General features: G+C 41.3%; 6 protein-coding genes and 2 long non-coding RNA genes across 12 annotated transcripts in view; 5 read left to right on the top strand and 3 right to left on the bottom strand.

Moving 5' to 3' along the window:
- The first annotated feature begins 13,264 nt into the window (after positions 1 to 13,264).
- Positions 13,265 to 21,668, top strand: LOC117558831. The gene is made up of 4 exons (XR_004570879.1): positions 13,265 to 13,313; positions 17,979 to 18,057; positions 19,821 to 19,887; positions 20,294 to 21,668. It is a non-coding gene; the product is annotated as an uncharacterized LOC117558831 (long non-coding RNA).
- An 814-nt stretch (positions 21,669 to 22,482) lies between these two features.
- zfp36l1a (zinc finger protein 36, C3H type-like 1a) lies at positions 22,483 to 26,983 on the bottom strand. Its single transcript, XM_034235264.1, has 2 exons — positions 26,775 to 26,983; positions 22,483 to 25,645 (listed from the first exon to the last, which is right to left on the bottom strand). Exons 1-2 carry the CDS (start codon positions 26,823 to 26,825, stop codon positions 24,578 to 24,580), a joined length of 1,119 nt encoding a protein of 372 aa, XP_034091155.1. The 5' UTR covers positions 26,826 to 26,983; the 3' UTR covers positions 22,483 to 24,577.
- Positions 26,984 to 27,679: 696 nt separating this feature from the next.
- On the top strand, positions 27,680 to 150,871 carry plekhh1 (pleckstrin homology domain containing, family H (with MyTH4 domain) member 1). Of its 5 annotated transcripts, none has more exons than XM_034235261.1 (30): positions 27,680 to 27,697; positions 112,772 to 112,952; positions 122,790 to 122,852; positions 124,321 to 124,470; positions 124,566 to 124,649; positions 125,381 to 125,462; positions 125,905 to 126,084; positions 126,641 to 127,338; positions 127,844 to 127,922; positions 129,349 to 129,440; positions 130,030 to 130,177; positions 131,009 to 131,145; positions 131,982 to 132,092; positions 132,307 to 132,393; positions 132,805 to 132,966; positions 134,590 to 134,670; positions 136,034 to 136,213; positions 136,309 to 136,420; positions 137,146 to 137,258; positions 138,348 to 138,524; positions 138,683 to 138,780; positions 138,896 to 139,073; positions 141,255 to 141,410; positions 142,100 to 142,197; positions 142,454 to 142,595; positions 144,382 to 144,524; positions 145,619 to 145,748; positions 146,021 to 146,104; positions 146,644 to 146,790; positions 149,263 to 150,871. In XM_034235261.1, exons 2-30 carry the CDS (start codon positions 112,806 to 112,808, stop codon positions 149,413 to 149,415), a joined length of 4,212 nt encoding a protein of 1,403 aa, XP_034091152.1. In that variant the 5' UTR covers positions 27,680 to 27,697; positions 112,772 to 112,805; the 3' UTR covers positions 149,416 to 150,871. The 5 variants fall into 5 exon arrangements, with proteins under 5 accessions (XP_034091152.1, XP_034091151.1, XP_034091153.1 ...); XM_034235260.1 differs by lacking the exon at positions 27,680 to 27,697 and adding an exon at positions 100,404 to 100,599; XM_034235262.1 differs by lacking the exon at positions 27,680 to 27,697 and adding an exon at positions 107,144 to 107,411 and having other exon boundaries at positions 112,777 to 112,952.
- On the bottom strand, positions 131,946 to 133,395 carry LOC117558832. The gene is made up of 3 exons (XR_004570880.1): positions 133,243 to 133,395; positions 132,650 to 132,980; positions 131,946 to 132,135 (listed from the first exon to the last, which is right to left on the bottom strand). It is a non-coding gene; the product is annotated as an uncharacterized LOC117558832 (long non-coding RNA).
- A 7,371-nt stretch (positions 150,872 to 158,242) lies between the features above and the next one.
- Positions 158,243 to 253,494, top strand: slc25a21 (solute carrier family 25 member 21). Its single transcript, XM_034235479.1, has 11 exons — positions 158,243 to 158,397; positions 158,507 to 158,588; positions 217,439 to 217,487; positions 235,876 to 235,959; positions 242,272 to 242,338; positions 245,948 to 246,007; positions 248,039 to 248,146; positions 248,243 to 248,407; positions 249,987 to 250,168; positions 251,206 to 251,258; positions 251,816 to 253,494. The coding sequence occupies exons 2-11, from the start codon at positions 158,519 to 158,521 to the stop codon at positions 251,875 to 251,877; spliced, it is 900 nt and encodes a 299-aa protein (XP_034091370.1). The 5' UTR covers positions 158,243 to 158,397; positions 158,507 to 158,518; the 3' UTR covers positions 251,878 to 253,494.
- A 2,958-nt stretch (positions 253,495 to 256,452) lies between these two features.
- On the bottom strand, positions 256,453 to 264,376 carry pax9 (paired box 9). The gene is made up of 4 exons (XM_034235243.1): positions 264,227 to 264,376; positions 263,033 to 263,644; positions 260,957 to 261,096; positions 256,453 to 257,445 (listed from the first exon to the last, which is right to left on the bottom strand). The coding sequence occupies exons 1-4, from the start codon at positions 264,228 to 264,230 to the stop codon at positions 257,002 to 257,004; spliced, it is 1,200 nt and encodes a 399-aa protein (XP_034091134.1). The 5' UTR covers positions 264,231 to 264,376; the 3' UTR covers positions 256,453 to 257,001.
- Positions 264,377 to 279,234: 14,858 nt separating this feature from the next.
- Positions 279,235 to 281,082, top strand: nkx2.9 (NK2 transcription factor related, locus 9 (Drosophila)). Its single transcript, XM_034235468.1, is given in 3 exon segments — positions 279,235 to 279,632; positions 280,082 to 280,103; positions 280,105 to 281,082. Coding segments are annotated over 3 exon segments (729 nt in total). The 5' UTR covers positions 279,235 to 279,475; the 3' UTR covers positions 280,655 to 281,082.
- A 7,029-nt stretch (positions 281,083 to 288,111) lies between these two features.
- The window catches only part of nkx2.1 (NK2 homeobox 1), a 2,448-nt gene continuing 2,201 nt past the window's right edge, over positions 288,112 to 288,358 (top strand). The window contains 1 exon segment of the mRNA XM_034235423.1: positions 288,112 to 288,358. This exon segment is cut by the window's right edge and continues 337 nt beyond it. Coding sequence (XP_034091314.1) covers positions 288,338 to 288,358 — 21 coding nt within the window. The 5' untranslated portion in view covers positions 288,112 to 288,337.

Genomic DNA, 288,358 nt, shown 5'->3' on the forward strand with positions numbered 1-288,358 from the left:
CTTTTCACAGTGATTTTTCCAGATTCCCTTGTTTGTAATCACCTCCTCTTATCTACTGTCATTTACTATATTCCTGTCAGAGCAAAGAAGAGCTCTTTGGCCTCAAGCAAGTACAAACAATGAGGAAACCTTTCTATTTTATAAGAGTTTACCAAGACCTTGCTCATTACTTACAAAGTATCCTGGGTCTGTTTCTTGGATATGTTTCTGACCTTTTAGCACTTTTATGAGCTGAGCTAAGTCCTTGGACCTTTAAGGCAGGGTATTACCGGCAAATAAAACTGCAACATTTTGCAATTAGTGGACTTGTGTTGACAAAGTAAATCTATGTCAATTGTATTTGTGCAAAGTTCAACTTTAGTAACTTTGGACCTGCAAATGTGTGCAGTTGACCAATAGCAAGCTGTTTCAAAAGGTAGCAAGGTATTAGCTTTTATTTACTTTCTGTTGGAGTCAAATCTGCAACTCAAAAGAGAAATGGTTTGCAGATAGTAATGTGAAGGGAAATATACAGAAATACTAAATACATCTTTTGATAAATATATTGCCTTTTCAGTGACCTATAGCTAGCTAGTTAGCTTGAGAGCTGTAGTTCCCCCTTATGTAAGTCTTTTTTTATATAAATGGCGTGGAATACAGGGAACAGATGTTGATGTGGGAGTAAAAGGTCCCGTACAGAGAAAAAAAGAAAAGTCATTATTTAACAGAAAAGACCAGCCGGGCTGTTTCACGTGTTAGCTGTTAGCTTACTAGCTTCAGTATTTTACCAACTAGTCCTAAAAGTAGCTACAACACGTTTTAATAGATGGTTTGTAGGTGTGTATTAACTTTCCCATTGTTTGTTATGTATATGATTTTGGTTTTATTTCATTTTTTGTGTATCATTATCCAATCATTTTTGTATTTAATTTCTATGATTCCATTTTTTTGTTGTATGTTAAACACAATTCTCTTTGGAAGGTGTTATATAGAGATTATATTACAGTTTTACACACTGAACTGAACACAGCAGATCCAACCTGCATGCAGCAACCCGTCTGGCCTTTCTAGCAAATACAATATATGCAGTCACACACACACACACACACACACACACACACACACACACACACACACACACACACACACACACACACACACACACACACACACACACACACACACACACACACACACACACACACACACACACACACACACACACACACACACACACACACACACACACACACACACACAGGCAGGCAGGCAGGAGTCTCTCCTGATCGCAGAGGCAGGCCTGTAGCAGCCTGTCTGAAACTAAACCACCTTTACAGGGCACGAGAAATAGCTCAGGGTGTATGAACGCACTGCAGGCAGGGCTGGGCCGATCTGCAGCCCCCAACCAAACAGCTCTGTGTCTTTGATGGCAGATAGACAGATCAGAAGAGTGAAAGGAGACACTGATCTGAGGTGTTTTCAAGAGAACACCCCACAGGCAGATTCAACCTCACAGCTACTTCCTGTTATACTATTTCCCAGCGCAGAACAAAAAAAATGTGTGTTAAAAAAAAAACCCGGTGTCACAGCACATCACCGGTGTCAAGGCTTTAAAAGCACATACAGATTGCAGCCTTGACTCCTAGCCTGGATGCTAGCCCTGGACACAATGTTCTTCTGAGAAAACCCACATACAGACATATACACACTTCTACATCTACAATGTGTGTTAACACCTGGATCTCTTTTCAAGTCAATCCGTCTTGTCTAAGAGTTGTTTACAAGTCTTAGTACATAAGAACGGACGTCAAGTTGAATTGTATTTGTGTATCTCTTCTGGCGATTTGCTTACATTTTACTCAGAGGGTTTGTTTTGAGACGGGATCTAGTGGGGAAGAAAGAGAGCAAAACATCTCCCGCCTGGAGAAGAACATGATTAATTCACAAGTGTGTCCCTAAGGTCAATCGTAGTTCAGATACAATGTAATATGCATTGGTTGCAACATGAATATTAGTTCAACATAGAGTTCAGATATATCTTTTACATGTATGCTCTGTATTGTGTAAGGTCGATGGAGGTAAAAATATCCAATACTATGCAAAAATGTGTTTTATTTTTTTTCTCATATGCTGGTATACTCATTTCAGTATGACTGCATTTCTGATTCAACAACTTCATGAACTTTTTCAGATACTATGATAAAGGTCACTTAAGATGAACTGCAAAGCAAGTTTAGACACTGGCCATGACCCCTTCCTCTATTTTGTCGTCTTTACTTCCAGTAAAACAATGACACATGTCTCCTTTTATATAATCATCTTTGAAAATCTAATTAGTGGTGTGATCCACTTAAAGTGGCGGTTAACTTTGTTCTGCTTATCCTCTGACAGTTAATTGTGTCCCGTTCTGTCCTTCTCCACCTGCTCCATGCCCTGCCTTCCTGTGAGATCTGTCCACATATTGCTTCTTGATTAATCCATGTAATAATAATCCTCTTCGCCTGGATGAATCCCCCTTTTTAGCCACATTGCAGTGCTGCAGGGATAGGGGATGCAATGTAACGAAAGGTGACATCTCTTCCCCACTCGTTCCATTTATTGGGCAATCACTGCATGACCTCTAAACCCCAGGTTCACACTTACCTCATTCACACCAACGGTGTTTCAGGGCCAGTTCGGAGCTGGAGCTTGAAAAGCACCGGGTTTTCCTGTTCACACCGCAGCGGAGCAGCCTCTTAGCTCCGGAATCCGGTTCGTTTCAAGCACCAACAAATTGTCCGGCCAGAGCGAAAGCACCGCATACGTCACGCATACGTCGAGGCGGGGGCAGGGGCGGGATCAACTCCTGAACAACAACAAAAAGCCCACGTTTTATCCAGTTTTTACACAACGATGGAGAAACTTAACAAGCAGCAGTGGTCCACTGAAGAGACCAGCTACCTACTGGGAATCTGGTCTTCCGAAGAGGTACAGAGGAAGCTGGAGCACAATCGGCCATTGTTGTTGTTGTTGGTGTGAGCTGTGAGGGGTTTCCGCGCGGTTTGGCTTTATGAAGCAGGCACGCAAACGGTTACGTCATGACGCAAACGATGACGCAATGACGCAGCACCAGTCGGACTCTGGGCGGTGTGAAAAGAGCCGGAGCTAAACCGAAGAACTGGTTCTGAACCTGAAAAGCTCTAGCACGGAGCTAGAACCGGAGTTGCGTTGGTGTGAATGAGGTACCAGTGAGCCTCTTGGTTGTTTGGTGGCTCTGCTGTGGCCTTATGTGGATGAGAGGCTCCATTTGTGCATCTTTGGAGCTACATAGTCATTGCTACAAGTTGCAATGACTAATACGCACTTATCTGCGCTCTGTTGAACTATTGATTGTACCTCCCTTCCTTAACGGTATTATTGAGCAAGGCAATTACAGATAACTGTTAATACTTTTGTAAATCTTCATTTTGACAGAAGCTATATAAGGGAATGGACTCTCCAGAAGATATAACTTCATCTTAATTACGTTTAAGAACAGTACTGGCAGCCACTGTTTTAATAATTAAAACATGGCCACAGGTGTAAAGTGGTTAAACGTACCTAAGCTTTGCAGTTTGTTTTGATAGATTATTCTTCCTTTGAGAGATGATCTTAACGTTTATGGGTTGTACATTTGACAAACTTGTGTGGTAGCTAAATGTTGTTTCCAATGTTTGGCCCTCTAGGTCTCCTCACCAGTCATGTGACACAAACTTTATTGATACATTTACTGACTGTATTCGAGAAGTTTTAACCAGACTTTCTTAAACTGTTCACTGTACAGTTACACCGTGTGTGCATACCTACTGCATGCCTGTAAGCGTGTCTCAAAAACCACTCTCCTGTAACAGTTTACGTGTTGAAATGGTTACACATGCAGAAACCCAAGATGTGTACCAGGAAGTGGAAGTGGTGAAGAAGAGGGGACATGAGCAAAGACCTTATAAAAGCTAATACTCCTCTGGACATCATTGACTCCCAGCATGTCTCCTGAACCCTCAGGGTAGGAGGTCAGGGGTCATGGGTCGGGGAGGTCATGACTGATCCTCCCAGTCTTCCCCCCGGAGGGACAGGCACAACATAACACGTCTCTATTTATAACTCTTTATAACTCTCTTTGCAAGGGTGTATTACTGCACTGCTCTGGAATTGTTGGCTAGTAAGGGAGAAAGTGGGGCTGCGAAATGTGTTTCTGTGTGTCCCTAATGACGGATAATAGCCGTTTTGAGTTTGGCGCTGTGTTTGTGAGTGATTACACCTTTGTTTGGGTGTGTGTGTGTGTGTATATGAAAGAGAGAGAGAAATGGAAAGAGAGAAGTTTGCAGTGTGATAAAGTGTCTAATTGCAGAGAGCCTCGCTGTGTGGCATGTCAGATTGTTCTCCCCCTGTGGCCTGAGCTCTCCTGCAGGGTGAATCTGTGTGTGTGTGTGTGTGTGTGTGTGTGTGTGTGTGTGTGTGTGTGTGTGTGTGTGTGTGTGTGTGTGTGTGTGTGTGTGTGTGTGTGTGTGTGTGTGTGTGTGTGTGTGTGTGTGTGTGTGTGTGTGTGTGTGTGTGTGTGTGTGTGTGTGTGTGTGTGTGTGTGTGTGTGTGTGTGTGTGTGTGTGTGTGTGTGTGTGTGACTGCATATATTGTGTGTGTGTGTGATGGATTTCAACTGCCTGCTTCAAGTCTTGGCTTGCTGCCTGTCAGAGCACCAGAGACCCAGTCAACCATATTTCATGCTCACTCCAAAAAAACCACAATATACGTTTTTACCTTTATGTGGTTCGTTCAATTGTGAAGTCCATTGCACCACTTTAGTGTGTGAGTGTGTGCTGAATGGGAGAGATGATGGAGAAAACTGCAGAGACTGCGCCACAATGGCTTGCATTGTTCTCGTTGCTATACAGAGCGGACGTGGAACTTGGCCTGCAGACCAAGAGGTCTCTGCAGCCCTGGACACAGGTGCTGGAGCTCAGATTCAACCCAAACCCTGGGTGGAGAGGGAACCCAGGGGGTGGAGGTGGTGTAGGGTTTAATGATTATTTGTTCAGTGTGAGCTGGAGTTGGGTCTCAAGCCAAACCTGGTATTAGCTCACCCAAATTACGTTAAAAAAAAAACACATTTTCTCACTCCCCCAAGTTTTGAGATATGTCTTTGAGAGTCCTGGCTGCCCCCCCTCTCAGTCTATTAGTCATGGTTCATTTAGTTTTCAGTCGACTAAGATTTCTTCAAAATGACTTATTTTCTCAAATATTAGGAACTAATTTCTGGTAAACCCAATATAACATTTTTATTTAGTGATGCTTTTGCATGATCATTTATGGAGAAACTAAGTTTACTAGATTTGTCGACAATCATTTCTCTATTAGACGACAGCTTTAGAGAAGACTGCCTTCCCACAATTGAGGTAAATGAAATACTTTCTTAGTTCTGTTTTATTTGGATCCAGGCATTAGGAATGATATTACAAATAAATTCTACAGCAACTTACAAAGAGATTATAATGGTATTAGGTTTTATCCGACAACATGACAATGGCCCCGTCTCAGGTCGACTATTTTAATTTCCTCGCTCCTCGGTCCTCGGTCTCACCGGAAGTTGATTTGTCTGCGCCATCTTGAGTACCGTCCCATGGCTCTTATTTCTGCCGGAGGATCGAGGATCGATAATGGAGGAGCGATAACCGAGGAACCACCAGACCATCCTCCGATGAAATCCTCAGACATTCGTCCCGCCCCCTTACTGTGTATCGCTCACTGATTGGACGATGCAGCGCATGCACTGATCTGATGCTTCTTGACATGAGAGCAGTTTCCCAGCGGAGTGAAGAAAACACATGAACCTCACGGGAGTCACTCCTCAGTCTATACCGTGTTTTGTTTCAATTCATGTTTCATTTAGTTACACATATGTGATATATCTGAACAACAAAGTGGTCAAAAATCATTTTATTCATTTATTGGAAACATTTTCATGATCGCTTTTTTCGTTTTACATTTTCATTTATTGTCATTTCCATTCAGTCAGTCATTAAGTGCTATTTAAAATGTTAATGTGCTCCATATCCACACAAACAAATAAAGTGTGCAGTCCAATGAATGTTAATCTAACCTGGGTTTTGATAGATAACATATCTCTTTTTCTTCTCTCAATTATTGTATTTCTATTGTGCACTCTAATCAATATTAATCCAACTATTGTTCGTTTATACATTTTAAGAATGGCGTTTATCTTTTTAGAGAATGAGTTCTTATTTTATTTTATTTATTGGGGTCTACAACAGATGATACAAATGTTAGTGTCAGTAAATGTGTGGCGGGGGTGTTTGTGAAAACAACGGGGACAGAGCTGCTGTCAGACGAACAGCTGTGCGGCGTCATCACAAACGGATCGCTTCACGTGACGCTCCGGAGGAAAGGACGTCCCATTGCTCTTAAAACTCATTTCCCTGCTTCTCGTGGTTTCCTTGCGTCCCTCCATGCTTCCCTGGAGGGAGGGACTAGACGCAGGGAAACGACGCAAGTGAGGGAAGCAAGGAATCCATTGAACCGACCTGAGACGGGGCCAGGATCAACTGTTGCAGTTTCAGTGAACTGGCCCTTTAAGGATGATATTCTCTTAATCAAATCTTTATTAAGTGTACTTTCTTTGTGTTGAGACTAAATTGGCTACATAATGCATTTGAATGTAAAAACTTGGTTAAATCACCTCCATACTTGAAGCACAAACTTTACTGCGATCAATCTTCTCATCTAACTCTTAGAAAGACAAACAATAATTGTGTTTTGCAAAATGTGCATCTTTCTGAGCTGTGTGGTGAAATCCTCCCCATTTCAGCGGGTTGTTGCTCTCTGACACAAGGTTAGAAAGTCAATGTAATCATTGTTAAATATATATGGTGCTGGTTAACGTTTATGGCAAGTATAGGCCAAAGTCAAACTTTTAAAAAAGTGCCAATTTGCTGAGGAAAACAAAGCTGAAGCGCCTTCATGGGACAACACTTCAGTCTTTCTGCAGATGGTGTAAAATATCATATGATTAGAGGGCAATAATCATATTGCCTTCTTTGCTTATGTTTACACCTGGATGCTAACATCACTACTTTTATATAGTTAGTTTACTATGGAGTGTCTTTGATATACATGTTTTGCTCTGCTCTGACCTTTTTGAGCAACCAGGTAGTTACACTCTCATATTTTCTGAGCTGCATCCTTCACCACAACTATTGCTGTAGTCGTCATAATCTGACTTCCTTTGTCAATTCTGTTTCCTGTATTGCTAGTATGAGCAAAACATGTTTCAATAAGCACAATGATGCTTCAGTGATCAAATGTTCTTCTCTGGCTAAAGGTGAAATAACCTGGTTAAAACAAAAAATCTGCAGACTGATTGGCCCACCCGAACACTAAGACGGAGACCTCTGACCTGAAAAGTAAACACACAAACAACACGAAACCACAGAATTAACACACACATTTGCAATTCTATGTCTCATTTGGGTACTTCACTTTAAGTGGTGTTGCATACTGTATAGGCTCCATACATGCAAATGACTTAAGGTTTGAGCAAGGCTGTGCTGATGAAAGATTTGGCTTTCAGCAACAGCACAGAGCGGTGTGAAAAACCTGTGTCACTCTAACGACACCTCAACACCTCTTTGCCCCGTGCTTTTCCACCATCATTCAGAGGGGGCTCCTTAAAAGCTGCATTAAAAATAAAAAAAAAGCGAGCCTGAAGTATAACAAGTCCATTTACTACACTGGAGCACCAGAAACAGGACTGTGACTAATAAGCCGGTGGTGGAGCACACAGGGAGCGGGTGTTCAGCGTTTTATAAGATTAGACCACAAGTTCTCAGAGGAGCGTCGTCTAATAAGAGGCTTGTGATGGTCCAACGGTCTCCCAGGGGTCCAACCATGTTAATGATACAGCTTTCTGTCTCCCTCTCTGTTTTGTTATACTGTGGATTAAGCTGTGCTGCAGTGCTGCTGGAGTTTTAATGTGACTTTCTGAGGCCTGTTTGTGCAAGGTGTGAGGTTTATTTCTTTGGACTGCTTTGCTAGTGTATTTGTTTGAGCCCTAGTTTGTGTTGTAACAAAAAAGGTGTTGTAGAAATAAAATGCATTTGTCCCCCCTTCAGCCAGCTGTGAGGAGTTAGAGTTGAGTTCAGGCCCCTGGCTGGTGAGTCAGTGTTTCCACAGAGCGGCTGCTGGACAGGAGCCTCGCTTTCACATTAACCAGACTGAGTCAGCAGGAGAGCCAGTGCATTGTGTGTTTATGTGTTTACAGATTGGATAAATAGTTTGACATTTTGCTAATCCACTTTCATGTTTAAGATTTGATGACTTGATTAATACCACTCTTGTGTCTGTATGCCATATATTCAGCTACAGGCTGGTTAGCTTAGCTAAAACACTGGGAACAGGGGGAGACAGCTGGTATGGCTCTGTCCAAATTCCCATTTCTCCAGCACTAATATACACTATATAGTGTTTCTCACATGATTGGGGGTAGACCTCAGACCCTCTGTATGTTCAAGGAAGACATTTGAACTTAAATTCATACATTTGATGCCCTTTTAGAGCAAAGCTAAGAGGCTGGATCTTTAAAGAACGTTTCGGTCTTGTAGACAATATAATAATTAACACATGCATAGATATAATTGCTGATGAAACGAAAAATAAGTCACAACTACTTAACATGGTACACAAGACTCCTGACGTCTTTTAGGATTGGTCAGTTGGGTTGCTGACATCGCTGTCAGAAGCACCTGAGGTACGAGCAAGAGTTGCTGTAAAGCTTACAACTGAAGATGCAAGCCACCTTCACCTTTCCAAGCCTAATTAAGTGCTGATGGGATCCTCCCACAGCAAGCCACCGTCCTAGACCTGGACAGACTGCATGGCCAACATCCGTTGAGTGTAAAATATGTTTGGTTCATTATGAAGCTTTGGTGGGATGCATGTTAGTTTGACCCGAGAAGAAGCCAAATTGTAAAAACAACATTGTGGTTTTAGGTGTGGTAATATCCCAGATATGTCATCGCTGTAAGATTTTTGGGAAACCAGCAGACTGCAGGAAGTCACTGAACCTAGACATAGTCTGGTACAAAATGAACTGGTGAGCTTTAAAGATGCTGGTAGGCACTACTAGGCAGATTGTATTAGCTTAAGCTGAGCCAGGCTAGCTGTTTCCCCTAGTTTCCAGTCTGTATGCTTAGGTAATCAGTTGCAACAGTTAATCTCAGCAAAGAAGCATATTTCTCAAAATCCCAAATTATTCTTTTAGAGTTTTTCATTTCATGTCTGTGGAAAAAAATAATACTGAACTTTAGCTCCTCCATCAAAGAGAAGTGTTTGGGAAAATCATATTTCAAGCATTGGAAGACACAAGGAAAAGCTCTGTAATGGTGCTAGAAAGTTATGACAAGGTATGCTTGATTCCACTGAACAACTTCCAAGGAATAATCCTCAGGATAACTAATGCATGTTATATGAGCGATACATGAAGAAGGACTTTGTTAGTACCAGCAGCTGTTTTGTCTCTTGTGTGTCTGATCATTTAAGTCACAGACGCAACAGACCTAATTCTTGACACACTCACAAGAAGACCGTCTAATGCGGCTTGTCAGCACCGTGTTAAGCTGTAATGGTCGTACCATAACTTCTCAAAATTGATTGAATTCTCGGTTGTGTTTGTGTTGGCAGGGTCTCCGTCTTTGTGGTTGTGGTCTCTGAGTGGAAAGCAAAGGGCAAGAGGGAAGGCGGAGGAGGGGAGGTTGGAAAGACTGGATGGAGAGAGAAGGAGGAGAGGGTGGTATTCAGAGCATTATGTAAGACATCAAACGGGTCCAGTCTGGCGAGGAGTGTTGATGTGAGAGTTGTGGGCCCCTTGGGTCAGGTGGCCTCTCACATAGCCTCCCATATGGTCGGCATTTCCCCTCATTGCCTCCGCCCTTCTCCTAATTGGCAGGTAATGTATCGTTGCCCTGGCCTATCTTCCCCTCCGTCACTGTTATTCTTCTCTGTTATTAATGGGAGGCGTAGCGGTGTGGTGGTGATGGTGGTGGAGGTGATAGTGGCTCTGGGCTTGGCACCGTGCCACAGAGGGGCCCCAGCGCTGACACTTTATACAGCGGCAGGTTTTACCAAGGTGTTCATTTCAGGAGCGTCTCCTCCGCCTCAGCTTCTTCCCTTTCTTCTCCCCTCGGCCGTGGAAGGTAAATCAAAGCTGGGAGCTGATACTCGACCTTTATTCAATCTGTGGTTACAACCCACAGTTGTTACATACAGATGGACACACACATGACTACAGGCTTGTTTGCATGCACACACGTACTGTATATGTGTGTGTTCTCCTCCATTCATCACCTCTCACCATGTTGTCCTACAGTGCAGGCTTTTCTTTCCCTCTCCCACTCATAACCAGCCAGGCAGCTTATTTTACAGCCTCTCTGCTCCAGTCACTGCTAAGCATAACAATACACCAGCAGACATGTGTTTGTCATAAACTGCGAGGCTAGAAGTTAAATTACAATCGTTTACACTTTGAACGAGGTTCAAAAAGAATCATTGTACACCGCATTTAATCATGTGTTGCACTTTATGTTCATAATTCTCTTGTACTTTTCCACTGCTGCCGGTCAGTATACGCTTAACTACAACAAAACAACATGGACCAATCGACCTAAGTAGGCCTGTTAGTAGCAGTAAATGCCAAACCCTGTTTGTTATGCCTCACAGGCCAAGTCTCTCACTGCAGCGACTCCATGTAAGGGCCTGGAGCTCCGCTTTAACCAGATTTCAGGTTAGCAAGCTGCTACAGAAATGACAGTAGCAACATGAGCCCGGCTGAGTTCATCAGGCCTTTGTGAGGAACATAAATGTCCGTAGGATTTCGCTTACATCCTGTGTTGCGGATCAAGCCAACATTACCGTCTGGTGCACATGGAAGAGCTCAATTACATAACTTAAGACTTTCATTAGCCTCTCCGCTCCATTGAGTTCTCTGGGAAAGGTCCAGATGTGACTTCATGAAGGGCCCTCTATGCAGAGCCTGTTCGCTCTGTTCCGCTATTCCCCCCCCCCTCTCCTTCTCCATCCCTGCAGCTGTAAGCACTCAGAGGAAAAGCAGCGAGAGAGGGGAGGGAGAGCTTTATTAAAAAAATCAGACACCCCATAGACCCCCCAATCTCCCCTTCAAAACAGTCCCAGCCCCACCCAGAGCAGGCCTATGGTCCCCTGGCCTCCCATAGGTCTTCTAAAGTAGGCTAATAAGTCTTTTAGCATGTGGTCCCCCTGTCGGCCCGAGGTGGCCGACTAGACAGGCTGCTGCTCCAGGCTCGGGGCAGGAAGTGGAGCCGGCCAGGAGACACTCTCTGAGAGGCTGCCCAAGTAAACAACCCTCCCCCCTTCAGCACACATGCTCATACACATCCGTATGTGTTTGTATGCCCATACACATTCGGATGTGTTTACATATGCGGCAGATTTGAACATATACACACACACACACTTGATGCGTCACCTCCAGAAACACTGACATCCTTTTACCAGGAAACTTGTGTGCCACTGTCTCACTGTTAATATCAAGATGCTTCGTGGATGACGTTAATTTATCTCAGGCTTTTGGTTTGGCTGCCACCACAATGTCCTTTTAAAACTCAACACTGGAAATCGTTGAAAGCCTAAGTCTAATCAAATTAATGGCTGTGTTGTTTGATAGCGTGTGTGCAAAGCATGAGTTTGTACAGCTGTGTGTGCGCCACTGTGGAACGTCATACCAAAGTCCTATGGCAAAACATCAATTTCTGCCTTAAAGGGGTAGTTTGTTCTACACACTGTTGGGGTTTGATATCCACGACACATGATTGTGGGTGAGCGTCGTGGTCATGATGGTTTTCAACACCAGGGCAGCTGGTTGTGTGACTGTTTCTGGGAAGACATCGGACACAGGTGGGGAATCAGTTAGGGCTGTGATTTATAGAAATCTCCGCTGCCTCGCATTGTGCTGCGGCCTTCCTCTGGGCCGCAGCCTGCTCTCACACACCATGTTCCCCTGTTATTCCTTGACTCGGATGACAATGATGCCTGAGTGGAAAACCCAGATGATTTCCCCTCGGAGAACAAATATATTATTTTCCACGCAACGAGCTATTGTGTAGGTGGTTTAGTCTTCTTCAGGGGCTGTTGATGACCCATGCAAAGCTGTGTAGAAGTCTTATGGGGCAAGTCGAAGTCTAAAACCATCAAAACCAATCTCAAATCAACTCTCCAGTCCTCAAATGATACAAGTCTTCATAAGCAAATTCCTATTGTATTTCATACTTGTGAACAGCTATACATGTCCCCAAGAGTCTCTTGCTCTTAGGTCACAGTAAAGCTGAAAACCTGTGGCTTTTACAATGTACTATAGCTAGCGTTCACACAAATCAATAGGGCTATAGCAGCAAAATACACTTTGTTCTAGTAGCATACGAGTCATAAAGTGATAAAAATAAAAACATACCCTGTCATTTTAGTTACTCAACAAATATATTAAGTCAATCTTTAACATTTGCTAACATTAGCCACCATAAACTATACCAGATCAAATAAGGCTGTTTCAGAAAAACATCTAAGAGTATTGAATTGAGAAATTGTGTTTTATTGCTTATGACTTAAATTGTACTTCTTGAGTTATGTACAAAGTGAATATAAAGAATAAATAATGATAAGATATGATTATGCTAAGGTAGCTTTATTATGGACAAGCAGGCAGTAGCCAAAATATAATGTGCAGGTATAAGACTGAATACAAACAGTGATATGGAAATTAATACACCAGGGAGGTAGGGACGGCCATTGGTCAAATGACTAAGTGTTATCAGTCATTTAAACGTTATATGTTATTGTTCAAGTCTAGGCACAACCAAAGTCATCATGTTGGTGGTTTGAATATGACTCAAATCTCAAGTTTCAATTCTCAAATCCAAACTCACAGCTGAGCTCTAATAATAATTAAAACTGCGGTCGCACTTGTGCGCGCAGTGATGAGCTGGCCCTCGCGTCCGTGCGCCTGTCGGGGAGGGCAGCCGGTAGTCCCGGCGTCAAGCAGACGCGCGCGAGTCCTGGGAAATCAGCCGTTTCTCATTTCTATAATTTTCGCGTCCCAGACTCCCAGGTACTCCGGCAGCGACCCGGAAACGGATGTCGGTGTGCCGTCTCGAAGGAAAACAAATGTCTCTAAAGGCTCGTCGAGGATCGATTATCGAGGTGGCTGTCTGGAGGAGCGTAACCGAGGATACACTGATTTAGAGGAGAGAGGAGTGTCTCTAGAGGAGCTATAACCGAGGGTACACTGAAGTATTCTCCTGAGACGATTTCAGCCAACAGTGATGTTTAAAAGAGATGTGACGCATGGCTGGACTTCTGTCAACGAAGCACAGCTCTGCAAACTGTTCCCGTTGTGATTATAAGTTATTTGAGATGATCAAATGTGCATCAGACTTTCTGCCCTTTACCGTTTGTTTACTCACTAATCACATCTCCCCTGGATGTTAGGTGATGTTACAGTGAGAACAGCTGCTGAGGTCAGTGCAGAAAGCAGAACAGTGTGTATAATATATATCGCTCACTACTAAATGTAACATGCCTACATTTCACATTTTATTTGTAGGCTTTAGGAGATATCTACAAATACATAGGGTTAGGGTTAGGGAGTGTATAGGTGTCTGTTGTAATGAATATGCCGCCAGCAAAGGGTGTTGTTGGACTAACAGTAGGTGTGTGTGTGTGTGTTGATGTGTGTTCGTTGATGTGTGTGTGTGTGTGTGTGTGTGTGTGTGTGTGTGTGTGTGTGTGTGTGTGTGTGTGTGTGTGTGTGTGTGTGTGTGTGTGTGTGTGTGTGTGTGTGTGTGTGTGTGTGTGTGTGTGTGTGTGTGTGTGTGTGTGTGTGTGTGTGTTGATGTGCCAGGCAGACAGGCAGGCCTCAGTAGCTTATCTGACATATAATTGGTAAAAAATGGTACATTCTCCGTTAGCCTACGAGCTCCCCGTTAGAGCGAAGGACTATTCCTTCTCAATGTAGCAGGACATTGGATATGCGCTGAAGTTGTCCTGGATTGGAATTTTTCCGATCATTCCCCTATGAGGAGTTTGCAGAAATGTCCTTAAAATGCATGAAAAACGCACATTTTTCAAAATGGCTGACTTTCTGGGGGGCGGGGCTAATGGAAGGCAATTCGAAATATGTGTGCAATTATAATAGCAATATGTATACAGCGTTTCGTGAATATTGGAAAAACTATACGTGAGTAGTTTGGAGTCATTTGGAGTCATTTGTGGCATGTAAATCGTAAAAAATGGTGTATTCGCTGTTAGCTTACGACCTCCACGATTGAGCTATCACAAATGTTCTTCTCAATTTAGCATCATATTGGATAGGGGCTGAACTTGTGCTGGATTTGAATTTTTCCGATCATTCCCCTAGGAGGAGTTTGCAAGAATGTGCTTAAAATGCATGAAAAACGCAAATTTTTCTAAATGGCCGACTTCCTGGGGGGCGGGGCTAATGGAAGGCAATTTGAAATATGTGTGCAATCATAATAGCAATATGTATACAGCGTTTCGTGAATATTGGAAAAAGTATACGCGAGTAGTTTGGAGTAATTTGTGACATGTAAATCGTCAAAAATGGTGTATTCGCTGTTAGCTTACAACCTCCACGAGTGGTTTTTCAAAAAATGTGCTCCTCAATTAAGTATCATATTGGATAGGGGCTAAATCTGTCCTGCATTGGAATTTTTCTGATCATTCCCCTAGGAGGAGTGCGCAAGAACGTGCGTAAAATGGCTGAAAAACGCACATTTTTCAAAATGGCCGACTTTTTGGGGGGCGGGGCTAATAGAATGTGTGTACAAATATGTCCGCAATTCCAGGAGAAATGTCTGAGTGTGTCCCAAGTTTTGCGTTCGAAGTTCATTTTATGCTATCGCAATTTAAAAAAAATGTATAGGCCACGCCCACATTCTGCATTTGTTGCGACACTTTAATTCTGAGTTCGTAGTCACCCCGAGAGTATGTGTAAAAAAAAAAAAAATAATTCGTCCATCCGCTCTTGAGTTATAAATTGGAGGTGTTTTTGGCGCCCCCTATAGTCCTAAATGAAAATTATTTGGTGTGCCTATTTCCCAAGACAGACTGAACCTTTCTACCAAAATCTGTGGTGAATGGATACATTGTTGATGAGTTATGAGCATTTATTTATAAGTCCCGCCTTTTTGCGAGTACGTTTTAATTAATGGCGGAAATATTTATCGTTTGAACATGCTCATCTCCTAGGGTAATGTGTCTGACCCTCCACCGATGCTGTATACAAAGTTTGGTGTTGAGAAACTGGAAATTTTAATTTTAATGAATATTTAACTGTTTATGTCAATTATGCTAATAAAAAAAAAAAATGTAGGCGGAGCTTAGGGTTCCAAGAGAATTATTTCTAGAGCAGGTCCTCCCGGATATGTGTGCAACATTTCAGGTCATTCGGAGTTACGATGCGACTTTGTAAATTTATTCCGAAATAGGTTTTTCATAGGTGGCGCTAGCGAGCACGTTGGACAATTTGAACTCATTGACTCCAGAATAATGTATTTTTCACCAGTCCTGGCGTCTGTGCAAAATTATACAACTTTTGAACCGTCCTAAAGGCCTCAAAAACAGGAAACGCCAGCAGAAAAATAATAATAGGAATAATTCCACCAATAACAATAGGTTCCTCGCACTTCATGCTAGGACGCCGTTGGGTCCTAGCGCTCCGTGCTCGGGCCCTAATAATAATCTTAAATTGACTAAACTGTCTGTCACCCTGTGGTAAAGTTAACAGCAAGTCTCTGACAGAAACAGCACACCACAGTGTACCCTCAGTTTTGGATGGTTGGTTTGCTAATATCCTGACACCACCATTTCTAAAGACCTTTGTGTAAAGTTACGCTCTAATCCTTTTTTTCCTGCCTCCCTGTGCGAGTGCATGTTGCAGCAGGTTAGCAGAGGAGGCTGGAGGGTGAACGTAGGACAGGTTTTTTAGGCTGGGCCATATCTTCATGGAAGACTTTGAGAAATCTGACTTTGCTGAGGTTTTTTCTATATTTCTCAATCATTAGGAGCTAACGTATGTCCCTTAGGGAACCCAATATCAACTGTTAAATGTACCTTTTCATGGAGGCTGCTGTTCTGTGTGTTCAGACAAATAAGCGAGCTGGAGCTTGCATGCACGTACGCCTCGTATGTGTGTGTGTGTGTGTGTGTGTGTGTGTGTGTGTGTGTGTGTGTGTGTACTTGCATGTTCCTGTGTGTGTGTATTTCTTAGTGAGTGGGTTTGAGAGCTGCGGTTTCTCACAGTCAGTTTTTATCTTCGTCTCTCTGAGCATCAGCCAGCAGATCATTGTGAAATACACACACACACACACACACACACACACACACACACACGCACACGCACACGCACACACACACATTGAAAGAGAGACGGGGATACAGAGTTCACTTTTAACTATTCCCTAACCTCCGAAGGCCATATATCTAGGCCTGTTTACAACTCAAACAAAAAAAACGATACAGACATAGTTATATTAGCAGGAGAGTTACTCCCAGTGTCACATTTTCTTTTGGCCTTGAAGCTGTTTCATCACGTTTTCTTTTTTTCATTTTGGAATTTTCATCGACATCATGTGACTGCGTTGAGTGGGAGATTCCTGATATGGTAACGTGTGTTTAGCAAAGAGTTGGCCTCGGTACAAGACGGAGCAAGGACTTCCTGTAAAGCTATCACTGATGTCATTTTCTCTCTGCTCGTACCTTTAAAAGGCCTCAGTGACTCAAAGCAGCTGTTAGTCAACTCCACAGGAATCGTGGGCCAGTGCCCATGTGTAGGCGGGCAGGGGTGTAGGAGTGTGTTTATTTATACATAAATATGTCATGTCGGCTGAGCCATATAAATCAGTATTGAAATGTTCAGAAACTGATAACTGCGTTTAAGAAGTGAGAAAGAGGTTGCTTTCCACCAGAGGAAACAGATGCTGTAAAATCATGTGGGAGGAAACGCTGTTTTTAGCATTAGCATTTTTCACTAGGCAAATGCTAACCTCAGTAAGTATCATGCATCACATACATGTTACTACAGGTTAGCCACTTGTATTTAGAAATTAAGACAGACAAAGACAAACTACCACTATTACCAAACTATTCATCCATCAGGGTTACAGACAATCTTTTTGGTTAAACTTTGACCTACCATACTTGCTTAGTTGTGTTTTCTTGAGTAATAAGGGAACTTTTGTTTTTACCTCTAAGTAAAGTGGTTGATATTTGTGGTTTAGTCAGCAGACTGGTTCCCAACAACGGGATTTCTGGGGTAGGAATTGGTGATTTTATATAGGCCCACCAGAGAAAGGTTTAAAGGTCTGTCCTGTAACGGCATGTCAACGTTTTGATCCGTGTGACAGACACATGTCTTGTTGAGCAAGAAACTGAGCCCATACCTGCATATGTTGATGTATTAATAATATGTGTCAAAGATATGACTTCACCATTCCCAGCAGGTGTTGCTCTGCTAATGCAGCCCACTTCTCTAACTTAGGGCCATGATGTTGAGAGTCATGAGGCAGGAAGCGTTAAGAGGTTCAGTCCTCTGGAGAGCTGAGGGAGAGACTCACTCGGCCCAGTGGACCAGAAACCCAAAAGCACAACAGTGTCAGGTTCGGGACGGGCTCTCCCATTGGCCGGTCTTCGTCTCCTGTTTCCACTTGGGCCACTATCTCGTTAGGAAAAAATCATCGCTTGTCCATTAGCGCGGGGCTCTGCGAGAGTTTAGTGGCTCTGTGTTTGTTTTTCTGTCAAACTAAGGAGTGGAAGGGTGTGTTTCCACAACCTGTCAGACGGCCATCACAGCGCTCTCCTCCGAAGCCTCCTCACCTCTCTGCTCCTCTGCTCAACACATATGTGTTTTCTCTCCTTTTCTTTTACAGGTCAAGGGTTGCCACTTAGACCAGCAGAAGAAAAGCACATGTGACACTGGATCCCGGCAGGGCTAATGGTCATTACTCGGTAAGCAGTGTGTCATGGCCTCAGTCGCGTAGATAATAGGTCTGGGTTAAACCCACAGGATCAGGGAGTGGTTGTGACTGTTGTCTTTGTTGATCTGCAATCAGTCTCACTGTGACACATATGGCTGTAGACCTGCAGAGATAAAGCCTGTCGTTCCGCTGCAGGCTGCACAGAAATCTGCATGACTGGGAAGTAAAGTGTTACATGCACTGAGATTAAAGTAAGATTACTAAAAGGCTACCCGTGAAAGCTGACAGTTGCTAAATCGTTATCAGATGTGATATTTTGAGAAACAAGTGATTCACCAGAGACATGCATGTGGGGGGAAATGGTGAGGTTAGAAATAGGACAACACTCATAACCCGAAGGCTGCTCTACCCCACTTCAATACAATATTTAGCATATTGAATTTAATTCTAAACTAACTTATTTTTAAAGATATTCCACTTCCTCTGTCCCTCCAGAAGGCAAACTTTCCAAACAATGATACAAAAGCTACAGGCTGATAATAGTCAGGAAGGGATTAGAGACGGGATGAGAAGGCCTCTTGTTAACACAAATTATAAAACACATCCCCATAATTAATTTAGGAATTTCATTGTTTTGGAAAACAGAACACAATCCCACCTGGAAGCAACAGACGAATCGAGCACAGGGAGTTAAAGGCAAGACAGTGAGCTGTGTTTCAATATGAATAGCCTCTACCCATCAGAGGAAGGTTTAGAGGTCTGTAGCAGCAGGTCGAAGGTCAGATCCCTGTGACACACACATGTCCTGTTGAGTATTTAAGCAAGCAACTGACCCCATACCGGCGTAGGACTCATATGTTGATGTAAATATTCAAGATGTATGTCAAAGATATGATTATTCATTGTCACAGCTGCTACACATTTATCTGCTCTAGAAAAGACATCACATACTTATTTTTTCTTTTTTTGTAGTATTTTCTGTAGTATTATTATGTTACTCGGGGGGGTAACAGACAAAATATAAAGGTTTCAGTTCATTACAATATTATTTAAGCCTGGGCGAATTTTATTCTAGCACAGTTAAATTGTATAAAGTAAACATTTTGGGAGATACTTATTACTTTCTTACAAAAAGTTGATGAGAGTCGATAAAATCAATCCAACTTTCATGTCCGTACGGTTTAAGACGTTGCTGTAGCCAGCAGCTGGTGAGCTTTGCTTAGCTTAAAGACAGGAAACAAGGGGAATCAGCTAAGTTGTTTAATGTTAACAGAGCAAACAGTACAAATTAGTATTTTCTGTTTCACTGAGGGTTATGTGTTGGACTATTTCTAATCGGGTAGCAGTGACTTCCTCATTGGTTTCCTGAATTGGTTCTGATGAAGAAGTGTACCGTCCGGTAGTCAGAAATATAACCCCAGTAAAACACAAAATAGTCATTAAACATTCTTTGATGTGTCTGTAAGTACGGTTTGGAGATGCTAGTTACTGGATTTTGTAACATTTGGGATAGATTCAGGCTAGTTGTTTCCAGTGTTTGTGCTAAGCTAATCATGTGTTGATCTTCTCATCTAAATGCATATTTCCCAAAATGTTGCTTTAAATTCGACCACCATGCACTTCTGTTCCTCCTGGGCTTATGCTCTCACCATGGGTCACTAGAGAGACAATGAATCCCTCCACTGACATTACAAGTGCAGGTTTCAACAAGGAGCATGTTTCTAATGTAGGCTTGTGAGCTCTGGTATTTTGGTGTGTGAAGGATGTTAAACATTCCTGTATGTTTTTCTACAGACAGAGCAGCCTGTGAATGGCCCCGGACCTAACCTCATCACTCAGTGTTGACCTCAACTCTTGTCTGGTGATTAATTATCCCTCCCACATCACCTTGTCACACTGCAGCGATGCAGTCATGCATGTGTCTGCGTCGCTGCAAACCGCTCTCAGCTGTGAGTGCAGATACGGGAAAAAGCACAGTTGGCACATCCAGTACTATTTGCTTACCTCTTTCTCAAACAAAGAGGTAAACCAGCCACTGATAACACATTTTACGAAGTGTACATGCCGCCACATTCTCTTGCTCAACGGCAAGGGTTAAAGGTGAATAAAGATATTGAGAGTAAATCTACACACCTGTTGAGCAGGAAGCAATGAATGAACCGGACACTCTGTCACAGGACTGTTTCCATATTAAAAAAACAACCTGCTGTAAAATGTGATGAAGTAATGGAAGTTTCTTTTTCTCTTTGCCACATATCAAAGAGCAGACGACCCCGCCGCCCTTAGACCTGCTGCTGGAGGTTCAGAAACCCACTTCCTGCTACTTCATCTCAAGGTGCTTCGACACACACCACCACACAAACAGGAAACAGCCCTCTTTTGTGTCCCTCAAACTGCATGCAGTGTACATTCTTCTGTATCAGTGCAGCAAAGTGTGCTTTAGTCATACTTACCTGGTTTAGGTTGATATTTGGAAACCTTTCTATTATATTTGTAGGACAAAATGTTGAGAATTGATTCACTTTGACACAAACTAGGCTTGCACGTTTAATAAAAGGTGATCAAATATGAGCAAAAGTTTATTTACCGAACAATGTCTATAGATTAAAAACATATTCATTCAGTCAGCCAAAAAACGTTTACACAGGTAGAGAAATGTGCAGATTTTCTCCATTCATAGTAATGTTACTTAAGGGTGCGTTCACACCTGCCTTGTATAGTCCGGTTGAATCGAACCCTGGTGCGTTTAGCCGCTTGGTGCGGTTCATTTGGGTCGGTGTGAACACAGTCCGAGACCTCTTAATGTCTGACCAATGGTTGAACAGCATTTCCGTGCACATGACTTGTGTTTAAAGTTTATAGTCCGTTTGAACGAACCGAACCTTCTGAAAAATGAAACAATGTAACAAACGGTGTGCACCAGAGAAGCAGACTATTAGGTGTGAATGCACCCTTAGTCAGCTATATCTTAATTCCTGACCCCTGTGTGAACACTTTCTTCATAACAAATGCACTGTTGCAATAAGGTATTCTTTTGTTATTTCTTCACTACTATTAAAAGGTTACACATGTGTAGTAATTGATTCTGAAAGCTGCTTTTCTACAACTCACTTTTATTGTATTGAATTGTTCCTTCGTCTTCCAAGTGTGTTGTTGATACAATGCAGTGAGGATTTAATGAGCAGTATGTCATGAATTCAGTTTGTTGTCCACATGTAGTTGTATTTTTAGACAACTTATCTGTTTTAATTGACCGGTAGGGGATGTAACAGGGAGGCAGCTTGTTGATAGATGGGGTGATGGATCGGGGCGGGGGTGTTGTTTGTGGAGGGAGTAAAGGAACAAGACAACCATCTAAGCTCCAGGTTCTCTGAAGCAACACAGAGGCCTCCACGGGTCAGCTGTGAGGGGTCAGCACCCACCATTGTGTGGAGGGAAGGGAGTTCCTGTTCCGGCTCATTTTTGCAATCTGAGAGAATATAAACATGGACGCACAGAAGTGTCCGGAGAGCGAAAGCAGAAGCAGTGCGGATGCTGACTGCAGTGTATGAAGGGGAAGCTGCAGTGTGTTGTTACTGAAATCAAATACCACTGCTTATATCAAAGGCAAAATAGATTTATTTATCTATGTACACATTTATAAATGACAACAGGTGTTAATATAAACCGTTTTTTTATCCTATACTTAACTGGAATAGCCTCACATGAGTATTGATGAGTTTATTTGTAACCTCAGGACAACTGATCAGATGACCTCAGCAAATTAAACGTGTTCTTATTCTTAGAAATGTAAAGATTAAAGCGCTCCTGATCAATATTTCTACTGAAACCGGGAGTTTATTGTCTTTGCGTAACCAAAAGTGCTCAGTTTGATCATCCCCAGGTCAATACCCCTGACTGCTCCTCTGTGCACCAATCACTTTCCACAATAGTGAAACTCCCTTTAGTTCTGCATTATGCGGAAAAGCAGCCACTTCTATTTCCCATATTTCACTTTAAATAGAAGATTTGTAAACCGTGTCCTATTATGTAAAGCAGGGATGACACTAAAGTATTATGTTGCTGTGGGCTACCTTCAAGTCATTTTTGTTTCGCTAAAATGTGCATCAATAAGTTTACCACATGAGCTGTTTGCAACTGTTGTTAGCCATGAATTTAGAGAACTATCACTGGATTACTTTGATGCTAAAGACAATTTGACTCGATCATGACTCCAAAGCACACTTTGGAGATATAAGAGTGTATTTCTTTCTATGATTTCTAAGTGGCGTTTTAACTTTAAAACCACCTTTTTAAAACAACTGAATTCCCTGAAGGCCTAATCAGTGTGCCATTGTTCAAATAACACCAAACATAGGGTCCTATGAGAAGTTTAGTTTAAAGTAACTGGATAACATGACACATCTTCATAGCACTGACTAAAGAGTATATTTCAACCACTTAACAGATTTTATAGTCATGCATGCTGTTTTTAATGTGTAGCTTTCAACCCAAAGTACAACACGCAAAACACAGTTTAACTTTTCAAAAATACGGGGTTTATTGACTTAACTGCAATCAATACTTACAAAAGACGGGGGAAAACAGGTTTTCATATAAACTCACAGAATTGCTGTAGTGAAAAAAACATGGCTGAAAAAATACATTCAACTGTTTTACTTTCTTTGTGTCAAAATCCGTGTACCTCTTCCGAACAAGTGAAGGCAACACAGAACAATTGACTTAACAAAAACTTAATTGTCCTCCATTTATCAAATATAAAAAAGGCAGAGAGGCCTTAGCTACCTGGAATGTATTCAAAGAGGCACTTCCAATGGTCAGAGGGGGCCAAACAAGTGCATCAAGCATCCAATCAAATTAAACTTTCCTCCACCCATTTGGTCACAGCTATTGCTTGTAATAACAGACTGGGTTTAAGAACATTACTGACAGAAGACATTCAGAATTACCAGTCTCTTAAATCTCCTCTGATGTGAGCAACCCTTCACTTCTACCATAAACCCAAGTACTGTGAGTAAATACTCTGATCAGAGACAAAAACGGACAAAGTGAATCAATGTGATAGCAGTTAGCTACTGTACTGTCGGATTATTGTCAGGTTTGACGGGGGAAAGATCAGGAATGAATACAAGCCAGTCCAATAAGGAGTAAGAAAAAAAGTACAATAAATAATCAAAACGCAAAACAGCTTGTTGCATTTGTTTTTGTTGCTTTAAATTAAGTTTCATTTTTGACAAAGTGTAGTTGCAGAACAAAAGTCATTGAAGTACAATATATTAAACTGTGAAAAAAAGGAAAACTGACAAAAACGTCTTCACAATCTTTAGATTAATATGGAAGATCATAATTTAACATAAAAGAAAATATATTCTATTGTTCATTATCCAGATAAATACAAAACAAAATTAACAAAAAATGCATATGATCAGCAATAAATATGTTCTGATAAGTTAAATAAGCAGTGACACGCAAACTTTCCATCTGGAACGCTTTTCAAAACAATAATAAACGTAATAACAACATTAATAAAAAATAATTATCAAGTAAAGAAAGCAAAAAAAAGGGATGTAATGAGTACAGAGTGCTCCTCAGAGCAGGTACTAACGTGGGGGAGAAGTAAAGTCAAATAGCTTGGAGATCCGATCTCATCCAGTTGCAGGATGTACAACTGCACCATGGGAAGGCTGGAATTCCCCAGATCAGCGAGGATGAAGGTGGGGGGGGCAGGGTGGAGAGGCGGGACAAAGTCTTACAGGTTTAATGATCAGTTTGATAACAAGACTTCCTTCCCAACAAAAAAAAAGAGCCAGTGACCAGCAACAGGAGGAGAAAACTCAGGAGGGGGGGAACCATAACCAACTTCCAGTTCAAAGTCCTTCCTGCAGACTCACCAAGTCCACAATTACATTAAGACTTGTGAAGAACTGTGACGGGGGGCAAATGAGAAACAACCAAAAACAAACAGTAGTCCATTCACCATAAACACATGCAGAAACCGTCCAGGCACTTTTCATTCTGTTTAAAAACTATTCATATCTTTCAGGGTCTTTATTTTTTTCCATTTTGTCTCAACTCGGTCTGTAAAAACGGCTGTGGTAGATCTTAAGTTACGTTAGTGAACACCCTCTAGCTAGCTCAGGGGAAGTGGTATCGTCGGGGGAGGAGGGGGGAGAAGGTAGAGGGGGCTAGTGCAATGCACTCCCCTTTCCAAGGCCACTTGTGCTGCTACACATTCAAGAACAAATGAAGAAGAAAGAAGAAAAAAACAAGTGGCACCTGGCAAAACAGTCAATTGTTGTTCTCATGATGATTTTCATTGTTCAATTTCCTTTTTTTTGGCACTATGACACATGGAAGGGTACTTTTTAAAACTTGCTGTGCAGATTGACAGGGATGAAATGATAGTTTGAGTTCAGAGAGAGTTCCCTTAATTGGCTGCATGATTTCAATGCTAACAAAGTGTTGTGTGAGGGAAGCTAAGAAAAGGGCAGAGGTAGAGGGGAGTGCCGTGTTCTCTTTGTGTCATCGAACTTAAAGTCACTGGGTGCAGTTTAATCATCAGAGATGGAGAGGCGGCTGAAGATGGGCAGGCGGCGGGTGGTATCCAGCGTGGGGGACTCTGAGCCGCTCAGGCTGCCTCCAGAGCTGCTCTGGTAGCCCTCTTGGTCTGACAGGGAGTCGGAGGGAGGGCCTTTTGTAGACTCGAACATCTGAGGGGACTCCAACATGGGCCTGAAATAGTAAGGTGTGCTTGTTGGAGAGGGAGGTGCAGGGGTGTTGGGCTCTGTGCCCACAGGACCCACGCTGAGGCTGGGCCCGAACAAGTTGGCCAGCTCCTGGCTGGAGTAGGTGAAGGGGTTACTGCTGGGCCAGTCAGGGACCTCATCAGGGAAGAACATGGGTGGAGGGGTGACGGAGGTGGGGCTGTCTCTCAGCCCCCCTGAGCTGGAGAAGCCTGCGAAGCTGTAGCTGTGCTGCAGTCGAGGCCTCTCCATTTTGTTGGAGGAGTTAAGAGGGGAGCACTGCTGGGGGGGTCCTCTGCGCTCCTCAGCATTATGAATAAAATGGCAGCGAGGGCCGTACGGGCAGAACCCGATGGTGTGGAAGGTGCGGCACAGCTCAGTTTTGTATTTAGGGTGGCGGCTCAGGCTGCGCAGTTCATGGATCCCATGAGCAAACTGGCATTTGTCACCATACTTGCAGGAACCGTTCTCCTCGAAGGGCCTGCAAAGCTCCGTCTTGTAGCGGCTGGAGTTCACCTGGCTGCCTCCGGTGGGACTCGCAGGGCCCAGGCACTGTTTGAGGAGCCGCTCGCCCGTCTCAGAGAAGGAGCGGTCGCGCATGCGGTTCTCCTTGTTGTTGCTGGCATTGCCTAGCCCTGAGATGAGTGAGGAGTGGTCCGCTGTCTTCAGGCTGTTCAGAAACTGGTTCTGGTTGAACTTTGTGCTGCTGACAGAGTGCCGCCGCTGGTACACGCCCCCCATCGGGGGAGATCCCACCGCCTTCCTGTCCAGCAGGGCTCCGGTGGGGCTGCAGATGGACACATTAGTGCCAGTGCAAGGGACAGACATGGGATGGTGGGATCCCAGGTTGTTGTTGAAGCTGAGCAGTTTGTTGTTCTGCAAAAGACACAAAGAACACACATCATGAGTACAAAATATTCAACATATTCTCCAGGACTGACAGTCAATGTGGTTCTGATTTTAATGAAAGCTAGTGGGCCAGAAAGAGAAATCTACAGCCTCCTCTTGCATGACTGTGTTCTTTTTGGCTCTGACAACACAAGCGGATACAGGCCTATAGACCAGCAGCTGGTTTGGCAAGTTGCCCTGGTTAGGAATGTGTGCCTGTTTGGTAAATGGAGCAGCAGCACATGAGGCCACAGGGCTGTTAGTGGCTACAAAGAGCCTGCATCATTTGAAAGATAATGAAAGTGGCAAAGCATCCTGCTGAATTACAAGAGAAAACTGATCTGCTATTCAATACACATCCAAACTACAGGAGATAACTGGGTTAGTCACAGATTTACATGAGTTTTACATGCCACCAGAGAAAAATCTACTTAAAAATCCGCGAAGAATAAAAAAAAACCCTGTAATGAAACATGAAAATATATGCAAATGAAAACAGTGCCGTGAAGTTAACTGAGCATTGACCCGTAAACCGTTTTGAAAAAAAGGGATTTCCCAACAAATATTAATCATAGAAACTGTTTTATAGGAGCAATCATAGGTAAAAGCCATAGACTGTATATATAAAAGGTAAAAGCCAGACAAATCTAGTCAATGATTAGCGAGCATGTGGCTGCTTTGTGAAGAGTATTAAAAGTGGCGCTAAACTGCTCTCATGAATCAACTCAAGCTGACGTCTGAAACTGCACCATAACTCATAGGCAAAACTTCATATTAAACTAAAACTGACGTGGCACATGCTGGAAATGAAAGTTTTACATTTCAACAAGTGTTTACACCTAATGTGAAGTTACCAGCATGCTTCGGCACACTCTTAGATACTCTTTCAAAGTAAATAACGATGTTTAGACAGGAAACAACATGCACGAAAAAGCAAACAGTCTTAGCCAAAGAGAGGCGGAAAACAAATCAAGCCCGCAAAACAAAACAAGCCTCCACAGAGCCGAGGGACGCGGGCATGCAGCTCATCATTCCTCCACAGCGGCTAACCCTCTGCTGCTAACAGGCTAACACACACTACAGAGAACCAGAGACAGGCACAAAGTTGTGAAGCTACCTTGTTCATTATTTCGAAGTCGAAAAAAGGCGACACCACGGCTGTGGTCATCTTTGCAGCGACCAGGGTTCAATCGAAAGTAATACAAAAAAACAAAAAAAGTGTGGTTGTTGGAAAAGTTGCGCAGGTCTGCTGAATTTCTGATTTGCAGCTCCTGTATATTTTTGACCCTGCAGAACTCCCCCTCTGCCCTGCACCAGCCCCGACATTTGCTTTTAATCCTTTGCAGGAGGAGCCTCGAAGCGCTGGGCGTTAACTTTCAGTCAACTTTTTTTTTCTTGTCTGAGGGGACAAACTTGCAGTGGGTTGTCAGTTGCTTTGAGATTACTACACTGTAGCACGCAGTATGAATACTAAGCAGTTGTCGGCTTTATTTCTAACCAACATGAAGTAAAACTAACACACTTTATATCCTCAACTCTTAAGTAAACCATATTAGTCAGTGTAAACTTCAGATTTTACATCAAAAGTGATTATTTAGACTTATAGTACATTACATGCTGTGTTCATTAAAAATGTTGGAGGTATAGTGTCCTAACTTTATTGACAAAGGAAATACAACTAACTTACTATCAGTAGATCTTAAAAACCAGTAGCAAAAAGTAGGTTACAACTTTATTTCCGTCTTTTCTTTAATAGAAGTCTGGTACTCAAGCAGTCTGGAGTTGTTTACTGGGAGGCGCTTCACTGTCCTCAGGGTTTCAGCTACCATCCACTCTGTAATTAATTTACTCTTAATTGCTGGACTGTAACGTCACGTGTGGGACTTTCCGGTGAATTCAGGCAGCCTTTTAACTCTTTCCCGACCACAGCTATTTTCCTGTTAAAACGTTTATTCTCCTACTGTTTCTATTACAGCTCCTCTTCCTCGCCAGCTGGTGTGAACTCTTCTGATTATGTGCAGGGATGTGTCATTCCATCAGGTAGGCGATAACCTGATACACGAATGAGCTCACCAGATTCAACCACAGCCGGTGACAATGATGTTTGCAGAAACATATGAAAGAACTGGTTTCACCTATACAAAGTCTATTGTCCTCCCTCTCTGCCTCCTTCCCTCTGAATCCATGACAGAGCAGCCATGGGCCATGTGCAGAGTCAATGTCAGGGTTGGGTTGCAATAGAAAAGAGAGGAGGCGAAAGAAAGGCAGGGTTGGGGGGGAGAAGAAAAGAAGCTGTTCACGAAAAAAAAAAAAGTAGTTGGAGGAGGGGATGATGGCGTGAGGGGGAGATTTATGGGGGACGTTTATTACTACAGAGCGCTGCCCCAGGGAGGTGAGGGAAGAGGGGTGGGGAGAGAGAAAGAGGCAAAACATTCCCTTTTCCCTTCCTCTTCTTAGCCTATACAGGAGCAGCACAGGGGGTGGAGAGCTTTGTCTCAACAGCAGACGTGAAGGAGGCAGGGGAAGTTGTTTTTGTACTGAAAAGTTGAATTTAGCTGAGTTAGAAAGAGGCCAGAAACAGCACTTTCATTTCAAACATTTCTGATCCAAGTCTGACCTTTGAGGAGCTAATGTTAGGCTCCCAAGTAGATGTATCTTTCTGAGATATTCTGGACCCTGTCACAGCAAGGAGCGAGGGTGTGTTTTAACATAAAAAGAGTTTTATGAGCCGGGGCTGTTTGGTGTAATCTCTCCCCCCCGAGTGTTTTCACAGACGACAGGGTGGGATGACGGACTCGCTGGAAATCACGTCTGCAGTTCAAAGGCCCTGTCACTGATTGATTTAGTAGATCGGATTGATCCTCTGAGGACAAACTACAGCAGGGATGTAGAAGGGGAATAACCATTTTTTATTTAAAGCACAAAACGTTCCTGGTTGTTGTAAAAGGTCTTAAAGACCCATAACATGTCATACATTAAAGAGCTATTTAAGTCAAATAGAGAGCCGTGACGTGATCCTCGTACAGATTTCAACTCTACAAGGTCAGCAGGGTGCAGGACACAAAAAGCCTGATATGAAATGTCTTCTTAACCTCAAGAAGCCCCCACACTGCAGTTGTTTACTTTAATACTCTCAGATGTATCGTGCCTGCCTGATATTGTGCGGAGGAGTCGTCCTTCCAGGTTTAGGAGGAGGCACCTGTTTCCTGCCAAATGAAATTGTCTCAGGGGATATTGTCAGATGTGTTCCTGTTTAAAACATGCAGACACTATACTACATCATTTTCACACAGTGCCTGGCAAATATCAGCACATTTTAGTTTTGTTAAGAAATGACGTATGTTGAAATGCATCCGTATATTTGGGATTTGCTGACTGCAATGCAAACCCTTCTTGTCCTAAGGTGATGTCTTTCACTATTTTTTTTTTCTCAACCAACGATCAAAAAATCCAAATATATTCAAGAACAAAAGAAAATAAGTTAATTCCCACAAATTAAAAGTTAAGATTGTTTGAAAATTACTGGAATTAATAAACCAACTATAAGTAAATACAGATTTGTTGGTTCTTGATTGACTCATCCAAAAATTGGACTGATTGTTTTGACTCTTGCAAAAGTGAAAGGAGGAATATTTATGAGGTTTTCCTGACCCATTATTCCTCTTCCCAAGTTAAAAACACAAAAAGAAACAAGCTATATCTCTGCTCTCCTCCTGCAGGATGTTCCTCTCACTGTTAAAGAGTGGAGCTCTCTCCTGAGACTTAATTTCTGAGGATTTGTGCTCCTCGAGGTCAGAGCTGTCCTCCTCTGGCTCATCAGTGTGTGTTGTTGCTGCAGTCAGTCACTCCTCAGCCCTTGCTGCATGGCTGATTCCTGCCTCCTGCGCCGATGACCCCCTCCTTACAAGGGAGGAAGAGGCTTGAGGTCACTGATAACATTTAAGTGGGATGCCTGGATGTTAAATCTTTTATCTTCCCGAACAGGAGATGAAAGAAGTCATGGGGAATCTCAGCAAATTGGAAGTTGTCCGTGGTGACAGTGTGTTGAAGCAACAGTTTACTGTAGTTCCACATTAACGCCAACAGAGGGCGGGTTTTCCCCTTTCCTCTTGTTGCAGCATTTCCTTTTTACTCCCCTCTCTTTTTACTGTAATATCTCAATATTTCTCCAAAGCATACATTTAGCTAATCAGAATTTTGAGTGAGGATTTCTAAGATTAGACACTTAAGTCAGCACAGTCAAACTCAGCTCTTTCCTCGTGTGGCTTTGAGGTGAATTAGGACTCAGCACAGCATTGTGTAATCAGCCTTTCCACTGACACACTAACTTTATGGCCTTGTGTGAAGCAAAGAGACTTATCAGCTACACAAAAACACAAATGCTCAGACTAGTTGTGGGGTAATGTCACGCTGTGCTGCACCACATCCCACTTAGAGTGACCACAGGCTCATTAAAGGACATTTTAAAGAAGAAATAAGTAGTATTTCTTAATGCCTCAGGGTACATCATGTGTATTCTGGGGACTTTTTTGATGAATTCTACTGACACACACACACACACACACACACACACACACACACACACACACACACACACACACACACACACACACACACACACACACACACACACACACACACACACACACACACACACACACACACACACACACACACACACACACACACACACACACACACACACACACACACACAGTAAGTGGAACGTCACTTCTTCACTATAATGTGTTTTTCATCTTTTACATTGGAGTGAAAATATAACTAAGTTATTCGTGTCAATCACAAGCGAGCACCCAGTGATTGAACATTAGATATATATTTTACTTTTCTTTACTGTTTATATTTTGTTTATTTTTTAACTCTTTCCTAGTTCTGCAATCGACAATCTGTTTCCTGCCATGTTACTTCTGCACTATCATTTCCCTTGTGATAAAAACTGTTTTATGTCTTAAGCACAAGTAGTATTACCAGAATGTAAAAATACTTTGTTACAGGCTAACATCCTGAATACAGAATAAGGGTAAGAGTGTTATCAGCAATGTTTTGAATGTTTGCTTATGAATGCTTAAGATGTGTAAAGTTAAAGTACTTTAATTACAGAAACATTGTTCTGTTGAGTGTTATATAATCAAATAATTTCATTATTGGTACAAAGTCTTTACATATTTCGTTTTTGTAGTTTTTTTAGGTTAAGCTGATTTTAACTACTTTAAATACAGGTAGTTTAACCTATAAAAATGAAGTTGATATGTCATTCAAAGTGACCTAAGACACACTGTTTTTTATTGTACATGTGATTTGCTGCCTTCTTGGCCAGATCACAAAATAAAGGTTCAAAAGGTGAAATTAAAGTAGTCCAACATTAAGTACAAAAAGACTTAATATGGAAATACTCGAGTTAGGTCCAAGAGCCTACATTTTTTTCTTACGAACATTACTTCACCACATGAACATTTGACCACTGGAAGCATGATATGTTACAGAAACTGTCCTATTATAAGCCGTAGATTACATAACCCTGCGATAACTTCCCATTTTTTCCCAGCACGTCTTTCTTAATACTGTCAGGGCAGATAGTTGAGCAATGAGAGGTCAAGGAGAGTCAAGTTAAACAAGCTTTCATAAATATGTTGTACTGTGTCGGCCCACGTTCGCATTAACACCACGTGGGGTTTCCTCTCTGTTTACATTCTCTTCCCAACATCCCAATTTGCGTGATCCGGTTCTTGTAAGCTTTGACAGCCAGGACATCCATGATCGCCTCCTTTCATGTCTCATGGTATGTTTGCCAGTTTCATATGGGAGGACTGTGGTCATCTTGTAGGGTGAAACTAGCCTCAGAGAACGGGGTGAGGGAACGAGGGAGCAGAATGAGAACTAGAAGCGATTAATTGTCCATAAGAGTAGCCACAGCATTGTTAGTGGTGAACCGCCAGCTGCTCTTGCTGATGTCGTTCCCATGACTTGCTCCAGCGTGCCCATCCTCTCCACTTCCACTGCCCCTCCGCTCACACTGGGTGGGATCATCAATGCTCGGCTCGGCTCATTTGGATTGCTTCGACACGTCACTGCATTACAATCACGATCAAAACAAACTCCATCTTGGAAATGAAAGCCCCTGTCATGGCCAATTTCGCAGCAAAATAGGGTATTAAATCTGATATTTGGTTGCGAATGTAGCAACAAAACAAGAGAGAGTGGGGGTTTAAAGGAGATTAACTGTCCGATTCTCTAGAGGAGGGTTGTATTTAGAACGAAAGGCCAGCTTCCTCCTCTGACTTCCTGACCTGCGTTTCCTGAGGAACAATCTCTGTCTGTCCAGAGGGCTCATGGGAAGGGAGAGTTTGGTTTTCCACTGGCACACCAGGGGTCGCGGCAAAGGTCAAAGCCATCGAGCTATAGAAAAGAGACGATGAACACATATATATGACACACAATGCAGCGCACTGATGATACGCAAGTGCACACTCACTTCTGGTAGGAAGGGTTTAAAGGACACAGGGAGGAATCTACTGCTTGTTGTGTCCACTCCCCCCTGGGCTCAGCGTGCCTCCGCTGGGGACCGGACAGCCCTGACCCTGGTCCAGGTGTCATGACCATGCGGCGGACACTGAAACGAGATATTCCTCAGCTCCTCACTCAACGCAGGGGAAGAAAATCAATGGGCTTTGTATGGCGTAGGAACAGTGGAAAGCATTCTCTCACCGAAAAATCCTGCCCCATCTGTCTCCATTCTGCAGCTCTCTCAGACCTCACAACTGGCCCTGTGTGGTCACTCCTGGACTTGAATTACACCGTCCATGTGTCCGGCTCTGGACAATACACAAAGCCAACCGCCCGTGCGACCCTGCCCACTTTTCTCACACTTTATCCTTCGCTGATTTATTGGATTGGACGTTTCTTCTCTCCAGTTATTGATATTCCTCCAGATGCTGTTGGAGAAGAAGACACATTCTGACATGGTTGCATTTTCTGTTTGACAACAGCTCCCCTATCGTAAATGAGACAATTGGAAATGAGCTCTTGGTGATGTGTGGATTAACGGTAGCGTGGTTTTAATTAAAGTGATGTTGAGCAGTGAGAATAGGATCTGTTGTTTGTGAGTCCTCAGTCGACCCAGAACATGTGCTGATTTCAAATTCCTAGGCGTGTGATGATTTATTGTGCTTTTATCATTACCACGGCTAGTTTAAACCTTGTTTGGTGCCTGTCTTTATTGCCAGAATGCTTCAAATGATCTGCAGATCACAGGATGAACACACTGCAGGACATCTATTGTTTTCCATTACCACTCTCTATGAAGGTATTGCTGGTTAGTGTTAGCTTCAGGGAGGCCTTGCGAAGTCAACGCACTGCTGCAATTGAATACAACATAAGTTGAAAAAACACAAACAACACATGCTCAGCATTTAGAAAGAGATGCTGCAAATAAATAAAACACAGGCAAGTTAAGAAAGTCATTCATCAATTTGACAACACACATAAATTGAGAATGCATTGCTATGTTTTCAGATTTGAAGCCTTTTCTGTTTTTCGGTTGAGCTTCTGTGTTATTTGTTATTTGCTGCCTGTCTCTGTTTTTCGTTATGTTTGTTCCATTGTCAGCACATTTCTATATTTGTTGGCTCTCTTGGTATTTGGTTTTGTATCTTGTTATGTTTTCTGTTTCTATGTGTGTTTTCCTATGTGGTTTGACACCTTCAACGCTGCCACTGGTATTGAGTGTGTGCCATATTGTTTTTACTGTCTCTGTGTATGTTTCAACCTTTTTGGCCACACTGCAAACTAATCCCCCTTGATCAGTAAATATGTCTTCAAATTGTGGAATATTTTCAGGGTTCACTCTTTACTTGTCTCTCCGCATGTGTTTTCTTTTGTTGCAGTGACCTTAGCTTATGGAGGTAGTGTAGCTGCAGAACAGCAGTATGTGGGTGTTGTGGTGAACTCAGAGAGCAACAGGTGTTTCTGCTGCAGCAGCAGATTATTCATCTGTTAAACGGCACCTTTGCCTGTCTTCCTGAGATGAAACGTTCGTATAACTTCAGCTCTTTTCTTCTTTGTGACCTGCCGCAACTCCCAGAGAGTCACATGAGCTCGTGAAGTGTGTCCGTGTTCACTTTAATGGAAAAACGATGAGGAAATGAGTAAAACTCAAGCTATGTGGATAAAGATCAAGGAGCCTTTGGCAGAAATATTTCCTCTGAGGAATAGAGACAAGACTCACAGCATTGAATGTTCCTACAGGGGCCTGAACACATCACCATCTTCCCGCTTTGATTGTAATTTGGCAAAAGCGCTCCCAATTACGCAAAGAAAATAACAGGGATTTTGTGTGATTGCCCACAACCCCAAAATAGAATCTGATGTCCAAGATGAGGCCGCTTCTTTTCTTCTGTTTTTGTAAAGAAAACAACCCTCTTGGTCTTTGAGACTGGTCCAGTCCAAAAGCCCCCAACTGTTCCCCACTCTGCCTCTCTTTCTCCTCTCCCTCTTTCAGACTGTCTTCTTCCCTGGCAGTGAATGAAAGTGCAGCTGTGTGGAGTTCTTTGGGTTGAATGAGAAGAATCAGCCCATTTGGTTGACTTTCCTGGCCAAAGCTGTAATTTTCTGCTGCCAGGGTTTAACATCCAGTCCAGAGCAGTTCCTGGGCTCCAGCCGTTACTATCCAACAGGACAATGGGGATTGTCCTTCAGGTATATACCACACAGGGGTCCAATATCCTGTCTGCCAACATGTTGAAGCATCTACAGGTCCAGACCAAACCACTGCCTTCTTAACAAGTCAATTAGGCCATTGTTGAGCCTTTAACAGTGCTGGGTCTCATTGTTTCCGACACAAATAATCTACTCCCCCTTTCCCACCAACATGGACGGTTATGCTTCGGTTCAAACACCTCATTTTGAACCATTTCAACCTAGCATTAGCAATATAATAGCAGATTTTGACTTATTCGATGAAGACATCAGTCAGCATTTCATATTCTACAGACTTGAAAAGATGGAGTCCTGCATGCAATACAGATTGTTACACATGGTTGTACTGTTTCAAATGTCCTTTTCTTCTTGCAACTGAATGATCATGTCTTATTTCAATGTAGTGTCACTCAATTCTAGAAGAACCCCTAAAACAAAGGTCCAATTGATGTTGAGCTCATGAAAAAGAGATCAAATGACATGTAAAAGAAGATGTTTATTGTGATTTGACCAGCAACAAGAGTGCCTGGAGATTTAACAAGCAAGCAGTATTATAAATTATGCAGTGCATTTTTTTTTTTTACGTTTTGTCTGTGGTTTAATGTCATTAACATCAAAACGTACACAGCACTTGTGGGTGTTTCCAGTCAGCACTTTGAGTGTCACATCGGTCGTACGTGACTCTGTCAACCCAGGGGAGCAGCTGAATATGGAAACGCTTTTTGCACTTGTTAAATACTTTCTGGTTTGTCTTTTTTTTCTTGCCTTGCCTTGCCTTACTCTTATAGGTTCTAGAAAGTCTAGTAAAATTCAATGGCTTTCCCAGAACCCAAAGTTTATTGTCCTGCTCAGCCCACCCGACTCATAAATAATGGTGCATTTACCAAAAATCCCAAACCGACAGCCCCCACTTTCATACCATTACCAGTACAAGTGTACGCCAAAACCGCTGCCAAAATACACCCAAACAATCCCCCTTTCTCCTCATTGAAACCTTCCAAGTGTCTGTTAACAATGTTTACTCCGTTGAAGCGCTCCAAGTCCACACTCGGAGCGAAGAACGGTCCAAATGCTGTCGAAAGGAACTGTATGTACACCATTAAACTCAAATCTTCATTTTTTACTTTTGTTATCATAATACAGAGCTTTAAGTGCTTTACCAGGCGTGCACATGCATCAAAGGCCTGTGTTTTTTCTCCACTCTGTGCTGCAACAGCTACAGTGCAAGTGTGATCCAAGTTAATAAAACTCACTGCAGGCTTCCCAGCTAGAAATTGATTTGTAATAAGAGTCACAAAATGAGCTTTTGATGCTAATAATGCGGCTTTCATACCAGAACAAAAATTCTTTTTTACCCTGCTTTCATGCTGGCTTAGGAGCAGGATGCGGTCAATTTCTATGTGAGACACTCATTCAGATCTTTTGACAACGCCAACACGCGAGTCGACTCAATCCAATAAAATCAAGGATATTATGAAGAGGAGGATGAAAATGAGTTCCACATGAGCACCATCCCAAAGGGGGTAAAACTATGAGTACGTTTAATATGGTGACCTCAATCATTTACCATCATTTTTATATAAACTCCACAGCTGTTTCCAGGGCCCTTGGAAGTTCACCTCTACCTGCTTTGATCATCCACGTCGGCTAAAAGTCCGAACAATCAAGCTTTAATGTTTCTACTGGGTCTACTTTGTGAATGGAACAGAGTTAGCAGGTAAGGAAACAGACAATGTGCAGCTGTGGAGACAAAGGGCAGATCTGTAGGTGGGACCGGTACAGTACTGGAGCTTCCACTGTGGGCAACTTTCTCTTCTCGCTTTATGACTCACCATGGGTTAAACATTGAAATACCACCGAAAAACGGTCACAATGTCGTCTCTCCTATTGAACGATGACATCAATATTGACGTACAACACTGAGCGTATTCCGTCAACAGATTTCACATAATGAAAAAATAATAATGTTACTCTGGCACAACAATTTCCTTCGGGATAAATAAAGTCTTATCTTATCTTAATTGTATTAGGTTAGTTGAAAGCAGTCATTTTAAGTGGAACCTAATATTATTATTGCTTTCAACTAACCTTATACAGTTATGAGAAATCTGTAATACACTTAAAGGTCACCTACTATGCAAAATCCACTCGTTCACGTCTTTTATTCATAACCATATGTCCCCTCTGTGGAAAGAGACTCTGAAAGTTTCAGGAAAAAAGATTCTCTCTCTTTTTGATCCATTTCTATAAAAACCTGTCTGAAAATGAGCTGATCAGATTTTGGCCACTTTATGATGTCATAACGATGTTTTGTCTTGTGTAACCATTAGCCAATCACCAACCAAGGTAACCCCCCCCCCCCCCCCCCCCCCCCCCCCCCCCCCCCACCTTATCACCTGAATCTCCTCCTAGAGCACCATTGTGTTCTTTGTAACCAAATCTCTCTCAGAGGGGCGTGGGGAGGGGCTCCTTATTTTCATCTAAAGTAACAGACAGAGAATCAGCACTCAGACATGTTTTGTATATATCTGAGACCTGTGATATATTGATGAAAAACAGTATAATAGGGGACCTTTAAATAAAGTCAACGATTCAGTTTTTTCAGTGAATTTGCACCTTACGGTCAACATTGAAAATTGTGAAATTAGACCAGTATCATACCCTGGGGTGAAACTCAGGAGCTTAACTTTTTTCGATCTTTGACTCAATGTCTTAATGGAGTTGAACCACAGGCTGTTGATCCTGTGAATCAACAGCTTCCATCACGTTGCTGTCATGTGAGATTAAAACTGCCTTCTGCTAAAGCTTTCAATACTTTGACGTGATTAGAGGCTGAAGAGTTTTGCAATAATAATGTTGAAACCTTTCTCCAAAGGTCAAGGAGAAGTAGAGAAAGGCATAGAGTGTATTTGTAGAGCTCAGTATACAGTCATGATTTATCTCCAATGAGGTAATATCAAGGTTGGCGCCCTGAAAATGTCTTTGCTTCAACAAGGTGCCTTGAGCCGGATAAGAGGGCCTAAAGCTCCGGGTTCAGCAGCATGATGGATGAAAGTGTTTTATCTTGTTTATGCAACCTGACACAAGGCATCTGCTGGCCTCTGGAGCGCTCACTTCATGCTGTAACAACGCTCACCACTCCCTGTTGGACAGTGGAGATTATCAAGGTATTTCAGATGTAGGAGATACAGCAGAGGGTGTAGGAAAATGACTGCTAGCTCAAAGATATATATAATATAATATATAATTAAAAAGACAAATACATCTGATTGACAGAGAGCTGGGACACTGTTTACACAAAAAATAAGTTGGTCACTTTTCAAGTAAAGGCGTGGACTGGCCGTCCAAACAAGGTGTCAATGTCGGTCTTTGCATATATACTGTACATTTTTAAACATCTGCACTAATTGGATTTATTACTTGGCAAGAAACAATGTATTTCAGAATCAGAATTCCTTTATTCGTCCGAAATCTTCATTAGTACAGCAAAGCATAGATGGGTAGAACACTGTAAAAGGCATGCAAATAGTATTCAAAACAAAAAAATACTACCATTTACAGAAGATTTCTTAAATCTTATACATACAAAACTTACAAATCTGATCTTTTAGTTAAAGCATATTATAACTTTCTTGACATTTTGGATTCTGGGTCATATTTATTGACCAACCATCAAAAGGATTGTCTTGATATTACGTATACTCACATTCACCTCAGGTAGAGTTCCCAATGACTTTGATGATACCATGTCTTCATCTTGCACCGACACCAGGATGCATTTGATTTTATTCAAGGCTGTTCTATGATCAGTCAACCTCAGCTTAACATGCTAAACTGAGACGGTGCACATAATGTTAACATGTTAGTGATACTGCATTTATATGAGAACGTTAGCATTTAACACAGCTTTGCTCCGCTTAGAATGGGATCTACTTTCAAAGTTGTTTGAACAGATATTATGAATGTATTTAAATGCCTGAGATAAAGTTTAAGATGTTCCAAAACTATTGCTGGCTCTAACATTTAGGTTCATTGGATTCCTTTGTATATTTAGCTATTCGCTTTGACCCTTTAGCTAAATGTAACACATGGCTACAATTAAGAAAGGCAGAATTTAAGCCCATAGCTGATCGTCTACGGTAAAATAAGTATTTCATAAAGTACTGAGCTGAATTTATTACCTTTCTTCATGCCACATGTTACAATAAACACACACCTCGCTAAAAAACTTGACACTTTGGGTGTTGGAGTAGCTTGACATGGACGCACTGCATGTCGCCCCATTAATGTACAGTACTGGCAAAGCTATTGTGGATCTTCACAGTAAATCTAGGGCTTTGCAGATGTATTTAAATGTTTCATTAAATGTTATAGTATACTATGTAATTCAGCTGTAACATTTAGGTTTATTACTCAGATTATAACACATTATCTATTAATCCCCTGATCATTTTTGTTTATAAAGAAAATAATTTCACTGCCAACTATTTTGGGTTTCATGGCGTCAAGATTCTGTTACGAATTCTGGGCACGTTTCCTATTTTCCAGTATATGAAGCAACCAAGGTGGAACGTTTGGCACACTAGCACAGGTGTGGATAGATGTGCTAAAAAGGAGCTTTTTATAGTCCGAACTGATTCAACTGAGCCAACTCATGTAACGAAACCCAACCAGCATTTATGCTTCTGTGGTTTGTGGCTTTTTCATATAAGACAAATAAATAGTATGGAAAAATCTGCCAAAACAATGTGCTCTAGGACATGCTGTAACCATTATATAGTCTTGTAATGTACCATAAACGTCATAGCACGAGGCTGTGATGGAGTGTGCTTGCTCTTGTGCGGGCTCGCTGTGTTTTTGTATTGCGCTCCATTTGAGAAGAAGCTGTCCACTGCTGCTTCAATATTTCTTCCATCTGTCTTTGTCGTATGACTAACTCAAACAAAATCTCCCATTCATTTTTTTCTCCCCGAGTCCAGCTCATTTTTGAAAACATCCATTTCAGCAGGACACAAATCCCCTCAAACAAACAGCTGCTTGCATAAACGTTCCCCCTTTTCTTTGCTTGTATTTGAATGGTAAAACAACGAGAGAGAGAGAGAAAGAAAGAGAGACAGCTGAAGAAAGACAGAGCGATACAGAGGGAGGGAGGCAGAGATGGGCCGAGCACCACTACAGGGAGAAAGTGCGGAGTCATGCTGCAGGAATGCTGGAGGGGGGATTTCTGGCGTGACTGCCCCATTTTTCACAGCCATAATCAGAGCCAGCTGTCAGAGAGAAAGATGAAAAGGGGGGAAGGGGAGTGGGAAGGACGAGGGATAGGGAGGGAAAGAGTGGGAGAGCTGGGTTTTTGGAAGTAGTTAGAAGGTGAGCGGGGAGGAATAAGAAGGCGAAGTTGGTTGAGATTGCTTTTTTTTGTTGTTAATTAATTTCCTCTCTATGTGTCATCGGGTTTAGGAGTTGTGTTAATTAATAAGCCTGTAAAGAAGGGTTACAAGCAATCTGTGTTTTGGTGTAAATGTGCCCTTGTGCACGCATGATAAGAGTTTTAAGGAGGAGTGGATCAGACGGTGGCCTTCACTCGGCCAGGTTAAAAGAGGATGGGGGGGCGGGTTAGAGCTTCCTGCTGGACGTCTGTAGTGAAGAGTGACAAAGCAGATTGAAGATTCGTAGGATTCAAAGGCGTTATTGTCATATGCACGTAGCTACAGTGTAGTTCTGGCAATGACAATCTTAAATCCCAGGCTCCTCCACCAATGCAACATAATAATTAAAAGACATTAAACAACAAAGCAAATAAAAAAACTATAAAAACATGGAAAGAAAAAACAGATTCTAAATAAAATAATGCAAGAAAGTGTTGCGAGACTGATGTGCAAGTAATGCAGGAGTAGTGACAAATATATAAGTCAATTAGAATAAGATAACAATTCTGCTTATCGTAATAATAAATACATAATAGAAGCTCCAAGAGAGTGTTTGCATGGAGTGTACAGTACAATCACTTGGTATTTAAAGCTGGGATATAAAGAACAAAACCTACATAAAAAGTGATGTAATATTATGTCTGGCAATTTTCAGATTTTTCGAGCATTATCGCAGATCAGCAACACATCTTTACTGAGAATCAGCTTACAGTGCAGTAGTTGTACTTTGCACATCTGTGGCTGTGGTAACGCTGCTGCCAGCCATGCCCGGGCTTTTACAGTCCCAGTGCTGTGAATGGATGTGTTTATGTTTAGTCTACCTCTTCCTTCCACTATATGTGAGGTTCTGTTATGGTTTGTCCTGCGACGAATGTGTTGATCCTCCTAATATCAGGTCAAATACATTAACTTGTCACACATACATTTCATGAGTCATGAGGATACAGAGGAGAAATCCTGATGATAATGACCCTGCAGTTTCACAAAAAACACCCTCAAAGGGAAAATAGATCCAAAGTCAATTATCGCATGGCCGTTTCCTGACATGGGTTAAAGTATTGAGGTTCTGTGGCGCGATGTTTTTACGACCTATCTCCCTTACAATGACACACACTTTATATGACCCTTGATAGTTTGATGGGAAAAGGCTCTTGTGGGAATGACTGAGCGTGTTGATTTTCGGTGATTCATGGCTGTTAAAGAGGGTGACCTCCTCGAAGTTGAAGTACCGACTTTAAGCGTCGACCCCCAATTCCTCCGATATAAAGCACCCTGGAGATTTCCAAGAAATAGTGTCACTGCCTAATGAACTTTGCAGCCACTACACTGATGTCTTTCTTTCCTAAGTAAGTTTAAATGAAGTACCTTGTCATAAGGCTCTGCTTGAACTGTACTGCTGCAGTTTACTCGGACAACTGGTTCTCTTCGAGGCCTCCTGTTTTTAAAAATATCTCCCCTTTATATTATTACAATGAGCTGTCACTGAAGTACAATAAAAGGACGCGCCCAAGCAGAAAAAGTCTAGAGACATAATCTCTACGTCTGAGCAGCTATTTTAGGCCTCTAACAGAACTCCCCTTTGTGCCCACTTCCTGTGCTCAGGTCTTGATGTGATGTGACGTGGTTAAAAACAACAGGCTCAGAAATCCTCCGTGGCTGGAGGGAAAAAAAGCACGTGACAGTTTTCTAAAATGCCCATAAACGTAAAAATGCCTTTGATATGATAAGCAGTAAAAAAGTCCATGGTTATTAGTTGGTCACTCTTATTTTAAGTATTCAAATAAAAGAGGACTTGTAAATTATTCTATCAACATAAAAATAAGTAAATGAAAGGCTGAGTCCTAATTACATTCCAAATTGTGTTCAGTGTCTAATTGAAAAATATACTGTTTATGCACTTACAGCAGGGATCACCAACTACATGTGTCCAAGGGCCAAATTGTATCCAATAGACACTTTCGCAGGCCAGCGATTTTTATATATAGCCCAGAATTTTGAAGTTGTAGACCGGGGGGGGGTTAGGGTTAGGGGGGTGCTAGTGGAGCACGCTCAGGTACTGCGGAGACTCTTCACGCTAACGAAGGATCACTTCTAGGCTACTGTCCCGCAGCTCCTGCCTCTCTGTTGGACTCTATCGCAGCAGGGCGGCTCTTCACAACGAAGGATCACTTCTTCTTCAAGGCAGGGAAGGCTACGCAGTACGCAGTCTACTGTTCCGCAGCTGCTGCCTCTCTGTTGGACTCCGGTACTGCACATTACTCACGAGACGTTGTAAAAACAAAATGAGTGGGGGGCGAACGCACTAACCACTCCGCCAACGCCACAGTCACCCCCGTCGTGCGGATGAGAATGCCTGTCGGGCCGGATGTGGCCCGTGGGCCGCCAGTTGATGGTCACTGACTTACAGCATATCAATGCATGGGTAAAACGGCTGTGTCAGAAGAGTGCGGCTGGCCCCTTTAAACCCCCAGCTCCTCTTGGTGCAGTGTGTAAACTTATACTTTACCGGAATATTACTTGGTCCCGGCTTTGTGTATTTCAATTCAAGACTAATTAATGAAGGAACATGCAACATGTAAGCTCATGACTGTAGGCAATGACATGGTTAAATAAAGAATGCAAATTTGCAGTAGCGGCCATGATTAAATCCCCAAGTGTCTACAACAGACGGTTCATGAGTTCGGCCATGGTACCTGACTCCATTTAGGAGTTGGTGCCCTTTTGGTTATTGGCCCTTGTCACTGCCACACTCCCTGTTTGCCAACTGGCATGAACACAAACACACCCACACACGTCATGGCACATGTCAGACTCCTGGGGCATAAACTGTGGCGAAGGGTACATTTTCATAGACTGACAAACTAACCTAATAGAATAAAAGATGCAGTGATGGCTGAATTCAATTAAGCGTCTCTGTTCCAGGGTTTTTGTTGCTATTTTATGGCTTACAGGACATGTTAAAGAGCAGAGACAACATGCATGTTACTAGTAGAGCTTTTCTTACTATACAAAGTCAAATATGGCTGCTTGTGGAAAAGGCCAATGCAAGTTCTGATACCGCATTTCTGGGACACGGACCCTCGATAAGGCTATCGTCAGGTCACCTGATATCTTTTTTGAATGCTACTTGTTTTCTTAAAAACATTGAGAATATAAATAACCGGGAAGCACATCAAACATAGGGTCAAACCAAAAGTTTGTCCTGTATGTTTTGGCTCCATCTCCATTTCACCTCTGTTGAAGGGCGAGTGAATTCATGAGTGTTTCCTGTTTCGGTGTGATTCACCGCTCAACTTTGACCGATGGGATGTGCATGGTCGGCCAATGAAAACACTCGTGTGTTTGGTCTGCTGTCGGCCGTACACCAACTGCAGTATCTGCTGTTTCACCACTTTTCATAATAGTGTTTAGTTGCTGTGGGCTGCTTCTCCATTTCAATTTTAAATGTATTTTCAATAGTTTACTGAGTGTATATATATATATATAATCAGTTTCATTTGACATCATATCAGTTGTATTACTTTTGTTATGTGAATGCACCCTATTCATGTTTTAAGTTCTAGTCAACACATACTTCAGATGAACATATTTGAACACATTTCACACCAAGTTTTTCTGTACAGGCTGTGCGTACATCCAGCTCTGCTCCGTCTCATCTCTTCCCGGGAGTTGTTTATCAGACTGAGAGCGAGTGGCCTGTAGCCTCTCTTGAGTTTCAGCCAAATCCAAAGTGGAGCGGGTTCAAACTCTAGACTTTCGACTCTTGACAGTGTGTCGACTCATGTGGCCCCGGCTGCTCCATTATCAGTTCTGCATGGGGCACGGTGACCCACGCCAACCTTGATTTTGGGAAAGTGCAGTGTCCACTTTCAGTCATTACTCCATCTCCCTCAGAACAAAGGTTAGGCCATTTCTGAGTTTCTAAAAAAAAGCTCTCAGATGGTGAAGGGTCGTGTAGAACTAAAGGTTGTTTTGTTGACTAGTAAGAAATACGTTTTTGGGAGCTCATGTGTTTCGCTCATGTGTTTCCTTTAACTGAGTCTTTTTTATTTCTCTTTCAGTCTTACCTACGACATAGCCTACACACAACCTTTTGTCTTGTCTTTTGATCTCCGTTTTCTTCCTCAGAGTAAAGAGATTAAGTCTGGGTTGAGAGTGTCCTCTTATCGTGGGATTGAGGCTAAAGATGATTTTCCCTTCGCGTCTACATAGCTTCTTCTTGGGTACTTTCCAGGGCACTTTCTCCAGTTTGGCAATCTGTTGCGTTGTTTACCGAGCGGCTGAAATACAGGCGACACCACAGGCTGTGACTCACTGTGAACCTGGCGGTCGCTAGTTCAGGGTTCAGTTTACAAACAATGTTTCTCTGGCCTCGGTAACTTCTCGTTCTCATGCGCTTTCTGTGGTCTAACTAAAGATCACTTTTTCTTTCTGTGAATATCAACACTTTATCTCCTCTGGGTTTATTCATTACATTTTTTTGTTCTGGCAAGATCACATATTAAAGGTCTTGCTGAGTTGTATTCCTAAAATAAGAGATATATTCTAATAATATTGCAGCAGTGCTGTCGAAAAGGAATAATATAAAAGGAAATGATGAGTTTAATATTAGGGATATGAGTCACCCGGTGCTGTCTCTGTTGATAATGTCATGAGTGTTTGAGACAAATTGACTGATCTGAGTAGCAGTTACACTTCACTAAATGTCTAAAAGTTGAGGTAAACACAGGTAACTGCCATTTGTCTTATCTGTAGTCATAAGTTTATGACTAACAGGCTGTAGGTTAGACATTATTGCCCCCACCCAAACTGGGTTGTAGGAATTTGATTAGTTCATCAAGATATGGCTAGCATCCAAAGAAAACATTAGATAGGTGTTTTCGATTCAAAAAAATGTGAATTGGTGATTTCTTTGGAATGGATTTTAATCAGTTAAAATTTGGCAAGTGTTATATCTTTCTGAGAAAAAATAACACATTAACTTTCAGCCTCGTGCCACAGCTGCATAGCGCTCTGCAGGAACTTATGTCACTTCCTATCTTATCTTATTGATGTGGAAAGAGGAAGCCCCCTTGCTTTCCCCAGACCTACTTTATCACAGCACCACAAAAGTGCAGTGATGTTATTTCAGAGCTGAAATAACCTGAATTCTTTCACCAAGGCGCAAATGTTAGCATCAACCATATTTCCTAGTGTCAACATATAGTACATATGTGTGTTTTTAGTTGTTGCAGTTACTGTTTGCAGACATATTGAACAGGATGCTGGCGGTTGTTCGTTGTGTCTCCATACAACCCACCTACACTTTTCTAGGCCTTGTACTGTATGAGTAAAAGTGCTGCAGACTGTATGGAACATGCAGAGGAGGCGAGGAGCGCTCCACTCTTTGAAGCCTCTGACTTCATATGAAGGCATGAGGCGTCTAGCCGCTGAGCCGTTTAACCCATTCATGCCCACACAAGAATAAGTTAGTAGCATGAAAGAGCAAGAACAACAACAGCAGCCTCCTCCATTCGGAAAATCCCCTCCATTGTTGCCTTTCATTTACTTAAGCACTTTGATATGCTTCATTGTCCTTTGCATGATGGGCATGGATCAACAACTGTGTGAAAGGTAATGTTATTATGGTCAAAGAGTTTGTTGTTTTGCAAAATGTCAACACAATGGCATACCTTGAGTTGTAGACCATTTCCCAACACATAATAAACACAGTAGTAAAAAACAAACCAATCAAATGTTCCATGCTCACAGATCCAGTAAGCAGGATGTGGTGATCCTCAAGATAAAAAACATCTAGATTGAAATCCGAGCTGAAGTTTTAAAGTTGTGACAAGAGCGTTTTAGTACACATCGTAGAGAAGTTGAACTGCATATTGAACATAGTTATTCGCCAGACAAGAACGTTATTATTGGACGATAACGTGGGTACATTTTCAAGGACAACAGGGCTAAACAACTAAAACACATAATAATTTAACGTCTCTTGAAGGCAGTTCTACGGCCCTCTCCGGTTAAAGATTCAAGTCTGTTTCACTTCTCAAGTTTTCTTTATTGACCCTTTAACCACACCCAACAGTGATGTCGCCTTGAGACCTTGAGTACGCCTTCACAACATTGAACAGCGAGGGGAGAATGTAATCAGCTGGAGGTCAGCAAAGACAAGACTTTCATTAAAAGATGACCGTTTATTGCCGGTGTTTGACAAGATGTGATCCCCAGTCTCAAAGCTGGACTTATTCACCACCCACATGTCCCCAATGACCTCTTTTTCTTGCCTTCATAAAGAACAGGGGTCGGCAACTCGCGGCTCTTTAAGCCCTCTGCTCTGGCTCCCTTGAGCTTAGACAAAAATAAGAAGGAAATAAAATTAAAATATTTGTAGGACTATTTAAATGTTGTTGCACGGTTGAAAATGTTTCGTATCTTGTATTTTGAGGTGATACTGTGACACATAAATAAAAATCTAAACGGTTTTAATTAGGTCAACTCAAATATGCGTCATATCCTGCTGTGGTCCCGCATCAGCGCCTTTTCTTGCAGGTGAATAACCTGACCCCCGGCTCGATGAGCGAACTCTGGATAAATCAAAGAAAAGAAAAGTATGGGAGGAACAGAGGGTTTAATTCAGCGTGGACAGAGTTATCTGCTTTCACAGCAAACGATGCTGGCTTACCGGTATGTTTGATATGTGGAGAGAAGTTGTCAAGGGTGCTGCAGCCTTTACGTGTTGGAGGAAAAACACGGAAGAGGAAGACAGCTGATGATCTTCAGTCATCATTCAATCAGTAAACTCTTTTTAGGGTGCAGCTATATGTTTTATTTATTTCAAAGTGGTCCATTTTAATTATATACATTTTCTTCAAATGTGCAGAGGACTCCCCAAGTGCTGTGTTGATTTATTTTAAAGTAAGCCTGTGTATTTTTTTAAATTCTCCTTATAAGAGTTATTTGTTTATCATTAGAGGTTAACAGTTTTATAATGTAATAAATAATAAATGCAAAAAAACAGTAGTTTTTGTCTATGATGTAACAATATATCCAACTTTATAAGCTATCAAGCTATCAAATGTGTTTTGCGGCTCCAGACAAAAAAATGTATGGAAAATGGGGCAAAATGGCTCTTTTGGTCAAAAAGGTTGCAGACCCCTGATATAGAGCATTCATACTCCTAACTGCCTTCATACTTAATCTTTCATTCTTGTGTAAGATACCTGCATATATTTACAATATGAATGAAATTCCTTGGGACATGTGTCATTTTAAATGTAGTCATTGACATTACCTTCATCCAGAAATATATTTTATATACTTAATTTAAACCTAAGTGTCTGTGACCTAAAAATCATCAAATAAGTTTATTCAAGTATTCTGTATGTGTATAACAATAGGGTATGACCGTAGCCTAATTCCCACCATTTTACCTTTTTCTACTCCAACCCAAAGCTTCATTCAGTGTCTGTCACTAAGCCCATGAGTTTGTGTAGGGAGGGCCGGGCTAAGTGGGTTTAAATGGTGCTGCATTACTTCCTCTGGGAACCTGTTAATGACATAAACAGTCCCTTAAAAACAACTGCTGGATAGCAACGCAGCTCACTCTCACTTGACCTCAGTTTATGTGTTGGAAACTATTTGAAGAATTGGAAAAAGTGAGGGAGCTTCTTATCTAATCCATCAAAATGTCATCAAAGTTACAGAGGATCCTTTATTCTGATTGGTGACCTGTTTATTTCTACAACTAGGAATGTACATCGTAGACGAGGTCAAGTAACACGGTCTCAAAAAGGTTTGCGTCTTACTAAAATGCAAATGCTATGAAAATAATGTCCTCAAATTATAGCAACATGCCCAAATCATTTCCGGAGGTGGTGCTTAAACTCTGCTATTTCTGCTTGGCCCTGTTTATTTTGGGGGGAGGGCCATGGAGGACGGGGACTGTGGACACATAATCCTCCCAGAAAAGTGATTTATTTATGAATCCCAAGTGCAGAAACTTCCCTCCTGAGAGCCAGCCTGCCAGAAGTCATTGGCTGATGTTTACACGACTCGATTGGATAATTCCCATGGTGCAGTGTGCCTGCAGTGCTATCTTATTTATACAAGGCCTGATATGGGAGAACAGAGGGGTTTATTTTGGGACATTCCCCATAGATGGATCCGATTTCTCCAACTAGAGCGGTTTCCTCCATACGTGCTTCTCTTCAGGTCCTGGCGGCTGCACGCCTGTGGACGCAGCTCGCCACTCGCTCACATTTAAAAGGGCTGAATTGGCTCGACAAAGGAAACCATGTCACAACATCTCAAGTTAGCCTCGTGACAATAGACTGAGTTTGGAGACTACACAGGAAGTGGAGTATTAGTCTCATAAAAAGTGCATTGTCTCTCTTGTCAAAGCAGGTTTTCCCCCCTTCATAGAGTTCATTTATAACTACGTTTAACAAAGAATCTAGTCTATCGACCAATAACTTTATAGAAAGTTGAATAAACACTTCAAACGCTGGTTGTTTACGCTGCCCAAAGAGTCATTCCTGAACCAGCATCAAACTGAAACAGCATTTGATCTGGTGTGAGTGGATTTAATGATGTGATCGTGGTGGTAAAACATTTTTGTCTTGCCTCAACGAATAAATGAGTTCCTGGTTTCAATCAATCAATCAATCAATCAATGTTTATTTATATAGCCCAATATCACAAATGTTACATTTGTCTCAGTGGACTTTACAGTTTGTACAAAATATCAGTATGACAATACGACACCCTCTGTCCTTAGACCCTCACATCGTACAAGGAAAAACTTCCGGAGAAAACCCACAGTTTAAAGGGGACATGGGAGAAACCTCAGGGAGAGCAACAGAGGAGGGATCCCTCTCCCAGGACGGACAGACGTGCAATAGATGCCGTGTGTAAATTGAAAAGATAATACATTTGCAACATAGGTAGTCCAAATGTTTGGAAATGCATGTGTGTATAATAGGAAGATGAATCCACGAGGATATCCATCCAGGACCTATGATCCAGGACCACAGCCACGACTCAAGATCCAGGGCTCGCGATCCAGGACAGAGGAGCGCAGGATCATCCATGACTCCGGATCCCGGCGTATATAGACACCAAAAAGAAAGACATTTGGGGAAGCTGGGTTAATCGGAACATGAGAGTACACAGGTATAGACAGAGAGAAGGAAGAAGTAAGATGTCCCCCGACAAACTAAGCCTATATCAGCAAAACTAGGGGCTGGATCTAATCAGCCCTAACTATAAGCTTTATCAAAAAGGAAGGTCTTAAGCGCACTCTTAAAAACGGATAGGGTGTCTGCCGCCCGAACACAAACTGGAAGCTGATTCCACAAATGTGGAGCTTGATAAGAAAAGGCTCTGGCTCCCATTGTACTTTTAGAGACTCTAGGAACAACCAACAACCCTGCATTCTTGGAACGCAATGCCCTAGTAGGACAGTAGGGTATAATGAGTTCTTTAAGGTAAGATGGCGCCTGCCCATTAAGGGCTTTGTAGGCGAGAAGAAGAATTTTAAATTCTATCCTGTGTTCTATAGGGAGCCAGTGTAAGGCAGCCAGAACAGGAGTAATGTGGTCCCTTTTCCTAACTCTGGTTAGTACACGAGCCGCAGCATTTTGAATCAGCTGAAGCGACTTGACTGACTTCTTGGTACACCCTGATAATAAAGAGTTACAATAATCCAGCCTTGAAGTAACAAATGCATGGACTAGTTTCTCTGCATCGTTTTGAGGCAAGATATGCCTGATTTTTGCAATGTTACGTAGATGGAAGTAGGCGGTCCTTGAAATTGATTTTATGTGGGCGTTAAAGGATAAATCCTGATCAAATATAACACCAAGATTCCTTACAGTCTCACTGGAGGCCAAATTAATGCCATCCATAGTTAGTATATCCTTAGATAATTTGTTTCGTAAATTCTTCGGGCCAAGTACAATAACTTCAGTTTTGGTCGTGTTTAACATCAAAAAGTTTAAGGTCATCCACGTTTTTAAGTCCTTAAGGCAGTCTTGAATTTTATTTAGATGATTAATTTCATCAGTCTTGATTGATAAATATAGTTGAGTATCATCCGCATAACAATGAAAATGTACAGAATGATTCCTTATAATATTGCCTAACGGAAGCATATATAATGTGAACAAAATAGGTCCGAGCACTGAGCCCTGTGGCACTCCATGGCTAACTTTGGTTTGCGTGGAAGATTCATCATTGACACGTACAAACTGAGAGCGTTCAGATAGATAGGACCTAAACCAGTTTAAAGCAGTTCCCTGTATGCCAACTAAGTGCTCTAGTCTTTGCAATAAGATATCATGGTCGATAGTATCAAATGCAGCACTGAGATCGAGCAAAACAAGAATAGAGACACGTCCCTTGTCAGAGGCTATTAGAATGTCATTTGTGACTTTAACCAGAGCTGTCTCTGTGCTATGATGTGTTCTAAAGCCAGACTGAAAAGCTTCAAATAAATCATTGTTTTTTAAGTAATCACACAACTGTTTTGCGACCACTTTCTCAAGAATTTTTGAGAGGAACGGAAGATTAGAAATAGGTCTATAGTTGGCTAAAACCTCTGGATCGAGGTTGTGCTTTTTAAGAAGCGGTTTTATCACTGCTACTTTGAATGATTGTGGAACATAGCCTGATAATAAAGACATATTCATAATATTTAATAAAGTGAATGTAACTCAAGCTCGCCTTTTCAAGAACAATCACCCACAGACTCTTATAAGGCAAACCTTTGAGAGGTAAAATATTTCTCCCGTGCATTCCAACAAGTGCTAGATGAGTAATTTTTGGAAGCGATGACGCTGATTTAGAAGAACGACTCTTAGGATCTGTTAATGTTTTAATCATGAAGCACAAACACATGGAGACACACAACCATAACAAAGCATATTTGCTATGTTAGAGCAACATCTGCCTTTACGTCATTATCAGCAGGTCGGACTCTTGCTTACTGACCAACTACGCCTGCAATGCCAGAAAAACACCTTCCTGTTTATTTCATTTTGTGTCTTCATCTTCGCTTGTTCTCTTTCCTAGCCCCCTGCTGCTCCTCTCTCACATCCGTCAGTGATTTAATGATTATATAAAGGGATGAGGGCATTATGGGAAGGAGTGCTGGACGCTGACACCATGGCCAGATGTTTTTTTTCCTCGCTGCTGAGGTGTGTTAGTTGTTTTCCTTCTGAAGCCTGAAAAAAGCTGCACAATTCTTCAGGTCTTTATGAAAAAGTTAGGCAAAAAAAGTCCAAAAGGTCCCTTCCCGAGGTCATCATCTGATCCAAGGATATCTCTGTTACTAATGATGGGACAGCCGTACTGGAAAGTGACGAAGTGCGATAAAGGTCTCCTATTATACTGTTTTTCATCAATATATTATAGCTCTCAGATATATACAAAACATGCCTCTGAAGTGTTTGAATCCAAACACCAAACAGATCATTGCAGCATTACCCATAATCCCCTCTGTTTCAGCCCTGTTTCCAAAGTGCTGATTCTCTGTCTGTTACTTTAGATGAAAATAAGGAGCCCCTCCCCACGCCCCTCACGATATTTGGTTACAAAGAACACAATGGTGCTCTAGGAGGAGATTCAGGTGATAAGGTGGGGGGGGGGGGGGGGTTACCTTGGTTACTGATTGGCTAATGGTTACACAAGACAAAAAATCGTTATGACATCATAAAGTGGCCAAAATCTGATCAGCTCATTTTCAGACAGGTTTTTATAGAAATGGATCAGGACAAAAAGAGAGAGAATCTTTGTTCCTGAAACTTTCAGAGTCTCTTTCCACAGAGGGGACACGTGTTGATGTGGAAGAGACATGAAGAAGAGGGGACACATGTTGATGTAGAAGAGACATGAAGAAGAGGGGACACATGTTGATGTAGAAGAGACATGAAGAAGAGGGGACACATGTTGATGTAGAAGAGACATGAAGAAGAAGGGATACATGTTGATGTAGAAGAGACATGAAGAAGAGGGGACACGTGTTGATGTAGAAGAGACATGAAGAAGAGGGGACACATGTTGATGTAGAAGAGACATGAAGAAGAGGGGACACATGTTGATGTAGAAGAGACATGAAGAAGAGGGGACACATGTTAATGTAGAAGAGACATGAAGAAGAGGGGACACATGTTGATGTAGAAGAGACATGAAGAAGAGGGGACACATGTTGATGTAGAAGAGACATGAAGAAGAGGGGACACGTGTTGATGTAGAAGAGACATGAAGAAGAGGATTTTGCACAATAGGTGACCTTTATTCAAGTGCATTACTTACAGTGTTTAAGGGCACTTGTACTTTACTTGAGTATTTTACATTTCTCCAACTTTATATCTGCGCAAATATTATATTTGTTTTACTCACACTAACTTTATGTATTTGAAATCTTTAGTTGCAGATTCTGAATTACTATATGTTTTATTACATTTAATTAACAAATAAATCAATTATTTTAAGATGAGATACAATATTATTGATCCCCTTTGAATTGTTTGGGAATATTAATAACCCCACCATTACGAACGGCCTTACAGTAATTTAACATTAATGTATAACCGGTATTTATTATAACATACATTATTCTAAGTTGGCCATACGGCATGATGAGCAGTTCTACTATCTACTTCCCCTCTACTGTGGTGGCCTTTATATTTAGTTTAACGCTACTGATACTCGATTAGAATTTTGAATGCATGACTTTTAAATGAAAAAGAGTATTCATAGTAAGTTTAAATACTTAGAAAAAGCACATCTTCTACCTCTGTGTAACTCAGTTTGTCTCTAAATTCCTCTGAACTCCTTCACCTTTTGTGATAATTGATCATAAAGGGGAACTTGTATTATGTTACTTAACATACACGCAGCTCTGTATATACGCCAGTGATGAAGCACTTTGACAGTCTGGTGCAATAACTGTGAACAAATACCACAGCAAGCTTCCTCGTGCACTTCCTTTTGTTACCATTGCTAGCTCTTATCTTTCCACTCGCAGTGAATGTCATATCTAGTTTCAGATGCACATGCAAACCGCACACGTTCACCTACAGTGTGGCATGACTTTGAGTTATGTTTTTCTGCCGTTGTGGGCAAACTAAAATCGTCAGTTAGATGATTACTGTGTTTTCCCTCACATCTGTAATGGACAACAGACTTTCTAATCAGCTCGAAGAGAGGAAGCCAATTGGAACACAAATATGACTAGACTCCCACCAAGCTGTGACCACTGTCCCAGGGGCAGGACTGCAGGAAACCCACACACTGTGATCACAGTCTTGTAATCATTTGTCAGTTGTGTGCACTGCTTTGTGATTAGTGTGTCTTGGGAACTCAGGAATTGAATAACTTCTTGAACCAGGAAACATCTTGAATTTCACTGTCAATTCCAGTAACGGTTGCAGTCACAATTTTGTTTCTTTTAAATATGTTATAAAAGTGCAATCGTTCAGTCCACAGCTTAAGGAGAAAGACATTGGAGCAAACATGCAAGTCATTCATTGACATGTAGTGCTTAAGCAATGATGGTTAATGTATCACATGCTGGATACTTTTGTACTACTGTACTACAAACTAAATATGTAAACACCCAGTTAATGACTGCAACATGGCTCATACACGTATGAGTTCAAAGTGGCCCTTTTTCTTCTTGCTGACAGTTTGATGAGACGATTACACACACAATCAAAATGTCTATGAGCATATTTTACAAGATGTTAAACCATTGCCTAGTGGACTGAACTGCCATATTTCCTCGTGACATTGATAGTTGTTAAACATAAACTGACACCGTACAGATCGTACACATTAAAAAACTAGAACAGTACTCGGACATCGCAGACCTGAAGGCATTTGCTGTATTCACATGCTGGTGCCATTGCCTGAGTTTGAAAGTCGTATTGTTTATTTGTATGTGTTTGTTGTGCTTTATTGCTCAACACTTTAAAACAACACTGTTACCATGCATTTTCCCACTTGGTAACTAATTTTTCCAATTATTCCAACACCTCGTTGCAATTCTACCAAAATAGAAAATGGAAATAAAGTGTGTGTATCCAACCTTTAATTTGGATCCTAAATGTAATGGATTTTTCCTTGGCACATGCTATTGTTCCAAGAAATCGAGCCAGTAGTACTAATTCCTTTTGCCGTGAAGACTAGGGCTATAGGGGGATTTAGAAAGTCTGTGTAAAAGTAGAAATTACAGAGAGTCTATTCCTTTTATTGTTGAGGGCTACAGACTTGTATCTGGGAGCAGGGGAGCCATGTTCTGCTTCTCCCTTTGACCAATGGAAATGGAAACCAGCTGTCCACATGGTTCAGTCGCAGGTAAACCAGTAAAAATAGACTCCACATGTGCACACGGTCCAGAGGAGGTGGGGGGGATCAAGAGAAAAATGCTTCATGCTCGAATTTTGGATTTTGTATATCAAAGGTTTAATTGACGTTGGCTTTTCATGTCTGCACCCATAACTCTCAGAGCTTTTAAGGATTGTTTTTTTCTTTCCTGAAAACATCTTTATTGCATGAAAGTGGTGATTCACTAATAGGGTGGTTTGTGTTAGTGTTGAGGATTGTTGTTCGAGTTACATGCCTGATGTCATGGGATTCGATGTTGCAGTTTTGTTCTTGTTTATGCAGTAATCACAGAGTTGACTAGATAAAGCTGTTATGTCCTCCTGTTGTGTTTGAAGTGATGCAGATGGAGGATGTTTGTGTCATGTTTTGTGTGAAGCCCCTGCATTACGTCTTAATAGTTGTTATGTTAAATAGTCTGTCTCTTTCTCTCTCCTCATTGTCTTGATTTTTTCACACCACTTCTACCAAGTTTGAGAATGTCAAAGACGCCCACCTTCTTTTTGCAGACATCAAGAATTGAGTATTGAGTGGTTTCAAAAACCCCCATTTTCTTCAGTCTTTTTGATATGGTAAATATGCCAATAATTCAACACAGGCTGTTGCTTATACATTGCATCAAAGTGTGAAGTGCGGTATGACTCACATCGGCATAACGTCCCCGTCCTACACGTCTGCATGGCTGTTTTTGTTTTAAAGTAGTTCTTTAAAACATGTTATAAACACTTGAACACATGTTTTATTTTCTTATAACTTGGACTCATAAAGTCATGTAAACGTTGGATTTTCATGAATGACCAATACATCCAGAACATTTTTTTCCCTTTTCGTTTTTTTTTCAGGCCTCTTTCGGGAAAAGCTGGTGATTCATGATTTTTTCAGACTCCACTCTCTCTCTCTCTTTCACTCCTGTCTCCAAAACATGTGACACTTACTAGTTCTTCTCCTCCTCGGTTTCTGGTATTACTTTGTGGAAAGCAGATTCATTAAGACAGGCAGGCTCCATGATGTTCTGCGTGAAGACCCTCTCCTCTCTCGCTCACTAACCCCAAACTCCTGTCAATGGTTTCCAGCTGGCCTTGGCGTGGCGGTTCTGCTGGGAGAGGAGGAGCTGGCTCCAGGCTCTGACTTGCACATCGTCCAAGAACCCCCCCTCCCTTTACTCCCTTCTTACTCCCCTGACCCAACCCCACCCCCTCTTTATTTGTTTAATTAGTGGAAAAACTCATAAACATTAGGGGTATGATTTGTGGAAAGCGACTGATGGGAGTGTGCAAGTAGGAGGGCTCTTCTTGTATTTGTAGTCCAAACCTCTCATGGTGTTTACGTCCGGCGTCTAGCCCATTTCAGAATAATATATCATATGTTTATTATTATTATTATTGTGTCGCAAAAGCTGCTAAAGGTGCAGCTTTTTAATTACTTTATATACTGCAGGGTAGCTTGTGAATTTACTCCAGGTTTAATGTGTCATTTAAGTTGTTTCTGTATTTCACATCAATAATCCAATTGTGCAAAGTACCTAAAGGTATTCAATAAATCAAATAAAGTAAAAAGTACAATATTTACCTCTGAATTGTAGGTCAAAAGCACAAAGAAGCAAAAATATTCAAGTAAAGTACAAGTACCTCAAAATTGTACTTAACTACAGTACTTTATTACATCTACTTAATTACTTTACACCACTGGTGATGTTCAAGTAAAAAGCCGCACACATTAGCTGTTAGCATAGCTAGCATGGAGAGGTTTGGTGACGTGTCTGGGAATCTGCTGAGAGGGTTAATTTAAAGTGTGGGGGGGGGGGGTGTTGTACTTAAAAAGACTCATTTTATGTCTTTCAAGTTATCTTGATGAGTGTAGCACTTTGGTCTGGTGGTGAGGAACTTCTAAATATAGCCGAGAGCGGTTCAATAGCAGGGCACTGCTTGCGTCACCTTGGGTAAATATTTATCTTTTTGGCAACAGCTGTGTGCTCCAAACCTCGTATTTTCCTAAACCTTCAGCAGAAAAATCGAATGGTTGCGTTGCCTCAGCTTTGGTCACGGCTGCACGTCGGCTGGGTTTAGTTATTGAAAGGGCAGAGAAGACAAAACCAGACCACGATTTCATAAAAAAAAGCAGGGTTGTTTAAGCCAAATGTTTAAAGAGGAGACACGGACATAAACGTGAGCATACATTAACACAAAGATACACAGGCTGGGTCACACACGGCTTCAGCACACCGTTTGTCTGTCTGCGAGGTTTGAGAGACGCTGTGTTTACCTAGCAGGAGTGACGGTGATGACAGTGTGTTGTCATCAGGGTCAGAGGTCAAATGGGGAGGGGGGGTGAGTTTGCAGGCTGCTGATGGAGGGACCTGGTGCTTTGTCACTCCTCATGTCTGGTCAGAAGACTGTGTTTGGCTAGGCTGGAGGAGTTTGTGTTTGTGTGTGTGTCTGCGTGTGTGAGAAGGAGTGTGCATGCTCGTGTTTCTTTGCAGCAAGCCAACACATGCTGGGAAGTGTGTGTGTCTTTGTGTGCGTACGTGCGTGCGTGGCTGTACAGTGTGACATTGTGCACACTCAGAGATCTGCAACATCAGCATTCATGTCTGCATGTTTGGTCTAATAACTCAACAAGCGGCCCCAGGTAGGTTGACGGCTGGCCTGCTGACAATTTTTCTAATTATCTATACAAATAAATGGATTCACAATAGGTGAGAGTGAGAGCTTGTAGACATTTAAATTAGAGAGAACGCCCTGAACGTTCTGTTCATTGTTTCAAGTAAATGTTATTTATCATAAGTCAGTTGATTTAAATACATAATATATTATTAATAAAGACAAGATAAAAGTAATAATAAAATAACAATACAAATATAAAATTACACTGGCAGATCACTTTTGGACCTTCAAATATTTATTCAAATTATATTATTAATGTTTGTTTATGAACTAGCCCTTGGCCTACTGTCGTTTTGCAAAAGTGGCCCCCGGGAAACGGAAAATAAACATCCCTTTTGTGAAAACAATCAGAGTGAACGCACACATCGGTTTCCATCTTTAAACCTTATACTTATAACTAACCTCATACTAATTATATGCGAAACATAATGTGTGTCACAAAGAGTCTCTCTGCTTTTGACCTCACAAAAGAGATCATAACGTTTTGTCAATATCGTCTTTTAAAAATGCTTTAAAATATTTTTGTGCCACCAACTGAACCTAATAACATCTATTTGTTCTGAGGACACATGCTCCAGATTCACAAAAGCAGAATTGTCAGAGCTTTGCGTTTACATTGCGGTGTGACGCTGTTAAACTACTGCTTACTCAGTTGCTTGGAGACTTGTTTTAACCCAACAGATGTAAAACCGCAGGGTAAACATTTTAAGATCCACCAGGGTGGCTTAGTCAGAGCACTCGTGCTTTACAGCAGCAGCGGTGGTGAGGAGGAACACTGAGGGATCTGTGTTCAAGGGTCTTGTGTTAGGACCCAACTTTGATGGCATTGCAAGAATTTAAGTCAGTCAGGAGATAATGATTAAGATGTATTTGTGGACGTCACTCCAACCTAAATAGCATAGCCTTATGCCAGCATTATATTTCAATGTGTAGCTATGAGTAGGAAAAACGTGCAAATCTTAAGTATGTCTCCATAATATTACACTTTTATGCCACAAATTGCAACAATAGAAGTTCAATTTCATGAAACAGAGGACAATTCAGAACACGTGGACAACGAGCTGTACAAAATATGTTATATTAACGAAAACACCTGAGGAGGTCAAAGTATTGGTCGTCAGAAATATGGAGGATCTGGAAAAATACCAAAAGAAAATGTCAATGAATAGAAACATTCCTCAAACGCACTAATCTGCATCATCAGGACTGTGTGTGTGTGTGTGTGTGTGTGTGTGGTGTGTGTGTGTGTGTGTGTGTGTGGTGTGTGTGTGTGTGTGTGTGTGTGTGTGTGTGTGTGTGTGTGTGTGTGTGTGTGTCTGTGAGTCTGTGAGTCTGAGTCTGTGTGTGAGTCTGTGTGTGTGTGTGTGTGTGTGTGTGTGTGTGTGTGTGTGTGTGTGTGTGTGTGTGTGTGTGTGTGTGTGTGTGTGTGGTGTGTGTGTGTGTGTGTGTGTGTGTGTGTGTGTCTGTGAGTCTGTGAGTCTGTGTGTGAGAGTCTGTGTGTGAGTCTGTGTGTGTCTGTGTGTGTGTGTGTGTGTGTGTGAGTCTGTGTGTTTGTTTGGATTCATTTTTAGATCTGATTGAAGGTTGATTTGTGTAGAATTATCTAAACAACAATATATTTCTAATGTTAACAAAAACTAACTTACATAACTTCATTAAATAGCTGTATCAAGTTACACTGTAGCACCAACACACAAGTGTACTGCATGTTTATTTGTAATGTCTCGAGCACTTGTAGAAGTTACATGTGACCCATCTTCAGCAAGACATTTTTGCTCAACTTTTGTTGAACAGAAGACTGATTTTAGAAGAGACTGAATGTGGCAGAGCAGATACTTCAAAGCAGGAGAAGTAATAGTCCTCGCATGCAGCGGTCAGCCTGGAAAATGGATCAGAAGACATGAATAGAGATAATCAAAAGAAGGAGCAGCACTGCTTTCTCGCTCTCAGTTCTTATTTCTTCTTATGGATTTCTAGTTAGGCTCAGTATGAACCTTAATGTGATCTTCACCTGTAGACTGATCAAAGGTGGATTGTCCTACTGTAGTTCTTTGAGCCAACATTAAAGGGACGAGGATAATACTTTTGACTTTTTAAATTAAACCATATGTAAATAGATTTGAGATAATTCAATTTTCTTGCACCCTTTTTGGTCACTCAGTGGATGACATTCTTCCTGCTGCAGTCTGGAAATGTCCTCAGCTTATTCTCCTCCTCTATACGTGGCCATTGGCTGCCTTTCAGCTACAACATCCTAAAGACTTGAGGTCATTTATTGAGCTTAACCATCAGTTACAATTAAAGGAATACTTTAACACAGGGGTCTCAAACTCAAGGCCCGGGGGCCAAATCCGGCCCGCAACTTCATTTTATGTGGCCCCGCAAGAGCTTGCAAAGAATATAATACGTGTATTATACGGTTGCATGCCACTTTACAGAAGCAGGTTGCCCATAAACTACATGTCCCACAATGCATCTCGTTTTGTGTCATGCGCACTGAAGAGACTTGCAATTATTTGCCCTGGACTTCTGCTTTCAGACGTAGTTAATTACTAAGTTGTTATCATATCCGATACTAATCCAATTCAGAGGCAATAATGTAATATAATACATTATTTATTTTATATATATATTATATATTTATATAGTTACAACCGGCCCTTTGAGTGCAACCTTTATGCGAATGTGGCCCGCGATTAAATTGAGTTTGACACCACTGGTTTAACATCTTAAGAGACATGCTTATTTAATTTGTTATGAAGTGTTTGATGAGAACAGTAATACCACCATCATGTTGTATTTTAAATATCTTGCAGTTGGTTAGCTTAGCTTAGCTTAGCATAAAGACTGGAAACAGGAGGAAACAGCTATTGGCTCTGTACAAATGTTACAACATCTCCTGCCAGCTCCTCTAAAGTTCACTGATTAACTTTTTTCATATTGGTAGTTTAAACAGTAATAAAAGTGTTGTTTTTATTTCATGGCGAGGATCATGAGAAGGCAACCAGCTGAGACTCCAGGAAGTTATTGATCACAGTCAAAATCGTAAATATTCCTCCCCTGCTTTTGACCAGAACATGTTAAAGGTCACCTATTCTGCAAAATCCACTTGTCCATGTCTCTTCTACATCAACATGTGTCCCCTCTGTGGAAAGAGACTCTGAAAGTTTCAGGAAAAAAGATTCTCTCTCTTTTTGTCCTGATCCATTTCTATAAAAACCTGTCTGAAAATGAGCTGATCAGATTTTGGCCACTTTATGATGTCATAACAATTTGTTGGCTTGTGTAACCATTAGCCAATCAGCAGCCAAGGTAACCCCCCCCCCCACCTTATCACCTGAATCTCCTCCTAGAGCACCATTGTGTTCTTTTTAACCTAATATCTCTCAGAGGGGTGTGGGGAGGGGCTCCTTATTTTCATCTAAAGTAACAGACACTTTTGAAACAGGGCTGAAACAGAGGGGATTATGGGATGCTGCAATGATCTGTTTGGTATTTGGTTTTGTATATATCTGAGACCTATAATATATTGATGAAAAACAGTATAATAGGAGACCCTTAAAGTACTACTACTGTAATAACGGTCCTTACAAACTTTCTTGGCACATCTATGTCTTATTATATTGAACACTTCATGTAAAAAGTGAACGAGCTGTAACTTCATATGACACCTCCTCTGAAGACCAGCTGAGATGGATCTCTGTACGCATATTGTCTCTGTCTGACAGGAGCTCTGTCTCGGACATCAGACAGGTGTCCCACCGGTTGCTCGGCTCACCCCGACCCCCGGGCCTGGCTCTGGTGCCGTAACGCTGGAGGTCAGAGGTTAATGGAGCAGAGTGGCGCCGGCCAGTCATCCCCCAGGATCCTGGGTGGATTTGGTAAACAGTGAAGCTGTCACTGCAGATTAATACTGAGAGGAGGTAGAGCAGGGCCGAGCACACGGGGGGGCTAATGGCTCCCAACTCAGCCATGAAAGTGCCTGTCTTCCCCATTCTCCTCTCTCCCTCATCCCCACAGATAAGCCCCGCAGGCTTAGAGAGGGAGGGAGGGAGGGAGGGAGGGAGGGGGGGGGGGGGAGGAGGAGGAGAGGGAAGCAAAAGGTAGAAAAAGGATTTCACTCAAACTTACAAGAGGGTAATAATCATAAGGGCACTTGAAACTCTGAAGAGAAAAGAGGGGAACATCTAAAAGTAATAGCACCATTTAAGGCACTTTGTTTAATTCCCATTATGTGGTTGCAGATCTCCGCCTCGAGGTCATTCACTGGTTCCAGATTTAAGAGCACAACCCGAACCCCAGCGCTCCTCTGTGGGGGACCTTTGGGGACTTTCTCTTCTATATATGAAGTGTATGCAAGCCTTGACGCTGTGGTTTATCTATCATTGCATCTAGATAGGAGGGGGCAGCTCCCAGCAGTTCGTATGCATCTTGTGTTGAAGCAGGATATTATATGTCAGGCCACTGTAGTTTTTCAGAGCGTGGTTACAACTCTGGCCACAACTCATGCGACAGAGAGAGATATGGAAAGATATGAATCCGTGTTAGTGTCTTATCTAAGCAGATAGTCTTTAATTGCATCATGTACTCATAATATCTGTGGGTATTTCCATGTATTTGATATGTGATTTTAGTGAACTCGATGCCTTTTTTTCTTCTGATTCATAATTGATGTTGTTTGTTATTCATTCATCATTTATTTCCTGCCCGAGGTTCGCAAAAAAGCTTTGGGAATTGTCCCTTCCATGACTGATTCCTAAAAGATGTGCTTATATTACAAATGTGCTTTGGGGAATATATTTTGGATCAGGTTAATGTGATTTCCCCATACCTACAATACATAATATTGGTGTATAATAAAAGTACATCTTTCAAAACTTGGTATACTGGGGATCCTGCTGCCGCCCAGGTTTTACACTGCTTGGTTAGTATTAGGGAAAGGTCATGGTTAATAAGATATTGACCAACTCACAGACAATTGTGTCATTCTCAAAATCAGCCTTGACTTTTTTCACATTTACTCAAACCAAAACCTCTCCCTTACCTGGAACTACAAATTAAAGTTAAATGTGTCACTGTATTATTGAATTCTGAGAATTATCAATCGAGTCAAAAAACAGAACATTAAATATTGGACTTCGTCAGGTAGCCAGAAACAACGAGTCCAAATAAATAATGTTTCTTCATGTGTGCTGCTTGTGTAAATACGCAACTGTTTGCTAACGGGTTCGCGATAACAACTCTAGGTCAATGTTGTGTTTCTTCCAATATTGTCAATTGGCGAACACATACAAAAAAAAATCTAATAATGCACATCCAAACAAGTGCTTTGTAATGTTTACGTTGCTAAGGAGATGCTATTTCAGAGAAAATAACTTTTTAACTACTAAAAAAATGCAATCAATGTTTTGCCGATAGATTTCAAAAGAACATTTAGTTTTGGCCTTGAACAATTAGCTGATTTTTTCAATAAACACTTCTGTCCTGCACAAATAAATGTTTCTAGTGTTGCTTATGAGCACGATTTTTAGGCAGGGTAGGGCTCCTGCATGGAAATGATCTTGAGAGACCTACAGTACTGGCAACAGTAGTCATGCACAATATTATATCATTTCAACCAAACAGTACAAACACAGTAACCTGGTTTGCCTTTTTTTGTTTGTGTGTGTGTGGCCTAGCATTACCATCCTTGTGGGGACCTACATCTGTTTACACAGTCACGTGTGGGGACTCACTTCCCTTATGGGGACAAAATGGAGGTCCCCATAAGGGGAATCATTAATTTTAGGGTGAAGACTTGGTTAGGGTAAGGGTAAGGGTTAGGGTTAGGCATGTGTTGGTTATGGTTAAGGTTAAGGTTAGGATAAGTCTCCAGGAAATGCATGTAAGTCAATGTAATGTCCCCTGAAGTGATGTATACATAGTATGTGTGTGTGTGTGTGTGTGTGTGTGTGTGTGTGTGTGTGTGTGCGTGTGTGTGGCCTGAAATAACTCTACTTTACTTTTCACAGTCCCACTTATTCCTACAATTACCCACGATGCTCCCTCCCAGTGTCCGTTGGCCTGCATGGGGGGGGGGGGGGTCCAGAGCAAAAGAGTGTTTTTTGTCTCAGCATATTCCACGCAGTCCTCCATTGTACAGTCCTCACAATGGGACCAAGCCTTTGATCTTAGAGGGGTGCTCCTCTCTCCCTCTTCCTCCTCCTCCTCCTCTCTTTTCTTTCCCGTATTAGCCTTCACCCTCCACATACCGCTGAGAGGAGAAGAAGGAAATGAAACACTGATTGAAATGAATGAAAATGTAATGAAATGAAGAGAGGGGAAACAAAGCAACAGAAAATCAGAAGCTGTATTCGTCTTGTGTTATTAAAAGGCCCGGGGGACGGACTGAGATGGCCCTTTGACAGATTGTTTGTGGTATATTGTTGGGGCCCCTCATCTCTCCGCTGACACTGAGCAGGTGCTGCCAGGCTGAGGCTTGATCCGGGGGAAATGGAGGCTCAGCGATGGGATTTATTTTTGCTTTATGGAGTGAGGGATGGGAGTTTTTGGGGGTAAGCCGGACAGTAAGAGCCCCATACGTTCCCCGATGGAGTCTGTCGGATCAATACTTTCTATACGTTGTGACTGCACTGTTCATTCTGCTGCATCAATTCACCTGGGCTCCCCTACTGGCCTCAACAACCGCAGTGTCCCATCATGTCCTCTGTGCTTGGCTTTGGAAAACTGAGCGCTTAGCCCCCCCCCCCCCCCCCCCCCCCCCAACCACCACCTCTTTTTAACCCTCCATCCAAATAGCCCAATGCTCCAGTGGGCGTCTATAGATTCCTGGATCCGCACAGCGCTGCATTGTCTCCCCTCGCTGGCCCGGTGCCAAGAACAGAGCCAGCTTTGGAAAAGTTGTACTTCACCAGAGCCTAATCTTTTCTTTGCCCGGCTTCTTTTCTTGCTCCCCTCCCTCCTCCATTCTCTCTTTTCTTCTCCCTGCTCGGCTATTTTCTTTATGCCAGAGAGTCTGCGAGTATGTACCGATGCACCGGCATTGAGGGTTTATTGTGTTGTAGACTGGATGGAGTGCAAAAGGCGGAGTGGAGGGGTGGTGCTGAGGCTGCTGAATAAACAAGGACATGCCTGTTGTACAGTAGAGATCTGAGATACACTCGGTACTTTGTAGTAAAGTAAGTTAAAGGTTGACTTGCCCAATTTACTAGAATACTTATTACCGTGTAACTTAATACTGATGGTATCTGGTCCTGCAGATAGGTTTGCTTTCTCCAAGCTCTGAGATAAGCATCTCCTAAAATCCTACACAAGCCCAACTTCCATAGCAAAATATCTTTCCAGGAATCATTCCCAAAGACGTCACTTTGAACTGTTTTCGTTGCAACTACTCTACTGAGGAAATGTTACCTATAAAAAATGTATGAGCACAAAGGATTTATTTATATTGTGCATGGTATACTTGAAAATAACTCACAAACATGTTGTCCAGCCACAGCTGAGTTCAAAATGAAGCATACTTGAGCTCCTCCATCACATTACATGTTACTTTTATCCAAAGCGACTACTCAATACTGTGCAGGAGCAATTTGGGGTGAAGTGTCTTGCCCAGGGACACAACGACATGCTGACTGCAGTGGGGTTTGAACCTGTGCTCCCCTGAACACCAACGCTCTATCCACTGCGCCACACGCTGCATCCCTGAATCTCTCTTGTGTATCTTTCTACTCTCAACCCAATGAAACTCAACTCCTGAAGACAGCCTGTTCTTCCTTAAATTGCATTTGCTTTTGATGTATCACAAGTAGATTTGTAATCACAGTCTGAGGAACAAGAAACCCTTGTTCGTGTTCCACATAATACCAAAAGCCAGCGTAGACTTCTTTTCATTCACAGCTGTTTGCACAAAAAAATGTTGTATCAAACCATATACTTTTGTATATATACCATGTAGAATTGTTGAGTTTTTATTTAGTTTTGTTTCATTTTACAACTTGAGCCATGTGTTCAAACCGTAATCTGTCAGAAAATATGTTTAATTGAGAATGAATTATAGCTGTATTGAAACACAACCTTTGACTTTGTTTACATGATTCATTTCAACAGCTGTCACATGACTTTTTAGGGTCAAGTAATAAAGCACTTAGGAGTTATGGCTCTTATCTGTATGGAGCAACAGAGGAAATAGTGTGATGTTGTAACAGATGATCAGACGCTCTCTGGCAATCCACCAGCACTGTTTCTGGGAAGAGTCATTGATCTTGAATTCTTGAAATATCTCGTGATTTGACCACCACAAATACAATCTGATATCAGATATCACACATCTCTGCAGGGCTTATTACAACAACTAATATTGGTAAACTGCCCCTTTAAAAAAGAATCCCCCCCCTCGTATTGTGACTCCCTCACTATTTCAGCAACTCATTAACTTGCTCTACTTCTTTTTCTTCTCTCGGAGACATGATAAGACCCGTGTTTCCTGAGGGCGGCTCAGAGGAGTGGGCTAACTTCTCTCTCTCTTCGCTCCTCCACCCTGAAGTTGACCCCCCAGCTCACTCAGTGTCGCCTGTCCCATCAGCACACACACCCTGAAGGGCTTGAAGGGTGGGGCGGCCTCCCATCCCGACAGCACTCCACATCCCAGACGTAAACACAGGTGACAAATGGGCCACGATATCAGATATCAGGTGTCGGCGTGGAAGATTTATAAGGTAACAAGACAATGGGAGGCAGACACAAAAAGCCTCTATCTGCCATCAACGCTCAGAAGGCGGGCTCCCAAAACCCACTCTGGTTTCCGTGAAGAAAATGATTTCCCCCTATAATCCTCTCAGTATTCCCATCCATGCAGCACAGATGCACAGATTAGCTTCTCTCACAGCTGAATCAGATGTTTGAGTCTCAGCAAAAGGACAGTGGAGTCAGACTCAAGAGGGCTTGTTGTGAAATAAAGGAAGTCGTCACTAAAGAGAAGTTCGGGGTCAGGTAGAGCTCGGGACGGAGGAGGCCGTTGTCCGTGTCATCCCTTTTCACAATCCCCAGCTGGTCCACTGATAATAGCAGGAAACTCATCGTTCTCTTTGTGATCCGCGAGATTTCAAAACACATCTTGTTTTGGTTGATGGATTTAAGCTTTGATAATTAAGCAGTGCATATGACCGGTTGGTGTTTGGGTAGGAGGATAAGCTGGAGGCATGTGCAGCAAAAGACTCAAAGCAGCAGACCACACAGATGTAATCAATCAAGGAGTGAACTAAATAAACCGTCATCCAACACTCCCAGTCTGGAAGCTATAAAGCGCTCTGATATACAGGCAGTGTACACAGAGCTGAAAGGATAACATATAGCTGTTATCTACATGCATCTGGTTCACCGTCACTCCCTTTTGGTATAGATTTCAACATCAGGCCTTTCATATTGTGGTGCTGCTATTGAGACACTGAGATCATGTGGGTTGAATTTGTGTTCCATGAAGAAATGCATGACATATATGAATATTAATACAGCCTGTACTCTTAGAAAACATCTTTAAACCCGCAGTAAAAGACCAAACATTGACAAATCAAGTCAATACGATGAACCTTTTTAGAAGATCATTTACACAGCAGATCCAGCAGTTAAAAGCAACATCATCAGTCATTTGCAGTCTTATTTCTGCCCACCATTGAAGTCCAATAATCACTCTGTTTTTGGTCTCTACCAACTCTTAGAAAAACATCCCACTCATATTACCAGCTGTTAATGGTGTGGTTTGGTTTTCTCTTGCTGAGAATGTAGTGAACAATAGGTTTTCAGTGAAGTTACAGCAGGTCAGCAAAGAGCTATAACTCTCTGTAAAGCTCAGTAAAGCTTTGCTATTAGCGACCCCTTACACATTGTCATTTGATTTTAATTTTACAGTAATTGCAATAAAGTCAAATGACTTATCGTTCTTGTGATATAAATCTTCAGAAACAGATGCTGTAATACTAGTAATACACTCAGCAGCACAGACAAATCCTCTCATCCATCTCCGAGGCATCAAGGTGATGACAGGGGAAGGAGAAGATGAGTGTGTTGGGGAGGAAGGGGATTCTGGCGCCGCGTACCATTGGATCCAAGCTTACTCTCTAAAAGCGTGTTCGTGACACGTGAACATCCTGCCCTGTTCCCCCTCCCTGCTCACGAGACACAATCATCCAGCATCTCCTCCTGCGCCGCGCGTCCACGCCGCCCTCTGAGGATGTGAAACTGGAGACGCAGTCCGAGGAGTGAACCCCCACCCTGTCCTTTGTCTGCTCAATGTGGAGCGGTACAGTCAACAGATTCCTCACACAGCTCCTAATGGAGAGGCTGGAGCTTTGAGAGGTGTGTGTCATTCAACCTCTTTTTGTTTGACATTCCATGACTCACATTGAAGACAAATAGGATTTAAATAAACAAACAAATAAAAAAGCTCCTGTGATAAGAAGTGTCGTGTGTTATCCCCTTAAAGGTGGGGTAGGTAAGTTTGAGAAACCAGCTGGAGATACACTTTTTGTTATATCCACAGGATTGTAGCTGACATCCTCGTGGATTCATCTTCTTATTACAGACACATGCATTTCCTAACATTCGGTCTATATGCTGTAAAATGTATTATCTCTTGGATTTACACACGGCATCTATTGCACGTCTGTCCGTCCTGGGAGAGGGATCCCTCCTCTGTTGCTCTCCCTGAGGTTTCTCCCATGTTCCCTTTAAACTGTGGGTTTTCTCTGGAAGTTTTTCCTTGTACAATGTGAGGGTCTAAGGACAGAGGGTGTCGTTTTTCTCATACTGATATTCTGAACAATCTGTGCTGTTGTATTTGCTGTAAAGTGTCTCTACTGTAGGCTATTTTTATTATATGTACAGCACTTTGGCTCGACCAAAAATCGTTTATAAATGTGCTATATAAATAAAACTTGATTTGATTTGATATTCCATGGAATGCTCTTAACATCCCGATAGCAATGAATATCTTAAATGGTTTGACAAAAAATCCATAAAAAAATGTGGAAGCCGTGGTACTGTAAAAAGCACGACCAATCATCTGAGCCGGCCCGGCTAAAATAACTGGATGGCCTACCTGCCTGTCAGCCTTCCATCTGTGCACAAACTTACCTCGTGTCCTCATTGGTCATGTGCGCGTTCGTGTGTGTTGGAGGAGGGGCTCTGTGAGGAAGTGGCAGATTTTTTCCGGCTGTGTATTTTCAAATTCTAGCGCACTCGAGCTGGTTTCTCCAAAATTACCTACCCCACCTTTAAGCTCCATGCAGAGTTTTTGACATATTTTAGTTTATTTGTTTTGGTTTAGCAGCCTGCAGCTTAACTGTTTTGGTTCAAACTAAGCTCTCATTGTTGCTTCCAGGCAGTTTTCTTTCAGCAAAGAAACTCAGATAAACGGAAAACCAAACAGAAGACAGACACAGTTAGCGACTAACCAGGGAACATGGTGGAGCGTTTAGCAAATAAGATCCAGATCATTCCCTTTAGAGTTGTTAGCCAGAGCAACACTTAAAGTTGGGGTAGGTAATTTTGGAGAAACCAGCTAGAATTTGAAAATACACAGCCGGAAGAAATCTGCTCCTCCAACACACACGAACGCGCACATGACCAATGAGGGCACGAGATAAGTTTGTGCACAGATGGAAGGCTGACAGGCAGGTAGGCCATCCAGTTATTTTCGGTTGTGTACTTTCAAATTCTAGCACACTCGAGCTGGTTTCTCCATTCTTACCTACCCTACCTTTAAAATAATGCAAACACTGCTGGAAGTCTGCTGGATTTGTGAGTTGGAAACTGTTTGTAACCCCGGTCCCTTTATCATTATTATAAGCTGATGTTTTAATAATGTGTTTAAAGCTCCTGCGCTACCCCTGAGTGGCCACAAACTCGCTTACTGCAGGTTTAAAATGTATGAAAAAAAGTAGATTTGACTCGTTTGCCAATGCAAATCAACTTGTTTTAATGTATTCACTACAAAACTCTTGCAGCATACTGAACCAACATAAAGACAGGAAGATTTCCGCATTAGAATAAAAATGTAGCTTATCTCACTTCTCTGACAGATCATTAGGTCTTAATACTATAGTTATTATTCAGTAGTGACAAAAATCCCATAAATGGTCCATTACAAACTGTGTTCATTGGCTCGATACTTCAGTTTTTGCTATAAGCATGAAGTGACCCTTTAACTGATGCAAATTATTTTAAGTTCCAGAATTTAAATTATACTATAATCCTATAATTACTTTGTTTATCTTACATTATTTATTACACTGTCACCGTCTTGATGATTGCATTGCAGTAAAGCCCACAGAGTCATTTTTCCACTGCTGTCTAAACATGGCTTCACACCAAATTCTCTCAGTGGGCGGAGTTTTCCCAGAGGGCTGCTGGCTCTGGGCTCTGATTGGTTGATTTAGACAGTTGAATTGAGTGACGCACTGTCAGAGAGGATCCATCGGGGGACAATGTGCGCACTCAGGGGCTCAGAGGTCAGCCTGCTAACAACTACTGAAGTTTGTTTTCTGCTGAGGAGCCACCCTTTGATGTGTGCCCCTCATTATCAGAGCTTGTGCCCCCCCGCTGCCCCAAACAAGGCTGTCTGTGTGTGTACGATTTGTGTGTGTGTTATTTTACAGCTTCCAGTGACCCTGTTTTGCCAGAACTGGAATGCATGCAGTTGGGAATCCGACTCAGGTTGACCTGAGCTGATCGCGGCTCCGATATGTTTGTTTGGCATCAAAGAAAGAAAAATAAATCGCACATGAATGTTTAATCTGGAAAACCTCTTCCACTTGATGAAATGTTACTCTGGTCTTCCCGAGCCTAGAATAACCTCAGCATCGTTTCCAGCTGTCTGTGCTCCAAGCTTTTACATAATCAGTGTTGCAAATGGCCGTACATGTTGGAAAAAAAGCTGTGCAGATATGGAATAGTTCCTGGAATGTGACTCCCATTGGGGTGATGTCAACAGGGTCAGATTTTTCGGAGTGCAGTAATGTGAGCAGAAACAGTGGATGTCCTGTCGAGGAACAGACGAGTTAAGATCAATAGCTTGGAGATAGAGGAGTGTTATTTTGAGCAGAAGCCAGATAGACACAGGCCTTTTGTGTTAAAGATGAGAGCCACTAAGGATGTGTGTGAATTCATGGAGTCAGTATGAGATAGTGTGTCTGTGTGTGCAAGTGCAAGAATTCAGGCGGCAAACACTGCATGTGTGAATGAGGAATGTTGGTGCATGTGCGTGGGTTCAAATGCATGTGTATGCGTCGAAATTGGTATGTGTGTTGATCAGACGGGCCTTTTTTCTGGAGAAGAAAGCAGCTCACTGTCCTCGTGCTGTCCTGGGTATAAAGTCTATGGCGGCCGGGCCTGAGAGCGGGTCTGCGTGGCTGGATCTCTCTGTCTCTGCACGCTGAAGCCTGGCCTTGTTCCCAGCTGTTTGTTCAGCTGGCCCACCAGCGGGGACACCAGGGACTCAAAACCCCCTCTCAGGCCCAGTCGGACACCTCCACCGCCGCACCCACCCAGGTCACCAACCCCCCGACCCCAGGGTTATTTGCTCCGAGGCCATCGTTTAAGAAGAGTGTTTTGTTCGGGTCTGCAGTCCCCGCTTAGGCTCTTGTCATCAGTGGCATTGATCTGCTCCAAATGAGCTGATTAGGGGGCCTGCAGTTTGTCCTGTGGAGTGGGCCGGACTAAGCTGGGCTAAGCTCGGCTGGATGAGGAAGGGGTTACAGGATGAGGGGCAGGGGGTCAGAGAGCACACAGAGCAAACACAGTTGGGCATTCACTCTCAAAGATGCAACATGAAATTAGTGGTTGTTTGAAGAGGATCCGATGGAGCCTGTTTGGTTGTGTTTGTTGTGTCAGTCCAGCTCCTGTGGCTTCATGATGCTGCAGCTCTCAGATCAGCGTCGACTCCGACAGCGCTCACTTTGATTTACACTAATGAACATCCAACAACCCTTTCACTTTATCTTTTTGCTTTGCTAAGCTTCTTCTTAAGTAAGTCATTTTTTTCGTTTGCAGACATAAAGCTTAGGGTCGTGACATTTTTTGGTGGCCATCAGCTATCGGTTTGACAACAATTTAGCCTCTGGGACAACTACCAATACTTCTAGAACAATACTTCCTCTTCTGTTTTCGGCAGTTGTTCACAGCCCGATTAACAACTTATTAAGCAGGAATGGAGTTAGAATAGCCAGTTTAGAAGCTAATAAAAGCAAAATGATTATCAGTCAGTAGTGAATGACTTCAGAGATGCGTTGTGCCTCTTTTGCTCTCCATAATGACGGTTTATCGTTACAAATACTACTACTACTGAGACTACAAATGAAAACCAGAACACTCCCAATACCAAACGTTCGCCTGTTGCATTAAGATTCTGCAAATGAATGCTATTCTTGCTAAATATTAGATTTAGCAAGATGTACCTACCAATATCAAGGTGCTGCTCACTTGTCCCTATCAATATTATAACTGATGTCAGAAGATCTGGTTATTTTAACCCCTCGTAGTGTTAGCATAAGGTAGGGCTGCTCAATTAATCGTATTTTAATCGCAATTACGATTATGGCTTGCAACGGTTACGAAAACAACGTAATCGAAATAAAACGATTATTTTTTATTGGTTTTTCAGTTGAATGATACTTAAAGTTCAGGGTAATCAACTGTTAAAAACATACTGTTCAAATTCTCCAATAAATTGATGTTTTCAAAGTAAATGGATAATCGTTTAATAATCCTGAATCGAGATTATTATTTTTGCCATAATCGAGCAGCTCTAGCATAAGGTCTATGCAGAGTTCCCAGGTCCTTGTGTTTCTGGCAAAAACGATGTTGTTATTTAAAGAAAGAATAATATACGGGGGACGATCTGAAAACCCTCACCCTGTTTTATGTAATGTCATTGTTTGTAAATAGGATATTGGATGAGTTTTGAGAAGATGGGACCTTGATGCCTACAGCGCTGCCTGTTATCCTCGATACATGCATTTGTGTATGATCATGTATTTTCATGCATTAATATGTATTAGTCCTATTTATTAGTTTTGAGGCCTTATTATTACAGTCTCTGTAATCCAACACTCCCTTGTTCAAACTCAGTCCTCCCTCCTCTGGGTCAGGGATTAAGATGGAGTCCGCGCTGAATGAGCTGCACATTACTCTGAGACACCCTTAACTCCTGTCAGGGAGACATCAATAATATTGCATAGGATTGGAGTTTGTCTAAGACCAGATGATAAGGTGACGGGCGGTTAATGACAGACAGAGAGGGTTTACCTGCAATTACTCACACAATTTGTCGTGGAAGCATAAACACAGAAGCAGTGATTTGAAATAATGAGCAGTATTGTATATCAGCGTAATGTGGACACACTGAGCACATGCATGGTTATAGCCTGTCTTCATATATCAGGCCTGGGAGCTACAATGAGGCCTTTGTTTTCTTTACTTGTTTAGTTGCAAGCTGATATTTTCCACAGTTTGAGCTGGTTTTTGGTGTGAAAGCGTTTCTTCCAGTGGGGTAGTGAAACTGCATATGTGTTGGATGGATGTCATGTAATTATCCAGTGCAAATGAAGCTGGTCCTTCTGCCAAATCTCTATTTGCTTTGTTAGCTATAGACCTCTGTGCTATGTTGTGTCATAGGTCAAAGTTTACAGGGTTAGGGTGGACACTGTGTCCTCACATTCGTCTTCATTAGAGGTCTGGAAATACTCAGTGACCAGACCTCCTCCTCCGCCTCTTTCTTTTCAAAACTATCTGTCCATTTCTGATAAACTGCTACATCAGAAGACGGGGCTTAGCAGTGTCAGCACACAGCTGCCTGACATGATCCACCAGTGAGATGCTCTGCAGTAAACAACACTTACTCCAAGATCTTGTCGCTGTGGTGATTGAAAGATTAAATTCAGATTTTCATTTGTAATTACTTTATTCTTGCCATGAAACACATTCAGATTGCTTTTCATTACCGATGGATTGAGATGACAGCATATTCAGCATTGTTTAAGCCATGAATGTAAACTGCAGGGTCACTCACTATACCTAGTATTCATTTAAATAGTCTGTTAAAACCAGCAGTGTGACTTTTAAAGGTAAAAACGTATTTCCTTAAGAGACACACATGGCAAATCATGTTTTACACACCCCAACTGGTGATGGAAAATGAGTCATAGCCCAACAAATACCTGCTTTGGTCTCTGTCTGTGTTGCAACTCAACATATTTTACTAAAACAACAACTTTTAAAAGCTGGCCTACATTAACTAACCCTCATGTGTAAATGGTAAACATTTTGGCAGATGGGCAAAATATTGTTCACGATGCTTGCAGTGTTCACATAAATGCATGCCTATCAAATGCACAATTTGCAGAAGGAACCACAGAAAATCATTGCAAACAAAAAAATGATTTAGACAGTTATTCATTTCCAACTGCAACTATGGGTCAAGATCTGCTATCTGAACTTCTAACAGCTGCTATATTACCGCAAAGCTTGGCAAGGACAGGTGAATTTCTGTTTGTAACAAGGTAAATATCATGCAAATGATAAGAGTAAGAGCTTTTCCCAAATCCCAAATATTTTTGAAAAAAGGTTATCTCAGAAATGGGGTCAGACAGGTAAGGATTAATAGAAAAAAACATATTTTCTGTACAGCATTAAGTGGATGTTTCCAAATTAGAAAATATTTCTGAATTATGCTTCACAAAACTGATAACTCTTCAGCTTTCTCTTATAGAGGCTTTGGTGAGAAATGCTGCATCGTTTGACTGCTTCGGAGCTCTCAAACATTACTCAAAACCCTTTTTATAACAGTTTTAGATTAAAAAAAATACAAGATGTAACATGATTTTAGTGGGTGCATGTACTGTATGGGAATGTTGTTTCATTCAGACAGAGCCAGGCTAGCTGTTTCCCTTTGTTTCCAGTCTTTATGCTAAGCTAAGCTAACTGACCTCTGACTTCATATTTACTTTGCATTGTAAAAACATTTCATCAAAGTATTCCATTCACTGGTTATAATACTATGCAAAGCCGTCACCAAGAGATTTAGGCTGTTGCTACTTTAGATTTCCGATCTTGACTGTTACGTGCATTAGTTCAAAACAGCTGCTGTGGAAAAAAGATCACATACACGTGTTATTTTATAAAATGTCAAAGCAGTCCTCCAAACCCACTAAATGCAAACGTTATTCTCCTGTGGGAAACTTACTGAAACATGATTAATCTTGTCATGTGGCTTCGACTACAGAGAACCTCCTGGCTTTCATTCCCAACGTTTCGGGAAACCGAGGCCTATGGTGGTGCATCAAACTAGATCCCAACTACACAAAGCTAGATTGACTCAGACACTCGATCCAAAACCAGACCAGGCGCACTACATGCGAGGGGACTGTCCCTCTTCCCCCCTGAGGATGTTATCAGAACAATGACATCACTGTAGTGTTGTCTGTGTGTGACATTACCAAATCTGTGGTGAGGGAAAAGAGCAAAGGAGCTGTACAGAGATGGAAAGAAGGATGCATAGACAGAGACAGCAGCAGCTTCAGAGAAACACAGGGAATAAGAGAGTGAAAGCCTCAAGCTGTGTTTTGGCTGAACTCACCGTGAACCGCGGCAGATTTATTTTCTCCGGAGCCTGTTGCTCGCTCAAAGGGGGCATATTTACATGCCTCTCCCCTGGGCTGCTGTGGAGCTGGGCTAGGGGAGCGGAGGATGGGATAAGTGGGCTGAAGGCAGAGGTGGGAAGTAGTGCAGTACAAATATTTCGTTACTGTACTTAAGTACATTTTTCTGGTATCAGCACTTTACTCCACTACTTATTTTTCTGACAACTTTGACATTTTTTTACTTCTTACATGTTGAACACAAATACCTGTACTTTCTACTTCTTACATTTACAAACAGGCTGGTTCCTTTAGTTTGAATGTGTGTTTGGTGGCGTGATCATTATTATTTAGAGTCATTGCGTGCCTATTGATTTGAACACGATCCGTGTATCCATCATTTCCTGGTCTTCTCTAAAGAAGAGGGACCAATGGAAACGTTGTCATGTTGCCGTTGTTCAGCATGGAAACATTCATTAGCTAACAATGACATTATTGTTCTATTAATATAAAGGGAGGTCAGGTACTCTTTAAAACAGCTGGGAGTTATGGGTACTTTTTACTTAGGTACATTTCAAAGCCTCTTTACTTTTACTTGAGTAAAGAAGTTTAGTCAGTACTTCTACTTTTACCAGAGTATCTTTAGACACGAGTATCTGTACTTCTACTTGAGTAAAGGATGTGTGTACTTTTGCCATCTCTGGCTGAAGGGACGGGGATTCACATGGAGTGCAGTTTCTACTCCATCATGCGGCTGCTTAATAATGCGGCCTTCAGCTTCCTGCGCCCTGGTGGAGCGTTCCTCGCCTGCCAGCTTGCATCCTAATGAGAAACACCCGCTCCAATAACCGGGGTGTTTCATTTTAAACCCGGCCGCTCTTATTGACAGGCTTGGTGTGAGTCGACGGATCCCTGCCTTCACAGCTCGCTCCCTGTTTCCCTTTTTTACACTATTTCGTTTATTTAAGCCGTAGCATAATGTGCTGTAACCACACATGTAGGAACGCAACAACATTGCCATGAATAGAAATAAAACACAGGTGCTTCTCGTTCTTAGGGTTGAGATTACAGTCAAGATATCCACAGTTTGGAGATATCTGTGATAAACTTTAGCATTTTACTTCTGGCTTTCTATTTATTCTCTTGGTTGTTTGGCCAAGCAGCAGCCATGCGATATCAGAAGAGATAGTCTACTTAAAACACAAGTAATAAGAAAGGATTTTCTATGTATTTCAAACATCTGCAGTATGTATCACAGTTTTTTGAGTGTACACTCTAAGCCTTTGCGTTGTATATTTACAGTACATTACTGGCAGCTCAGTGGCCAGTAATGAACTGTATTTCCTAATTACAATAAACTACTGTAATCCATTTTACAGCATATAGGACACTACTGTATTACTACAAAACAGTATTTTACTGTAATTAAAATTGTTGTTGTAATGTTGCCCATTACTGTATTTTATTATATTGTACTGCAATATTACTATACTACTGTATTGATTATGTTTAACTACTGCACTTCAGAATAACATTGAATTCAAATCAAAAGGTTATTTATAAAGAATTTATTTTATTCCAAACTCACATTAAAATAGTTAACACTGTTTTCAACACAGTCACAGTTAATATATGTTCTTGAACATTTAGCATTTAGAACAGGAGGATTGCATCAAAAATATAAAAAATAAAATGAATTAACATTTTTCTTAATGCAGGGAGTACACAGAACAGAATCTTCAGTGCAACTTTTTATATAAAATATATTTCAGTAAACATCTTCAAAACACTGCAGCATTAAAATTATTTCTCAAAACTTCTATTCAACAATAACAACAGTTATAGCTAGAGGTTGCTTATCACTGACTTGCGCAACACTCTTTTTCAGGTTGTTTTTTAAACATGTCCCTGTCTATCAAGCAGTAACGGCAGAAGTAGTTGCTTCTGCTAAAATTCTCAGTGAATCCTCCGATACAATGTGAACCAAGATTGTCCAGTTTTTTGAGTGTAAGTCAAAGTCCAGACACTGATTATTAATCACACTGAAATCCATCGCAGTGTAAAGTAATATCAGTTCCTCTGCTTACAGTGGGCTCGTAGGCCTTAGGGCAGTACAGTCACAAGGTATGATTTATTTAAGATGTTTTAGAAGTCCTGATTCACTTTGCTATAAAAACAAATAGCACTAATTTTTCCAACTGAAAATGGAAGTACGGATTGGAAAACCGGATTTCTTCTTTGAGTCTGGTATCTCGTTCTTATGATAAATGTGGGGGGTTTACAAGCCACAGCATTTTGTTTGTTGCTTAGAGCCAAATAATCTAATTTCAAGCAATGGACTTGATTCTGGTTAAAGCTGAAGTGGGATGAGGAAACAACAACCCAAGGTGTGATGTGGCAGCCAATAAAGGCGACCACACCGCCAAACAATTTCAAAATAGCCACAAAGACAAGGAAATGAAATCAACCATTGAAATATTTTAATTTCTTGTGAAAGAGAATCACGTTGTTTTTTAACGACAATTGTGGAACGTTTTCTTAGATAAATCAATACAGCCTGTCTTTTTGAAGACAGTGTTTAGTGGCCATTAGAGGAATTGCTTCTATTACTTCCACATTGGCCGCAGCATTTAACCCGATGGTTGCGTTCTGAAGTATGAGCATGCATCAGAATGACGTTTTAATATCAGATCACTTTTTCCATTACCTCCGCAAAAGATGTATGTTTTCAGATCTGCTTGTCTGTCTGTAAACAGGATTGTGGAGTAACATCTGGTCCAATGTTCATGAAACTTGGTGGAAGGGTGTATCAGAAGAAACAATACCATTTTGAGCTGCTCTGAAACAAAGGGCACAAACACACGTTTACTTTGACCTTTGTTAACCTGGTAAAAAAGGGAATCTGTCCCGCATTTGTGTGATTTTCGGGATATCGGGAAAATGTGTTCCTGACTCGAAGAAAATCATGCTTCCAGTCAGTATCAAACTCAGAGACAGTTATCAACTTGTTGTTCTAACGCCCTGAGGAATATAATGCCACACATCTTCTTTAGCTTCCATGTTGTTTACATAAACAACTTACAGCTGATGAACCATTTCAGTCCAAAAAACGACTCCCAACTTGAAAAGGGACCAATCCAAGGAGCATGTGCATGCACCATTGGCTTTGGCAGAGGTCTGATCTCTTTAAAGCGCCATTCCAGTTAATAATGAAAATAATGAAACACCTCATTACAGTATAAGTTGTGTAATGCACTACATGCTGCATCAAAGACTGCTCTATGTATTTTCTCCCTTCGAGGCATACTAAAGAGCCAACATATAACGGTTTGGAACATCTATCCGTTTTGTATCCAAAGGTCGACTTTGCTCTCATTTAAACAGGATTTCCTCTTTTCCTGCAGTTCTACCTCATGCACTGTAATGATAAAACTGCATGCAAGCTCACACTGGAGCCCACTGAGGAAGAGGGGAATTAACTCGCTGTCCTGCACCTCTGACTCAACTCTCTGTGAACTGCGTGTGGAACCAGGGGTCAGCGACTCTGGGTTTGGTATCGTTTTCCCCCTCCCACTCCTCTGCTGTTTTTGCTGGGGGTGAGTTAAGGAGGGCTGGGGAGGCAGGAAGGCTCTCCGCTCCTGATCCCAGCACAGCTCAGGAGAATTTCTGGCTGAGTCTGACAGGTAACGCTCAACACGCCTGTCGGGGCGGCCCAGCTGTGACCCGGTGAGGGAGGAGGTGTGAGGGCAGAGGGCAGACAAGAGATAGGTGTAAAGCATTCGACCTCAGCCCTGCTCACTTGATTTGTACTCATTTTGCACATGTTTTAGATTTCACAATTAAGTGAAGGGGAAGTGGGAAAATAAAAGCATAAATGATCTCCTTTCGGTGCAGCAGATGTTCCCTGATCATGCTAGCAGTTATTACATTATTTGTTTTTGCAGACAATTTCCTTTTTTCTCTCTGTTTGTGTTCCTTCCTCTATCTAAAGAATTGAGTATTTGACTTAAAGGGGAAGTTTTTTTTGTTGCATTTTGGTACAGATTTGCTTATTGTGTAGTTTTAGTTCCCCAAGGTACAAAGTACTTTTCTTATAGCAACATTGTCATTTGATGAATCAGATGATTTAGTGATGATTTTTTTACATTGTCAGTTTGTGGTGCGAAATCTAAAACAGAGAAGTTGAAGAAAAACATGTTGTCAAGTCAAACAGTATTTGATTCTTGTGAAAATGCACACGTTTCCAAAGAGTGTCTATGGTTTGGAGAAAGGTGTATTAAATTATACATACAGGTATAATATTGTTATTTTACTGAAACCGTAAAGCCATTGGGTTTAGGATTTTGTACAACCCTGAACCTGCACACATGTATTTGTGTGGCCACTTGAGGGCAGCATAACAAGCTATAACTTTAAAACTGCAATACAATCCTAATACTTAATTTGGCAAATATGTTAGAAATCCAGCTAGTTCCTATCTTACTCTGTCTACGGTTTGGTGCTCAGTAAGCAGGAAGCAGAAAGTTAAACAGTGCCATCTGGAGCAGAGAGCGCTGCTGATGAGAGCCCCGGGACTCAACCCAAAGAGTTGCATGCTTGGAAACCAAAACTATGAGCTGAAAGATGTTAAAATACTTCTTCTATAGTTCCAAAAAGGTGTCATTTATACTGTGGTTAATATAAAAATATTTAGTCATGCAGCTTCACGTTTGAGTCTTTTAAAGCCTATATAAATATATAAAACAGCAGGGAAAAACCACAAATATTTGGTTAAAGCTAAACACTAAAAGGGGACAAAGGATGCTGAGGGGTTCAAACATAAAGTCGACATGTAATAATAACCATATGCAAACATGGCTTTTTGCCCAATATGTATAAGATGCAGTGCTTTCCCAGGTTTTGGAGGTACAGACTGGTGTGTGTAAAGCGGAGTAGGAGCAGATGGAAGCCCATCCAAGTGATATTTCAATTATAAAGTCATCCAGCACCACATTATTACAGTCCTGCAGACTCCAAAAGCCACCGAAACCGCTCACATGCTGCACTTACATTAGAGGACACCAAACGTGAGCACACACACAGTAAAACCACATGTTTATGCACACATGAAGACGGTGTAGTATTTCATTTTTAAGGGTTATCAGAACTACGTGCTACACACTCACACTCCTGCACACTCGGGGCAAGAGTAGGAGGAGCAGATCAAAGAGACTGTGGTTAAAAAAAACACCCAGGGACACCCACCTCCACATAAACAGGGGATCTCCTTACCAAAAACAAAGAGGCCTGAGCAGCCAACCCACATCCAGCGGAACAGGGAGGGGTGAAAGGGGCTTCAGAAAAAGAGCGAGGGGGGGATCAGAAAACATGTTACATGGGCGGAAAGGTAGAGCGAAATCATTCATTACTGTAATTACAACCTGAGCCCACTTACTCTTTCATTCAGTGGGAGGAGAGATTCAACTTCCCCACAGAGGTGTTTACCTCAAACTGGTCCTATTTCTTTCTTCACATGAACACACACGAACACTTTAATGCAGAGACACACACATAACACACACTGCAGGGGTTCCCTAATCAGTCAGAGTGATGAGGTTTATGTCAGTAAATGAAATGAGCTATGAAAAGCCTGTGTCTTCTTCACTGTATTTATCTAACCTCCCCGCTCTGAGTCAAGCTGTCCCTCCCCGCCGCACTCTACTTATTATACCTCCGAAGCAGAACAGTGTTTGACTGGCAGATAAACATTTCATACTTTGTTTTTTTTCTCTTTACGTTTTAATCAGGACGTCTTAAAGGAATAGTGCCACATATTTGAGTGTTTTTGGCTTTCTTTCTGTGATGATTCTTAAGGCCGCTGTAATCAAAATCTTTCAGAACAAACTGGATCATTTATTAGCGTGTATCCATTAAGGATTTGTGTTCACTGTCATTCATCGTAGCAACACCGGCAATCAAAAATGAAAAGAAAAAAAGTTAGCTCCTTGCTGTTGAACATAGTGGATCGGTTAACAGCTAAAGGGGCCAACATTTCTTTCAGGAGATGGTGGAGACCAAAAACAGAGCTACAAAGAGAGAGACATTCACCCCTATGTGCTAATGTTGTGACTCTCCTTTAAGTTTCAATAAGCATTTGTTAGCTGACAAGGTAGCTGTATAAAAAAGATGATACTATGTCAGTGTGGCGGTAGAAGCTACAGTTGCAAATGCTTAGCTTAATTTAGCTGAAAGACTGCAAAACTGGGATACAGCTAGCCTGGCTTTGAACAAAATCTGCATTTAAAAACATCATACGGCAAAATCATACGAGTAGCCTTTGTTAAAAATAAAGGCTACTCGTATGATTTTGCCTACATTTAGAAAGATTGATACAACTCTCTTATCTCTGTTCAAATGAAGCTACAGCGAGCAGCCGGCTAACTTGGCGTAGCTTTAAAATTAGGGGTTAAACTGGATCTACAGTATAGATTAAACAAATAAAATGTAATTTCACAGTTAATTGAGTTTTTAAATGCAGATTTTGTTCAAAGCCAGGCTAGCTGTATCCCAGTTTTGCAGTCTTTCAGTTAAATTAAGCTATAAGCATTTGCAACTGTAGCTTCTACCGCCACACTGAAATAATATCATCTTTTTAGTTGATACAGCTACCTTACAATTAGTTACTTCTGTACTAAAGTAATTACTCAGATTGTTTATTTGTAATCCTTGCCTTTTGTGTACCCTTGAATTTCAAATATGACAAAGCCCACTCAACCTTTTAAATTCTCATAAGAGAAACATATCTAACTAGGAAGGAGTTTGGCGCTCAAACAAACTCCCTTTATCACTTTTACGTGACTGATTTTGGGCACGATGCTCGTGGAACTTTTTCTGCAGCAAGTTGACTCACTTTGCGACCGCAGCTTCCAGGCTCTTGTCTTTTTACAGCCTCCTTTAAATGTGTTTACCTTGCTCTCATCTCCGTGTCCCTCAGGACTTCTTAAGCACCGCCCTGGTGTCTCTCTGGGGAATAAACGTCCTGCAGAGAGGGAGGGAAACAGTAGCCTAATGTGATGTCAGGACAACAACAACAACAATGCCTGGAAGGTTCACCAGTAGATTTCCAGTCATTCATAAGACCTACAGGTGTTTCATCCGGGCCAGGAAGTACGCCTCAGGCAAGCTGTGGCATGTATTCAGAAACACAATACTGTAAATGCATAGGAAAGTACATAAGACGTGAGTGTATACATGTATATGCATGCATGGAAATACAGTGTGTGGGGTTTGTGCTTACTGTAAGTCAATGGGTGGAAAAGATTGAGATTTCTCTGCATTTATACTACTTCAGGAAAAAAAGACTGTGCTTGTTTTTGTTTTGGTCTTTGCTTTCATCATATCTGTGTTAGTGGAGGTCATGAGTCTGAGGCAGAAACCTGATTAGTTCACAGAGCGTAGGGTTTTAAACTCCTCTGGAGAGCGTTAGGAAATCTCTGCTGTGAACCGGAGCAGAGACAGAGCACAAGTGGCACCTAGTGGACAGAAGCAGCACTGCACTCTGTCTGGGATGAAGGCTGGTTAAGGCCCCGCTTGCTTTCTCACTTCCTCACTTTATAGGACATGACCTGAGCTAAAGGTCCTACCTCTTAACACAAACGTTCCTTTGTTTTATTACGTAACATGTTTAGGTTGGCCTGCGTAACATATACGTGAGTTATTGACAGTTGTACCCAACCCTTTGAAATAATGTTTAAAAAGTTCTACAAAAGGAATATTTATTTTAATACTAATAAGTGTAACAAATCAAAACTATATGAATCCTTGTCTGATATGCAGCAGCAGTCGTTGCTATACTGTAAAATGATCCAATTAATAAAAGAGAAACGTTTAAAACAAATCGTAAATCACAGGCAAACTGTACTATTTAACAGGTTAAGTAATACTCTACCATTATGGGATACACACTATGTTTTACGCCGAGAAATCGATCCTGTAATTAGCGCTAAATATTGTTAGCTTAGTTTAGCTCCAAGACTAGAAACAGCTAGCCTGGCTCTCCTAAAGATACAATCTGACTTTCTGTATGACTAACCTTTTGAATGACCTAGATTAGCCCCTTGTTTTCAGTGTGTATGCTAGACTAAGATAACCCGCTGCTGGTTGTAACTTAATATTAAAAGGACAAAGATAAGAATCCTATTATTCATATTTCTTAATCTATCCAAGAAAGTGAATAACTGTAAAATGTCAAACCAGCTGCAACAGAATGTAACTAATCAAATTCAAAACAACAAGGAAAACCCCTGTGACGCAGACCCCATTAAAACTGTATCCTGTGTGTGTAAAAAAAGCATATGTGATAAAGCTGCCTTTGAGGAATAATGATACTTAAACTAATGTACGGAGCACAACAGGAAAGCAATGTGGTCTCAGATTGACTGGTCTCTTATGTAAAGATGAGTTTACATTTGTAACCTGACAAACAAGAAGACATTATGTTGTCTGACTGTCCCTCACCGACCTTTTCTCAAAAAGTCTTTAATGTCAATCTTACTCAGTTTGTGTTTACAGACAGAGATCAAAATTACGTTTGATTTGTAAAGGCTAAAGTAATCCTTGAATCAACTCTTGTCTCCTCTCAACCACGATGTTGATGCTATTGAAGCCACCTGCAGTCATGAGATGAGTCATGAGTTATTAGATCCCGTTGCTCTCCACGCTCATATAACAGTCACTCCAGATGAAGCTAATGCTGCTAACTATTACCCTGACTCGTGAAACATTGCAAAACAAATCTGAGCTTGTTCCATGAACTCCATGATTCCCTCAGTTGCCTCCATGCGCACAAACTTTCCTCAAATTGAAGTTAGGGCTGCAACAAACGACTAATTTGATAATCGATTAATGAAACGATTAATCGACTATTCGGACTATTATGCCTTACACAATTTCTCAAGCGCTCTTATTTAGCCATCAGCTTTTAGATTTAGCTTGAGGTTGTTTTAGGCATGTGGAAACTAACAATGAAGACAATAAAGATTAATACTTGATTCGAAAATACATATATTATTAAATTAACTTAACAAATTGTGAACAAAATGAACGTTGCTTTTTATTTAAATTAAATAAATAATATTTCACATCAAAAGAAACAACAATGTTTTAACAAATCGTATTAAATAATGTGATAACATAATTGTGAACAGAATAGCTAAAACTTTAACAAACTAAATAACTCAGTTACCTCTAATCATTAACCCATGTTTGTATCATGTAGTTAACTCTGTGTGTTGCTGCTAGCATACATAATACCTGACGTGGAAACGTTCCTCGTGGATGGGGCTACAGAGCTGCTAGAAAGACAGTCGAACCCGGTGCATTCCTCCGTCTGGATGTGGTGCGCTTTTGCTAAATGTTTAGACAAATTGCTCTTGTTACCGCCCTTACATGCTAAACTCTTATTGCACTATTGGCAACGAGCATTGTCCACCTCAAGACGGGTAACATTTAACCACACTTTGGAGCGCGTTCTCTCCGCCGTGTGTGTGTGTGTGTGTGTGTGTGTGTGTGTGTGTGTGTGTGTGTGTGTGTGTGTGTGTGTGTGTGTGTGTGTGTGTGTGTGTGTGTGTGTGTGTGTGTGTGTGTGTGTGTGTTGCTCCACGTAGCAGCCGTGTGTGTGTAAACTGCCGCGCCCCCTCGCACACAGACGGGAGAGAGAGATCTCGTCTGAATTGGAAAGATCGCAAATACACCATAGACGCATTTGTTTGTCTTTTTGCATATTAGAAACGAGTTGGCGACACTAAGACCGCAATAATACATATGACCAGGGACGTGCACAGACATTTGGAGGGGCTATTGCTCTTAACTGGAAAAAGGGCCTCCCCCCGGAAAAAAACACAAGACCTTTTGAAAATTGTAACTTGTTTTTGATGTAAAATAAACCAAACGATTTTTACATTAACTCATTTGAAGAGTAATTCACATTATCATCTCATAACAAAATAAGCTAAGGTGACATGGGAAATTTTTTGTTTTGCGGTCCATATCTCATTAAAATATCTAATGTTAGTAACTATTAAAGACAAAATGGGGACAATTCTGTTCTAATGTAGTTTGCCAGACCATTGTAACTGCTGTGCAGTCCAGACATAGGCCTACTGATAAAATAGGGCCTCTAACTAATTAATAAAACCAGTTCAATACGCATTATTCTTATTCTTAACATTCTTTATGAGCGTTGTAACGGTAAGGTATCTAATTACTTATTTATTTAGGTGTTTTTTTGTAAATAACCGACGGTATCAAGAGGAAGTAAAGTCCCCTGGTTTGTCCCTTATACCCTAACTGCCATGAGACAACTCAAAATCAAGTTTCCAAAATCCGACACTGAGGTGGTCTTAACCAGAGATGGGGTCGTTACTAAAAAAAAGTAATATATTACATATTACTTTTTTTTAAAGTAATATATTACACTACTTCGTTACTCTCTACATAAAGTAACTCGTTACTTTACTCGTTACTTTACTCGCAGGGCCGGCCCGCCCCTCCCTGCAGGCAGATCACGCAGACTGCTAAAGTTTCAAATGTTCTCTTTAGTTCAGTTTCCATTATCGCATAAGACTGATCCAGATCCTGAATGTTCTCCTATCTGACCATGGCTGTCCTCTGTCTCCTGCTATCTATCTCTGCTCACGCTGTTGCGTCGGCGTGTTCTCCTGCGTGTTGGCCATGTGTTGCACTGGAACCAGACAGGAGCACACCGCAAAGACTTCAGTCGAGCATGTACGAACTGCGCATGCGTGAGTGGCAATAACTCTCCTTACCAGCAGGCGGCGGTAGTGTGTATTCGTCATTCAAAACAGGCAACAACCGGAAAACAGAGAAGAAGAAGAACAGACTACGTGATATAAACAAACAACAAATAGCTGTGCGTTAGCTTCACCTTAGCATGTGTTCTTTGCAGGTGTTTGTTGAGGTTTGATTATTACTGATTTTAGTAAGTAACGAAGTAACGCGTGTCGGGGCAATGTTAGTAACTGTCAGAGGTGGGACCAAGTCATTGTTTTGCAAGTCCGAGTCAAGTCTCAAGTCTTTGCGCTCAAGTCCGAGTCAAGTCTCAAGTCTTTGCGCTGAAGTCCGAGTCAAGTCTCAAGTCTTTGCGCTCAAGTCCGAGTCAAGTCTCAAGTCTTTGCGCTCAAGTCCGAGTCAAGTCTCAAGTCTTTGCGCTCAAGTCCAAGTCAAGTCTCAAGTCAGGATGGGCAAGTTCAAGTCAAGTCCAAGTCCTAAACTTTGACACAACGAGTTATAAACAAGTCATTATGTGTTTTTCACCAAATGTAATGACATCGCTCAACAGAATAATACTTAATAATCAAACTGCTCTTTATTAGTCACATAATAATCAATGTTCTCTCTGCTGGTAAAGTAACGTGTTTTTTCTATCTTAAGAGGGAACAATAAGGTAAGGCTACCGTGACGGTTTGATTCAGAAGGAGTTTAATGTATAAGATCCCTGATGTTGAGGTGACCAGAATGTTTATTTCCACTGTGTACAACATGTTATAAGGGACCCACAATCTATCTTTATGCAAGGGATAATGTGCAGCGAGGCGGTCTCTATGGGGAAGAGAACACCTGCATCTAGATCCCTCTGCAGGTGGTACTTTAACTATATTTTGATGCTAATACTTTTGTACTTTTACTTGTAACATTTTGAATGCAGGACTTTTTATTGTAACCGAGTATTCCTACACTCTGGTACTTTTGTACTCAAGTACAAGATCTGAACTTCTCCCACCTCTCACAGTAAATCCTGAGTGGTTACCAAAATAAAAGTAACCAAAAAAGGTTATTTTCATTTTACAAATCCAGCACTCAGCTTTGCTTTCTCCAATATCATTGAAAAGCAGCCAGATGCTGCTTCTTTTTCGGTTTTCGCTAATTTCTTGACTTTTTCCGACGCACTTGCATTTAAATCCGTCTCCCCGTCGCTCTGTGCAGCTGGCCTGTACCACTACACCTGCTGAGCCCCCCACCCTTCTTTCACATAATGGTATGATCCTACTAAATAAAGTCCCGCCCCTGCCTGCAAGGATTCTCAGCAAGAGTAGGAGCGGCTGAAGATTCTGCTCTCCCCAACGGGAGTCTGCTCTTCTAGCGGCAGCTCGCGATCGGCGTGTTGGAGACCTCTGAATTAAATGATCAAGTCACCTCAAGTCAGAAGGCTCAAGTCCAAGTCAAGTCCCGAGTCATTGGTGTTCAAGTCCAAGTCGAGTCATAAGTGTTTTGTGATTTTGTCAAGTCGAGTCTCAAGTCATCAAATTGGTGACTCGAGTCTGACTCGAGTCCAAGTCATGTGACTCGAGTCCACACCTCTGGTAACTGTAGTGTGATTACTGAATTATAAAAGTAGCGCGTTACACTACTCCGTTACCGACAAAGTAATATTATTACAGTAACGCGTTACACCCAACTCTGGTCTTAACGCACCGGCAGATGACAGCGCTGACAAAGTGTGTTTCCCGCAGCGGGACGCTACAATACTAATTGTGGGCTTATCATGTTGATTCGGCCACAACAGAAAAAAGAAAAACAAACTCTCGCTCTCTCCAGCGGGGCAGGTCAGCCAAAAAGGCCAAACGGGCCGTTGCCCGGGCAACATTAGCCCGTACCTGTGCACGGCCCTGCATATGACATATATGTTTAAATGTCTCCAGTACCGATAAAAAGACCGATAACGTTGGAGCTTAACGCCGCGTTAAACACACGTGATGACGTCACCAACGAATCGACGACTAAATTAGTTGGCAACTAATTTGGTCATTATTTTAATCGATTAAGTCGATTAGTTGTTGCACCCCTAAATTGAACGCTTTCCTTCTTGAGGATCAACCCGGTATTACATCATACAAAGACTCGCTGTTATGATGTAAAGCCACAGGACGGGGCTTCTTTTTATTTGACATATACATGTAGGTTTTCCTGGTCATTTCTCCTTCATATTTTCTTCTCTTTTTGTGTTTTTACAGAGAGTGTATGTAGTGGTCAGAACATCTGCGTCCATGTGTTTTTCTTTCACCGACCTGAATCGACTCCTCTTCCTTCATATGTGTCGAGCCTCCACGCCTTTCTAAAAACATCCAGCTCTCAATGGCTGATTGTATTTTCTGCTGTGAAGTTACGCCTCTGACCTCTTCTTCCACTGGACTGCTGCTTCTGCTACGGCTCATTTCCTTACAAACATAGACACACGTGCAGTGGTAGAAGAAGTCTTCCCATCATGCACTTTACAGTAGCAATGCCACAGGTTAGAAATACTCTCATGCAAGTACTGTAAAAGAACAAATGTACTGGCATACAAATATACTTACAGGTAAAAGTAATCATTATGCAGAATGGCCCATTACAGAATCATATGTAATACATATTTTTGGATTGATTTGGATTGGATAACTTAATATAGTGCTGTGTACCGCAACCTACGACGATATAAAATATTTCATTTGATGATAATATTTTTGTAAGAAGCTAAACTCTAATAAATATGCTGGAGTAAAAAGTATAATATTTCCCTCTTAAAAGAAGTGAAGTAGAAGGATAAAGTATATACAAAAAATAGAACTACTCACTCAAATGTACTTAGTTACTTTCCAGCACCGTACACGTGTGCACGGCCTCTGTATACAAAATGTGTTCTGTTTAAATACAGTCAGTCATTCACACCAGCACAGAGGCGAGCATGCAGAACGTACAGCAGCCTCTCTCCTGCTGACGCCACATCTGTAGCCCAGATGTTTGCGGCGCTCCGAGGTGCTGCAAGATGTTTTGCATTCCCTCTGAGGAACATGTGAGGCGTTCCTGTGGGCCGTCTGGCTGCATTAGTCTGTGTGTCACGGGGATCTGTTTACCTCGGCCCCTTGTTGGCCGGCTCCAGGGGTTTGGGTACGACTGTTAGCATGCTAACTCAGGACAGATGTTGGGTGCTGGATCAGGTGCTAAGAGGAAACTCCCAGCAGGAGGGAGACACTGGCTGCCCTGTGTGGCGTCCAGCCCTGTAAAAACAAAAATATTTCCAGCTGAACCGCCTCCTCTTCCGATTTTGACCTAACGGATGTGGATATTCTACGATGTACTGTATCTGCCCATACAGTATTGAAGTTGCTACCAAATTACACATTTGTTTTTTAGGCTACAGGATTTTTATGTAAAATACAAGTTAATTCAGCTTTATTTCATTGCATTACATTACATGTCACTTGTTAGACGAAGGGTGTCCAAACTTTTTTCCCCGAGGGCCACATACAGAAAAATATACGAAGGGCTGGGCCACTCCCTGGAGAGGTATATTGCCTCTTAAGTTCAGATATAAGTTGGAAAAATCAATCCAATGTAGGTCAATGATGCTTGATACTTGAATATGCTTTAAGAAAACAAAAAGCCTCTATCACAGCTCTCCATGTTAGCAGCTCATTCCTTAAAACAGAAGCTTCAGATTGCTTATAATAAGAGGAAATAGGAAGTGTATATTTCAAGGTTGTTATGTAAATGTGTTATTGGGCTTTTTTATTATCAACTTAGATTTGTTGGAACATGTTTTCAACTTTAATTGACTGAATTTATTTGAAAATTGGGCTTAACACATGAATACTGTGTAATATATTTGAACATATATATTTAAGAAGTACAATATAAGACAAGCACAAGTTTATTATACTTAAGTCATTATACTTTTTTAATTTGCTGAGGGTCGATTAAAAATGGACCGCATTTGGCCCCCGGGCCGTAGTTTGGACACCCCTGTGTTAGACGCTTTTATCCAAAGTTACTTAAGGCCGCTACACACCAGCCTGATTTTGGGAGTCAGAGGCCGTCAGAGGCAGTCGGGCATTCGCGGCGCCCTACTCTTTACGGCACATTTTCACGGCCGATTACACATGTTGAATCGGCCGCGGGAGTTCAGAGAAAGTCGGGACAAAGAAATCACTGTGATTGGCTGTTCAGCTTAGCGAGAAGCGAAGCGGAAGTGAGGGACCAAAACAAACGATTAATCTTTTTCATTTTCATCGCACGCAAGAGTTTCTTTTTTATGTTTACATGTTTTCGATCGACGAGAGAGAGTGAAAATGTTTGTTTATATCACGCAGCCTGTTCTTCTTCTCTCGGTGTATAGTCTGTCTTCCGGTTGTTGCCTCTTTTGAATGACGAATAGATACACACTACCGCTGCCTGCTGGTAAGGACATTTATTGCCACTCGTCAACTGAAGTCTTTGCGGAGTGTTCGTAGGCGGGCGGCGTAGCGGACGTAAAAGTCGGGACGCCTTCGGTACGCGTTCTTTGGTACGCGTTCTTTGGTCTCAGGTTGGTGTGTAGCGGCCTTTACACTCACTCCATACTCACGCGTTCAATGAACGATCGTTCATGAACGCGTTCATATTTTGGGCGAACGTGAACTGAACGTACTGTATTTCCGCTAGATGAACGTAATTGAGAACGCGTTCATTCTCAGCGCTGTATAACGGCGTTCAAAAGTGCGTTCATTCTCAGCACTGTATTATAACGGCGTTCAAAAGTGTGCCAGATTTCATATGCCTTTCAGCCGAAAACCCAGTTAAAACACACCGTAAACAGGCTTCAAAATAATGCGGAAAACCACCCAATCTGGCAACAGCAAGCTGCCTGTGATGCGTACGCGCCTGTCACCCCTGGCTGTCGCACTAAAATATACATCATCAGACTCCTCACAACAAACAATGTGGAACCGCGCAACCGGCGAGCATTGAATGAATGAATGAATTAGTATGGACGAAGCCGAGAGCAGCTGCAGCAGCACTCGCTCAGAGTCAGACTCTACGGCGTCGGCGTATCAGCATTTAAAAGAGTTTTACGTTAAAGTCAGTACTGACTCAGACGGAAAAAATCTAACGTTTGCCTGTAACCTTAGTTTCATACCTCAGCCTGGTTCCTACCTCGTGTTGTGTTAGTACAGAGTTATGTCGGCACATGTTTATATGTTATATGTTTGCACAATGACTACTTTCACTTTTGGTTCTTTAAGTATATTTAGATTATTATACTTAATAAAGACCATTCAAGCAGCACGTTTTTCCTCATGTTTTTGAAAATATACTGTAGAGATGAAAGCTGCAGCTGCTACTAGTGTGGACTGAATGGGCGGCAGCAAAGCGTTATGGAAATGCCAGTATTCTGATTGCTGTCTGTGGTTCTATATGGGTTGTGGCAATCATTTTGACAAATAATAGCTCGCAGCAACGTATTGAAAAAATAACTATAAACTATAAATTAGTTCATTTTTGAAACCATGAACTTTAGTTCAACATTTTGAATTATGAACTATGAACTGAACTAGTTCATTTTAAAATGTGTGAACTGTGAACTGAACTAGTTCATGTAGAAAGTGAACTTTCCCAACACTGTCCATACTGTGGACAATCCCCACAAGAGCCATTTGGGGAGACGTGTCTTGCCCAAGGACACAACGACATGAGCCACAGCCTCCCTTTCAAAGTATGTTTCCGGTTCGTTACAATTTGGGTATTTTTAAAAATATTTCTGCCTACAAATTTCTACAAATGGAAGGCTACTTTAAGAGTCCAATGCATACTGTATGAATTGTTCTAAATTAAAATGCCTTTACCTTACCCATAAGATCCATGTAAGATAAAGGCTTTTAGTCCCTCTCGCAGTTCAAGAGATATTTTGGATTGTTTGAAAGTGTTAGGAGGCTCTTATCCATCATTGTTCATTACTACAGTAGATGGTGGTTGACCAGTTTAGAGTAACCAAGTCTGACATCAAGGTCATGCATTGAAATATTCTAAACCATATATGCTTAAACCAATTTTGATTTATTTAGATGTTTGAACTACTGCACCGTCCATAGCAGTGCGTAGCTTCTCCAAACTGAGATGCCCACCACAATCGCCTGTAGATAATTGACTGACGATGGGAATATGTCCTCATGCAGCCCCACTTCAAACTATCTGAACTACTAACCCTTTAAACTTGTCTTCCCCTTAGTCAGTAGCATTTCACCAGGCAGTCCTTGCCGTTGGTCAGCGTCTCCACAGCTGGCCCAGAACAGATTCCAGCCCAAGCCCCAAATAGTGGCCCTCACACCACCTGCTATAGGGTCATGCTCATAGAGCGATGTGAACTGTGTCTGCATATAGTGGAGTAAAGGATGCTTTAACACACACACACATAACTGACACAGCATGAGGCCCCATTGTGTCCTAATCAGTATACTAGGAACTGAATAACCAGTATGGCCTCCATCCTTCGCTCCAGTTGACTGAGTACGACAGCGATAGAGACAGAGAGCTGGATCTCGCCTTTGATCAGAGTGTCCGTTATTCAATGTGATGTGGCGTTGCTGCGGGTGAGGAGCGGCGGGAGGAGGCTGAGCGCAGGGAGAGAGAGTGCTCGATTGTCTTGTCCCTTTCTTTTTCGGGATGCAAACCCCCAGCAAGAAGCCGATATCGGGGTCGGGACCTTTTGGCAACCCCTTTTGCTCACACTTGAAGGACGCTTTCTGTCCCGTGTAACTGCTCAACAACCCCCTTTTCAGAAACTCTAACTGTCTTAGACAACTACTTGCCACCCTGCTTCTTTCATGAGGTGAAGGTTGAGGCATTGGACTGGGTTTTTTGGAGGGGGGAGTAGATTAAAGACAAAAAACTGACATGAGACAAATTGACTGTGTCAGTGTGTTTTAGCTATGGCAGCATCTGTTGCTGCAAGTGTTGTGAGTCTTTTTTTAAAAGGACGTTTTCTGGGAAATGGAGGAGGGGTGCAGCAGAAGGGGTTTGTTTCAAGAGTCTGGTGTTATTTACTCTATTGTTATGTTCGTTCGTGTGTGTGTGTGTGTGTGTGTGTGTGTGTGTGTGTGTGTGTGTGTGTGTGTGTGTGTGTGTGTGTGTGTGTGTGTGTGTGTGTGTGCGTGTGTACCAAAGCCATCAAAGAGCAGAACATTTGGCCATCAACAGAACTGTTGTGTTTGTCAGCTGTACAACATATTTTTCCAGTGCTACATTGAGCAATATGTCTGCACCATAAAAAAGCATCTGCAGTCGGTATAAAATGCACTTAAGGCCTTAACCTTGAATCGTTTCTAATTTAAAATGACGAAATAACTCAAGATATATTTCAACATAAGATATTATGTGGAAAACATGATGCCGTGGGTTACCAATTGACATTTTTCCAAAACAAAGAAGGAAAAAGAACATACAATTATAGAAATTGTTCAAATAGTGACATTGATCAGTCAAACAGATTAAGCCGGTCTGTGGTCTGCTGGAAGGAGAACAAAAATAACATCAAACTCAGAAACATGACGACACATCTAAGTGCGTTACAGTCCGGGACAGAAACAGCGCTGCTTTTGTTTCCATAATTGAAGATGAGAGACAGTAATGGAGACATCTAATACATCTCACATTATTCTGATAAAGAATTCAAAAACGTTGAAGGCTTTTGTTATTCAAATTTTTTTTTTTTGAGAAGAAGCATACAAGTGTAAGCAATAGTACAGACTTACTTGGGGTGGAAATCATGCTTCCCTTTTTCAACATAGAAGACAAACATAGCATGACAGGAATAGCATGCTTAATGACATACCTAATCATAGTGGGAAAGAACATACAAAATAGTATATAATAAATAAATAAACTTAAGTGGTGCAGATGAGCCCAGATTACCTCCCCGAGCAGTGCCACCCAGCCATTAAAAAAACGATTGTTTGTGCAATGCATTTCAGCCGACCGTCCCTCTTATAAATGAAACCACTGGACCCCACATCCTTTCGAATTCCCCCAGTCTATCTTTTAGGATATATCAAATTCTTTCTAAATGCAGAGTATCAGTCAGAGCCGTAATCCAAGCTTTAAAACTGGGCACATCCTTTGATTTCCATATCAGGAGAATACGTTTCTTTGCACACAGGAGACCATAGGACAGGAGATGAAGTTGTGCATTTTTAAGTGTGTTACATTGTTCAGATGTGCCCAGTATCACCAACACTGGATCTGGTTGTAGTTGGACTTTAAATGCCTTTGAAAAGAATGAGAATATTGCGACCCAAAAGTTCTGTAGTTTAGGGCATAGCACATAGCTATGAAGTAAGTCTGCCTCTGATTGTTCACATTTCTCACAGATTGGTGACACTTCTATGGAGTTTTACTTTGAAGCCTTTTGACAAACAAACAAATGACTAAGTGCATGTCGGGCATCTATCCTATTAGCTTGTTAGTACTGTAGGCAACATTCATAATCTAAAGGCAACACCTACAAAAAGCCTCTGGAAGTGTGCTTACAGTATTTAAGGGACACTCCGCAGATTTTATACATCAAAATCAGTTTTCCAGTCATGGCTAGTACTTATCTGGATAATCACTGGTTATAAATATGAGAGACATGTATGTTTTTAAGGACAGCTAAATCAAAATATAAACTACATTTGCCACCTAACTTATTATCTCATCTTGAAGCCTTAAAGTAACTAGAGAGAGGTTGAGAAACAAAGGGATGAGGCATGTGTATTCAAAATAAATGTAGTAGAGTAAAAAGTATAACATTTGCACCTCAGAAATGGTAGTGAAGTATGAAGTAGCAGGAAATGGAAAAAGTACCTCAATATTCAGCTTTAAGTAAATACCTCCTTGGACTTTCTTCACTTCACATTGCCAAAAGCACTTGGTTAATATTATGCACATTTCTGCACAAAATGTCTACTTGTAAAACCGAATAGTGCTTATTTAATACAAGTATACAATACGTATTTACTAAATCATGTTAACATTTTTTATTCTTGTTATTTTATGTATTTTATCTGCTTTTTTCTTACGTTTGTATTTCTTGCTATAATTTTCATGTTTACTGTTTTGTACCACCAAAGGAAATTCCTTGTATGTGAAAATGTTCTTGGCAACAAACCACATTCTGATTCCTAGCTGCTTTTCACCTCAAATGAACATTACAAATGTTGGACTCAATCGATTCTTTAACCCGTTGATTTTCTTCTGTTACTTGGATTTATTCAGAAGCTTCGAGTCTTTCGTGATAGAGAGGCTGCAGATCTGGCGGTCTCGTGTGGTAAAATGAAAAAGGACTGGACATAATGTGCAGCTCCTTCACTGTCCAGCAGAGGACAGCATGTCACTGAAACAGTCAAATCTGTGCTCCCTACGCTTCTCCCGTTGCATCTGTCTCTTTAACTCTTCATCTTCCCTTTTGAGCACTTTCTATGTCAGCTTCGCTAAAGTCTCACACATTAAGCCAAACACCATATGGTCTGTATCTTGAGCTGTGTAGCAGAGAGCAGTTTTTTATTCCTCCCTTATACTGCTGTCTTTACTCTGTTAAAACCATCACTCCCCCCCGCCTCTAACATCCACACTCTGTTTTTTCTTCCTCCATTAACTCTGCCTCCCTCAGTCCTTTCTCCTCACTCATCTGTCTTCCTTAACCACCTCCTTCCACTCCACCTCTCCTCTCTCTTCATTCTTCACCTCTGAAACTATCTTTTTCTTCTTCTCTGCACCCAAATGCTGTCAGAGTCATTGCCTCCGTGAAGGTGACGTCAGCTCTCCGCTCACTGAGATGAAACGAGCCGACGTATTAAAAGACGGTCCAGGTGGGATGAGGCCAACAACAGTGTGTGTTTGTTGGATCATTCTCACCAGACATAATTCATATTTCTCACATTTTCCCCTGTTAAAGAAGATCTAACACTATTAGGATACAGAGCTGATGGTTTTTACATTGGCTATTAAACTCGAGGTTCAGCACTCAACTCACTAAACTCACAACTTTGTTATTTTATTTCTAGGTGCAGTCATTGTTTGCATTTATTAGGCACTATTTCATCTCTGGCACCTTTATCAAGCTGTTTTATTCGTTGTGTGTGGGTGGTCGGAATTATTGTAATTTTATATTTCTATCATGAGCATAGATTTCTCACACATTCGAAACAGTCAACTGGTGAATTTTGATCTAATTTTAAGGGTATTTTCCTCGTTCCTATCAATAAATAAACACACAACAACTATTTAAAGCCATAGTAGCAGCCTTTAGGGAGAGTAACTCATACATTTGGACCTGACTGATTATTTTAACAAGTATTGACATGAGATTCGGTCGATGATGGATCAGAATAATTTTGATGATCCTCCGACTTTTCATCTGGTACGAGGTATGAGTTTGACAGTTTTGCTTTTTAGGAAAGATGTCTTTGATGGATTGACATATAATTTAGTACAGACATCTACAGTATACATGTATTAAGCTATTAAAATAACTGTAATGATCCCCTGCCTTTTCTTTGAAGGCCATCATCAGTACTTTGGTTTATAATTAATTAGCTCCAAAACAAAAAGCATTCTCACTACTTCAAAGCTGTACTGTTTGTCGAATGTTAGCATGGTACTGTAACATCCAAACTAAGATTGTTACATTATACCTGCTCACATTACATCAGCATGTTACTATTGTCATTGTAAGCATAATGAGGTTAGCATACAGCTCCAGGTACAGATGTGCCTTATTACAGCTTCACAGAGCGGCTAGCTGTCTGTAAACTCTCTTCTAAATTAACTTATTTTAAAATCATAAACCGAGTAATTGTGTTTAAAAGTTTTTGTTGGAGTCGGCTACAGTGGCCCACATTAAGGTATTTACATTACCACGAGTACATGGTGAGGGGTGCAGGGTATGAGTGTGTTTGGGTCTCTTGAAGTCCTGCGTGGTTCTCCTGTAGATCCTTGAACAACAAAGTCAGTTTGGTATGTGTTTACTCAAAGCCGCCCTCAGTGTCTCCTCTCCTCCTCTGCAGAGGTTTGCTGGCTGATAACAAACACCTCTCAGCGCTGACTGACCGAGGCGATTTACAGCTTTATAAACGTCTGGTTTGGGGATGTGCTTCCCTTCACGAGGTCATTTTCAGCTGTTTCTGCTCTGTCAACACGTCAAACCACCAGCGACGAGGAGCAGTCTGCAGCAACAGCATCTGGGAATGTGTGGCAGAGATGCTAAAAGAGTGTTTATGTGAAGCTTACATGCCAAATCAAGACGCTGTTATTATTAGCATGTGTGTGGTATGTGTGATGCCCCTTTAGAAAACAAGGATGTCTCAATGCTAATTCTTTTGTAGGGCAATCACACTCTTTTATGTCTTCTTCTAAAAAGACATCCCACTTTCAACAGGTGTCACATACAGTGGAAAGCAGTGTGTTCATGCGTTGGTTGTAAGAGGGTGTGTGTGGGCCTCACACCTTCTGTTAGTGCTCACCTTTGCACCAACGACAGATGTATTCACACAGGCATCCCCAGAGGACCTGCAGAGGAAATGGAGTTGAGTAATATATTTTATGAACAGACATCATGGTAGTGATTATGTCAACTTACTCCCCCGCGCGTCAGATAGCAAATAGCTCCATTGCCCAGAATGTCAATGTATTTTAGGCTCAAAGAGGCACATTATCAACTATTCATTGATAAGAGATAAGTTACAAATTGCTTCCTATTTGATTCATCCAGGTGTATCTTGTAACTCTTTAAAGGTGTCCTGGCCATAATGTTTGGAACCACTGGACTGAAATGACTGTTTTAAGTTCTTGAAATGAGTTCTACCTTGTGCAGCTACAAAAGGAAAATGTTGCTTATGCATTGATACATGTAAAGTACTTTTATTTCTACACTATTAAAACGCAGGACTTTTTGTGTGTTAAAAGCGTTTTTGCTTAGGTAGAGCATATGTTTTTCTCATATAAAGTTAGAAGTTGGAAAGAAACAGCACCCATAAAAGTGATTTAAATGACACCAACATTGAATTCATGCTGATGCTTTTCTTTAAAAAACGATGGCACCCTCACATCCTGTCTGCCTGGGTCAAAATGAGACGCTGGATCTTATCATCTCTTCATGCACACCACTCTCACTCTGCGGCTGACAGCCAGTCGCCGGACAGGGCAGCCCCCACCCCCCCCCCCCAGAGGAGCGGAGACTTCAGGCTGCAGAGTCATCGTTTACAATGCTGGGTTTTCTCCATTTCATGCTCTCATACTCTCCATTGTCCCCGAGTTTTCACAGCTCCCCATCCGTAGGGCTTCAAAAGATCATGTGACATTGCCTCATCCTCTGTTTGCAAAACGCCCTGCTTTTCTACCTCCACCCTTTTTTTTCCAGTGCTTTTTTTCCAAATTTCACAACACAGATTATGCACGCTATCTGGAATTTCACTCTGAAATATCTCACTCCATCATTCTTCGCCTCCTTGTGCTGTTTCCCACTTGATTCACGGTTTCCCGCTGTAAACAGAGAGTGTATTGTGCCTGGACAGATCTTGTCTGTGCTCGGTGTTGACTGTTTTGTCTCTGGGAATCAGCATGATGGATAGAGATCCACTCGTTGCCTGCAGTGTGTGAGCGGACGCTTCCACTCACTCTCACTCATTCTGTTTTGACAGTCCTGCAAACAACAACAGTGTTTGGTTCAGTGCACTGCGCCTGCTCTTCTTCCCCTTTAAGTAAGGACACTGAATGTAGTGTCTTACTTATAGACGTGTTTCATTTATTTGTTTCAAGTATTTACCATTTCTGTGCAAATGCTCCTAGGAGTCAAAAGGCCTTCTTGTAAAGATACTTCAAAAACACGTATTTACTTCCTGCAGTGGAAAGTTAGTTGTGAAGTGTGTACCATTATTAGACTAGAACTATAGTAGCCAGTTAGTTTAGCCATCTTTCTTGTCTCCTCATTCAAGCAGAAGTGTTTATATAAGATCACTTGTAAATGTTTGACACATATTTGCTTTCATGTTAGAAGTCGTACGGAAAAAAAGTGTCAGAATTACAATTTAGCATTTTAAAGGAGAACAACCAGCAGAGATTTCAGGAAGTTACTGGTCCTGAGAAAGAAATAATTCAGCACATAAAACCACTTACATACAACATATTAAGAGCTTTAGAGTTGCTTTTAGTTCTTTTTGTTTAGCTTTAGACAGAGGCTAGCTGTTTCCCCTTGTTGTCAGACTTCTTGGTAAGCTAAGCTAACTAGCTGCTAGCTAAAGCTTCACACTATATGAGGACAATGTTCCTTTAAGCGTTCTGCCCTGAAACAGCTGCATACAGTATTATCTTTTTAGGGATAGCTTGATGATAAATGAGACCACCACGGCTGCAGGGTGAGAATGTTCCTCATCTAAATGCTATTCAGCATCGCCGCTGAACTCTTCCCTCTGCGGCACATGTATGTTTTCTTAAAGGAAAGTCAAACTCCCAATTGCATAATCCAATAAGAGGATAGAGCTCTTAAAGTATTGTTTATGACACTGGGCTTGTCAGAGTGAAATCTTTCCTGACTGTTGCTGTGATTTTTGTGACCGCAGCACGTGAACGTGGCTAGTTTCACAGCTTTAGTCGGGTTGGATAACTGTATTCAACAATAGCGGAGTGGTGGTTTGTGGATTGGCTGAGATTTGCTCACTGGATCACCTATCTATATGATGCAAGACCACGTGACTCTGCTTTGTTAAATAGATTTTTACAAGGCTTATCACTCACAGACCAACCCAGTCTCACGGCATTTCATGTTATAGTCACGAAATAAATGTAATCTATTGATTTGTGTTCACCAACACGATTTCCCCCTTTTTTTCGTGTCATACAGCCTGATTTTTAAAAAAAAGCAATGTATATTTCTATTGGTAGTATGTCTCGTGCCTGCACCACGTCTTTTTGTCCGGTAGGGTCTTGGAAGACCGGAAGCTGTGTGGTTCATAAAAACATTTTCTTACTCAATATCAAGTCACGATTATTGTTTTTATTTTAAATTGTATAATGTCTGACTTTTTTTGCCGCCTGTGAGGAAAATAAATGGGGCTCAGAATACTGAAATCTGTATTTAAAAAAAAAAAAATTCCTTCTAATTTGTTATTATTTGGTGCAGGCACGAAACATACTACCAATAGAAATGCATTGCTTGCTGAAATCGTTCTGTGTGTCACAAAAAAATGGGAAAATCGTATTGGTGAACACGAATCAATAGATTACATTTCGTGATTATAACACGAAATGCCGTGAGACTGGGTTGCACAGACACACATGCTTATTGTTTACACATTGCAGACCCACGTATGTCTTTTAGAGATGCACACACGTGCGTGCAGTCCAACATGCAGCTTTATGAAATGAGTGTTATTGTGAAGCGGCTAAACAGTCATCACTCTCTGGACCTGTCATTTAAGGATCACGCTCTGACCACACTCACACTGTCTGCCTCCACAGTCACTCTACAGCACTCACCAGATATGTTTTTTCCAATTGCTGCCGATGATGTTGACATCCCAAACCCTGGCTTTAATGTCTATAACACATGCCAGTATACAGTCCAACAGTATGCACGCTGAAACAAATCATTGGTTTGAAAAAAGGGCCATGTTTGAGTCAATATACTGACATAATACTGGTGCAACTTAACACAGCAGCAAAGGTTGTTTTGAGCTAGTGTTATTTTGTATAATACAGTTGGGTTATTTACCCAGACTTAAATATGGTTATTTTAACCATGTTTTATACACAATAAGCAACATTTTCACCTTTAAAGCGAATGACAATGTGAATTAAATTAATTAAGATTACATTTAATTGTATTATTAAAGCAGTTGTTCCAAACAGAAGTGCATTTACAGCATGTGTGTATGCAATCAATTTTACACATACAGTATGTGCAACTTCACTGTTTTGCTTCACTCTCACCGCTCTCGTTGATTTCAGCCACAGCAAAATCAACTGTACTCTATCTGCTCAACACCAAACAGACACACACCGTTAGACTATATTTGGGAACATTTCGGAGCATTAAGAGGGAAAAGAGACAGATATATTCAGGTATTTTTAGAGTGTGGTGTTTGAGTTGTGTTTCTGCTATTGCCTTTCCAAGCAGTGGCCAGAAGCGAGATGACCTCTCTTCTACCTGCAACACCAGCTTTTGTTCACTTGGAGCCACACTGTCGCTCATCAAGCAGACCACACACGGAGAGAGGAGGAAGCACGCCGTTGAAAAATAAATACAGAGGATAAAGAGGCAAAGGGGAGAGGAGTTAACGGTCTTGTTATCACAGAGGGTGAAAAATGAAATGGTGAGTAGTTTTTTCCGCCATAAAAACTAATTATGTATGTTCACCCCCCCCCCCCCCATCACTGTCCAACATGTTATCCTTTACATCTCTAATCCGAGCTGCTGTCCTCTGTCTCACAATGTTGCTGTTAAAGTGAGTTTGGTTTATTTTCTTTTTATATGGAGTTCCCATCATGCTCCACTCCCTCTGTGGTTCCAGCGCGGCTGGCCAAATGGCAATAAAATGCTCAAAGGACATCAGAGAGGGAGACCTATTTGTTAGCCTAACAAAGTCTCCAGTGGTTAAAGAGGGCCGTCAACATGTGAGAGGAAGGAACAATGCTCTGCTTCAGTGATGCTGTGAGGGGTAAGACAAGTGGCCGAACAACAGCCGTGGAGAAGCCTCTAACCAGAGTTCGGGTCAAAAGACAGTCAACCGACCTTTGACATCTGAATTCAGACGTCTTCATTTATGTTGTGGGACGCTTCTTTTTTTATATAAACAAGGTCAATTTAAACTCAAAGTTCTGAAAACATCCTCTGTTCAAGAAAATAGAGTCAACACTCAAATAAAAGCAGCAATTAAAAAAAAGCATGCAAACTCATCAGAAAAACTCTTTCAACTGCTGTGTTGGCTCAAATGATGGCTTTAAACTGCGAGTGGAATGAATGAGTCTATGTTGAGATTTTCCTTCAGCGTTTCCATTTGGATGTGAAGTGAATGAAAACTGAAAGCAGATTTTCCTCGTTTTATTGTGGTGAATGGGACTTTGAAAAGTAAACAGTCCTGACAAATCTACGTTAATGTCTAACCTCTGTCTCGCTGTCTCACTTATGTCCACAAAGAAGACTTGTTTTATGAAACTGACAGACTGTAAGACTGTATGTGTTTTATACATTGGTCCAGTCTGTCACCTGAGATACAACAGAAAACTTCAAGAGAGAGGGTGATATCACAGGTATGGATCAAATACTGTATGTATGTCATAGTGTAGCATCTTATTTTAATCTAAAATAGGCGTAAAAAGTAGAAGAACTAGAAGTAGAGCTCAGCTAATTAAGCAATACTGTATGTGTCAATACATACAAGAAAGTAATAGGATACAGCTGCCATTACTATGTTTCTGTTTCAGTCAACAAATCCCCCAAAAAAATCAACAATGCGATTAGATGTAAATCTCTAGAAACAGGGCAAAAATACCTACTTATAGTTTTGAATAAACTCTAAATATGTTCCTTAAACTGCTGGGAACTGCAGTTATTAGCAAATGTTGTTTAACCGTTAGTGCTTTTTGGGACTATTTTCAGTCATGGTTTTGGCGTTTCTTTAAAGTATTTAAGACCGTGTATGTGTCATTGACTCAAAATGAACAACATTGCCCATGTACCTCATACTGAAGGCACATTACAGCCAGTACAACTCTGTCCCTCACTGATCACTGTCACTGATGGGTTTTTGATAGTTTTAAACATAGGCTGTGTCAGGCTTTGGCAACACGGAAAATGCTTGTAGAATCAATTACTTGTTGGATTTGGTCCTTTTTTTACAAGACATATAGGATATTACTGTACCAGACTTTTTCAGAGTCAGTTATTAAGAAGAATACCAAGTATACATTATTTGAACTGGTCATAGATGAGCTCAGTTCATAGTATATGTGTATAAGAGCCTATATTGAATATTGCCTTTTCTTAAGAGATATTGTGAATGGGGGAAATAGAGTGATATAATGGACATTATTTTCTCGACCTGACCTGTCTGCAAGTCTTCAGAATTATGACATATTACATTACATTACATTGCATTTAGCTGACGCTTTTGTCCAAAGCGACTTACAATAAGTACATTCGACCAGGAAGACACAACCTTGAAGAAAACAGAATCATATAAGTATATCAGGTTTCATAGAGCCAAACATTTCAAGTGCTACTCAACTGGCTTTAGGTAATCCAGTCCTTTATTGGTATAAAAGTGCTTCGTTAATCGTTCTAACGCTCGAAGTGGAGTCGAAAGAGATGAGTTTTCAGTTTGCGCCGGAAGATGTGCAAGCTATCTGCCGTCCTGATGTCAATGGGGAGCTCATTCCACCATCTTGGAGCCAGGATAGCAAACCCACGTGTTTTCGCCGATGGGAACTTGGGTCCCCCTCGCAGCGAGGGCGCAACGAGTCGTTTGGCTGATGCAGAGCGTAGTGCACGCGCTGGGGTGTACGGTTTAACCATGTCCTGGATGTAGGAAGGGCCAGATCCATTCGCAGCACGGTAAGCAAGTACCAGTGTCTTGAAGTGGATTCTAGCAGTTACCGGAAGCCAGTGAAGGGAGCGGAGGAGCGGAGTGGTGTGGGAGAATTTAGGAAGGTTGAAAACCAGACGAGCCGCTGCATTCTGGATGAGCTGCAGAGGTCGGATGGCACATGCAGGTAGACCAGCCAGGAGGGAGTTGCAGTAGTCTAGGCGTGAGATGACGAGAGCCTGGACCAGAACCTGAGTCGCTTTCTGAGTCAGTTGGGGACGTATCTTCCTGATGTTGTAAAGCGTGTATCTGCAGCAGCGGGTTGTAGCAGCGATGTTTGCAGTGAAGGACAGGTTGTTATCTAGGGTCACACCCAGATTCCTTGCAGTCTGAGTCGGGGAAACAACTGAGGTGCCGATGTTGATTGTCAGGTCAAGAGTTGGACAATCTTTTCCCGGGAGGAAGAGCAGCTCAGTCTTGTCAAGGTTGAGCTTGAGGTGGTGAGCAGACATCCACTGAGAGATGTCAGCTAGACAAGCAGAGATGCGTGCGACGACCTGGGTCTCTGAGCGGGGAAAGGACAGAATTAATTGGGTGTCGTCAGCGTAGCAGTGGTAAGAAAAACCATGCGGGCTAATGACTGATCCGAGCGAGTTTGTGTACAAGGAGAAGAGGAGGGGACCAAGAACAGAGCCCTGAGGGACCCCCGTAGTTAATTGACAAGGGTCGGACTCAGACCCTCTCCAAGTCACCCTGTAGGTACGGTCTTTCAGGTATGAGGTGAGGAGGGAAAGTGCAGAGCCAGAAACTCTGTCTTTTGGAGAGTGCGAAGGAGGATCTGATGATTCACCGTGTCGAATGCAGCAGACAGGTCCAACAGGATGATGACAGAGGAGAGGGATGCAGTTTTGGCAGTGTGCAGTTCCTCCGTGACAGCAATGAGAGCAGTTTCTGTGGAGTGACCTGCCTTGAAACCAGACTGGTGCGGATCCAGAAGGTTGTTCTGATTGAGATAACAGGAGAGTTGTTTAAAGACAGCGCGTTCAAGTGATTTAGACAGGAACGGGAGGAGAGAGACAGGCCTGTAGTTTATAACATCAGACGGGTTGAGAGTATCTTCATTTCAGTTCTGCGTTTAGTTTAAGATGAGGAAAGTTTGGTCTCTGCTCAGTGACCTGGTCGTAGTCTGGGTCATCACACCTTATCTCTGGAGTTTAAACCACTGTAAGAGCCCACATTAATCTGCAGACACTTGGTGAAACTGGCCTTAAGCTCCCTCTCCTCTGTCCTGCCTCCCCCTCACTGCACTGGCAGCCTTGCCCGAGAATAGGCATATAAACCATGGAGGCCTGACACCAGTTGTTTTGACTGAGAGCACTGAGGCACTGACTGATTGTGAAACACAGGGCAGAGCCTTTAGCCTCACAAGCTGTAACGATGAAATCCCCGCTGTAAACTCAGCCCTCCCACTTCCAGAACGGACCTTTTCCAGGATGGAATTTGGAAGAATTTCTCCTATGAAAGGTGCAGTTTATCATATCAGAACATTCTCATACACACAGCAGAGAGGGTGTTCCTCAGCATTGTTACAGTGAGTCTGAGGAGTCCACACCCATTAGAGTCAACTTGGTACTTCTGATAGTTTTGAGCAGGCTTAAAGACCCGTATCAGTGATGTGAATGAACAAACAATGCTCTAATCACCACTTTAATCACACTTCGTTTCCCATTAAAAGTCAATATTAAATAAAGCCTCTAAATAGTCTCACATTGGCACTCAAGTTGTGTAAACTAAGTGGCACTTCACATATTGTCTAAGTAGTATAACAAGGGCTGTTAACTAAATACAGTTCAAATAAAGCTTGAACCAGATGTGGTTCACCTAAAGACATTTCACAAACATTTAACCCATACTACCCAATGTCTGACACTAAATGTTAATGACAGAATAGCTGTACTTTCTATGTATTACTTTAAAGCACATGTTTGACGAGGCATGCTCACACACTAAATGTATATATTGTACATGGCAAAATATATAATCGCTAAACATCAGGATGGTAGCATTGTCATTGTGTACCAGGTTTAAAGCAGCACAATGAAACACAGAGCAAGAGCAAGGAATTAAAATGAATACCAAGTACTAATGTACAAGAGTGCAAATGTGTACAAGGGAACTGCAAAGAATGCAGCCAGAGTGCTAAATGCTATTAGACATATTAATGGGGTGGGAGGATTGGATGAGGATTCTTCTAGGAAACAATGTCCAAGCTGAAACTCCTTCGGGGTGGGGTCCTGGCAGTCCAATGTGCATTAGATCTGCCTGTTATAAATGTCCAAGAAGTTCGCCTGAACCTCCGACAAATCGTACTTGCTATCTTCATAAGACTACCAAGTCTGTTGTAACAAATAACAGAAAACAGAAATACACAGATGCCCTTTGAAGCGGTTTAACAGAGTATTTGTGTTGCTGAGGCTTTTATATGTGACCTGTTTCCCATGTCATACAGTATCATGGTCCAGTTTTTGCACACACCAGCAGCTGAGAATAAGATGTGTAGTTATTTGTGTGTTCTCTGTCTGGCTTCATGCATGTATTCGTGCTACTTTTGTCAGTGAACGCAGCAGGGCGTGTCATCATAACCACTGCATGCTTGTTACATTAACACACAAACTGAAAAAAAGAAAATAAATCATGCCATACTTCCATTTCAGACTATATTATAATTAGATTCAAACGTTCCCTTCTTTGTATTACACTCTGTTTTACTGCTGTGACTTAGTGTCTGATGCTATGTGACGCTAAAAACATAGGCGAATTATTTATTTGCGTGACGCTTAGACAGACATGATAAAATGTTCCAGATGGAGATGTGCGAAGGGGAGAAACCGATCTTCCCACCAGGGCCACAAGTCTGCCTTTTTGATCAGGCCTCATTTGTTTCTAAACTACACTTCTGATTAAAACAGCTTGACTGGGAACTGTTTCTGACATTTGAGGGAATCCTTGGGAGTATTAGAGAACAAGGGTTAGGATACTGAGCTGAGCCCTAAGCACACTTGTATTTTGTTGGTGTGGTTTTAAACCTTCCCAAATTATCCCCTCACAATTCTTTTACCACCCAGATAATGATTCATTACAGTTGCAAAGCTCCACATAGGGATTTAACAACATTTGATTCCAGTAAAGCCCAGCCTGCAAGCCTTGCCAATAAACAAACTGTAATTAGGCTACTTAAAACCCAAAAGTTGGACTTCTCAATGCTTAAGCATCGTGGTGGTCTTGATTGTTAATCAGAGGTAATATAGGGCAGGGGCGGACTGGGACTAAAAATCAGCCCGGGCATCTCGACCGGCCCACTTTGGCACCGCTAGTAAATTGTCAAGGGGTGGGGGGGGTGCTAGTGACTTATCCGACCGGCCCACATCGTCGGACCGGCCCATCGGGCTTCGTCCCGAACGTCCCGATGGTCAGTCCGCCACTGATATAGGGATACTGACTGCTTGAAATTACCATAAAGATCCCCTCTTAAGAAATGTGTTTAGAGTATTGTTGCTTCATTTGCATTTCCATAGATTTGATTTTGTTTAAGTGAGGGAGATGTGCTTTTATTAAGTTGTAGCCATAATAGTATATAAACATCTATTGGCTGGATTGCCATTACATGTTGTAAAGACATGGTTATAAGACGATGTATAATACCTGTGCAGCTTCTCCAACATTTCCTTAAGAGCCATAATGAAGAGACACATTAGTCTTCTCAAACGTGATGCACAATAGCTTTTTAATTGAACTGTTTTAGTTGTTATTCAAATTATAGTTATTTTGTGTGTTTACATGTCTGAAAGGTCAAAGGGATATTTTATGTGTCAAAGCATCATAATTAGATGTGTTGCCAAGTTGGAGATACATGGCATTTGTCTTGGTGTTTTGATGTATAACAACAATATAATTGCAGAAGTCAAGAGACATAACATATTATAGAAACATTTACAATATAAAATATGAAAATAATAAAGCAAGTAGGTACAAATTGATGTTTTGAAAGCGGTAGAGTTGTACGTTTTTGTGCAGGAATGTGAAATATTCTGACCAAGGGATGTGGAAAAGTTATGTATAAGTTGTAAAAGTATACAAATATAAAATGAACTGCGGTATGGTTTCTTGTGTGAGTCTATAGGGCAACAGACGTTTCCCTTCAGCTCAAAGAAATCCTCAGTGTTTACATCCTGAGAGAAAAAAGAAAAACTCGGGCCAGCCTAAATGCAATATCCTGAGCAGCAGCTCCTGCACACAAGGGGGCCTGACTCCTGCAGAAACCTGATCCGCATTGGGCCCTTTAAAGGAATATGGGATGAGTCTGTTGAATGGAGCTCAGAGTGAAGTCTGCACAGAAAGCGAAGGACGAGCAGCAGCGGGACGGAGGTTGGACACAAGACATGAAACCCTGAGAGGAAGAAAAAAGAAATGAATGAGCAATGAGAGCGGAGAGAAAGTCGACGGAGTGAAGAGGAAGTTATGAGCTGAATTGCGACGAATTACCGGGGAAGGTGTCTGTGAAAGCCGAGTGAAGGGGGAGGAAGAGACAACAAAGTCACAAGGTAAAGTTTCTGTGAAGGACTTCGCTGCTGTGGAGCCCATTTATCTCTTCGCTTCTTCCGTATCGCGCACTCATTTAATGCAGATGCGGAGGCATACATTGAACGTAGACGCGGGAGGTTGTTTGGGACTAAAGTCGCTGTGTTTTCAGAGATGTCTGAAGCCGGGTTGAGTTTTTTTTTTTGCTGACTGACGGTTTTACGGTTGCTACTTTCCTTCTAAGCGTCTAGCTAGCACACCTGTTCCTTGTGGCCTTTTTTGGACAAAAATACTGTCCACTGTTTGCCCTTGGGGTAGATCCACAAGCATATTAAAGCTTAATCAAAGCTATAAAAACCCACAAAGAAGCACTATTCTTTGTTTTGTTTTTGAGGAAACTCTGCTTCTTTATAAGTGCCACACATGCACTTAGTATCAGTATGTGCATCTGGATAAATGCTTCTGCTCCATACATCACCCTGAGCCTTCCAGCAGCAGCAGCTATGGCTATTACTGAACACCTACCCGAGCTAAATCATGAACAGAAGATATACTCTGTCCCACAATGTATGGTTAGGGCTGTCTCTTACTATAACTCATGCAAACAAAGCCTTTCTCCAGCCCTGAAGTGCTACAGGAGAGGCTCTTAGAGTGTGTGTGTGTGTGTGTGTGTGTGTGTGTGTGTGTGTGTGTGTGTGTGTGTGTGTGTGTGTGTGTGTGTGTGTGTGTGTGTGTGTGTGTGTGTGTGTGTGTGTGTGTGTGTGTGTGAGAGACAGGACAAGACAATTGCAGAGGTAGATGTTTACACCTCAGCACTGAAGAATGTCAGAGCCTGTATTTAAGGCTGGGACTGATAATGAGTGTGGTCAGTTTGTCGAGGCCTGTCATTAACCTGAGCTGGGAGAAAGAGCTGCTCTCTGGCAAAGGTAGGAGGAGAGGATGTGGAGGAAGGTGGTGGGTGGTGGGTGGGAAAGGTGCTGCAGGAGGAGAGGGAAGGAGCGCAGAGGGATGGAAAGTGAGAGGGGAGGAGAGACACATAGAAATAAGATAGATAAGGTGATATATGGCAGGCGGATAAACAGTAGACTGTCAGTGCTCTGTAGTGTTTTATTAAGCTTTTGGGGGGTTTCCCTTTGCTGCATGTGTGTGTTATATACAGGCAGTATGAGAAAAATAAAGCACGGAAACATGTCACAGTAGAGGCACAAAATACAATTTTGAAAAGCAGCATAATAGGGCCCCTTTAATGTCTGATTTTGAGTCATTACTCCATTTGAATCTGAATTATTACAAGATATCAATCAAAGCAGGGAAAACACTTATCAAGTTTTAAACTCTAGTTTTCCAAGAATAGGGTCAAAGTTTAACAAATGTATATCTGCTTTGCCGATTCCCCCTCCTTTATTTATAGGTATACATCCCAGCTGCACCAAAATAGTGAGGCACTAATTTAAACAAAAGTGTGAGGTCTATTTCATCGGATGGGAGTCGACAGAGGTCCTCTTTGTTAAACATACAGGGCCGCGGAGGAGAAGATAAGGCAATATTTAACGCACCCATACTTGACTCCTCGTGCTCTCGGATAATCTGTCTTTGTCTGCTTTCATACACACAGCGATCTGACACGACTGACCTAGATTTTCACACATGCTCCTGTGCTGTTTGATGGGAATCTTTTTTTTTTAATATATATTTGACGGGGTGTGTGTATGTAGGGGGGGATTCCAAAACATAGTGGAGCCAAGTTGGACCTCAGAAAAGACAACAACAGCGGGGATTTGAAATGTCTGGTGGGGATGATATCACTGAACCACCTAATCACTTACATCACCGCAGCTGTATGCTCAGCACTGTGTCAGTGTGTGTGTGCACATGTGTCTGTTTCTAATCTATTTCAGTGTGTATCTCCATCTGTGTCTGTCTAAACTCTTGTAAGCAGTCTCTGAAGAGTTACGACGAGCCGGGGAGCGTGTGTTTGACTGTGTGGGGATTAAAGTGGTTGTAGTCAATGTAAGGACTGACTTGAGACTTGCACTCGTGTGCCTTGCACCCTCTGAATAAAGGTGCTTTTGCAACACACAGACAGACTGAAACGCTGCATACCGTCCCATAAAAAAAAAAGTTTAACAATCTCTGATAGCTCCCACATTTGGAATACAAACTCTCCTCTCTGGATATCAAATCTCGCTCAGTCTGAGGAATAATGCAGTATAACTGTCAGTGTAGTCAATGGAAAGCAGTTTTCGGTGATGGCAGCTGTAGAAACGAGCCCGCCGGGATGGCTGCGGTGGCGTTTCCATTCAGTCGTCCTCCCGAGTGTTTGCTCTGGCTGCGGAAATGTGTAAAGTCTCGCAGCTACTGTAGATGGAAGTAGAGAAGCTCCAAGGGCCTTCGTGTCTGTCTGTCTGTCTGTCTGTCCGCAGCCAGGAGAGGATCCACCATTCTGGGCTGCACATCTCTCTCTGGGTGGCCTGGGTGTTACCAAACATGGATCTAGCATGCAGATCCCGGGAAGCTTGTTTGTGTTGTTGGCTTTTTTTTTCTCCCCATCACGTGAATATTTCCAGTATCTGCGTGATATGTCAGAGAGAGAAGATACTGCAGGAGAAAGCAGTACTTATCAGATCGTATATAACATCAGACTCGGTGGGAAATTGTCTTCTTGCGTTTCTATAAACCATTCCACAATGGAGGGTTACACTTGTGCAAATGGAGAAAATGACTTCAGCTGAAATGTCAGCTGTAACAAAAGCTACATTACTCCCACACACACACACACACACACACACACACACACACACACACACACACACACACACACACACACACACACACACACACACACACACACACACACACACACACACACACACACACACACACACACACACACAGTGAAGATGACCTCATTCTGGTGATGATGTGGTGTTGATTTAATTCTAATGCACGCTGATGCAGAGAGGACTTGTTGCCTTTTGTAACCTCTGCTTATCCTGCTCAGTAGAGAGGAACACTTCAGTTGGGTTTTTAGCACTGGTTGGCATGAGCTAAAACAACCTCTGCTATGTCCAACAGGCAAACTGCTAAATGAGTTGTTCCTGGGAGAATTAGCATGGCAGTGCTGAGAGTTTTACCACCCAATGGCTTGTTTGCACCCAGCTGTTAGCTCCTGGAGGAAAGCCTGGACTCGTCTGTCCTTGCTTGCCCCTCTGCGGCAGAATCAAGCGTCCTGGTTTCACCTCTTCCCAACCCCGACATACGACTTTACTTGACCTCCATGCCCTGGTGTCTGCCCCGGAAAGAGAGAGGGAGAACCTTGACTGTCCGGCCTGCGTACAGCGGTCGGCTGGTGAAACCTCCACAGGCATGACTTCTGTAATTTGTTTGCTAAGCCTGTATTTATGAGCATGCTAATTGTAGGGAGTGCCATGCTGCAGTTATAGTTGCTGGACTTTGAACGTCTGCTGCTGTGCTGACGCTGTCTGGCTGCGCTTTGAGTCTGTCTGTTTGAATACTGCTTAACTTTTTCTGATATTTTTCATTCTATTTCTCTACTCCACTACATTTGGAGGTGACTGTTGTACTTTTTATTACTTTATTTGATAGCTTCAAGTGAGTAGTTAGCTAAAATAGTAGCTAAAATAATAAGTTAACTGATAAATAAACATTGACATATGGTTATAGGTAAAGATATCCAGCAGCAGTATATAAAGTTATTAAAATGAGCTCCACCTTTACCAGCTGTGTTGAGACACTTTAATGCATCAACAATCACAATACAGTAATTGTATATATATTATCACGTAGACCATAAAACATAAAGATTTTTTATGCCAATACTGCCAGTACTTTTAACTAAGTAAGATTTTGAATGTATTTTCAAAATTGGTTATTGCTACTAAGTATATTACTATAATACTAAGTAGTACTTCTGTTCCTCTGTTCATTTAGCTGAAGCTTTTATCCAAAGCGACTTGAAAAAAGTGCAATACGACCTCAAAACAGCAGTAGTGCGAGTGTTTTCAATAAGCCAAACCTTTTAGAGGGCTAAAGACAGAAATGTGAAGTTTCGTTTTTTTTTTGGGTGGATTTCAGTCTGTGATGGAAGATGTGTAGCCTCGCTGATGTCCTGTTATGTTTTAAACCTACTTTACGCTTCATTTATTTAGTGTCAGTACTTAAAGAACTGCAAGATGTCACTCAAATCTCACACATCACTGCGCTCCTGTGAGATATAAGCCCAAAGCCTCATTTTATCTGAGGATAATCGGACTTTCATTGAGTTCACACAGTTGGGCCTTAACCTTTGTGAATGAGAGAAAATAGCCACTAGTCAGTAGTCAGCCCTCCTCAGGTAAAAATAACCTCAGCGCCCCAGTTTCCCACATTCAGCACTCGGTCCATTCATCCTCACACATTCTTTCCTCCTTTCTTTGCCGAGGCGAGCGGACACCCCCCCCCCCCCCTCCCCTCCTGTGTGGCTGTGATGGGACTGTCACGCAGAAAGACACTATTGTTCTGCGCAGGATCCCGTTTCACTCCTGCCTTGTAATTAAGAAGGGATTGCTTGGCTGGAGAGTTGTGGGTGGGGAGGGGCGAGAGACCAGCGGATTGGGTTAGTAGGTAATTTGGCTAAAAAGTAGAGCGCTGACCTGCTTTGGAGCTGGCCTGGGAGCCGCCACGCATGAACCCAACTCCCCCACTGACACTGAGCCTCCCTGCTGGGGTTTTGTTCAGTGTGTGTGGGCATGCGGAGAGACAGCAGAGGAAAAAGGAAAGAAAGATTTTGGCATTAGAGTCCGCTCAAAACTGTGTGTTTGTTCCTGCGCACATGTGAATGTATGATTGTTTCTTTGTGGTTGAATGTCACATAGCAAAACAGAAAGTAAGAGGAAGCTTTCATTAAACTTTATAGACTCATCGTTGCTTGACTCACATGACCCCAGTGATTCATGGGAAGTGCGGTCAACAAAGGGCATTTAAAGAGGTTGAATCACTTTCTCTCGTCTTGAGCTGTAAATGAAAACACAAGCTGGACTACTTAAGTAAAAATAAAACGTTCACAAGATTATTTGTGTGTCTTGTGTGGGCTGAGAGGAGCTGAACAGAAAGAGATCTAGATTCAAGGTAAATGTGATAAAGTTATTAGTTTCACAATAGTGAATACCATACACCCCTGACAACAAACTCACGTCGGTCACACCATATATGACCCTTATTCAAATATGTAAGTTCAGCTACTTTGAGATTTTATTTGTACTTTACTTACATTTAAGTTCCTGTTATCCTTGTGTGAACCCTTATCCTGTCTTATTCTGTTTTTCGTTCTTATCTTATTTGCTCTTATCTTTTTATATCTTATGTATTTTTGTCTGTCTTCCAGTGCAGTCAGGAGACAGATTTTCTGAGTCCTCGCCATGGCCGACGTGCTGGAGAGCGGCGGGGGTCCGGGGGCCGTCAGAGTGGCCAGCGTGGATTGGCAGAAGCGCTGCATGGCTCTGGAGATGCAGCTGCTGAGGTTCAGACTGCAGGCGGGGAAAATACGAGAGCTGCTGGCAGAGAAGGTAAGAGAGAAAGTAGAAACTCCAAACTTCAGCTGCACAAACTCTTTAAAAGTTAGTCTAGTTATAAGGTTTTTACTGTGGGGAGATTTACAGGGTCGCACTACACAAACTAGTTCTTATATAAAACTGAGTTACTGCTTAATATTTACATCTATAAACTCCCACGTGTAACTATTGTGTAAGCTAAATGAGCTAGCTTAAAGGTAGGGTAGGTAAGAATGTAGAAACCAGCTCGAGTGCGCTAGAATTTGAAAGTACGCAGCCGAAAAGAATCTGCCCCTTCCTTCAGACTTCCTTACAGAGCCCCTCCTCCAACACACACAAACGCGCACATGACCAATGAGGGCACGAGATAAGTTTGTGCACGAGATGGAAGGCTGACAGGCAGGTAGGCCATCCAGTTATTTCAGTCGGGGGCCACGGCTTCCACAGATGAAATGTTTTCATGTATTTATTGTCAAAGCATTTAATGAATTCATTGCTATCGGGATGTTAAGAGCATTCCATGGAATGTAACAAAAAGTGTTTCTGAAGTGAATTACCTACCCCACCTTTAATTGATAAAACTAGCCTTTAAGAAAATATTACATGGAACATGGGGTATGTATCTGACCTAAAACATAATCAAAATACTATATTACATTAAACATGGCAAGATTTAAATATATATTCTAAAGAAATCAAACGATATAACTTGTTTTACAACACATGGGGTCAATTAGGTTATCATAATTGTATATTTTGTACAACTAACACTGAATCAGAAATATTTCTCCATGTACAGTATGCATATAGAGAAAGAACAGTGCTACCAACATTTATGAATGAATAATCGAATTTGCCCTAAAACTGGAGACTGTGAGGCTATGGTGACCTTTGGTTTATACTGTTGGAGTTTTTGCTTCCTATGGCCCAGTAACATCCCAAAATGTTACTAATAGTCAGGTCTGAAAAAAGACTGAAGACAATGTGCTCAAGCATACAAACCTCAGTCTGCTCTTTCTTTTTCCATATATTTCATCTGGAGCATTTAATGAGGGAAAGAGAATCAGCCAAGGTCAAACCAGGGCTCTGCCGTTCATGATCTAAACCTGAGGGCTTCCAATATTTCATCACCAGTTTGAAACTTACATATATTTAATGAAGCAAACCAGTCCCAAGGAGAGTAGATCACAACTTAACTGGACATGTTTAAATATCAAGTGTAGGAAGAGCAGTTCAGATTTAATTTGGCTCAGAAACGTCCAGCTCCTCTTGGATGAACATGACATTCCCCAAACAGAAGGGAAATGCAGTTTGTCCAAAGAGTACTGAGTCCAGTTTGCAGATTTTCCAAAAACCTGAGCTTTGTCTCTAATCAGATAAACGTAAATTGTGCTTTTGATCTCATCCCCGGGCGCCGTTCAAAATGGCAGCCCACTGCTCCTAACACTAGGATGGGTCAAATGCAGAGAAACAATTTCCCCACGGGGATTAATAAAGTATATAAAAAAAAAAATCTTTCACATCACTACCAAGAGGTTAAGACCCCGTTTACACGAGGACGATACGGGTTGTATCCGCATAGTTTCTCTTGCGTATAGCCCTTTCGTTTACACCAGGCCGTAACAAAACGATAGAAACGGACCCCGCAAACGATAACGGGTCCCAAGGTGGATAGATCTGCAAACGGAACGCTCTGGGGGGGCAAACGGCTCCGTGTGTACGCCTCTATACGATCATTTTCTGATAACGATGAAATAGCCCCGCCTCCCTCTCCCCACGTCTCCTGCTCAGAGATCAGTGGCTGGGCTGTCAGAAGAGGGGGAAGGAAAAGATACGCTCCGTTTATTATTCTTATATTATTATATAGAGTCGTTATCAATTTGTTTTAAAGTCCGGAAGATTTAAGCTTTGTCGACCGGCGATTTTTTTTTTTTTTACGGAAACTCTGCCGCATGGTTCACTCGTCCCTTGGAAGAGGCGGAGAGGTGGGTGTTTTTCATCTGCTGGTGGACTACCGGAGAGATTTACAGCAGGAGCACACGCCGTCCACCGCGGAGAATAAACAGAAGGGCAACCATGGCAACCATGCTCCGGGGTCTTCTTCGCTGCTTTTGGTGTATTTTGTGGCGGCAGCAGCGCCACTTACAGGCCCGGCATATGTACTACAGCGTTTCCAGCGGTCTCGTGTGAACGGACACGTTAATTGAGCCGAATGCGTGTGAACGGAAGACTTTTTTTGAAAACGCATACGGTGCGTAAACGCAAACATTCCCGTGTAAATGGGGTCTAAGACTGGAAGTCAGAACAAAGATTGACCAGTACATTTAATGTTTCTATAAAAGACAACTATTACATCTGTTGGGTTTATCATCAAACACTTAAATGCATAGATACTGTAGAAGGTTCAGAGAGCTAAGAGTTATCTGGATTTTGAGGAACATTTAGCTTGTTTGTTGACCTAACCTACAGCACGTACCATTGATTTGGCCTTAATAATGCTTACATGTTGAAGCGTGCCGTGCTATTGTAAAGATTAGTCATGTCGTTCCACTCTCATCTGGCCAAACACTGTGCAGGTCCCGCTGCCTCATCATCCCCTTCTCCTTCTGGCATTGTTTTGAAGTGTTTTACGCACGAGAAGACGATTAAAGCATGTGAATCAGTCAGAATTACAGGTGTGGATGACTGTGTGTTTATGTGTGTGCGTAAAGACAGATGGGATTACTCTGCGTATTTGGTAAACATTTTTGCTCCACTCATTCTGTGTCATCAGAGTTTGGCTACAGTTTGAGCCAAGAGGAATATTGAACTCATCAGTGATGGTGCTTCCCCTCAAAGTCGGGGGAAAATAAGCGCCATCCGTCGGCCAAACGCTTGTAAAGGTGCGGCTGTTGTAAAGTCGGACTACCAGACATTTTGGAAAGTAATCAGCTGTCATCAATACATCAGCTCTGCTCTGACGATTTGTCGGTAAAAGAGTGGAAGTGTTTGGATTAGAGGAAGGAGTGAGATTAGTTGCAGAAAAACAAATCAACTTTTTACAGTTTTTTCACATGTTCTTTATAAACTTGTATATCTCGGAGCTGATTTTGTTTGCAGCGTCAGAGGGTTTTAGATTTCTGCTTCATCTCTAGTGCGAGAGAGGTTCATATAGTCGGTCAGCCGGATGTTTACGGTCCAAACATAACAAATGTGTCTGATAAGAGCAGGACGACTCCCTGCTGTGTCCTCTGTCAGGTCCAGTCAAACACACACACACACACACACACACACACACACACACACACACACACACACACACACACACACACACACACACACACACACACACACACACACACACACACACTCACATACACTGGTTCTTCCACCAAAATAATCGGCGAGTAGGTCCCTCACAAGCAAAAGGGATTTTTCACAAATTGGCGACCAAGACGTTCTTCTATCTTATGATTGATCTATAAAACATTACAAAATGATTTTTTAAAGGATGCTTCTGGTGATATAGCAATATTTAAAACCAGCAAGCAAGGGCTCCTATAATGCCAGCTACCTGAAGATGTGGAAACAAATACGTCACTTAGTTTAAAATGAGACAAATAAAAGAGGTGAGGCAACAAGGCTAATTATTAGTCTGATGAACATGACACATTTAGTTTATTTTGGATCAGTCCTACACACACTTGTATGGCACTTGGTGTATTCATAAGCAGCAGAAAATAGTGGCCATAAAAATCACAATGTTATCCTGTTCGAGTGACATTTAATAAATTCTGCAGCACCAAGGTTACTTAACCCTTTAAAGAAGGTATATACTTTTTTTTTTATAGATTAAGTGTTCAGTATGAGGTAATGGGTTCAGCAGGGAATGAGAGGTGCATTGATGTAAACGAGTTTTGGTCTTTTCGTGGAAGTTTTTTCAATAAAAATGTAGAATAATATCGGGATTATCCCTTCACCACTCATAAAGCAATGCCTTGCCTTATTAAGAAGTACCCAGAGTCACACATACACACTTGTACAGAGTAGTGTTTGTTCATACATGCTATATTTTCATTTCAGCCATGACGCCAACAATAGAGGGGAGTTCAAGCTTCCTGAAAATTAACTAATTACTTTCTAGTTAATAGCCGGCATACACAGTAATGATTGTTCGATGTCCTTTTGCGAATGGTGCCAAGAAAAAGGCTGATTAATCTCTCACTTTTTCTTTCACTCCTCTCATATACACACATGCATACACACTCTGACACACAGAAAGCGCTGAGCGGGTTTAAGTGGAGGCCCGTGCTGCTGTGTGTGTGTGTGTGTGTGTGTGTGTGTGTGTGTGTGTGTGTGTGTGTGTGTGTGTGTGTGTGTGTGTGTGTGTGTGTGTGTGTGTGTGTGTGTGTGTGTGTGTGTGTGTGTGTGTGTGTGTGTGTGTGTGTGTGTGTGTGTGTGTGTGTGGGGGCTACCATGCCGTCATGTTATTACTTTTTGGAAAGTCTGCTTCACGCTCTTCATCTCGTCTTTTGCCAAGTTAGGAGTGTTTAACGCATTGACCCACTTTGGTATGGAAAAACATGAAAAAAAGAGAAGGTTGACGTGGTAGCCTGTGACACGGCGTTCATCCCCCAGAGACTGAGTGTGTGAGGGAGAGGAGAGAAGGAGATGCTCCATTTGCCTTGTGAGGAGTTTAACAGGACAAGTACTCCCTTTGAGTTTTTACTGCGGATTAAGAAAGTGCAATCGACAGCTGGCAGCTGCTGTAGTATGAACACAGAGACTTCTCAAAACAAGAAGAACTAGGGAGGTGGCTAGGAGAGGAGATAGTCATTTTCTTTTGGGATCAGTAGAAGTGATGCAACTTAATAAGTAAAGAGACCCTATTATGCTTTTCGGGGTCTTCCCTTTCTTGTAGTGTGTTATATCGGTTTTTGTGCATGTAAATGGTCTGCAAGGGCTAGAATCCCAAAGTTTCCTCCAGAGAGAGTTTCTCTCCCCCCACCCTGCCTGAAACACCTCCATTGGACTCCTTCTGTTTACTTTCACAACAGTTGTGACATCACTATGTAACACTTGTGCTTCTATTGGCTATCAAATCAGGTTTTATTTATATAGCACATTTTAAAAACGATTTTTGGTCGAGCCAAAGTGCTGTACATGCAAATAATAAATAACTCATTACTACAATCGCAAACAGAAGACAATAAATTACAACAGCAAATATAAAATCAAACACAGGGAAATGTCATGAGTCGTGCTCCTAGAAGGTCAGGGAGAAGAAGTGAGTTTTTAGCGCTCCAACACATTGTTCATGATAGGCTAAGGGGCGGGACATCTCTATGCAGTTGACCAATCACAACAGAGCCGGCCAGCTAACCAATCAGAGCAGACTGGTCTCTGGTTTCAGACAGAGGGTGAAAAGAGGAAATACTACTCATGTCACCATATGGACTTCTCAGGGAACGAGAAATGCCAAAAAGGAAAGAGTATCCAAAATGTATTTTTTTTTACTTTGGAAAGTCTTAAGGCTGTGCCACAATATATTTACTTTACGTAATGTAATGTATTCCTACTCCAAGTTTTTTCTTTCACTACTTGGATAATCTAATAGTGGACAAATTAGATGAACCTCCATAAGATGATGGACTTTTTATTAATCCCTCGTGAGGAAATTGTTTCTCTGCATTTGACCCATCCTAGTGTTAGGAGCAGTGTGCTGCCATTTTTTAACGGCGCCCGGGGAGCAGTGTGGAGAACGGTGCCTTGCTCAGGGACACCTCGGTAGCACTTGGTCTTGCAGGGACTTGAACTGGTGACCTTCCAGTTGCCAAGCCAAGTCCCTATCCGACCTCGGAGGTCACCAGGTTCATGTGTGTGTGTAAATATTTCTTTTCATGAGAGGATTTGTTTGCATCAGCTCCTACTTAATAGTTAAAAAGCCTTAGGCAGTTTTTAGTTCAGGTTGGTTGCTATGTGCATCTCCTGTGAAGAAAAGTGAGGAGCTAGATTTCTCTCTTGTCTTTGTTTGACCTCTTTATGAGCTTGCTCACTGATTAAAACCCCCTCCTATTTGTCTTATACAGTCACTTTGTTTTGATATTGAAATGCTGATGTGCTGAAATAGTATTCAAACTGTGTGATGCCTTTTTTGTTGTTGACCCTTTCTCTACTAGCCTGTTATTCATCTGTCCCTTATCTCTCCACCCTGCCCTCTTTTGGACAGGGATTTTTTAACTTTTAATGATTGAGTTCCAGTGATTGCTATCCATCAGCTCTGCTCAATGGTTAATGAGTAAAGTCAAGAGGCAGGTAGAAAACTCAGTGAACTGATTTCAGTAAAACCAACTCTACTGTTTTAAAGGAATTACAAATTCTTCCCATTTGTCCTTTTTACCATTTAGTTTTTAGATCCAGATCACATGAAAGTTGTAAGAAATGCAGGGGAAGTGAGAAAAACACTGAAGACATGTGTGTCAGTAACAGCTACTTAACTGTGACAGATCTGTTGTATCTGTTAGATGATGATCTGGTGTCTGTGGCCGCTCTCGTCTTATCTCCTCTCCTCAGATATTATCAGTCCCTCTGGAATCCATACTGACACAGAGGAGGCCGACACTCTGCTTCCCAAGCAGGAGACAATCTGTAGTTTTGTTAAACTAAAGGAGACCAAAACCAACAAAGCATTTGTCTGTCTCTCTTCTTTGGTGGATGTCTTTGATGCTCTTTGTTTATACTGAAGATTTAAATCCTTAACGGTCGGGTCACAAATATATCATTTTAATTGGCTCATTACAAACTACTGAATCTCCACACGGGGATTAATAGATGTCCATCTTATTTTATTTCATTTATCTGACCAACACTCTAGTTTAAAGGTCACCTATCTTGCTATTCTTAGGCAATAGCATAGGTCTCAGATCTATACAAATATATAAAAAACATGTCTATGAAGTGTTTTGCTCAAAATACCAAACAGATCACCCATTCTAGCCATTTATTTATTTTATTAATTTTTTTTAATTTTACCTTTATTTAACCAGGATATTGAAATGTCATTGAGATTAAAAATCTCTTTTTCAAGAGAGTCCTGGCCATGCCTCATATCCCTCTATTTCACTTCCTGTTTCAAAAGTGCGGATTTTGGGGTATAAAGCTTTAAAAAGAAAAAATAATTATAAAAGAAAAAAGAAATGGAGGGGGCTGAGCTCATGCGGGAAATTATACTGGTAGATACTGCCGTGATGAAACGCCATATCATGGATTATCAAGGATTCTTTCTGAAACAGTTTGGAGCTCAAAGGCTTTCTCTCTTGCCGGTTATACCACAAGGTGAGTTCCTTTTTATTTCCTGCTTCTTCACACACATGCTCTCCAGTACAGGTTAGCTCTGAGTGTTAGCGATGCTAATGTAAACACCGACCATATTACGTCCAAAACAGTCGGGCATTGTTTCTGATAGCAGCGTTTCTGATAGGGCCGTGGGTGTAAAGCCAGCCTACATTTCCGATATTACGTCATATCGGACGCAAATCTGGATCAGCTCCGTTGTAGCCCCGTTTTTAGAGATTTGGGTACGGAGGAAAAGAGAGAGGGTTTTATTTTCTGACGCTGCGTGAGTTCCCCGACACACCGGGGACACATATTTATGTATGCAAGACATCAAAAAGTGCATTTTGCATGATAGGTCCCCTAATAAATAGTTTATTTGATTTGGACTGTGGTGATTTGTGCAGAATATCATGACATCTGCCACTGAAACTGCTAATTGAGAGGTCTCCGTAACTTGACCCCCCCACCTCGTGAGTTTTCAGCCTCTCAGCAGCAGCACTTGTTGCTCCGTGAGCCAACAGTTGCTGGATTGCAGACATAGTTGTTTCACGCCGGCTCAGCGACTCTGTCCAACAGTTGCGCTCTGCAGTGACTAAACAGACAGAGATAAAGTGGCAGCACAAGTTTACACAGTCTGAAATAAATCGCTAAAAGTAATAGGGTTTCAAAAGTTATTTTGAGTTGTATTAAAAAAGGAGATTTATACTTGAGTAAACCATGAATCATCCTCTGTAGTGAAAGACTGATCTTAAGAGTCCCTTGTCTCAACCCAGTCCTCCCCTTTTCTCTCTTATACACTTTGATGGATATACAGTTTTAAACGTTAACTGGAATCAATGGATTAACTTAAATATTGGAAAGATAATACAATGTTTAAAAAGTCTGCCTCCAGTAGAAGGAATGCAAACTTGACCAAACACAGATATATTTATAATGTGTATTGTAACAACTATATAACAAAACATTGTGACAGGTGGTGTTGACTTCAGCTGATGTTGCTACATCCTAAAAAAATGTTGCTTACTTCGGATGTTTAATTGATTGTCTCGTCTTCCTACCCACAAAACATCCTCTCAACGAAGCCACTTGAAGCCCAATTGTGATGCTAAAGCTGTTCTCTTCATTGACTATGTCAGAAGCTTTCAGTCCTGAGATCTCCACCATTTGCTTTGGTGAACTCTGTAAGGTCAAGGTCACACCCCCTGACCTCTAACTCGTCCTCAAACTGGATGTAGCAGCTTTTTACTCTGATGGCTTCTTCTGAAGACTCCTGTCACATCTGTTCTACATTTTGACTTCTTCCCTACTTTGTATTCACCTCCAGTGCTGCTCCCCTCTCCTTCTTATTATTTTTGAACGGAGGACAAAGTGCTGTTTGCTCTTGGGCTCCGGCTGGGCGAAGCCTTTGACTCACAATGAAGGTTTTTGACCTCAAGGTGAGGAGTCATCCAACCACTAACCATCAACATGCGCTCTGGCTTTAGTGAGTGTTAATCTGGCTGTGAGGAAGTGTTCAAATGTCGAGAGTGGAGGATTCTGGGAATCATGGGGCCTTTTATGGAGGTGACGTGAAGGGAGAGAGAGAAAAGAAAGGGAAACAAAGATGACGGGAGGAATTCAAATACATCTCTGCAGCAGAGTGGATCCATTAGTATGTTTGTTCTCCTTTCACCTGGGTCACTGAACTCACAAGAAAGGGAGTCCTGTGTTGAACTTGTGTGTGTGAGCATTTTTGTGCATGCACTTCTGTGTGTGTTGCTGCGAGAGAGGGTACTTGCAGATGTGTGCATACTTGCAGGATGGACAGTGTTTGCCTTTCAAAGCACGAGTATGCATGCTTGCACAAAAGGTGACGCAAGCTTGTGCACACACATAGTAGCATTCTTCATCACACTGTGTTTGAGCAGCGCTGGAGAGAGGTCCCGCCTCCTGAGGGCCTCTCCGCTCTCTGTGCTAAAGTGCCTCTTCTTGTTAAAGAGTCACTTATTTAATTTTTACACAGGATGACCTTTCTTGCGCTGCTTCTTCTGTCTGACGCGGCTAATGCTTTACCCTCTTTTTTTCCTGCAATAATCATATTTCCATTTTTTTCTCAACCACTTTCATTCTTCGAGTTGTTCTTCATAATAATTGTGTTCTTCCTCATCTTTGTTAAAGCTTCCCACTACATTCATCTGTTAAATGTCTTCCCTTTGGCAACAGTGATTATAGGATTGTGTGTGTGTGTGTGTGTGTGTGTGTGTGTGTGTGTGTGTGTGTGTGTGTGTGTGTGTGTGTGTGTGTGTGTGTGTGTGTGTGTGTGTGTGTGTGTGTGTGTGTATGTGTATGTGTATGTGTGTGTGTGTGTGTGTGTGTGTGTGTGTGTGTGTGTGTGTGTGTGTGTGTGTGTGTGTGTGTGTGTGTGTGTGTGTGTGAGCCTGGTGGTCTATCGGTGTAATAAGTCATTCTGTAGCCGGTCATTGAACCTGTCGCTCTTGGCTGCACAGTAGATGTTTTTCTTTCCTTAAATGAAATGTTACTCTTCTGTCTCTCTCCCAGATGCAGGAGCTGGAGCAGAGGGTGATCGAGTCTGACCAGCGAGCTGAGAGTGCTGAGAAACAGGTGCTTGTAAAATATTAAAGGATACTTCCACAATATCACCAAAGAGAAGTCCAACAGGGTGAGAAACACGAGTGGTCACATGATCACACAGGTTTCTAACAGACTTCCAAATTAGCTTAACTTGCTTCTTAGTTGTTAACCTTTTTAATTAAAATGTTAATCAATAACACTCATCCTTTTGAGTTTGAGTGCTCTTTTTGCAGCCTACTTTGGACAAGAGCATTTGGAAAATAAATCTAATGTAAAATTGACCACTACTTGTCATTGTGCTAATTTACCTATAAACTGTTTGTTTACAACCTGTATAAACGGCTTGTGTTTGTTACCATGTTATACTCTGCTGTCACACTTTTTCTAAGTGCTTAGATTTTATTCAATATTTTGGTAACATTGATATCATGGCTGATGGAAACCATAAAGCCCGCGTCACACTGTCCCGAAATTGACACGCGATGGACACACGAATATGAAATTGTGAGTTTCTTAGGCTCCGGCAGCAACTTCGTGAGCGGTGACAAAATCTTTGGCATGCCAAAAAATTGCCGAAGGTTCATTTTCGTGTTGAATTCGTGTGTCAATTTTGCCCTTCGTAAGGCCATCGTGAAGGCATCTTGTTATCATCGGTGCCATCGGGCATTCGCCCCGATCAGAGTGAGGGCGAATGCCCGATGGCACCGATGATAACAAGAAGATGACACGATTTGACAAGATGTCCTCACGAGTGCCTTACGAAGTTGCCACTCACAAAGTTGCTGCCGGAGCCTAAGAAATTCCACCGGCGGTCATACGATGGCTTAAGATGCCCTCACGAATGGCCCGATGTTACGATCAGAGCCGAATTTGAACATTTCCTTTATCGTGTGTCCATCTGGTGTCAATTTCGGGCAGTGTGACGTGGGCTTAACCGAAAACTGCATAAATAACAGCCAAGTTGTAAAAAACTGGAACTGTCTTTTAAAAAAGTAAAAAACGTAATATTAAGATGGCTGAAAACTCTAGAAAAAGCTACTAAGTGGACTTCAAAAATACATTTTCATGTAAAGCTGAGTGGTATCAGAAGAAATTCTAAAATTGGGATCCAGAAGTCAGAAAGTTAGATTTTGTGTTCATCTAGAATAGAGTAGAAGTCAAACTAGGACTAAGCAAAGGATAATAAATAGCTTACAGTAGATATCACACACACTCTGTCTCTGTTGCTGTTGTGTTTATTCTCCCATTTGCTGTCATTACTGGCCGTTCCAGGTGTTTTCTGTAGGTGGTCATTTAATGGTGCCCTTTCTTTGAAAACAACACATACCTGAGGGCTTAGAAAGCCTTTTCTTGTGTTGAGTTAGCAAAAAGTGTTCTCTGTGTTTTCTTCCCAACTTTGTCTGGTGTCTATCAAAACTTAACGGAGCGTGCTAATTTGAGCTTTCTTTTGGCCGTGCAGCGTGCTCGTGAATTAACTCCTCTAATTATGCTTTTTCAGATCCATGTCATGGAAGAAAAGCTGAAGTCTGCAAACATACAAACCAGCGAATCAGAGAGCTCGTTGTACAGAAAGTATCAAGAGCTGACCAATCAGGTTCAAGAAAAAGATACTGTGATAAAGAGATTAGAGGTGCAGCTGGAAAAACAGGTAAGGATGGAGCATCAGATAAAGAAAGACATGTCCATTTATGTTCCTACAGTGTAGGTTAAATAATCCCAAAACCCTGTTTTCTCTATCTGCAGATCTTAGTCAGAGCCCAGGAGGCCAAAGTTATCGAGGAGAAGGCGGCCAAGATTAAAGACTGGGTCACCTTTAAGCTTAAAGAGGTAAGCTCACACGTGTAGAGAAACACCCCGACTCAGGGAAGCCCACCCAGCTGAGAGACGACATCTGTGGAAACAAGAAATGTTTAAATATAGCTGGTTATAAACACTCAGAAATGAAGACACATTTCTCTGTAACTAAGTAGTTCTAAGAGTCATAACCATACGTGCCAACCCTCCCGATTTCATTGCCCTCTCCCGGTTTCCTCCCGGGGTCATATTTCTCCCGATTTCTGACAAAAATCCGATTTACTCACAACTGTTTCCACTCGGACTTTAATAAAGCTACATCATTGTTTGGTTTCCATGGTAGCGCGTCTCTTTAGTAGCGCGCGCAACTGAGAGTGAGAGGGTGTTCAGAATGGAGAGGAAGATAGTCACAGAAAACAACAAGAATGGTCAACTCTACCACACATATGCTCCATCAAGGATAGTGCTACAGGCAGCAAGGCCGTGCACTTGCAACTACAATAAGCATTTGTAGATGTTCTAACCCGCTGCGAGGCTCCGGCGCTAACAGTTCTAACAGCTCCGGCGCACCCCCACCCCTTCCGCGGTCGTTTTGAAATGCTCCCGATTTCTGAGGTCTCAAGGTTGGCAAGTATGGTCATAACACTTGCATAAAAACTCAAATTACAATATTAATTTAAAAGATAGAAACAGATGTTATTGTTTCAACTATAAACGTTGTGTAAAAAGTGTTGTTTAAGATAATTACGTGTGCTTTGTTGCAGATGGAGCAAGAGAACCAGAAGCTTAAAATGGCCAACCTGAAGCAGACAGAACAGATAATGCTGCTGCAGGACAAACTACAAGGTAAATACCGACAGAAGAAACTTCCTTTGGAAAGAGTGAAAAGCTTTTAGGTTTTCATTTTATGTCTTTCAAGTGTGATTATACTATACAGGGTACTACTTTCTTTGTGTGTGTATCCAAACAAATAAATGTTTTTTCTAAGCCTTTCCCATCCACGATCTTTATGAGAGTCCAACACTAATAGTAAATAAACTATTTTTAAAATATAATGTCTGCTGTAAATGTAGCCAGTAGTTAAGTATTAGATTACAATTCATAAAGTAAATTTGGGCAATGCACTCCTATTTCCTGCTCAAATATAGCAGATATTGTCAGTATTATTTTAGCGGTTGTACAGTAAAAGGTCATGTAGACACATAGGGATTGAATGTTTCTGTTACGAAATGTTCCCAGAGCTCCAGTGGAGAGAGACTGAGTGACAGGTGTTGTGTTTCTCCTGCAGCTCTCTTAGAGAAACATGCCTCCTCTGGATCTCCTGCTACCTCTCCTGTAATGGATACCCACCTGGTGCCCAGCAGCCCGCTGTTTCCCCCCAGCTGCCCCGAGACCCCACCTGCACCGGAGGACAGCTGGAGGCAGGCCGGCCCCCGAGGAGCCTCTCACATCAAGACCTCGCCCACAGGTGTGCTGCACTTACTTTATCATCTGGGGAAAGGAAGCAGGAAGCTTTTGAGGCATGTGGCCGATCACATGACTGGAACACAACAAAGCCTTACCAAAATCCAGTTGAAGATTTCCCAAGTGTTTTGCTTATTCTACAGAGTAGTGTTTATAAAAACTTACAAGCATTTTAACACATGTTATCTCAAACCATAGAACATTTTCATGAATCCTGGTGCATTCCTTATAAATTACCTTTCAAAAATAACTTATTGTTGAAACACTAATCTTTATAATTATCATCATCTGGTGCCTCACTAATAACTTTCTTAAACGCATCTCTTATCGTCAACAAGTTGATCCTTTGTGTGGGTATTCTGCTTGGATTTATTAAAATGACTCAATATTAAAGCAAAAAAACCATATCAACTATTTTCTGATCCATATTTATATAGTGACGTATATGTGACACGATACATTTCCACACTCTGCTACTCATAAGAATTAACAAATATTTCCTTAAACATTGTTTCATCCGTGTTATCTTTTTCTCAAATCTTATGATTGTGTCTCCTCAGACGTGAAGCAGAGCAGTAAAGCGGTTTGTCTCGGGGACCTGAGGGCCCATGACACGGTGTCTAACAGTGGTCCCGAGCAGCTGGTGGTCCCCAAGGGTCCAGCAGGAGGCTCTGATAGAGACAACTCCTCCGATGAGCTCAACAGCAAGTTCCGCTCTCAGTGCCTCCACTCCTCCTCTTCCTCCTCCTCTTCCTCCTCAGCCTACGAGATGGCCCACGGCCCGAGCTCCCCGGAGTTGTCCCTCAGGATAACCCCCAAAAGCCCCCTCCTGTCGCGCTCCCCCTCCACCAACAACCCCTTCCCCAATCCTTCAGTTCACCAATCAGGCGCCAGCATGACGCTCCCTAAAGTCCGGACCCCCCTCACCCCCAGGGACAGCATCCAGCTGGTGAAGAAGCACTACAGCCAGCCGCAGCCCGGCCTGGACCGCCTGCACCAGCTCAACGTCAGCATCGACATCATGAGCCCCTCCTCCACCTGCTCCACCCTCAAGAGCTCGGGCACCTCGCCCTTCTCGCAGGTTGTGGAGGAGACGGACATTGATGATGGGCTCCCTGACAGCATGGACGGGGTGGTGGAGGGGTCTGGGTTGGAGGAGCTGTGCCGGGGGGGGGTCTCCTCCTCCGTGGGACTCCCAGACGAACAGGATCAGCTCGATCCTCCGCCAACACCTCCGTTACACCGCTTCCCTTCATGGGTATGAGTCTTGTTTGAGTCTTACATGCAAGCATGAGCAATATCTTTTTGTAGCTGTCACTGCCCGGAGCCTAGGATGTTTGAGAGATGAAGGTTGATACCGCTCTCATGTCTGTACAGTAAATATGAAGCGACCAGCAGTCAGTTAGCTTAGCTTAGCACATAGAGACATTTGCAATTTTAGAAACTACTACAAATATTCCCATCAATACCTTCTGTAACATTACAAATAGTTTTATTCACACAGATTTAACAAACAAGATATAATATGTAAATAAGTGAGTTGTATTGTAGAGGTGTGCTAACCAGCTGGTAGCAGTATAACTTCAGATTTACCATACCCCTATGAGAGCAATATCTATCGTACTGAAAACTGTGAACATTAGGGTATTTCCCGAAATGTTATTCCTTTAATGACGACATAATATTGTACCGTCTGAAAGTGTTTATATTGAATGTTTGAGTGGAGTGAGGGGGGAATATAACTGCCTTTGTTCTCTCTGCAGGAGAGTCGGATCTACGCTGTGGCAAAATCAGGAATGAGAGTATCAGAGGCGAGTCCTGGAGCCAGGGGCCCCGGGCGAGGTGAGTCCCCCACAGACTGAAACTAGCCACTCATTCACTTACATACACTTTCCTTTAACATCCATTTATTGTCCGTTTAATGCAAATAGAAAGAAAGAAAAAATAAGTTTATCATGTGTAAAGGCGAGTTTCTTTATACTGCATATTTCAACTAGACAATTACAATTCCTTAATTTAATATATTAAAAGCATTTCAAAAGAAAAACATTATTTAGGACATCTAAAGGACAATTAAAAAAGCCATTAAAGATCTAAGAATAAAGTAATTCAAACAAGCTAAAATAGATTAAGACCGTATAAAGCCGTGTATAACTCTGCATGAGCCTGGGTGGTGTAGAGAGGAGTCCCTACTCTGAAGTGACATGTCATTCAGCTGTGTGGTTGGTTTGGATCCGTCAGAGCCGCCTTTGATGTCACTTCCTCCGGCCAGAGGCTACACACACCTGCACAGGTGTGGGCCGCTCTCTCTTCAGGAGGCTCCGTTTATTTTCTTTAAAGAGGGGGGGGGATAAAGAGGGGCTGAGGGAGAAGCAGCTTTTTAATCAGCCGCGATGAAAGGAGGTGGTCTGGGTGTAATTACTGCGGTGCGTTCTGTCCCGACATCTTCTATTTTGTCAGGATGCAGACAGCGAGGTCTGACAGCTCTCTGACTGCCAAGTGGTTCATTCAGCCTCCTCTCATGTTTGTGCCTTAAGGTGCATCTGTCGGAGCGTTCAGATCTCAAATTGAATACAAAGGGCCAGATCTAAAAAAAGAATATGCTCAAGACTACTTATCTTTCAGTAACCCTCGTGTACTTTCCTCCTGCTGCAAATGTGTGGCACTCTGAGAGCCAAGACCTTCTCAAAGGCCAAATGCCCTGTCTTTCAATATCATTGAAAAAGAAATATAATTATTATATCCGCCTCCTGATTTTGATCCACCATAAAATCTAATGGGTTCTTACTTGGCCCATGTTACATAATTTCACCCACTTTCATGACAATTAGGCCGGTAGTTCTTCTGTTATCCTGCTTGGGAAACCAAAACCATTACCTCCTAGGTGGATGTCACTTCAAATAGATACATAAGATCTACTTTCTTTTTCCTCCTTAGCAGCTATTCAGACATAAAAATTACAATGGCATTTTTTTCCTTTCATTTTCATTTGTGACCACTACATTTGTGCTTTTAGTCACTTTGCAGATTTGGATTAAGGATGTGAAATATAATCAACAATTAAATAAGACTTCAGTTACACGGTACCTGGAGTAAGCTAAAACTAGCTACACCATTACTAAAATATATGTGTAAATATTTAAAATATTTAAAATATTTACACATTTTAAATATTGTAAACAAATGCTCTGCTATGTTTTGTGTAGATTTCATAAGAAAATAACAGTAAAAACATATACATTCTGAATTAAAAATGTGTATGTTGCAGGGTCCACTTTACCCCAATATCCAGCGGCAGGCCCGTTCACCCAGTTGATCTACAAGAATATCAATGTACCGGTCTACACCACACTGAAAGGGGTGAGTGAAATATTCTTGTTATTATTATATTATTGTTTTAGGTTGTGTTTTACTTAAAGGTCCCCTAGTATACTGTTTTTCATCAATATATTATAGCTCTCAGATATGTACAAAACATGTCTCTGAAGTGTTTGGCTCCAAACACCAAACAGATCATTGCAGCATCCCATAATCCCCTCTGTTTCAGCCCTGTTTCCAAAGTGCTGATTCTGTGTCTGTTACTTTAGATGAAAATAAGGAGCCCCTCCCCACGCCCCTCTGAGAGATATTTGGTTACAAAGAACTCAATGGTGCTCTAGGAGGAGATTCAGCTGATAAGGTGGGGGGGGGGGTTTACCTTGGTTGGTGATTGGCTAATGGTTACACAAGACAAAACATCGTTATGACATCATAAAGTGGCCAAAATCTGATCAGCTCATTTTCAGACAGGCTTTTATAGAAATGGATCAGGACAAAAAGAGAGAGAATCTTTTTTCCTCAAACTTTCAGAGTCTCTTTACACAGACGTGTTGATGTAGAAGAGACATGAACAAGTGGATTTTGCAGAATAGGTGACCTTTAATTCTACTCTTTCCGATGTTTGTTTCAGAAAGCCACTCAGATCAGCAGCGTTCCTCTGCCTGACGATGACTCCGGGTCTGAGGACGACAGCAGCTCTCTGGCCAGTTTACGCACCTCCATCCTGATCCCAGACAAGAAGGGCAGCGTCCCCGGGAGCCCCAGAGCCGCCAAGAGAGGTGAGGAGGAGCACAGGGCAGACCATTTCAGAGAGGGAAAACCACACAGCTTTAAAACGATTAGGGACAAAGCAGATAGTGAGATAAATCATTTTAGATCAAGTGCTAAAGGAGGGATGTTTGTGGAGAAGCTGAATAATTACAGTTCATGCTGCAAAGATGCATACTTGTAAATGAACACTTTTTCCTGCTATTAAAAAGCCCTTAACTATGGCTGTAGCTCAGGGGGTGGTTTTCCACCAATCGGAGGGTCGGTGGTTCTATCCCGACCTTTTTAGACATTTAAGTGTCTTTGGGCAAGATACTGAACACATGCTCCTGTAGGCATGGCCAAAGGTGTATGATCACTGTCTTTGGATAAAAGCTAAGTTAAATGTAAAATAATTTGTGACAGACTGAGCACCATTCTGCCCCATTATTTTGTATTCAAACAGAGAGATAACCAACACAGAATAGACAGAATTGTGTCTGCTCACCAGAATGGTATGCAGTTTGAAGAATCTGCATTGGAAGGACAGAAAGTACCAAGATACATTTGAAATCACTACCTGAATTAGAAGAAGGGAAAGCAGACTAGAGCACTCAGTATCTGCAGACATTCACAACTCAATGCAGAGTAACTGCAGGAATGCATTGAGCATCACGTACTGATGATATCTCAAAGTGACTTCACAGTCTGGATTTTCCATTTGGGAAACTTCTGTCTCAAACCTACTGCTCCCCGCTGGCTCTGAATCAAGAAATGTATATCATTTATTTTCTGTGTTTTATCCCTTGTTTGCTTTTTTAACTTTCTGTACCTTTACATATGCAATGTGCCTGTTTTCTTAGGTGTGTCCATGTCCTCCATCAGCTCAGAGAGCGATTATGCCATTCCTCCAGATGCATACTCCCTGGACAGCGACTACTCTGAACCAGAACACAAAGTCCAGCGGACCTCCTCCTACTCCTGCGAGAGCACTGGGCCTGTGAGTGGACTCCTTATTATTATTATTATTAAAATAAAGGGCCTTCAGCTGTCATTGCCGCAGTTTCACTTAACTTAATATTTGATGTCTTTTTTCTTCTGTACACAATATCGTACGTTGCATTGTTGGAGTAGCCTAAGACACAAGATTTTCGTTACAAAACTTTTGCTGTAGCTATTTTTTGCATGTGACAAATAAAGCCTTTGAATCTATATAAATAATGACCAGCAAACAATTTTAGTTCGGCAGATCTAGTGTGATCAGTCAGGTATGTTTGAATGACCTCTGAGCGGTCAGGTGTGTTTGAATGACCTCTGAGCAGTCAGGTGTGTTTGAATGACCTCTGAGCAGTCAGGTGTGTTTGAATGACCTCTGAGCAGTCAGGTGTGTTTGAATGACATCTGAGCAGTCAGGTGTGTTTGAATGACCTCTGAGCAGTCGGGTGTGTTTGAATGACCTCTGAGCAGTCAGGTGTGTTTGAATGACATCTGAGCAGTCAGGTGTGTTTGAATGACCTCTGAGCAGTCAGGTGTGTTTGAATGACATCTGAGCAGTCGGGTGTGTTTGAATGACCTCTGAGCAGTCAGGTGTGTTTGAATGACCTCTGAGCAGTCAGGTGCGTTTGAATGACCTCTGAGCAGTCAGGTGTGTTTGAATGACCTCTGAGCAGTCGGGTGTGTTTGAATGACCTCTGAGCAGTCAGGTGTGTTTGAATGACCTCTGAGCAGTCAGGTGTGTTTGAATGACCTCTGAGCAGTCAGGTGTGTTTGAATGACGTCTGAGCAGTCGGGTGTGTTTGAATGACCTCTGAGCTGTGTGTGTGTGTGTGTGTGCAGGAGATGCTGGAGAAGTCGGGGTACCTGCTGAAGATGGGCAGTCAGGTGAAGGCCTGGAAACGCCGCTGGTTCATCCTGAGGAACGGAGAGATCCTCTACTACAAATCTCCTGTGAGTGTGAGCCGGCTGCTGCTTCCTTCTAGGGATTTGCTGTCTGCACAGAAAAACATTGCACGAATATTTCAGCATGTTGTGTGTTTGCGTGTACGTTGGCTGCAGCTGAAATACCCATGTACATCACTGTTATTACAAACTTTGTGATTGGATTCATACAAATAATTTTGGACAGAAGTTAAGTTTCTTGTGTATTTGTGTGTGTTTTTAGAGTGACGTGATCAGGAAACCTCAGGGTCAGATCGAGCTGAACTCGTCCTGCAGTATAGTCCGGGGAGAAGGAGCTCAGACATTTCAAGTAAGTGGAAAACAAACCTTAAATCATGAGAAGACTATCCAAACAGTTCTTGAAGTTGTGTAAGAACACTTTAAGACGGAGGGTATGAATTACGCTGCACCCTGCTACAGGTTATGTAAAGAATTACAATAGTAGTTTTTATAGATTTACGATATATATAATGTCAGCATGAGTTGTAAGTGGACACACACAGCTTCACACACCCCAGCACTCTTATTATAGCGCTGCATCACAGTGGAGCTTTACTGCTGCATACCAGAGGAGCAGCTTAAAATGACATCAGGTATAGCGTTGGTCTGGAATGTTTCCCTGGATGCTGATTCTCATCTCCTCTGACACGATGATACTATCTCAGTCTCGGGCTCGGCTGAAGCATTTTTCCCATATTTCTCCCTTTTTTCGTCCACTCAGCTGATCACAGAGAAGAAGACCTTCTATCTGACCGCCGACTCTCCCAACATCCTGGAGGAGTGGATCCGGGTCCTGCAGAACATCCTCAGAGTCCAGGCCAGCAGCCCCGTTACCGTGGAGACCACCACCACCAGGCCCACTGTGAGGGGCTGGCTCACAAAGGTCAGTTAGAGACCCTGAAACGTTGGTATTGCATACAGTAAGTGATATCAAATGAAAATATTCCTTTGAGAAGGAAGTTGAGAAGTTTGCTTAAAAAGTGACTTTATCGATGAATAGATTATAAACAAAAACAATTCTGCTAATTGAAAAACTGATTTTTATAGCTCAAGTTTTTATAGCATTTGAAAACACTTAAATTCAGACTTGCTACAATAATGTTTCCCTACAAAGTCACTTGTTTCACAGTTTTTACTGAAATAATGTATTTAACTTTACCTGGTTTTTAGCTGGTCTGTTACTCTAGGTGAATAGTCCTTACTGATATTCACTTCCATTGCATGAGGTATAGATTAGCCAGCTGAAGAGGATGGCGGAAAGAACTCATTTTCAGCCCCAACGTCTCTTTCAGACAGATATAGAAGTGTCTGTCGTCGGAGTGGGGAGGGTTTGACGGAGCACTTGAAGCAGATTCTTGAAAACCTCCTTCACGTTGGGACACGGTTGTTAGGCCTGAGCTGCTGGAATGCTTGAGACCTCCTTCCCTTCCTCCCTCCTCTGCTCCCTGCCTTCCCTTATCCTCCCGTCTGTTGGTTAACTTAAGACACTTAAACATCTGACGGGTGTGAGTGATGGGTCTCTGACGGATGACTGACAGCCTCTCACCAAACCCCAAATCCCTTCCTGAGAGTGGTCTTTGATCTTCTGCTCATGACGTGATCTCCGTTCAGACAGGACTCTCAGCGCTGCTGACCCTCTGAGGTCACAGCTGGCTCTGGGTCCACGGCATCCACAAGTGACGACATTCACATTTCTTAAACTCTCTGAAAGAGGACTGTTGCTGAAAGTGATGTTCCATGATCACCCAAAGCTGCATTCCTGGTTAAAGGAACTCAATTATGCTCATTTTCAAAATCATATCAGTTTGTTGGCCTCTACTGGGACATGTCTCCATGCTTTGATGTTCAAAAAGCTCTTCATTTGTCTCATACTGCCTGTGCTGCAGCACCTCTTTTCACCCTCTGTCTGAAACCAGAGCACAGTCTGCTTTGATTGGTCAACCGCTTAGAGATGTCCCGCCCCTTAGCCCAACACGTACAATGTTTTGGAGTGCTAGCCAATAGGTTTACCTCCATAACATAGTGATGTCACTTTGTTATGGAGGTAAAGAAAGGTGTCCAATGGAGGTTTTTCAGGCAGGGGGGGGAGATTTTCAAGGTTCAAGGCTTTTATTAGTCATACGTACATAGCTACAGTGTAGTTATGACGATGAAAATCTTAGGTCAAAGAGAAAACTCTCTCTGGAGGGAACACAGGGATTGTAGCCTTTGCAGACCATATACATGCACAAAAAACCTATATAACACACTACAGGGAAGGTGTGCGAGTGTGGATATGAAGTTAGCTGTCTCACATACTTTACTGGACGCTCCTGGGACATCTGCTGATCAGATGTGGACTAACATCTGTCTAGCTTTTCTAAATGTCTTTTGTCTCAGTTTCAAAGGATACAAAACAATAAAAGCACGAGTCATGTTTTTGCTTCTGTTTGGAAAATCGGCCAGGTAGAGTTGGGGCTTTTTGTCTGATACTTTTCTCATACCATTGTCTGATTTCTTGTCTCAGGTCAAACACGGACACTCTAAGCTGGTGTGGTGTTCTTTGGTTGGAAAATCCTTCTACTACTATCGTAATCAGGAAGACAAGGTATATAACTCCTTTCTCATAACATGCCACGCTTGCTTTTCATTTTGTCTTTTTTTTTACTATTTGAAAACCTTCCTCAGAAAAGATTTTGTAAATAAATACTTGTTAGTGGTTTTCTTGATCTGCACAGAATAATAGGTTTTTCACAATAGAGGACCGGTGGTTACAGCTTTTGCTTATACAAGAGAAATAAGGTGTTATTATGTCAGTGTAACTATTTTTACGTAAAAATAAAATGTATGTAAAAATGTGATTACTGGCTGCTAACACAGTACTTTTACTTGTATCACTGCTACTCATTGCTAATACACAGTTGCAAGAAAAAGTATGTGAACCCTTTGGAATTACCTGGATTTCTGAGTCACAACAATAGACAAACACAGTCTGCTTAAACTAATACCACACAAACAATTATATGTTTTCATGTTTTTATTGAACACACCATGTAAACATTCACAGTGCAGGGTGGAAAAAGTATGTGAACCCCTAGGCTAAAGACTTCTTCAAGAGCTAATTGGAGTCAGGAGTCAGCCAACCTGGAGTCCAATCAATGAGACGAGATTGGAGGTGTTGGTTAAAGCTGCCCTGCCCTATAAAAAATACACACCAGTTTTGAATTTGCTATTCTTAAGAAGCATTGCCAGATGTGAACCATGCCTCGCACCAAAGAGCTCTCAGAAGATCTACGATTAAGAATTGTTGACTTGCATAAAGCTGGAAAGGGTTACAAAAGTATCTCTAAAAGCCTTGATGTTCATCAGTCCACGGTAAGACACATTGTCTATAAATGGAGAAAGTTCAGCACTGTTGCTACTCTCCCTAGGAGTGGCCGCCCTGTAAAGATGAATCCTAGAGTGTCAGCTAGAGACTTAAAGAAATCTCTGGCACATGCTAACATCTCTGTTGACGAATCTACGATACGTAAAACACTGAACAAGAATGGAGTTCATGGGAGGACACCACGGAGGAAGCCACTGCTGTCCAGAAAAAACATTGCTGCACGTTTGAAGTTTGCAAAAGAGCACCTGGATGTTCCACAGCACTACTGGCAACATATTCTGTGGACAAATGAAACCAAAGTTGAGTTGTTTGGAAGGAACACACAACGCTATGTGTGGAGAATCCAAAGGGTTCACATACTTTTTCTTGCAACTGTAATTAATGTGAACCAATTTTGATGTGAATGTTTGCTTACCTCTGTGTTTATATATCTGGCCTAAATCTTTGCTGAAACAATGTAAAGATTGTTGGATAACAGAATTTCTGATTGTGATTGAGCTTGTTCCTTTACTTCCACACGTTGTTTTATCTTAGTTCCCACTACTTTAATTCCCTGTTTACTGATTTACTTTGTTCCTCTCAGTTGCCTCTGGGTCAGCTGCAGATACGCTCCGCCTCCGTACAGGAAGTGGATCGCTCCTGTGACTCGGATGAGGACTATGAATCCGGCAATCGAGGATTCCTCTCCTCACACTGCACCTTAGTGGTCCAACCCCGAGACCAGAGTCCTACATACCTGCTCATCGGCACCAAGCAGGAGAAGGTAATGTTGCATTAATGTCATGGATATATAGGGAGATGTGAGCATCCTCAGGCATGGGGTTGATTAAAGACGTCATGCTTTGTTTCCCCACTCAGGACACATGGCTGTATCACCTGACAGTGGCTGCCGGCAGCTGTGCAAACTTTAAAGTGGGAACAGAGTACGAGCAGCTGATCGGTAAACTCCTCGATGCAGAGGGAGACCCAGGTGAGAAATCATATGTCATGTATATTAATGTATAAGCAATGAGAAGCTACTTTGATCTATTATATTACTAAGTAACTAATTAACTGGTCAAACCATATTTACACGCCCTCAAGTAAAGTGATTAATATGCACCAATATTAAAACCTAGCCGTACTTATTTAGTTTGCCTTTAAGCAATAAAGTATAAGTAAATCAGGTTTAAACATCTTAAATCATCCTGTGAAATAACCACCAGTTGTGTGTTTTAATTCTCCATCTTTAAAAGCTACAACGTCACACAAAAAATACATTATAGCACAACCTCAGCGTCCTCAGTTGTAGCTTTGATGCTGAACTAAAAGTGACATTAAAAGTAATTTATAACTGTTGGTACAGAGTACATAAAAACATTTCATCACATTTGAACACTGCATATCATAGAGTCAGCACTGGAGATATGTATAACCCTCACACACAGTAGATGTGTAGTAGACTGAAAGGCTTTACGCTCTCTCTATAAGTGGAGACAAATGCAGTCAGTAGCATGCTCCGTGTTATTTTGATCCGCTCCGTGTGACGGTCTTAATCCACGCTGCAGACTGTGTTTACGACGGCAGCGCAGTGTGTGTGAATTTGAGATTTTCAGCTGTCCCGAGTCATTACGGCTTTGAAACTCAATCTTTGTGTTTGTCTGTGCCTGTGTGTGTGTGTGTTTTCAATGTGTGTGCTTCTCCTTCTTTTCCCAGAATCCTCCTTGTGGAAGAGCGAGGCCTTGAGCTTCTGTAAGGAGGGTCTGCACTCGCCTCTCAGCACTCTGCCCTCTGAAGCTCTGCAGACTGAAGCTCTCAAGCTATTCAAGGTCCGTCTCTCCACCTCCCCCCCCCCCCTCCTTCTGTCTCTCTCTTGCTATTCCATTTCCTTTCATACCTTTCTCCGGATCCCTCTCTCCTCTTCTGTGAGAGTCTGCGCAAGGCATCATCCAGCCTCCCTCCCATTACCCCCTCTTCTCCTGGATGCGCTCTATGACCCTCTTCCTCTCCTCCCTCCCGCCTCAAAAGCAGATCAAAGGCTTGAGGACGAGGGCCCCAGCTCATTAAAAGTGTGGAAGAGAGATAATGGTCTTGATTATCTGCTCTGATTGAGGCTAACCGGTCCTCCGGTTGACAGGCAGTGTGAAAGGCAACCCTTTAAAGAGGAGACATGGGGGGTCAGGGTCCTCAGAGTGGCAGATATGGAAATGGAAGCTACAGGACGGGGGAGGAGAAATAAGATCAGAGCAGAACAGGGACCTTGTAGGAAAGATGCTAGATCCTTTTCCTCTTTTTTCAACTCTGTGGCCCTCAGTGCGCCCACCCAGGAGCCCCTCCCCCCCCACCCCCACTGCAGACGCTCCACTATGGGATGGAAAGTTGAATGGATCGGCTCTCTCTTTGACCAGCCAGCCTTAAAAACAGACCCAACACACACAAAGAGACACAGTGAATGGGAGTGACACACTTTTCAAGTCTAGGGACTTTGAAGTATTAATGAATCTGACGAGTTGGTTCTTTTGTCTTCAACTGTCCCACTGGATAAAGACAAATAATAATGACATACACATTAGGGCTCATACTGACCTCATATCATGTGTTTTTGTTGGTTTATCATCACCTGGAGTTTTAGGGTTAGGGTTATTTTAAGATGCAAACTCTTAGTCTCCGGTGTGTACTTGCCTCCCCCTGCTGGTAGATTCAAAGGAGATTCTAAGGTTTTATTGTCATGTATAAAGTGACACGATAATGCAACTTAAATGCAGAAATTAGTGATGACTATCTTAATGTAAAATCAAATGACAGAATGTTGAATTCATTACTCTACAGTATATATTTTAATAATTAGGACTAAACAGTTAGTGCTCTGGAAGTTGGTGTCAGATGTAAAATATTAAGAAGTATTTTCATCTCTGCAGTCCTGTCAGCTCTTCATCAACGTCCTGGCTGAGTCTCCTTCAGTCGACTACCACACCTCGCTGGCCCAGAATGCTTTGCAAGTGTGCCTGACCCACCCCGAGCTGCAGAATGAAGTTTACTGTCAGCTGATCAAGCAGACCAACCGCCGGACACCTCACAACTACTCCCTCACACAGGTCAGCCTGCAGGTTGATTTTGATGTATTTGAACTTTTAATCAAAAATAATATGACCATACTAGGCTTGTTAACTCAGAATATGAAGCAGAGTGCTGAAAAGGTTTCAAAAGATCCTGTATATTACAAATGGTCTCTTTTCCCCACGTCCTCCTGCAGTGCTGGCAGCTGTTGTCTCTGTGTGTGGCTCTGTTCCTGCCTCAGCAACATTTCCTGTGGTACCTGAAACAGTACCTGCAGCGCAACGCCGACCCAAAGTAAGGTCTAAAGCCTGTAGCTGACCCTTCAAAGTAAAAACAACAACAACAAATCAGCTGTGCGGCAGTTTTTATTGGATTGTTTACATCTCTATCCCCTTTTCCCCCCCCACAGGAGTGAGGTGGGGAAGTATGCCGTGTACTGTCAGAGGTCTGTGGAGCGGACACTGCAGAACGGAGAGAGGGAGGCCAAACCTTCCCGAATGGAGATCGTCTCCATCCTGCTGAGAAACCCCTACCACCACTCACTGCCTTTCAGCATCCCAGTGCACTTCATGAACAACACCTACCAGGTAAAGCACAACACATGTCTTACCAAAGTTGTAGCTACCTTGTCTTTTTTTCTTGTTTATATCTTAAAGACACCATTTACATTTTCTATTCTTCAGAAGCAAATCACCTCGTCTAATATCCCTGCAACTCATGCACTTTGGACAGCAAATATCCTTAAGGGAGAGGATTGTTGTGTATCTTATCCTACAAGTAACAGCGTCATGTTATACCTGCAGATGTGAACGCATGTTGATGGTACTACCATATTAAAAGCTGGAGTTTGGTATATTTGTCTCCCCCCTCTGGTAGTGAGAGAAATTACCGTGTAGGATTGACCATAGAGACACAGTATCAGTTATCTGAGCAGTGGTTCTCAAACTTTTTTTAATAATGTACCCCCTTTGAAACATTCAGCCAAGTACCCCCTGATCAGCGCAAAAAACAATTTGTTAGGGAAACAATGCCTATATAAAGAGGTACAGTACAGCGCTGCACCATCAGAGTCTGATTTATTAAAACAACAACATTGTAACTGAGAAACACTTAAATGCTACATTTAAAATGTTTACAATCCATCACTAAATTCATGGCAAACCAATTTTAACATCATGCAATAACACTGAGACGACATTAGTTGCATTGAACTGATCTTTTTAATAAGTTGTACTTACAATGTAGTGAAACATGGGCTCGTGCTTCACTGAGGATCTTTGTTATTCTGACATGAGGCAACTGCGGTTATTACACTTAGGGTTTTGAAATATGTGTAACTGTTGATATAAAACCCACACTGCTCAAACTTCGTTACTTTTCCTAAAATTGGTATATTTATTTATTTATTTATTTTGGGGCGTGGGGAATGAAGAGAAAAATATATGAGCATTTTATGAGCATGGGATTTTGACCCCTCATATAAACATATGCTATACTTTGCGGCCACACGCCGTTGCCAAGCAACGCTTATTGTTTAGGTCCTTTGAAAAGCAGGCAGTCATATCATTAGCTAGAACTAGCTAAATCTGATAGATTTGGACATAAACGCGAGTGAAGTCTAACCGGACGCGAGAGAGAGAGATCAGAGATCAGATCAGCTGCTGCTGACGGAGAACACGCAGCTCTGCATGATCACAGCTCCGCCGCTGTGACGGACCGTTGAGTGGAGCAAAATTAAATACTCTGAGTTAGGCCTAACACACTTAACTAGTTTATGTACTCTGGAACTAGCTAAACTAGTTATAAATATATTTATTCTTTACTGTCGGGTCACTTATTACAGGTTCAGCGAGCTGCACGAGACTGACGGGCTGTCAGGAGAGGAAAAAAGAGAGAGAGGGAGAGGAAAAGAGAGCACCCCGTTTACTTTCCACATTTTATTATCCAGAATTACTGTAAACCTTTGAATAAAGTAGTTAATCTACTATTAGTAGTTTGTTTAAATGCATTACTTATGTTGTTTTTTTCATTAACATAAAATAAATCTCACGTACCCCCTGCAGTACTCCAACGTACCCCTAGGGGTCCGCGTACCCCCATTTGAGAACCACTGATCTAGAGCGATGCTCAAGATGAAAAAGAAACTTGGGGTTCAGAGAAATTATCCGATTATAGAAAATTGCACGGTAAAGTTTGAAGAGAACAATCCAGAGGGGGTGTGGTAGATGCAACAAGCTCACCTTCAGGTAAAAATGGGCTAGTGCAGGAGAACTTGCCCCAGACGCCAAAACAAAAAATACAGAAAGTATCCCTGGCATTGATGGGCTTAATGTGAACTTGTTCGAAAAGGGCTTGAATGTAGCAGATGTTTATTTTTATGTCCAGCAACAAAAAGGTTTTGCTGGAATGCAACGTCACCTGGGAATCAGACAATAAAATCATTCCTCCTGTCATAGTAACTTTTACAGAGTTGTAAAGTCCTGACGCATATGTGCCTTGGCTCCAAACTCATGAATCGATTACTTAGCCTGGATGTCCTGGATCATATTTTATCGTCTCACCAGTACCTGAAACAACACAACTCTCATTGCATGGCTGTTTTTTTTTATCTCAACTCCTTCTTACAGCTGCCGTAAACCATACATCTGCAAGTCTAATCCACTGCTGCACTTGCTATTAGGTTGCACAGTTTGAACTATAAATGCAGGAACATTGAGTCTGGCTCTGGTTCATCTCATCAATCAGACATGTCTTTTACTCTCATGTAGGTGGTGGGTTTCGACGGCTCCACCACAGTGGAAGAGTTCCTCCACACGCTGAACCAGAGGATCTGTGTGAGGAAGCCTCAGCTGTCGGGCTTTGCTCTCTTCACTGACGATCCATCGGGGAAGGACCTGGAGCACTGCCTGCTGCCGTCTGCCAAGGTATCACTGAGGCTCACTGAGCAGGGGTTCCATCATCCGTCTCATGTTTCTTAACATTGTAGAGGAACAACAGAGGGTTTTTAAAAACTATTTTCACAAATTAAGGCTGTCCAAACCATTTTGGGACTTTGGTTTTTAAACTGCAGCATACCAAAGCCTCACACTGTAATTTAATTCCACTCAATCACAATAAAAGTGGTGCTTTCACTTCATTTTCATTCTGGTTACTAAAACTATTCCATTGTGTTTAACCAGCCCAAAGAGACCAGGCCAGCACACAATACAGACTGTAACACCATTATGCAACTTTTGCAGTAATCTACATTATTTACTCGTGTTTTTAATGGCTGCAACTTCAATACTCAGACTTTAAAGGGGCCTTATTAAGCTCCTTTTCAGGCTGATATCAGTATGTTGTGTCTCTACTGGGACATGTCTCCATGCTTTAATGTTCAAAAAGCTCTTTATTTTTCTCATACTACCTCTTTTCACCCTCTGTCTGAAACCAGAGCCCAGTCTGCTCTGATTGGTTAGCTGGCCGGCTCTGCTGTGATTGGTCAACCTCTTAAAGATGTCCCGCCCCTTAGCCTAACACGTACATTGTGTTGGAGCGCTAGCCAATAGAAGCGTTAGTGTTACATAGTGATGTCACTGTCTGACTGGAGTATGACTTGTTTGCATTTGGTCAGATCTGTGATGTCATATCAAAGTGGGAGCAGGCCCTGAAGGAGTTGCATCCTGGGAAAAATGAGGGGACACGGATTGTGCGTCTCACATATAAAAGCAGGTAGGATTTCCTTTTGCATCATCTTGTTAAAACACAATACCTCAGCATCTTTTATTATGAACTCACACTCATTTGTTTAAATAAAAGGCTTGACAACATCAAACGATGGTGATGTAAGATGTGTTCTGCCTTTTGATTCATTTGAAATGTTGGGATTAGTTTCCTTAACTTTTAAATGAAGTGAAGAGTGTATCATTTCAGCCTCTTCCAGGAAGACACGTTTCTTGACATGTTTTCTTCCTTTGCGCATGCACAGGTTGTGTTTCAGAGGTCAGGTGAAAGGAGAGACGGAGCGAGAGCGCCTCCTGCTGGCGTACCAGGTGAACGATGAAGTGCAGCAAGGCCACTTCCCTGTGAACAAAGAGCTGGCTCTGGAGGTGGCCGCCCTCATGGCACAGGTCTGTAAGCAACATGTCGAGGGACTATTATGGGCATAGATATGTCTCATAATTATTTGTGTGAACATAAAAATAATTTGTGTGTAAATATGTGATTTGTAAATGTAAAACACAATCCACAAATGCATTTAAAAGATTTTCAAACTCACAAGTAAATTTGCAAGTGTAAAACGGATCTGCAAATGCGCTAAATATTTTCACAAATTAAAAAAAAGATCTGTGAATATCTCTTTAACATTTACAACTTTCGATCCGGCATTTGTGAATCCATTTTGTATTTGTCGACCAAAAATGCGCTTGTGGATCTCAAATCTCTGCTCGTGGATCGTCTTTTTACACACACGGAATTTTTAGACATATTTTCCGCCGGTCTCGGCTAAAATCTACTCTCTGATGACGACATTTCCGCATGATTTCAAAGTAAGAGCATATGATGGTTTGTTTAATGCTCTGTTTTTTTATTATAATGAGCAGCGGAACGTTAGATGCATTCTTTATCACCATCATCATCATTATCATCATCATCATCATGTTATAGTGATACAGTTAGTTTGTGTTAGTTTGGTTCAATACAGCATATATCGAGCACTTTTGTTGATGTTGAAGTACAGGCTATAGCCTACGCCACTTTCGGATCCCAGGGGGAGCAGCTGGCAGCGAAGCAGCCCAGATAAAACTCTTTCTTCATTGTTTGTTGTGTATTCAGTCAAGCGGGTCAAAGTTACAATGTAAAATTGTAAGTACAATGTAAAGTCCTGTACTCTGCAGGTGCCGGTAAAGAGCAATACAATGAAAAAACCTTTCCAAACAAAACAACTAGTAGGTAGACAGGCAGGCAGACAGGCAGGCAGGCAGACAGGCAGACAGGCAGGCAGACAGGCAGACTATGAAGGCTAACCTAAATACGGTGCTTTTCTACAGATTACTTTATTACTGCACTGGTAAGGTAAAATTAGGCCGATTAATAAGATGTGAAGTGCTTTGTAACTTCGACCCGCTTGACTGAATACACAACAAACAATGAAGAAAGAGTTTTATATGGGCTGCTTCGCTGACAGCTGCTTCCCCCCGGACCCGAAAGTGGCGTAGGCTATAGCCTGCACTTCGACATCCACGAAAGTGCTCGATATATGCTATATTGAACCAAACTAACACAAACTAACTGTATCACTATAACATGATGGTGATGGTGATAAAGAATGCTAACGTTCCGCTGTTCATTATAATAAAAAAACAGAGCATTAAACAAACCATCATGCTCTTACTTTGAAATCATGCGGAAATGTCGTCATCAGCGGGCAATCACGTGGTTTCCGAAAATAACCGAGTGACACGAGTAGATTTTAGCCGAGACCGGCGGAAAATATGTCTCAAAATTCCGTGTGTGTAAAAAGACGATCCACGAGCAGAGATTTGAGATCCACAAGCGCATTTTTGGTCGACAAATACAAAATGGATTCACAAATGCCTGATCGAAAGGTGTAAATGTTAAAGAGATATTCACAGATCTTTTTTTTTTATTTGTGAAAATATTTAGCGCATTTGCAGATCCGTTTCACACTTGCAAATTTATTTGTGAGTTTGCAAATCTTTTAAATGCATTTGTGGATGTTGTTTTACATTTACAAATCACATATTTACACACAAATTATTTTTATGTTCACACAAATAATTACGAGACATATCTATGCCCATAGACTATAAAGTCTTCAATCTATGAAAACCTTGTAATGCATACTGAATTTTCTTTGTGTTAAAACTATCTTTCTGTTTTTTCTCCCTCCAGGTTGAGCACAGTGACCTGGAGAAACCCGCTGCCTCCTCTCCTGCTGCGTGTCCTCAGCCCAAGTCCCAGCTGATCCTCCTGCAGGCCTTGGAGCGATTCTACCCCAAACGCTACAAACAGGACTGCAGCTCAGAGCAGCTCAGGTAAAACAAACACTGCTGAAATAATAATGTTATGTATCTAGAACCAAATGTCCTCCTGATAAAGGTTTGTTTGATGTATTTTGCAATATCCTCTTCCGACAAAAGTCTGACAAACATAGTGTAGTGGTGGCATTTTGTCGTGAGGACATTAATACAAACTTTTGAAGGGGTGCTTGAGTTTAGCACTAGACCCCAACACTGCTCTTAATACCATGATGGGTTAGATACAGGGTCTACATTTCACTATGTGTTCTGTGCTCGATTTCATATTTTCACAAACTAATCAGACACAAATGAACTCAAGCTGCTGGATGCTCGCGTTTGCTACAAATAAGATTTAAACCTAATCAAATATCCCTCTACTTCAGTGTTTCTCAAACTTTTTCATACCAAGGACCACTTAACCAATAAAAAAACACTCGCGGACCACCTAACTCCACAAATATCCAAAAACACATCGTTTTTTACAAATCGCCTGAAAATTGTACAAACAAGTGGCAACATGTGTGATGAAGGTGCTTATCTGGGCTATATCATGCAATCGAAAGTGAAACTTAAGCTCGTTCCATTGCGGAGATATTCCCGCGAGAGTGCGAAAAACTTAAATAAATGTATTTATTTCAAATGTGAAATGTTACCAATATACTCACGGACCACTAGGGGGCGCTCACGGACCACCAGTGGTCCGCGGACCACACTTTGAGAAGCACTGCTACTTGGTATCATGGTAGCTGAGCTGGTTCGGAAGGAGCTTCATGTATTCAGGCTTTTCAGCAGCGCCTGGGTTTAAAACCAACTCACGGCCCTCTGCTGAATATCATCCTCTCTCTCTGCCTTATCGTCCACTGTTTTATTCAATAAAGCAAACATTCATCTTTAAAAGGCATGTGGTGCAGTGGGTTGTGCGTTGGTGTTCGGATCAGGTTCAAACCCCACTGCAGTCAGCATGTCGTTGTGTCCCTGAGACACTTCACCCCAAAGTGCTCCTGTGGGGATTGCCCACAGTATTGAGTATGTAAGTCGCTTTGGATAAAAGCGTCTAACAAGTAACATGTAATGTAAAAAAAATCAACATATTCTTTTTGTCCTTTCAGAGATCTGACTGAACGTCTGGCCACTAAGTGGTCCATGCTACGTGGGTGCAGTGCACCTGAGTGTGTGAGAATATATCTAACTGTGGCTCGGAAGTGGCCCCTGTTTGGAGCCAAACTCTTTAGCGCCAAGGTAAGAAACTAAAATATACTTATCTTCTTGTTTATTGTTTAATGTCACATTTGTCTTAATGCAGGCGTTTGTCTGTTACTTACGTTTGAAATCTGACTCTCCAAAAAAGTCAGAAATTCACCTTTCACTTCTCTTGACCCCTAACACAGCTATCCATAAGGTTTCCAGCACAGGTCGGACCAGTGTGAGACCTTGAGGCTTTAGAGATGAAGCTGTAGGGTTTACCACGATGGATTGGTCACATGTGCTCTCTTTGTTTCCCCTGTCCACAGCCGGTCCCCCCCTCTCCTGTCGAGCAGAGCCAGGTGTGGCTGGCAGTCAATGAAGACGGACTGTGTGTGCTGGACTACACAATGGTGACTATATCAACACTATCTCTGTCTTGTGTTGTTACATGAAACACTTTAGAGTTTACATTTGTTTCAGTTCAGCTAAGAAGGAAAACTTGTCTTTATAACTCAGCTGGCCGGGTCACAAGAGCTTTGTGGCCGACTGGTCTGGAGGTTTTTTATTCTGTGGTGGTTCAAACACCACAAATCCACAGGAAAATAAAATCCCCGGCTTCTGATTTAAAACATGTTACCCTAAAAAAACAGCAGTTTGAACATGTTAACAACATTAACGCTCTGTCATTTGCAGCAGGCCATGCAGATCCATTCCATGTTTGGTCGGCAGCTGGCTCATGCACCTTCGTTAAAATCAGAGAGAAAAAACCAACACTGAACGTTATGCCACGCTCCTTCACGCTGAGTTAGCCCTTAAAAAAAGGCAGAAATCCAAAACAATTTCCCAAAAGAAATCCACGCTCTATTTTGGGATCAGCCATAACATTTAGAATGTGCTCCCTGTTTAATATCCCTGCTCATTTAACACTGGCCATGTGTCCACTCTTCAGCACACGCTGATCACATACTCCTACCAGGCTGTGATCACATTCGGAGGTTTCCGTGACGATTTCATGGTGGTCACGAGCCAGCAGAGGGAGCCTGGAGTCGGGAAGAAGAGCGTGGAGAAGCTGGTCTTTGTGATGGCCAAACCAAAGGTAAGCATCAGGAGGACATCTGCACGTACGTTCAGTCTGAATGATCGATGTCTGCTTTGCCTCTGCACGAGAGCTTGTCCCTTTTTTAAAGATGATCTAAGCAGGAGTACTTGTTGCCAGAGGGTATGTGGACATTTGGATCATTTTAGAAATTAAAAGGTATTCACAGGGCTGACATAGTTAGCTTAAAGGGGACCTATCATGCAAGATGCACTTTTGTACGTCTTTTATACATGAATATGTGTCCCTGGTGTTCCAAGGAACTCACCAAGTGTCAGAAAACACAACCCTCTCTATTTTCCTCCATACCCAAATCTCTAAAAAAGGGGCTGCAACGGATCTGATACAGACTGGTCCAGATTTGAACACTGTCCTGACGTTAGGACGGTGGCGCTACGGCTATTGGTCAATTCTCCACCTATCAGGGGAATGAGAGGTTGGGCCACGGCCGGCCATTGCCGCTCGAAAGCGCCGGAGACGCTGTAGTACATATGCCAGGCCTGTAAGTGGCGCTGTAGTCTGTCACAAAAGCAGCGAAGAAGACTTCCCTTGCATGGTTGCCATGGTTGCCCTTCTGTTTATTCTCCGCTGTGGCTCTTTTTCTCCCTCCCCGAGGCAAGCGTTTGCGCCTCCTGCTTTAAAACAAATGAATAATGACTCTTTATAATCATATAATTATAGGTACGGAAGCTATAGGTACCTGTTTATGTGGATAATTATGTAAATGATGCTGTATGATGTCCTTTTGTTCTATTTATGTTGTTATGTTTCATGTGGAACTACTTGAGCAGGTCTCCCTTGAAAAAGAGATCAATGATCTCAATGGGATTTATCTGTCTAAATAAAGGTTTTAAATGAAAAAATATGTAAGGGATAATATAAATAAATAAATAACACCTTCATGCCGATCTAGATCCCTCCGCATCGCGTCGGGCTCCTGATCAGCATGTCGGTGTTCTTTTCCCCACAATGACCAAGTCGCTGCACATTATCCCGCTTATTACATGGCCACATTCTCGACAAAGTAACGACATGACTCCCAATATTAATTGAAATGCTTTTATGGATTTAGAAAATGATTTTATTGATTTAAAAAATTGTTGTATTGATTTAAATTGACATGCATCCACTAAGAAAAATAGTCCGTTGTTACTGTTTGAACTAACGTAGCAACGGCAGGAACTGCTTCGATAGTGTTTTTGAGGAGCTTTTTGATTACAGATTTGAAAACATCGTTGCTTGCTTTAAAAGTAGCACAATTCATGATGTCAAACCTTGGAAAGTATCTAGATATCCCTGCCCTAATGCAAAGGTAACTGCCAACTCCCCTCTCCTGCAGGGGGGGGTGGTCAGCTGCAGCTCACAGAATCAGCCCCCTGCAAAAACAGGGCTGGAAAGAGCAAATAGAGCGAAATGAGGCATGGCTAAAATGCAGAATCTGTTTGGCATTTTGAAAAAAAAACTATATTTATATACTTTATATTTATCTCTACAATATATGTTTCAAATATAGCATGATTGGTCCACTTTAACTGAAAGGATAAATAGTTTAATAATTAGATAAAAGATACTCATAAACAATTGAAATATTTAGCTTAAGGTAATGTATAAGAGTTTAAATGGTTGGCTAAGTGTTTAAATAGTTGGCTAAGTAATTGTTAAAAAAATTATTTGCTCAAAAATATTTTTTAAAAGGTTGACTTTATCAAAAGTAATAGATACAAGTTTAAATGATAGCTATAAGTGACGGATATACAGTATAAATGGGATAAATGAAGAAGATCTATCTAAATGTAATGGATAAAGAGTTGAAATATTTTGCATGGAGTTATTGATAGGTTGTTGAAATAGTTAGCTACAGTAATGGATACACATTTGAAATAGTTGGTTAAAGTGATAGTTAAACAGTTGAAACCATTAGCTTCTGCCCCTAGTGGTACAGATCTCACCTAGACAAACCTAAACACTAAACAATTTGAATGTAAAAATATTATAACATTATCCACTTTGCCATGGTTGATGGTGTTGAATGACATCCAGTTTAAATGACGTGTTGATGGAGGGGGGTTTGAGTTCATCTGATGAGACTGCAGAGGAACGAGGTTAAGAGCCACTGAAGTAAACCATTAGCGCTGAGGCGTGAAGGAGCGTGGGTCGATATATGAAATGTTGAAGGCGTTGAAGTCGTGTAAAGGACCTGTGAAGATAAGGGAGACTAACTCATACTCACCTGTGGAGCGCTAATGCATAAAGCAGGTAATGTCTGTCGTTTATGTGCAGCATCTCAGTGGAGCTCATGTTACAGCGGTGGGAAAAGCTAATGAGAGTGACGCCACGCTTGATCGCACAACAGTTTGATGTCTCAGGTTTTTTAGGTTTCCACGCTGGGCCCTCCGGCTCCCTGCGATCCAATGAAACATCATCTCGTAATGTTAAATCCATTAATCCGAGCTGTTTGTGCTCCGCTCTCAGATTCTGGAGCTCACTCTGCTCATGGCCAGCTACATCAACCACTGGACCCCCGGCCCCCCGTCGGCCGCCCAGCAGCCCCTCGGCCACTGGGACGTAGACAGCCGCCACTTCCCCGCCATGAACTACACCACCAAGGGCCCCACACTACTGTGAAATATGCAAACAGCAAGACTGTTAAACTACAGGGAGGCTCAGCAACATTACCTTTAGTTAAATGCATCGGGTTTCATGTCAGAGTTTTTACAGAACAAGTTCTAGGAGATTATTTTTTCCTTTTTTGATAAAGATTTAGAAATGTCAGAAAAAGTCTTGTTAGACTATTTATTTCTACAACAAAAGAGTGTTTCAACTCTGCTTTATTTAGATGTACGGTTTTCATTCCTTGTTGGAATTATTTGCATAATACAGAAGCGGCTTAGAGGACAGCTTTCCACCCGCAGTGTGATCTGTTAGTCACCCTTATTTTGACAGTGGTGCTTTCAGGCTCTTCCTGTCATGAGCTGAGAGCTGCTTGGACTGAAACACAGTGTTCTGTGTCACTGTGTCGCTGTACCAGGATTATTAACTCATACTTGACGATGAACCAGAGTTGAAATCATTCAGGAGGTACTGTGCATTCAGAAAGGGATTGATATGTCATACAGTATGACACTTTTTAGCATCTTAATTAGATACAAACCGTATCTAATATGAATTCAAGTAAGACATTAAACAAACAGATATTTGAATGATGGACTAATCTGATTTTTGTCTCAACTCATTGATTCATTATTTGGTCTGTAAAGAATCTGAAATACGTTCAAATATTGTGTTTTTCTGAAAACCAAAGATATGAATTTTAATCTTTCCGAATATTAGCATTTGAGCTGCTACAATCGCTGCATTTGTTTAACTAAAAAAAAGACTTAAACGATAAATCAATTGTTTGAATAGTTACAGATTATTTTCGGTAGGTAAACTAATCAATAAAACAACTATTTGCTTATAAAGTCGACTAAATCCTCGACTAAAAACCCCACAAAGAAAATGTAAGACACCTTTTTTTTAATCCTATTATCATTTGTTTTGAACCAAAACCTAATACATAGCCCGTAACTAAGTAACAGTAAAGTGTGTGATCTGCTGTACTATAATAATGTGACTGAGGCACACAGTGACGTACTGTGAGTTTAACGAAACCTGTGTGTGTGTTACTTCTCTGATGGTCCTCTCATTACACATACAGCATATTCATAATCAGGTCCCTCAGTGTTTTAATAATCAACACAAAAGGAGAAAACAAATACATAAAATAATAGAGCTACCAAATTATTTGAATGACTTGAACTGTTTTGGATCAAACCACTTTCTTGCTCATGTCCATATTAGTTATTTATTTTTATTTCAAACATGTTTTTGGCTTTTGCTTAGTAGGGTACACATGTTTTTGTCACATGAATATTTTGGGAAAGGTTCAGCTTCCTTTATGTCGAGTAATTTAAGAGCAGAGTATGTTTGTGACTGTCTGTACTGCGATGTGTCACAATGTTTGAAAGATGGTGTCTTTATGTCTGAGTGTGTGGGAAAAAAATAAACGGTATAATATGATTGTTTTCATTTAGGTATTTTACCCTGCTTGTACTTGTGTCTTCATTGAACATGTTTTTTACCTCACAGTGTGGAAGGAAAGGCATGCATAAACACATTACAACTGAAAGGGATCTTCAGTATACCTTCACCTACAGTATAGAGCCATTAGGCGCTTTCACACCAAGTACTTTGCCCTACTAAGGATTAGGCAAATGAAGCCGCTGACGTCACTTCTTCTTCTGCTTTGGGTTTACTGGCAGAAGACAACTGCCACCATAGATTGTATATATGAACGTGTGAACGCACATTTTCGGAACTATACTGGGAAAAGTACTCCGGTGTGAAAGCGCCTATTGACACCTCACATGTTAGACAGGCTTTATTTAAATCAATATCATGGTTATTTATCTGTTTCAAATAATACCATTCTGTGATTCAGAAGTTAACTATAATGCAAAATGTAATTTAATATTTAAATTATTGTTCAATAAAATAAACTATGTTCCACTGTTGAGCATGAAAAATTGTATTTAATTTTGACATTTTTAATTAAAGTTAGTTTAAAATCATTAATACTGCATAATCAGTATAATGTATACTCTACTGTATGTATATGTTGTATATTATATAAAGTGTATGTATAGAGTATATTTGTATTTTATAACATGTTAAATAACAATAATCTGTATTTGTATAGCACTTTTCATGCATCAGGTGCAGCTCAACGTGCTTCAAGAAGACAAGGCAAGTTTATTTATACAGTACAGCACCTTTCAGCACACGGCAACCCAAAGTGCTTTGCAAAATAAAATAAAAGACATTTAAGAATAAACACAGTGGATGCACATTATTAAAAACAGGCATTTAAAAACAGGCATTTAAAAAGCAAAGATAATCAAATAAACCCAACAGGTATGAAATACATGGATAAAAGCCATACTGCAGTTTGAATTTGAACAACTCATCCAAATGCTGCGTCAAAAATATACGTTTTTAATCTGGATTTAAAAATATTAACAGTTGCAGCGGACCTGCAGGATTCAGGGAGTTCCAGATGGTCGGGGCATGAAAACTAAATACTGCTTCTCCATGTTCAGTCTTGACTCCTGTAAGGCGTGTGGCGCAGTGGGTTGTGCGTTTGAGTTCGGATCAGGGGGTCACAGGTTCAAACCCCACTGCAGTCAGCATGTCGTTGTGTCCCTGGGCAAGACACTTCACCCCAAATTGCTCCTGTGGGGATTACCCACAGTATTGAGTATGTAAGTCGCTTTGGATAAAAGCGTCTAACAAGTAACATGTAATGTAATGTTGTAACAGAGAGCAGACCCGTCCCAGAAGACCTGATCTCCTGGATGGTTCATACTTTTGCAGGAGATCGTTAATTAATATAATTTGTTCCTTAAAAACAAGCAATAGTACTTTCAAATCTATTCTTTGGTAGACTGGAAGCCAGTATAAAGACTTCAGAACTGGACTGATGTGATCCATCAGGCACACATCACAACTTAAAAACACAACCAGTTTTACATGCAGCAAAAAACACGATACAACAGTTTAACACTTTAAGAGACACAGCAGTAAAAGGTATAATAAATACAAAATAAAACACAATGAAATGGTGATCTCTCTCGGTAAAATAAAGGAAGACAAAATCAATAAATAAAAATATATAAATACCTATTAAATAAAACAATACAAACAAAACCCAAATAAGACAATAATAATAATACAAATGAAATAGTTAAGATGAATAAAGGTCAAATGATTAAAACACCAACATAAAAGGGAATCTTGCTAATACAATTGTAAAATAAATAATATTTTTTAGAGGTCAAAACATGTTAAATAAATAAAACAATATAAAAAGTATTAAAAGAATAAAAGACCATTTAAAAGTAATGTGTTGCTAATAAAAAGCTCATTTAAAACGATGTGTCTTTAACTGTCGTTTAAAAATGTGCACAAATCCAGCGCCTTTGTTCTGAAGTGTTTTGATGTTATGAATTATTATATTTTACTCCTGTATGAACCTAGTCGTTCTTCACTTTAGCAGAAACATTAAAGAGTCCTAAACCTTTTTTCCTCAGCGATTGTAATATTGTGTTAAATGTCGGTTTCCTTTGTTTTCGTCTTAAATATTTATCCTTGTTGATGTTCCAAATGAAGCAATGAAAACTCAAACTTGACCTGACAAAGTGTTTTTATTTGGTAAAAGTAAAACTGATCATTGTGCTGTTATTATTTCGGGGGGGTGAGCATGCTTTTCAGAAACAACAAAAAGTGTTGCAACATTTGTAAGGCACGTCAAAACTTGAAATTCTTAAGAAAGCACTCTTTGTCTGTCCCTCAATAAACTCATTCTGATACTAAAGTATAATCTAATCAGGAAACGCACGACTCACTTGACAGTAACGAAACTCCTCTTGGAAAAGAACAACACTGTTTCTATGTTACTAAAAACGCTCTCATCCAACACTTCCATAAACTCTGTGTGTTGCTCAGCCTCCACTCTGCTGTTTTACTGCAGTCCAGGTTTTTTTCTTGGTGTGGAAGCTGTTCTGCTTTTTCTTATCCGAGGGGGTCAAAGTGGTAATGGCATTTTCCTGCCAAATATATGCAGTAAATCTCACTTTTTATAGCTTGTCTGAGCTCTTGTTGTTCCAAAGCAGCTCTGACACAAAATGAAATGCTTGTTATAAGCCTCACTGCTGAATGTCTGCTTGCTTTCATTGCTCATCAAAAAAGAAAATAATTTTTCCGTGGTGCATTATGGCTGAGGCTACACGCTTTGTAAGAGTCTAAATCACATTTAATTTAATGTAAAATATGCCAGTGTTGCTGGACAGATGGGCACAATGCAGGTTTTATGAATTAAGAAAGCGGCATGATTTTATTTATTAGACGAGGGATGTATGTGAGAACTTTTAAGACTTATTTTAAATCATGAAAAGCCTTGTGTTTGTCACGACCTTTACACAAACTGGAGAACCCAAATGCACGACCCAGAGACAGTCTTGAATGTAACAAAAAATGTCCTTTTAATTTCAAGCAAACAGAAAATCCCTCTTTACAGAGTAGGTATTGGATTAAACAAAAAGCGTAACAAAAAGAGAATTTCAGATTAATTTAAGTCTGCAAAAAATAACAAAATAACAAAACCTGACTAGACTGGAAATGATCCTCTCTTGGCTGAAGCCTGGCACGACCATCCATGGAAACAAACAAGACGAACTGACACAGGACAGGGGGAGACAGGACTATTTTATTTCAAGTCAGTTTATTGAACATGTCAGAAACAAAAACATACAACAATAATATATATATATTCTCTTTTTTTTCCTTTTTTTTCTCACTCAAATTAATAATTATAACAAAGTACAAAAATAAATCAATTAAAAAAACAAAACAAAAAAACAATAATAATTCTCAGATAGTCTGTCATGTTCAACAGGGGCAAGAAGAAGCTTAAAAAAAACTTTTCTGGTCCTCCCCCCTCTAGCATATATTTTTCTTATAAATAAAACATTAGGTCATCGTCATCAGCAACATGTTTGTCTTGTTCATTTGTTTGCTTTTAGTTTTTTTACAAAACAATCAGAAATAAATTACTTTTACAATTACAAGAAATAACAACAAATGGGATTTTACAGGTCCTGTTCATAACCATTAATGATTTGGCTCCTAAATAATACTTTCAGTTTAGACTTATACAATATTTCAGTGCATCGTTACAGTTATTCCACAGACTAACACCTTTTGATGAGATGCAATGAAGTTTGGCATTTGTTCGTACGGGTGGTTTCTGAAAATGCAGTTTCCTCTCAACATGTGCATGCTTTCTCTCCGTGTGAAAAGTCCCTGGATATTATGAGGTAATTGTTGATTTGCGGCTTTGAACATAATTTGAATAGTTTTATAGTCAACCAGGTCTTGTAGTTTTAGTGTTTGTAGTTTGATGAATAATTTATTTGTAGGTTCTCTGTAGGTAGTTTTATGTATAACTCGTATGGCTCTTTTTTGCAGGATGTGTATTTGTTTTATATGTGTTCCCCCAAACTTCCACACAATACATCATGCTCTTTCACACACACATACGGGTATTGGGCCGAGCGCGACACCGTACTTCCGGTCTGCGCCGTTTTACGCGAGGTGCAAGCAGCCGTACACCGTCTAGGTGTTGCTAAGCTTCCTGTACTGAATATCATAGTCTATTGCCTTAATCAATATCTAGTCAACTCTAAAATACCACATATATGCAATGGCATGATAATATTATTGTGACAAGTGGGGTATTCACCTGGTGTTTCCAGAAATTAGACGTAGATGCAGCCAAAATCGACGAAGGCCACTGTCGTTTTTCCATACATCTGCAGGCAGTCTGTAACAACCCACACAGCTCTAGTTTACGCTGGTAACGACCTAAAGCACATCCCTCAAGTCCAGAGATGTAATCCGAAGACATGCAGCGATTTCTTCTGTCGTTAATTCAGAAAACAAACCTACTGCGCTCTGCCTGGCTAGTTAGCTAGCTGTTTATATTTGCACTTCCAGGATATTTGCACCTCCCGGAAAATGGCGCCTTTATATATATATGTATATGGCGCGTGTTGCATTGTGGGTAGCTCGTGACGTCACTGTGTGTGAAAGAATGGAAGTATGAAGGAGCAGTACAGCATAAACAAAGAAGCTTGATTAATTAGGTATTTGGCTTTATTCAGAATTGCTATTGATTTGGATATGTTGGCGTTGATATAGCTTATATGTGGTTTCCAACTTCATCTATTGTCTATGATTACTCCAAGGAATTTCATTTCCGATACTCTTTCTAATTGGACGCCATTTATAGTGAGTTTCTTCTCTGTATTGGTCGATCGATTCCCAAATATGATTTAAACATGAGGTGAGTGGGAACCTGGTGGGAACAGGTGGAAACAATCAGGGGCGGGGCAGACACTGATGATGGCGGGAAAACACACAAGGGGAGGAAGAAACAGGGCCTGAAATGAAAGACGAGGTAAATACAAAATAAAACAGGAAATGACAGACAAATACATAAACAAACTAACACATGTGACGAGACACAACAGTGTTATTTCTTATGAGCATGTGATTGCGCCGTCCAATTTTGTTAACACTTTTAGGGCTGCATCCAACAATTCATTAATTATTGATTCGTCTGTTCATTATTGTATATGATTTTCTATTTCTATTTCTTCTCTTTAGCCTCGAACTATCACCATGAAGACTTATGACCAAAACTAGTGTTTTATTTTTTATTCAATTGTTTTCATTGTTTTTTCTGTTTTATCTTTCTATTTATATATTTTCACGATTTTCTGCTTTTTTATTTAACTTTTCTTTTCTTTATAATGTCTGTGTTTGTATAATTAATGTGTCATATTAATTTTCTTTGTAAAGTTCTTTGGTCGACGTGTTCTTTTGAAATGTGCTCTATAAGTATCTGGGCTGGACCTGACTTAGATATGGACAATATAGTCCCTGCAGTTTGAGTCTCTTCAGTTAAACAGAAACACTTTCTGTGAGAGACAAGGGTCAGTAGATTTGTCATTTTTATTTTACATTTTTATTTTACATTATTTCAATTACATTGCTGGAGATTGACTATAATAATTGACTAAAATGTTCATCTTAACTTACATTTTGACCTCAAATCCTGTACGAACTCACTCTCTTAGTGATGGCATGATGTCTTTATAATCGTAGGACTGATTTGCCAACATGATAATGTTAAAGCTCTTAAATAAAATCTGTCTTAAATGTCTTATTGCAGGTGAAGGACCTCTTTAATTATCCCTTTATTCAATTCCTTTCTACTGTTAACTATAAACAACTCAAAAATCTACTGAAACATCTCTGTTACATAACAAGTGAGTGATGTGATATGTGTAAGTAGTGAAGAGTGCTTTGTGTAAAGGTGTGATTTAAACTTGTATAGATAATCTGTAAATCTATAAGGTGACATTCAAGCTTCCTTCCTGTCTGATCCAACACAACATTGACCGCTACAGTATCAGCAATGTAAAACATAATATTCACATTACATAACATGGGTTGAGAAGGGAGACAGTGACATGTGGTTTATGTTAGGAGGCCTGTAGCTTATGCAGACCTGCCGACACTGGGAGCCATTTATAGACATTTTATTCAAGGGTGAATAGCAGTCAGAGGATAAGTCAGACGCTTGTCATTTTTCATTTTGTTTAACACATGCTATCAGATCTCTATTGTATATCAATATTGTATGAATTGCATGTTGACACTAGTTGTGGCTTTGCATTATTTATCCAGGTTACACTCTTTTCTCAAAGGGACAAAATCCATCTTCTGGGTCAACAACTGAATTAGCTCCTGCGCGATTGGCTCTTAAAGGATTGGGCCGAAGTCGAGCTGACCACAGCCTCATTATAAATCATTGATTAGTTTATTTACCATAGTGATTTTAACAATGATTATTTAGTTAATCTGGCAAGAAAAAGTCAATATTATATACAGATTTAAAGATTGTTCCTGGTTCAATTTCTTAAAAAATAAATAATACTGTTTGCTAGCTACTTCTCACTCGTTTGTCAATTTCACCATGTTGGGCTATGACATTTTCTAAACTAACAAATAAACAGATTCATAAAAAAATATCCTTCCATAATTAAATAACCCTTATGAGAGACACAGTTCACATGGTGCACTGCAGTGTAATTGCGTGATTCTCAAAAGAAAGATTTTGGGTGGAGTCTCATGTTTTAACGGAACAGGAACAGGAAAAGTGAACTCCCCTTTTACACCGATATACTGTAAACTGTTAGCTATAACCTGCACACTGTTTGAATATCACCTACATTATTTATATATATTTTAAACAATAATGTGTCATTTGCATTGTGTAATTTATTCTACATTTCCTTTTTGTATTTATATTGTTCTTGCAAACGTATTTTAATGCTATATTTGCTCTATATTTTACATCTTAATTTCTCTTAGTGTGTTTATGCATTCACCATTTTACACCAAAGCTAATTCATTGTACATGTAAACCTACTTGGCTAATTCAGATTCCTATATTAATCATTCAAATGTTTTTTATATAGCCCAATATCAGAAATTAAATAACACATACAGCATCTAACGGCCTCTGACCTTAGACCCTTGCAAACAAATTGGAAAAAAGTCCCCAAAAGAAACTGATGAATTACATTAAATAATGTGCAAAGTAAACATTGGAGTAAGGTTGCCACTGTAAAAGATAAACGGACACTTTAATAAAAAATACTTTTCTGCTCATTGATTTTTTGTACGATACTGATCTAGAAAGTGTCAGTAGGGGTTTTATTCATTGTTTATTTACACTTTTCAAAAATGCTTGAGGCGATGGGAGGTGAATGTGATGCAGCAGTATTTGTTTTGCTTGGTAATTGATTCCATATTAGCCTAGCCTAGCCTGAGAGCCTCGGAGAGATATCACTGCTGCGCTTTCTCCAGCGTGGGCTGCAAGAGCACAACTTCAGAGAGTCAAGACACAACACAGCCGCCTCATAAGAGCAGGAAACACGGGTAGGTCGTGTGAAGCATGCTGTAACAGCGATATAACACGATGTACTAACTCACGATACGATACAAGCAGAGATAACTGGCTCAATAACGGGTTTGTTTGTTTTGGTAGGACACTTTAACAATGACAACCAAGAAGCCGCAGAGTTTGCTCCGTGAAGCGTCTCATCAGATTATAGCGGGAGGATCCGCAGGTAAGTCTGCACGTTTTATTTCTGCTTCTTACAACGATTGATTATGTAATAGTTTAGGTAGTTTGCACGCTGCTAAATGTATGTAGCATAGCAACAGTGTTACCGAATAATCAAATGTATGCTGTGGCGACACGTTCACCTTCCCAAGAGACTAGAGGTACAGAAACGTTTCGGGTTTTAATCACACACGCGTAATCATTAACCGAATAAATGATTTGGGTCACCTGGATCAAAGAGGATATACGTGAGAGTAAGATAGTTCACACTCTGCAAAACTGCAGGGTTCCCGGAAGAGCCAAAGGGAAGGGCAATCAGTCTGCGCATGCGTACAGTTCAAGGATTAAAAGGCTTTATTGTCATGAGACGATTAAACACATTTTTTTTTTAAATGTTGCAAAAAGAGAAGATAAATTAGAATATTATAGTGCAGATTTTGTTGCAAGACCAATGTGCAAGTACACTATATACTTGTCAGGAAAATAAATACAATAAGCTAATAATGCAGAGAATGTTGTAGGTGACCAAGTAAATGCAGGAGTCTATATACACATGTGAATCAAGTAAGATAAACAAGAACAGAGAGTACAATTAAATTAAATGCTGTTCATCGTAATGATAACTCTTTTGATAAATAGATTGTAAGATGCAAAGGTATGACAATATATTGTGCAATGTGACTTATAGCATCTATTTTTATTATACTGTACTTAAGGACACATTAAGGTAACCTTTAGCCTCCTATAATTGTGTTTCCATTTCAACACATCTTTATATTTATTATTCAAAGGGGACAAATATTATAATTATTCTGTACAACATTGTTTTGAAAGGTTAAATTACAAAGTATTACAACAACTACCAGACTCAGGGACAGTTTCAACCCACAGGCCATAAGACTATTTAACACCTGAGCTTGCACTAATTTATTTGTATTTGTTGATGTCTTGTAAATTGCACTGTTGAGGAACCTGCTATCTACATTTTTCATACATTACATAATTACACCATAGTTGTGTCTATGTTATGACAATAAACCGTTGAAACTTGAATTATCACCACATGCACAACACACATTGTACTGTACAATAACATTTGACCCTGTATACCCTACTAGGCAGACCTGCATCTCCCAATAATTAGTACAATATTGTTACTAAGTATATCCATTATCTTACTATCCTACTTTATACTTCTACTCCACTATCAGAGGCACATTTTGTACTTTTTACTCAATTCACTTATCTAACAGCTATAGTTACTTGTTATATTGGTGGTATTAGAAATTAGATAAAATTATTTCTGCCTATGTTACAGGAATGCACGTCTTTTGGACTGTGTCTCTCTTACATTGCATATTCTTTGTCATATTGTGAACCTTTGCTCAATTATTGGAGAAGTTTTCATTTTCTGCCTAAACTTTTTCTAAAACTGCGCTGCTTTTCTTTTATAATTCAGATATTCAATCAATCAATCAATCAATGTTTATTTATATAGCCCAATATCACAAATGTTACATTTGTCTCAGTGGACTTCACAGTGTGTACAGAATATCAGTATGACAATACGACACCCTCTGTCCTTAGACCCTCACATCGTACAAGGAAACACTTCCTGAGAAAACCCACAGTTTAAAGGGAAAAATGGGAGAAACCTCAGGGAGAGCAACAGAGGAGGGATCCCTCTCCCAGAACGGACAGACGTGCAATAGATGCCGTATGTAAATCGAAAAGATGATACATTTACAACATAGGTAGACCAAATGTTTGGAAATGCATGTGTCTGTAATAAGAAGATGAATCCACGAGGATGTCAACAATCCTGTGGGAGCCATCAGTGAAGTAGTATGGTGAGAGTCTGGCAGGACCGCAGAGACAGGTTCAGCCACGACTCGAAGTCCAGGACTCAGATCCAGTGCTCAGGATAGAGGATCCAGGACACACGACCACAGCAACATGATTAGCCTCGACTCAGGATCCCGGCGTATATATGGACACAAAAAAAGAGATTTGGGGGAAACTGGGTTAATCGGAACATGAGAGTACACAGGTACAAACAGCCAGAAAGACGGAGTAAGGTGCCCCCCTCAACAGTCCAAGCCTATAGCAGCTAAACTAACGTGTCTACATACATGCACTCCCTTAGGATAGGTTGAGGGAAAAGGGTAGCAAGTAAGAAGTAGGAAACAGAGGTGGAGAGGCACACAGGGAGAAAGGTCCCCATTGGAACCTGAATTTGTCAGAGGAGTGGGTCAGTGACTACGTTCCACACTCCCCGGCCGGGCTAGGCGTTCTCTGCAACCTGTTACCCTCTAATAAACCTCGAGATATTGTGTACCTTTTCATAGTATTTGTATATGTTTTTATTGTCTGTCTCTTCTATTCTATATTTAAGTTTCCTGTACATATTTGTTGTATGTTGTAGTATTCCTTCATATTTTTAGTGACCAATTTTTTATTAATTCAAGCCCTCTTCCCAAGATGAAATCATTCTCATATTTTTCTTATATTCTATGTTTATAGATTTTTGCAATAGGCTACTTAACAAGTGTTTATAAGCTTTTACAAGCTTTTATTTTTTGCCCTGCAGTCAAAGCAACAGTTGCCTCTAGTTGTCGAAATATATACACAATACATGTAGGCCTATTGGGATTAATGAAGTGTTTTGTGACTCTACTCCTGTCTGACATCGTGTGTTTCCTCTTCACAAGACACCAACATGTTCTCTTCGACCTGGTGTGTTTGTATTATGAATATTCTTCCCTAACGGGTTTTAAACGCCTGTGTAACTGACATTGCTATGCTAACGCTAATTGTAATGAGATAACAGTTACACCTCTGTTGGTTTAGAGATTTCCACTAATTTGAGTCTTGTATTTGGAAGAATATGGGACTTGTGAAATGTTTTAATGATGACGCAACTGCTGTAATGTTGTAGTACTCAAAATGGTTTGGTTTATTCGAAGGTAGTGCTCCAGCACTTAAGACTTTTGGCTAATTTGAAGCTAATGCACTAGCACTTTAAACTTTTGGCTAACTTGAAGCTAATGCACTAGCACTTAAAATGGTTTGGCTGATTTGAATCTAAAATACTTGCGAAAACGACTTGCTGTTCTGAATTTTGAATCTTCATGGTTGATTTTACTCGCATTAGAGCCTTTTTGTGCTTCTTTGTTTTTAAAAATATATATCAAGCGTGAATATAGCTTAAAACCTATTTAATGTAAACTTACAGTATTGGCCATCTGAGGCTTCCTTTTTGAAACGTATACATCACCCTTTTAACTACAAAACACATCACGGTATAACATACAGAGTTGTTGTACAGATTGTCTAACCAGGAAGTGAGCAGGAGTCAATCCTCTCGCTTATTTGCTTTACTTTCCCTCTTTTATCCGTTCACAGTCAGTAGTGAGTTGATATTGCGTCACACTGCAGACACGTTGCACGCTCGGGTTTGTGGAAGCAGAGGTTCATTTTAAGGACGTAGAGACAGCTGGTGGACATCCTGATAATATACCCTTGATAAGAGATGCGGGGGAGGAGGAAACATTTCAAAACTCTCCCCTCTAAGTTTAATAATATTTAATACTGAGAAGGCTGGCTTTCAAAACGAAAATCTTGGAAGTCACGTGATTGGGTGTCGGAGATGAGCAAACACAGGGACCGTGTACAATGCATGTATTTCATAAAATATAGCACATTTGTAATTCATATATGTTGTCTTAGGGTATGCATATATTGCACATTTACAAAAACTATTTCTACATTAATACATACTATGAAAACACGACTGTTGATCTTTAACATTAATTAAACTGACTAAAGCTGAAACACTTCTATACTGGTAGGAATAGCATTCTAAAAATGAATGTTTTTCTTAAAATATAACTTCTTCAATCAAGTTATGCCTGCCGTGCCAGATTTTAGCCTCCATGAAGACCATGACCTTCATGTGTCCCATTCTATTTACCACCTGCACTTACTAAACACTTGTTCATTCCAGCCTAACTGTGATAATGACACAATCATTATGAGATTGTTGTAATAGCCTGTCGAACAGTACACACCCAAGCCATTATTCTGAATCACTACCTATCTGAATGAGTTGTAATATGCAGGTAGTTTTACGTCATTCTGTCTGCTCCACCTCGTTGGTCTCGTGTTAATTGTCGGTTGCATTGCTTCACAAAATCTGTGCATCTCTTCATGCATGTTATGTAAGGGCAACACCAAAGTCAAGGTTGGTAGTTAATCATTTTACATTTGTAAAATCTTTGAGCTCACAGCAGTACGTCATATAACATTGTGCTGATAGAGGTTTTGCAGATCAGCTGTTCGTGGCCTGCGTGTGTATTTGTGATGTGAAGGTGATGCATTCACATATATCATTTTATTTATTTACTGTGACATTTAGTGCACTGTACTGTATATCTGATTCTACTTTAATATTGAATTAAATTGTGATTTCATACACTTAATTGTTAAATATCTCAAACTTGCATACTCTGCCCCTCCTTCATCCATTCATAGTGGCTTTGTGTTTGTGGAGTGGTGTGCCAGTTTTGTAGCCAAGCATGAAGAATTGGATTACATATTCAATGAGTGGAAATCTGATATGCTCCTTTTAACTTTCTTGGTAAAGCGTAAGTAACAACATAGAGTTATAAGAACAAGTTAGACTGTCAAGGAATGATCAGGATAGACTGTCTCTTTATCGTATCAACTTCTCTTCTCCAGCCGAGCAAGCGGACAGCTGGAAACAATAAAGAGCACAGAACTATTTCCTCATGTTTTTATTCCCCAGTGTTGTTGCTGTGCTCACTCACTGAGTACATCCACACTGATGGGCGTTTTGAAATAGTTTCTCCAAAGTGTCCAAACTCTTTAGTGAACTTTAGCTTAGATTTGATATTTGATATACTTTATTAATCCCTCGTGGGGAAATTGTTTCTCTGCATTTGACCCATCCTAGTGTTAGGAGCAGTGGGCTGCCATTTTGAACAGCGCCCGGGGAGCAGTGTAGGGAACGGTGCCTTGCTCAGGGACACCTCGGTAGCACTTGGTCTTGCCGGGACTTGAACTGATGACCTTCCAGTTGCCAAGGCAAGTCACCTATGGACTTCGCCACCACCGCCACAAAGGATTCAGAAATTCATATAATACGTGTGTTGCAAGTGTTGTAAGTATAAATGTAAGTGTTTACTTTAGAGATGCCAGGAATATATATCCATTTCTGTTTGCATGTCCAAATTGGTCTTCTTCACCCGAAGAGTATTGTCAGTGTTACATTCTGCATTTCAAAGAGTACAATTGCAGATTACATGACTAAGTAAAAGTGACTCAGCAGATGCTTAAGAAGTCTCTTTCCCAACTTGGCTTGTGACCAACTCTGTTCTCTCTTCCCTCCATTTAACAACACTTTTCTGTTTGGGAAGCCCAACACATTTCTCTGTTTCTCAATCCACCTCAAACAGGGTCAACACTTTTCACACCATTTACCAGACCACATTTTCCAAGCATCACTTCCCACTGCGGATACCAATAATGTAACAATTAGAGAGTCACCTGGCATGTATAGCGTACAGCCTTTGCAGTGTCTCTGTCCCTGTGACGGTCAATGGAAGATTGCTGTAGCTTGTCTGCAAACATCTTTCCATTTCGCTGCCATGCCAGGCTTGTCTTTTTCCTCTGGACTTATTTTTAAACCTTGTAGCTAATTAATGCAATTTCACTGATTCTGCTTTAATCAATGATCTTGTAGTTCATGCTGTAAGACTTCACATCAAGAAACAGTTTTATTTGAGAAAATGTAAATGATCAACACCACATTTGTCAACATCCTGTTCTGTATGTTATAAATAACTGTTAGCTGAACAAATCTAATCACAATATGTATTGAACTGAAGGACTTTGGCTGGGGTAGTTCTTGCCTACCAGTAGTGTGCAATAGTTGAGGAATCACGGCCCTGCTGCATTTCTATTACAATCTGCTCTCTTTCTTTCTCACTCGTGTCTGTGGTGAAAATGTGACAGCTTTTTGTCTGCTGTTACCGAGTAAAGGATGTTCTAGAGGTCATGGTTGCAGTTCCTGCTGCTACTGATAGAGGTTGCTAGAGCTCCTGCATCACTTCAATGAGCGGTTTGCTCTTAAACAAAATTGTTTCAATATTTACACCTATCATTATACAATGCTGGTCACCACTCAGACTTCTCTCTTTCTGTTCAAGTTACGGCGTAATTCTTTTACTGCTTGAAACAACAGAATCACAATGTAAGAGCATCTCTAACCAGCTTTTGCAGTATGTTTCAGGTGTCTGATATTGACCTCATTCACTCTTACTTTGCTTACATACAATGGATTAGTAAAGAAGGAACTAAAATGAGCTCCCAGCAGTAACACCGGAGTCTTTCTTTTTATTCTTGGATTTATTTAGCTTTCATATTTTATGTTTGGAGCTCTGCAAAGATGGCTGGTTTATCATCATTAGTATACAGGACCAGGATCAGCTAATGAAAGCTATGTTTGGCAGTTGTATGAAAACATTTTGGCAATGAACACTTCTTTTCATGCCACCAACTAATGATGAAGTTATCTGGGTGCGACTTGTCTCAGATTATGTTTTTATGAGAAGTTAGGTGTCGTATGTACTCTGGCATTATTGCTTGGCCCTCCCTGTGTAGCTGTCATGAGCCCCCTGGGTCTGACAACCTGCTGTCCTCCTGTCACCCCCAGCCAGAAGCTCAGGGCCTCTCTTCTGTCCTCACCAGGAGTGATGGGACAGGTTTTTAGCACTGAGCAGAATGACCTCAGTCTTTCACACTACCTCCCATCCAGGGATTTGTTATTCTCCTGATTCATTGTTCACAAGGACAGAGACAGCGTCATTTACTGTACGTGGGAGTCATAAAGCCAATAAATGAAATAGGAATGAATGGGACAAGCTACATTTAGTGCACCGTTTGGCTTTCTGATGTACAAGCTGGCACAACAGAGCTGTTTTTTTACCTATATGTTGAATGCCTTGTGTAATACAATATGATTATGATTATTATGCATTTTTGTGTGAACATGTTTTATAGCCTAATATAGAAACAGAAAAACTTGCTTTGATTATGGCGATTGGTACGAGGGGCTGTATAGTAGGCTGGATGAGGATGAAAAGAATGGAGCTCTGCTGCACAAATATGCATTTATATTCCCAATAGTTTTTTTATTTGCTCTATTAAATATTGGAAATCTGAAGTGCTTTTGGCTGTGTAAATATATTAAAATTAGACAATTTTAGAAGTTAAGAGGTTGAAGGTTTTGACTTCCATACACCTCCTGAAAGATCACAATTAGACACTGTTTTATCTTAATATATCACAGGCAAAAGATGTTGGAGATAACATTTTTCATAAAGTATTAAACTAAATATTATTTAGGTTAAGAGTATTTGCTGTCTAAAAATAAACATTTCATAATTTAGGCTTCAGGGAGTCGTCATTTAAAAAAAAAAATAGCCCAAAAATTGTATAATTTAATTGAGAAAAACATCTGCAGATTCATGTTTAATTAACATACTCATTTATTGCATACAGTATGTGTGTTGGCCTTTGAACAGTGTGTTTCAATAAGTCTTAATACCAAACATCAGTTCTCCTTTTGTCCACAAGGGGGTAGTAGTTGCATACTATATCTCCATGCATCGTAAAGGGATGTTGCATCTTCTTAGTGGTTAGGTTTCAGTCTTACTTTAAAGGTGATGTATTTGTGCTCTATACAATTAGGACTTTGCAACCATTTAAAACAAATAACTCAATAAAATGTATTTTCTTATCTGAAAAAAAAGCAATGTAAAAGATAGGGGCATAAAACATAATTGAAATAACAATGTCATCTTGATTAATACACAGTGCACCACATTTTAAAAGTCGAAAATGCAAATCTATCTAGTTACATGCTCGCTGCTGTAATGTTTTCTCTGAGGCCTTTGTTATTTCCTTAGTATGTGCTTTTCTTTTTTTAAAACTCCATGAGTAAATCGATCCGTCTCCAGCAAATGGACTGTGACGACTTGAGACAGACGGCCGGCGTGTGATTACTGCAGCCCCCACCCCCCGCTGTCAGAGCCTTGCTCTCACTGCAGCTCTCCTCATTCAACTGCTTTTAAACAGTGAACCTGAAATCAGTCGGGGAAAGAAGAACAAATAAAGCCACTTAGCCTAAATGAAGGAGAGGAAGAAGGGAGGAGAGGGGGAATCAAATAAATAGTCTGTGCATATGCGTGTGTAGTTGTGCGGCTGACAGTGACTGCAGTTAGCAATCCCAAGTGGCTGCAACAATCACAGCCGAATTAGGCCTAATATTTATTTCCAGAAACAATTGTACATGTTTCAGCGGGGCTTTGATTGATCTCCTGCTGGACATGTTGTAGACAGATGTTTAGATGACCTCATGTTTGAAGTAATGCTAATTCTGGATGGGTTGCTTCTTGGCCTGTTACTCTAAATCAGCTCCCTCTGCCTCCCATCTTTTTTTTTTCCCGTCTGAGAGGACATGCCGTGGCTCATGTACTTCATATTTAACGTGTGCTTTGGCTCGCATAAAATTGCAGCCATTTACATTTTTTTTGTTCCATATTTGACAGACGGATGTCCATGCATTAGGGTCGTGGATGGCTTGTTTAAAATGAGCCATGATGGTGCTGAAGGATGGCTACTTAACCGGACACATCTGTCTTTTGTTCTCAATGCTTCTCTGTGTCAGTTTCAGAACAACGCCGGGATTTGGCATCGAGGCAGCATTTTTGACAAGCCTGTAAACACGAGAGGAAACGGCATACAATATTTGAAGTTTGACTTCTTGTAATTTCTTAATAGATGTGATCTCAGTCATTAATTTGAGTGCATTTCTTCCGATGTGTCGTTAAGAATAAATGGCATGCTGCAGGCGATGGTGTACATTATAATGAAAGTTACCCCTCATTTCATCTGGAGAAATTACAATACACCAGCATTCCTAAAACAAACACTAAAGATTTATTGTCTCCACCGATAATTACCGTCCTCTGCTAATGTGAATGATCACGATGTCATTAGAAATTGGTTGAATGCAAACAGGCATTAGGTCTAATGGTAGGCTAATTAATGCACTGCTAATTTCCGGCATCCACATTTTTTATTTAAAGACCCAAAAGGTTAGCGGCCACGGAAATCATCAAAGAATGGATACTTTTTGCTTTGGTTAAAAAGGTGAACTTAATAAACGAGGGACGTAGGGCTGAATTATTCATCATAGGTCAAATGAAGGTCTTTTTTAGGATAGTGGACCTTTGGGTGGGGGCTCAAATTGCTATTTATAAAAGCAAATCCATGAACTATATCATCCATGAGGTAAAAATGCCACATGTTGCTTAAAGCAAATGTACACTAAATGGTGGTGGAAAGTAACTACATTTATTCCCAAGTAGTGTACAAACTGATTCACAATATTACGTATTTTTATTTTTGCTATACTTCTTCATTACATTTCAGAAGGGAATTTAGTATTTCTTTTACCACACTCATTGGGTCTTCAACACATTATAACAAATCTCACGGTTACTGTTATTTTTTATTTAGAGACCGAAAAAGTCTGCTCGTATGCCATTCGTCTGACTTCCTGCACTCCAATCAGCGTAGCTAATCGCTGCGCTTTGACACACATGCCCACGAAGATTCTCAGTCATCCAAATAAGAAGTCTCTGAAGGCTGCCTGGAAAATCAGCAGTGGCTGTTAAAGCCCTCGTGTAACATCCAAAAAGTATACCTAAAAATATGTATAAACTCTTAACTGAGACATCAAGAAGACTGCATATTATGATGTGATTTATCTATAAATCCACATTGTATCTGATGTAATACCAGCTGCAAAATAAAAACCATGCCTGAGAATCGTTCAGTTTCAGCTGTGGCTACAGGTGAGGCCTCTAACAGGCTTTAGGCTGCATGTGTGAATCATCTTTATTTGACAAGAGCCATCCATTTTCAGTGAAAATACATCTGCCTCCGCCTGAGATATGTGTTTGTCAAATGTTGGAATTAACAACTGAATCCAAAAATACAAATGAGGCATTGCCGAAATATTCTGTTAGGTGTCAAAATGATACCATACCTGATAAACAAAAGAACTGTGGAATTTAAATCCAGTAATGATGTTTTTCAGAGAGAGAGCTTAAATGCAGGTTTCCTCAGTTCTATTCATAGATACGTACTGAACGTCTGGACAGAAAGAAAAGTGTGTCCCAGTTCAGGGAGCCTGTGATGTATGAGCCTCAGTATCGCGCTCGACATTATCTTAATGACAAGATTTATTAAATGGGTTCAGAGGAGGAGGGGTCAGGGGACCGGAGAGGCCCAGTTCTTTTTGAGGAGGGGGAATCCTCTTTTCTTTTGTAGAAACTACCCCTGAGTCCAGCCAAGACGGAACGCGCAATTACCGGATTGTTTTTGCTCGAGCTGCATGGTCATGCGCACGCTGCGAGCCAAGAGAGGCCGAGCGCACGGCAGTGACTTCTGAATCAGCTGTTGTTAGTCAGGGAGTCCTCTGGGTTGTAATGGGTTTGCACTTCTGCATCATTAATAACATAATGGCATTATATCGTAACGAGACTACATCCATAATTATAGCAAATGTCAATAAAAAGCTAAACGGCTTACAAATGTTCAATACATCTTTGATTTTAATTGATAGTAATTGGGCCACAAATATTTTTCCACCATCAAACAGTAGTTTTCACACTAGTTGCCCATTACATATGTCACATGGATTTACACATTAAAAAAAAAATATATATATTGTGGAAAAATAACTACATTTGGGATAAAATCTTTTTTTATGCTATTGAGGAGTGAGGATTTATCGTTGCATAATGTTACAGTCTTTGGTCCCTTTGCTGTTCCAATCACGCTAATGGATAACCAAGTTCATTTATTTTTAAATAGCATTTTCGTTTTTTTTGAAAGAACGATGGGCCCTCAATATGTTTATTGTTACAGGTCACAGTCAGTAAGATTTTTCCTTTGGTTTAGTGCATTAATATTATCAGTAATTTACAGTTTCTTTTAGCCGGTCAGGCATAGGAAACTATACTTTGTTTTCATAGCAGCTTATAGTGAATATCATGGTCACGCATGGCAGCACACACAGGACATTTATCATACATACAAGTTCCTGGAATAATAATAATAATTATACTGTTATTGTAAGAGCGGATTTAGTCAGATAATTATGATTGCTCTCCATGGGAGGCTTTCTCTGGATCATTGCCTTCTATTTAGAGTTACCAATTATTAAAACCAGGGCACAGTGCTCGCTGCAGGAAGCACAGTAGAGCTGCTTTTTTGAAAGTATTTCATCTCGTCTTTGCACGATTTAAATTCTGCAAACAAGAGGATCACAAAGGTCTTCTACGCCTATCAAGTCAGCATTAAAAGCCATTTTGTGTGTTAAGAAAAAAGGGAGGAAGACAGTTGTAAAGTAAGCACCGAGATTACTCTTGCAAATTCCATTGCAGCCAAAGTGAAAAGCGAAGGCATACATGTCAACAATAATACAACTGGGAGGGAATTCCAGCTATGATTAATTAGTAAAGAAGCGTAAAGGTGACCATGTAAGAACAGTTTCCCGCTGTTAGAATGGACTTTGTGCATGTGTACTTCTACCGGGGTCTGGGTTATGTATTCGTGCAAAAATAAAATGGCTTTGTGTGCATGTGCGTGCTTTGGCTATGTTTTAATGCCACAAAGTGTATGTGTTGGTTTGTTTTGCCTGTGTGCATCCGGATGACACATTTTATGCCGGGAAGTTGGATATAATTGCGTGTGTTGGAATGCATCCAAGGAAATAGATATTATATATAGCGTGAGTGTGTGTGTGTGTTCTTCATGCTTCTGTATTATGTTTTCAGTGTGTATTTTTGACCCCAGCTCTGTCTTGAAGCTTCTAATTAAGTTGCAATGGGAACAAGGTCGTCCTGTAGAGAGCTACTGTTTGTCATCCCATCAGACTTAATATTTCATGCGGCCATTTTAGTAAATCTTTTATGTGACGTTTAAAAAAAAAAAAAAACGTAAAAATGAATTGCAGAAAGCGGGAACAAATCGGATTGTTAAAAATGTCAACACGGCTACTCAAGAGCCGCAACATGCTCTCTGTTTATCCTCTACCACCTTGTTCCTCATGAACACTGACATGTGTGTTGAAAAGTCTCGAATTGGGCATTTAACCTCCTGCCCTGTAGCTCAGAGCCACAGTTTGTGCAGGTCAGACATGTGGGCCTGCTGCATTGCGGTGGAAGTAACCGCTGCATGCCTTCCTAATGCAGGTTTTTCAGGCTCACCGGTTTTTGATCTTTTGTTTAATATTTTTTTGTTTTGGGAAATCTTAAAAAAAAAAAAAAAGTCAAGGCCAAAGAAAACCTCATGTCAACAGAATATGATACACGATTCAGATACAGTAATTACAAAACCCTCCGTTCTCCTGCTGTAAGCGAGGCAATATAAATAAACATAATAAGTACTGTCAAAAAAACAAAACCGGACAAACTAAAAACTGTGTGTGTGTGTGTGTGTGTGTGTGTGTGTGTGTGTGTGGTGTGTGTGTGTGTGTGTGTGTGTGTGTGTGTGTGTGTGTGTGTGTGTGTGTGTGTGTGTGTGTGTGTGTGTGTGTGTGTGTGTGTGTGTGTGTGTGTGTGTGTGTGTGTGTGTGTGTGTGTGTGTGTGTGTGTGTGTGTGTGTGTGTGTGTGTGTGTGTGTGTGTGTGTGTGTGTGTGTGTGTGTGTGTGTTGGGTGTGTGTGTACGTACTTTATCTTTACTTGACGGGACTTGACACCCCATCAGACCTGGGCAGACGTTTTGAACCATCTCCTCGTAGTTTATGGCTCGCTGGTATAGATTAGAGCCGGGGATAAAGTTTATTATCAGCCAGCAGGAAGTGAGAGTGTAAGCCAATGCAATGTTCTCTCAAGTATTTGCTGTGTGTGTGTGTGTGTGTGTTTCAGAGGGTGGGGCTTTGGGACTGTAGAGGGGTGAAGTGCCTGTGATCCTTGGGAGTGGAACGCATTTCCTTTGGTTGCCCTCCAATTTTTTACTGGTTTGCCCCAGCACATGAGCATGATGGGGCTGTTTCTATTATCCAGCTTCCCAGACCCCCCCACACTCATTACTGGTTTGTGATGTGTGTGTGTGTGTGTGTTGTGTGTGTGTGTGTGTGTGTGTGTGTGTAAGGTGTGTGTGTGTTGTGTGTGTAAGGTGTGTGTGTGTGTGTGTGGTGTGTGTTTGTGGTGTGTGTGTGGTGTGTGTGTGTGTGTGTGTGTGTGGTGTGTGTGTTGTGTGTGTGTGTGTGTGTGTGTGTTGTGTGTGTGTGTGTGTGTGTGTGTGTGTGTGTGTGTGTGTGTGTGTGTGTGTGTGTGTGTGTGTGTGTGTGTGTGTGTGTGTGTGACCCTCTGGATGAGCTGGGGATTTATAACACAGGTTCATACAGTAAGCTCCGGCCACAAACTGTAATTTGTTCTCCCCTTGTGTAGATCTGTAGTTGAGACAGGCCTGCCCACTTTAGCTTAACTATATCAAGATGAACAGCATTTGGGCAGTGCAGTAATCATAATTTAATTTGTTGTGCTCACGGGCCAATTGTGTCGTTTCAGAGGAAATATCTCGTGCCCGGTGGCCATGGGAGAGCATGTCCCGGGGCAAGGCTTTAATTAGGGAAGCTCAAATGTATAGACACTTTGTATTATTTCTGATCTTGAGTAGTTGAAGGATGACATACTTTAAGGAAAGGATCCTGGCAGAGGACGAGGAACATTTTTATAATCAGAGACAAAACTGAATGAAAGGTCACGTTAGGAATGTGTTTACCATTTCATTATCGTTTTGAAATCAAAGAGTTCTGCAGTGAAATCAAAGCAGACACAAATGTCACAGTCTGGAAAGAGCCAATGAAGAACAGTGAGAGGTAATGCACCGGGTTAGGTTTGTTTCAAATGAGATGAAGAAAAAAGTGTTAGTGTTAATGTTCATCTCTTCAATCCTGAGAATGATGCGATACGTTCTAAATGTATCTCATTTTCTGCACAGCTATCTAATGAGGATAAAAGTGTTTTGCCCTGTGAGGACGATCCGATCCAAGTACTTTATGGATATGATGACTCAGACATAGTGACTAGAGGGCAAAAGAAAGCCATAATGGTTCTTTTTAATCCGTCTCATGTATTGAATTAAGAGTTTGTACTTGATTCCAGCAGCACTTTTAGTAGCACAGCTTAGTGAAGTTCATGGATTTGAAGGTATTCTAAAGATGAATAACTTTGCTCATGGATGCAACAATGATTTCACTTAACCGAGACGTACAGCTCTCAAAATATGATATAATCCCCTCACATCTGTGTTTAGTTTGCTGCAGGTATCATTGGAAATGTTCATTCGACCAGTACGAGACGCGTATTTGTTCTGAAAGCCATCCAAACTTTCCTTCAGCACACTGATTCTTGAGATTGTTTCATCCCACATCGAGATCCAAATCATGACTCAGATATGACACGGTCTGTATTTTCTATGGCCTGTGTGAGCTTTAAAACAAGAGTCCACACTGAGATGCGTTTAGTAGAACGGAGACCACACAGGGCGCCGGCGCAGCGACTCCGGCATTTGAAGCAGATACAGGCGGAGAATCGGGACGCAGGAGGGTTAAGTTATCAGCGGGTTGACAGGGCGAGCGCTCAGCTGGGCGGCTCTGTAATAAGAGGCTCTGACAGATGCTTTCTCCATTCGTAGAATCCCCAAGAAGCTTTGCAGGAACACACAGACAGCCAGCTGTTTCCATAGTGAAGCATTGATGTTAACGTCTTCAAACGGAGAACATGAATCCAATAATAACTGTAGCAGAGTGTCTTTTCAAGTCATGGCACAATAATCCCTGTAGTCTGGTCCATATGTATCAGAGGGAGCAGGTGACGTGTATTTGTATTCGGCCTACATTTGTGTTTTTCAGGTATGGTATGTAACGGTTAGAGGGGAATTATCAGTCCAAAAAGTTTCCTGCGTCTTTGCCTATACCGCACAAGAAGAAATATTTTGAGAGCTTCATTGGTGTTCTGGTCTTTCCTGAATTGCAGTACTCTCGGGTGTGTTTCATAATGGTACTTGGAGCGTTGCAGGCTGATCTATCACACCCAGGGGAGAATCTGCACTCTGCACCAATCCATCAGTCCCCAGCCGGGGAAGGCAGAATGACACTCAGGCCTCTACCATTACGGCCCCCCATCATATTCAGAATTTACCTTAAATTGATGGTATTTTTTTTCCATGAAGGAAACGTCTTGAGTGATCATGCACAGGTCTTTGCGTTTTTGCAGATGTTGTTTTTTTTGTGATTAGTTGAGGAAATGTTTTGTTAGTAGAACATTTTCTGAACAATTTCTTTAATTGTACTCGCCCAGTTATTAGACCACAAGATGTCGGTGTACTTTATTTTATTAGTTAATTGATATTTACATCACCCACACAATTTAATACATTTATTATTTTAACTCTAATAATGATTATACAAATATTACTCATGCTAATTTTAGCAAACTCTACTGGATACAGAACACTACAGCTCTTGGTTTTTCTTAAGTGGAAAGGAGACAAGGTAATTACCCTTAAGGCAATTAGAGAAAGGGGCTGAGGGAGTAGGAAAGTCATTTTCTAACCCAAACATCCTGGTCCGAGGGCCGTAGCGGCTGGACAGCCTCCTGGAGGCCGCTGGCTGGCTCGCAGGGAGCCGCGCATGTGGAAGCAGATCAGCGTTTGTTTTCTTTCTCCGGAGGCAGGCCTCTGAAACTTCTGCCAGATGAGCAGCACCTGAAATGCAGCAGATCTTCCACCACCGTCAGCAGGGGGAGTGATTTACTGTAGACGCTTTGGCATGCTTGGTGTGCATGAAATCTTTAAGTCGGCTTCATCACACTGAAATATAATGGATCAGGGAGGATGGCGTTTGTAGGTAGATGAAGCCTCAAATGTTATTTTTTGCGGCTTGAAAATGTTTGTGTGGACCTATAAACATACTCAACCCACTTACTACTGACAGCTTATTGCATGTAATACGATGGCAGTATACCAAACAAATACAACCCAGTGAAGAGATGAATGTAAAAAGAAAAATGGGTTCTTGTGGTTTGATTTGATTTTGGCAACTTGAGGGCTTTCCCCCATAATGTTCCATACCATTCAAACTATGAGTCATTTTTCTTTATCCCTAAGGAAAACTCGGTGCCAGTCCCAAAATAAATTCTGAGTTTAGTTTAGTTAACATTTAGGAGAAAAGGTGTAATAACTGCAGAAGTGTCAGTTTGACACAGTAACGTTTCAGAATTGTATTCATTGTGATGATGGCTCAGGTGACAAGGCGACATCACTCTACCAACAAACCTGTATAGCAAAAAATCTCTTCACAATCAAAAATCCGTTGATTATAAAATAATAATACAAATTGATATTTTAAGGTACTGCCCATTTTTCTAATCACACAGCAATTATTTTAACATGAATCAAACTGAATATATGTTGGTTTAGAACTACTGGTTGGATGAAACAAGATATTTGAAGAGGTCACTTTGGGAAATTGTGACGGGTACTTTTAGCTGTTTTCTCAATTCAAAAAATCCTGAAGAAGCTTTGCAGGAACACGCAGGCTGCCAGATGCTCTATAGTGAAGCATTGATGTTAACGTCTTCAAACACACGCATGAGTCCAAGAATAACTGTAGCAGAGTCTCTTTTTGATGCATGGCACAAGAACTCCCAGTCTGGTGCAGATTTATCAGAGCAGGTGATGTGTATTTTTCCATGCGGGGAATTATCAGTAACACTCAGGGGCTCTGTTGTTTGCCACTTTTCAACACTTACCCTTTTCGGAAAGTCTATTTTGTATTAATAAAAAATCCAGTAGAAATTCAGAAAACAGACAAAAAAAGAGCTGAAACAATATTTCCGTTAATCCATTCGAAAATCACCAGACTTGCTTTTATAAAATGATACTATCCGCTTAATTTTCGAAGCCTCCAATGATAGTTTAGGTGTTTTAGTCTGAAAGATAATTTATTGACCAAATTATCTTTTGACAAAAATCATTGTTTTATTAGCTAATAGTTAAAATATGCAGTCTTGGTTCAGATTTGTAGGATGCCAGTGAGTGCAGAAACATACAGTATATGGTGGTGGGATTTAAAAGGAATAAGCAGAGGACCTGGGTGGGGGGGTGGGGAGAAAGAAAAAGAGAGCAGAAAGATTTGGGGTGTCAAAAGAGGACAGGACGAAGAGCTCTGGCACTATCTGGCCTATCTTCGTATCCATGCATTTGATCTGAGGATCACCCTGAGAGTCACAGCACTGACAGTTCAGAGCAGAGAGCAGGTCAGAAGCGTAACGGCTTGTAAGTGATGCCGATCAGGAAGCAAACGGGGCTCTGCATTAAAACCCCTACATGAAAAATGTAGCTTTGTGTGAAAGCCAGAGTGGAAATGGACTTTCAGAATGTGAATCAAACGCCATTTCGTCTTCTGTGCAGTGAGCTGATAAATGTTGTCCATTTATTAGTCATTCTGAGTCGGTTCCCACCCTTCAGGAAGTTCATGTAGTGTGGACCTTTAAACGTGTCCTGTAAAAGAAAAGAGAAGAAGAAGAAGCATTCTGATTCAATGAGAATTAGTCTTGGCCTCTGGACAAGAATCTCTAATGAGCAAACACTGGATGATATCATTTTGAGGGTTGGAGGGAATTAGCTTGATTAGAATAACCCTCAGAGCTCACCTTGGCTCCTCTGCAGTCAGCCTGTCAGACCCCCCCCCCCTACTGTGGTGTGTTAAATGAGGAAAGAAAAATGAACTCTGGTGTTGGAATTTAGTTTAGCTCAATTTTGTTATTTTCTGAACATTTTAGCTGCTAACAGAGAGGTCTGGTTTATCCGTCAGTGAGGCTTGCCATCAGCTCTCTTAAAACAACAAGCCTCGCCCGCCAAACTTCCTAGATAATTAGCGAAGCATTTCACACACTGCAGAACATCAAAAAGCAAAATGGAAAATTGACAAATGAAGCATAGTCTGTGTAAAGTGGGAAGGTTGTTTCTAAATTGGAGAGTTGGTGGAGATCCAATGCAGCACATGGTCACTTTAAAAAAAACTTTGCAGTATAACTTCCAATTGACACCAATCAGCAGTACTGTGGCTTCTTTAACGCCCTGTTGTGATTCGTACAAGATATTTTTATTCTGAATTCATTAGCTGATTTATTTACAGCTGTTTATCATAGAGGCCTCATAACTGATTACAAGCACTAAGATAAGTGTGGGAAGAATGTGCTCAATTGTATTTGAATGCAGCCACAGTCCTGAATGGGGATTTTTAGAGCAGAAAGAATGTTTTTAAATGTTGCTACCACAGTCAGTTCCTGAGTGGCTGGGTCGGACAGCCTGTAAAAAACAAACAGATTTTGATCAGATTTTAGGCTTTTTTTATTAAGTGTTGATTGTTTTACTTTCTCGTTTAGTCTGTTCCTGGTTTCTACAATGAATGCCAGGCAATTACAATTCTCAATAAGCTCCGTCATAATGATTGTTTCTACTTAAAGGTCTCCTATTATACTGTTTTTCATCAATATATTATAGCTCTCAGATATACAGAACATGTCTCTGAAGTGTTTGGCTCCAAACACCAAACAGATCATTGCAGCATTACCCATAATCCCCTCTGTTTCAGCCCTGTTTCCAAAGTGCTGATTCTCTGTCTGTTACTTTAGATGAAAATAAGGAGCCCCTCCCCACGCCCCTCTGAGAGAGATCTGGTTACAAAGAACACAATAGTGCTCTAGGAGGAGGAGAGTCAGGTGATAAGGTGGGGGGGGGGGGGGGGGGTTACCTTGGTTGCTGATTGGCTAATGGTTACACAAGCCAAAAAAAATCGTTATGACATCATAAAGTGGCCAAAATCTGATCAGCTCGTTTTCAGACAGGTTGTTCTATAAATGGATAATTTTTTCTAGTTAAGAATATTATTTTAAAACATGTAATCAATATGTCTGTGGTTTTGAAACATTATTCTAAGCTGATGATTCCACATGTTAATGGACATGCACATTATAGTACAGTCCAACTCCTCACCATTCTTGGTCAGAAAACTATTTCAAAGATTCATCTATGACTTGACATAAACATGGAGTCGTCCTTTAAAAGACATATACATCTTACACAAACACACACAGATGCCACATGCATATATACATACACAGCTTTACACACACTGATCCTGGTCACCACACCCTGTCAGAGGAAACTGTCACTCTGTCCACCGTGGCACTCTGGAGAGTTGAACTTGACTGAAACATATGTCTTCAATTTTAATAGCTCTCCATTCCCCCAGATGGCCTGAAGGGGGGAGGAAGGTTGCCTGAGAAGCTGCGTTTCATGTAAGAATAATTTGTGCTAAGTAGCTGGGCGATCTGTTTGTTGCGCAAGAGCCGACAGTTTGTTTATGTTTCTTGAGGAGTATGATGGATGGAGCAGGAGTTGATGCTAATTAGACTAAATTGTTGCGAAGAATGCCGAGGGTCTGCGCTGCACTGCTGAGGCCAGTTTCCATTGTTCCTGCGTCCTCTTACTTTGGCCTTAATTGAATGGAGCTTGGGTACATTCATCATGGTAGTGGGCGTCTAGGGTAAGAAACCAATGGCTGGACATGGAGGGAGAGGATGTGCAGAAGAATTATGGGGGACAGAGGGAGAGCAGGCCATTGGATGAAGATGTCACTTAGCCAATTAGAAGAGACCTGAGTCCAACTGGCCATGAAATTAATGTTTACCCAGCGAGTCGTGACCAGAGAGGATTAGCAGCTCCTAAACTCCTCCCCCTGCAGCCCGGCAGACATGGTCAACTGCACAAGATGGCCATTAAAGAAAGTGTCACTGCACGTGCTTTACTCTTGAAAACACGCCTATTTAATCACCTCCTGTTTATGCTACAGATATCCCACTCAAAATGAATATTACTCCAGAACATTCTGCGTGTATTGGTTAACATTAACAGTGTTTTTTCTTATTCAATGACATGTAAAAAGCCAGTTTTATGATCACCAACTTGGTTGTGTGGATTGATGATTAAACACTATTATATACATGTGGGTTCAACCACATAGACACATTGTATTTGGAACTTTTTAATTATGAATCACCAAGTTGAATATATTAGAGTGCTTTCCAGTTGTAGTTATGAGTTCGATTATTTACAGATCAGAAACCCTTGAGTACACTTAAATGCTGCACTTCATTGTCCCTGTGAGTGTTAGGTCAATGCCCTTGTTTTCCTCTCCATAGCCCGCAGTTTGAAACCCAATCTTACTGCGATCGGTTCGTAGTCTCTAAGCCCATGGTGACAATCATTTTTTTCCCCAAATCCCCCAAAAATGTTCTCAGGCTTCATGACATGTCATCTTTATTTAACCTTTAAATCAAAAATCATGCACAGAGCTTTTCAAAATCACCTTAAGTATACCTATATCAGTACATAGCTAACTTAAGTCAACATCAGCCTGAGCGTAGGTCAGCAATAAGTGTGTTGCTTCCACTCAGTGTCTCAAAATTGTTATTGCCTTGCCTTTTATTTTTTCACCTCTGCTGTTTTGTTAACAGATAAAATGTAACCAAACCAAAAAGTGAGGAAACTAGATTAACAGTTCAGATCTGTTAAGTTGTTCAGCATTTGTGCTTGCATTGACTGCAGCAAGCACAAACTATATGACACAATACTTACAGGTGACTTAGAAAAAGTGTATTCCTGCACCAGAGCCAAATGCACACATGCTCGTATCCCACATTAAGCCTTGTATTCAGCGCCTGGCTTCTTGCACCAAGTCTGACAACACAACATACTTGATCCTCAAAACATGTCCTGTGTTTAACACCCTCACCCTGTTAGTTCCTCATCTAGTAGAAACAAACCCGACACTGCGTCTGCAAGTCATTAACCCGTCAACACGTGCAGTACAACAATGCTGTAAACAGCATGGCATTGTCACTGTTTCTAAGAGTGAATGTGTGAAGTCTCGGCTAACAGAGAACGGAGCAGGGTCGAACAGGGTGGACCCCGCACATGTTCAGCTTCACATTGCCAAACAGGCCTGACAAGGATTACCCCCCCCCCTCAAGTCAAAATCAAATCAAGTTTTATTTATATAGCACATTTATAAACGATTTTTGGTCGAGCCAAAGCGCTGTACATATAATAAAAATAGCCTACAGTAGAGACACTTTACAGCAAATACAACAGCACAGCTTGTTCAGAATATCAGTATGAGAAAAACGACACCCTCTATCCTTAGACCCTCACATCGTACAAGGAAAAACTTCCCTCCTCCACTTGTGGCCTAGTTCAGCTTGAGTTAACCTCCACAGAGTTCCTCCAGTGATCTTTTCTGAACACAAAGGATTATTGGAACTTACGTGTGTAGGTGTGTCATCAAGGCAACATTTGCTCCTGAAGACGCTTACTGTAGCGGGGAGTAAAGATGCAAGGTATGTCTGTCAACAGATTTTGGCACCAGGATGACATCAGAGGTCATCAAGAGGTGGTTACCACAGAGGGCATTGCAAGACCAACACATTAACAGGGCAGCTGTGGCTAAGGAAGCAGAGGATAGTGTAATTGAAAGGTCGGTGGTTCCATCCACAGAACATGCAGTTAACATCTCGATGTGTCCTTGGGCAAATACTGGCCAACGGGGTGTGAATGTTAGTTCCCCTGAGCAGGTGGCACATTATATGTCAGCATTTGACTCTGAGTGAATGTGTGTGAATGGGTAAATGCTGACTTGTATACAATCAGTAAAACAATTCATTCGATTTACCATTAACAACAACGGTTAATTAAGGAAGAAATATGTTTTTTTTTAAAAATTGAAATCTGTCAAAAAATTCAACTTTCAGACATTTGAACAATCGGCCCATTTGAAATGTTAAATGTGTGGTATTTGTTGTTATAACACACAATTATGAAACAAAATGACACAAAAGTGGACATAATGTTCACTGCTTGACTACTCATTAACAGGAAATCTTCACTTCTGAATTGGTCTTTTGTCAATTTAGAGACAGCTTGCCTAAACTTGCATCTATCTATCTTTCAAGTATTTCATGTTTTAAGATAGCGATTCACTCTCATTATAGGGCCCATTCAAAGTGATGAAAGGGCTGAGAGGAAGACTTCTGTGGGAATGGATGCCAAAACATTCAGGTCAAGGAGTCTGGGTTGTTTTGGCCTGATTTTAAAGACATGCCCTGTTGTCTCAAGAAACAAAGTGCAGAAGGAAACATCCATGTAAACTCAGTGTGCTGCTCTGTGATGCTAGCTCAAGCAGATACTTGGCATCTCATCTCGGGTGCAAGTTCATCAATGTTTGGGGTCAGGCTCTGAGCGGAGGAGACCCTCAGGATGGAGTGAAGGTGTGCGTGCAATATACCGGCGGGCCAGATCTAATGGTAAATCAAATCCACCAAGGGCCTGATTTGGCCCCTGGGCCTTGAGTTTGACACATAGCGATGGATTCTTCCCTGTTAAATAGTTATCCAGTAGATCAGAGTGAAAATGAGGCCAAAGATGCTCTTGCACTTTGATTCCAAGGAACTGACATATGATGTTTTAAATAACTATTTCCTCGCAGACTTGGCAATCACCTTTTGTAGCTGCACTGGAAATAGCTCAACGTGACTTCATTGTTTTACTATTTTGGCACTTGCACAACAATACGGGAAAATATACCACCAAACACTGAAATGGAGAAGTGCAAGGTGTGTTGCCAACATGTATTTTCTTATAGCAGTGTCAGACTGATTTAGGAAGAATAATGTTTTAACTTAATGGATAAATGCAGCGTTTAGGGAGCTGTCTCTGAAGCTTGTGTACTGCTTGGCCTTGGCCTTTATTCTGAAGAAAATGGTCTTTGCACTTTATTTTAAACTTAACAAATAATATTAACAAATACAAAATCTTATATAGGTAACGTAGACTTTTCCTTTCGTGTTTTCAGTCATTTGGGAGACAAAATATCTTAAAAAGCCTTTTCTATAAGCCTTGCCTTTTTCTTAACATGCATAGATATTGGACTATGAACTGATACTGTATGGGTGGGATGTGGGTTGAGGATTTTAAGGATGGGGGGTAGTGTGAGGGGATCGAGAGAGGAAGCGAGTTAGCCTCGGATGGGCGAGAGTGAAACCGGAGCATGATTGAGTTAGGGGAAAGGAGACAGGAGCCCTGAGGCTGCCAGTCGGATGCTGTGTGTATACATGGCGCTCTTGTCATGCTGCCCTGTTAGCATGGGGAGATTGTGATGGAGTTATCTGGCCTGGCCCTAAAAACGGCTTGTCATCTTGTGTATACACAAGGAGGTAGCGTTAGTCTGTGTGTATGCTTGTACGGTGCCAGCAACATTACTCACAGGCCTTTTGGGACACAAGCATAGCCTGGTTCCTTTCCCTCCGTGGAAACATACTCATTGCATCCTCTGAATTCTCAGAAGATGATGGTTATGCAAACAGTAATAGAAATTAGGTCTTAGAGGGTTAAACGATCCCTTTCTTGTGGGATTCATCCTCGCCTGCTTTTCAATTGGTCTGTGATGTGGCTGAATATGGGACCAAACCAAACTGGCCACCATTTAACCCAGCTTCTGCTTTACCAAATCTATATCAATGTCGATTGTTCTCTCATTATGAATATGTTTTTTAAATGCAAGACATTTTATCTCCCTCGGTGCACAGTGTGCGAGATGCTGTTTAAACTGTGGGAAAAAATGTCCCAAACTGAACACAGTATGGAGCCCCCGCTTCACACTGCACCAGCACTAAGCAAAAGCAGATGTTATAAAGTTTACAGAAATCAGAACATTATTTTCCTGTTTCCATTGCATTCTTCTAAACACTTAGTGAACACGCTTTGAAGTCACCCAAGAAATCTAGTCTGCGGGAGAAATGATAGGATCTCCTGGAGCAATGGAGCCAGCAAGCGAGGGAGGAAAGGAGAGGGGGGTCTGAGCGAAGGGGATGAGGAGGAGACTTGAAGGGGGAGGGCTTGATGAAGAAATTAGAGGTGCTTGTCAGGTTTAAATGTGACTTTCTCATATTAAGTTTGAATCATCTTCATTGGGATTTGTTGGCACATCTTGAGCGTATTCTCTTAAACCTTTTCAGCGGGCTGGATGTGATCTGGGATGCAGGGGGGCAGATGCACTGCGTTTATGCAGGACTGCTGTGGGTCCGATCATAACAGCAGATAAATCCTACTGACTGTGTTAGATAGCTTCACCGCAGGCAGTGTGCGGGACTGCCAGGAGCCCACATTAGGTCCCTGTAATGCATAGCCAATTTTATAATAGACCTTCCAACTACATGAGTAATGTGGCTGCCTGGCAGGCATGTCCATTGGAAGCCTTAACAGAAGTCCCTTATCATGCATCCATCTTGCACCTATCCTGCATTAGTGATGCCTTAGCGGCTTGCAGCCTGTTCTTTCTTAAACACTCTCAAATAACCCCACAGTCCTGTTGTTGTAACACAAAGCGTGTGTGTCTTGATCAAAGTATTTGAATCCATATATTCCCCCGGATAAATTCTCATTCTGTAAAAATGTCCTTTAAGCGACAGAGCTTTCAATAAAACGTGTGACTTCTAAGATGGCTACATCTGCAGTGCATTAAGGTTCAGGCATGCTCTCACAGGTTAACCAACTCTTCATGTTACCTCGAGTGACTGAGTCTCCTGAGAAGCAAATGGATTGCAGTGGGCTTGGATGTGAACCACACCGAAGAGCTTCATCATCTTAAGATGCATTGGACTTCAATGTCACCATCACTTGGTTTTGATTTAGCTGTGCAAATCACCCTTGTTAGCATGTATTACCAGCACAGGAGAATACAAATGCCTTATCCCTCTCCTCTAGCGTTCCAAGCCAATCTGCCTCCTCTCAGCCCTTGTTGTACGCTAACATAATGTGGCATATGAATCGTACACACAATGTATGTCTTCATCCGACCTCTACAGACAGGACCTCACAGGACAGCCACTTTGGCATTTCCTGCTCTCTCATCTTCAAGGCTTAGGAGAGACTTGCAATCCCCCCTCTCTTCGCATAATTCAATAGAGAGTTTGACAATCACAATTAGGGTGAACGCAGAGTAGCCTGGCAGCATTCCCTTCGTAATATGGAATTACGAAACTGTGCCCAGTTATCCACCCACACGTGGTTGGCCCATGCAGTGATGCATCTTTGTTGGGTCTGACCCAAAAGACCCCCTTCCGCAAAACAAAGTGCCTGCAGAGAGCTTTGGAAGATCGCCAGGTTGGATTGCCACTGAAAACCCATGAGAACTTCTCAAGAGTCTTAAAGATTTCTACATGTGTGTGAGTAGGTAAGGGGTCTACCTCACAGCCTGATGGAGAGGGAAAGGATGATGTATATAAAGTAGACCTGCAGGTATTTCCTTCCAAGAGGCCTTTTTTTCTCTTTGTTTGCCTTGTTTCTTCTCCACACGCTCCATTGTTTTCATTGGCTGCGCAAACGATGATGCTGCAACGCTGGAAAACTGCTGGTGTGATTTTTACAGGAGGACAGGGAACATGGGTCATAAAACTCGCCTCCATTTTCCACAGACGGAAGAAAAAAACCATCTCACCCCTGTCAAAGCACAAGACCTTTGTGGGAAGTCTGTATCATACGGAGGCGGGTGTGGGAGAGGAAAGATGTGCTCAAGCAGACACGCAATAGGACAAGGAGGTCTGACTTCAGACATGGGCGAGAGCATCGCAACACCACAAGAAACACAGACTTTCTGGAGCTTTCTCACAGGGTGTCACAATTAGATTTTCTTCTCAGTGATTGCAGTCGTTTTGATGCTGTGATGAGTAGGAGAATATACATCAGCAAGCAAACGTCCTGGTCTCAGGTCCCCTGGGAGGGGGGAACACACAGCTCCCCTAGCTGTAAGCTTCCTCACCCAACCAGACAGGGAGACTGCCCGTCTACCAGCCAAAAGCAAGCAAATGCACGTGGCCTTTTTGCTGGTGTCTTTTAAAAACCTGATTTTAAATGCAGAGTTGGCTTGGTATAAACCTAAGGCATATTTGCTTGAAATACAGTAGTTTTCAGGTGTAATACCTCAATAACATAGAAATGACTAAATGTATAGTTTAGTTGTCCAAATGGCCACACTGTCTGGAGGCTCTACCTGGACAATCTTTTGAAGTCGCCCCGTTTTTGTTGGTTTGGAAAGTTTCCAACATTTGAAATTCACTCCCCAGTCCCTCTAAATAACACGACAAAACATTATTTAGGTCCATCCCCGCCATAACAACACAAAAGCGTTTTCTCATGCAACTATAGACAAAACAACATTACGGTTTGCATCCATAACTACTTTTTAAAAATGAGGGGAGCTTCCTCCTCATGGTTCAAAGAAACCAACGTTGACAGTTGTCGTGAGATAGCAAACAAACGGCAAGCTTATATTTCACACTCTGAATACTTCCTTATTTGCTCCCAACATAATTCATACGGCTTTGTCACTTGAACATTTATGCTCGTTTTTCTTGGATGGAAAGTCTACTTTATACAAATGTACCTTTTCTAAACTTTTCAAATCAGATCTGCTTTCAAAGTAAATGCATTTGTTTAAACATTTTAGAAGTGGGATGGTCAGGCAGCTTTGAGCCCACAGGTCAGACTGAACAAGGAGGATTATTTACGTGTGTGTGTCATGTTAGTCAGATGGCTGCTGCAGGAAACCTCTTGCACTGCATGCTGTTTTTGGGTGTGAAGGAGGGGAAAGTGCGGGGTGAAAGATGGCCCTGTAGGACCCGAGCCAAACCATGAAAGTTTAAGTAAATATGGAGGGAGGGATAACCCCGGTGGTCCGGGTTCCCCCCTTTTCAGTTGATGTTTTCTCTCTCCTCTGCCCTTGTTTTGACAACAGTGTGCAGTGTCGTGCGATGTCCCTAGTGGCCCAGTCTCGTAGTTTGCTTTGCTCGAGAATACACTACTGTATATTCACGATGCACTGGTATAAATTCAGCCTAATGTCATGCTGTCACAGGTCTCTATAGATACACTCGGAGAGGTGGGGTGTGTCAGGAAAAACACTAGCAACTTGTTTCCATAGAGATGATCCAACATCTACATACATATATATGTTTGTACTATACTTCTTTGTGGTCCTGCTGTCTGATGAAAATGAAAGCTGTGTTATGGTACATCGCCACACATTAAAGAGAGCATGTTGCAGAACGGCGGCTTCATAGTCTGTATATTTAAAGTTGTGCGCCACAGCATCAGTGTCAAATGTAATTCATCTCTTCTTAATCTCCCAAAAAAACCATAATGTTCAGTGGTATGTTTTCGGCTTTGGTGCACCATTTTCAACTTTTAAAACCGCTCATGCATGGTAAACATCTGAGATTAGTTGCTGCTGAAGAATCTATTCACACCCTGCATTCCAGCCTTAATGTCCAACTGCCTTTCTACATAATTAAAAGCAGACCAATTTGCTTCTCAAAAACTTCACACCATGTTTTTGGTGTGTGTAATTGGGCCTCAGGACCCGAGCCCGTGCTCCACAACGCTGCAATTCAGCTCATGCATTCCCATCACACTCATTAGTACTATCTAAGGTATGTTGTCCCATTACTGCTGCACCTTTGAGGCTTACTGTATCTCTGTGCTGCTACGTAACAAGAGGCAATGTTCGTATAAATGCCACAAATTCAATGATGGATATCTGATTCCTTAACTGGTGCTCTATTTTGACCGGTGTTATAATAGAAAGGTTTGTGTGGATGTTTGAGTTTAAGCTGTTCAAGTGGGGAAGGAGGATGAGGTTGATATGGATAATTATCAGTTTGAGACATCATTAGTGTATAAACCAGATTTAAAACCGTTACTTGTTGGATTTATTTAATCTTTCTTTTTTTATAAAACACTTGACAGCATATAATTAATATACGTAACTAAACATTATTTTTGAAAGCCAATAAACCACTTTGAAAGTATTATTTTAAAATAGCTTTGCAAAAACAAAAGAGAAGTATGACCTCTGTAGATGTTCCAACATACATCATTACTTCTGTGTTTTTGTTTTCCATCAAAAATAGAATTACTCGCATAATATCATCTTTGAAAGTGCACTCTGCTTTATTTCGTTAATGTTTGTTATTTAGAGAGTCAATGTATAAGTGTACATGCCTATACATATAGTATATATAAATACATAATAATAATTATATATACAATTGAGGACCACAGATGGAAATGAGCTATTAGCTATAATCTGGCATATTGCATCTCTTCTCTTTGCTGAGATGAATGTTTTTGTATGCATGGTCCTTCTATAAATAAATACAAATTAAATATGCGTACACTGTATGAATCATATACAGATTCTGATACATTTTGATATAACCTTTGTTAAAACTTGCACTGGAATGTAGAAACAAGTTTTTGTTTTTCCACATTGTAATCCTTTTTGAGAAGTTGTTTGATTTCAAGTTGTGGATGTTGTACTAAAAAAAGAGTATTGCTAGACATGTTGTTTTCTTTACCGTGTAGATTGGTGGCAGGAGTGTAACATCGTAGCATAAAGCCTAACCTAGTGTTTAGTTACTTATCTGTTGAAATAACACCATCTGTTATGCCACTCACAACATTCAACGTCATTTCTGTACATTTCCATACATGAATCTATTTTTGGCTTTGACAGTTACTTAGCATTATGTCCACTGCAGCCGCATGATTAAAATTCATTGTTGGACTTGTGAAATATCCCTCCATGTGGGAATGCTCCGTTGAGCAGGTGTGCATGCCTTGTTGAATCTTTCCCACCATGATTAAATTGGTATGTTTTAGATTATGGTGTGTTTTTTGGCTCCCCGCCGTTCTGAGGTTGTGTTTGGATTCATTTTGAAGTCCTTGCTGTTTCTCTTTTCATATGCCCAGTATCTTAGCTGGGAGCTGTTCGGCCTGAAAAAGACTCATTCAGGGAGCCAAAGCTGGACTGCAGCTGTGCGCTCATTATCTTCATGTGAACTCAGGACACCATGAATTCATAATGAAAGGAACATCTGATAGGACGGATATATGAACCAAAAATTCTGCTTTTCATTTGCTGAAGGAGATAGGGAAATGTTTTGGGATTCTACAAGTAGCACGGCATTAACATTCTAAAATAACCACGGACAATTGGAAAAGATTTTAATTTTGTCTAAAAACGTTGAACAAAAACTTCTGCCTTCTGCTTTTATTTAAAGTTTGAAAAATAATGGAAAAAGACATTTCATTGACAGGTATTCATGGTGTTGATAGATTTTAAATCCATTTGAGTACTTTAACATTAGTTTTTGGCTTTTGAAATGACTGGTCAGCTTATTTGAGGGCACAATTAACCCAATAATTTTTTTTGAAATACTAGTCACAAATCAAAGCAATTTTTATAAAATGTGAGGCCGGAAATAACATTTTAGCAAAAGTGCAGACCAAAACTGGCAATGTAAACTGCAGGGTCTCTCCAGAAATGGCAAAATAGAAGGGAAGTGAATATGAATAGCAACCCGTCCTGAACTCTGCCAAATGTTCAGGGTGTCACTAATGCAGAGAAGGCCCCGAGTCTGTTTAGCGGAGGCCCTGAAACCTCAGCCCTAAATCTGATGTGTGGATGTAAGAGGAGACGGACGGTAGAATGACAGAACGTGCACTTTGTTCACCCCCAGCCTGCAGTAAAAAGCTCTGAGAATGACAGAGTGAGAGACAGTTTAACTCTGAGTCGTAAATATGTGTTTGGGACATTTTCGCGTTTTCCCCTCCCTCCACGCTCACCGTAACATCCCCGTTACTACCCTATATGCTGTCTGAGTCCGTAGAGAGATTTGCCTTTCCTGTGATATGTATGTAAACTGGTTTTGCGTTGTTTGTCTTACAGGAGCTAATCATTTGATAGCATCTGAGTGTTAGCGCTACTAACTCAATTAGCCAAACTCCTAATATTTGTCTTGGTGTTTGATGGAATGCTCAATCATTTGTGTTTTCATGTGCACTTTTTATTGACATTTTGTTAAGCTGTATGCTTAATTTGGATAGAGTCTCTCTCTCTCTCTCTCTCTCTCTCTCTCTCTCTCTCTCTCTCTCTCTCTCTCTCTCTCTCTCTCTCTCTCTCTCTCTCTCTCTCTCAGACAGACAGACAGACAGACAGACAGACAGACAGACAGACAGACAGACAGACAGACAGACAGACAGACAGACAGACAGACAGACAGACAGACAGATACACACACATGTTTCTCTGATGTCTCTCTTCTAGTCATCCGTGTTTACAGTCATCTTTTTCCTTCAGGCAGTTTCTCTGTTTCTGATACACACCTAAACAGACAGTGTGTGTGTGTGTGTGCGAGTGTGTGTGTGTGTTTAAGCGTGAGAGGTCTCCCTCCTTCCTTGTTTCCAGCCTGTGGGAGAGTCCCTACCCAAACCGCAGCAGGGTAATAATCACTTAACCCAAATCAGGCGCAATCAGGACGAGCCGGTCTGCAGCTGGGAGGCACCCAACCCGTGGGGGTGAGGGGTAGCAGCGGGTGAGGGGGTAGGTGAGTGAGAAGACTGGGGGGGTTGGTCGGCATGACGATGTGGACACTGATGACCAGGCGGAAGATCAAAAACGCCAGCCTTTGTTGTGCCATCCTCGTCCTCATCTGGCTCCAACAAGGAGTGAATCAACGGGGGGAAATTGGGGAAATCAGAGATGAGACTCCCCCTGCAGAGTGAAGGTTAAATGCTGTTCCTGTAGTGTGTGCGTCTGTGTGTTTTGTCTACATGTGATTGTTTCGTTAGAGCTCCCCAGGCCCCGCTGAGTCACTGAATCTGATCTTGTGTGATCCAGTGATTGTGAGCTATTTTTCTGATGTTTGTGTTGTGATGTAGGTCCTGTCACAGCTGCAGGCCCCACAGGACAACACACACACACACACACACACACACACACACACACACACACACACACACACACACACACACACACACACACACACACACACACACACACACACACACACACACACACACACAGGGCTGGGTGGAACCATGACGGAGCCTGTAATCCAGGCGATGTATTGGGCTTCACTCCAGCCAAGACCTCCAGCATGTCAGAGCTGTCTCAGTTTCCTCCACCTCCCATCCCTCCGAGCTTATCTCCTCGCAGCTGACTCTGGCCGGCGCCTAATCAAATGGAGATTGCAGCAACACAGTATCACAGTGATATATCTTAACTGTGTATGGATGAGTGTGTGTGTGTGTGCTATTTGTTGTAGCTTCTTTGACATTGTTAGTAGCCCACCTTGTAGCATCTGCCATTCATTTGGAGTGAAAGACAAACACACTGATGAAAATGACTCAGACCACAGGACCTTTTTATCTCCTTCTCTTAACTTCCTGCTTCTACTTCTACTTCTTTTCTGTTTCTTTTCCCTTTCTGGGGGTTAATCCATTGTATATGTAAATATCTACTGCATTTTAAACACATGTTTGCACAGCACATGGACCAAATTTCAAACTCTACATCTCCACAATTGAATTGTACTTTGTTTAAACACACTCTGTGCTGCCTCGGCAATGTCGCCAATCTGTAGAGAACCCCACTGAAGACTCAGATGCTCGAGAGTATTTGTAGTGCATCTGTGTTTGATTTTTGTAGGTTAGACATGTGGAAAGTTGGGGGTAAAGATCATAATGCAACTTCTAAGGCATTTATGGGTGACTTTTCAGAACTTTTTTGTTGTTGTCCAATGCCCATCATCTCCAAAATATTCGTACCTGTTACTGATTATATATATATATATATATATACAGTGGGGCAAAAAAGTATTTAGTCAGCCACCAATTGTGCAAGTTCTCCCACTTAAAAAGATGAGAGGCCTGTAATTTTCATCCTAGGTACACTTCAACTATGAGAGACAGAATGGGGGGAAAGAATCCAGGAAATCACATTGTAGGATTTTTAATTAATTCATTGGTAAATTCCTCGGTAACCTGGTCACCTACCAACAAACAAGATTTCTGGCTCTCACAGACCTGTAACTTCTTCTTTAAGAGCCTCCTCTGTCCTCCACTCGTTAACTGTATATGGAACTTGTTTGAACTCGTTATCAGTATAAAAGACACCTGTCCACAACCTCAAACAGTCACACTCCAAACTCCACTATGGCCAAGACCAAAGAGCTGTCAAAGGACACCAGAAACAAAATTGTAGACCTACACCAGGCTGGGAAGACTGAATCTACAATAGGTAAGCAGCTTGGTGTGAAGAAATCAACTGTGGGAGCAATTATTAGAAAATGGAAGACATACAAGACCACCACTGATAATCTCCCTCGATCTGGGGCTCCACGTAAAATCTCACCCCGTGGGGTCAAAATGATCACAAGAACGGTGAGCAAAAATCCCAGAACCACACGGGGGGACCTAGTCAATGACCTGCAGAGAGCTGGGACCAAAGTAATAAAGGCTACCATCAGTAACACACTACGCCGCCAGGGACTCAAATCCTGCAGTGCCAGACGTGTCCCCCTGCTTAAGCCAGTACATGTCCAGGCCCGTCTGAAGTTTGCAAGAGAGCATTTAGATGATCCAGAAGAGGATTGGGAGAATGTCATATGGTCAGATGAAACCAAAATATAACTTTTTGGTAAAAACTCAACTAGACGTGTTTGGAGGAGAAAGAATGCTGAGTTGCATCCAAAGAACACCATACCTACTGTGAAACATGGGGGTGGAAACATCATGCTTTGGGGCTGTTTTTCTGCAAAGGGACCAGGACGACTGATCCGTGTAAAGGAAAGAACGAATGGGGCCATGTATCGTGAGATTTTGAGTGACAACCTCCTTCCATCAGCAAGGGCATTGAAGATGAAACGTGGCTGGGTCTTTCAGCATGACAATGATCCCAAACACACCGCCCGGGCAACGAAGGAGTGGCTTCGTAAGAAGCATTTCAAGGTCCTGGAGTGGCCTAGCCAGTCTCCAGATCTCAACCCCATAGAAAATCTTTGGAGGGAGTTGAAAGTCTGTGTTGCCCAGCGACAGCCCCAAAACATCACTGCTCGAGAGGAGATCTGCATGGAGGAATGGGCCAAAATACCAGCAACAGTGTGTGAACACCTTGTGAAGACTTACAGTTTGACCTCTGTCATTGCCAACAAAGGGTATATAACAAAGTATTGAGATGAACTTTTGTTATTGACCAAATACTTATTTTCCACCATCATTTGCAAATAAATTCTTTAAAAATCAGACAATGTGATTTTCTGGATTTTTTTTTTCTCATTCTGTCTCTCATAGTTGAAGTGTACCTAGGATGAGAATGACAGGCCTCTCTCATCTTTTTAAGTGGGAGAACTTGCACAATTGGTGGCTGACTAAATACTTTTTTGCCCCACTGTATATATTCACATTGTGCTTCTGTCAGGGTGGCCTGGTACTAGTAAAAGAGATACGGCTGCAGATGGGGAAAGCAGAGGTTTAATGACCAAAACAGCCTGAAATATTTAAGTAAAGTTGAATGTTATATAATTCTAGTCTAGTTTATATAGTTTTCACAATGCACTAACTTCATGTTTATAGTCAAGGCTTCGTCTCTTACCTCTTCAGACAGTGGTTAGACATTCAGACAGGTTGTAAACAAATAACAAAACAGTTTAACTATGTGATGCAATAGAAATAATCATCTGTTTGTCTGACTGCTCCTGTTACTTTTATTAATGCATTTGGTTGTAAAGGGTGTCTGGTGAGTTAAATGTTGTCATAAAAGACAAGACTCAGGTTTTCCTGAAACCAGTGGGGCGCCTCCTGAACTGTAAACGGGCTCATCCCCCCCAGATGTACAAGAGACAACTGTAATTACAACCCAAGGTGACCTGGGCCTTTAAGCACTTTAAATGCATAGGAAAAGAGACATATTTCTCACCTGGATTCTTTTATGACATGATGGAGCGGAAAGTGGGTGGGGAGTTCGGAGGAGGCTTTGGGGGTTTGGTGACAAGGTGTTGAAATGGAACAGCCCACAGATCAGCAGAGTGGACACCTGCCCCCTGGAACATGTGACCCCGAGCCTTCCAAATCCTTCATCACACAATGGAGGGTTATGTACACACATGCACAGGAGCACTACTCTTCCCCGAATGCTCGTACTCTAGTCAACGCACACACTCATATGTCCTCATAGAGTCCTTAGAAACGAGGTTTTAAACCAGGGGAAATGGCAAAGTCAGAAATGTGTATTTAGGTGTTCAAACTTTGTCAGACAATCTTTTGCTCATGCAGTGCCTCATCTGCCATAATGAAACCGTTGTTCTAAGGGATTCAAGAAGATGGAGAAGTAGATCAACAAAAAAATAACACTATTAATAATGATCTAATTATTGAAGTTGATTTATCCAATATAAAATTGCCAAACATGTTTTTACTATTGCTGTCAAATAGTGTGATTTAAACACTTCACCTCGGACTAGTTTAGTAATACTTTTGCTTTAAATGCAAATCCCTTCTTCACACTGAACAAATAATCCCAACAAGTTGAAACTTCTTGATGAATTTAAGTAGTTGGGAGGCATGTTTAACAAACTATTGCAGTATAGTCCAGTCATATGTTCATTGCTTGCATGCATTTTTCGTACTTTTTAACACTTAAAAGTACTCACATGGACATGTTTATGCATTAGTGTTTAAAACAGTAAGGCTACTTTGCACCAATCTTAAGTGCGTCATAGTTTTCAGGACTGAGTGGTGATTCCCGTGTGTCTTTACCTCTCAGTGTGGGCTTTGATAAGATAATGGCACACAGTGAGTGTGTTCTGAAGCACCTGACCCTTAAATAGGTGCTGAGTGGAGGGCCTAGGCTGGGCTGCTGAGACGTGCTCATGCTCTGTTGACTTAAGCATTCAGACTGAGCCATCAATCATCCGAGTGTGACGGCTCTGCCCCTGAACCCCAGCATACTTTATCTGCCAGCAAAGCCTCCTGCTCAGTGTGTGCATGTAAAAACCAGCCCAATTTTAAAGGAAGTAAATCGCATTTCTATCTCTAAGTATATCTTACCATATAGACTTTTTCTCACAAGCACACACACCTCCTTTTTCCTCTCAGTTTTCTGCAAATGCTGGGAATTGGTTTTAAATCCTTCCTTCCTACTTTTTAAAAACCACTGAAGCATTTGGAAAAGGTTCTTTGCAATTATATTTAATCATATGCGGCCTTCCCAATCAAGGCCGGCTCTGGTGATCACATTTGCATGGGTTTCAGGTTTTGCCCTTCAAGTCGGTGTAGTGCCCATGTAGGCTCGGGGGTAAGGACCACCTGGACGATCCACAGGGCCGCTCTTTTTCTTCTTCTTCTGCTGCATTTCCACAGCTCGCACTGCTTTGCGTTTTAACTACACGTTGAAAAAGTGGATTTTTAGGTTTGAATTTTTAGCATATAGGAAGTGGAACAGCCAATACCATGCTTCTATGAAGTTGTGAAAATAGTCAAATTGTGTGTATATTCGTGCATTTGTAAAGCGGTTAAGCAGAATTCCCAGATGCACTGCCCTGCTAAGTCCAGCTGAGCAGCCCACCCAGCCCGTGAGAGAGTGGGCTTCCATTTCTCTTCTCTCTGCGGACCATAGAGGTCAGTGTGTGTGTGAGCGTATCAGACCGTCATATGTTTGCCTGTGTGTTTTTAAGGCCAGGGAGCATATGTGTGTGTATGCTCATACGTGTCACAGGAAAGCAACTTGTGTCTGTGATCCCCTGCTCCTCTCATTTTCCCTGGTGAAAGGCGGCATTATAACTGATTTCCATGACCTCAAGCCAGGGCCTTCACTCCCTTCACGGCCTGTGTGTGTCTATATATTTGTGGGTGTGTATGTGTTTGTGTGCGCGCATTATAACTGCTTTCCATGACCTCCAGCCAGGACCCTCCTCTGCGGCCTGCCTCGCAGCGCTTGTTTAGACAACAGTGGTGCACATGTTGGCTGAAATATGGCCGCTGTGCTCGTTTGCTCGGGTGAATTAAGCTACGGCATGTGTGCTTAAACCTAGACGGCTCGCTGATTTATCCATATATTTAAATGATTGATTTAAGAGTGGCCCAGCCAACACTTGTTGAAACTGTGGATAGAGGCGGGCTTAGAGATGAGAGGAGGAGGACAGAATTCAAATGGGAGCATACACAGCCTCCCTCACACAGGTAGTGATATTTACGCCATCCATCGCGCCGCTGAGGGACATTATTCACAGAGCTGAAGTGAATTATTCAGAAGTAAAGCTTTACTTTGCACAAGATGGATACTTTTAACGACGTACTGATTGCTTTTTAACATACTCCATTTTCAAATGAGCTATAACATGTTGTTTATTATGGTTGAGAACATGACATAGGCAATCTATTTTAATGTCAGGAAAGCCTGGAAGAAAGTGTATGAAAACACGTCCTCCCATTTGCCGGGATATGTGTTATAAGTGTGTGTGTGTGTGTGTGAGGGTGCGTGTGCCAGTGTGTTTTATTACCTGTCTCATTATTAAATGTGTTGGGAGGGCGGCTGAGCTGGGACAAAACATTCCAGCTCCTTTAATGTCTCCCTCTCGTCTCCCCCGTCCCCCTCGCTCCTCTCTTTGATAATACTTTTCCTTATGAGCCCATAAAACCAGACGCTTTCTCACAGAACCACCTTTTTCCTGTGTGCACTGCAATTACCAAAAAATATGCATCAAATTGAATTTTTTATAAAGTGAGTAAAGAAGGGTGCAAAATATAGTGAGGCAAATAAAAAGTGAGACAAATAAAAACACTTTAAATCAATACCTTTTTCACTTTTTCCCTTCACATCTTTATCTCAATATTTCTGCTTCTCTCCTCCATTCCCCCTCTCACCCCTCTTTCCATCCCTCTCCCCTCTCGCTAGCTCTCTCTCTTTCTCTCTCTCTTCAGGGTCGAGTTAGGCATAAGCGAATAATTAGGTAATTGCCCCCTTGATTGAGCTCAATAGGAAACATTTCAATTAGGATAAAACTGCGCAAGGAGGAAGTAGGCTCTTACAACGGGAAACATTCCTTGTCATGCAACTGTCAGCCCCCGAGCCCACACCACGAGCCAGGATTAACTGGATACTAAAGGAGGAAACACAGGGGAAGACGAAGTTGTTCTGAAAAGCCAGGGGAAAAAACGTCGGGGAATTGGGAATGGTGGGGCGCAAGGGGGAAGGGGGTGATGGGGAGACTGGAGAGAGTTAAGAGAACAGAGGGAGGGGCCTTTTTTTAAATCGGGAGGTGGGGGTGGTGGAGACGGCAAGAAATGATTGCTGCAATTACGACTATATTTAAACACGCCTTCCCTCTGATATGATTTTCATGGTGATCCCTTGTCCAGATAAGAGGGCGACCTCGCTGCCTGCCCAGCCGCCTGTAACAAATTACAAGCTCCCAGCCATGGAAGAGACGTAGTTCCTGAGAGAGGGAGGGAGGGGGGGAGGAAAAGAGGCGAGCTCATAGTCATATAGCGAGAAGAACAACTCAATGCCTCTGAGAGCGAAGTTGATAAAAAGAGGGGGAAATGGAGATCTGAAGAATAAGAAGTGCTTGCTGAATATTTATCACCCATGGTTCAAATAAACTTAGTTATTTTGTCATTTTATTTACATTTGACACATTAATGTGTTTGTCCATCTCTGGTGTGGTTCAGACATTTCCTTTTCTATGTTAAAAGTCCCTGCTTTAATTGAGATGTATAGGTGTGCGTGTGCGCACGAGACAGTTTCATGCATGTTCTCCACACGTGTCTTTTTAGTGTGTGTATTAGTGAGTGATAGTCTGTGCAGCGCTGCAGCTCGAATGCCTTGTCATCACATTCACCTTTGCCGCCCTCATGCACGGGCCATGAAATTGAGGAGCTGGGCTCTGACCTCTAATAGAAGACGGGTGCCTGTAGGTGTTTTATGTAGGTGTTAATGGATAGTGTGTGAATGTCTATGTGGACAGGTGTTAACGTGGAGAGGTGGAGAAACTGATCCGTCTCTGTGACAGCATCACTGTGTGTGAATGTTTGTAAAATCAGGTTTGTGTCTGATTTGTGTCTCTATAGCTGCATTCATGTGCGAGTGTGTCTGTGTCTCTTGTGTCTCAATGTTTCTGTATATATTAAGATTATTGTTTGTCTGTAGCTGTCTAGCATATCTGAATGTAAAGGTTTGGATCTGTTTGGATAGGTGTGTGTGTGCTTGTGTGAGTGTAAGTTTGTGTGTGTATGTTTGTGGCTTGAGCTTTTTATCCATGTCCCTGTGGGACACAGTGTGGTTAGGAAGGTAAACGGCGGTCCATGTTAATACGTTTCCTGTGTCTGGCCCGCCGTACCTGTGTGGTTCACCTCGAACACACTCTGTACAACACAGCGAGTCAGACGCACAGCAGCACCTCTTAAAGTAACACCAGGGATTCAGTGTTTGCAGGAATGATACAGATGGCTGAGACATTTTGTCCTGTGCTGAACCTAAATGTTTATTGTTTACCACATTGTAGCATTTCAACATCATTCAGTCTTCAGCTTTAGAGTTTTAGTAGGTGGTCATTCTGAATAAGAAGATAAGTAGCCACTGCATTTTACCTTGCATGCCACTGGGTCTCATTTTAAGTAAATCTGTAGGGAGGTTTTATCGCATAAAATAATAGGAAGTTGGACTATAATTATAATTTCCTTTTCCTTGTTTGAAGACCACGTTGCAGTTAAGTGAATAACGTGTTCTGTCTTTACCAGACTGTTCTAGCTTCTAGCTGTTTGCCTAGAAGCTAGAACAGTCAAATCCACTATACTGATGATTTGTATACAAATTCTCGTCATGTTAATATTTTATTTTTTTATTATTTTATGAACAACCCTACAATATTGTCCTAATATTGATATTGAGGTATCAGTTCAAAAATATTAGCATTCCGCTTGTGTTGTTAATTCAAACAGATATTTGAGCAGTTTTTATTTGTTTACAGTCATTCCATCCTTATGTCACAATGAGATGTATCACAAAGCATCAAGAGGTTGTTTTTCTACACTAAGGCAGCACTATTTTAATTCGGCCTTGCTTCCCCCACTTTATTTCTCTCTAGCTGAATGTCAGTCAGGCAGCTATGCATTCACATTGTTCTAACACAGGAGTCATAAGCCCAGCCCACCTTCTCCCCCCCCCCATGGTGGCCCAGACACCGGCCCCTGTTATGACAGCTCCCAGCGCTGTCTTGATTTAGCCAAGGCAAGACACACACATCCGCAGTTATAATTCAGTAATTTGTGTTTGTGCATTCTGTGACAATTGTGACAAATGACTGGCCTGGAGGAAAATGCCAACCTGGCCCCTCCTCCCTTGTTTCCTGCTGGCCGGCGCATGCTTACACTGCTCAGGTGTACGCAGCAGACAGGGTTCGCGTGTGGAGCATGAATAGGCCAGCTGACAAGGGAAATGATTACATCCAAGTGTTTATTTTAAATGTGATTTTTATTGATGAATCATATCAACTAGCCTGTAATAACATGTTTACCAAGTGGGTGGCATGTTGGCTTTGCTATTTTTTCTTCTTCTTTTGGTAATGAATCCCTAAAGAGCTTGAGCACATATCAGGCAACATGCTTCTCCTGTCCGAACACACACACTCACCCATAAGCAGCAATCATTTCATCTCAGCAAGCCCCCTCATTTACATTTTCCAGGGCATTTTTCATCATAAGCGCACTCTGTCATCGATATTTGAGGGGGGAAATTAGGGTTTGCATCGGAGCAGGCCTCAGCAGAACACGGAATCTATTATAGAAGCCGGGCAGCAACAGGAGGAATCCTGGTTATGTTTTAGCCGCAATTCCATTCCAAGTCCTGTGCAGAGTTAGGGACGTAATACTCATATGGAGCCGTTTATGAGGATTAAGAGGTTTTATTTAGTCTGTGGGGCCAGCGGGCGGCCACTCTGCATCCCTCCTCCATCACCTACTAACTTCTCCCTGTTGTCTGAATGACCAGCCCGTTAACGTGGGATGCCGATTCGTTTGTTGGTGGTGACAGGGTCTGACTTGCCAGCCAACAGACTGAGCTGTAACACCTGTGGCAGGTGGACTTGCGTAGGTTATGGATCTGCTTTGACTTTATCCAGTTTATTTCTTAAAATATTCAACTTTTTATTTGGTCTGATGCTTTGGTCTAACAAAACGTTTGTACTATTAGTGTGTATTTTTGCATTTGCATTTGCTCTTCTGTTCGTGTGTGTGTTGTGTGTGTTGTGTGTGTGTGTGTGTGTGTGTGTGTGTGTGTGTGTGTGTGTGTGTGTGTGTGTGTGTGTGTGTGTGTGTGTGTGTGTGTGTGTGTGGGTGTGTGTGTGTGTGTGTGTGTGTGTGTGTGTGTGTGTGTGTGTGTGTGTGTGTGTGTGTGTGTGTGTGTGTGTGTGTGTGTGTGGTGTGTGTGTTCACTCGCTCCATCTTTTCTCAGAAGGAAAAGTCTCATGTTCACTCTCTAACTCGTCCTGGTAGAGGGTCAATTGCAACCAGTTGGCCGCCAGTCTGGTCCAAAGTAAACATTTGGAGAGAGGCGACTGTACAGGCAGGTACCTGGGGGCTCTGTTAGTAGCTCAGCTTCCTCCTGCTCTCTCTCCCCCTCCCTTCTCCCCCTCTACCTCTATGCCTCCCTCATGCACGGTGGTGGGCCATGCTCCCCTAAGGGCCAGAGATTGCCTGGGTTGTTGCCTTTGGACCGGCTTGGCTCCGTGAGATGGTCTGTCTCCTGGGATTGGCTCTCAGGAGACTCTGCTGTGGTCTGGCTAGTAAGAGTAAGAGAGTGGAGGATCACAGACAGAGACAAGCCAGCTCAGGTTTATTTGATACATACATGAACACATATCTCCCTCGTAAGCTATTAGAATATGGTTTTCATTTAGGGATATGGGTGCCAGCTTTATTCATGTCCAGGCAGGGGCAACTCTTGTCCTGTGTGGCCGGCAGGAGAGGGAGGGTCTGCTGTGAAGTGTCAGGCCGCGGTGGAGAATGGAGAGTCCTCTCTGCAGCCCTTTTGAGTCTGATGGCAGGCGACTTCTTTAACTGGGGCTGGGGAGCGGTCTGCACAGCTCAATTTTGCCCACATTAATCAAACTCACATGTCCTCACATCAGCCTGTGTGCCTATCAGCACGGCTAGCTTGTTAGCATAATGAATTCAGGTGGTTTCACACAGAGGCCCACAGTCTGCTAAAAGTGAATTCGGTATGTTGGATGAATAAATCAAGGCCTGTTTTGATTTTATATAGTTTAAAAACAGAATTTTCCATTTCCGTTTTTTAATTGTGCCAATTCAAAGAGTTCTTTCACACTATAACCTAAAGGCAAAACAAATATTGATCTGCCTTTATTCATTTCCACATCTCAAGATATAAAACCATGCGGTATTCGAGGTCACATATTTGCTTTGCATGTAGCTCCTGTAGTTCGACTTTGCGTAAAACATCAAAATCTATCATTTCAAGGAGAGTTTGAGTCAAAATGGCCTTTTGTGTATGTGGTGAGTTATTTCTCTTCAGGCAGACATCCTCTTGGTTGTGAGGGGGGCAGAGGGTCAGCAAGGAGAGAAGGGGCCAGAGGGCTGGGCGGGGGGGGGGGGGGGGCTGTCTGAGAGTGAAAGCATGCAGTCAGACAGTGGGAGTGGGCTTTCCTTTGCCGTTCATTCATACAGGTGCTTATAATTTGCAGCGAGTGATTAATCATTGTTGTGTTTGGGGGTGACACCTTGTTTAATGGATCTGTCTATCGCCCTTCTTTCACTGTTCTTGGGACGTAGGCACTAAAGAGCATGCATAGAATTAGATTTTCTTATACCCAAATGCACATTCTTGAAGACATTTCTCTCCAAATTTGACTTTCAAGGGTTCTTTTTTTTCTTTACCCCTAAAGCATCTCCATGCACACTGAACTGAAGTTAAAGTCAAAGACTGAGCGACGTACAGCCAAATGCAACATGTGTGCGAGCCCACCAGCTGCCACCACACAGAGGCGGTGGTGTTTTCCGTGTGTGTTTGCTTTGGGTGGAGGGCAGGCTGGCTGGTCAGCATGGCTGTAAATCAGAGTCTTCCTGATGGACAGGAACCTAATCTGTCCCCGGTGTGTCATTACGCTCAACCTCCCAGATAGCTACAGATCCTGCTGCTCCTCTCATCTCTCCCCCGGCCTCAAACACAAGCACAAACTCACACATACCTACGGCCACAGTGAGCCAGCCTCCTGGAAACCAGAGACAGTAACGGAGACACACATGTTGAACATAAACCGGTCGAGCCGGTGTCAAGAGTTCATCGCCAGCATCTGTCATAGCAGAGCCAGCGCCCAAAGTGCATTTTCTACGCTCACACCGCAGCGCCTCGCTCGTGTTCCAAATGTACACAGGCCACGCAACTGCTGTCGCCAAACTGGCCTCAGCGATGGCTAAACGTAAGCAAACTGAGAGATCCTTTTAGGACATGTTAGGATCTGTCCAAAGACCCGACTGGCTCCTGCACAAGAGCCCTCACACCGAGTCAGAGCCAAGGTGTCATCTGTTAGTTTTATGAGCCTTTACATATCCAGATGAAAATGCTGTGTTTCCATTTCAGGCAAAAATAGAAATGGCTCATGAAATTCATGAAACAAGATTACAACAGCATGTTTCAGCTCAGTTGTAATGTTACATTGTTCTCCTTTTTTAATTAAATGAAATAGCTCAGAACCTCAGTATTAGTCCATGAAGTTGTATTTGATTCTCCTATTAATTTAGTTTGACCTAATATGATGTTACACACTTTGCGTTTTCACACACCTCCTTTTTGATTTTGATTTTAGTCTGGTTACCGTGAGACTTTCTCCTATCCCACTTTCTTTTTTTCTTCCAAAAACTGGTTCTCATTCATAATTTTCTGCTGACAGTTTGGAGTTATTTCAGCTTTTCTGACAGAAAGCAGGATAAAAGCGACCACCGCATCCGTGCACGGTTCAGTTGGAGTTTGTCCAACGAGGAGATCTTGACCCCTCAATTACAGGATGATGGAGCTGTTTCTTTTTCGTGTGGCTGAATCTCATTAACAATTTCGCATCCACACATGTGCAATGAACTCGATGAAGCTTTGAACTTTTCCATTAAAGTTTTTCCTCCTATTTGTTGCCTAAAATGTTGTACGTCTGACTAATATAGTTTCTTCTTATAGTGCAACAAAGTACAATTGTTTGCTTTGATCTTTGGTTCCTTCCAATACCTTCTGCAACAAAGCCAGAAACCAGAGAACCAAGGCTATAATCTGATGCCATCACGAGACAAAACGTGGATCTGCTCCATTGGCAATGAATCGGAGGCTTATAGACTCAAAGAATGTTTGCTTGACCTTTCTCCGCATCACCTCGGCCACAGAGTCAGTGCAGTGTCATTCAGTGCCAATGGAGCAGCTCCAGGGTATTTATCTTTAAGGACAACAGCGAGAGAGCACTGACTCTCATTTCCAGCCCGAGTGACATGTGATCATGTATACACATCGTGACTTAACTGTCTAAGATTGCAGGAATAAAGCCACGTTTGCTCTGGTTTATGTTGGATTTCCCTAGTTTTACTTTTTTTTTTCAAGAACCCGTTTCCCTCCCAGCATCTGTTCCTCTATCAGTGGATCTGTAGTGTGTTTGTGTATGACTTAGAAAGCACAGATAGGCAGAGGGAAAAGCCTGTATTGTTTATTTTTTGTTTTCCTGGTGCTTGTGAGCAACGTGGCACAGGGCCATCTGCCAAAACAAAAGCCGTCATGACATTACATTACATTGCATTTAGCTGACGCTTTTATCCAAAGCGACTTACAATAAGTACGTTCGACCAGGAAGACACAACCTTGAAGAAAACAGAATCATATAAGTACACCAAGTTTCGTAGAGCCAAACATTTCAAGTGCTACTCAACTGGCTTTAGATAAGCCCGTCCTTTATTAGTATAAAAGTGCTCTGTTAGCAGTTCTTTGTTAGTAATTCTATCGCTCGAAGTGGAGTCTAAAGAGATGAGTTTTCAGTCTCCCCCGGAAGATGTGCAAGCTATCTGCTGTCCTGATTTCAATGGGGAGCTCATTCCACCATTTTGGAGCCAGGATAGCAAACCCACGTGTTTTTGCTGATGACCTGTCACACAGCGAGCCATTAAGCCCGCCTGCAACAATTAATTACCCCCAATTCAAATAATGTTGATAAATCATAGACATAACACAAAGTTGTGCTGCTGATTGCATAATTATTGCATCCAACCGCCAGCGTATGTAACATAATCACTGTCTCTCATCATGCTGAAACCACCAGCGTGGATCTGGAGCGACGTTATGCAATGTTTGGCAGCGGGCTTGCTAACAATACGTGTGAAGCTGGTGAGCTTGGGTAGGGTCCTAATGTGTCCCAGAGCCTTTTATTTAAAGGGTATAAGAGAGCCCTGTTGAGTTAGAATGGGGCTGACCTCCCTCTGCAGTCCACACCCTACTTTCTACGAGTGCTGGACCACATTTCGACTGTTTAAGCAGTGATGGCTGAGTGCATTTACACTTTGGTAATGGCTTCCTGCCTTTAACTCTCCTGGATTAAGGCGAGAGTGAACCACGCGGGTACTTCCCCTTTTTGCTACTGCCGCAAGTCCTGCCTCTGCTACTGCTGCAGGCTCGCAGCTCTTCTGCTTTTCCACCCTCGTGCCCGTCATCAAACCCAGTGAGGACGGACCACCCTGTCAGATTATTCACTCTCTCCTCTACTGTATCATTCCTGCCATGGATAGTCTGTGTACTGTAAGATTGTATCACTTTCCAGGAATGTCCGCTGGTTTTCAAATCCATGTGCATCATTTGCATTTATCTACCCTGCAGCCTTTTCCTTTACCCGCAAAGATTGTATGTTTGGAGAAGATCACTACCATGATGCATCCCCAAATGCTAGCCAACAAGGGTTTTGTTCCAGGCGTGGCAAGAGGCCCACAGCAGATCACCACCCTGTCTGCGCTTTCAACCTCAAGCTAGCTTCAAAGCTCCTCAGCTGCACAGTTACAACTTAGCTTTTGTAGTGTTAGAGGTCTCCAAGCAGCTTGCTATTATGTTATGCAGGTGCTCAGCAGCCTGAATGTCCATCCTGCCTGATCCAGACAGCAGTAAGCATTGGGGGACGCCTCCACCTATCCATATAGACACAGGGTGTTAACAGCTAATTAAAGTATTAACAGCCTCACTAAAACTCCTATTGCTGTTTCTTCCTAATTATTGGCTCCATTATCAGCTTTTATGGACTCAGGTGAGCTTCCGGAGAAAAGGTGTGCTTGTTTTGACTGAGTGGTCAGCTCCGAGCCTGTATAAAATGATTTTAGATACAGCCATGAAGCTAATAGGCTAAAACCAATTCAGTTATTTTAATGGAGAGATTAATGATTCTGAAATGACCCACTCAGATAATTGACATGTATTTTTCTTGTTATATCAAATTAAATGTGCTTATGCAGCTGCTTTTCTTAGAGAGCCATATTTTGTGTGGTTCTCCCACATGTGCTTTCCATAGTCCCTCAGTCTCACCTCTTGGTGTTAATCAATCCCCCTCTCACGTCCGTCCACTAGGTGACAGTAACAACACAGCGCTCCCCTCTGGGGGTTGGGGATGAGGGGAGGTGTAATCTTTGTTTACACTAGGTGAATTGGCTGAAGATGGAGAACTTATGGACTGGGTGGGTTTGTCAGCAGCAGTGGTCACGTCGTAGTGATGTGGTGACGTGGTGGTGGAGGTAATGATGGGGGTGTCTACAGTGGCAAGTCCACTTACCATCCATTTACTATTCCGCTTCACATCACTCAGCAGCATATAAAGGCTTACCATAATAGCCTCCGTGAAAGATTAAAAAGTGTTATAGAAAATAGGAACTGGTTCGATAGTTTTGTCGCACCCAGTAGAAGAGGTCACCAGGTTGACCCTGTTCAGGCTCAAATGAATCCAAACAGCACGAGTGATTCCCAACTTTTCTTTGTTTGACGTAACTTTACAGCCATGTTGGATGAACAAGTATCATAACTGAGAATTAAACACTTCCATGTGTAGAAGTGGATATATTTAGAACATTTCACACATCACAGTGATCAATCAAATGTTGATGCTTAGATTTAGTGGCAGAAAGTCTCGTCACGTACTTCAGAATTTCTTCAATTTTACTTAACACAAAAAACTGAACCCTCGTTTGTATGATAGCTTTACAGAACGTTTACTTTTTTGTTTTACTTTGTTTATTTGGCAAACCACTTCAAATACGACAATACTCTGTCACAAATGTTTAAACAAATGAAGATAGGTAGTTAATTGTGTTTTAAACTGCAGATTATAATATATTTTCTTTTCAACGGTACAATACACTTGGCTGCCGAAGTTAACTTCTAACCGGAAATGTATGTACACAGGCTTGTGCTTTTTATCACTGGATCAGATCTGTATTGATATACTCTGAAGAGTTTCTTGCCCATACAAGCCATCATACAACATCAACTTAGTCAGTCACTAAACGTTGTCTATAGGAAATGGACATTTACCTCCGGAACCAGGGTAGACTGATCTTTATTGGCACCAATGTACATGATTCCTCCACACAAGAAAAATCTCATCTTTCCAGATAACCCCTTGCAGAAGCACTTAGTTTGGAATCACTGCCACACTTTTCCAGTAATCGGTTAGTAGTGTTTGCTTTTTATTCCCCTTTATTGTATGACAGTGGAAATGTGAAACATGTGCAAACAAGAACTTTGTGAGCAGACCTCGAAATTATTTGGAATGACCATTATACAGTAAGGATGTTAAGATTCACCAATTCACATCTGTGCACCGGCATAAACGTTCAAGATGCGAGTGCACCGATTGAAAGAGTGCACATCGGCTACAGTTTGGGTTGAACTCGCGATGCATCGATTGTGGCGTCTTTGCATCGGTAAAAAAACGATGAATTCATATAATATCCTCTCATCCTGTCAGCACTCAGCAGAGACGATCTTTGATCTTTGCTTCCCACTACGGAGGCCGCGAGTCTCAGTTATCAACACACATGGAAGTCGAAGAGAAACACAGCGCACCGAAAAATACCTACAAATCAAACGTTTGGCGACACTTCGGATTTTTCAAGAAAGACTGTCAACTTGAAAAATTGTAAACGATGCCGTGCCGCTTTAAAGTACACAAGTAGTACGAGGAACTTAGCGGCGCACATAAAGAGGCGACATGGGGTCTGCGGCTGAAAAGAGAAACCTGAAAGTTAGACATATGAGTTCAATCACTCAGTGAGGTGTTCTGTCAGAGAGAGTGGTGTTTAGTTTACAGCAGCCTGTGACGGCCAATAACAGTTGAAATGTCTTCCTCACTGTAAGCAGTTATGAAATATCTGTTTGTGAAAGGCTATTTGTATTTTGTATTGTTCATATAGAAACCACTGCTTTCTGCTCACTGGTGAGTCAGCCTATGAATGAGTGTTAAGCACATCAGGCTGGCAGCTGTATGGGCAACGTAATCATGGGCAATGCATCCTTAAATTGTTTAACTGTGAGGTGTTATACAATTGTACTGTACTCTGGAGAGTTTTTTAAGGTATGCGCAGTACTAGTAGAGAGAACCAAATATGTAAAGCACTTTTTTGTTAATGTATGATTTGCTGCATATAAGGAATAAAACAAAAATCCTCTGTCGTACCATATTGAAGTATCATTATTTTGTATCGTGTTAAATCGCATCGTATCTCCCCGTATCGCATAATGTTGAATCAAATTGTATCGAACTGTATCGCAACAGGGGTGAATCGTATCGCATCGCCTGGTGTTTCAAATGTATCGTTCATGTATCGTATCGTGGCAACGTATCGAGATGCGCATCGCATCGGCCTCAGTGATGGAGATGCACATCCCTATTATACAGGCCTCGCTGCACATACCCACATGGCAAGAAAATAAAAAACAAGCTGCTGATTACGCAAATGTTATAATGGGCTTATAAGGCAGTTGGAAACCATCCTCTATACATTTAATTTGCATGTGTAACCAAACCCATATGGAAAATCAATATAGTTCTCTTTGAGTGTTTCATTTAGTCATACAAAAGGATTGGGATTTCAGAAGTGTTACTTGCTTTTTGATGTTGTACCGATATTATTTTAAAGAAAATGCCACATTATGACCCAGAATCTGGGTAAATGGATAAACAAAAATGTTGCCAACGTTTTTGGTTTTGCGAGGGGGTTGCCAGCCTGTGGGGGATGGCAGTCTACAATGTTGAAGGCTGGTATTTGATACGCTTATTCCGAAGTATATTTGAACATAACTTTCAGGGCTAATAAGTAATAAACAGGGTTCTTCTTACGGTCATTAAAAACCTGGAAAAGTCATGGAAATTCAAAATGCTAATTCCAGACCCTGGAAAAGTCATGGAAATTCAAAATGCTAATTCCAGACCCTGGAAAAGTCATGGAAATTCAAAATGCTAATTCCAGGCCCTGGAAAAGTCATGGAAATTCAAAATGCTAATTCCAGACCCTGGAAAAGTTATGGAAAACAATATTTTTCCCAAAGTTTTGGAAAAGTCATGGGAATGTAACTAAAGTTGCATCAAATATAATTTATATTTTATCTAATCGCCGAAATAGTAATACTATTATGATAATAAATACTGTATCGTATAGTAATGAAATGTAAAATGGCATTTAACTGTCGAGGTATTTTGCTGGTGAGAGATTTTAGTTTAGTGTAGAAGCTAGTAAGCCTACTATTTGATTTGTTTTAGATAGGCACAACATGTTTCATATGCAGACCTTATTTTCCTGTTCCATGTTAAAATAAACCATTTTCAGTGGTACGCTGAGTAATTGTTTTGGTCATGGAAAATTAGGTAAAGGTCATGGAAAAGTCATTGAAAATCATTGGTGAAAAAGTGTATGAAGTGAACCCTGAATAAATCAGTGAAGAAAGTATCTCTGAAGAAAATATAAGTATAAAAACAGTTTGTTGTTTTTCAAATTGTATTTTCTACACAAGAAATGTTCTTGTGACCTTTTAAGTCGGCTATCCCCCAGTTTGGAAACCACTGGTAAGAGTGAACAATGCAGGCAACTATTATTGAAATGCCACCAGGGGTTTTGGCTACATTTTGTGCTTGTGTTTGCGGAACCATATCCTTTGTTACAGGATTATCCATCTCATTGACATGGTGACAGGTGTCCTGCAGGAGTTGGAAACAATTTGTTTAAAAAGCAATACTCATGAAAGAATCAGACAGACATGACACGGAGCACTTCCTCTCAAACATCAGTTACACCAAGTTTTGCATCCATTTTGTCCCCTTTTCTTCGTCCCTTGCCACTCGCTTCCGTGCTGCTGTCGCTTGTATTTGCATCAGATGTGTGTCGAAAGAAAAGTGGCCACAGATGTAAAAAAAACAGTGACAGTAGCTAATTAAGCAGTCGGCATAGTGTATCTGTCAACCTGTCACTAATTTATCATCAGCCCACGTCCTGACCCAGTCAGCACACACACCTTCACCGATCCATCAATATCACAGAGTTCACCTCCAGTTTTGACAGACAGAGACATACCCGAGCTGTCTGTGCGTAGCCAGTGGGGGAAACCGCACTATGACGCAAGACTTTCAACATTCAATCGCTGCTGCGTCTGTAAAGCCGTTGTGTCCTTGGGCAAGACACTTCACCTGAACTTGCTCCTGTGGGTATTGTCCACAGTGACCATTGCATGTATACAAAAAAAAATATGTGTAATGTGTATTTGTAAAGTGCTTTGAGCATCTGGAAAAGCGCTATAATAAATGTAAGGAATTATTATTATTATTATTATTATTAACTGAAGACAGCAGGCTCATCTGATAAATCAATACATAACTCACAAACGGGGATGTATTTGTCTATATCTTGTATGATAGATGGCCTCTGCTGGTTATTCAATAGTTTCTATTAGGAAATAAGGATTACGATTTATGTTTGAGGGTGTTGGCATCTGTTATGCAAAAGAGGTAAAAGTATCAGGTGAAGTAAACGACTGAATCTTCTCTTTAATCTCTCTCTTCCTTTCATCTCAACTCATGCATTGGCCACCACTGCCCTGTGAACAGGACGCGCTACAGGATACACTGCACGGCCTTATTGTTAGGATGTCGTTAACTTGGGCATGGAGGGGGATTAAGGTCAGGATTGTGCTCATCTACAATCATGTGTTTTATGAGACCTAAAGAGTACACAAAGTTCCCTCTTACTCCCTTTTACTGGAGTTTGTAAGCACCACAAACACAATTCCCGTTACTTCATTAATTGAGTGGGCACACACCAAAACACGAAATCCTTAGAAAATTAAGTAATCTGGATCATGGAAACCAAAGGAGTGCAAATATTGTGCTTTATATTTGCAAAAAGATGCAAACGTCTATATTATTTATTGATTCTAAATATAAAGAGCAGAGTTAGAAATGGAGAATACATCACTTAATGTTTGTTTCTGCAGTAATGGAATTCTTTACTCTATATAGTTTTTTCATATAAGGAATTTCAGGCGTTTCTTTTGCTACAACCCCCTCTCCCCATGAGGTGATTATATGTTCTCATGACTGATTATTCGTGCCACTAATGCACAAAATGGTTTATACTCCAGTTCAGTTTTAACATGACCAGTTTAGAAGTGTTACAGTGCCTGTTTGCTTTAAAAACAGGTTTGGCTCCGTGGCCATATTTCAGTACTGTAGTGTGTCTCACTCGGTAGTAACTATAGTTTATTGGCCTCCCTTAAGCAGTTAGGCCTCGTGTTTTTAGAGAATGTTATTTTTACTTAACATTTATTCCACCCACTTCTCTGATTTTTCCTTTCGGCCAACCTTAATCTTTATCTTACAAGTAGCACATTGTAGATTTATTGTAATTTGTCATTATGTTCAGTGTTTCCCACAGAATTTGTTTCCCCCCCCGGCAAGAAAAGCCAAAGGCCCCTTAACCTATTCGGGTGGCCCATGCATCCACCCCCCCCTCAAATAAGAAAATACATGCGAGTTCATGGCTACTGTAGACAACGTTCTTGTTGCTCTGTGTTGCGTTGTTAATGAGTGAGACACACAGGACTTGAGGATCTGTGGGGTTTATTCTCCCAAAAATATAATTTACAATTTAGGCATTTAGCAGACGACTTATTCCAAAGCGACTTACAATGACCGATTACAGGGACATTCTCCCTGGAGTAACCGAGGGCTAAGTGCCTTACTCAAGGGCACACTAGTAGTGGTGTTCCAGGCAAGATTTGAACTCACAACCTTCCGATCATCAGCCCACCTCACTATCCATTATGATTAGACCACCAAAAGAAATAAAAAAATTCTTTTTTTTCTTTTTTTTTATGAGATCCATTTGTGGCAGACGATATTTAATTGTGGCGGCCCGCCGCAAATAAATCAATGTATGGGAAACACTGATGTTATAATAAACCAACAAAGTAAATAACCCTTAAATATTTAAGCTGGCAGGCTAATTTCTATGAAATTTAAAATCAATACAAATGTGTGTAATGTTTGAGGTGTAGCAGTCTGGCCTTGTAAAACACAATGTCTGTAGGCAAAGATATGCGCTATGCCAGGGGTCGGCAACAGGCGGTCCGGACCCAGACGCCGACCTATACGGACCCGGACCTATAATCAATAAATACATTAATAGGGGATTTCAATTTTGACGGGGCGATTCTATTTTAACCGCTGCCGACAGAGGGCGAAAGAGACGAGTGAGCGATACAGGGAGAGAAACACAGAAGAAGAGACGAGAGAGCGGCAGAGAGAAGCGGAGAGGAAAGTGAGTGAAGAGAATAATTAGCAGCAGACAGGGAGAGACAATTAATTACACATGGCGCTCTCCAAGAAGAGGAAAGTGGACAGTGAGAACAGAGCTTTTAACCCTGAGTGGACGGACTCATTCATGTTCATCCTGCCCACTGGGAGCACAGAACCAGTGTGTCTCATTTGTTCAGAGACCATGGTGCTCATGCCAAAACGCCACTATGGCGTACTCTCTCAAGTCAGAACTGAGGTCACAACAAATAAATATCGTTCCAGCGCAGGCTAACCGAGGCTAACCAATGAGCACCTGCATGTGTATGAGAATGGCCCTGACACCATTTCAGCCCAGATCTAAACTCCTGGCAGGACAAGCTCAAGCTCAATTCTCGCACTGAGTAAAAAAAAGCGAGTGAGGGACTGCAATATAAGAGGGAAAGAAAGAGAAAACTGTTCAATTGTTATGATGTGTAAAGACTGATATTGTTCTATAATCGTCTGAAACTGTTAAGTCATGATGTGAAATGGTTAACAAAGAAAAAGAGAAACTCAAGCTGCTGCTACACTTTATTTTATTTATCTAAAATTAAGCACTTTTAAGATGCACACTATTTTATTTTTAAATGCAGCCCGAGAGAGGAACATTACACATACATATCCACAGTATTTTACTGTAGCCTATATCTGTATAGTTCAATGTTAATTGACAATAAATATTGTTGTTTTTGAATTGTACTTTCTTTATTTGATTGGCAGTCAGTTGTTGATTACATGCAGACGTTGATAAAGCTACAGGCTACTTCAATATATATCACACTAATTCATAAAGCAACGTAGACATTTTTAAGTTCCGGACCTTTGCATGGGGACATTTTCTCTAACTGGACCTCGTTGAATTTTAGTTGAATACCCCTGCAATCAAATTCAATTATTTATTATTGTTTTGTCCTCCTCTTGGTTGCCTGTAGTTACTCCATGGAATGTGTACCTTTTTACCTGAGCGTTAACCGAGCCTGAGATTAATCAGAGTTTCTGTATCACAGTGCCCGGCCCAGTCGCTGATGGATATCGTGTTGTCTTTGTTATTGCAGATGACAAATTGTGAGGGAGCAGCAGCTTGCAGGATTTGTTTAACATTCCAGATCTGATATGTTATGAAAAGTATTAATGCATGACATATCACCTGCAGGATCAGTCATGAGCTCTTGTCAAAACCAGAGCGGGCCTGTGAGGTGAAGCTCCGTCATCATGACACTCGAATGCCTCATCGTTCACCTCCAAACGCCAGGACAAGCTGCGAGTTCCGCTTTGGCTCTCAATGAACCAAGAAATGTATCGTTTAGTAGGTGGTTTTAAAAACAATTAGCAATATGTTCACTTCTGAAATGCGTTATTCAAAAACATATGTTCATGTCAACTTATTTAGGTTGTCTTGCTGTTGCTATTGTTAACTATAACAAAAAAAAGAATTAGAAAATTAGCATTTCCTTAATGCGAATGTCCTGCTGCATCAGTAGCTGCTCGCATGACCAAGGTTCTTAATGTCTGAGAGTCCCAGCAAAGTTATTAAATAATAAAGGTCAAATAAATGTTATGGTTGGGCCCTTGTGGATATAAATATATGAGATGTTGTTACACACTTACGCAATGTGACTGTATGGGCAACATTCCCTACATGCATAGCATATCTCCATATCTCAATGGCCATTACAAAGATACAGAAAGCATTCACATCTCAATAACTATAAAAGTGAGCAAAAAGACCATTGTAGCCCCGATAAGGTAAACTTGATATGAAAACATTGGAAGGATGTGTGAGTAGAAGCAATCACTTGTCACTTGTTTCAGATGGTAGATATCTCGTGTTTTTATTCAATTTCTCCATTACTTTAATAGTTATTAAGAAACTATTATTAGAATATTTAGGAAAGTAGCATGTGAGCCATCATTAGAGACCAGCATTAACCAGGTCAAGTAAGCGTGTGAAATGAGCGACCACTATGTCTCATGTATTAGTCCATTTAACTGGGGGAGCTGTGCTTCCTGTGGCAGTGACCTTCTCCCTGTGGCTGCTGGGAATTACAGTCATTCAGTGTGTGTCTCGGCATGATGGATGACACCTGCACCCGTTAAGCAATCTTTCCCTGGTACACTATTGTTTTTCTTTCTCACTTTTGTGTGGGAGCAAACTGTGTGCATTCCCGAGCCAAAAACAACTGAGCTAATCATCTCATCTGCGTGATGTATGATCTCTCTCCTTAGAAGACAAGTTATCTTACGACCTGGAATGTCTTTCCAATACGGTGGTGACGCTACCAGTGAGGCTACTGCAGCTGGATTAGGGATGATGCAGCATTTTTTAACACCCAGACCCATTGTTTCTGCTCTTTAAAAGCTGTAAATGACGTCAGCTCTGTGCAGTATTGAAACCAGGCGTTGAATCAAAACTACAAGTTGTCAAGGTATACGATCTAAAGTATCCATGCAGCTCTTTTGTTTCCACTGCACAACTGCACACTGTGTATTGGCACAGTCTTGTAGTGTGTATATATCGTCTTAAATAGCTGTGCTCCAGACACTCCTTTGTCATTAGCAAACCAAACTGAGCGTTAACTTGCATCTGCAAGGCCGCTGGACGACAAGGCCTGTCACTACCATTGTGGTTCAGATACAAAAGAACCTTCAAATAATGGAATCTCCCAAAATGTCTCACACTGATGCAAAGCCACCATCAACCAGATGACAGGTCATTGTAAAATAGAGTGTTGTACTGATGACATATATTCGTAGGCTGACCCAGAAGTTAGCTTCACGATGGCTCCCTTTTACAAAAAGCAATTGGATTTTGAAAAAAGATCTGTGGCAAACAACTATTTGTGATACTGACACGTTTTGTTCAGCAGGATCATTTCTATTTACACCACTTTTGTAATATTTAAAGCGTAAATGCAATCTCCAGAATTAAGAAGCACATTTTAAACAAACTACATTACATAACTTATTATTATTATTAACTTATTATTTGTTTATTGATTGTTATGAACCTGTCTGAGGACCACAGATGGAAATTAGCTATTAGCTATAATCTGGCATATTGCATCTCTTCTCTTTGCTGAGATTAATGTTTTTGTATGCATGGTCCTTCTATAAATAAATACAAAAAAAAAACAAAAAAAAACTTGACGTCACCACCACTGAGCCAAAGGCAGACTGGAATATGACATGGTGACATTTAGTTGTCCTATTTAGTCACTTTTTTACCAACCACCGTTTTTAAGACGCGTAGAAGCTTCAGACAGTCATGAGTGGGTAATTAACTTCTATCGGGGACAAAAAGTGAACGAAAATGTTAAGCTTAACCATATGAATGGTTTAGGCCCAAAATACATTTCTGACCTCCTGCTAAATTATGAACCATCCAGATCTCTCAGGTCTTCAGGGACTGGTCAGCTTTCTGTCCCCTTAGTCAGAACTAAACATGGTAAAGCAGCGTTCAGTTATTATGCTCCAAATATCTGGAACAAACTCCCAGAAACCTGCAGGTCCGCTGCAACTCTGACTACTTTTAAATCCAGGCTGAAGACTTTTCTTTTTGTCGCTGCTTTTAATTGAAACTGAGCCGTTGTGTTCATCAGTAAAGTGGAACTTCTATGTGAACTATTCATATCTTAATGCACTGTAACTTTTTATTCATGTGTTTTTATTCATGTATTTTGTCTTTTAATGTTCCTTTTATTATCTTTTCTTTTTAACGACTGTTTTTAAATGCCTTTGTCTGAATGTCTTTCATTTTTGTAAAGCACCTTTAATTGCCGTGTGTTGAAAGGTGCTTTATAAATAGCCTTGCCTTGCCTTGCCTTAGCCACAGATCTTATTTTAGATATCCAAAAACTAATTCAAAGGGAACCTAAAAGGGCTATAATGCTAACTATTTTCCGGGTTAAGGACTCATTCCTGCACCACTCTATTACGCCCCTCCCCACAGATAAGAGTTGGGTGCCATCAGGAGAAGCTTAAGCCAGAGAAGGGGGCGCTGAGCCGTCTTACTCAGTAGCATCTTCTCCTTGGTTTGCCCTCACCATGCTCACTGAGTGTGCATCAGAGGCAGTACGGGGGTGTGAAGTGCTCCCGAGAGTGTGTGGGTTCACTGCTGCTGCACTCTATGATTAAACAGTAGTATGTGCTGACAGCTGGATTTGAGGAGCATGATGCACGCGGCACAGTGGAGCGAGAAGCTGCCTCTCGTGGTGTCGAGGAATTTCCTTTTTGGTGTCTTTAGACCTAAATGCAGATCACAAGAGCTGAATCAAACAAATGACAAGAATACTTTTTGTGGTCAATGATTAAATCATCAAAAATGTGCTACAGAAGGAGGGGGAAACAAATCCCTAAGAGATCAGTGATTAATTGCTTCACTAATAATAGCCTCAATAGATCACAAAGTATTGAAGAAACAGGTTGCGTTTTTGTGGATCTGTCAACAGTTATAACTGTAACGCCCTCTTTTGCTGCTCTATGTCTATGACACAAGCATTTGTTCTTTTCCTGACTGTAAATAAAACGTGTACTCGTCACCTTTACAGAGGACCTTTGTGGCTGGAGGTTGTCAATGGGCTTCTGGGACATGAAGGAAATCACTAAGTGAAGACAATGTACAGATATACTACAAGAATAGTACTTATTAGATGCTAGAATACATCTGCTACTAGTTCTTGACCAGGAAGTGTACTAAATACCAGAATTCATTTTTTACAACATTTCTGTGAGTCAGTATCTTGTCCTGCAGCGAAGGCCAAGATTGTTAGACGCAAGCCAATTGAAATGGGGTGAAACAATATCTGTAGTGTACATGCCATACAAAGGTCAATTCCAAAAATGGACGCACACTTTCTCTTTTAGTTGTTTCTACAAACACATACAGCTTGTCAGCTCATCTGTCATCAGCTGTTCTTACGTCTTGTCTGTAGGGCCATTAGACAAATGCTAAAGTAAACACAGCCTAGTTTTGCATTCATGCTTGCCATCACTTAATCCTCCTGCAACTGCCATCTTGGAGATGTCACATGCATTGCTAACTGACATTAACCTCTCATCTAAAGACACTGATTCATAGTGCACTTAGACAGCCTGAGAAGTGAACAACACGCTGAACTAATCACTGTATCAGACTGGCGCAGTATGGCAGGCCTGTTAATTAGTAAAGAGTGTTAACTACTGTTACCTTTCCAAGTTAATGAAGCATTTGCTAACCTGTATCCTTTAGAGTTCCTGTAATCCGAGGTTTACGACGAAGCCCGAGATCTAGTGTGAATCATTTTAAGTGAAGTATCCAGATGTGCACATGTCCAGATGTGGTCACTTGCAGCCAGGTACAAGTTACTATTAGCTGTGAACCTCTATGATTACTAATGAAAATAATTGTCTTTCTAGCTTATTGATAATGGAAATGCAGACACCGTTTTTCTACCATTATACTGTAGGATGAGTCTTTACCTCACTTCTGCTAATCGAAACATACTTTACTCATTAACACAAACTACTTGTAGCTTCATTTCAATAAAGTAATAATGGAAAGCTTGTATTCACATGTTAACACTGAAGAACTGAGATTAAAGATGGAGGACCAAGTCATGAATTTATCAAAATGTAACTTTTGAAGTGAGTTCAAACTGGAAAAGCTTCTTGGCTAAATCAGCCTTTACAATCAGTTACAAAAACACTGTTCAGGTCTGTAAACACACTGCTACCTTTTGGAGCCCTTTTGTACTTTTACCCTAGTAAATATCCAATACATTATCTTACAGGGAGTCTATGGGAACTAAGTATAGGACATGTGACACAATGACCTGGTTTTTCGTCTATAAAGTTGACAGAAGTATTTTGTATACTTAGAGAATTTTGGACCGCGTTTTTCTTTTGTCTTCTCTTTGCTTTTGCTTCTCACTTAGCAGCCAAGTGTTCTGTTTGTTTGAGATTGCAGCAGCTCCCCCTGACTTTACCCTACCACTTTACTCCTCCACCTCCATCACCTGTTGGAGCATGTTCGGTCACTTCCCACATCTTAGTGTTTGCACAGGCTGATCGAGCAGGTTTGGTTTCCTTGTGTAATCCGATTACCTGCTGAAAGATTTGATGCGCCTCATGTTCACTGCAGGCCTGCTAATAGCCAGGAGATTGATGTGTCCAAAGCCGTCCTGTATTTACCTTTTCAGTGCAGTATCATTAACAACCACAGTCGAGTCTACTGATCCGTGAACGAGTGGATGTAGTTTGACTCTTGCCTGCCGGTAGCTTGGTTCAGTAGTTCTTCCCATACGTACATTAAGATGCAACTGTAGACAAAGTACTTTTTTTCTCTGGTATTTTACTTGATAATTACTTCCCTGGAAAAACCCCAGAAGACACACACTCTTTTTATAGACAATATGTTTAATTGAGCAAATTAGAAAGGGTCCGTATTGTACAGCAGCTGTGTACACACACAGTGGAATCTGCACGGCACCAGGAAAGGGATGCAGTGAGAATAGTGAGCTAAAAAAAAAAACTTGATGGAGTCAGAAAGCCTGCGTGCCAAAGCAGTGGCTTTTCAACACAGATGCTCATAGTTAGCATGTGTGTGAAACCTCAGAGTCGCTCGCTGATCAACCCGCTGCATTGATACTCCAGCTGCTGGCACTGCGCTGATGTTACTGGGTTTGCATGGGTGATATGGTTGGTGGCTTCAGACCGAGCACTGAATTGTTTCACTCAATTGTAGAACTAGATACAATGTCTCATTTAGTATCTCTCGTATTTCAGAAATACTGTATCATGTGGTCATGATGGACAAAAAACATCCCATAAAATAGTCCTCAAATCTGAGAAATACAAGCATTCAACTTTAATGTCCATAGTTATTAATGACATATCCTGACTTCTTCCTTGCAGGTCTGGTGGAGATCTGCTTGATGCATCCACTCGATGTAGTGAAGACAAGGTAAGCCACCCTCAAACTGAACAACTCACATTTCGTGTAATTTTACCGAACGTATAATCTGCTTACAAGAGAGACATTTTCAGTCCACATCTGCCTTTAATTCTCTCAGTGGGTATTTGGGTCTACATAGTGAAGTTCCAAGCATACCACCTTATTTTTTTCCCCCAAGCTGGCCAGCTGTACTCTCATTCTCCCAACAATTGGGCACCAATGCCAAGAAACATTTTGTGGAAAATGAGATGCATCATTTACCCATTCGTTCCCCACAAAATGTTAACGTTAGATGTTTGAAAATCACTCACATTTACACATATACACTTAATTTAAAAATAGCAATATTTTTTGGTACGACCTGATTATGTTTATGTTTATTAAGGATCCCCATTAGCTTTTGCTCTTGACAAAAGCTACTCTTCCTGGGGTCTGACACTTAAAACAATACAACAATAATACAAAAACATTCAAGACATAAGTCCTGACATCATTAACAACATCACCAATATCATCAACAATCTCCAACATCATCAACAATCTCATCCACTTTCAATATCAATCTCAGCCAAGGATGAGTGCACTAGACACCCACCAGTACAAAGCATGAGATCAAATTCAATTAGGGTTCACAGCTCACAAGGGTACATGGTCATTAGTAGATGGCCCTTCAATCTCTTCTTGAAAGAGGCTCTGGACTCTATTTCAGCAAGGTAGTTTGGCAATGAGTTCCATTCCTTTATAGCTCTATAAAACACAGAAGATTTCAGAAGATTTATCCTGGGTTTAGGTGCCAGTAGATGGCCTGATGTAGCTTGTCTAGTCTTATGGTCATGCTCATCTCTTGTGTAAACTATAGGGTTGTAACGGTTCACAGAAGTCACGGTTCGGTTCGTACCTCGGTTTGGAGGTCACGGTTCGGTACGGTACAACAAGAAAAAGCAAAAAAAAGTCCCAAATGCATAATTCCAGGTTTGTTGTTATTTATGTTTGAACAGTAGTGCAAGTTTCAGCTTAAAAATAAAAAACTCTGACATTTTGAATAATTAACTGTATTACACAGTTAAAAACAAACCATACACAGTACACTCAGATGGCCATATTAACTATAATGGCTGATGTCAAACAAAAAGGTTTCATCAAGCTGTAAAACTAAAAAGAATGTCTTGAAAATATTACATCATAAATAATAAGAAAGTGTTTCAAGAGCGCAAAGTCGTTGAAAAACATATGCCAAAAGCTTCCGTTATTTATTTTGGTCTCTCGGCTTTCACGTCTCTTGGCTTCTTAAAAACAGCGGGGATCAGCTGTTGAACTGCTGTTGTCTTTGCCGGGCTCCGGTGATTGGCAAATCTGGGTGATGCCTTCTGATATGATTTAGCATGTTTGGCGTGTGTTATCATTAGCATACCGCACCACTGTAGAACAACGCCGACACACCGTCCTCGTCCGATCCACCACTCGCACACTTAATCGTTATTGTAGTCCACAGGGAACCCGAAATGTTCCCACACAGCTGATTTAAAAGAAGCAGGTGGGTTCTAGCTCCTGTGTGTTATCTGAAATCGCCATACTAACTTTTCTTCTTCTTGTATTTTGTTCGTTTTGTTGTTGTTTCTTCTTGTTCTTCATTTGTTGTTTAAAAAAAGGCGTATTCGTCGTGTGACTGCGTGTGCCGAACCGTGACGTCTGAACCGTGACGGTACGGGACGAATACGGATACCGTTACACCCCTAGTAAACTATTTGATCATAAAAATACAGTGGTCTTGTGCTACATTTTTTAGAAAAGTGATAACACAAGATTGCAGACGTTTCTCAACCGGAAGCCACGATAGGCTTCTATGCATAACTCCAATATGAGTGTGCTTCGAACAGTGGAGAGCTAGTCTGGCAGCCTTGTTTTGAGCTATTTGTAATTTCTGTATATGTGTTTTTGCTGCTGATGACCATATGACCGGACAGTACTCAAGATGTGACAAAACCAGAGACTGAATGACTTGTTTCAAAGCGGTTGGTGTTACATACTTTGTACATTTTCTCATCACAGCTATGCTCCTTCCCATTTTAGTTACGATACTGTCTATTTGCTTTGTCCACCGTAAACCAGAATCAAGAACAATGCCAAGCAACTTAGTCTCCTTTACCTGTTCCACTGGCTGACCAGCCAGTGTCAGGCTTAATTGAGGATTGCTGCTTAACATATGTCTGGCTCCGAACACCATTGCTTTTGTTTTTGCAATGTTGAGTACCAGTTTGTTATTGTTGACCCAGTCTGCTATGGCTTTAATCTCTATTAAATGATGTTCTTGTGAAAGTACATGACTTTCAGGTTAAATCAGATGCACTCGCTGAGTCTAATGGATTGATTTCAGCTTCCGTCTCCTGTTTGTGCGTTATACAAGAGTGGCAGCAGTGTGGAGCTGTTGAGTGATCAGGAGCCTCACACCACAGTGTCTCAGCCGGCCATAAACAGGTCGTGGGCTTCTACTAAAGCTTTATAGTCTTTCACAGGCCCAGCCAAGACCTCTGGCTTCGTTCTTAGCCCCCCTCCCCAGCCCTATTCACTACTTGTCAGTAAATTGTGCTGCTTTTTCTGTCATTTACGGCAGCAGTTTCTTGGTAAATAAATTGCTTGGCCTGCCTTTTAAAAAAGTGAGACGCTTGCACTTTGAAGGCAGTGCCACCCCCAGAACAGAGAGAAGGAAATGCAGGGATAAAAGCCCGGGCTGAGCGGTGTTGTATTAGTCGATATCTGATACTTTGAAGGGACACAGTGTGATTTATGGTCACGTGTAGCAGCTATGGGGGTTTATTACAGGTAAGGCTGGAGCTCTGCCTGTCCGTCCTCACACGGGGTCAGGGTTAAAAGTGCACTCTCTATTTTCTTTGTAATGCTCTTCCTTAAAAAGCGGTAAAGGCTGCTCTTAAACTGGACAGGTTTATCTGTTTGTTTTCTGTTTGTGTCGCCATGTGTTTATGTTGATGGGTTTTCTGTTGCTCAGAATGGGTCTGCGTAAATTAAATCCTTTTGCTCTTGGCTCTGGGTTTTGTTACTTTCTTCTTTTAACAAAATGAACAAACGGAATAGTCTTTCTTCTTTTTAATTGGGAGCTTTAGATGATGTCAAGAGTGTCTAAACAAAAGGAGGTTGCTGAATCCCAGACATACACAGAGACAAACCACACGATGCTTACACTGTACATGCATGTTCACACGCTTAACATCCACACATGAATTCATAAACCAAGCATACATACCAGCTAATTGGGACACTGAGGGAGCTGAAATCTATTAGCAGGAACCTTGGAGCCGAGAGTCAGACGCAGACACACCTCCACTGGCTCTCTCTCGCTCAGGCATGGCTCTTATTAGGCACCGGCTCCTGCTTTAATGTCCACCGGTCCAAATTGAATGGCAACTGGAGTAAATTTACTTTTTTCCACCAACTCAGAATCAAAGGGATTTTCCCCCCCTTTCTTTTCTCCCTTCTTTTTCCTTTTTTTTCCAAGGTAAACTTCACTAAATGTGTACCTGCCTGCAGCTCATGTTTACCTATTTTCCAAATGAGGCTTTATCTTTCTCTGAAGGGGAGGGAGGAGGAGGTGTAGGGGGTAGAAAGTTGCAGTTTAGAGATATTCCAACAGTAGCCAAGTTATGAATAAAAAAAAAATGTCAGGAGCATTTGGCAGCTTTTCCCTTTAAACAAATAGTGATTCACCCTCCAAGTGACTGCATTGGCAGATATATTAATAGCTGGGTTCCACAGAATTTAACTTCCAACGTGATTAATAGAACAACACCTGGGCTAAAGACTGATGGGCAAATTGCTTTTGGGTAACGATCACAAGTATTTGACTAGACCACACTGGGCCTTGGGTTGGATATGAGACGTAAAAGTCTTGTCAAATTAATCATTTTTGGCCTTTGTTGTTGCACTTTTACTCCCCGTTGTGTGCTCACTGACCAGTGGAGCCGTGACCCTTGTTATTCACCTTTGCTAACAAGTACATCTATCTTACATCTGAGGGACTCCTGCAGAGCCCACCTTCCTTCAGCGTGACCGTCTACTTCTTTCATCCTGTTAAAAGAGTGGAACAAGTACACATTTAAATTGACCATTTTTAAATAAGTGTAATGGTGTAATTTCTCGCTTAAGACTTTTTTTCACTGGATAAATCACTATTAATAGGATCAGTTGTAATGTGAATAGATTATTCACTTTTTTATCAGAGTACCGTAGCACTAGGAGGACTACAACTAATGATTATTTTCTTTTATGAATTAATTGTTTGCGAGTTACATTTTCAGGAACTGGTCAAATATGCCCATCTTAAGGGCTTTTTTTGTCTAAATAAAAAATCCAAAACCCAAAGATATTCCATTTTACAATGGTATAAAACAAAAAGGAGAATTTTATATATTATGTATTTTCTTCAGTTTTTGAGCAAACAAACAGACCAAAGTGAGATCCAGGACAAGCACGTAGGGTAGGATGAAGGCAAAACAGCGAAGTAGTTTGGGGAATAAACATGGTATGTGGGAGAGTTGTGCGCCATCATTAGTTTTTATGTACTATTTAAAGTTTAGGACAACAGATTTAACAGCAGATGTAACTTTAAAGCAACTGTTCCGTGTCACGTTCTCTGTCGTTAATCCAGGAAATGAAAGTTAATCCACAAATTGAATTTTTTTTCTCAGGAGTCACTGCTGATAATAATCAGGCCGAAATGTAAATGTAGCATACTTCACACAAAGTAAACCGTTAATTGCCCCTGACCCTGACCCTCCCCTCCCTCCCCCATGGGTCGGGGCAGGAATGTGGGGCTGAGGATGGAGGGTGCGATGCAGTGTGGGGAGGGAGGGAGGGATGGCGGTCGTTGGTTTAGCAGAGAGAGACAGTGGGACCGGAGTTACAGCTTTTCATTAACCTGGAAACCACCTAGTTACATGGTTCATGGGCTGGTCTCAGCTCACTTGGAGGTAACAAAGGGTGTCGGGCGGCACTTTCTGCAGGGGGCCGTGCGCTCGGGGCACCCCATCTGACTCTGATCAGGTTCTCCCTCTCATTAGAGAGCTGCACTGAGCCTGCATTTCCCTTCATGTCGAGATCCTGTTACATGGAGCTCCACCCTTATACACATGCACGCGCAGACACACTCACGCTCATCTTAGAGCAGCTTCACATCAGCCCTTTGACTTCCGCTCAATGACTGAAACCACGCCTTCCTCGTGTTTGTGTCTCCCTGAGCGACTTCTCCTGTCATCATGAACTCCCTGCAGCTTCTTCGTAGTGCACATGATCTCGTGTTTTCCCCAAAAATTGATTTTGTGCAGAAACTCTGGACTGGACTTCTTCTCTGCACACACACAATTTCTTTATTTTTCACGCTTCCCCATGCAGGTTCCTCCTTTTCACTCGCCCCTCGTCTTTCCACTCTCTCTCTCTCTCTCTCAGATATCCACTTTCCTAGACGCTTATTGTTTAACTCCCCCCACTGGAAATTAACTGTTTATGCTGTTTAAAATACATGTTTGAGCTTTTCAGCAACCATCTCAGTTTGGCTGATGTCAAGTCAGATAATAGTTTAGCTAATACAAAACACATTATAACAAAGTCATCAACATCATGTTGAGTGCATTGTTTAAACTTCCCTCTTTCCTTCTGAAGTTGTAGTTTGATTGGTTGTGTAATGGTTTGTTTTAAATCCCTGTTGTTCATTTTTAGATTTGTATTGAATTATACAATTCTGGGAATTGTCATGTATGACATGTCGGTCAGAGTCACTGCAAACCACTAAGCCTGCCACTAGCCTGGTACAAGCCTGATTAGAAAAACCTGGTACTGGCGCTTGCTCACACAGTATCCATGGCAACACTACCTCCATTTGGTCCCAGCACGCATGAAAGTGTGGTTCACTTGAGGGGCTTGGAAGTGATCTTTGATGAGGGCTTTGACAGATGACGTCCAGTCTTTTTGGGGAACGTGTGACAGCACTGAGGATGCCCCAAAGGCCCCCCTCCCTCCAACCTCCCACCTCTGTTTGCCCCCAGCTGCTTGGTGAACCCCAGTGCACTTATGGAGGAATCCCTGACACAACCCTCAAACAGCAGGGCACAAAGCAGCAGCAGCCTGATAGCTGATCTTGCCTTGTAAAGGAGCAGGCGGGTCAGCGGTCGTCAAGCCGGGTCCTAATTCCTCCGGCGCTGTGAGGCTGCAGGCCAGGACTTTACTCACTGTGTTAAGCCAAAAACACAAGCGGCGTGTGTGCAGGATGAACCCAGCTCAGCCTGAGCATCGCTTCAGCGCAAGAGCAAGAGCGTTTCTGGTGCCAAAGGTAGAGAGCATGCCATGAGTGCAGCAGAGCAGCATATTTGGCAGGATGAAAAAGCATGCCTTGGCATTCCAGTCATACTCTTCTGTCACTCTTCTTCTCACCCAAATTATTTGTCAAATAAATATAAAATGTAAAAGTGGTGATATGCAAGATGAAACCAATAGATGTATAGACTTGTCTACCTGCCCAAGTATGCCTACTTCAATTCATATTGATTGATTCTTCACAGAGTGATTTAGCTGCAATTCAGGAAGCATTGTGCCCTCTGTGCAGCTAGACACAGCGTAGTGGTGTGTGTGAATTAAGTACGTCTTACAATCGTGCTGAAATCTATATCCTATCACACTCTTGCAATTGAATCGTCCTTTTTTGTTTACTTTGGCAATTTGTATTTCTTGAATTAAGTGAATTTTGGGAACTAAATGTCGGGGCGCCCCGGTGGTCCCCTTACTATATGATGCAATGACTATATTGTCATTTCTGTTCAACTTTTAATGTCGACTATATAATGATAGCATTATGAATAAACCTTTAAAACATGACCCATTACTTTTAATGTTGTGACAGATGTTGCTGCAGATGATGTAACTATGGTCACAAACGGATGACTAAATGGGAGATTTCAGCTATACAGTAGATAGATGTGCACATAAAGAGCAGATGTGCATGTCGGTGTGTGTGTGTGTGTGTGTGTGTGTGTGTGTGTGTGTGTGTGTGTGTGTGTGTGTGTGTGTGTGTGTGTGTGTGTGTGTGTGTGTGTGTGTGTGTGTGTGTGTGTGTGTGTGTGTGTGTGTGTGTGTGTGTGTGTGTGTGTGTGTGTGTGTGTGTGTGTGTGTGTGTGTGTGTGTGTGTGTGTGTGTGTGTGTGTGTGTCTCGTACCGGAGCACCTGTAATCATTATCAGTGTAGGGCTTCACATTCCAGCACACTAATTACAGAGTGAAAGCATTGTGTGCTTTGATTTCACTAGACCCTGACTGTGCTGCAACCACAGTGCTGCCCTCCTGCTGCCCCATCTCTTTTATTTTTGACTCTCAAAACTCACACATGCATGTCTGTATGTCCCTTCTATATCACCCCTTCATTACCTTCTTGCAAGCAGCTTTTCCACTTTTGAGTCACTCATCAAGACATCGTAAAACTAGAAGAAAATTGATGTCGCTGTGGCACTACTTAAACAGTAGATGACCATCGCTTGGCATTTCAAAACAACTTGGTGCCCAATGGAACGCAATAATTTCTTGCTTTGCCGTTTGGCACCTGTTGCCTGAGGAACAGCCACAATCTAGTTCCCTTTTGTCGATGCAACTGTCCTGATCTTAAAGTGTTTAACAGGCACTTCATTTGGTGCATCCATGCGCCAAATCGTCAATTTATACATATTCACAAAAGTTGCTCTCGTCCTTTTGGGATTCGCAATTTCTCTACAGCACACATAGCGGCTTCTGAGTATGGTGGGAAAAGCAGAATTGCATGTCTTATGTTATAACGTTCCCAATGGCTACTTGGGTTTTACCCGAATATCCGAATATTTGTTCGTTGGAGTACTATTCGGGTTTCAATTTCGTTATTCGTATTTATTGAAATCTCCAATATCAACGTAAGAGCTTGTGCCTCTTCAGGGGGTGCTAATACTTAACCATAAACGTTATCGTTCACTTTCTCCGTATGTATATGTAGATATAACTTTTCTCCGTTAATCTCCGTCACGTTGTTTCCATAGCAACAACAACTTCCTGTCAACAGCGCTAACTCTCCTTCAAAATAAAAGCATGTCCATAAAAAATAGGAAGCCAAGCCAAATTACACATATAGGCTACAACTGCAACGAAAGTAAATAACTAGGGCTGTCAAGTTAACGCGTTAATAACGCGTTAACGCAAAAAAAATAATTAACGCCACTAATTATTTTAACGCGATTAACGCATGTGTATTTTTTTTCCTCGGCCGCCCCGTAGTTTCAGAGCGCATCTAGTTTAAAATACCATCTACAAGCTGATGCTGACAGCCCCGCTCCTGCCGCCCGCTTGTGGCAGACCACACTTCCACGCTCACCGGCAGGCACCGACTGGCCATCTGTGGCCCGAGCGAGCGAGAGAGAGACCTTACGTGCATTGTTGTTGTTAGCATCTGGTGCTAGCTAGCTGCGCTAACGGATATGGAGCTGTTTAAATGAAAACAGGAGCGACATTTCGCCACAACTGCGCCGAGCACTTGACTTTATGCAGGAAGCCAGACAGTGGGACATTGTACGAAAAGTCAGCACACTCAGCACGGATAATGTGCGCAACATGATTGCAGCGTCCAGGCAGCTCCCGTTCGAGCATATGCCTTGAGTTGCACATAGCTCCAACGATCCATCACACACACACACACACACACACACACACACACACACACACACACACACACACACACACACACACACACACACACACACACACACACACACACACACACACACACACACACACACACACACACACACACACACACACACCATTTGTATTGTATTATTGAATGAGAGAGGTTCCAGGTTGAATTGAGGCGAATATTTGTAATGTTCAGAGGTTGTTGTGTTTAATATTCATGAGAATATTTGTCATTGTTCAAATGATAATAAACATTAGCATAAAGCATATTTGTCCACTCATGTTGATAAGAGTATTAAAAACTTGAAAAATATTCCTCTAAGGTGCATTTAGAACAGATAAAAAATGTGCGATTAATCGCAATTAACTATGGACAATCATGCGATTAATCGCGATTAAATATTTTAATCGACTGACAGCCCTATAAATAACACAATGCAATATCCTTTTCAATTTCAAAGAACACAAATTGGGTTGTATACATTAACAAATAACTATAAAACAACAATACTGTAGAATAACAAATAATAACATGCCGTGAATAAAACCGAAATACACGTGTTGAAGCGGTTCGCTGCTGATTACTACGCACCCCCCGGAGCCCGAAAACTGCTTTATGTTTCTATTATTTCTGTTATTAACTTCCTCATTCTTTGCGTTTTCAAAAAAACATTGTTTGCGTGTATGTTTTTTGAAGAAGGTGGAAACGAAAGTGATTGGCTCCAGGATACCACAGCAAATCCTCAACTAAGACACATCTGTCACGGCTGCAGATCATGCCATTTAAAATGTTGAGAGGCGTGTGCCAGGTCTGTGGGCCAGCCTCAATTACTTATGTAATTGCAGGGGTTTGCTGGCATGCACAGAATTGCAAAGAAAAGGGCAAGAACATTACAGCAGGCCTTACACGTCTTCCATAATCGCCCAATCTTTGCCTCCAAGTCCTAGATCCTATAGTTATGCATCTCAAGCTTGTTTATAAATGTTTGTATGGTTGCTACTTATCAAATGTTCCAAATCTGCATCGCTGACTGGATCCATAATACTTCCTGTCACTCATGCTGCACTTAACTATTTGATCTAAGGTGCAGGGTCTGGTTGGCATCCATTAAAAGTGTCTGAACTAGCCTTCAGTTCCTTCTCGGTAATGCCAGTTGAGGACAGAGTAGTACTTGTACAAGAAAGATGTTTATGTCAGATAATTGATAAAAGAGAAGGTAAATGGAGAAAGAAGATGGGGAGAAAGATAACAGTAGTAGTAGTAGATGGTTTCTTGCACATTCCGCTTATCAGTCTGCCTTTGCAAAACGTTTTTTTTTTAAATAATTGTAATCATTGTTGTTACTAGGTAGGGACCAATACAATATACCTTTACGGCTTGAAAAAAGCTATCCAATGCAAGTATTTTTATAGCAAATTCTAGTTTGCAACACACGTCCGTCTCTTTGATGGCTTCAGTCTTTAGAATGATCACCATAACGGCCCGTACACACAGCAGCTTTTGGCGATTTGTCCACCGCTTCCAGCGCGTCTCCGCCCATTGACTTTGAATGGGGATGACGTCACTTTCCCTCGCTTGTCGCCGAACTGCATTGTGGGGGGGGGGGGGGGGGGGCGAGGCGAAGATTTCCAGGATTTCCAGGATGTTCAGGATTCCAAAGTTGAACAATGTTCAACTTTTGAGGCTGAGCTGGAAGCGACAGCCAATCAGATCCGTTTATGCAAATCTGACAGTTCAAGCGCTAGCCAATCAAACCGCGTGCAAGCTGGGAGAACCAGACCGCAGTTCATTCTATATTCCTAACAAAAATGGAGGAGAAGTTAGTTATTGCGGTAGCAAATCACCCGGTTCTTTATGACCAGTCCCTATTTACTTACCGGGATACAAACCGGAGGAACCAGGCATGGAGGGAGGTGGCAGAGGCAGTGGGTGAAACTGGTAGGTTTTCGCTTGTTTGGGGATTTTATATCCAGTTTACTTCGTTGCTAGTTTACTTCGTTGCTAGCAAGCATAGACAGTATCATTAGCCAGCATGGAATGTAGCATAAAATAGCACCATAAACATTAATCTCATAAATGTTCAAAATGTTAAAAAAATAAATGTTCATCATAGCCTTCCTATTTGACAATAGTGTAGAAGAACCGGGTTTGTTTGCTTTGTATGTCGGGGGCGGGATATTCATGTGATATTCATGTGATTGGTTGTTGGTCGCGAAATCCCCAAGCTGTCAGACACGCCCAGCTCCAGGATTTTCAAGATTTGGTCAAAGCTGCTGTGTGGACACACCGTAACACATCAAGTAAAACATATTAACCTAGACCAGCGTTTCTCAAAGTGTGGGGCGCGCCCCACTGGTGGGGCGCAGGGATGTGATAGGTGGGTTGCAAACGGACGCGATGTACGGGAGATTTTTTAATAAAAATGTTTTAATTAATATTATTTTTACATTTTTGGACCTCAGGCCAGAATCGAACCTGGGTCCTCGTGGGCGGTAGTGGACTGTTACAGCCGGAGACTCGCAACGGCGGTGGACTTTCACAGCGCCGCTGCGCCGGACCCGCCTGGTGTTTGCGGAGGCGGATGCGGTACCGGCTCAGCGGCGCTGTGAAAGTGAAAGCGAGAGAGCTAAGGAGAGCACACCTTTATCTATTTAATATAGATGTAAAACATAAAGTAAGAAATCATTCCTATAGCCGCTTTCACACCGCAGGACTTGCCGTACTTTAGTGCCGGCACTAAAGTACCACGGCACTGAATCCACCAGGGGGCTAGTGCCAATCGCATTCACACCGCAGTATTTTCCCTGAGGCAAGATTACGCTGACGTCACTTCGTCTTCTTCTTCTCTGGGTTTACTGGCAAGCCGCAAAACCACTTCACGGCGAGTACAAAAAAAAAACCGAGAGAAGAAGAACTACACGGAGGAGGGGGTATAAAGCCCACCCGCTGTATGAGGCGTTTGTTTACTTTCCGACCTCAGACATGATGGAGTTCATAAGGGTAATTTACAAATAAAATACCCCATTATAACAATGGACTTTATCTTTATGTATTTATTATATATTACCCCCTCAGGCTGATTTTGGAAAAGGACATTAACCCTTGTTTGGTGTTTTTCCCTTATTTATCTAAAACAAATGACATGATAAATGACTTGTGTTTATGTGTGTAAGACTTGTGTTTCTGCCCCTGCCATTGTTGCACAAGGTTGCAACATTGTAGATAAATTCAACCACCGACACCTGTCTGCTCTCACATTCTTCTATTCTGCAAATTTGGGGTGGGACACAATAAATAAAGCTTCGCCAGTTTGTTTGTTTTATTGCACAGTCAAGACATAACAATAACGGCATCACGCTGTTCCAGGTGTGTCGTATGCATGTAAATTGAAGTTAAATAAAAGTGTGAAATGTAAAATAAAGTGTAAGTAGTTTCAAAACAATGTAACAGTGGCAATATATATAGCAGCAGACACACCTTAGTGCAAGTTAGGTGTCAGTATTAAAAAACAGTGGCAATATATATATATATAATAACAATAGAAAATCGTTACCACTCTTATTATTGTGGTCTTTAATTTTTGTATAGTCCTGCCTGAGTTTCTTTATTTTTACCCGGCATCCGTGTGCACTGTGCACGATTCCCAGCTCAAGTAGCTTTTGCGAACATCGCTCAAAACATTTGGTATTGGGAACTGCTTTCTGTAGAAGCTGCTGCATCCCGTCCTCGGAGTAAATTGCCAGAAGCGCCGACACTTCCTCATCATTCCACCGCTCCGGTGTTGTAGTACGTGTGGTCATAACTGCTTTAAAGTACAAAAAAACTACTCGCTCAGGTGTGGATGTGGTTTTGTAGCGAGGAAAAAAATGGCTGCCTAACAAAAAAAAATCAGAATCTAACGGGGCGTGGTTTGCAATTCGCCCAGCCAATAGAAATAGAATAGAAATAGGCACTCTTTTATCACCAGGTTCGTACCACCTCTCTAGCAGCGACTGAAAATGGCCAAAAGAGTTCCCGGCACTGAGTAGTCCCGGCGGTGTGAACGCGACATTATTGGTACTAACGGAACTAAAGAACCAAAGTACCAGGGAAAGTCCTGCGGTGTGAATGCGGCTAATGTGTAAAAAGTAAAAACAGTAAACGGTAAAAACATTTTTTAAAAGGGGAGTGATTAGTAAAATATGCATAAATAAAAAGAAAGAATGCTAACTAACATAAAATAAGAATAAACAAGTTTAAATGATTTGTTATTGGTTGTGATCATATTCTAAAGATGTTTGGATTATTGAAAAGTATACAGCTCCCTTTCATCTGAGTGTTGAGAGCTGTGTCCATAAATTCATGTTGTGCTCAAAGTGCACCAGATTGATGCATTTCACTTCAACATTTAAAAAAAAATCTTCCGGGGGTGCATGCCCCCGGACCCCCCTAGAGGATGTGAGGTCCACCCCCAAATAAAGCAGTTTAAAATAATTAAATTGCATACATTTTATTTTAGTAAACGCTGAAAACAGGTCCCACAGACCCAAAGGTTAAAGGTAAGCATATAATAATGTTAAAATGTGCTAAATATATACATTGCAAAAAACAGAGGAGTAAAAGTAGCTCACGACTTGTTTTCTTTTTTGAAAGTAGCTCTCACCCTAAAAAAAAGCTTGGAGACCCCTCTTGTAGAACGATACATTTGACAATGTTAAGCTTGGCCTACCATTTTATTGGAGGGATGAGGAACAGGTGGGGCTTTTCAAGCCCCACCTGTTCAAAGTGGGGAATGACAGAAACAGTTTGAGAACCACTGACCTAGACTAAGGAATATAACAGGCTTGTGAAATCACCTCATTCTCACTTGTTTTTAAAGTCTGTGGGATGCTTGTTGGCGCCCACAGCAGAGCACTGTGTCTTGGCCTGTTGAGACGGACTATAAGGCAAGATAATGCGGGGGACTATTAGTGACTCTCAGGTTTCTCTCTGATACCATGTGGGACAGTTGTCTTCTGTCTGGAGCGCACTGTGTTATAGCCAGAGTCTCCAAAACCCTGCAGCCTCTCCTCACATCAAAGTGGAGGTTACTGCCGCTGGGCCAGTCTGTCCCCGGGTAGTCCTGACCCAGCATGTCTAGCCTGCCGTCATCCGTCATGGCTTCTGTTTTTTTCCATCTTTCCCCTACATTGAACTTGTGAATCAATCTAGCTCCGCTCCTGTTAACGAAAAGGTCTATGAATAATACTAGGAGCACTCTGTTGAACTGTTATGATATATGTTATATATGCATTCTATCATTAAAATGATTGCTCGAACATTAGCACCATCATTTCAGTTAACAGCATTTGGCAGAGGTTAAAAGACCCCCATTTAAAACACCCAAGAAATCCTTTCTGTTATACAACCACTTACTGGAAATGTCAGTAAGACCAATCGCTTTTTCCACCTATCTGCTTCACCACATTAGCAGCTTTCTATTTTTGCTACAGTCCTCTTCAACATCATAGGGTGATCTGTCTGTCGACCATAAGTTTATAATGCTGAAAACATCTGAGCCTCAGTCTGGCCCGTCCTCGTGCTGTTTTATGCAGCTCTTTCACGCTAACACAGCCTGATCTCAGGTCACACAGGTCACAGTATATGAGCAGACATCTGGCCCGGCAAACTGTTCTCAGCATAACCATAGGGAATCAGAGAAGTCAGTTTTATCGGAGTGAAAAATAATCAAAAAAGCGGAGGGACGTTGTAGCAATCTTCACAGCCAGAGGAACCTTTTTCCCCCTTTATCCATGCCCAAACCTACTCCACCACCCGGGCTATCCCAGGTCTGGTAGGATTGTGGTGCTGGTGAAACCCAACCTGACTTCAGATCAAGCTCTGGCAGCCTGTCGTGTCACAAGCACCGAAAGTTTATCACTTCCCCTCTGCTCCCATCTTGTATCCCTCTTCCCTGAACTTTATTTTCCTACCTACAAAGTTCTGGCTTTATTGGCCTCCTCCTGCCATGCTCAAAAACGTTTCCCTTTTATCATTGATTCAATCTGTCAGTAAGTCTCAGTTCTAAGACATCAAGCTTTCATAACAAGCAGATTTTGGAACCATTATCTATTCTTGGTTACACTCTTTTACGCTGAAAAAAGGTTTGATGACTAAAGTCACGAGTGGCAGCATTTGCCATGTTGGTCCATTTAGGTCGGTAAAGTGCCCTTAACCTCATGTACCAATGCAATGGAGTTCCACCATCTTTATGATCCCGCTCATTAAAATTAATTGTCTGGCAGTTAAAAATAGATTTCCCCTTTATGTTGCCTTCTGGATTGTCTCCTGCACTTCAGATCTCACATGAGAAATTGCTGAACCTTTATCCTTTCCCCTTTTGCGATTCACTTTTCTTTTTTTTTCTTCAATCATATGTTTTGTCTCTTTTCTCTTTTGACAAAGCACTTGGCATTCCTTAAAGGAGGCATGAGCAGAACGAAGCTCTCACTGTAGCAATCAATCCAAACACACAACATCGCACATCACTTTCACATGTTTAAACTGTTTGTACTTGGTGAAAATGGTACAATTTCAAATATTACTATATAATTGATATAATTGAAGTTAACTACCTGTCGCAGTTTAGGTCATTACTTCTTTGTATGGAGTGTTAATTTATGTCGATAAATATGATGATTTCATGTCAGCCTTATTAGACTCTACATTTTGAGTCATCAAAAAGTGCCACTGAGGTATACCCTTTATTTAATAGGGCCTATTTTGTTTTTAAGAGATCTCCTAAAAAGCCTAGCCTGCCCCTTTTTTATTTTTTATTTTTAAAGTAAACCCATCAAGCCTCTGCCTTTTGATCAAACCCACCTACCTCTTTCCCATAGGCGGTTTCTTTTTTTTTAACATCAGCATTAATGAGCCTCACCTCAACATCTCGTCCTCTGTGAGGTGACAGCCCGTCTTGTTGGTGCCCGGTTCGAGCCCATTACCACGGGGTCTGGGAGCGGACACGGCTTTGTAAGACCCTCAAACGCCGCGCTCCTGTCCATAAAAATACAAAGAATGGGGCTCAGGCGTCGTACTCCGCCCTCATTTACCTTTTTGACTTCTTTGTGGAGGCCTAGCATTTGTACTTTTATAGGCAGTCGAGGTCAGGTGGGCGAGGTCTTCTGGATTATTTCCCCCAGCGTGCTTCTCTAGTTCACAGAAGCACCAACCTGCCCTCGCCTTCACCCTCACCTGTGCAGCTCTGGGCCTGTAAAGCACAAACACAAGGAGAGTAGGAAAGGAAAGGGAACTCTTGATGAACTCACAGATCTCATCACCTCTTGAGTATACTGTATTGCCACTAGTTTTCGCTGATGATTGAAGGAGATGCTCCCAGCGATGTGTTTTACAGAAGCCCCGGGATTTTCTTTGCATCTTCTGTCTGCTGAGTTTACGATTCGCATGGCTGACTCCAAGGCCGAGTGACTCTGCCAGAGCCATGGAGGCTACTTTGTGCTCTTTTTCAGCCAACCAGTATATCTTCTTATTCACAGAGGCCTTGTTAACAGAAACTAGAGCTTTTTTGTCTGCACAAATCCTCTAAATCAGAAGATTCAACCAGGACTGACTGAAGTCTTGAGTCTTGTTTTTCCACTGTTGGTTGCTGTGGAGAGCAGCTTCCTAGCCAGGGGCCTGTCAGTACCCCTGTTGCCACTAGTTCTTCTGGTCCTCCCTATTATCTCCCTCTCCCCTGGCCTTGCTGTTTGGTCCTTGGCTTTTATGGCAGGGTAGCAGAGGGCCATGAGGAAATGAGGTGACCCCGGGTCACAGAGGGGAGTCAGGGGGTTGGAACTGGACCACGGCCCTGCCAACTCCACTCTCTCAGGACTGGTCCGGGTCGAGCAGGCAGAGCACAGGAGACAGGGAAAGGCTGTGGACAGGGTCCCTTCCATCCTTGACCCCAGCATCATATGCCTTTCATTAAGCCTGATTTGAATATGTTTACAAGCCCCAGTAGTCTTAAATCTTCCAGGTCTTTGCCCCCCCTCCGTACCCCTTATACCACCATCCCCTCATACCTCAAGTCCTTCTTTTTCTTCTTCTCTTTAATATGGTGTCAGACATCTATTTATTATGCTGTTTTAACTGGTTTTTAGGAACGGGTTACAAGCTATTTGGGAATCCACCAAATAGGATTTGAGGGACACCCCTCTAAGATGTTAATCTGTTAGCGATATGAAAGGCCGCTCACCCCACTAAACTCCCCCTCCACTGGAACCTGGGGGCCCTTTATGGCCCCATCAGGCACCCGCATGGACGACTTACTGCTGACCTAATGACCTTGCAGTTGAAGCCATATGAGGAAAGAATCTTTCTCTTGTCCCGTTACCTCTTTCTCTCTTCATTCTGCTTCTGTTTCTACCCTCTGAGCCCTTTTCTTTCACAGGGAAATTATTCAAAAGTATCAAGTAATTGTATCATCTTTTGAACTATTCTTTAGTTTATTGTGTTTTTTTAACTGCTCCAATATTTGGCTCTCTGTGATCTGATCAGAGTTTAACATGATTTGTTGGAGTTTTGTCTTGGCCATGTGGCAGTATATAATGAGCTCTCTTCTTATCGTCTCAATACCTGAAACCCTTTATCTCTAACAGGTAGCATTTTATACTCATTCTTTCAACCCCAACTGGTCTCTCGTGTAAAAGATGTACACACATCTCACCAGCCTTTATTAGAAGGGTACCAGCGTGTTTGCTATACAACAAAAATTCCTTCGACTGGCCCCATCATATTAAACATTTACATGTAACTGAAGAGCTGTTACAATTGGCTTACTAGCATGTAAGTAGCTGAAAAGCTTGCTGCAAAAGGCCTGGTCGTTGGTAGTTGGGTGACTAATTGGATCGGTTGGGTTAAATAAATGTTTGAGTTCTCCCCTGCGCTGGGGGGACCTGGTGGCAGGAGCCTCTCATCTTAGCAAAACAGGGATGAAAGGGAGAAGAGGGGGAAATAAGCAGGGAAATTAGCTCATTTATGATGAGATCAGATTGGTTCTGAGTGTATTTCACACACGGGTGTCACAATGTAAACTATACTCACAAGGAGGATAAAGAACATTTAAAGATTGAGAACAAAGTTACTAGCTGCTGTAATATTTACAGTGTGGACGCTTTAATCAGGGGGTCCGCGGGGTCTTAAAAGGTATTAAAAGTTGATAAATCAATTTAACGAAAATGAAGGCTATTAAAAAGTATTAAACGGCATTTTCCAAGTTATTAAATGTTGTAGCTTGTTTTCAATAAGTATATAAATGGTCCAAAGAGGTTGTATTCTACAGTGTGCCTGAATGTAATCATTGCGTAGGTGTGTAGTGTGATTCTGTGTAGTTTATTTATGGCATCCCGTTGGATTTGACGTCATCTGAACAGGACATCGCACGCTCACTGCTTGATAGCGCGAAGGTCCGTTTACGCCGGTTGTTAAACAACATCGTTATGGGGAAATGCAAGTTTGCGTCCAAATGGTTGGAAGATAAGGAGGAAGGACAATCAATACTGTATATAGTAAATGTGAGGTAAAGTGTGTCGCCAATGTAACCGGTTAAAACTCCAAGTGGCGACGGGTCTTAAAATGTTTGGAAAGGGTCTTAAAAAAGGTCTTAAAAGGTATTCAATTTGACTTCAGGATTCCTGCATATACCCTGTTAATGAGAACGTTATCATTGCAGGTTCCAGATCCAAAGGGGAAACAGCGACCCAAACAGCTACAAGAATTTGACTGATTGCTTCCGGACCATCTTCCGCAACGAGGGGTAAGTTATTGAAAATCAGTTATTTCAAACTTCCAAACAAAATAATGTTTCGTTAGAGCACCGATGATGTCAGACATTCATTTAGATGAGTGGAAAAGCAGACATTTCTCAGTCTTCACTCGGATGGCTTAGATTAAGGTGCCCTTTGTTTGATCTTATATTTCAATTTGAAATACTATAGTAACCTCTATGCAGCAATTCATTCAAATTCATCCACATGCCTAATTTTTTTAATACAATTAGTGATACTGTAAAAAAAGGACTTTAAGTGGTCAAGCTGTGGCTGTAGCTTTGTCCAAAACCACAAACAATCATGTAGAAATGTGCATAAGCCTTTTATAAATGGACTAATACATCTGTTTAACCTGTATTTGTTGATAATGTAGGTCTACATAAAGTAGAATAATCCTTTGTGTCATCAAAATAATCTGCTGAGGAAAAGCTCTAGGTAGGAAATACATGTGTAGTGAAATATTGTGATAGATGCTTTTATTCAAATGCCACTACAGGGAACTTGGCAAGATGTTCTACTGGCATCACAGCTGAAAGTGTTACAGGTTTGGTTTTTAGAAGAGCCGTTTCGTCTGTCAACGGCCCACGTCAACATCCTGCAGCAGTGAACGCATCTCGTCACTCCTTTTGTCTCACAACGGAGAAGAGAGCAGCTGTTGTTGGCTTAAAACCGTACAAATTTTTCCAGCTAACTAAAGACAGTTATCCCGCCATGCTCCCTCCTCCTGCTCCTGCTCCTGTGACAGGACTGTGAGACAATGCAGGTGAAGGAGAAAGTGTTTGCCACTCGCTCTGTTTACGGCGAGTCGACAGCTTTACAGCGGATATAAAGTTGATCTGCTGCGAGGTGTGCGTGAGTGCACGGTGAGAGGCTGCCTAGTGACAGTTGGAAAACCTTCATTGGCTGTAGTTCAACAGACACAGCTATCCTGCTACGGGAGCTGTGCCCCCCCCACACACACACACACACACACACACACACACACACACACACACACACACACACACACACACACACACACACACACACACACACACACACACACACACACTGTCTCACAGTGTAAAATGTAGTGCCCTTGTGCCAGCATGCTTTTTGGGCGTGTCATATGGGAGTCATTTCCAGTACATTCTCTAACAATAACAATTTTTTGTCAGATAACACAGCATCAAATATGACAGTTATTTGACAGAAGTCCCACTTTACAAAGCTATGTGCCAGAGACTCAACAGACAGAAGATCCACTTTCTTGTCGAACAATTATCACGGAAAGTATATTTTTGCTGAAGCTGTAATCACTCCCCAGTAGCCCATTGTGGATTTCCTCCAGGCAAAACCACTTAGTTATAGTTTATATAAATAGTATTAAACCCCACTGTTGTAGAATTATTATTAAAAATAAACACTTCCCGTCAGCTCGTGGCACGACTGGGCTAATTCCAGGCCTCACTCTCTCTCTGAGGTGATGAGGAAGGAAACCTGAGCTCTCTGCTCGAGCTCTGTGATTAAGCTGGAGGAAAGGCATGGAAATGTGCATGTGACACCATGTTTGACACAAAAACTGAGGATTTCACTTTTGTATTGGATTGTTTTATACTTGTTATTAAGCAACCTTTATAATAGTTTGGATCATTTCAGTTGAAAACTCAAAATATAAATTAAGTTATAATTATTAAATCTGTGAAATATAGCATGCAATCCTGAAGCTGTGCTCATAGGTGTGTGACAGTGTGAACTATGCTCACCAATTGGTTGGTGTATCGTCTTACAGGCCACGCTTCTTTTTTTGCATGTGGGTGCAGCAGCATAAGCATGTGTTAATTATTTCCGTCTGGAGGGAAACAAAAAGACTCTATTCTCCAGCATTATTCACCAGTGTGGTATCCAGAGACTGGGTCTGGACCCTAAGCACGGCCACAGGAATATTTAAAGGGTCCATGCATTACAGCAGAGCACGTAGGCCCAGCGTTCAGTGGAGCAATGACGAGTTCCTGAAAACAACAGCGCAGGGTGGAGCAGTTATATTTTATGTAGTTGATTCAGATCAAGATATGTGAATTATTATGACTCTTAATGTCTGCCACCTGTCCTGTGAAATGTTATCAGCTGTTATTTATCACATTATATCTGATGTCTCATTTATCTAAAGTGACACGGCTTGGCCCTTTTTAAATGTATTTGTTTCTCCAATTTCTTGTATTTTCGTTTTGCACTAAATTATTAGTATAATGAGAAAATACTCTTCTCAATTTTGAAGTTTCTTCATTCATAGGAGCATACAAAATAGAATCACTCATGTTGTTTTTTTAATGATCAGAAAATTGTTATATTGGAATAAATTACAATATTGAGAGATATTAGCATACAGTATTCTGATTATATCTCTCATTCCTAATAGCAGTAAAGAAGCGCCTTCAAATCATAAATCTCCAATTCCCGTATCCATATAGGAAACTTAATTACATTTATTTCTTACTTTTCTGAGCTCATATTAGATGAGGATTAATGCTTATTTTAACCTCCATGATATTAATTTTACATTTCTATAATGCATTGAATAGTGACATGTGTCCTTTGTGCTTTTACCTTGTGAATCTTGGCTGCTGCTAATTGTACTTCATTGTCCCATTTATGTGACAACGTCAAGGTTACACTAGACGCTGGGAAAGTGAAAATATTTGCAGATGAAGCATGCCGGTTGTTGACATGTTAAAACATTCCCCAGGGCAGCTCATATTTCCCAACAACAATGGTGTGAACATGAAGAAGTCTACTGATGGAAATGATGTCGCTTTATGTGTTTACACATTTAAACGGCTCAGAAGTCAATATGTTTTGCTTGATGAATATGTTTGGCCAGTTAATTGAATCCATTGTGTCTGTGTACTCCTGCTACACACCTCTCCAGATGGATGGAGGCTGTTAAAAAAGGAAAGGTTTATGAAAATGAAAGACAAGTGTGTACAACCACACACCTAGACACACATATCCATCCCCCCCCCCCCTTCCCTCGCTCTGTGTCAGGAGGCCATTTGTTTAGGAAAGCCAAAAGGGGACTTAGTGTGTATTTTACATTGGAAATCAAATCAGGATTCAAATGATGGGCACTCACTAAAGGCCATATTTGTTCTGTAACAAATTTCACTCCTCCTTCATCACCTGGCGGTTCCCCATTCTGACCACACCCGGGAAATCTGTGGCCACCATTTGCATAGAAAAAGAGAGCAGAGGGAAGGGTCTTCCGTCCGACTGAAATAACTTGTTTACTGATACAATACAAGGTTTCCATTTTGGCCTCGAGGCGCGATTCTCGCTGTCCATTACATTACATGTCATTTTGTTAGACGCTTTTATCCAAAGCGACTTACATACATTCAGTACTGTGGACAATCCCCACAGGAGCAATTTGGGGTGAAGTGTCTTGCCCGTCCATAATTCCCTGCTCCAGTATTATGATGATGGCTTTATTACCAAGAGCCGGTAGCACTTGTGTACATTCAGGTGTTGATGAAAGAGGTTGGCTCTGTCACCCGATCACAAGTGTTTTGATAATTTGAAGTGCTGCTGTTTCTGGAAAGCCGCCTCGCTGCTGTGGATTCTGTGCACTGTGTAAAGACCAGTTCTTCTCCTCTGGGTAGATTCGGTTGAAATTTGAGCCGGCAGCACAAATATTTACACTTGGGCCAAATCAACCAAGATCGTCTGTGTTGGCACAACAGAGCTGGTGGCGCTTGTTCACAAGATACAGTCGTTCACGCCATGTTGTCCTCTTTGTCCACAGAGCTGTGTTCACTATCAATATTAACTCTTTTACTTTCGCTCTCTATCCTGCATCTGGCCAGAAGCCATCTGGAAAGTTACATGTGTGTTTTTTTCCATCCTTTTTTTAACTTTATTGTTATGACTAAAAATATAAGGCTGGTGATATTCTTTATTTTTGTTAATGTCAATACCTCTTTTTTGCCAATCTCTCAATACTTTACGACTTCCTTCATAGTCTGTCCCATTCCTAGTTAACTCAGGCATCTTTTATCAGCTATTCAGAAGGTCTATAATACAGAACAAAGCTTAACTAATTCCTCAATGATTTTTAGCAATCAAAGTTTAAACAGGAGTCTTTGTTGTGGAATCATTTCTGCTGCGGATTAGACACATTTGCTAAACTAAAGTGTTCATCGAAATTAAGGTACATATAACCAAGTGGCTCATTTGTGCGTTTTAATCGTTTTTGAACAACAATTGAGCTCTATGGCACATATTAATAAGCTATGGCTTTGGCACACGGATACTTTTTTTAGGTCTTTACGTCTGACCGCTTCTGACTTCAAACGTTTTATTTCTGACAAAGCAACAGGTTTGTAGGTGGTAGTTAGAATCCTTGCTCTCGCAGCACAGTAGGAACAAAATGGACAAAAACTCACTGTTAAACATGCTTCAAAACAGCACTGGCAGTGACATTATGTTTTTATAATGTTTCATGTTCATTTTGTCAGGTATACCCTATATTGTGTATTGTGTAATATATTCATGACATATTCCTACTGGTCGGTTGGTTAGTCATGTATAGAAGTTAAAAGATTAGACCAGTTTGACCTGTTTCCCTTTGAGGCAATCCCACATTTAGGAATGAGAGAAGTAGTCTGTTGTCTGGGTTGATCATCACAACATCTAATGACTAATTAGGCACGACAGCTTTTATTGTTGCCCACTTGTGTCATAGATAGGTGGGGTTTAGGAAAAGCTTTCATCAAACATGTTAATCTATTGTATAATTTGTCTTTATAAAATCATTTGATTGACAACTAGTCTGACATCATCTGCCTCGCCCTGTAACTTCACAAGCTATAAAAAGTGAACTATTGAACCCATGTTTTCACTAAATTGAAGAGCAGGGAAAACGCACATGCATGCACTTCTGAATGTATACGAAACATGCTTTGTGCCTTCTTTGCAAAACAGAAAACACACTATCTTCTTTCATGTTTTCATCAAATACATCATTTTTGAGAACGGGAAACCATAACTCTTCCAATGATTAACACAGCAAAATAAAATACTCTTTGATATAGAACAAATAGGTTTAAATATTTGGTTTTAGATTAATTAATTGTAGATGAATTATATAGTTTAACTCTAGAGAAACACCATTAGGACATGTGTGTATATTTAAGAAATATCCAATCACATTATTGTGTTTTAAACTAAGGAATTGAAAAATAAATCAAACCAACAACCTAACCAGACTGGACATTTGCTCTGTAAATATACTCCACAAAATGGATTGCTTTCAAAATACAGTGTAAACTGTAGGCATATATCTATATATGCATGACTCAGTGTATCATTTTATTATTTTTCCTGCCGCCAAGTACGCTTTAAATCATGGCAGGACATATGATTGAGGATAGGCAAACTATCAAATTGACTAAAATTATACGGCTAGTCTCTTCTGAAACATTGGGTATATCAAGGTCTGAAATAAACTCAAATAATTTCCTGCGGATTCCAGGGGAACTTGTATGCCAGGGTTTGTGGTTTTAAATATATGTTGGTACTTATGTTGCCAAGCAGCAGCAATATACTTTCCGTTTCCATTTTCTGAGCTCGGTATATGTCCCGCAGTCCATATTCAGAATGGACATAGTTTTGAATGTGATAAATATATACATATAAATAATAAGAAGGTAGGATGTATCATGTCATGCACACAGGATGCCCAATAAACAGACAACTCTCCACATAGATAATTATATTCATTAGGGTGAACTCCCCTTTAATGCACTGCTGTAACCAATGTTATCATTGCATTTTAATTAGGTTTGTGTAGATTCACTTGAAAAATCTGCACATTACCTGAAAGCTCAAAAAAGTTCTGAAACATAACTAACACTAGCATGGTTTTTTTTCCAAAATGTTCAGCTGTAATGTAAAGGATAATATACATTTGTAGTTAATGGGATAACAAAATGTAAAACAACGGGTATGGTTCTGTAAGGCTTCTGTCCTGCTACTTCACACACAATCACAAAATATTGAGTTCTGCTTGCGACCAACAGTACAATAAGAAGAGATACTCAATTTATCATTACATATAGTAAGGAAAGCATAAATCTTCATAAATTAGAAATTGGTTTTATGGCATATTTCTTAGAAAATACTTAAAATATGAATCAATTATTTGTTCAGCTCTTGACAGCATCTTCTTTGATTAAAATGCAAGGTGGAAATTGAAACGGCATCCAATAATAATAATTGAATGATGATAATAACACTTAAAAATGTGTCTACTCTTGTTACAGAATCTCCGGTTTCTACAAAGGGATCCTTCCTCCGATTGTCGCGGAGACACCAAAGAGAGCAGTCAAGGTGAAATGAAAGACACGCATATTGATTCATAGAAAACCACACAACTTCAGGTGCAACGCTCCAGTTGTAGTGTGAACTACCGAATAAAAACAGTCTGACCACAGGTTGCTTTAACATGGCACACACACGCTGATTAAACAAAATGACATGTCTGCCTCCTCAGCCACTCCTATTTGTACTATTCCTACTAAATATTGACTTACAAGCAGTTAGAGCAAGTCTTCCCCTTGAGCCTCCATTTATTGATATGTGTTTGTAGTAGGGCTGCTCGATTATGGCAAAAATCATAATCTCGATTATTTGGGTCAATAATTGATATCACGATTATTAAAAACGATTATCCATTTACTTTGAAAACATGAATTTATTGGAGAATTTTTTTTAACAGTATGTTTTTAACAGTTGATTACCCTGAACTTTAAGTATAACTCAACTGAAAAACCAATAAAAAAAAATTAAAAAAATTAATTAAAAAGTAATAATAAAAAAGTAATCGTTTTATTTCGATTACGTTGTTTTCGTAATCGTTACAAGCCATAATCGTGATTAAAATACGATTAATTGAGCAGCCCTAGTTTGTAGGAAGACTTACAACATGTAATTGGGGTGAGGTAGGGGGGATAAAAGGGAGCCTGAAGCCTGGCATGGAGCTGCTCTGTAATGAGATACTGGACACGGGTATGTGTGAACTTTAAAAATAAGCACACACACTGAGAAAATGGGGTAATTGCTCACACAGTGAACAAAGCGCAGCAAATTAAAGCTCCGATTAAAACGATAGTTACGTATGTAACTACGGTTCTATGAATACTGGATGACCGCCAGAGGCGGTGCTTTAGCACTGGATATCTTCCGTCTCGCGCATGCGTAGGTCGAATATTTATATCAATAAAGTCACGTGTGACCTCGTATGACCCCGGAAGGCATAAGTTCCGGTGTTGTCAACGAGTTCAGTCCTATGGAATCTTCTCGCGGAAACACGAGATTCCGAGTGACCAAGAAACTCTGGCGGTCATCCATCCAGTATTCATAGAACCGTAGTTACATACGTAACTATCGTTCTATTTCATCCTTACTGACCGCCAGAGGTGGTGCTTTAGCACTGGATGACCTATACCAACAGAGTCACGAGGAAGTCTGAATACTCCCCCTGCTATAAGGATGGCCTAGGCTAGAATGAAGCAGTGCGTCTACCAGGAGCGGGGGCGAGAACACCGCGCTCACTGGTTGAGTTAATAGCGAATGCCAGATGCAGCGTAGGCGGGAGCGGGGTGCGAGAACACAGCCTTCACCAGCTACCTGCTGAACGGAAAGAGTAGAGCAACGCTCCTACTCGCCGAACACAAAAGGGATGTAACTACACCCATGTTACCAGCAGAGGGAGCGGGAGCGAGAGCACTGCCTTCACCTAGCTGAAAAAAAAAGAAGTTTCAGCAGGACAGCCTATCCAGTCGGCTGCTGCTAGAATAAAGCATCACGTCTACCAGGAGTGGGGGCGAGAACACTGCTTTCGCTGGTTGAGTGACAGTGTCCAGAGCCACCCCAATGAAGGTTAAGCTCTGAGAGGGGTTCAGACAACTCTTCTCCATGTTCACCATGAGGCCTAGCCGGGCGACATGAGAGAGAAGGAGAGCCGTGTCCTGGATCGTCTGTAACCGGGATGGTGCAAAAGATTAACCAGTCGTCTAAGGAGAGGGAGAGTCCGAATGGAACACCCTCAACTGGAAATGACGGCCTCTGAAGGCAAAGCGAAGAAACTGCCTGTGATGAGGCACAATAGGCACATGAAAATAAGCGTCCTTCAAGTCGACGGATGTGAACCATTCCCCCCTGGCCACGGTACGAAGAACGTCCGCTGTGCTCAGCACATGGAAAGGTAAAAGGCTGTGAGATGGGGTCCACAGGCTCGATTGCACCCTTGGCAAGGAGGACTGACAGCTCCTGGTTTAGGGCGATTTCTTTTGCCAGGTCGCTTATGGTGGTCATCTTGACCCGGCTGAAGACTGGGGGCCAGCGTCGGATCTGAAGCTTGTACCCTTGGGTTAGGTGGAAACCACACAGGGGTCTGAAGCTTGAGCTACCCGGTAGTTGAGCTGCTGCTGGGAGAGATAACCAACAGCCGGCCCCAGACCCTCAGTACCTTGCCCCCCGGCCTCTGGCTCTGGGGGGGCGACGGTTAGGCACCGGATACCGAGGCTGCCTTGGGGGCGAGTTAACAGGACCGTAGCGGGCCAGCCCCCTCGTGGGGCGCTGAGGCCCATGGTGGGCACCGGGGTGAGCCGGTGGACGGAGAGTCCTACATGTCTCTGATAAGGGTGACTGTGTCAGCCAAACCTGGCGACGAGTCTGGACGAGAGTGGACATCAGGTGCCCAAGCTCTCTTGACATCAGAGCGAACGCCTGTAATGAGGCGTCACTGAGGCTGGTAGAGGAAGCGCTAAGAGCATCCTGCTGCGGGGAAGCTGAGAGGGAGAGCATGAGGTGAGAGAGGGAATTGCCTATAGGCCCATGCGCGCCACTGCATCGTAAGCCTTAGTGAGCAGGTCATCAGTAACCCGACATTGGAGTCGAGGGCACCTGGCCTCCGACCTCAGAGCTTCGTCAGGAGAAACTATGAGGGAGGTAATGGAAGGCTCAACAGCCGGCGTGTGGTCAAGGCCAACTCTTGCCGCATCCTGCATGGCTGCCAGGGCTCGGCCATCGGACGTTAGACTGTAAAGAGCCTTAGTGTCCTCCAGCATGCATGTAACTTCCTCAGATACTCACAAGAGGGAGGAACAGTAAAGGTTGCGAAGAGTGCGCCTAAAGAACACACTGGCAGGCGCTGTTTCGGGCTGCTGCGCATCCAGCTGCTGGTGAGGCAGTGCCATGCGAATGACGGTACCCATGGAGCCGTCATCTGCCTCCTCCGAGGGACCATGAGCTGAGGTACAGGAGCCAGGCCCAGAAGCATGGGATGGGCTCTCCCCGTCATACTCATCAAATTGAGTGGCTGAAGCTGCCATCGAGAACACATCGTCATCTAGAACCAGCTCAGCTACGGGTGGGCAGCGGCGTGCTCTGCACGGGCACCAGAATGGAGAGCCAAGAGGAGTGACTTCATCTGGGCTAGCTCAGTAGTGAGTAGGTCCACCCTGGAGGACAGCCTATCAGGCTTAGTCCTCTTCTTGGGCGGTGCACCTGCAGCCTCTGCGGCCCAACGCCTAGGATGGGTAGGTTGGGCTGTGCAGAGTCGACTGTGCAGGGGGAAGGCCACCCTCAGTCAGTAGTTCAACCTCGGCTAGTCTAGCAGCTGCCCCAGGATGAAATAGAACGCCTCTTCTGGCGCTTTGTCCTTTGATCAGATAAACAAATGACTATGAGCGTTATGTGTTTCCTTCTCAGAAGTGTTTCTTCCCACTGAGAATGTAATCCAAGGTTTACACTACTGTATCATTTTAATGTGCTAGTTTGGTTAATCCAAGGCTCACCTAAATTGCCCTTTGTTCCGAAGTGTCTTTTAAGGTAGCTGCTTCTGATAGTGTGCATATGTGGTTGTGTAGAGGTGTACATTTAAAACATGCTCTGTGACTTTCTGACAAGTAATTTGTTCTGATATTCCCTCTGCAGTTTTTCACTTTTGAGCAATACAAGAAGGCGCTGAGTTTGACCCCTTTGTCTGCTGGTGTGGTGAGTCTTTACACACAGAAACACCTGAACACACTCTCACCTGAAAAATAAACACACACAAGACCAGGAAGTGCGTTACACCCTGTGTCGGAAATCAACATATCGGCTCATCTGCCAAAGGCTGGTTAAACAAAGACTAATGCCAAGAAAAATATCACCAATCACCCAGTTATTGTAATTGTTCCCGTCATTGCAGATTCATGTAAACCTAGAGAATTTACTGCACTTGCTTTTCTTTCTTTCTTTTATGAGGCTATTCACCTGTTGACCCTTAACCCTGCATATTAATAATAATAATAGCTTAGATTTATAAATTGTTGTTATATATACAATTTGAATCATGGCAGCTTTACTGACCAAACAGAAGGTCATCTCACATTAGACAGGACAGAATGTAAACATCTCGAGTGGGGATTAAGTGAAGACGTATACATAAAGCGACATCATTTTGTTAAGCCCAAATGAAAGCAGTGTTGATGCAACTCACACATTTAATGAACTTATAATAACTTAATTAAGGTATACAAAAATAACAAACAACAATCCATGAACCAACTTCAATAACTATCCATATGGAGAAAACCATATACGGTATTTTATGTTGAGCAGGATTATGGTGTAAGAATCAATCCAAGTAATTTGTGTTACTTGGAAATCTCGGTTTAATTTTTAATTGAAAGGGATTTATATTAAAATAAAGATGTGAGCAACCAAAACCGTTTTTACATCTGAAATTAGTTTGTCGAGTCATTGTTTGATTTCAAATCCAGTGTGCTTGAGTGAAGCCAAAGTAATTGCAAACAAAACTCCAATCAAACAGACTCAAGTCTATGTTTGCTTGGAGATTGTTAATTCCAGAGAATGGTTACAACTCAGGCCATGAATCAACAAGCGGTTTCATCCATCTCCACCAATCTGGTTTCTGTTAGAGTTCCACGGTAGACGGATCCACGTTACCGGGGTGCGGTCACCACACACAGCCTATTCAAGTGGCAGCCAAGTGTCAGTGTGATTGAGCGCTTACCTGGAACTCGTCTTGTTTTTAAAGCCATTGGTGGAGAAATATTTACCTGTCCCATCCATCACGCTCTCCACCTCCTCCTTCTATCTCCTCGTCGTCCTCTGCCTCAAGTGCCTCCATTTCCCCTAGAGACCCCTGCGTATCAAGTGCCGTAATCACATCAGATCATTAGTGCAAGGGAATTACACATTGCTGCTGACTGGCTCCCTCTCTCTCGTCTATTCAGCGGGGCACAGCTGAATGTCCTCACTCTGATTAATGAGGACACACACAGTAATAATACAAATAAGGAATTAAAAAGTGGCTGGCTGGCTGTGTAAACATTGTGAGGCATGTCTGAGAGGATGGGTCCCGGGGCCCTGACAGCAGGACAAAGAGGCAGGAAGAGTAATGAGCTAAAGACACGTTCTTGACATGTTCCCATTACGCTTTTCCGTGAGCATGCACCCACACACTCATATACTGCCCCATGCAAAAACATGCCGTGTTGCAACATCCATGATTATATAATTACAAGTCAGGGTTATACATTTATAAATAGCCAGTATTCTTGTTACCTCTTTGGGTGGCACATTAAAGTGCTGTGATTACAGGAAAATAAGTGATTATAAGTTGTTTTTCACCGAACTTGAATTGAATTTTTTCCGACTTTCTAATGATGAATCTTTAACAGCCTGTTTTCACAAATTCCTTTTTTCTCCCTTTTCATTCACCTTCCTATACCTCCTGTCTGTCATCTCACATTCTGTCAAATTATAAAGCACACAGGTGTCTTGTGTGTTTTCATTAGTCAAACAGCAACAATGACAAGGCGTGACAGAAACAAATGTCCATTTTAAACGAGTCTTTTGTCTCGGGGAACAAGTTCCTGAAAGCGAAACTCTGATTCAGCTCTTGTAGCTCGGACACGTTGAAAATACTCCTCTTTGTCTACATACATTTTTCAATTCTTCTCTGTCTCAACCCAAATATTATCTTCTCATACTAAATCATGTCCGTCTTCCCTCCAGGCGCTCTCTGTAGCAGGGCTCGGCGCAGGCTTGACTGAAGCAGTTGTCGTCAATCCATTTGAAGTGGTGAAAGTCAGTCTCCAGGCCAACAGAGACGCCTTCAAAGAGGTTGATACAAATAAAACTCTGTGATGTGTTTCTACAGATGGGGTTTTTCGTCAGCATGTAAATATCCTTCTTTTTAATTCATTCTCTCCAATTCAGCAACCGTCTTCCTTCGCTCAAGCAAGACGCATAATTAATGCGGACGGATTCGGACTGAGGGGCCTGAATAAAGGACTCACATCGACGCTGGGACGCCATGGAGTTTTCAACATGATCTACTTTGGCTTCTACTTCAATGTCAAGGATGCTATTCCTACCAGCCCGGTAATAATCCAACCAAAATCTGTGATCACATCCCGGCCTCAAGTGCTGGAAAACAATTGCAACCTAAGTTTCAGACAAACCAAACTGTGTGTTTGTAGTCTTGACTACACTTAATTTCCCCTAAGTTCAGGCTATATGATATGCACGTGTCCCAGCCACCTCGCCTGTGGGGGAATGCAAGTGTTTGACAGAATGATTAGTTAGCCTGACTGCCATGGAGAGGAGGAAACAGAAATCAGAGAAGAGCTTGTAAGATCAGCCTCGCTAATACCTCGTCTGTTTGCTCGTCATAACATCCTCAAAGTCTCAGATTACACATCCGGCAGCGCCTGATGTCCCAAACAAAAGTTAATTTTGTTTAATGGAAACGTTACCATACGCCAGTTCCACATGTACAAACCGGAGCATTAGATTAACTCCAATGAACTAATTGGAAGCAGACAACGGTACCACTTTCAAGAGAAAGTTACAGTGGGTGCCCAAGCGCTGCTATATTCAACATTTTTCCAGTGACGCATGTTATACAGAGAAGCAAGTGGTCATCGTCTGAATGATAATTATGTGGCTGGATGACCCAAATAGCTCTCTTCTGAGACTCTTTCGGGAATGATCCATCGGTATGTACGGTGATGGAGTGATCTTGTTTGTGAGAGGCTAACAGCATCTATTGTTGAGGCAGAAAAGGATAAATACTGCGGCCTCCGTCAGTTTACAGGCAGAGCTGATTATGGCATTTCTCCAAACCCCCTTTGTCCGCAAAATGAGCGATGGGCTTGCAACTCAAACGTGTCCATATTCAAATTGAACTGTCCGAGCTCAGGCATCTCTCCACCTCTATTTTAACAGTACAGAGGTGGCAGATAGCACACTGCCATCATTCACAAGTGAATGTGTGAGGAGATGTTTGCTTTAGGCTGTTAGGAAGTGGGTTGATGGGTGTACTTAGGCCGAGGGTATGTTACCCCCCTTCCCCACATCCCACTTAAAAAAAACTGAAGAAGTGGGATTAGCTGTTGATTTACCTCGGCTCTCAGGGTGTCCAGCCGCTTGAGAAAGGCCTGGACCAGAGAGGCTGCTGTCATTTGTAAAAATATCCCGGCCAATTAGCTGTCAGAGCTCTCTGAGTCTGGGCTTCTTTGGTACAGTAATACCCCTGTGCCGAGTCACAGCCCAATTACCCAAATTGTCCCCATATGCCTCCCCAGTCTGCCTGCTTGCACCCTGTTTATAAATCCTCGGTCTTGGCTCTCCCAAAGAACATGTGCTTCTGTTCAGCCAATCAGAACACTGCACCACAGCCAGGAAGCACTAATCTGCCCCCCGCTACCATAAAATGATCAGGGCTTTCATGCCAGCTTTGCAATCATATGCGCAAGCCCCCTCATTCTCTGCCCCACTTTCGCTCACATATACATAATGTCTCACGATTCACTTTGTCAACTCTGTGTTACTACTACTGCTCTCAGTTTTATTTACTATTAATGCCTTTTGCAATGATTCCTGACACCTGGTGCCCTCTCTAAAATGTGCTTGTTGAACCTTAATACTTTATTTGAATCATGTATCTCTTCTTCGCCAGGACCCTACTCTGGAGTTCATGAGGAAGTTTGCTATCGGCCTGGTGTCTGGGACCATCTCTTCCTGCGTGAACATTCCCTTCGACGTAGCCAAGAGTCGCATCCAAGGCCCCCAGCCCGTGCCCGGAGAGATCAAGTACCGCACCTGCTTCCAGACCATGGCTCTGGTGTACCGGGAGGAGGGGTAAGTGAAAGCAGGGATAAATAATTTATCATCAGTATATTAAAAATGGAAAGAAAATGGTCACAGATGCATCCAAGAATTAATGAGGCACTCTGTTTGCCTTGTTAGCAATGAATAGTTGGTTATCTGCCAAAGTGGCTGTCAAAAAAGACAAATGTAGCAGCTGCAGCTACAAGTTAGCACGCTTGCTGCAGTGTGAGTTTCCTGCGCCAGCTACAGTGGAAGTGCATGAACGGCTTGATGCAAAGCTGTGATCCGAGGAAACCAAAGGGTGACGTTACATTGCGGGCTGTATTCCCCACGTGTGTGATCATACATCTCTGCAGTCTGTCAGAAGTACAGTAAACGTTAACATATTTTTGAGCCTCAGAGAATGGCAGCTCTAAATGGAAGCTTCAAGAAAAAGATGTATGTTATGTTAGCAATTGCCCCAGGCTCTCCACTTTCCCCCACGCAGCTCCACTAGACAAGGGCCAGCGAGATGTTTGTAGTTAGTGGACGCAGGAGCCTCGGGGGCTGCTGCAGGAACGGCACTGAAACGCTGTCATCGCAGGGGTGCGTCGAGGGTGCCCCCTCCGCCACATCCAGTCCCCTGCTCTAACACAACACAGTCCCAGCTAATTAGTGGTCCCTATGGGAGACGTCGTTAAGCAGACCCTAACGAGCCGCGCGGCGCTCCACGGGTCAATCTAATCAGACAGAGGGCCAGGGAGGAAGTGGGTCGAGCCTTATTAACGCCATCAGTGGCGGGGGCAGGGAGCGGGACAGGGAGCACGAGGCGGAGGCAGCCAGCCACTGATCACCTTGAATGCATTAAGGGGCAGGTACTCGCCACTGCTGGCCGTTAGACCCCAAATATGTACCTGACGGGGTGAGAGACAGACAGGCAGACAGACAGGAAAGAGCTCACCCCCACTCTCAGCCTACACACACGGACAGTATGGATAGAGAAGTGTTCTCTTGACGGAATTTACATGTTTGGATTTAACTGTGGTATTTTGTGTTTGCACATTATTAAAATCCTCTTTTTCCTACAGGTACCTGGCGCTTTACAAGGGGTTGGTGCCCAAGATAATGAGGCTTGGACCAGGTAACAATAAAAAGCTTTATATACTAACATAAACATTTCTTTATAATCACAAGTTGTCTTTTACAGCAGATGAAAAGAGTTCAACTAGACCTTCAAGTTTTAGTTTGAATCATTTTTAGATTGGTAGACTGAAATGTATGGAGGTTTTTCAAAATCTCAGTTTATTAATATAGACAGAACCCCCAAGTCATGTTACTGTTAAAATACACTTTGAATGACTGAGTGCACTATTTCCCTCTCTGATGTCTTTGTTCTATCTATATTTAACTGTGTACTCAAGTCACAAAAATGTAAAATCGATGTTTTGCGTACGTTTTTTAAAAATATTTATAGAATTGAAAGGCAACATTGCGAGTTAGAACCACTGCCTACCCAACTTCTATTTGAAAATGTACCCATCTTTTTATTTTGTATCTGTAATATTCCTTTGTGTTTCCCAGAAAGTCCACACGTGACACTAAAACTCGGTTTCTATTGGTTGTGTAGCTCTCGCTGTTTATTCACTAGCAGGGAAATAGGTGTTGATTCACTGTGGTTTCTCTTCTGTCGGGTTACAGGTGGAGCAGTGATGCTGCTGGTCTATGAATATGTGTCTGGATGGCTACAGAAGAACTGGTAACAAACCAAAAAACACAGAAAGAAACCAAAGAGAGTGCCTTATGGATTTTACCTCATTGCCAATATTCTTAAATGACTCTAACGTCAGACCAAATTAGTTTTTTTGTTAGTTTGTTTTTTCTACATTGAATACACAATTTTGCAGAATAATACCAACTCAGAAACAATATATTTTAAAATGAAGCTTTCTGGGTAAAAACGTAATCATCTAAGTTGCCTTCTCAGGAATTAAAAACAGCTGCAATACCAATATTGACATTTCAAGAGGATTTAACAGTGAGTTTTAAAGGACCTGAACACATATTTTCTCAATCAATTTTCTACTATAAGTCCTACAATAATACAATACTTGAAATTAGGGCTGAACGATTAATCGATTTTAAATCGAAATCCCGATTTTAAATTATGCAATTATCAATGCGCAAAGCCTGCGATTTTTTTCTTTTATTATTTTTTTCTTTCTTCTTCTTGTGTGTCAGTCATCCACACCAATCAGAAGTGGCCCATGATAGAAGGTGATAGACAGATTGATCCAATCACCTGCCAAGTATTTTTGAAATACTTTTCCAAATGGCTTCCAATGGAGCTTTCCTAGATAGTTTGGTGAAACCATATGAGTCAGGTTAGCAATGCTCCATCACATGTTTTACATCTATTACAGGGTGAATCTCAAACTGAAGCTCGACTTTAAAGCAACCCAACGGAAGTTTCATGTAAGTTTAGTTCTTTCACTCGTAGCTCGGGCTGCGGGGCTGCTAGAGACGGGAGCATGTTGATGCGACCTTCCTAGTCGGAGATATGGCCACATTTTACAATAAACTTCCGTTGGGTCGCTTAAAAACAAATATCGCAAATCGAATCGCAATATCTGTCAGAAAAATCGCAATTAGATTATTTCCCAAAATCGTGCAGCCCTAGTTGAAATGCAATACAGATTTAGAACGGTTATTGATATTTCACATGTTGTGCTTTATGTCAATTCAGAGCTACACCTCATGAGCTTTGAGTTGTGTGAATGTTTGTTTTGGTGTAGTAGCTTATTTAGTCAAAAAACGAAGTTAAAGTTACATTGCTTATTATAGAAAACTGGCTTTCAGTGGGTCTAATTTTAAGTTTCAAATTAAATACAACATGAAGAATTAAGTGAAGGCAATTTACAAAGGATTTACGAAATATAGTATAGACTTTCATTTTATAGATGCACAGTACATGTTTTATGAATTATATGAAGAAACAAAGACTTACCGAGTTCACACGAGTCTCACTTCAAGATGTTCCTATACAATACACACTTTTCGTGTTAACATCTCCATATACAACAATGTATACGTGATTCCAAATATATACTGTGTTCGCGCCTATATTACTGAGCCTTACTGTAATCATTCATGCAGGAATACTTTCTTATACATTTCTACTATAGGCCTATTGCAGAACCTTTTTAATGAATTTATTGTTGCATGACTGATCTTTTATTTTCATTTCTTAAATTAGATTAGTATGAAAACTATTATTAGTAAGAAATTGTGTTCACTTTTTCTCCTGATGTGGAATGTTAGCATTTGTTAAAAAGTGACTTGAAAGATTTGGTTAAAAATAAAGAAAGAATCAAATTAAACTTCCTCTGTCTGTGTGTTGTGTTTCTGTCTGTGTGTTTAGTACTTTTTCGTCCTGTCAGTTTGATGTTGTTCCGTGTTTGTCTCTCACTGGGAGCGTTCCAGCTTGGCATTGATACAAGCGTATCACTTTACCTCACTTTACCACTTCTCCACCTTCCTCCTCCTCCTCTTCTCCCCTTCTCCCCTCCATCACAGCACTCAGTTGTTTGAGAAGCTGTCAGCTGCTGAAGTTGTATTAACCGACCGAGTGTCAGCCGGGGAGTCGCTGCCTGAGCGTAGCTTTAGTGCAAGCTAAAACAACAAGCTCAAGAAATGCAAATGTACTGCAGGAATGGGGGGCGGGGGCCGGGGGTTACCGCACACATTCTCTCACTTTGCCAGTCTATCTCTTACACAAATATGCACGAACAAAAACACACACACACACACCTGCTGCACAGCCTTCAGGGTAGGCTCATCTTAACCTCATCTGGTAGCGGCTTACACTGAGCCACGTTGGCATTTGACAGTCATCATTAATGTGGGAGTCTCTCACTGCCAATATGGAGCGGCTCCCGGTTCTCTGCCCAGGGGCCAGTGGTGATAGACTAACAACTGCGGCTTGCAGACTGATTGAATTGTAAGCACTTAACGTGTCCTTTCGGGTAAAGGAGGGCTGGATGTGTATGTTTGGTTCTGACCTGACAGCTTGCTGCGTGTATTACCAGGTAGCTTAGCAACAGAGCCACCCCTCACCTGAATTCCCTGCACACACCGCGCCGATCATAAATCTCCAGCAGCAAAGTCCCCCATCTCCTCATTTTCTTTACACCCTTTCCATGCGTGTTCCTCGTCTCCGCCGGTTACATTTCAATTGAGTGGCTCCACTTTGACGAGCCTGCAATTTAAACATGGCCGTACCTGTCTTTCCCGCTGTGGTTAATGATTAATATACATTCAAATGTCCAGGATAACATGTGAAAAGCAGTGATTCATGTCAGAGTGATTGGACATGGGACTGAGTGTGTGCATACCAAAGACACTGCTCCAGACATGTTGTGATTTTCCCAGCCCAGTCTTTTCTTTTTAAGAGGTTTTACTCACCTGTGTGCTCAGCGTTGCTGTTTTAAGGAATTAAGAAAACATTCTGGCTGTTGTCAGCTTCTTTTAGAAATGTCCATGGAGCAGAAACACACTCTCACCCTGCTCTCTGCTCTGTGTTACTCTGCAAATGGCTGTCTTGTTTCTGATTGCATGTGGAGAAGTAAAGATAACCATATGACACTGAAGTCAGACTCAACATCATTAATTATAAACACGTGTCTGCATCTATTTTTAAAACTTTTAGACCCTAGCCTCCATTAAAGCTGACCAACATTAGACTACAAGAGCAAGGATTATTAGACCTTCGAGAAGCTTTTCCTCCCGTCTAGAAAACACACTGTTCCTATTTTTTAAACACTGGTGTCAATTAAAACGACCACATTTTAATTTCGTTGCATGACTCAGAGGAGGCTAACAAGACTGTGCTCAATTCTTGTAGCTTAGTTGAAAGGAAAAGTTTAGCCTTGTAGGCTTGTAGGCTGAGGTAAAAAAGAGCATGTAACATCTTTTTCATGCCACTCCGAGAGTTAACCATCATTTACTGTACATGATGGATGGTGCATGGTGAATGGGTGGCTGCTACAGCGAGTGTATGATCATCACGTCCCTGTGATGTGGTTCACATACGGTCAAAGAAACACTACGATCCCTGAGCAACGGTCCGTGACCACTGGCTGCGGGGAAGAGTGCTTTCCAAGTCAAATCAGCTCCTGCTAAGGGAGGACTGTTGACACTGTCACATGCAGGGCCTGTTTACGCTGCTGCACCCCCCCTCTGCAGCAGGTAGAGTTATGTAAAAGAGCAGGTGAGCAACATCAAGTTATTAATATACAACTTCAAGCCCAGTTTGGTTTTCACTGCGGGACTAGACAGGTCTTGCTAGACACACTTGTGATTTATTACACTGACCCCCCTTAAAAGTATTTTTGCATCATTTTGCAGACATGTCATTTGTAAACCAGGCTGTGTGCTTTTCCTTTTGTAATTAACATGTTGGGTCGGCCCTGGGGAGCCCTGTTTGGGCCCTGTTTGTGGCGGCTGTAAGTTCGTGTTTGGGTCTCATGTCTGATGACCGAAGAGACCGCATTTGTGCTCTGAGTTCAGCGCCGAGTCTTCGATTCACAGATCTCAAAGTTGAAAGCATCAGCGATGTTCTAATTTATTGTTTTTTATGTGCGCCTGAATCCTTCTCAAATATAACTTTAAATTATAATGTTTGACTATAGACCTTGGCTTTAATTAAATATAGTAATGTTTGACAATAGACCTTGGCTTTAATTAACAAATGCTTCCCAAACTTCCTGATTTCTACAAAAAAAAAATCAAACAGCGAGATTAGATAATATGATCTCTCCATATTTCTGTAATACTAATGTATTTTATATTTTTATACCTCCATTTTCAACCCAAATATCTGCTTCAAACACTACATTTATTGGAGACATTTTAAACAATATAATTGGTATATATTTACACGGTGTATAGATGTAGAAGTACTTAATATAATTTCTTTAAACCATGTACTTCTGCGGGATTGAGCAAATATCCAGGCATACATGTTTATGAAAATAGAAAGGGCCATATGAAGTTATGAGGTGAGTTTATTTTAATGACTTAAGCTATGTGGTGACAAAGCCTGTGTGCGCCCAAAGCATTTCTGATGAACTCTCCTAGTGAGCCGTGACGCTAGGTAATAGAATCACAGGCTTTGTATGAGCGTGCACATATATTATTTATGAAAAGTAGTTTCCTGTTCATGTAAAACAGGCCGGCACGCGACAATATTAGGAATTGACCTATAGTAAGCTACACTGACACTGGGAGGATAATGATATGTCATGTCTTCTCTTAGAATAAAAACTGTTGAGGCAAACTCCATGGAGACCAATAACAGCCAAACAATTTAATAAGATACATTCAATTTCCTTGTGCAACATTTGTCAATTGTTAATGCTCTAAACTCCAACATAAGACCAATGCCAATTTTGTCTAAACATGCGTGGAGATCCCCATGTTGTCTGTAAGGCGAATTGCACTTCATTCAACGTACCTTAATCTAATAAATAAGACTTCTCTCTGGAGCTCTCGCATAGGCTACATTTTTAGAGAAGTTGGAAAATAATGCTCCATAAGGCTTTTATCAAAACGTAACACAAAAAAGCATACAAACATATTTAAAAGAAAAAAACGATAGCAATTATAAAACACCCTGAAACACTAATGCAAAGTTTCCCCCTCTTCTTTGATTGCTTACTCATGAAGTTATACATTACCCCATTTTGCCCAAAGACATTTGCAGAAGTGTGCAGTAAAGAATCTGAGAGGAATTGTGTTGATGGATGGAGTAGCAGTCTTACATCAGTCCTTCAGTACACCTGTCTCTTCTCTCAGAAAACAAGTTTGTTAAAAAAAATAATTTCTGTTTATTCCTTGTGTGTCTTTGGTGTGACTGTGTGTCGCAGGGACAAGAAGGGGGCACAAAAATGGTTCCTGGGGCCGAGTCCTTCATAGAAAGGAGACATAGGGATCGTATGAAGCCGCATGGGACAGACTTGGTGTCTCCTGTCCTCGCCAGGTCTCACTCCCTCCCCCTTCCTCTCCCGCCACTTCACAGTGCCAAGGCCGGCGACTGGGTGGATGGCGTCATGGTGGGCCGTCGTGCCCTTGAAGGCCGAGAAGGCGGCGATGTCACAGTTGTGGGGAGATAGCGCACTGCCACTGCCCGGCTGCCATGTGGGACCGGTCACAAAGGCCGACGTGGTGGCGCTGTACCCCATGTAGGGTGACACTTGGGTGGTGGGAGGGTGGTAGGGAGGGATGCTGGGTGCTGTGACATAGCTGTTCACTGTGGGCAAACCATTCAGCGTCTGGAGACAAGAGAGAGAGAGAAATCTGTGTTAAATGTCTGAAAGGTCACTGGTGACTTGGTGGAAATATCATGTTTTGTGTTTTCCGTGTTGTAGTTTTGCTTGTCAAAAAAGGACAATATTTGACAGAAGACAATTTTTAGCTACATTATTTAGTGACCCCCAATTCAAGAAGACACACACAAGCAGCTGAGTTATAATTGAAAAAATCTGAGGAAAAGTGAAAGGAATAGTGATTGAATTATAAACGGCAGAAACCTTAAATTCAAACTTCACAGCCACCACATAAAAAAACAATTTCCCCAATTTTGATGAAAGTATGAATGATCAATTCTGCTCTCTCCTGATCCTGGAACATATTAAACATAGATAAAAACCATACATGCATGATTACCCCTCTGTCTAAGGGACTTGTTTTCTGCCCAGAAGGGGACGTTTACTCCGCCGGCGTTGATATAGCACGTCAGACGATGGGAGACAGGGTGGTTGGGGGCGCCACAAAACAGATGTCATGAGAGATTGAGAGTGAAAGGCCAGGAAGAAGGGAAATATGATAGAGAACCAGGCGAGCATAGGATTCGGAGAATGAATGGGCTTTGCTTTTCTGGCACAGTGACAGGACCTAACTTGAGGAATTCACCAAAGCATTTCAACAGGGAGGCCGAATTGCTGTTCCTGGGTGGTCTGCGACTACTGAGAACTATTTCTAAAATTCTGATCATTTCTGTGTTTGTTGACCTATTTTTATTGACTGCCAGAGTTGCCGGCTTTTTGCTCAAAATATATATGAATAATTTGCTCCAAGCTGACATTTGTGGTGATTTATAAAGCTAAACCATAGAGAGAAAGCAGTTGTGTGTTTGTGCGCCTGTGGGTTTCTGTGTTGGGTACTTGTGGGGCTCTGTTTGTGTGTCTTCACTTGGCTCACCAAAACTGAATCTTATTTTAGAAATAGCCACACAGACTTTGAGCTGCGTTGAATTCTTTTTTTTTTAAGTCGGTTGGAAAAATGTTAAATAACACAAAAAATTGACATCTTCCCCCAACTAAAAGCATTATAAATCACACACACAATACAGTAGGCATACAATACGTATACTCCTAACAATATAACAGGAAACACCTTCCAGTATAATGTGTCACTACAAGAACACTTCTCCTCAGAAATGACCACAGAGTTTAATCAACACATGCTGACACAAAGTCAACAAAATTAAAAAGTTTACAAAGGGTGTGTTTATGACTCTTGTATTAGATTGCATTGTTTGTTTAGGTGTACCTGTTGTAATTGAACATACTTATGTCGTTCACACTATATTGTGTATAGTATATACACATATCTTTGGACTTTGTTTTCATTTCGTAATTATACATCTATACAATATGCATTATGCTGCCTAACGAAACAACGTGTGCTGCGTTTAAAAACCTTAAAAAGTAGGTTAGGTTAATCTTTTCTTATGTTAGTCAGAATATTGTATTTATAATAATACACGTGTTGCTGTTTTCATGCCTTTTTGAATGAGTATTAATAAGAACAAGTAAAACCAGAATACGGTTTGAATAAAAGCATTGACGACATTCATTCAAATAATTGCCTCAAACGGATTAACTTTGTCACGCTCAGCTTCCATAGTTTGTTAAAATAAATCATCAAAACTAATAAAAGGCATGTTTATCCTGCTCGAAGAAAAATAATATGATATTACGTACACGTGTTTGTGGTCAAAAAACAACTTTTACTGAATGTTTCAATCGAAACATGAGCGGAATCACGTCCGAGCCGCCGCGCGCCCTGAGCTCGAGACTTAACCTTAAATCTATTTTAATGATCATCTTCTTCCAGAGAAAACCCCGAGCGTCCCATGGGTGCATCTGCCCTGCAAACAGCGCCTTTAGGCCACATGTTACTCAGCCCTCTGGCCTCATACCGGAGTCGGAGTGCGTGATTTAGGCCGACTCGAGATGCGTTCAGGGTCCCATTTGAATTAACTTATAGCAATAACAACCTTAGGGAGTTTAAATATTAGGCCTGTAGTGGAAAGTAACATGTGGAACAACGTGAGTCTTTTGTTTTGGAAAGTAACCGAAAAATATAAAACTCTACAGATCGCTCCTTGCATGACGTCTTTTTTTGTTACTGTTCCCCTCACTAACACAGATCCCTTTAACTGTTACATCAGATGTGAGCAGATGCACAAACGCACGGTAACTCCTCCAGTCTAATGGTGGAACACTACTTTGCTTCACCATACACTGTTTTTCATGCAATAAACTGTAATTTATAGAGTTGTTATTTTCTGCATTTAATGGCTCACTTCTGTTTTTGTACAGTTAGTTTTCTAACCGCTCTCAGACAGTCACTTCGAGCTGCTGCTAATCTCACTGCATCGGGGCTGTTTCTGCGTAACGAGCATTACAACTATAGCCTACCACCCTTGTCATAAAAGTGCAAAAGTCAATTATGCGCCATGAAATTGTCGTTTTTGAGAATTGCACGCCCCTGTCAAAAATAGATAGTAGCCTATACCTATACTTTTAAAAAATAAAATAAAATCCCATTCAAATATTTGTAGGCTACTCGAGCTACTAAAAAATATATTTGTTTTTCCAAATGATGTGAAATCACTTTAGTGCAAAGCAAGCTACTAAAATGTATTTTTTTACATACAATTTGAGACTAAGGAACCATCATATTCATTTATAAGCCTACTTATGCGTATGGTCTTTAACATTTGAAAACGTTATTTAATTTTTTTTCATTATTAAATGTGAACATGTGTTTCGTGGAAAAAAATCGCTGCATTAATCCCAACCCAGATGTATCTTTGATTAGGCTGTTGCACGTTTATGTACTGACTTTATGAACTTTGTGCATAATATTTATTAATATGCAGTTTGTTTTTTTTAGAAAATATTAGCTTATATATTTAGTTTTTTGCAATAGGAAAAAGACACATGATGTTGTGGTCAGTGTTCCTTCCATGCAGCCCAAATCCTACATGGATCCTAACACTGAAACCAACCCATTAAAATCCTGTAGGCCTATGTTTTAATAATTTACCAGGAAACCAAAAAAGGCTACATGCTGAGTCTTTTTTTTTACAGTCCATCTAGCTTCTGAGTGTTAAGCACGCTACAATTAATTTTAAAAACCTTAACATGTCGAGGTGGAAAACAAGAATCAAGAGGAATCACAAGGCTATCCAAATCTCTTTAACCGACTAAATATTAAATGAGTTATACTTGGATGATTCATAAAAGCACTGAACATGCAGCAGGCCCTATGCAAGTCAAAAATAATAAGATATAATAAAAGGCACCATTACCAGCTAGCCAACCGAAGGAGAGCATTAAAGCTGTGGAAAGTCCTAGCCACATAATTGTATAAATAATAATTAAAATATTAGAGAAAACTCAAGAGTTTAACGCAGTTGCCAGAAGTTTGGATAGACTCTATTGTTGAAAATTAGGTTACAACATTTATTTGATATTTATATATTTGTTTTACCTGTGTGTATTGTGCTTGATGTTCTAAATGCGGTTTATCCAAGCCATTGACAAGTGGAGAGCTTGCTGGTGGGAAATTAGTCCTGTTAAAAGTGCTCCATTCTTCTAGTTTGGCGCAGGAAAAGGATGGACTGTTACTAACTGAGAAAAGGAGAAGAGAGGAAGAGGAGATTATAAAATCAGGAAAAAGATCCGCACAGGCCGCATCCATCAGGCCAGGTTAGCCAGGCTGCATAAGAACATAAACCCTGTGACATTTTGCACTAAAAGGCGAGTATTTGTTATTTTAAGCCCAAATGTATCACACATCCTATTGGCTTTCGTATGCATGTGCGTGTACTTTGTTTTACAAAACCTTTCAGGTAAACAAAAGTATCAGTTCCAGTGTCCAACACAACATTTGCATAATCTGATATTGACACTTTATAACTCTTGGCAAATTGATATATTTGTAATAAAGACGTTTAAAATATAGGAGTTTAAAATGGTTAGCCTCGACTTTCTCTGTTCGCCATTATGACTAAGAACATTGAAAAATTGTAGAATTATAATTTGCGTATTTTTAACAGGCCTTAAAGTAAATTGACAGAGTGGAACTAAATGTTTTAGTTCCCCCTTAAAATCAGATTGAGGCCCAGCTGAAGATGGGCAGGGCGGAGAGACGCCTCTCTGGAGGGTCAGGGACATTTCAGCCCACCAAAGCGTCTTCCTGTCGGGGGACAAATTAGATTTACTTTCACCGTCTCCCTCCTTTGAGTGTAATGGATATATTAGCCTATATAGCTCCCAACGTTTACACTGAGAATTGCAAGCCCACCAAAGGTAGGCTATAACTCGATTAAGAGCCTTTTAAAAAATATTGAACACGAGAAAATATTATTTTTGATGTTTGTAACTGAATCCCAACATATCAGCAATTTACTGAATGCAGTTTGTGCGTTTTAATCGTGTGTCTGTATGCGCGTAAAATAAAATAAAACTCAAGTTAAATAAAGAATAGCTTATGATACTTACTCCTGCACACTGTGTTTGGATTGTTTAATTACTAGGCCTATTTCCCATTTTCCATACATTCCAAATATATTAATATTAGTTATCTGACTTGTGAAATCACTCAATCAAAAACGAGCTCTTATCCCACCAATCTCCATTAAAACCTTGCATTTAAAACTTGCCACAAACATCTGCTCATAACTTAAAAATACACAAATTGTTTGAAAAAGGCAGCCTTTCAAAAACACATTCCTCCCACTTGTGATTTTTCGTGGATATCTGCCTCACATTTGTCTTGTTTAGATTGCCCAAATTAGCTTTTCGCATGGCGGTAAAAGTGGAGAGGAGCCGGGCGTGTTTGTGTGCATGGTAGCCATGAATCCTGACAGCACGACGGCTCGCTAAGGACTGACAGCACTTCGCTTCCTGCCACTGGAAAACAAGCTCTCCGAAAATCCCTTTCACAACACCGAGCCGGCCATTAACACTGATTTATGCCGGATCCTGTTTCACTGTTTCCAAAACAGTTGTGGTCTTGTTGAGTGCAAGCCAAAGCTATCCGGGCCTACCTGCATGTCACACACATACACGACAAACATACAACAGAAAACGCCTATTAATGTCAAGCTAGTGGGCTATTTAGGAATCACCGTCAAACCTGCAGGACACGCAGCACTACACACAATGTCTGGCTCCGAGTCATGGCAAACATTCAGCACAGCACACCTAATTTTGATGCACTTCATCCCACTGCCTTTCCCTCCGCTGTCCCTCTAATATTCCACATCCGCCTCTTAATTATTACTGCAAGCCAAACCATCTGTTTCTGAACTAACCTGCCTCCCTTTCAAATCAATATCAGCCGCCAGGTCAAATGGCATTTAAGCTCTATCCCTCTATGGAGGTCATAAAGACCAAGTGGTTACTTTTGGAGGACTATAAAAACAATTACAATAACTCAAAGTAAAAAAGTAAAATTCTCTTTCAAACATTCACATCCTTGCGAGCAAAACCCCCTTTAAAAAAGCTGTTTAAATGTAGTGCAATAAACAAATGCAACCGCCCTCCGTGCAGCCATGCTTACTTTGTTGCTCTGTAATAGACCGTATCCCCAGAATATCTGTGACAGAGTGCGAGGAAGGCCATATCCTGTGCATGGCCATGTGTCCGGGTAGGGTGTGCATGCCTGGGGGAGTGGGCACTTTGGAGGTCGGGTATGAGTATAAGTGGTTGTAGGGTATCGTTGGCTGTGGAGGGGGGTGAGGCTGCTTGCCTGACTCGTACTGGCTCTGCTGGGACAGATTCCCGATCTTGTTCCGGAGGATCCGGCTGATGGAGCTCACTGACGGCAGATTGAACTTGTCGCAAACCCCGTCGGCGAGTAGCCTGTCCCGGATCTCCCAGGCAAAAATCCCGGGGTCCCTCTGCTTGTATGTCCGTATGTGCTTGACCACGGTGGGTGTGGTGACCCGCGGCTTGCTGCCTCCGATGGCCCCTGGGAGGATGGAGCCCGTCTCGTTGTATCGGGCCAGGATCTTGCTGACGCAGCCGTGGGACACCCGCAGCTGCCGGCTGATGTCACAGGGTCGGATCCCGAGCTGGGCCAGCTCCACTATCCGGAGCCGGATCGCGTTGGGGAGCGGCCTGCCGTTCACGAAAACACCGCCGAGCTGGTTCACCTCACCGAAGGCAGGCTCTGGTGTCACAAACAAACACACAAACGAGCAGAACAATGAGAAAGCTATTAGGTAACTGAGGCCCACCAAAGACTCTTTAACCCGGGTTAAACTGCACATTTAAAATGCCTGAAATGTATTAACAAACACTTAATTGTGCACGATCATATTGGGAAAAGCTGTTAAATGTTAAACTTTGCTTTTTATATAGTTATTGCACATTTTATTGGAGCGTTATCCAAGCGCGTTAACATGTAGTAATAGCCCATTATAGTTTAGTATAGCACATTGCTAGTGCATTCACGAAAAAAGTGTTCACTGTAAAATACAAAATAGTTCATTTTGACCTTTTTGTTTTTTTGAGTAAAAAGTACCAACCCATAACTGGCAGAAAGTTGTCTCTAAACTTTACGCGGATGGTATACTCGCATGTTTCTGACAAATGTCATAATTCAGTATGCTGGTGTCTTCCTCTGGAGTCCAGATTTATCTGACCCATCAAACACATCACATACACGGTATCTCTTCATATCTCTCCCACCTTGCCGTTGGACCTTTCGCTGCATCTCTGACAAGAAAAAAACGATCCCACATGAACTCACCCATCGTGTTAAAGCCGCAAAGGAAGAGCACGGCGTCCGGGTTGTGCCTCCTGCGTGGATCCTGCTCCTCGTCCAGCGTGTCCACTGTCCAAAACCGCGTCCACGAAAATCTTCTTGCGCGATAAGGAACAAGAGGGACAAAATGCTCGATCTGTTTCCTGACGGCGCTGGAGACAGGCTTACATTTCAATCTGTTGAAATTAGGAGGCTGGACTTCCAGAGCTTCTCCGCCGCTGATTGGCTCAGCTCTCCATTAGACTTTCGGGATCGCTCAAAGCTTCGCTGCTATTGGTCCAAAAGTTTGACATGACAAGTCCGCAGAGATCCCCCCAGTCCTCCTCCTTGTCCTGCTCGCTCCCACCAGAAAGCAAAGCTGGGATATAGCACCATGAATGCTTTTGTTATTGACACAGATATGGTGAGTATAAAGATATATCAAGATTTTGGATCAGATCTTTAGATGTGGCACTACATAAAATATGTGTAAAAAGCTCAATTTAGAAACCATCACAAAGAACCATCACCAGAAATGTTTTTTTAATGAAAACGCACAAGCTTCTACAATTTAAACCCTGTAACTTATAATGAATTGATTATTTTTGTTTTGTTATTACACCACAGCTGAAACCTTTAACACAAACAAAAAAGTTTGAGTTCAATTGAAAATCAAAAGGCAGAAGACCTGAGTTTGGGGGCTTTTACGCGCCACTTCAATACCCTTCATATCAATCTTTAGAATGGCATCATTAAGGAAATTGGGAGAAAATATTGATTACGTTTTATGTTGGTTAATTGAATCCCAGTGCAATCGAGGATCATCATACTTTTGTGATCATTTCTCGCTCCGCACAGCCCTACACTTTTTAACACACGCCATAAACTAATCCTTCACGTGGATACTATTTAAACCAAGGTTAACACTTTGGAAATACTTTGTCTTGTCATGTTGTTTGAAAATAAATCACAGACACCCTATTTATCTCTTGGCCTAAAAATGAAGGTTTTTTTTTTTGTTTACGCGTGAAACGAACATCACCTTAAAGTGCTATTTTAACTCAATAATGTACCTTTCCTCTGCAATTTCATCTGCATTAAGGCCTCGCACCAGACAGGCCGAATGTTGCGTTTTTGCCAATTATGAACTGCAAAGGTAAAGCTAAAAAGAGCTCTAAGGAAATAATCGTATGTGTTAATCTCTCCATAACTATCTTTCAGGCTAAACGTCCTTAGACCAGAATCTCCTTAAGGGATTATTTCTAGTTTCGCTTCCTCGGCTTCCTGCTCTCTCCATACAGAAACCACTTGCAGGCCATAAGAAAGATTTGTTGCTTCCCGACACGAGAAACAAACACACGCCATAACTTTGCGCCACTCTCTCCCCATCGTGACACATGCTTTGGGTTTTCTAGTGACATATTTTAAAAAGGTCATGGCGCATGACTGACCTTCATCTACCGAGAGGGATCAACGTGCATGTAAACATCAAACGGGGCTCCTGTACAGCCGTGCAATTAGGAATATTGTTGAAAACCTCCGCTGACATTAAACACAGAAAAGCCTGTGAGGGGCCAAAAATACACACTAAGTATTTCTCAGTATTTGCTTGAGCTCAGTGGGCTGGATATTGGAGGTACTACATCTACATTTTTCGGTTTAGTTTCCCACCTTCTCAGGATGGCATAAATCTCTGAAATTGCACATATAGCAGCGTGGGCCTAACACTAATTCAAGTCATAGACGGGCTTCATAGGGAAGCGTTTTTCTCAAAATACGCGTTGTTTGCTAGCCTAGTGTCTGAAGGTTTTATGTTTTACTATTTTTGTGTTTGTTTATTTATTTTTTTAACATCGCTTTTACCCCCACCTGCCCACCCTGCCCCGCTCACAGGCCACTAATGCGTCAAGGATAATGTTTACCGTGGGGAAACGTGCTCAACTTGTTTCCTTTGAGGTTCCTCTGGTGGCTGAAATAACAAAAGGTCAGTGGTGAGGGATCAAAGGTCTGCGCAAACTGCTCCATCTTTGGCTAAACGGACACCTGAACTTCCTCCTTCTTCCCCCTGCGATAGGCTATAATAGATGATAGCCCACCTGAGCATGCATTACGCTGCAGCCACAAAACCCTGTTATCACACAACTGGAAAATGTTAGGTTATTGAAATAATTGTACAAAAGTTAGTCAAAGTAGGCCTATGTGATAATTGCACCGAAGAGTCATTGCGAAGCTATTATTAGTTTATTATTATTATATTATTAATATTATTATTATTATTATTATTATTATTATTATTATTATTATTATTATGATTATGCGTTGGAATTGAAGCGCAGATTGTTAATAATGATATCCAGATTCAACATGGCTGTCACCACTGCAGCTCACAGGACCAAACTCGTCCATGTCGAATTGAGTTGTTGAAGGCAACGCATCACTTGTCAGACAAATTGTGTAACGATGGATTCAGAGCTTCGTCTCTGCAGGAGACATATATATTTATTCCAGCATCTTAGAGTTTCTGTGGATTTGGCACCAGATGTATCCTCCCTCAAATATTCTGCTGTGGGCCTTTCACATGATAATAATCAGATTTGCAGCCTAAAATGAATCCTACTTCATACTCTGCATGGCTACATACAATTAAAACAACTAGTGTTTTAAAAATGCGTTTTTGCGAGTCCAGAATATTTTCTGGATTTCTTCTTGTTTCAACATTGGTTGCATGTCCGGTGCTTTAAGGGTTTATTTGCAAAAATGTGCACTACAGATTCTACCTCAAGTAATCACTGTGCCTTCATTATATCTCGTGTATTGCTTGAAGGCCTTTTGTTAATACTATCCTGACACATTCGTTGAGTATGTTTGATGCATAGTGACAAGCAGCTACGTTTTAACATCAGGTTTTTCTTTATAAAAGTATTTATTTTCCATGAAAAAGTTGCATTACATTTTAAAAATGGCTTCCAATGAATTATGTTATTGAAATACAGGAGTATGTAATCCAATGAGATGGAATTCAGCTCTTGGAGATGCGAGATATTTTAGATAAGCATGAACGGAGAGCTAAAACAACTAAATTAGATCATCCCAATCATGTCGCTGAGGTCGCATATACTTAAGTAACAGAGACATACATATTATTGAAGAACTCCATTAAGTAAAAAGTCCTCAATTTAAAATGTTACTTAGGTGGAATTACAGAAGTATTATATGGAGTCAAAGTAAAAGTAGCAACACAGCACTTTCTAAGTATTGCATTCTTACAAAATATATTATCCTGATATTATAACTAACGCATGGAGCCAATTGTATATACTTTTCAAATACTGTGTTGTATTTATATATTAGAAGTAAAGTAGGCTACTGCATCATATCATTTAAGCATGTAACGTGTTTTATGTCACCAGGATGTGTTAAATAAATGTTGTGGAGTAAAAGTACAACATTTGGCTATGAAATAGTGGAGTCGAAGTATAAAGTAGCACAACGTGAAAGTACTCAAGTAAAGTTCAATGATGTCATCATGGTAATATACTTGAGTTAAGCATCCAAACACAGCCTGGCTGTGAAAAAGCAGGAATGTAATAAACAGTATGGTTGTACATAAGGAAAAGGGTAAATATATTATGGATCCAGCTATAGCTTAAGATTTGAACTAATATAGTACTTATTATGATAAATCATCTGCAGGGAGTTTATATTTGTCTCTTTTTTCACAGATGTGTTTTCCTATTGAATGTCTAATCTGCTCAGCAAACAGCTGTTCTGTTGATCCACCTATGTGTAGGAAACAGGTTTGCTTTTCTTTGCTCATAATTGATTTCACGGGCAGAGAAGGTCCTTATTGACTCAAGATGAAGAAAAAAGTGTGAAGGCCAAAATATATTTGTGCTGCTTATTTCAGTAATTGTTTTAGTTCTATAAATAAGGTGCAGTTTGTCCCAGATGATACAGAATTGGATGAGATGCCCACCAGCAGGATGAAGTGCAGAGGCAACAAAATGCATCAATATTTCATTATTTATCAGGTAAATATAAAAGATATGTATCATTAACATTTACAAAAACGACATACCAGTAAAACTACTAGTATTTATTCTGATTTGTCACCGTAACTCCCATCATTTCTTAAATTATGCATCCACTCTCAAGGGTTAAAACTGTCAGGAAACATTTTTTTGCGTGCGTTTCACAGAAAACTGTATGCCACATTTCCAAATATCCAGGAATATAAATCACTCCAAATATACTCAATTATAAATTATATAACAGCTGCAGTCTGAGAGATGTGACCAGAGGAAAGAAAAGTGCTGAGCCAACAAAAACGTAAGTGACTTTGTTTACATCTACACACTACAGATATCAAATGTGATGAGACACACACTCCCACCTCAGCTATCTTCTTCGTGTGAGAGCAAACCACATTTTGTTTTTAAATTCCACATTTTACAGCAAGTGAGGACCTGAGAGAACTTTGGTTGTCACCACAACCAGACAGATAAAATACAGCTCGAGTTGTGAAAAAATACCTGTCCAGGTTTCTAGAAATCAGAGTCAGATTGGAAACCTGTGCATAAATTGCCAGATTTCGATGTATTTTGATCAAAAACTAGAAGAAGAACCATAGTGTTATAGGATTTGCATATCTCTTTTGGGTCGGTGGTGATGGGATACACTCTGTGGAAAGTACTAACGTTTTTTTGAAAAATCTTAAATCAACCGAAAATTATGTATATCTTACGTAAATGTGTTTTTATTTCTCAAGGGTGTCTATTTGTAGGCTATAATTGAAATTCTTAAAACCAATCTCGAATGGCATTTTATAATCCACCTATTTTACTTTATGACAGTGAGACTCAGACCACTTAAATAAACTCGGTCGAAAACTGTAACGAACTCACGACGATAAATAACCTCTTTCTCATCTTAAAATAGAGTTCACGCTTTAAAGAATCTAGTCAGAATCAAAGCTTTAAACTGTAAAGATAATTTAGGGATGACATTGTATAATGTGCATTTATATTCACCACATGTCAAATCCAGTTATCGCTGTGAAGAAGAATAATGATGATGAGTGGATTCCTCTTCCTCCATCTTAATGTTTTACTAAACGGTTTAATACACCTGCAATCCAAATAAAGCAGGTCACACATTTGTATTTATTAAGCCTTTTATATATTGTATTCATTAGTTTTACAAAAAATCTCTCTTCGTTCTTCAATCTCTTAGATAGGCTAATAGGTCTGCCGGAAGTTAACCTAGACATGAGGAAATACATGGACACAATCGACAACAAATCAATTTACATCACCAATAATTCAATGTAACTCCTATTATCATGCACTACCCATTGAGAGCAAAATAAGCCATAGTTATTCATTTAAAAAACACAATTTCAGAAGTTAAAATATTGGCAAACGAAATAATAATAAAAAAAGCCCGCTCAAAATGGGTATTCAGTCATGATTTCGACGTTCAAAAAAAGTGTTTCTCAGCTATAACTTTACAGAAAATAGTTTATTCAGTTAAAGAAAACAACTATAACTACTCGACTGGAAATACAACAATATCGGTAATTTCAGTTGTTGACACTTTGATAATCTGTTTTTATTTATTACCTATGAGTCACGTCCCACAATTATCAATTGCAATTTCAAACATTATCAGTAATCTCATTAAGACCACAGCTGTGCTGTTCCATGCAGTTATTAGTTTTGTTGTTCATAATCAGATCCATCCGCCTTGCAACCTGACATCATGCGTGACTCTGTCAGTGGGCCTGAACTTTCAAAACACCAGAGACAAGTAAATGGATTGAGACGCTTTGACTGTCCGTCAACGGATTCTACTTTGTGCTGTGAACATAAATACGTTTTAAAAAATACAGTGCCAGACAGATTTATCTGTGGTATACGCGTGTACAGATCCGTGGTGCTGCTCGGATTCTCCAGAGAAATATGCTGAAAGAAGAAAAAAAAGTTCCCGGTGTAATGCTGATCCTGCGGGAAATCCAAGTCACCACTAATAGGTTATTATGGGGACGAGTAGTGATTTCTTGTTTGAGGGGTTGGAGGTCTGTCATTTTTATACTAACTGTCCCCAAACTGACTGACATCTGCATTAAGATACACACGTGCGGAGAATTAGAGAGAGAGAGAGAGAGAGAGAGAGAGAGAGAGAGAGAGATACATTATAACTGATGAGAGAGAGAGAGAGAGAGAGAGAGAGAGAGAGAGAGAGAGAGAGAGAGAGAGAGAGAGAGAGAGAGAGAGACTTTAAGGCCCTGCAGATTGTCGCCTAAAGCACCCCTAATCCGGGTATTAAGGCGCAGAGAGCTGTGGTGTCGTCTATGCAGATTGATACAAATAAGACTATGAAGCTTTAATGCGCGATAAGGCCGCCCGCAGGTCTATATGGAGCCTTCACTCGCCTTTAAAATACCCGCACTGATGACTCTAACCTTTGCAGCCCAAACTGCACTGACACCATTAAAGTCTTTCTGCAGGTTAGAACTTTAGTGCGGCCTTAATGAGGACGATCGCAGGTTAACGACGGTTGTATTCGTGTTTCAGAGGCCAGGCCCGGGTTTCAGCGGAGTGGCACAAAAAAGAAACAATATTTACGACACTTTTAAGCATACATCACTTTGACATCTGTTCGTCTGGCACCTGGCATCCATTAGTATTAGATATTTCATTCCCCCCTAATTTGGAGCGCTCTTTGTCCGGGGCCAAGGACACTGGGAAAAAACGGAGAGCTGCACCTTTACTGCGCTTTTACGCGGCGTTTCCTTTGTACAGAAAAGTGCAAATGGGGTGTTGATGCAGACCACACCGCGGCGTTATGCGCTAAACTCGGGGAATGGTTGAGTCATACCTGGATTGCATTTATATTAAATGTCCTCATACATTAAGATCCCCGCGTAGGCGCAGAAACACTCCTGCAATTCGTCAGATTTGGGCACACCGAGCGTCAGATTTGTACATAGTGTTATTAGATTACTGAGTGAGTGTTCAATATCCTCATAAACAAACACAGATGTATAATGTCAGTGAGAATTGTGTTCAAATACACATTTATTTGTTTTATTTAATTAGCTGACATTCTGCCAGACAGAAAAACAAACGAGTACAAGTCGGAGTTGAGAGCAATGAGAATAACTTGTAATCCATTTTTTCAATTTCATTTGTGTGTGTCAGTGTCTGTTAAAGAAGAAGAGTGAGGTTCACAGGATTGAATGCAGCACTGAGGCCTCCTTAAAGCGGCATGCAGTGCCACTCCCAACATGGATAAAAGGTGAGGCAGGCTCATGCTTTTTATTGCTTTATTTAATAACATGTTTTGGAACCTGAAGCTGCATATGTTGACAGGAGGATCAGGTACAGTGAGGGTGAGTGCAGAATGATAATAATAAGGGGGAGCGCGGTGCACATTAAGCAACAAAAGCTCCTGAAATCAGACACTTCCTGTTGCGTCCTACAGTCAATAAGGTACACGCGTAATCAACGGTCTTTCTTTTGGTCAGACTGTCTGCAGAGGGTCACTGATGCTGCAGATTAGTGTCAACACGGACATCATGTTCATTTTAAAATACAGTTGCGCCATCTAGTGGACACTTAGGAGTGAAATGATCAAGTCATTACTGAAACAAATTAAAGTGTTTAGCTCCTTAGTGGAAGTACTTGTGTATTTGGTATTTTAATGTCAGTCATAATTTACCAATGCAATGTTTTATCTATACAATCCTGTTCTGTAAATTAAATAGGTACTTTTGTTGTCTGAACATATAAGTAAAAAAGGTGTGGTTCTTTGACATGCATCATACCAAGTGAAGGCTTTTCAAATGAGTTTTTGGTTGATCTAACATTAGCATCCTAAGTGCCTTTTTATCTGACGGTCTGGATAGACAGTAACAGCTTCCTCTAAACATGTAAGTTGCCCTTCAATAAAGCACTGAACTAATAACTGCAGCACGAGAGAAATAAATGACCCTGATTCATTCTTTCAGATTCCCCTCTAAGTCCACTGCTCTTCTCTCATTGATGCAGAGCATGGGGAGCAACAGGTACACACTTATATTTGAATTGCAGTGATTACCAAACTTGTACTTCTGAGGAACTTGTTCTCCAACACAGATGAAGTGAACTCGACCCACAGTGTGTGTTTGGTTAGATAAGTTAGAAGGAGGCCAACAGGCATCAGTCAGTTTGAATGTGTGTCCTGTAGAGGGCAACCAAGTATCACAGATATCCCACAGGTCAGCTGGAGCAGTCAGTCCAGAGTCTGAAGCTGGTGTTGGAGGAATGAGAGACAAATACCTTTTAATGTTTTGTTTCAGCATGGTGCAGAGGTTATCAGGGCCACGATCACATCCACTGATCCACTGCCTTGATGTATATATAGACATTTGTATTCATTGGGATAAACCCCTTGAGATGCACCATCTCGTTTTCAAGGGGGTCCCGACAATATCAACAACTTACAGATATACATAAAGAAAAAGACCAAATGCAAAACATGACACACAAGACAAACCACATACAGTCTGTACAATTCAAGCAATGCACACAATCATTACAATTTGAGACAGTCAAGCAAATCAGTTTCATCAATATCAGTTATAACAAGTGCAGACCAGTTGAAGGTGAGATGATAATGCATGTTTAAATATACCCAATGATGAAAGAGATCTAATAGCAGCAGGTAAAGTATTCCAGTCAGTTGGGGCTTTGAACATAAACGCTCTTCTGCCAATCAATTTTTTTGCAGAGGGGACAGAGAAATAAATCTGAACAGAATGTCTAACTTGATGATTTGGTGAGTAGGGTACAACATACTGCTTTAAATAAGGGGGATAGTTAAGATAAATGCATTTAAATATCAGCTGAAGCCAATGCGTGTGTCTTCTTACATTTAAAGAAGGCCATTTAAGTTGGTTATACATTGTGCAGTGATGTGTACGAAAAGGACAACCAAGAACAAATCTGCATAGTCTGTTGTAGGCTATGTTGAGTGGAGCAAGATCTGATTTATGTGCATTTTGGTAGACAACATCACAATAGTCCATAATCGGAAGAATAAGTTGAGAAGCAATTCTCTTTCGGACACGTAAAACAATTGTAAAGTAAACTCACATGTTTTACTTTATGTTGACCTTAAACAACCGAACTTTGAAACAACATCCATGACATTAATCTGGCTGCTACTTAGAAATGATCTATCTAATATAACATATTCGAATAACTTGTAGACTCTTATTGCACTATTTCACTTTTTTACTATTTTTCTTTTTGTATTTACTTGCACTCTTTTTTTCTGTTCTTGTTTTATTGTGTTGCCCTGTTGGAGGAGCCTGTGACCTAAGATTTTCATCGTCATAACTACACTGTAGCTACGTACGTATGACAAATAAAAGCCTTGAAGATGGTTGATAGAAGTGAATACAGTGAGACTTCTATAATGCAGTCTGGAACTCATTTCCTTGGTCTTAATTAATAGAGAAAGAATATCTCTAAGGAGCATGTTCTGTATACTTTACATGCATTTGATGATATCCAACTCATATCATCAACTTATTGGGACTCATATGTGACGGGCTGGGAAGATGGCAGCTGTGAAAACAACTCTGAATTAGTTCAATACTTTGGAAAAACGTTTTCATTTGTTTTTCATCCCATTGATCAGCAATCACTGTCACTGCTGACTTGGTTATTATTATTAGGTAATCAAGATAAATATTGATAAGCCTATAGCCTGCAGGCACACACATAAGTGGGACATTGTGGCTTTCAATTCAGTGTATTCTTCTCAACCTGTCTTTCTTCAATTACAAATACTAACTCACCCAGAACGATTATTACAACAACAAAAAAAGTTTTTTGTTTTGCACACTTAAAAAACACAACAGATGAAACATAATATACCGTGCAGAAACACCTCTGGGCCCATTTTAATATTCTACCTAAATAATGTTGGAATTTAACACAATATTTCAATAAAAAATAAATACAATAAATATTCAAAAGTGATGGCCAACTAATCGATACAACATATATATTTGTTCACAATATGTTTATTGGTATTTTCTTATTGAACAACAAAGTACATCACAAACACATACACGCATACACACACCCTCACATTGCACCAGTATTAAAAGCATAGGCCTACAAATAAAATAAATCAAACAGAAATCATTACACAGTTTCTTTTCAGAGGCAGTCCACATTCCCGTCCCTCATAATGTGCATATATGGCTCCCAGAGCTGAACAAAGTCCTTCCGCTTGCCCTCAGCAAAGTCAGTCTTTCTAGACCAACACTTCCAGAAAGTTCCTTCAACCAAATCCTCAGTGATGATGGGGCATCCGTACATTTCCAACATAAAGCGATAGCCCTCCTGGCTTGAAGAAGGCCACAATCCAGAAGCTTGGTTTGTTTTGAAGTCCTTTGGATATATTCCAAGTACACAAAGTTTGACGTTCAAAGGGACATTAATGTTAACATCTCTGACAGACACCTAATTACATCCTTCCAGAAGATTTGAATTTGTGGACATTCCCAAAGACAATGAAATAAAGTTCCTTTCTCATCCAAACACTTAGAGCAGACATCTGGAATATTGGCAGACATATGATGAAGTTTGACAGGAGTTATCTACATTCTCATTAACCATTTATTCTGAAGTAATTTGAACCTAGTATTTATTGTCTGACTTTGTGCTTTTAGGCAAGCAGCATTCCAATCTTCCTCATCCTCTTTTATATCCGTTTTCCATGCACTTCATTGATCTAATGCTGATTCAGTGTCGATACAACATGTTTAATTTGATTTCAATCAATCAATCAATGTTTATTTATATAGCCCAATATCACAAATGTTGCATTTGTCTCAGTGGACTTCACAGTTTGTAAAGAATATCAGTATGACAATACGACACCCTCTGTCCTTAGACCCTCTGTCCTTAGACCCTCTGTCCTTAGACCCTCACATCGTACAAGGAAAAACTTCCAGAGAAAACCCACAGTTTAAAGGGAACATGGGAGAAACCTCAGGGAGAGCAACAGAGGAGGGATCCCTCTCCCAGGACGGACAGACGTGCAATAGATGCTGTGTGTAAATTGAAAATATAATACATTTGCAACATAGGTAGTCCAAATGTTTGGAAATGCATGTGTCTATAATAAGAAGATGAATCCACGAGGATATCCATCCAGGACCTATGATCATATGACTCCGGATCCCGGCGTATATAGACATCAAAAAGAAAGACATTTGGGGAAGCTGGGTTATTCGGAACATGAGAGTACACAGGTACAGACAGAGAGAAGGAAGAAGTAAGATGTCCCCCGACAAACTAAGCCTATATCAGCAAAACTAGGGGCTGGATCTAATCAGCCCTAACTATAAGCTTGATCAAAAAGGAAGGTCTTAAGCGCACTCTTAAAAACGGATAGGGTGTCTGACGCCCGAACACAAACTGGAAGCTGATTCCACAAATGTGGAGCTTGATAAGATTTGATTTATTTCAAATGTGTAAAACAATAATACAACAATTTAACATGAGAATTATTATACGATACAAAATTAATCAGTCAATTTGAAATACAAAAATATTACTGATTCTAAATTATGTATAAAGTTACAAATAATCGACTTAATTAAACATCTGAAAAGGGATGGAAAGAAGTTTACACTTATACACATATAATAACAATTAATAGTAAAACATACTTTTATATTAGTATTTGACATGTTTTAAGTGCTCTTGATTTCAAAACCTTCCTATTCATGTCCCACTTTCCCCCTTGTCTGTGGAAATCTGATCGGTACACACTAAGATTTGTTCCTTAAAGCACCGTACAAACAAACCTGACTTTTTTGGACACACTCTCACTCGTCAGCACACACACAGCTGCTAGATGATCAAGCAGCCTCACAAGACCCCCGTTTCCTGCAGAGAGGGTGCTGTGACTGCCAGGTCATTATCCCCCTGCAGCCCCTCTGCAGAATGCTAATGGTATTTACAGGAGGGAGAGGGGAGAGGACACCAGCGGCAGGTGCAGCTGCTGGAGCATCGTGCTGCTCTGAGGGGGAACAGAGGGGGCATTGTGGCCGTTAGGTGATGGGTAATCAGTCAGTCTGAGATCAGATAAACATCCTCGCTGTAGCTTTGTGTCGAGCTCACTTGTAAACTGCATGCTCACAATTTGAGACACAATACAGAGTTTATCACTGGACACACGGAGTCAAATAGGACAGTTGTGGGGATGTTGTGCAGGTTTGATTCATTGAGTGACTAAAATAACTAATAAGCAGTGATATTGGTTTTAAGTTATGTTAAGATTTATTTACACAGCACTTATGGTCACGACAGTGCTTCAATATAAAATCTGGATCAGTTTTAAGTATATGAACGATGTATTTACACGTTAAGGTAATCAATATTTAGTTAAATGTTTCAAAATTAGATCAGTAAAGCAAAGGTAGAATACAGGAACATATTCACACTTTTATTTCATCATGGCTGGCCTGTTAAATTGTTTACTTTAAAGGGGAATTTTCACAGTTTTTCCAACCTCAAAGTCGGTTTAAAGGTGTTTTAAATAAGTGAGGAATAATTGTATTAAGTATAGATGCTCCAGAGTGAGCTGTGTTAAGTCTGAAGTTCCCCAAGTGATGTCACTAACAAAACAACATTTGATCATCACCCCCAGTAAAATATTTAGCAAATAAAGTTATTTTACACTCTTCAATTTCTTAAAGTCACACTTGTCTTTCACATTTTGACTGAAAGCCGAACGTCCATCTGAAATAATAAGCAAAATACATTTTTGGAGTGATGGAAGTCTAAATGTATATTTCATTTCAACAAGGGACTTAATCACATGGTTTAGTGTTGAATTACAGGGTTGAAAATATTCATTGAGGTCTGAAATGTTAGAACTGTCACTTCAGCTGCTTAATCCAGAACCATGTGAGAACAAAATCTCCATTTGGCTGAGAAAGGGATTGGGAAAGAGAGCTGAACAACAGAGTAAATATTTGGCAGTGGAGAGCTCTTGGGAGATGCAGAGGACCCTCTCCTAGTGAAGCCTGCGGGTGTTAAATAGATTAAGTGTCATTGTGGACAGAGAAATTCCCGCTCTTTGGACATGACTTCTCTTTGCCTTTGCGTGTTTTTGCTCTCCAATCGAGTGCACTCTGTAAACTGCACTCCAGCAAACTTGTGGTACTGTAATCCTCTGGTGTTTGTCAACCGCTGTGAGGCTGTTGTGTACACAGACAGGATGCTAGAAGGGGAGTGAGTCCTCTGTGTTTGTTAAAAGCATATTTCTTTATAAAATCTGCTTAAACTACAGTTTGTTTGGCAGGGAAACACGTGTGCGTAAAAACCGGAGATAATGTTGATTTCAGAGCATTTTTTGCCTGCTAATACAGGTCACCGACTTGGTTGAACTCTGATTATCTAAAGGGAATTTAATACGTCTTGAATCACACATGTAATATTGCTCCGGACTATAGACTTGGTGGCAGTAGACGCAGAGCAGTAGATAGTGTCCCAGATCCCATTCAGCTCCATTCAGAACCATGACAACACGGAACAAGCTCGGATTTATCCTGCAAAGTTAAAGGACATTGTGCCGGGGCGTCAATCAGGCATTATTGCGGGACTGAACAAATGCAAAATCTTGACTGGAACAAATGCTTCCAACGGGTCTCGGACGCGGGGCTACATTTTCCCCTTTTGTTCCCCTCCTCTGGTTGGCATGTATTTGTGTTCACTCTCGTCCGACCACCCAGGACGCCTGGGGAGGGATGTCCACCACCAGCACTCTGCTCCGCGGCCTCATGCACCTCGCTGAAGTGGATGAGGGTGGATATCAATATCAAATACAGGGGGGCTTTGCATTTAATGCGTTTTATATTTGTGGAGCCACAAAAAAGAGACACAATATCAGCCTGTAGGCGTCAGAGTGGGAGGAGAATGATAGCATCAGGATTTTGAACATTTTAAAATCAAATGAAAGAGATACAAATCTAGAAAATAAATTACATATAGAAGCCACCGTGTTCTGCGTGTTAAGCATGATGAATTGTTAATGGTTTATATTGATTACCAATTAATACAATCTTTGTCAGCAGTCATCGGTCACTGATCCAATTTCTCATCTGAGTCAGGTGCCGTTTGGGTGTTCAATTAAACGCAATACATTCTCTATTGTATAATAAATGGGCCTCTGCAATACAATTATAATTTTATTGTAACACTTTACTTTAAAGCCCTTATTCTACATGAACATGCATGTTACATTCATCTTCATGACACACTTTTATTACAGAAGTGCCATTATTACTCCTTCTATTCAGACATATTTTGTATTGTCTTACTATATGATCTTATAATATTCTTTCATTAACTTACTTATTGTGTTTATAACGGGTTTAAAATGGTTGATAATAAACGAATTAATACTTACCTTTGCTTTTAACAACATTAAAGTATGTTGAAAAACTACTTGGAAAATGTTGGAAAATATTTTACCATTTTGAAAATGTGTATAGTTATAATATATATCATCATAAATCATCTAGAAAACTCAAAAGAAAGAATTTCCTGTTGAGCTTCACCTAAACATGTCAAAGGAAGTTTCCTCCACCATCCATAAAACGTCAAAACTTCTCACGCTGTAATTAATACGCCTCTAATGGACGTATTAGTTAAACCAACTTGCGGGCATCACGCTAATTGCTCACTTTGTATGCAAATATTGGACACGTTGTTGGGTTGAGGACAGGGGGAGGAGGAGGAGGGGGGAGTGTGATGATGGGACGGGCTCTGTTGTCACTTGCCACCCAAGACGTGATTCAGCTCCAACAATTACCATTATCTGTTTCCCAGTTTGACGATACGGGACGAATCTGTAATGATGACGAGTGTTTCCTTCGCTCATTGTTGAAGCTTTTTTCTTCCTCTTCTTATTCCGCACCTACCGTCATTGGGTGACAGCACTCCAGCCATTCAGGTACTCATCTGTGGGAGGAGGCTTTATAAGCGGGAAGTCTTGTGTTTGCAGCTTATGGAGTGCTGTTTGTGTAAACACTGAGCCCAGTGCACACATTGGTTTCCGAGCCGGTGTTTGGACAGTGCGTAAAGTGAAGAGGATCCGCTGCGTTTTTTTCTCATCCTTGGATAAACTTGCTTACTTGTTTGCGCAAAACAAACCCCGGATTGCACCTACGATTTACACGCCATGGCTGCACCGATCAAGTTCAGTTTTTCCGTGAGGAGCATCCTGGACCTTCCGGAGCAGGACGCGGAGGCAGCGCCGCGGTCCTCCCCGCTGTACTCCTCCTCCTCCAGCTCGCCCTACAGCTCCTGGATGGACTGCGACCGGAGCCCCTGCATGTGTAAGTATATGTCTTCAAACCATATTATTGATGCGGAATTTGTTACATGCCATTTGTTGTAATATCATCCATGATTCCACCATAATGTAAAGATATGTTTAACATATTCTAGCTTTATTTTTGAAATGGTAAGGACATTCTTTATTAATTTGTTTAAATAGATAGATACTGATGTTTTCGAATGCTTTATTTTCAAATGATTAAGGATGGATGGATATATACATGCATTGATTCATTGATGCATATAGTTCCATATACATTTTAAAGATAGATCCATATATATATTATAATCCTATAGATATAGAAGGATCCATAGATATATATTATATAGGCCTACCTATCAATATATGCATAGATAAAGATGGATAGAGATAGATAGACACTTGAAAAAATGTGAAAATATCCTTTATTTCTTTATCAATTTGTAACATGCACAATTCATTCTCCAGCTTCTGATGAAGGCAGTCTCGAGGGCCCCCCCAGACTCCACCAAGCCGGATGACTCGTCCCTGGACTCGGAGCCGGACCGGAGCAAGAAGAGCAAGAAGCGCCGGGTCCTGTTCTCCAAGGCGCAGACCCTGGAGCTGGAGAGGCGCTTCCGGCAGCAGCGCTACCTGTCCGGCCCGGAGAGGGAGCAGCTGGCCCGGGTCCTCAGCCTGACCCCGACCCAGGTGAAGATCTGGTTCCAGAACCACCGCTACAAGATGAAGCGAGGCCGGGCCGAGGGGCTGCTGTTTCAGGACCTGGACCTCCAGCAGCCTCCGATGCTGCGAAGGGTTGTCGTTCCGATCCTGGTCCGGGATGGGAAACCTTTTCACACCTGCTTACTCGACACGGAGAAACTTGGATGTTTACCTCATTCTTCAGCGGTTCCCTTCCCCTTAGTCTACCCCAGTCTTCAGCACCCGTCCCACGTCGCTCTTCCTCCGCGGTACCAGCAGCACTTTCCCGCCGTGGCGGCCTCCAGATTCGCCTGGAGAGACTTTTGGAGCGACTCGGTCCACTTTAATGCCTTCAAGTGAAGGCCTTATCTCCATGCAAAAACTCATTTAGAATTGCATCAAATGTTTTCTGAATGTTTTGCATATTTTCGAGCAACTTAAACATTTAGATTTTCAATATAGAACGAAAGATATTTTGCACATTTTATTTTGATATTTTACTATTTTTTTAAATGCTGATATTTTCTCATATGGGCTTACTGGTGTAGCCTGTAGATTTTGTAATTATCCGGAGAGATAATGTATAATTATTTTTATGTGAAGCTGTTACTTGATAATATTTGTATAAATAATTGTTGTTGAAGACAAATAAGGGACAGTAGGCTTTAGGCCACTATTAGCCTGAATGTTTGAAGGAAAGATTATGTTATTTGTTGTCTTTAAGGAGACTTTCCTTAAAGGTTTTAAGTGTAATATGTTTCTTTTTGTGAACGAAATTATTAATAAAAAGTTTCTCATATTTTGTAAGATAACATTTACTGTATAACGTGCTTTCTTTTTCAATTATCCCCCAGAAGTGTATAATCTGCATCAATTTCTGAAATCAAACAGTTGCACAAACACATATTTTTGCAACTGTTGGATTTCTATTTGAAGTAAAAATGTTTTTTTTAAGTTAATGACTTTCACATTTCTTTTTAAAATATTTTATAACTTTTCCTATATTCAATTAAAGCTCTAAGTCTATTCAATGCTTTCTAAATTATAGGTTGAAGTCTAAAACATATTTAATTTGCAGAATGTAAAATCTGTAGCAGGTCATGCCAGGGGCCCGGAGGCCTTTTATAATGTTAAAAAACTAATTATGCACCGAAAGCTGAGCAAACATCACTCCTAAAAAGGACTGGCTTTGGTTAAGAATACCCAGTAAACATTACAGCCTCTTTCACCACAGAACCCTGTTGTCGTCTGGGCTGCTTTTCCCTTTTATACAATTCACTTTTGTTATTGTGAGGCAAGTAGGATAGATACGGCTGCTACACTCAATGTGGAGATCTTAGTTTGTGCTGTGAGTTTGATAAGGATATAGTATTTAAAGTGGCCTGAATTAAAAGAAGATATTGACTTTTTACAAGCTTTAATCCTTGATATTTTACTAGATGACTGAACAAGTGCATTTGAGGAGATGCAGAATGCACTAAAAGCAAGAAACATGCAAGAAAATAACCCTATTTTTGGAGACACAGACACAGCAGATTTTAGTGTCGATCAAGTGTAGTGTTTCATTGCCATTCACTTGTGCAGTTACATTTGTTTCGCAGCAGCAAGGACAGAAGTAAGTACAAATAAGAGCTAAATAAAACTAAGTAAAAGTAGAAACTATGCAAGAGCAATTTAAAAACTCAATTATAAGGCAAAAGTGACAGTTGTGTGACTATAAGCAGCACATTTAGCAGAGTACAGTGTATGTAAACAACATATTTATCCCCAACTGTGAAACCAACTCCAGTGAACAGTTAGATTTAGAGAAGAGCTCGTGTTTGATATCATCTTCTCAAAGTGAAAAATCGAATTTAAACGCTTCACCATGAAAAATATGCTTCAGTGTTTAAGATCATGTCAGTATTTCATCAGTGACGAGGGGGGTCTTCTGCTTTCACGCCCCCTATAATGTTGTTTGCTCGTCCTGTGACCCTGCAGCCCATCGTCCCTGTCACCTGGCCCTTTGTCCCCCTCGCTGGGGCCACCTTGTATCACATATGGAGGGGACTGGCCGAACCCCTCAGCTCGCTGCATCTCCCCTTAAACACTCTTTTTGTCTGCGTGTCTCCCCCTGAATGGACCATTGTCCCTCACCCAAAAGGCACCGAGACAAAATCTTTAGTGTTTCAATTCCCGTGATGTTTAATCAGTCCCTGCGACAAATTTATGAGGTTTAACTGCACAATGGTGTTTTAGAGCATCTTGGGGTTTAAGGGTGACAAAGACAGGCTTTTAGAGGTTGCCATTGGTTTTTTAAGTTGGTCAGAGGAATTGTCTGAAAAGGATGGGTTTGTATTAGCCTGCCCATCCTTTAGTTTTACTCACTGGCCTTATACCCGGGGCCCCTTTAGGAAAGTTATAAGGTCCACATAAACCAGGCCACAGGAGGAGGTTTGTTAAGATGTTGAAAATAACATTTAATGCATATTAGGTCCTTATCGCCCTCAGAGTAACCAAGACACATTCATTTTTTTTATTTGACCACAGGCATTTACTTTAAATATGCATTTCAAACACACTTGCGTTTGTCCAAATGTTGGCCTTGGTGTTACAGTTTGTCTATTTGCGAACTGTATATATTTTAAAACGTTGCAATTATAAGCTATGACGTAAACAAGATATAGTTTTATACCAAAACATTGGAATACTATCATACTGAAAATATGTGTTCTTCATGCTGCTTGTTTAAAGGCTCTTTAAGAAAACAGAAGACTGGATGTAGTTAAAATCTCCTTTTACTTAAAAAAAAGATGTGTAATTTTTGTGGTTAAATGATTTGGTGTTTAGTAGATCTAACGCAGCTTTTTAGGTCGTTGGTTGTTTGACATACAACACAACTACTAAATTAGCATTTCATTAACTGGTGTCAGCCTATATGAGCTGCAGTATTTATGAAGTGATTTACAGCCTCTGAGCTCTGAGTGGTGTTCTGCAGGTGAACAGCAGCGGGTCAGGGGAGGACACGGTTTACTTTATAGACTCAGAATACAGCAGCTCAGGTGGCGAAATGTGAACGTTTGGATGATTCAGTTGATGATAGACCACTATGAAACTGGTGCTAAATTGATTGAGATGTGACAGATTGAGTATGACGATGAGCAGCCCTCTTATTGACTAAAGTGTTTTCAGCGTTTCCATTTAACTGTTCATTGAGATAAATGGAAAATTATTGACTTAAATAAAGTCAGTGGCAGTAAAACTGTCTATTAGCAGATGAATGTGTTCATACAGTGAGGATTTTCCCATCCTGTGACATACAGTATTTAAGATAGAAGGTAAAGGTATCTTGTGTGTAACAGGAGAAATGACATGACAAGAAAATATCAACATATGAACCTACAATAAGCAATATCAGAAAGAAACAAAACTTAATCAGCTCTAGTAAGAAAACTGACCATTTTGTTTAGCCTCAGCTATTCAATCAAGTATCTGAGACTGAACGTGGAAACTCCCTAAAGTCACATTTTAATACACATAAATATGTTTTTACCAATAAAGTTAATGAATATATAATATACTAAATTGATTGCATGTATAGCGTTTATCCGTCTTAATGACTCGTCAAAGAGCTTTTACATACAGCGTTCACCCATTCATTCAAACAGAGGCAGGGTGCCACCTGCTAAAGGAAGCTAACACACACACACACACACACACACACACACACACACACACACACACACACACACACACACACATACACACACCGTAATTTGAGGTTAAGTATCTTGCCCAAGGATACAGAATCAGGATCAGAATACTTGTATCATTCCCATAGAGAGGAAATGTACGTTGTTACAGCAGAACAGATCCAGAGACAGCTTAATGTTACGTAAGCATGCATAAAGAAGTATTAAAGTAAAAAAGTTACAATATAAAATAAAAGTTACACAATTTACAAAATACACATCCTGTAACAGTTCTGAGGATTTAGCAGCCAGCCATACATCTAACATGTTGACTTCAGGGGCCGGTATCGAACCCAAAAACTCACTACTTACCGTTCTACCTCACAGCCACAGTCAGCCCTAAAATCAGTCTCAACAAAGGTTTTGTAACATCACATTTAGCTGCTTGAGAAACACACCTTCGAATATGCAAAACTGATGCTGGACATGAAAATGGCACCTGTTGTGACTAACACAAAAAAAATGTTTAGTACTTTTTATATATTTTGAACAATATCAAAGCAACAGCTACATAAACATAAAATAAGAATAATAGTAAAGATGGAAACAAGGCAATGGCAAATAGAGATAACATTATAGGGCAAAAGGGACAGTGCTGTGAGTATTTGCAGCACATTTTGTACAGTGTATGTAAACACCACACTAATATATCATGTGATTAAGTAATGATAGCTATCTTGTCTGTAAATACAGTATATGAAGTACATCGATAGTGTTTCCCATCTTCACCTGATACTTGAAAGTGATTGTTATGATCCAGCTCTCCACTAGAGGGCGCACTAACACACTGTATCACTCCTCCCTTCCTGCAGTAAATGAGACCCAACGGGGTGATGTAACTCTTTGGATGGAGGCAGCTGTTGTTCCACTAGGGGCCGTGCTTCACTAAACAGAGAAAACACCACCATGCCTTACTCTCTTTGAATCCCCACTGCTCTGCTGCTGCTGATTGGCTGCAGAAAAATGGCCTCCGTACTATTTGCCCTCTAATGAGTCAAGTTATTGACCCTTTATGATTTACAGTCCCTTGGGATAGAGGGTAAAAGGAAGCGATGAATTATTATTTGTGTAATGAATGCAGCATAACTTTTTACATCATAACACTTTCCAAATGTTAGGTGATTGGTCTGTTTTTAGAAATGAATAAGATGTAGTCCACCCTGCCACCCATAAGTGTGATGTTGAAGCTTTTCTTCTTAGTTTTCTCACCTTCTTCTCAGAGTCTATTTTTCTCCTGCAGCTCATGTCCTGCAGAACAAGAGTTGTATAAGATGTCACAATAGAGGAAAAACTCAGAAAAAGTTTTGAGGGGAAAAATCCTTAATTTCTGTCGAGACAAAATGTGGCCAAACCTTTGAGCTGTAAAAATGAGATTTAATAGGGACTGTTTTAGGATGCAGGATAGTATGCAGGCTTTAGTTATTGACCAATGATGGCATTTTCCATTATATTAAAGTGGACCCCAAATGTTCGTCTTCATGGCTTGAATGTAAAACAACTATAATGTTGCATAATTTGATCTATTTTATACGCCCTTTAAGATGTGTGCAATGGAGAAACCTGTGGATATTTTTCATGCACATGTTTAGTTAAATTGGTGGCTCATTAGCAGATATAATGTGACCTTTTTGCGTTTGATTAATCCATTTTTTTTCCATCGAGGTGCATGGTTGTAAATACAGTGTGAAGCTTTCCCTGTGATGTTTTTATGTTAACATTTACAGAACACTTATTTATTGGTATTTGTTTAAATGCTAAATGATAACAGTAACTTTCTCCTTTTTGTTTTAATTGCACAAACTTATGTTTCCCCGTGTGAAGCTCTTCTCTGGATTACATCATGCGCCAATCAATTCATGAACAACAACGTGAAGCCTCGATAACAAAGCTCGGTAGCCTCATACCCGCCACTTCAAAGTGTCCTCATTATTCTGAGGAATTAGCCCGAACATTTGGACTAATTACCTCTAATTGCTCATAATAGCCCTGTGCCAGAACAGGGGCAAGGTACTGATTTAGATGATTAAGAATGTCTTGCGAAATGCCGTAATTAAGCCAGGCATAAGCAAGATTTACCTTGGATGCAGAAACATGCTGTAATTTTAATTGCCTGTGATTATATGGCCTGCGAATTATGCGCCTGCACCTCGGCTATCATCCAAACAATTTATTTTAACTGTAATATTTAGCCCTGGACTATAGGATAATATTGCTTAATTAAAGATAATTAAGGTAATGGGATGATATGGATTGTTGTGATGTTGTGCACCGCTCTTTAAATTGGACCAGTGCAGTTTTCTGCAAGGCTGCAGGTAGTGCACAGATGATTCTGCCGGCAGCCGTGACATATGCAGCCAGAAGCCGTGAAGCCTGCAGAATACACATCTGCTGCGGGTGATCCGCGTGACAAACTGTCAGGATCTGCAGGTCACTGCTGCTCTGCCTGCTGTGCACAGACCCATAATAGCTTGCTGCTGAAGGTGCATCAGCATAAATCTGAGTAAAAGGAAAAATAAACCATTACATTCGGTGTTTTTTTGATCCAGTTCTAGTTAAAATCATGAAACAAGCAGAGGTTTAGAGTCACAGTGGAAACAAACTGGATCACAATATTACTCTTGATTAATTTCTGCTCTGCCACCAGAAGACGCTGTGTTTCTTTAATTCCTCCATAAGGAGAGGCGCAGACCTCTGAGCTGCTGGAGGCATCTGCTGCTGCTGCTGCTACACTGACGTGAGACCTGCCGGCAAGACCTTTACAAAACCGAAATTTAATTATAATTGTTAAAACAAGTGCTTTTTTTTCTTTCTCTTTTTCTTACAGTAGAGTTTCAGCTCCGGTTTGATCCTGGCGTCCACTGATTGTGTAAGTTTCAAGTTATTCTATTTTTATTCTGCAATATCTAATATCGTATGTTTTGAACCTGAAAAGCAGCAGAAATTATAACCTGGTACCCAAATAATAACCTGTTAAGGCCCTTGCTTTACATTTAAACACGGACAATGTTTTTTTTTTTAAATAATGTGTTACTTCTCATTAAAACAAGGAACATATGGAAGGAATATAAAAAACAATTTAAAGTAGAAAAACTTGTGAAAATTGCACATATGATATTAATATTCAAACTAACTTAACGAAAAATACTATACTAATAGTGTTATTACCCCATTGATGGTTTAAGAAAGGTTTATATTCCTTGTTTGAAGTGAGAAAATGTCTCTTTGCGTAAAAGTGTTTTTTGGCTCTAAAACGCGCAGAATACTCTACCATTTATTGACCTCAAAGCTGTTCACAAGGAGCCAACATATTTTATAGTTCCTGTGTAACAATTATAACTGAGTTTTGATTGAGTTAAACTGTTATGCTCCTTGAACATTCAGGCAAGATGCTATGAGGCTACCTGCATGCGTCGTGCTGCAGGAGAGTACTTGAACGCCGTTAACTTCACATGAGAGTCTCCACTCTCTCCTTCTCCACTCAATTTTTTTATTTTGTTGTTGTGTTTTTTTAGCACATCTTTTATACGAGTGTGTGCATCTGAATTTAAGGTAACACGCTGCTTCATCCAATGATATCAAAAGGAGAAAACACGAGGGGGGTTAATCATTTACTCACCCACTTAACACGCGGATGTGTATTTATTTACTTATCAGTATCAGTCAATTTCCCTCCCCGCAAGTGCACTTTTGCATGTCTGAGTACGATAAGGCATAACACAAACAATCCTGCAATCACTGGAGGCCTCTCATGGCCATTAAAAGTCAGTAGTTCAACTGAGGAGTGGTTCTCCAACTCTCAAGTCCATATAGGCCTCCTTTCATCAAGAGGTCCTCGTAAACATCACTACAGTTAATAAAGTGTATTGTGGTCAGTGCAGTCCCAAGGTGCAGCGCTGTGTTTATCAGCCTCAGCAGCAGCTCAGAGACCCCAAACGCAGCAGCTGCAGCAAACCCTGACAGCCAGCATTACTGATCATGTACAGCGCATATGTTATTGTCAGTGGGAGGAGAGCACATGTCTTGTAAGTGAAATTACGCTCGGCGAAAGGAGGCAAGAGCTGTTTTGTATTGTTGCCGATGCCCCGCCTCTGATGGTAGCCTTAAACCTGGCACCCAGCTAAAACAAACCAAAGCCAGCACCGAGCTCCCACTCAATCCAATTAAGGCGGACTTGAGGCTCTCTCCTACGTGTTCATCTACCAGGATCGACGTTGAGACAACAGGAACCAGAGGGGCTTTGGCCAAAAAAAAAAAAAAGAGAGAAGGAGAGATTGCCTTGCCTTCTAATTTCTCCCTCTCCAGCCCCAGAACAATGTCGATGAGCCCTAAGCAT

The sequence above is a fragment of the Gymnodraco acuticeps genome, unplaced genomic scaffold, assembly GCF_902827175.1.
Source record: "Gymnodraco acuticeps unplaced genomic scaffold, fGymAcu1.1, whole genome shotgun sequence".
NCBI classification, from domain to species: Eukaryota; Metazoa; Chordata; class Actinopteri; order Perciformes; family Bathydraconidae; genus Gymnodraco; species Gymnodraco acuticeps.

Coding starts and splice junctions, on each gene's coding strand:
- zfp36l1a (XM_034235264.1), bottom strand. CDS start 26,825: ATGACCACAGCCGTGGTGTCGCCTTTTTTCGACTTCGAAATAATGAAC. Junction 25,646..26,774: donor ACTTCGAAATAATGAACAAG/GTAGCTTCACAA, acceptor TGTCTTTTGCAG/AACAACAAACTGCTCAGCTT.
- pax9 (XM_034235243.1), bottom strand. Junction 261,097..263,032: donor GTCTATTACAGAGCAACAAA/GTAAGCATGGCT, acceptor TCCTTTTCTCAG/TTAGTAACAGTCCATCCTTT. Junction 257,446..260,956: donor ATCAAGCACAATACACACAG/GTAAAACAAATA, acceptor TCTTGTCTCCAG/ACGCTGAATGGTTTGCCCAC.
- plekhh1 (XM_034235261.1), top strand. CDS start 112,806: ATGGCCGACGTGCTGGAGAGCGGCGGGGGTCCGGGGGCCGTCAGAGTG. Junction 126,085..126,640: donor CATCAAGACCTCGCCCACAG/GTGTGCTGCACT, acceptor GTGTCTCCTCAG/ACGTGAAGCAGAGCAGTAAA. Junction 146,105..146,643: donor GTGTGCTGGACTACACAATG/GTGACTATATCA, acceptor TCCACTCTTCAG/CACACGCTGATCACATACTC.
- slc25a21 (XM_034235479.1), top strand. CDS start 158,519: ATGACAACCAAGAAGCCGCAGAGTTTGCTCCGTGAAGCGTCTCATCAG. Junction 158,589..217,438: donor TATAGCGGGAGGATCCGCAG/GTAAGTCTGCAC, acceptor TCTTCCTTGCAG/GTCTGGTGGAGATCTGCTTG. Junction 251,259..251,815: donor GATAATGAGGCTTGGACCAG/GTAACAATAAAA, acceptor GTCGGGTTACAG/GTGGAGCAGTGATGCTGCTG.